The sequence below is a fragment of the Populus alba genome, chromosome 8 (assembly GCF_005239225.2).
Source record: "Populus alba chromosome 8, ASM523922v2, whole genome shotgun sequence".
Lineage (NCBI taxonomy): Eukaryota > Viridiplantae > Streptophyta > Magnoliopsida > Malpighiales > Salicaceae > Populus > Populus alba.
This window is the reverse complement of record NC_133291.1, coordinates 7,942,999-8,228,122: the sequence shown is the minus strand read 5'-3', so window position 1 is coordinate 8,228,122 and position 285,124 is coordinate 7,942,999. Positions and strand designations below refer to the sequence as shown.

Below are 285,124 nucleotides of genomic sequence, written 5' to 3'. Positions count from 1 at the left end.
CTTCCCTATTTTCCTTTCCATGTATGTAATCTTTGCTGAATTATGTGCGAGAGAGAGAGAGAGAGTCATATTAATGAATAAATTAGGTATCCATTTCAATTAGCAAATAAATGGGATTGACTGCACCACTCCCAATTGTCTCTTTTTGGAGTGATAGAAACCCTTATTTTATTTTTGCCTTGTGATTTATTGATATTTAATGATATGAGATAAGCAGATTCTCGCATCTCCTTTGCTTGCTTTATCCACAGGCACTAAAAACACAAGCTCAATAAATGGCCCGTTGGCATACAATGTGAAAGGAGAAGGATCATATTTCCTAGTAGAAAGAATCAAAGAAGAAGCATTATTGCATGGAGACAGTCTAGTCTCCAAAGAGCTAGTTTTGATTATGCACAGTTTTTTAGTTAGGGCCTCATGTCAAGAACCCTCTGTTTTTAGACTTCTGAGGGATGCAATGTGGGACCAATCACTCTCGTAGCCCCAATATTGTCAACACAGCTGGTAGTCATATTCCCATTTGATTTGGAGCGTGGGGAGATCTGAACCTCTAACCAAGATTAAATAATAATAATAATAAAAAAGGAAATAATATTCCTTGGTGCCGAATGCCGACAATATTAGCTTCGAATTATTGCCTTGAGATCTTGTTTTATCCCCCATTTCTTTTAACAACAAGCTTGGCCTCTTATTAATGACATATCAATGTACAGTTTGAAGCGAAGCTTGTGGATAAAACAAAGCTTACATGGAACCACTGAGACAGACAGGATAATGCAAACCCCTCCCTAAAGCATCATTCTAGCTAGGGTTTCCACCAATTTTTCAAACAATTTATGCAAACGGTCGGTAAAGGTCATGCAGTTGCTCTCATCTTCAAAATGCACCCTTTTTATTTCGGTGCAAAAGTGGTTGGTGCATAATTTTAAAGTATGAACCTATATAATCACAAGGTCGGTTATTTAGATGTGATGTTGGATGTTTTTTTTTTAAAAAATTTTATTTAAAAATACATTAAAATAATTTTTTATTTATATTTTTTTATTTTTAATATTAGCTCGTTACATTAAAACTATAAAAAACACTAAAAAAATTATTAATTTAGTATTTTTTAAAGTGGAAAGTACTTTCAATAGGCATATAAAAACAGAAATCAAACACTCACGGACGCATGAATGAGGCTAACTTAATTTGGCTAGCTAGCAATTAAAATTCATAGAAGCAGCACCCCTTTGGCCGCGAATATAACTAATAAAAGTCGTGATAGCTCACGTAGGACATGGGGGATGGTGAATCGGACCGGAATATTCCATGGAGGAGACTGAATTTGGTTGCTTGAAACGTCAGTGCTTTGGGGTATTATATTGAAAAGAAGAGCAAGCAGACGTAATAATGCATTTGAAAACTTGTGCACTAACAAAAAGTTTATTCTTTAGACCCTTTTGACATACATGACTACATTTCCAAAAGGAACAACTCCTAGTGGCTATTGAGTGCAAGAGGAAAGAAAATTAAACCCATTCCCACAAGATCATGACTTTGCATATTTAAAACATAATACGAGCTCGGGATTGGACCCCGAGCTCCTGCTTCATTAATTGATGCCCTTAAAGACTGATGTCGACTTGCATTTCCTCGGTAACCAATCAAGATCCCTTCCTCGAAAACTTGTCACAAGAGGGAAAACTATTTGAATACATGAACTTGGACATATTAAAACCCAAAATAAGCTTAAAACTATCATTTCATTCCTTTATCACCATGCTCTAATCAAGCTGCAACATATATAAGTAGCTTCTCAATATCTATCCCAGTCACCGTGATCTGATTTTTGGAGATATTTAGCTTAAGTGGTTTGAATATTCAAACGTGATTCACTGCTTTAAAACGATCCGATAAATAAATAGTTCATCAATAAGATAAAAAAGACTGTAGGACCATGGAACATTAATATTCTATGTAATGATATATACAAGTCATTTCATCACAAATAAATAAATAATATACAAAACAAGAGGAAAATAGGATGTTTAAACTTTCAACATTTTATCATTTGATTGATTTTAATGCCTTAATCCTTCTAGATTCAATTAAGTAAGAGGTTCAATAATTAGGACTCAAGTTCGAATCTTATTTTTGTCAATATTATTATATTGTACTCGATAATTCTTTAGAAAAATAATTCTTTTAATTTGAGATGGAGGGAGAAATTAAGCAATTGTATTTTCACATTATAAATTGTGGAATCATGCTATCATAATATAATCCTGACTAGTACGATACGTTAAGCATCTATATATTCTTACTTTTTCTAGAAAATGACTTCAAATACTGTGGTGGATTAATACCTTAATCGATTTTTAAATTTTTTTTTTTATTAAATTAACTGCCATATAGCTTTGTCTAGCCTTTAGAACTGTGATTGCTGGGGTGGCAATAATTCAAACCTTACCCGATTTCATGCATGTCACTTCTCATTTTCAGTATGTTTGCTACCTTAAACATACAATTTAAAACATCATTGATGGATGATTGGGAAGCGACCTAAGTCCACATCTCAAAGAGAATTTTAATGCATGAGAATATTGTCTAGGGTTAATCGACTAATTGATCCTTCTATGTTGGAGGATTTATTGGATAGGTCCCCAAAGTCCTACTATCATGCCCATGTATATAAATCATCATGTGATCACCATGCATTTTCTTCACTTGTGAGGACCATCAAATACTAAGAAGCTAGTTTTTTTGTTACAAGAAAACTACACATGTTCAGGCTACCGGGGCAGAACCACGATATGGCCATAAGGGGCCATGGCATCCCAAAATGACACAGTTTTTATGTTGGTCCCGAAACTTCCGAAACTCTTAAATCTACCATTGAATTTAAGTCTTGTTTCAGAGAATATCTACGTTTTACACCCGGAAAGAGTTCATTACTATTATATTGCCATTATTAGTTTAATTTATTTTTAAATGTAAATATATAATAATTCCTGATAAATTTCATCATGGCACCCTCTGTTCTAAAATTAATAGTCCTATCAAAACAGGCTAATCAGTCTCAACCAGAAATGTTGATAAAAAGATTAATCGAAGACTAAGTCCTTAATTTAGGTCTAAGTTGGTAGAATTAAAAGGAAAGAGATTAGCTGGTGAAAAGAAATCCGAATACATATAAATGGACAGATGGAGCCATCATCCTTGATTGTTAATAACATAGGAGATGAAACACTATGATTCCTCGTTGCTACTTTCCCAAGCCACAGCATACTGTAATATTTAAGGTATTATTAAACATTATTACATGTCATGAATGAGAGACAGCTTGGTGTTGCTAGCAAGTTTGAACTATGCCACTAGCTAGCTCCTCAAATTTCCAAGGACCTCCGAAAATTTCCTGGGATCCCGACCAATTAATTGACAGGCGCATGGACCCTACGATAGGTTTGGTAAGTAGCTTGACTATTAGTTTTTTCCTAGGAATCGATTGAAGGAGAAAAATCATACCACCAAGCATACAACTTTAAAGGTCCAATCTCACCACCTTTTCAAACAAAGTCTTCCAACACACATGACCTACTTACTCTTTCAACTACCATTCATTGCTAATTATCATTCACGTCTGTTCATGCTTATTTCTCTCGGAAATCTTGCGAACCAGCTAGGAGCCGGCTCTGTAGTTCGAACTAATCCTTTTACCTTTTGTGCTTCCGTCTGAAAGAGATAGATGCTGTCAGGATTACATATGGATGGAGGTGAAACCACAAAAGTCCAAGCTAACATATATATAGATGTGTCGAGAAGATGCAACTCAAAAGCAGAGGGGCTTCAGTTTCTACTTCCTACAAGGGAAAGTGGGGGCCTTAGGATAGTGATGGATCTAACTCTTTCTATGATAATTCCGGCACCTTACTTCTATCTAAATTCAAAAGGACATGATGCAAGGTGGGCCTGACACAGCAACAACTTAGGGGTTCCATTCCAAGATTTCCCATCTCTCAGTAGCAGGTAGCTATGATTAATTTAAATCAAGCCAGAACCGAATTCATTGGAAAACCAAATTGAACTGATGTGGTATGGTTCGGTGCTAGCTGGATTTGATTTACTCCTCTCTCTTTTCTTGAGTCTTTTTAACCTGTTTTTTCTACGTAGTATAAGAACCTTCAAAATAAATCATTTGCCTTGGAAAGGCTTGATCGTTACTTATGTCCCTTTTTGTTAGGTAGACATAGGTTTTTTAACAGAGAAAACAAACGTAACTTGTACACATAACTAGACAACTACTTCAATGATAATAATAGAAAAAACCCTAACCTATTGATTTATGAATCCATTCCTATACATAAGCATCTTTTCTTCTTCTTCTTCTTGTTCGTTTCTAATCCACAAATAGATCTATTAGGGGAGTTGGTCCTCCTTATTGACACAAATCTCTTCACTACAAGATCGCATTGATGTCTTTTTTCTTTGTACAGCAACTAAATAATCGTAGTTTACGTGGAAACATTGTAAGATGTTTGTTAGAAGTTCAGTCATAATAAAATAAACCATAATTATTTTTCATTATGCAGCTCAAGGTCTACTGGAACTTTCAATAATAATAATAATAAAAGAATATATTAGGAAAAATTATGTAGCATGGCTCTTCCATCAGTTACATGTATAAGAAGATGCAAGGCTATTATTTTTCAAATAAAAAAAAATATATATTTTTATTACTATTTTGATATATTGATATTAAAAATAATTAAAAAAAATAAATTATTTTAATATATTTATAAATAAATAGTATTTTGAACCACCACCATCACAAACAAACTTTAAGTAACAACAGGGAGATGGTCCAGCTGAAGGAAGTTGAGGTCTTACAGCTTTGGGCAATTTGCTCAGCCTCGTAATTAATCACAGAATTTTCTAATATAAAAACTTTCAAGAATTTTAAATTCCATATGATAACATAAGCAAGCATAATGCCCAAAAGGAGAGCAGTCAATTTCAAAACTCCTTTGAGTTGCGTGTGTTACAAACAGATATTCCTGTATTGCCTCATCACATCACTTTTCCTATATAGTTCACTTGCAGGCTCATTTCATTTTTGTGCTACATAATAGGAGGGTTTTTTGTTCTTGTTTTTGGTACAGGGCTACTTAACAGGAGGTAAACATAGGGTTCTCAACCTTCCTACATTGTATCTTGATCTAGCAAGCTGGAAAGTGCAATTTCTGGGCGCCTGCGACCACCTGAACCCATGACCCGCTGTCTACTCACGGGGCGATAATGTATGAAAGCCCCTCAATGTTACAACATAAACCAGTGCATAAATTGAAACTATAAATATTTCTTGATTCCGAATTGAAGTGATCTAAAACTGTAGCAGTCATCGCAGCCAGAAAAAGGCTGCCCACTGTCAACTTGATGCAGATTGTGGTGGCAGCATTAGCTCTTCCACCGCTGTCGTTGCCTGCTCTTCTTTCTCAACCGGAATACAAGGTCTCCAAAACGTTTCCTTCCCCTCATCCATTAGTGCGATGCCCTTTGCAGACAAATCAGTCCTGATCTGATCACTTTTCTTGAAATCATGACTTTCCTTGCCACTGCTCTGTCCTCAATCTGACATATCACATCATCTTCTGTTAGTCCTGCTTATCAGTGGCAGAAATTATGGATAGTAATGGCTGCACTACCATAATTAGTGCATTAAACTATATATATATATATATATATATATATATATATATATATATATATATATTAGCTGTTTATATTTTCTTACCAAAATAAATTGTATAGCAACTTTTATTTAATAAAAAGGATCCTCATGAAGAGTTAATTGCTTTGGCTGGTCTTTAAGAAAATCATTCAATTGATACTCCCTTGGAAGTGAATGTTAAATATCGTTGTGATGATGGTGATTTTCTATCTAATCCCTCCTTATATAGGCACCTAGTAAGGAGTTTAAACTATCTCACTATCACTCATCCTGATATTTCTTTCGTTGTTCAACAAGTTAGCCAATTTATGCAAGCACTTACACACTTTCATCTGGCGGCTGTTCATCGTATTGTTCGCTATTTGCATAGCACTTTTGCTCGAGGACTTTTCTTCCCTGTGGATTTTTCTATCCGTTTGGTTACATATAATGATGCTGATTAGGCTGGTTGTTCTGACACTTGCCATTCAATTACTGAGTGATGCATATTTCTTGGTAACTCTCTTGTTTTTTGGAAAAGTAAGAAGCAAGATCGGGTGTCTAAATCCTCCACTGAGTCTAAATATCATGCTATGTCCTCTGCCTATTCTAAAATTATTTGGCTTCGGGAACTTTAGGTGAGCTTGGATTTCCTCAAGTTGAGCCTACTCCACTTCATGCAGATAATATCATAATACTAGTGCCATTCATATTGCTGCTAACCTAATATTTCATGAGCATACTCAGCACATTGAAGTGGATTGTCATTCTATTCGTGAAGCATATGATACTCGTGTTATCTCTCTTTCACATATCTTTACTACTCTCCAGACTGCTGATGTGTTCACTAAGGCTCTCTCCAAGCACCAACATCACTTTTTTATTGTCAAATTGATGCTTCTTAGAGGGTGTTTGGAAGTGTGGTAGCGGTTGCTTTTCAAATAGCTTTTCATGCCGAAAAGCATGCCAATAATGTTTTTTCATTTTTTAAAAATTATTTTTGACATCAGCACATCAAAACGATCCAAAAAGTACAAACCGTACTCAATTTTAGCAAAAAAAAAAAAAATTTGAATTTTTTCAAAAAGCCGGTTTGGCCGCAATGCCAAACAGGCACTTAATCATCCAACATCATCAATTTGAGGGGGGATATCAGTGGCAAAAATTATGGATCAAAATTATAAAAATAATGGCTGCAATTATGAGATTTATTTTACCATAATTAGTGCATGCATTAAATTGTATATATATTCCTACCTATATTAGAATATTAGCCGTTGGTGTATTAGCTGTTTATATTTTCTTATCAAACTAGATTGTATAGCAACTCTTATTTAATAGAAAGGATCCTCATGAAGAGGACATTCAGCCATTTACTCAAATTTGTTACTGCTCTCTTCAATGCTTTATCTTTTAACTGCTGCAAAACCTGATCGGGGGAGTCTAATTTTTGTTAAAGAATTTCAACAGGAGAAAATTCAGATTTTATGAATCATTAAAGAAGAAGAATTGGGAACTTTGCATGTGGCATGTCCCAAGCCTGGAAAAAGGAGGAGGGTTGGAGCAGGTTGTTGAACACACAAGAAATTGCAAAATCTCACCTCATAGCAGGTGCGAGGAAAATGTCCAAGAATTTTCAGAACTTCCATAACTTCTTTCTTGATTTCGGCAAGGGACCGAATCAATGACAATTGCTGTTTCTTCTGGCAATTATCAAGGAAAGAAGAGCATGTAAATCTCCATATATGCACACAAAAGTGCAGATACACAGTGAGATCATCAAACCTTCAGCATGCCCAAAGAACTATTTATGAGCTTCAATGCTTCTTGGAAAGCACCAGTCAGTAAAGGTGAAGTGTTCAAATCATCTGACATCGTCTCAAATTCTTCTCATAGCCTAGAAATGCATCTTTGGGCATCAGCTGCAATGGCAACCATGTTACCATTCTGTCCCGAGCCTTCCTTCAGGCTTTCTGCTTGAAATGGCAATAAAGCTTCCTCACAATCTTGCAGTGTCTATAATCACAAAATAACAATAATATACTTGAGGTGTGACTACTAACAATATCTAAGCATCAGTGTCCGAGTCTGTCACTGAGGGTGCATATGGGAGGGGGTGGTTGAGGATGCGAGAAGATGGGGTGGGCATTCATGTGTATGCTTGTGTAGTGATGATGGCACTACAATTACCAAAATCAAAGCACAATAATATGGGAAACAAACAAGTTATGAATGAAGCATATCAAGAAAGGAAAATAAAGAATAGGTCATTTTAAACCCTAGCAATCATGTTTCTTGTTCTATGGAGATTCTACTTCCAATAAATAGCTATCCTGAAGCAATTTAGTACTCTATTTATTATACCACGAGGAAAAAAATTTACTGTACAACTCAGGAAAACAAGGATTACTTGTAGATCTAACTGAACAGAACAGCTCCAATAAAACTAACTTGTGAAAAAAGTTTGGCCTGGATTTCAACTTAGGAAGACACACTGTAAGTTCAATTAATTCTAGGAAAAATAAAGGTAAATCAAGTGAAAATGTTCCCGCCTACATAGGCACGCACAATTGACAAAATGACACCCACAAACATATTTTCAAACAGGAGGCTCTCCATGACTGGTTAAAGGCACAGAAACTTTGAAATGAAAACTTAGGGGAGCGGGAGCATCCATAAGCTTCAAACCTGATAAATGTAGAAGACAGCGTCTGATGCACCTTCCAGCTGCAAAACAGAGTAATTGAGGGGAGAGCGGTAGCGTGCGCACTTATCAAGAAGTGTCTCAAAGCCAGAGGATGGTACCATTCAGTAATCTACAAAAAAGTTGTAATGGGAATCTTAAGCAAATAAAATCAATAAGGCTGAAACTCTTTATTTGAAAGAAAATGCAAAAGAAAAGGAGCATCAATGATAAAAACTGATTGCCGATTACCTGGCGGATTGTGAAAAAATGACCCAATGCTTTTGACATTTTCTCATTGTTATTTGTGACATGCCCAATTATGCAACCAGTAACTCACGCTGCTCTCTTCACAAGCAGCACAGCTCTGGGCAATCTCATTCTCATGATGTGGAAAAATCAAATCAATCCCACCACCATGAATGTCAAATTTGAAAGTCAAGATAATGAGCACTCATTGCACTGCATTCTATGTGCCATCCTGGTCTTCCAGGACCCCATGGACTCTCCCAACTTGGATCACCTGGCTTTGCAGCCTGCAAAAACAAGTAGACATCGGATATGGTGCAGTGCAAACAAATTATAAATTTCATGTATCTTGTGAGATTTATACCTTCCACAATACAAAGTCAGCAGGATTATGTTTTCTCGAGTCAACAGCAACACGTTCCCTCGCTCTATTATTTTCCAGCCTCTGCCCAGATGACTGGCCATAATTTGGGGATTTATCATCCGCAAAGAAGACATCTACCTCCACCACGAATGCACAGTCATTTTTTATAATCTGCATAAATTATTGGTGTCCACTTCAATACAAATGGAAATAGAACTTGAGGTCTATCATCCAATAACCTCAAAATAATCAATTTAAGAAAACTATATCAATGCATGGCCTGCTCAAAGGGGCTAAAAAAGTGCATCAGATGTGAGCAGTAAATAAAAGGCATGAGGAAAGTGAGTCACGCACCTTTGAAAAAAAAAAGAAAAAGATTCCAGCACATACACAAGGGAAGAAAACAAAAGGTCACAAGTTATCACAATTAATTATTTTATTAAAAAGCATTGTTCTATATGGTTTTATGCAAGTCAAAGTTCTACATAAGCTATTTAACTAACTTCATTTGGGCATAACAAGTTACCAAACTTCAAAAGTATCAAACTGGTTTAAATATTCAAAGGCTAAACAAGTTTGAGAAATTCCCATTTATCACAAATTGATTATGAGGACCATCACAATTTAATCGCTGCACCTTGACTCTCATTCCCTGTTTGTAGATATGCTATTACCATTAGTCAATAGAAAGAATATAAAGATTAGTGGCTTCCACAAAAGTAAACCACTCAGAATTGCAGTTTAAAGTTTAAACCTGATTAATTCTCTCTTTAATTATTGAATGTACGCTGGGTTCACTGGACATTTGGCAGTTAAATCTTTCTTGTTCTCTCCAATGTGGAGAGAACAGACCAATTTGGAAATTTGGAAAAGAAAACAAATTGAACTGCCTTACCAACCACTCGGTACCAAGACCAAAACACCAAGCTGTCTAATTTCTACAAATATCAAAATATGCCCTGCGTGGAGCACACACAAGCTCACTACCACATAGAGAGAGCGCAATAATCTAAGCTTAATAAACAATTAAGTAAAAATGGTAGGGAAACCATAGTTTTGAAACCCGGCCTGGCTGATCGACCCGGGACTAGAACCAGGCCGGGTTGAAGAAAAAACAAAGGAAGGAAAAACCCGGTGTGACCCGGTCAAAACCCGGCCTCAAACCCATTGACTTTTGTTTTTTTTTTTTACTAAACCGACGTCGTTTTAATTTTTTAAAAAAATGACCTAGCCGACCTGGTTAAAACCCGGAACCCGAACCTTGGACCGGGCCGGGTCTTAAAACTATGGGGGAAACAACCTGAGTGATCATGTCCTTAATCTGTTCCATGTGATCAGTTACATGTGGCTGGTGAGTGAACAAGGCACTGCAGTTCAGTAATGTCAACAAGATATTCTTCACAAAATCGGCTACTTAAAGGATCTTCACCAAGCTCATATGCCCGACAAATTATCTGCAAAGACAGATATGGTGAATTTTATACAGGAAACTAGCCAAAAGGAGATAACATTGATGGATGTATGTATGTTTATACACAACGATATGGCTGTGCCGTACAACAAATACACACATATATTATAGTACGAGGAGTGACCTGAACATCATCATTACGGTAATAAAGCCTGTAGTAAAATAAATCATTGGGGAAAACTATAAGAAAACGGGAGAACAAGGCAAATCTTGATGTTGAGGCATTAAACTTCATGCCAATTTAATCATGTAGAAGATTAACATAGAACCATGAACAAGAGGCAAAAACTTATGGCAGAGATCACACATTTGTACAATGAAACAATGTACACATCATTGACTAACACTCCACAAGAAGACTTTATTCACAAAAACCATAAAAGTTATATATACAAAGAAAGGCTTCATTTGGGGAGGATAAAAAAAATGTCTCAAATTTAAACAAATGCTGGAAATAAAATGATCTAGAGTTCTTAATATATTTCACACACCTTTTGTTCTTTCAAATCACAGAATCATGGAAGCTTTTTACTATATTAGCATATTTAACTTGCCATACAATGCATTTTCCTTCTATTTCAGCAAGAATCAAGAAATATTCCAAGACCAAAAGAACGTGAAATTCCACAAATCTTTACCAAATTGATGCCCAGCAATGTACAATGAACAAATGCAATAATGTGATGGCTGCGACTGTAAATTTCCAGTCAGAGCAGCAGTCAAGTTGATATTGCCGGAATGAAATTCTCACCTTGTCATCAATATCAGTGAAATTTCAAACATAAGTAACTTCATAACCTAGGTGTTGTAGGTATCTGCAGTTGCAGTTCAAATAAAACAATAGCATCACAAGATTCAATGATCAATGATTTATGCATACATAATAGTCAAGTGCAGAATATAGAAGTGAATGCATAAAAAGCAAAAGGAATGCCCAAGCTCCACGCACATAATGCAGTGTTGAACTTATAAAACAAAAAATAAAAATAAAATAAGAGTGCATGACCAACCCAAAAGGGCTAATGCCACATATTAGTTAAGAGGCATCAAGCAACAATTTTAACATGGTATGAGGTAGCCTAAGTGATGAAGGTGTAAACAGGTGGTGAAGAGAAATTTGACAGAATGAGGAGCTACAGAGAGAAGGTGGGGACTGAGAGAAGAGAACAGAATGATATTCTTGCTATTTCACGTGTGCTGCTTGTTACAACTGCCTCTTAATATAGGCATTATGGAAATGAGCTAAGTTCTTGTGTATCCTATTTACATTATTGAAACGGTGTGTATTAAAGGTAGACTTGAGTAATGCATGTGAATAAAACGGTGCGTGTGGTTGTAACAGAATTCTAAACTGTTTGTAACTGCTTTTCCCTCCCTTATTTTCTTTAACCTAAATCTTCTCGTATCAAGTCTTCATCCTTCAAAATCACCTTGTCCTCAAGGTTGAAAGTTGGAAACCTTTCCAATGGATTAAAACCTGTGCAGCAGCTTGTGCCCCCCGTTTGATCATCCTTCGATCCATGATTACTTGAGGTTGTAGCAGAGGCTCTCTTGAACTGTCAGTTAAACTGTGGTATACCATTCGATTACCCCTGGTTCTTTTCAAGAGAGATACATGAAAAACAGGATGGATAGTGGATGAAGATGGGAGGTTAAGCTTGTATGCGACTTCCCCTATCTTTTTTATGACAATGTAGGGGCCATAGTATTTGGTAGCTAGCTTGTGGTGTGTGTCACACCCCCACAAAAAATTATAAAGGCACGACATCGGCTGGCGATTTTCGTTGTGTTCTAAGGATTTGGTTCTTTGGAGTCGCCACCTAGTATTTGGTCACTAGGAACCCTAACTGGTCTTTCAGAGATTCTAAGGCAAGGGACTGGTTGCGTAAAGGGAAGGTACTAGCACCCCTAATACGCCCTACCTAAGGTAAGCTGCTTGGTGTTTGGTTTGCTCCATAGTCTATGGTGTTGGTGTCTTCTAAACCCGTCAATTTATTTTAGATAGAAATCTAAGGAAATTCCATGTGCTATGAAAGTTCGTTTTTTCCTTTAGTATTTCAAAAGTCGGTGACTCGTAAATCGCAAGGAAAAGAAGAAAAAAAAGAACGAAGAAAATTTCACAGTTACATAAAAAACAATTTTATACTTTTCACGACTCGTAAACCGTGGAGAAAAAAAAATTAAAATTTTGAAATGTTCTCGATCGCAACCAAAGCTTCTTTCAAACATGTGCGTTGATTTATTACTCCCGATAATATTTTGGATGTTCGTCCTTTTAAGGATTTCTTCATCCAAACATTAGCGGTGAACAATAACCACAACTTCTCCTCCCAAAATAAGATTTTTATAGTTTTTGGAATATTGGCCAATACCCTTTGGAGTTTTACAAACAGGTTGTAAAATCCACAAATGCAAGAAAATGATTTGTGTTTAAGAAATCCATGCGAAAACACATTTTCAAAACTTCCAATATTTTTTTTTTTATATATAAAAAAGAACATTCAAAACATGTTAGTGTATTGGCCGTATGCATGAAAACAAAAACATTTTTTTTTAATAAACATTTTTTTTTTTTACGAAAAACCGGGTATTTTAAATGCTAGATTTCTATTTTTACAAATAAAAATACACATGCCTTACCCGGTTACTGTTCAAGTGAATTAAATTTCACTTGAACAGTAACAAAATGCAAAAATGCATGCAAAAGCTGGGAATAAAAGGCTTACCTGCTAGACAACGGCTGGAGGCGAAATGGAGGGAGACGACTGGTTACTGCTCGCGAAAGACGTCCCTGCTCTCTATTCCCGGTGGAGCCAGGTTTGCTGCAGTGCTGGACGTGTTGTAGACACGGTGCTGAGGAGGATAGACTTCTGGTTTCTTGCTCTCTTTTTCTGTTTTCTTGTGAGCTGCCGCTGTCTCTACTGAGCAGAGATGGTTACTGCTGCTATGGCTGGCAGGCTCACGGTAAGAAAAGGGGAGTGAGGGCTGGTGCTTACGGGGGATATGGTGGTCATGGTTTGGGGAAGATGGTGTGGGTGTACATGGGCTGCTGGTTTGAGTACAAACAGGGGCTGCTGAGGGAGAAGGGAAGCTTGTGTGCAAAGGGAAAGTCTTGGCTGAGAAAGGGGGAGGAGCGGTGACGGCTGTTGTGGAGAGGGAGAGTTGCGCCGGCTGCCTCTTGGTTGGGAGAGAAAACCGTGAGTTTGTGTTCAGCTAAAAAGGGAAGGTCTTCTGTGTGGGAGCTGAGGGAGGAGAAGAAAAAATCTGCAGAAATTGGGCGAAAATGCTGGTTTTTGGCTGACTTTGGACCCGAATTTCTCGCCCCTCAGATCATCAAATTCGACTCTATTTATAGGCTGTGGAAGAGGGCAATCTTTTCTATGTTATGGAAAAATTTCAACCCTTGATTCAGTTGGGAAGCATCTCAACCGTTCGCTCAAAGTGTGCACCTCGAGCTGCCAAATTTGGCAGCTCAAGGCTGCGAACTGCCCGAGGTGGCCACTTTGAGCCACTCAACGGAGCCGTTTCTAACTTTTTCGACCCGACCGGACCATTCTCCGGGATAAAGGGGTTGCATGTGAACATGTTGGTGTAAGGTTTGTCGGATTTGGAGGCCACACGAGCCGGAAAACTCGCCTGGAAAGCAGCCACTCAGGCAGCGTTTTGAGGAAGAAAGTGAACAGTAAATTAAGGCACATTTTCCAAATTGGTCCCTGGTTTCGGATTTTCTCAATTAAATCCCTAATTGGCCCTTAAACTTCAATATTTATGCAATTAAGCCCCTGATTTGACTTAATAAATTCCTAAAAATTTATAATTTGGCCCCAGAACTTTAATTTCTTCTAATTAAAGCCCAAATTGACTTAAAAAATCAATTTTTTTCTTGCAATCAAATCCTTTATAAATTCAAATAAAAATCCAATTAAGTCCATAAACATCCAAATTTGGGCTTCTCCTCAAAATTTAAATTTTCCTTCTCAACAGGGCCCCCATCCTTCAAGAATATATACTGTCCAAAAATCCATCTTTGTATTTTTAACCTCCTTGACCAATTTTTCTGACCACTTTCTGGGCGCTTCTACTCCTGTTATTTTTCTAGCCCCTTTTGGCTATTTATTTTATTTATTTTTTGTGGGGACCCAAAAATGGTTACAACAGATGCCCCTCTTTATAAAGCTTACGGAGCAGAGGTTTTGCGCAGTAAGATTTATAAAGATAAACCAAAACTGAACTCCTGAAACTGATCTGGTTGGAGCTTGATCGCTCTGAAACTTTGTCTTTATAGCAATCCTCCTCAACCCAAAAACCATGATCAAAATTTAGTCATCTCGAGATCCCTTCTGGCGATCTCCTTTAACCCCAAAAACTTGGAATCCCATCCGGCGATTCTTCTTAACCAAGGCTAAAATATGAAGTCCCTTCTGGCGACCTCCTTTGACCAATATCGAAATGCGAGATCCCTTCTGGCGATCTCAATCAACTTGGAATCTCATCTGGCGATTCCTTTACTCACAACCAAATACAAAAATGTGTGATGGTCTCATTGTATGGGTGACCTACCCAGAAAAAAATAATGCTGGTCTCATTGTATGGGTGACCTACCCAAGAAAAATGCTGGTCTCATTGTACGGGTGACCGACCCAAGAAAAATGATGGTCTCATTGTATGGGTGACCGTCCCAAGAAAAATGCTGGTCTCATTGTATGGGTGACAAACCCAAGAAAAACAATGGTCTCATTGTATGGGTGACCGACCCAAGAAAAATAATGGTCTCATTGTATGGGTGACCGACCCAAAAAAATAATGGTCTCATTGTATGGGTGACCTACCCAGGGGGAAGAATTCTTAGTAAACTCCAATGCTTTTCTAAGAAATGGTTTCAATATGAGGTCCCTTCTAGCGACCTTCCTTGATGAATGTCGAAGTATGAGATCCCATCTGGCGATCTCCTTTAACTTGGAATCCCATCTGGCGATTCCTTTTATTCAAAGCTGAAATATGAGGTCCCTTCTGGCGACCTCCTTGGATGAATATCGAAATATGAGATCCCTTCTGGCGATCTCCTTTAACCAACTTGGAATCCCATCTGGTGATTCCTTTTTTAACCAACATGAAATACGAGGTCCCATCTAGCGACCTCCAAATAGTGAAACATGGGATCCCTTCTGGCGATCTCCTTTAATCATCTTGGAATCCCATCTGGCGATTCCTTTTAACAAACATGGAATATGAGGTCCCATCTGGCGACCCCCAAAATAGTGAAATACGAGATCCCTTATGGCGATCTCCATCAACTTGGAATCCCATCTGGCAATTCCTTTTATTAAAACATGAAATATGAGGTCCCTTCTGGCGACCTTCATCGAAATACGAGATCCCTTCTGACGATCTCAAACAACTTGGAATCCCATCTGGCGATTCCTTTTTATCAAACATGAAATATGAGGTCCCATCTGGCGACCTCCAAATAGTGAAATGCGAGATCCCTTCTGGCGATCTCCATCAACTTGGAATCCCATCTGGCAATTCCTTTTATTCAAACATGAGATATGAGGTCCCTTCTGGCGACCTTCATCGAAATACGAGATCCCTTCTGGCGATCTCAAACAATTTGGAATCCCATCTGGCGATTCCCTTTTATCAAACATGAAAATATGAGGCGGTCCCATCTGGCGACCTCCAAATAGTGAAATGCGAGATCCCTTCTGGCGATCTCCATCAACTTGGAAATCCATCTGGCGATTCCTTTTATTCAAACATGAAATATGAGGTCCCTTCTGGCGACCTCCATTGACGAATATCAAAATACGAGATCCCTTCTGGCGATCTCAAACAACTTGGAATCCCATCTGGCGATTCCTTTTTACCGAATGCTATCGATGTCGTTCTTCCTGGTGGCAGGGTTTAAGAATCCTTATCTTCTCTTCTTGTTGTTCTTAGAAAAAATCAACTCAATGATTCTTTCTTCGTCCATAATCTTGTTGGAATGCACTAAGATCTCCTCCTGTAACGATCCAAAAAAAACATACATGCAATGATTTATGATTAGATGCAATGCATGCATTCGTACCTGGTTTTGAAACATAGGCCCCATCCTCATCTTCTTGTTCGTGAGACTGCCTCTCAACATGAGCTTGCTTTTGAAATCGTATGCTGGATTCATCTCTCGTGTTGCCTCCTATCATATCTTGTGGAAGAAGTCTTCGACTTTCTTACAAGTAGCCCCTTTTTTTTCTAAATTTACGACTTGTCCTTGCCTCTTTGTCATGCTTTTGTTAAATGCTTTATCTTTTTCAAATCTACGGGCCCTCATCCCGTTTTGAAAACATGTAAAACCTTTCAGGAAATAATCTTTTATTGCCCCCTAGTGTGGAGTGCAACTATATGTCAAGAAGATCTGATTTGGTGCTCTCCAATTGATGGAGTCATCTCTTTAGTCATGTGTAAAAAGTTCTTTTAAGTAAAAGATTTCAAATGCTATGAGATCATATGTTTTAATATATATATATATATATATATATATAAAAGGCTCTTTACAAAGAGAATTCATGGTCAGACTTTAATTTTGTTGATTGGGAAATTACGAAATACATCAAGCGTAATATTTCCTTATAGAGTCAGAATTCACGGGCCTAAATAGATCTTCTCCATCCATTCTAGATAACAATTAAAGCTTCTCCAAAAAATGGTTTTTGTACCACTAAAGGGCCCTCATTGTTTGGCGTCCATTTACTCTGACCTTCTCCTGGTAAAAGACAACATTTTCTTCAATATAAGATCTCCTTCGTGGAACCCTCAAGGTCAAATCCTCTTGTTGTATGATTTGGCCATCCTTCTTTGATAAAGTTGATGATCACAGATTGCGGCTATCCTCTTTTCACTTATCAGATTCAATTGTTCACATTTAACCTTGTCCCATTCTAACTCTTCTAGCTCAAAGTCTATCAATACTCTTAATGAGGGGATTTCAACTTCTAAGGGTATTACCGCCTCCATTTCATATACCAACGTATACATGGTGACTCTTATTGAGGTTCAGATTGCAGTGGGGTACGTGTGAAGGGCAAATGACAACATCTCATACCAATCCTTGTAAGTGAATACCATTTTCTAAATAATCTTCTTGATATTTTTGTTAGAAGCTTCTACCGCACTATTCATCTTTGGCTTGTATGGCGAGGAATTGGCATACTTGATTTTTTCATTTAGCGCAGAGTTCTATTATCATCTTGCTATTGAAGTTCTGGCATTATTAATTTTTCTAGTGGACCATATCGATGGATCAAATATCTTTCCATAAATTTCTTCACCACTTTTTTTCACGTCATCGAAACATCTCAACAAAGTTTCGTCAAATGATTTCTTATACAAAGTTTCCCCATCAAGATAGAAATCCGTTGCCAACCTCCTCAACGTCTTCTTGTTGATTTTTGGATGCCCCCACGGGATATGTATGGTTTTGGATGAAATTCTTGATATCATAGTACCAAGGGTTTCCATCTATTTCTCTTTCAAACTGAGCAACAGTGAGCTAAGTTATTTCTTATATCAATGTGTATTGGTTGTACCTTGTGCCCAAAGTCTATTCTAACCATAGAAGCTGGCGTGACCAAAACATCAAAATGGTTTCATTCCCTTCCTAGATGAGTGAACTTTATTTCCTCAAATTCTCTAGCCCATCTAGACAAGTATTCTTGGCAAGGTCTCAACTTCTCGTCCTTGGTTTGCCCTTGTCCTTTCACTTGACAAATAATCAAAATCGAGTCTCCAATACACATATATCTTTCTGATGTTTAGCTCTAATGCAACCTCTAAAATGCAAGCTTCAAACTTAGTTGTGTTGTTAGTGTACCCAAATTGCGACTTAACTAAAACCGGATTACTGTTTCTTATTAGGAAAGATTAGCACTGCCCCACTCTATTACCACAACACCCTCAAAGTACATAATCCAACAATCTGATTTCCCTTACTCGACTGAAAGCATATTTTTATCCAAAAAATTAAATCTTAACAGCCCATAAACTTTCACAACATGGTCAGCTAGGTGATTGGCCGATGACATTCATGGCTTTCCTTGTCATATATACTATGTTGTACTCAGCTAGTAGAACTTGCCATTTTTCAATTCAACTCGATAGATAGGGGTGGATTCAGTAGGTATTGCTTGATTTTCGTGAAAGCTTCCTCACATTCTTATTCCAAATTCCAAGATTCTTCCTCCTTAACAATTTGAAGATGAGGTCATAAGTCGTGGTTAATTGGGATATATAAATTGAGCAATGTAATTCAAACTTCCCAAGAACCTCCTTACATCCTTCTTAGTCTTGGGAGTTGGCATAGGTTGAATAGCCTTTACTTAATCAGGGTCCACTTCTATCCCTTTGTCACTCATCATAAATTCCAACAACTTCCTAGATTTCACCCCGAATGAACACCTTGCATGGTTAAGCCTCAACTTGTACTTTCTTAGTCTTTCAACTAATTCCTTCAATATTTGGTCATGATTCTCTCCCTCTCTAGGTCATGTCATCCACGTATACTTTAATCTCTTTTGCATCATGTTGTGAAATAAAGTTACCCTGGCACTTTGGTAGGTGCCCCAAACTTTCTTTAACCCAAACGGCATGACCTTGTAGCGGGTTTCCAAGTTTGTTCATGTTGTTCGTTTTTGTGAATCCCCTAATGTTATTTTCCTACCATTCTTCCTCTTCTACAACTAATATGGATTCTTTAAAGTCCGGCCATTCATTCTCAGTGTAAAGTGCAGGTGTAGTTATGGAAGATTTCGTTTTGAAAAGAAAAAATGATGTGTAAAAACACCAAGATGAACTTTTGAAAAGGCATTTTGGAACCTCGATTTAAAAAGTTGAAAAAGGAAAACAACACCAATATCATGATCAAACAAGCATTGTTGATTAAATCACCAAATAGAGCTTCTTGGGTCTCCCAATTCTAGAACATCTCTCCCTTTATGGATGCAAAAAGATATTATGGAGCATACATCCTAAGGATAGGCTCTAGTTCCTTTATGTGAGACATTGGGTAGGTTTACTACTGGGTCTCTAAAAAAGGGTCTCTTGCTGTTCCAGTGATCACCCTCGTAAAGGCGATATGGAGGTCCAGCAGATAGTGGATGGCACGTGTACCAATCACAATCAGTCTAAACACTCAGCAAAGAGTTGGGGTTTACACAAACTTAAACCTTGACTCAAGTCATTAAGGCAAGCTGCTAGTCCCCCACTTAACCTTAAAGTTACAGGTGTGTGCCCTCATAATATAATAACAATAATAAAGTGATGCATGACCATGCCATGTACGATAGAATGTAAAGATGTATGCTAAAGCTTTTAAAACAAAGCATCGTAAGAAAAACAAAAACCAATAACACATAGCCTAAACAAACAAAAAATCAAGCTTAGTCCAAGGGTCCCCAGTGGAGTCGTCATTCTGTCACACCCCCACAAAAAATTATAAAGGCACGACATCGGCTGGCGATTTTCGTTGTGTTCTAAGGATTTGGTTCTTTGGAGTCGCCACCTAGTATTTGGTCACTAGGAACCCTAACTGGTCTTTTCAGAGATTCTAAGGCAAGGGACTGGTTGCGTAAAGGGAAGGTACTAGCACCCCTAATACGCCCTACCTAAGGTAAGCTGCTTGGTGTTTGGTTTGCTCCATAGTCTATGGTGTTGGTGTCTTCTAAACCCGTCAATTTATTTTAGATAGAAATCTAAGGAAATTCCATGTGCTATGAAAGTTCGTTTTTTCCTTTAGTATTTTCAAAAGTCGGTGACTCGTAAATCGCAAGGAAAAGAAGAAAAAAAAAGAACGAAGAAAAATTTCACAGTTACATAAAAAACAATTTTATACTTTTCACGACTCGTAAAACCGTGGAGAAAAAAAAAATTAAAATTTTGAAAATGTTCTCGATCGCAACCATAAAGCTTCTTTCAAACATGTGCGTTGATTTATTACTCCCAATAATATTTTGGATGTTCGTCCTTTTAAGGATTTCTTCATCCAAACATTAGCGGTGAACAATAACCACAACTTCTCCTCCCAAAATAAGATTTTTTATAGTTTTTGGAATATTGGCCAATACCCTTTGAAGTTTTACAAACAGGTTGTAAAATCCACAAATGCAAAGAAAATGATTTGTGTTTAAGAAAAATCCATGCGAAAACACATTTTCAAAACTTCCAATATTTTTTTTTATATATATAAAAAGAACATTCAAAACATGTTAGTGTATTGGCCGTATGCATGAAAACAAAACATTTTTTTTTAATAAACATTTTTTTTTTTTACGAAAACCGGGTATTTTAAATGCTAGATTTCTATTTTTACAAATAAAAATACACATGCCTTACCCGGTTACTGTTCAAGTGAATTAAATTTCACTTTGAACAGTAACAAATGCAAAAATGCATGCAAAAGCTGGGAATAAAAGGCTTACCTGCTAGACAACGGCTGGAGGCGAAATGGAGGGAGACGACTGGTTACTGCTCGCCGAAAGACGTCCCTGCTCTCTGTTCCCGGTGGGAGCCAGGTTTGCTGCAGTGCTGGACGTGTTGTAGACACGGTGCTGAGGAGGATAGACTTCTGGTTTCTTGCTCTCTTTTCTGTTTTCTTGTGAGCTGCCCTGTCTCTACTGAGCAGAGATGGTTACTGCTGCTATGGCTGGCAGGCTCACGGTAAGAAAAGGGAGTGAGGGCTGGTGCTTACGGGGGATATGGTGTGGTCATGGTTTGGGGAAGATGGTGTGGGTGTACATGGGCTGCTGGTTTGAGTACAAACAGGGGCTGCTGAGGGAGAAGGGAAGCTTGTGTGCAGAGGGAAAGTCTTGGCTGAGAAAGGGGGAGGAGCGGTGACGGCTGTTGTGGAGAGGGAGAGTTGCGCCGGCTGCCTCTTGGTTGGGAGAGAAAAACCGTGAGTTTGTGTTCAGCTAAAAAGGGAAGGTCTTCTGTGTGGGAGCTGAGGGAGGAGAAGAAAAAATCTGCAGAAATTGGGCGAAAATGCTGGTTTTTGGCTGACTTTGGACCCGAATTTCTCGCCCCTCAGATCATCAAATTCGACTCTATTTATAGGCTGTGGAAGAGGGCAATCTTTTCTATGTTATGGAAAAATTTCAACCCTTGATTCAGTTGGGAAGCATCTCAACCGTTCGCTCAAAGTGTGCACCTCGAGCTGCCAAATTTGGCAGCTCAAGGCTGCGAACTGCCCGAGGTGGCCACTTTGAGCCACTCAACGGAGCCGTTTCTAACTTTTTCGACCCGACCGGACCATTCTCCGGGATAAAGGGGTTGCATGTGAACATGTTGGTGTAAGGTTTGTCGGATTTGGAGGCCACACGAGCCGGAAAACTCGCCTGGAAAGCAGCCACTCAGGCAGCGTTTTGAGGAAGAAAGTGAACAGTAAATTAAGGCACATTTTCCAAATTGGTCCCTGGTTTCGGATTTTCTCAATTAAATCCCTAATTGGCCCTTAAACTTCAATATTTATGCAATTAAGCCCCTGATTTGACTTAATAAATTCCTAAAAATTATAATTTGGCCCCAGAACTTTAATTTCTTCTAATTAAAGCCCAAATTGACTTAAAAATCAATTTTTTCTTGCAATCAAATCCTTTATAAATTCAAATAAAAATCCAATTAAGTCCATAAACATCCAAATTTGGGCTTCTCCTCAAAATTTAAATTTTCCTTCTCAACAGGGCCCCCATCCTTCAAGAATATACTGTCCAAAATCCATCTTTGTATTTTTAACCTCCTTGACCAATTTTTCTGACCACTTTCTGGGCGCTTCTACCTCCTGTTATTTTTCTAGCCCCTTTTGGCTATTTATTTTATTTATTTTTGTGGGGACCCAAAAATGGGTTACAACAGTGTGGATGAAGCATAGATCTCTGTCTGTAAGTTTGTAATTTTAAATAGACTGAATCGCCTACTTCCAAGACCCTGTCACTTCTCTTTTTATTGGCCAGTTGTCTCATTCAATTCTGTGATTTGGTGAGGTTGAGCTTGACTGTTTGCAGCAATTGTTTCCTGGTAGTGATCAACTACTTCCAAGGGTGAATCTTTTGGGAAATAAGGGATGTGTATGGGTGGGGTAAAACCATATATTATTTTGTATGGTGTAGTTTTTGTGGCTATATGAAAGTTTGTATTATACAACCATTCACACAGAGCCAACCATTTGCACCATTGTGAAGGATTGTCGCCGGTCATACACCTGAGGTAGCCTTTTATGCACCTGTTGACCACTTCTGTTTGGCCGTCAGATTGGGGATGGTAGGTGGTGGAGTAATGGAGATTAACCCCTTGTAAGGTGAATAACTCTTGCCAAAATTTACTAAGGAAAATGGTATCTCGGTCACTTACTATGGTTGTTGGCATCCCATGCAATTTGTAGACTGAATCCATGAAGGTTTTGGCCACTGTAGTAGCTGAATACGGGTGTGAAAGTGTCATAAAGTGGGCATACTTGCTGAACCGATCCACTACTATAAAGATAACTTCCTTGCCTTCTGATTTCAGGAGGTTTGTTATGAAATCCATATTGATATTTATAAAAGACGTTGTTGGCACTGGAAGGGGTTGCAACAACCCATGGCTAGCCACGTTTTCTGTTTTGCGAAGTTGACAGGTGGGGCGTACTTTGACATATTGCCTGACCTGTTTCTGTTGTTTTTTCCAGTAAAACATGTTGGCTATCCTTGCTGCAGTGATTGTAGAACCCGAATGTCCTCCTAAGTATCATGATACATGGAAATAAGTTGATGCTGGAGTGTTGGATTGTGTCCCACCACTAGTTTGCCTTTTCTGAAAAGGTAGTTGTTGCTCCATTTATAGTGAGGGTGTGTAGCCGGGTCCCTCATTAGATCCTGGATGATAGCTTGGATCCTACTATCTTCTTGTCACAACTGTTTGAAGTTCTCCAATACTAGAGTCTCTATTGTTGATAGAGTGAGGGCATGGAGTTCGTTGCTGGTTATTCTAAAAAGAGCATCTGCTGCAACATTCTCCCTTCCACTACAAAATTCAATTTCGTAATCAAACCCCAGTAGTTTTGTGAGCCGTAAATGTTGAGAGGGAAAAGGTAATTTTTGATCTAGTAAGTATTTCAAGCTAACATGATCGGTTCTGATCTTGAAGGATCTGCCCCACAAATACTGATTCCACTTGTGTACTGCCATTATGATAGCTAGCATTTCCCTCTCATGTAGATAACGATTGTTGCCTTGGTCCCAAGGCCTTGCTAATGAACGTAATTGGATGTCCTTCTTGCATTAGTATTGCTCCAATACTAGCACTTGAAGCATCAGTCTCTACAATAAAAATTTTGCTCAAGTCGGGTAGTGCTAGGACTGGAGGGTTCATCATTTCCTTTTTAAGAGCTTCGAAGGCCACCGTTGCCTCTTGGTTCCGACCCACTGCATCCTTCTTTAGAAGCCTGGTTAGAGGGCGACAAATAGTGTCATAGCCTCTTACAAAACTTGCGATGGTACCCCGTGAGCCCCAAGAATCCCCTCAATTGTTTGATGTTCTGAGGCAGTGGCCAATTCTTGATGGCCTGTAGCTTCTCTGGATCGGTCGTTACTCCATCCTTAGAGATAACATGGCCTAGGTACTCCACCCTGCCATCACAAAAAACACACTTGCTTTCTTTGGCTACCAATTGGTGTGACCTGAGCAGCTCATAGACGGCCTGCAAATGTGCTTGATGCTGCTTGTAGGATTGAATGTAAGTCAAAATATCGTCAAAAAACACAAGAACAAACTTCCTTAAATAAGTTCTAAACACCTCATTCATCAAGCTTTGAAAGGCAGTTGACGCATTAGTGAGACCGAAAGGCATCACTAAGAATTCATAGTGGCTATTGTGTGTTCTGAATGCTATTTTATGGATGTCTCCTGAGTTCATTCGAATCTGTTGGTAACCTGAGCGTAGATCAATTTTTGAGAATACTGATGCTCCTGTCAGTTCTTCTAGTAGCTTTTCAATCAGGGGAATGAGAAATTTTTTTTTGATAGTTAGTCTATTGAGAGCTCTATAGTCAATACACAATTGCCAAGAAAGATCCTTTTTCTTAACCAATACAACCGGTGATGCAAATGGGCTATGGCTTGGTTAGACTGTTCCTGCTTCTAACATTTCAGAGATTAGTCCTTCCGCTGTATCCTTTTGTAAGCTAGAATACCTATAAGAAAGAAGGTTGATAGGTTGGGCTCCTTCCTTTAAAGGAATGGTGTGGTCATGAGGCCGACTAGGTGGTAATTCAGCCATAGGAATGGAGACATCCTGATAGAGGTGAAGTAGCTGTTTGAGGGCTACCTTTTCTTCTTTGATGAGATTCTTTGCAGTGATTGATGTTGCAGTATCAAGGGTGTCCTGAATCATCATCAAGCTGCAGAGATTGATACCTGCAATGCTAGTCCTATTGCTCAGTAGACCACTCATCTGACCGAATTGGATTGATTGTAATTTCACTGGTTCTTCTCCCCTTAAGGTGGTTCGTTACCCTTACCATTGAAAACTCATCCACATGTTTTTATAATTGCACACAATGTCTCCTAGGGTGGCTAACCACTGAACCCCTAGGACCATGTCACAGGCCTCCAATTCCATGACAAATACATTAGCCTCACAATGCATTCCTTGCATTTTCCATCAAAAAAATTTGCAAATAGAAGAACATAACATTTTTCCTCCATTGTCAGCCTTGACAGTTACTGGGTTGATGGGGGTTAGAACACACTATAGTTGGCTAGCAACCCAAGTATTCATGAAATTATGAGTGCTACCCGAGTCTATCAATATAAAGATTGGTAGTTTGTCTACCCTACCTGTCACCTTGAGAGTGTAGCATCCTAGAACCCCTTCTAATGCATTCATGGAAATGTGTGGATCTGTGTCTATCAACACCCCTGGTTCTTGCCCTGATTCTACCATATTGTCTGCATCACCTTTATCATCTCCTACTAAGCATATGGAATAAAGCTTTCGTGTTTTGCATTTGTGTCCTGGTGTAAACTTATCATCACACCAAAAACACAAGCCCTTCACTCTTCTTTCTTCCATTTCGGTGCTCCGAACGGTTCGAGTGGGCCTTCTCATTTCCATTATGTGTTTGAGGGGTGGGTAGTAACCCTGGTAGAGTAGACTGTTGAGGGTTTGATTCAAGGAATTTATTAGGTTTGTAAGAAGATTGTTGCTGGTTGGGGGCCTGATTGTTGCCAAAAGGTGAGGTTGGTTATTTGCTTGGCTGTTTATGGGAATGTTTTTAGAGGTTTGTGTTTTCTTGTAAACGGGACAGATTATAAGCCTGGTTAAGGGATTTTGGTTCAAACATTTTTACCAAGTTTTTGATTTCTGTCTCAAGTCCTCCAAGGAAGAAAATCAAAGCGTACCTTTCATCAATCTCGGTTCTATTCCATATGATATCAAAATTCTTGATGTAAGTCTCCAAATTGCCTTCTTGCTTCAGATCTTTTAACTCTTCCAAAGGTTCTTTATGGCCGCCAAACCTTCCACGTATTCCTTCTAGGTCACTAGCTGGCCACCCTTGCTACGCATGAAATTTTGATGCCAATATAATAGGGTCATACCATCCAAGTAATATGAGGCCAGTTTAAGATTCTCTGCTTCAAGAACTTTTTCCATTTCAAAAAACTGGTTACACTTGTACAACCATTTATGTACATCTTCCCTTTCGAAGGATGGAAAATCTTGTCTGGGTTTATGGAACTTGTAATGTCCAATATGCTGCCAGTCATTCTTGTATAACACTCCTTCTTGACTGTTGCGAGGATACTCCTGGTTGGAGCTGGACTCTCTTGTAGATAACTGTAATTTCTGTAGTAAAGTATTCCGCTGAAGTGAAATACCTAAAATGAGCTCCTCCAACCTCAAGAGGCATGTGTCGCTAGACAGTTGATGTTGTCCTTGTTGTTCTAGCAATTTTTCCATCTTGTCATTCCACAGACCTTGCTCCTTAGCTATTGTTATTACCCCTTCCAATTTCTTTATATCTTAAGACCTAGTGTCATGGGTCATTGTTCAGGGTCCGAAGATAACTGCTTTGATACCACTTGAAAAAAGTGTAAACGGGTGGTGAAGAGAATTTAATAGAATGAGGAGCTAAGGAGAGAAGGTGGGGACTGAAAGAAGAGAACATAATGATATTCTTGCTATTTCGCGTGTGTGTTGCTTGTTACAACTGCCTCTTAATATAGGCATTATGAAAATGAGCTAAGTTCTCGTGTATTCTGTTTACATTATTGAAACGGTGCGTATTAAAAGGTAGACTTGAGTAATGCATGTGAATAAAACGATGCGTGTGGTTGTAACAGAATTCTAAAATGTTTGTAACCGATTTTCCCTCCCTTATTTTCTTTAACTTGAATCTTCTCGTATCACTAAGTCAAAGCTTTGAGGTGCAAATTTGACATGGAGTTGAAGTATTGAACTGAAACATCTTTTCTGCTCAAACCTAGAAAGTATCAAGAATTTGTCCCATAGCAGCCAGAGTGGAAAGGCTACTAGAACAAAGAGATTACTTAGGAAAAAAACTGCTTCCAAGGACCATCAACCACTGCTGCATTGCCAAATAGCAAAGTCTCTTTCTAACGCACCTTTAGGTTCTGACTATAACAACTAAATTTCTACACAGGAATCACAAGTTAAAAACTATTCATATACTTTCTATCAAATGATTTATTAGAATTATATGGAAAGCCAACATTGACTAATACAGGTCAATACTTCAAACAACGAGTTTGGCATTGAATTTGGTTAATTCACGATGGAAACCAAAGAACCAAGACCAAGGTTCTGGAAAAGCAAGGCCAAACACGCCTACAGTGGCATAATACCACTAATTACTCAGATTAACACATCATGATTCTCTTGGACAAAATCATATTTTCTTTCACGAATTGTCCATCACTAAACTAACTAAATACCATAAATGCTCAAAACATAAAATCAATAAATGCATAAACATCAGGTTAATTTCCCTATATCAGCGATTCTGAGTTTTTCCCCTGTTTGCCACCAGACATCATCTTAGTCAAATCAATCAATGTCCCTAATAACAAAAATTAACATCATATTCGTAAAATGCAGTTACAAAAGCAGGTACTGGTGTGTGTTTATAGTTTACAGATGAATTAGCAGCGCAAGCATGACAAAGGTGGCTGAAATAATAGGTGGTAACACCACAAACATACATAGAAATCTTTCCAGGAAAATTGGGCTTGAGTACCTCCTTTTGTTGGGCTATTAAATCATACAGTTTGAGACCATCATTTTTCATTTTGATCTACGGACACCTCTTGACAAGGACAGTGAGGTTCTGTGGTCAATGTCTGCTCGAAACTTTGACACCTCAATGGCAGACAATGAGAAGATGTGGTAAGAACCGGAAAGGAATGGTTATCTGCTTGACTATTGAGGGTAGCAATGTTCGGTCTAAACGGAAAGAAACGACCCAAATAAAAAGCCCGCCAGGATGGGCCTTGAATTATTCTCGAGTGAGAATTGAACTTAGAACAGGCAAAGCATAGCTAGGACAAGAAACAAATAGAAATGGAATGTGAATTTTATTTATTTATTTTAATTCTTATTTAATATGTTCCATTTTGTTGTGGTGTGTTTTAAATTCTAGCATGGCTCACTTCATGCGACTTGATGATCAAGTATTGGGAGACAAATTTGTATGACCTGGTAATGAAGTATTATATCCTGCTCGTTGACCAAAATATTATGTGAGTTGTTGGACAAGGATTTTGGTTTAGAGTATTTTCCTATTCTGTTGTAGACTTGTCTACTATAAATAAATTGCATAGAATAGTTTGATGGAGGAATTGTGTGAGAGAAACAGAGTGACGGTATATACATATATAGACGCATGTATGGATAACCAATTTTATCATTTTCGGTGGACACGAAATAAACATTATTTATGGCACAAATTGCAATCATGTTGGTCATTTAATTTTGAAGTCTGTTCGTGCGTTCGTTAATTACATCTCATATCTCATAGAAAAGAAACCCACACGCTGAGTATCCTAATTTGAAAGAAGGAAGCGGAATTGGATGCAAAAATACAGAATTTATAATCCAAGGAACGCCCAAACTCCCTACAGTTGTTTTAGACTTTGTACATTAAGAAAAAAAAAATCCTCTGTTAGCTGCCCTAATTAAAATAATCAAAAAATAAAAATCAACCAATCTCCAAAATTCAAAATTGCATATATAAAGAGTGCTAATGCGTTTATATAGATAGATAGGTAGAAATGGACAGACCTTAATAAAATGTCAAAGGCAACAGCGGTGCAAGCGTGACCGAGGTGACTGAAATCATAGGAGGTGACACTGCAAACGTACATGGAAACCTTGCCAGGGATTTGGGGCTTGAATACCTCTTTTTGTTGGGTCATTGAATTGTACAGTTTGAGCTCGTCTTTGTTTGCCATTTCGATCTACGCACGCCTGGACAAGGACGGATGAGGTTGCGTCGTCTTGTTGATGCTCTCTCTGTGGCTTTTCTAAAACCCTCCACGCCTGACGAGGATATCATTGTGACTGATTCCTTATGATATGATCCGGTGAGAAGGAGTCAAAAGTGAGTGTAAGAAGTTTCTTCTGCTTTTTCGGTGTTAACGGAATGGGCCTGGCCCAGATAAAAACCCCATCAAATTGGACCTTATGGAAATGGAATTGAGGTTTCTTTTCATTCTCTGCGTCTATTACTTTCTGTTTTGTTTCTTATTTTAACATAAAGTTTGTTTCACTGAGAGTGAGTTAATTTTTGTATTTAAAACGTGTTTTTAAAAAAATTAATTTTTTTTATAATTTTGAATTATATTTAATAATATGATGTTAAAAATAAATTTTAAAAAATAAATAAATATTATTTTAAATATATTTTTAAATAAAAAATATTGTAAAACATAATCACTCTTGTAATCTTAAACGCTGCCGCAAAATACTTCTCTATGGATTCCTTTCTGTCTTTCCATTCCTTATAATAGTAGTTATAAGATACTAAAGATTACGAGATAATTGTAGCAGTGTGATGATGTGATGGTGATAATTGAAATTGTTAGATATTAAATTAATATTCATAAAAATATTTTTTATATTAAGAACTGAAAATATTTTTAATAAATTAATTAATTTTAAATATTTATTATATATTTTATAAGAAACAAATATTCAAAGAAATCATTTTTTTTTTATGAAATACTCCAAGCTTCTTCTTCTTTTTTTTTCATATGCGGTGTCTTACAGCTGATCATTTTCGGTTCGATTCGGTTTTTACCCAAAAAAACAACCAAACCGGAAAAAAAAAAAAAAATTCCGTCCGGTCCGGTTTTTTATCCAAAAAACCGAACAAACCTATATACATTTTCTGGGCTTTTTTCTTTTTTCTGCAAAATAGTTAACCCAAGACACAATAACAGCAACAAAATCAACATAGCAACAGCAGCAAAATCAACACAACACAAGTTTATAGTAGCAAATATTGAAATTACATTTACAAAACAGTAAACTAAACTGCTGATCAGACTGGCGCTCAATAATTTCCTTTGCAAACTCTGGATCCACTAGAAGGTTAGCAAGATCAGGATTCCTATCATATGCCTTCTTGATCCAGTCCAGAAATACAGCTCGGATAATACAACCACCCTTCCAAATCCTAGCCAGTTCTCCCAATTTCAAGTCTCATCCCTTCTCAATACTCATTTCACGGATCAGATTCATCCCCTATGCATAACTACAAATCTTGGATGCATTAAGAGCTTGTCTGACATCATCAATCAGATGCTTCTTATCCACCACTTGGCCATTTAAAATATCCCCAAAACCACCTGCTTTGAAGACTTTAGCAGTATGTGATTCACCGAGACTGAGGAGAGGAAACGTCGATCTATGCCTGTGATTCATCGAGAGCTTGAGAGTGAGAGGAGTTAAAGTGTTTGCTTTACTGTTTAGGGTTAGCGCCTTAGCGAAGACTGGAGAGTAAAGTGGAGACTGAAGAGAAGAGAAAAGAGGGGCGCGGCGTGGGCAGCAACATTTGCTTTTATACTAGGGCGCAGGACCCTTTTTTTTAGCCGGTCCGGTTCGATCCGGTTCATCTGGTTTTTGCACTGCACTGCAAATCGAAAATCGAACCGAACCGGGGTTTTTCCTACATAATCTAATCGGTTTAATCGGTTTTATTTTTCGGTTTGATTTTTTTTTGATTTTTATCAGTTTATCGGTTTACTCGGTTTTTCGGTTTTTTTGCACACCCCTATCTTACATTGCTAGATGTATAGATTTGTTTTCAGCTGGGCTAAAGATTTTTTTATTCTTTGCAATTTAGAATTTCTAAAATTAGAATTCCGGATATAAAGAGAAAGAAGTGTATCTCTTCGACCGCTAAAGACTGAATGATAATTTCATTGGAATGAAATTTCTCGCTAGTTTGGCCAATGAGCTCATTCCATGTTCATATAAGTAGCTTGAAATCCAGATATTTAACCCACCTCGTGAAAAAAGCTAGCTTTTTCCTTTTCTTTTTCTTTTTCTAACAAGAAAGAGACGCGAGGCAGGATTGTTTTTGGAAGAAAAGATACAAGCTCGTCTGCAACAACAAAAGACTATTTCTCCTACTAGCTAACCTGTCTGCACAGGCACTTCCTTCTCTATATACATGACTGGTGTTGACAAACAAAGCACTCCCTTTCCATCAGACATCTGATTCTCTTGAGAATATCTGTGTGCTGTCTCTGCCACTCTCCTGATCAGATTCCGAGCTGCTTTGGACATGTCCAATCCCTCGGACCAAGCCATTTCTAGCCCAAACAAAAAGCCCATAACTCTGCACGCACCGCTCCAGTAGATTCGTTTGATACGGGTGTCGATGGCTTAAAATCTTATTTCGCCTATCTTATTACAAAACAAACGTTGCTTTTTGGCTTTTATCTGTCATTTGATTGGATAGGTTGGAAATGAGAATGCAGAAATTGAAATGGAAAAATCAAAATCATATTTTAATTGCAATGTCTTGTTTTAAATAACAACAAAAAATCAGAATAATTTTTTAAAATTTTTAATGTCTTGTTTTTTAAATAAAAATAAAAAATATTTTCTTCAATAATAGTATTAGCGGTAAAGATAATAAAAGTAATTATAATGGTAATAATGGTGAAAGAAAAAAATGATAAGAGAGTGATAATATATAGCAATACTAATAATATATTATAAATAAATTGATATCACCATCCTAGGACATGGTGCGATTATTTAAAAAAAATATATATCACTGTTACTAATATTAAGATGATAATAGTGATAAAAATTGTTAATATATGATGAATATAAATATTATAATATTTTAAAAATTATTCTCTTTTTTCTTATTTTTATCCCTACTGCTCCTGATAGTGATGAAATTATATATTCTTATTTTCATTCTCTGTACTCGTTCTTATTTCATTCATTTCGGTTAAATATTTGCAGTGAAAATAAAATTTGTATTCTCATTCCCAGATTTCATTTCTTGTAACTAAACAATACTTTATAGTATTGCAATATAATGAAGAAATCAATCATGGTACTTCTATAAATTTGTTAAGCAAAACTTTTACTTGATTTCTTCCATGTTCATGTAGTATTGGAAGATTGAAAAAATAGAAACTTGAAAAGGAAAGGAAAATAAATAAATAACGAATTAAGATGTAAATCGTGCTTTGAGTAAAATTTCCAATCCTTCTTCTGTTTTAGAGTTAGTAAGAAAATCTTAAATACAATAACCTGAAAATAACATTCAAAGGAAGAAAAGTTCATAAAAAAAAATATGATGTTACGCTCTTTCTCCTTTTTATCATTATTTTTTTGTACTAGAATTTTATGTTCTCTAAATAAGCCTCAAGCACAAAACATTTTTATAAGCCTAAGTAAAAATATCATGTTACGCGCTCTCCTTGTTATCATTATATTTTATTAGATACAATTAGGAAAAAAATAATCTTAAATTCAGATATTCTTATAATTTTTAATAAGATATAAATTTTATATTATCTTCTTTTTGTGTAGGTTTTTTTTTTAAAAGTAAATTATAAAAAATAATTAATACGAAGTACTCTTTTAAGTACCATAAAGTCTTACACTCACGAAGGCATTGTCTGGTAAACGCTCCTCACCTCGTTGGGACTTTACAAACATTGAACTGTGCACCAAATAATTTGTCATTCCGAAAACACAATTTGCAAAGTCAAGAAATATTTTCTCTTTTCCTTGAGCAAGGAAATTCCGTTATATATATATATATATATTGTAGATAATGAAATAGGAAAATTTAAGGATGGAGGTTGATGAGGTAAATAAATAAATAAAAGATGAAATGATAATATTATTTGAACCAAATTCCTTAAGAAACACTCACAGACGCAAAGATTAAAAACCTTAGCTAGACATGGTAACACTTGACAATCAAATGAGAACCCAAAAAATGCACATCTCCAGTCTCAAAAATTCACGTGGAGAACAATAACATTAAACGATACCATCAAATCAAATTAAGAGATTAAGATAAAAATCTCTACACAATTCTACTAAATTCCCAACACAAATTCATGTAATTGCTAAATTAATTCCTGCCTCTGCAATCTGATTTCTTGATAGAACCTTTCAATGAACCTCTCGGCCCTCTGATCAACCGAATCTTCCTCGTCTACCAAATACGACGGCTCCAAACATTCCCCATTAGCAACTGTAGCAGTTAGAGTATCCATCGACAATCTATACTCTAGTACTTCTCCTACTCCAGCTTTCAAGCCACCCAAACATCTACAGTGGAAGAACATGGAATATAAGTTATCCCTGTAGCTTCTAGTACTTTTGTACTGTTTCCCGCGGTAATGAATGAGAGGAGTGCTTGAAGGAGAGAACTCATATTCCTCAAGAAATCCGTAGTTGTAATGCTTGAGCGGCTTGAACCTTTTCAGCTTTCTTGATTTCTTGAGGAAAATGAGCTTTGAAATGATGGGTTTCCTCATTTTGGCAACAACAACGGAGGTTCTAAAAAGATTTGAAACCTTGTGGAAAATGGACAGTCGCTTTCTGGGCATTTTTGGGATTGAAGTAAGAGAGAAACTTCAGTCTTTTTGAGCTGCAGAAAGGGTTCTGGTAAGGGTTCAAGGTTTCGATTCATGAGCCAGGGAGGGAGCCTTTAAGGGTACCAAAAAGGTAATGAAGTGCAGAAAGATGACGTAGGTGGTGGAGAGCCAAGCTGTCTAAAGATGGCATGGTCGGTTGCATTTTGGATTTATTATCGAGGAATTAGCAAGTAGCCGTTAGACCCTCCCTCTTGGACTTATGTTTTTTAAATTTAAATTAGAGTTCAGCCCTTGACCAAATATTCAATTTCTTATGTCTGCAAACCAAACTTTCGAAGACATTAGCAAGTTTGTTTTAAACATCATGGCAATAGCAAATCATTTCTAATAGTAAATATAGAATGTTTGGTCAGTATGCTCGCAAAAGTTATAATTACCTCTTTGTTTTTAGTTTAGCTTTCACCATTGCCAAATTAAGAGCTAATATCCACAGAAATAGTCAGGGAGGGGCAAGAAAAAAAAATTAAAAGGGTAAAATTTAAAAATTTTATTTTAAAAAAATTAAAATTTCAGTTATTTTACTACTAAAATTAACCGGTTTAAAAGAAATGCCATTAATTTGTTATAGAAAAACATTCCATTGTTACTTCTTGTGCGAATGCCATCTTGATTTCACCTAATTAACTGGTAAAAGGGTCATTCTTTCCTTCCCTTTCCCACAATCTTGCAGCCCATTTCTCATGCCACTGTAATATTAGAAATTAAGGTATTTCTAACGCTGTTGTTATTATAACCTGTCTCCAGTCTAAGCACACGTTCGTGCCACCTGGATTTCGGCAGAAGGGGGACTTCTTTCTCTTTACACGTTGTCACTTTCAGTTCAGAGATATCTCAATTCTTAAGAATTAAGATGCTTTAACGGTTAGGTCAAGAAATCGCCTAATAAATCGTGTGAAAATACACTGATCCAAGTTATTCTTGAGCTCCTGCCAACCGGAATTGCATTAGCCATGTACTTCCGGTCGCTTTGTCCGCATAAGTTCGATATCCGTGCCTAACATGCGTGTCCATGAGAATCTCCCTTCATTTCACGATCAATACCGTTTCATCTTGCAAAGTTTACCTCGAGTTTGAAATCCATCTTAATCGACCCATGCCATCTTTTATCTCAAAAAAAGAAAAAAAGATATAAAAAATGCATTAATTCTGGTTTCAAATTGAGGTGAAATCTTATCAGCTTAATATTAGAAATGGAATAATTAAGCTATTTATATAATACATAATGTCAAGTAGAGTCGGTATAGGGTGATTTGGATAATGATCCAAGACTCATGTTTATCAAAGACTTTATTCACTTTAAGTCGACTATAAATATAAGTTTAGCATGTTGAAAAAACTATATAAATACATTGAGATATGTATTTATCTGTTTATAACCTAGTTAAAAATAAATTTAATTGTGATTTAGCAAAAACTAATTTCATGATATTCTTACAATTAAGGTGATACGAGAACTCGATCTCGCTTACATAATGATTGAAATTCCAAGTTATAGAATTCTAGCTAGGACCATATTTTGTTTTCCGGAGGTATTGAAATGAAATGAAAATATTTCCGAAGAGGCGACGATCAATGTACTATGGTCTGATTTGATCCGATGAGGCGATGATGACAGTACTAATTAACTTTACCTCTTCTCTGGTCATTTTGATTATTAATTCTCTCTCTTAGTGACTTTGGTGAGGGTTTACATCTCAAAACTGACAGAGAAACCCAACGTAACGCCTAATGAAAACAGGCTGAATTAGAGTAAAAAAGGATCCAATGCAAAACTGATCGAACACAATTTACATACGCTGTTGTCCCAAAACATGAGTGAGAAGCGAGGGCGAGAAATTAACACCGAGAGAATCCTTGCTGCCTGAAAACCCTAGAGTACTAAAAATGCCGAGACCACCGGATAAATCCCCAGATCATGCTCGGTTTTTTAAATGTCGTTGGGAACCTGCCGCACCAGTGGGAAAGAATGCTGTCCATGTTCCTTCACACCAATGATTGAGAAGATGAGAAATAAGCAAAAACCTGACCCAGTTGATTTATTAGCATCCAAGGTTATGCACGTCGTATCGTGACAATGATACTCCGTGTCCAGAATCTACGATAGGTCCGGGTTTGAGAGACTATCTTATGGCCCCATGGAAGAATGCTCTAATTGTGAAAGTCTTGGGAATTACGGTGGGGTACTCGAGTCCGTCAGCTATGGAAGAAGACAAAAGGAGATTTGGATGTATAATATTCTTGACTAGAGATGGATTTATACCTGATTAATTTTGATAATTATGAAGATGGTGAAACTGCTTTGAGTGGAGGCCTTTAGTTAATTCAACGGGCTTATTCAACTGCTAAAGAATGGTCCCCAGAACTTCGTCCCTCTGAAGCATCTATTGATAACTCTAGCAGTACTGGTCTGCTCTTCTGAAATATCCGTGATGCATGATGATGATGATATTCTTCGCACTTTATATAGCCTTGGGAATGGGCAAGCCTGTTAGGGTTGATCTGAATACCTCTCTAGCCACTCGTGGTCAGTTTGTTAGTGTTTGTATGGATATTGATCTTTCTAAGAAGCTTGTTGGGAGACTTTGATTTGAGGGGCGCCGCTTCAATGTATTCATGAAGTTGTTTACAATCGATTTGCAACCACTGTGGAATGTATATGGTCATAGCATGGATTATTGCCCCAAGTATACTTGTGAAAAAGCCGAAAGTTTGGATGCAGTTCCGATCCCGATTGCAAGCAATGGTACTGATGGTCCGGCAGTAAAGGCCGGTACTGGAGAAACTAGTGCCAGAGAGGAAAGATTGGTTGATAAGGAAGGCAATTTCACCATCTGGTGATACGTACTTTGATACCATCGCGCATAAATTCAAAGTAGGGAGTCCCAATATAGCATTATATGCATGCTGATGCCCTTTTTACTACTAAAAAATAAACTGTTATCGTTACTTATGTCAGAGCATCACAAACCGTTAAAAGAAGAGAAGCCATTCCTACAGCGTGCCTAGATCTCAAGCAAACCCAGGTAAAGGTACACTCACCTTCTTCACATTATTACTTTCTGCTTTCAACAAAAAAAATGACATCTTCAGGTTTTCAGTTCATTGCAAAATGTCCCAAAAAGTGTTCCAATAAGTCAGCAGAAGAGCCTGCCGGTTTAGGAGGTAAATTTGTAAACCACGTCAATGCCCATCCCCGAAGAGTAGAAGGAAAGGACTTACATAGAATTGAATTAGGCATTCATTATAAGCTCATCGCTGATCTATAGTTATTCAAGTGATATAAGAGGTCAGATAAACCATTTTTTGTCTCTAAATGAGGAAGCCTATCAGATGGAGGCTCTGCTCCAAGAACTTCATCTGAGAAAGGGGACTCGATCTTCCATATCCCACCGTTCCTCTAACATTAATTCTAGCTCGTTCATCAACCATCCGCTGTCGAGCTAACTTTGCAGCTCTCATTTCTAACTTTGCACCTCCGATCTGCGATCTCTCCTCTGCTGGCGACTGAGCAAACTTCCATTTATCCTTGATAGCTTCTGGAATAACTTACATTATGATCCTTTTTTACAAATATCTAGCATTATTCTGATCATGCACAATTCCCTGACCATTAGTTACTTGGTCAGGAACAACCTCTGGCCCATCAACTAATGGATGATCATGGACTATTGGATCACCTTGTTCCGTACCAAACTACGGTAGCATTCCTTCATCGTCATTTGCCACTAGATCCCTGTCACCTGGGACCACAATGCTAACTAATGCCACTGCTGTCGCTGCTGCTGCTTTGCTCATATTAGCAGTATGCATAACCGGCGTTTTTCTCAAAACCCACAGACGATGCCAAATATTGTGTTATTTTCTTTATTATTTTTGTCTCGTCCTTTCATTTCCATCTTTTTATTTATACTAGAAATATTCTTTGATATTTCCTTGGAGATATATATATATATATATATATATATATATAGTCACAGGTGTCCTCCATATTTTGTCCTTTTTTTTATATTTAATCATTATTTAATATTTTTTACCCTATTAATTGGATTCTCCTTCAATGAAGTTTCCGTGCACAATTAAACAAAAGGGGAATTAGGCTAAGGATGTTATATTTAAATAATTGTTTTTTAAAATTTTTTTTTTTAGAAATATATTAAAAAAATGATTTTTTAAAATTAATATATTAAAACAATTCAAAATTGTAAAAAACAATCTAAAGCAAAAAAAAAAAGCAATTAAATATAAAAACAAATACAGTATTCGGCATCAACTTTGTATTGATTAGCAACAAAAAGTAAATTGTTTTATTTCTTGACGATGTCAAAAATGTGTAGAATTTATAAAAATACATCAAGTTAACATAATGATTTTATGGTTATGTTGATCGGTGACTATTTATTATATTATTAACTTAGACAAGAAATTAATCTGAAATAGAAAATCTCTTTTTGTTGATTGACAAGTAAGTAACTTTATCTTGCCCACATTCATTACAACTTCTTCATATTTAATAACCTTTTTTTTTTCAAGTGCGTGCATGAACATGCGTGCTATATATAAATTTATCTTCGAATAAAATAAACATATTGTATAAGTTTCTTGTGGAGATAAATTGATAGTAATTAAAAACAACGCACACCCTTATTGGAAGAATAATATCGAAGCTAGTTTCGATGGAAATGGAAATTTTTATTTTTGTTGGATATTGTTTAACATTGTATGACTTGCAAAGTCAACAACATCGTAGCTTAAAATTACCCTTTAATTTACATGTTTTATTTTATCCAGGTATGAATGCACGTTGATTTAGTCATATGTCAAAGTTATATTCAGCATGTCAATAAACATGTTTAAATAAATAAAATGAAAGATGATCACGTAAATAATTACCAATGGTTAATCTTTTTTTAACCTTAAAAAAAATTATTAACTAGACTGTAGGCTAATTATTTCTGTGTTTTATTTTTATTATATTTTTATATTGTTTTAATATGTTAGTATTAAAAATATATTTTTAAATAAAAAATATTTAAAAACCAATAACGTCACAGTCACGAGCAGGCTCTTGAGATTCATTTGTTTTTTTAAAGTTTCAACCTACTTGAAAAAAGCGTAATTACTCCACTGCAACTGTATAATACGGGGCTATAATTAATCATAGGCTAGGTAGGCCTTTTGAGGATAACACGGAAATTTAACTTGAGGTCTAATCATGTTTATGATCTCATAACTCACGTCATATGGAAAAAAAAGAAAAACACGCTACGAAAACTGACACAAAACAAACCTACCTACAATTTGCACAATCCCTCTAATTTGCACAAATTACTTTAGGTATAAATTAAAAATATTTGTTATATATATATATATATATATATATATATATGTATATGAAAATTCGGGTATAGAAATCTGTCGGATTAGAGGATACCACCTGTCTCCAGGTCCATTTTTTATTCAGATAAATGGAAGTGACCAACCTCCATGGAAATGGATACAATTATCATCCAGAAAAAAGAAAAAGCAGCTGTATCCTTTTATTTTTTAACCTTTCTTATTTGGTTCTTGTATTTTTTTTTCATTCAGATATATATAAAAATATATTAATTTCTTCCTGTGTTTTTTTCTTGACAAAGGAAAAAATTGTCCTCGATGAATATTTATCGCTAATTAATCACAGCTATCGCTATTGACATAGTTGTAGAAATGGTGTAATACTGATAAAAAATAACTCAATTTTAGAAATTATATTTTCATCACAGCTGAATAATACAAAATAACACATTTTTCTTGAAAAATCTTAATATATATAATTATGTGATAAATAATATTTACAAAAACAAAACTAACTAGCATCCGAGGATAAGAGTGAAAAAAAGAAACAGCATTTGTTTAGAGAAGCATTTAATGATCCACCATGCTCATCGCTGACCAAATGGTTGCTATTTGTTTTTTTTTAAAAAAAAAACACATACTCACAGGCAGGGACGGAACTAGAAGGAGACAAGCGAGCCTGAACCTACAAAACATTTTAATTTTTTATTTTAACATTTAAATATAAAATAATTTTATTTTAAATAAATAATTTTTTTAATAATATATATTGTTATATTAATTTTAACTTTTCCTATCAAATGCTATCAGCTCGCACCTGCACCAGGTAATAACTGGTTATTAACTTGTCAAATTTTAACAAATCACACCGCAACATGTTCTCCAAAGCCTCGAACCAAGTTGTATAATTAAATGGAAAAAAACATGGAAAAAAATCAACATGAATTTCATTCATGAGATTGACAATGCTAAGACTTTACACCAGACTGTTTATGGGCGTTCTCCGTCAAATTCCATGATTTAATTTTTTATTAGTTCTTTAATCCTTGTGGTAGGCTTTATGTCTCCAAATCATAAGCAGATTCACGTTGGGTTTTGATATAGTTTATTCTTCTGCTGGTGGAAAGTATTTTATTGGAGCTTTTTTTTTTTATCAACTTCATTTCGGGTCTTTATAATATTGTTAACACAATTTTTATTTAATCACGACATTTCATCTATTTGCATTGTTAGGACCTAAAAGTTGATTAATGAAATCGCGATGCATGAAAAAAACAAATAAAAAAAGTGTTCGCTCTACGTGCCACATTTTTATTGATGAATCATGCTAATAAACAGAAAGTTTTATTAAACAAATATTTTTTTGCATGGGAACAAAACTAGATCATTTATATGCGTGGGTTTAATTAAAAAAACATCATGCTATTCCAAAAAAATATATTTAGAAATTATTAACATACATTTTTAAAAAAATAAAATATATAAGATTTGACCTGGTATAACTCGGTCTAGCTGGCTTGATAAATAAATAAAAAAAACTATATAATAGAAAAAAATGTTTGATTGGAAAAATTTCAAAACAATATATTTTTTTTAAAAAAAACTGAGACAGTGATATATTGAGTTGATTCAAGACAACCTATATTAACATGTAAAATTTATTATCTAGGCCATGAATTGCGATGACCTTGTAAAGTAAATAAAAAAAAAATTGAAACTCAATTCTCATTTTACTCAATATTAAAGAATAAATTTTTAAAAAAAATTGCTAAAAATAGACAAAAAAATATTCTTGAGTTAGCATGAGTCAACTTGTCAAATCTGAATTACATAATTAAGATAACTAAAAAATAAAAACAAATTGTAAAGTTCAATTCCTAATAAATTTAATATTGAATTAAAAAATTTTAAAATAAAACAATTAAAAAATAAGACAAAAAAAGACCCATGAGTGAACCATCAAACCTGTGACTCGGGACATAAAACTGAAATAACTGTTAATTATAGGAATTCCACTTAACAACTTAAACTTTTAGATCAAGATTATTTTTTAACATCATATTAAAGTTTTGAATAACTAGACGATTATGAGTTTGAGTCCTCGTCATCTTCATTATAATTAATAAAAAAAATATAAAATATTGTGAATTTATACTAATTTCAAGCCTACAAAACCTTTATTTTGAGTAGTGTATTAAAGAGTAATACAAAATTATTTTTTGAAATTTTACCACATAACTTAAGTCTTTTTTATTTTGGAAATGGTTATTTGATTATAATTTAATAGAAAAAAATCAAAAGAAATTATAAAATTTAATTATCAATAAATTTAGTATTGAAATTAAATTAAAATAAAAAATAAATTTAAAAATTATAAAAAAAAATATTATTCCAATTATTGTACCACCCGAGGCGAGGAAACTAGTGATTTATCTTCCTTAATTAGTTTGCAAGAATAACAATAATAATACACTATATTGAGATATATATAAAAAAAAAAAAACCAACACAACATTTTATAACGATAGAGGAATTATTAACAGTAACTAAATCCCGTTTTACATTTCCTGGCTTCAGAGGGTGGCCAAAATGAAAAATATTTCTCGATCAACGCCGTAAATAATATTCGTAATCATCCAACGGTGTTTACCCCAGCCACCAGCACTCAAAAACGACGTATTACCCGGGAAAACCCACATCGTCACCCTCTCTCACCCGTAGCGCATTTTAGCACTTACCAATACCTATTGGAAATCCCCATGGTACTTTAAAAAACCACAAAAATCCCCGCACCCCGAACGTTAAAACCGCCCTCTCCACTCTCTCTCGTCTCTAATTCTCCATACCCTCCACTTCTTATATAAACTCCCTCTTCCCGGCGATTTCCAAACTTTTGTTTTCCGAGAAAATTCAAGAATCCTATGAAGCAAACAGAAAGTCAGGAAGAGAGAGCTTGTAATCGGAGCTCGTGAGAGAGAGTTTTTTCGATCAATGGTGTATTCTGTTGAAAGAGAAGAAGTGTTATGGCAATGGGACAAGAGAGATCAAAACCGCCGCTTCATAATTTTGACCTTCCTTTCTTGAAGTGGGGGAATCAAAGACACCTCCGCTGCATGAAACTTCCCGACTCCAACACCGCCGCCGACGCCGCCGTTCGGGACAACAAGAGCGAGAGCAACGGAGGAAGAATCTCAGTTGAGCGAAACCGTAGCAGTAGCCGATCTCCACCAAGGAAATTCGGCAATTATGATATCCGGCGGTTCAAGCCGCCGAGGGAGAGATTCGGCGGAGTGGAGGAAGGGATTGATGAGGTGAGGGAGAAGATCATGCTTGATCTGAAAACGGCGGCGAATGAGATGAAAGACAAGATTTTGAGGAAAGAAGTGTCGGGTGATGATAGTGAAATCGAAGAGGAACGATATCTTCAATCTCAGTCCCAGTCTCCGCTCAGGGCTGTGGTTGCGGCGGTTGAGGAAGCACCGGCGGAGCCGGAGGTGAGGCCGTGGAATCTGAGGACGAGGAGAGCGGCAATTGGTGGAGGTGGGAATTCAGTTCTAGGGAAAGTGAGTATTGATAATTGTTCACCTTTGAGAAACGACAGTGCTAAATCGCCGAGATTAAGAGGAGATAAGAGAGATAGAAAGGAGAAGGAGAGAGCGAAGTTTTCAGTGCCGTTATCAAAGAAGGAGATTGAAGAGGATTTCATGGTGATGTTGTGCCAGAGACCTGCTCGGAGGCCCAAGAAACGGCCCAGGATTGTGCAGAAGCAGATGGATGTAAGTAAATTCAGGGATTTTACTGTGTAAAGTTTTTTATTTTTGTTTAGGGGATTAAAAATTAGGTGTTTTTTTTTTGGCTTGCAGGCTTTGTTTCCTGGTTTGTGGCTAGCGGAGGTTACCGTTGATACTTATAAGGTGCCGGAGTTGCCGGAAAGCGGAAAGGTATAGTTGTCGTGTTTAATTAGCAGTTCTAGCGGTCGATTGGTTGATGAGACAATGTAGGATGATGAAGAAAGACAATTAAGATTTTGAATTTTGCGTAATTTTTGTGTTAATTTGATTGTTGAAGACGAGGTTGCCGTTAAATCAGTCATTTTGTTGTAGAAGTCTATTGAAATTCACAAGTTTTGTTCTCGTCTTCCCTTTCCTGCTCTTTCTTGAATACCAAATAGGGCATTTTGAAACTTTTAAATTTATTTAGTTCTTGTGTTAATTAGTTGTTTAAAGCTCAGTTGGGTGGTGGGATTAGTTTTGTCTTCATTTTTATAGGTGAAGTTCCAGAGCTTTTATTCCTTTTCTCTTCCTTTCCCCATTCTTTCTCAATTACCAAACACGGAAATTAGGTTTTGCTACATTTAATGTGTGATTGTTTGATCTTTGCTTCCGTGATTTCATTGTTTCTTGAAGTTCCTGAGCTTAAGTATCCTGGGCCTTTTGTATTGCAGAGGTAGCAATGCTGGTGGTGGTCTTGGTGCGAGGTTCAAATCTCAAGCCTTCTCTTTGCTGACTGCTCTGGTAACTTTATGAACCTAACAAGTGGTGTACAAGAGCAGCCTTCATCCCTGTGACATTGGGGATTTCGTAGAAGAGTTTATATTCCTGGTGACTCATTGAAATGTTAGTTCAGTTGTTTTGAAATGCTAATTTTGTTTTCATTAATTATAATCTTTTCTGTCAGAATAATCTCCTGTAAAGAAAGGCAATAAGATGTTCCAAAACGAAAGGAATTCCTTGTTCTGTGAGCTCCTTTTTGTTGAGTGCGCTTACAGGTTGTTGTTAATGAATGTGATTTTCAATTTTTAATATGGTGCTGCCGGTTTGTACTAAAGTTTACATTAAGCATCAATTCCTTGGACATGCTCAACTTTTCTGATATACTCCAAACGAAGTTGCCCTCGATGAAGCAAAATATGTGTGACGAATGAGGGCATTGTTGCTTGAGAAGAATGAGCTTGTTGTAGAAATGATTTTAGGGTTGGGTAAAGCTCTCCTCACATGAACTGCAAGCCTCAGCAGTTGCTAGATATGAGAAACTGTATCTTGCCTTGCAAGCATGTTCATATGCCTCGATCCTAAACTAACAGCTGCCTGTTACTTTCATCTACTAGTATGGCTGCAGCTCTCGTGTTCATTGATTATTCATGTTCGAATAAGTTTGGATTACATCTTACTAGCAGTTGTCGACCAATTCAAGGTTCGACTTGCTCTCATTAGATGCCAGTGGTTCTCCTCTCAGCCTTGGATGCTAAATTGTGGTTCGTTCTCTAATTGGAAACGAAGATTGCAGAAAATGTGATGTTGTACGATTGTATCTTAGATTATTGTTGCTTCATGTTTTCTGTTTCACAAGGCATGTGATGAAATTCATCGTTGGGTGCTGGTACTGGGACATTACCCGATTTTTCTACTCTTCCTCTCCGAGGATGGTCTGCAACTAAAGTGAAACTGTCCTCATTTCTTCGTTTTCCAGGACGTGTGATCTTGAGGGATTGGGATGATGGTGGTTTGCCCAGGTTCCTTCATCCTCCTATGGATCTAATGATTCAGAATAAGCGATTTTGGAATTTGGATCCTCTGTTTTATGGTAGGTGATGCTTCCAAGAATGTATTGTTCATGAAACAATTTTCTCTGAACGAAAAGAAATTGGGCAATGTTTGTTTGAGCGTTTGTTGTTTTTTTATTAAAAACATAATAAAATAATATATATATATTTTTACATCAATCCATCACAAATAAAAATATAAAAATTATTTTAAATAAAAAAAATTAAATTTTTAAAAAATATTCCAGGCACAATATTATCTTAATGTACTGGTCTGAAATCGGAACAAGGGAGCACGGGTTCGTGTCTTGGCTAGGGTTACTTGTGTAGCCCTTCTTGACCGTTAGAAAAACGTGTGGAAATTGGACACGTTGTCTTCTTTGTATGTTTTGCTCTCTGCTGTCAACTTTTTGCACAGGGCCTAAAAGTAATGGCATAAATGGTAAGAACGCATGGGTGACGGACCGAGTGCGAGGGCAGTTTCATTGACTCTCCAATTGACCATGAACACGCGTCTGTTTTATACGGGCATGCTTTTCTTCGATTCAGGGCCCTGGTGGTTTAACCTTTGGTCCTTCAATTTCACCTTGTATCCACGTATGGCCCACTACTCGGAGTAATTTAGAATCCAACTCGAGGCCTTGAATTCAGCCGTATCTCTGAAGGTATTTTATCCTCCTTTTGCTACATATCAATGCAGAGAGCATGCCTGTAACTTTCCTATCTACGTTCTCCTTTTAAATCCCTGTCAGTTAGGTGCCATCGATTTTGAATATTTAAATCCATTTCTATCTTTGCCTTGAATGTCGGATTCATTCAAGTGGGAGGACTTTTTGAACCAGTAGACACCCACGAAGCACCCGTCCATGCCTGTTTTTTTATTTCTCTTAAATTGACCTCTTTAAATAAAATATAAACTTGAGAAGGGAACTTTAAATTTATGGATGAGATTATAAAAATCTTTCATGAATTATAAGATGAAAATCTTTACATTATGCTGAAAAATAAATTATAACTCGACAGAATAAAAGGAAGTCACGATTTAAAAAATGCATAGGATAGGGCTGTGTGCAGTGATGCGTTGGGTGAATCTCACCTGCTCCCGCGTCTGACTCCGGTCAAACACGATCGGATTTTATCTGTTTTTAGATTAATCCCAGTTAAATAAATAAAAACTCCAATTCAGGGTTAAACCAGATAAAAATTCAATCTAGTTGGATCAGGTAGAATTGACATCCTTGCAATTAGCATTCGACTGTGCTTGGGTTTCCTGTATATTGTTCATCTTGTTCTCGTATATCGAATTATTATTAAACAAAAACTAAAGGATATGGAGGTAAAATATTGTATTTTTTTTATAAAATATTTGGGATTGCTACATTGTTTTTCTATATTTAGCTCTACAGTTAACATTAACAAATGTTGCTTGAATATGATGATTTTCTTCTTTTTTTTATATGATTTTTTAAAAATTATTTTTGTAAATTGCATTTTTTTAATATTATAATAATTAATAATTTAGCTTTGTAATTTGTTTCTTTTTATTTTATCTTTTTATAAAATTAATGTGGTCTGCGAGTTTTTTAATATAACTCAAATTATCCAGTTTACAAGTTTGATGGAGTGCTTTTTTATGTAATTAAAAAAAATAATTTTAGATAAAATAGTTTACAAGTTTGGTAGTTTTTTTTTTTTAATTGAACTTGATATATTTATAGTCTATTTTTCTCATATAATCAAAAAAAAAATTGTTTTAGAAAAAAAAATCATGTTATTGAACTTTATTAAATAACAAAAATTAAAGGGTGTGAGGGAACTATTGTTCACCCACACCTATTATACCATGGATTACAATAGTAATTCACAGTGTTTCTCTGTTTTTTTTTTTTCTAATTTTTTTAAAAAATTTTGTTTTTGTTGATTTCATTTTTTGGTATTGAGATAGTTAAGGAATTAGTTTCTTTTTATTTTGTTATTTTATAAAGTTAGGGTGGGTCACAGATTTATCATGGTAACCCAAGTTGTTATGGTTTACGAGTTTGGTGGAGTGATTTTTTTTTTTTTTAATTGAACTTGAATTTTCAAGCTTTACAAAAGTTCATGGATTTGTTCACAAATTTAGTTAGTTGGTTTTGACAAGTTTAGTTTTTTTTTTTTGTTTTTTTTTTCATCTTTAAATACTGAGTTAGATAGGAATTTAGGTTTATAATTGGTTTCGTATCATCTTTTATAAGGTTATCATGTTTAACAAATATCTCAGTATTGAGTTGGTATTTGATTTTGTAATCATTTATTTTTGCTATTATATGTTTAAATAAAAAATAGTTTTTTTTAAAAAAAAAAATTATAATCCTTTTGGAGTTCATGACTCATTTCACAAGCTTGACATGTTATCCCGGTTTCTCAATTCACGGGTTTGATAAGTTCACCTATCGACCAAAATATGTTTTTTTTTTGTCTTTTAACTATTCATTTTTAATTTTATCATTTAATATTGGATTGATTAAAAAATAAATTACATGATTGATTTTTATTTGCTTTCTATAGGGATAATTGTCTTGAATTAAGTGTCTATTTTTAGGTTGATGTTTAATTTTGTTAACTTTAATTTTACTATATAATTAAATAAAAATATTTTATAAAAATAAATTATTCAACCCAATAGAGTCCAAGAATCAGGTCACAAGAGAATTGAGGTCGATCCAATCTATCATTATCTCAATATTTTTTTAAAAATTGTCATCTTGAAGTTATTTTAAAAAATAAATAATGTTTTTAATGATCATTAATGTCGCATTAGAATCCATGAAATTGATTGATGTAAGTTGAGCTATCTCCCACGCTATTTAATTAGAAACTTGAGTTAGATAAAGAGTTAAGTTTAGATATTTTAAAATTTACCTACTTGATCAAGTTTAATAAGGTTATAACAAAATTCCATGTTCTTTTATTATTTTTATATATTTTTAAAAAAATTAATTCGACCCTTAACAATAAACTAGTCCTAGCTAGTTGTCGTTGGAAGTTAATTATTGTCTTCAACGCATGGAATTTTATTTACAAAGAACAGTCCCAGATTCAAGGATCGTGGGAGATAACCTTGGAGGACTTATTATCATTTTTATTTTTTATTTTTGAGATAACACGACCAATTTAATCTTCCGCAATGAATTATGATTTTAATATATTCATGGGCTTTATGTGAGCTGGGCTTTCTCTATCCAAGTTGATCCAAATATCATTATGAAATCCACACGCTCTACACACACGCATCAAATTAATTAGTCCAAATGCTCTATCATAAGATTAATTACAAAGCTAAACCAGGAACCCTTATTTCGAGGAAGACGAGGATGTTGGACTTGGCAGTTCTTGCTGTCACTTTTAGGTGACCGAGTGTTTTTTTTTTTTTTGCCTTGCATTGTTTCCACCCATGGGCAACGGTGATTTTTATCTAACTGGATATGGTCGGAGCTGAGATTAGATCTAAAACTCTCTGGTTTCTAGCCTGACAGTGACAGTATGGCCACAACATTTTTTTTCATTTTCCGTACAAGCGAGAATAATAAAAACAACTAGGCATTAATACATGAGCGTAGCTTGCCAACCAATCTCACTCCTCTTTGGACATGAACCAGTTGCACTGTTGCACAATCAATTAACTCATCAAAAGTTGCCGAGTTGGTAAAGATTGTAAAATTGATAGTGTTTGTATTTTAAAGTATTTTTTTATATGTTTTAAATTATATTTTATATTAGTATATTAAAATGATATGAAAATAAAAAAATAAAAAAAAATTAAATTATTTTAAAAGTATTTTGAAATTAAAAAACAAATAGGCTCAAATCATATGGGCTGCTGCTTTATCTTCTTAATATTTTTTATTTTTTAAAAATTATTTTTGATATTATTTATTTAAAATAATTTAAAAACATAAAAAAATAATTTAAAAGAAAAAAAATGAATTTTTTTTTTTTGTAAATACTTAGGTGCTGATACCCCCGGTTCATTTACCTCATTCTCCTGCTTTTATTTTAAAAATGCACAAATACATGAACTTGGATGCTAACCTTTTGCGATAATTGTAAAAAAGCACACATGGGTATTCTTTCAATTTCAAAAATTCTAATAAGATTTGTGATTTTTTTTTGTTACTACATATTTGAGAACATGACAGAGAGAGAGAAATCACGACATGTATAGGAACAACAAAATCATTATTATTTGCGCTTGTTATTTTGGATCTGTGTAATTAAACGGGACAAGTTAAACGAGTCACGGATTAAAGTTGCGTGTTTATACTGTGAACAACTAGTTAGTTGATGGCTTTCAAATGGTTAATTAAGAGTTTATCATTAAGAAAAAGTAAGGGGGGTAAAAAAAGGAAAGAAGGAAGGCAATAGAGACGGTGGCTGCATCCCTCGTCCGAGGAAATCACAGATACTAAATTCTCTGATGCTAGCTTGGATGTCACTGCGGGCCTAATTCCCTATGCATGTGACAGATAAAGAGAGATGGGAAATGGTCAGCGATTGGAAACGGTCCTGGTTTCTTGGTAAGACTTGTGACTTGAGACCAGACCTGCTTGCATAACTGGGCCTAATCCTCGAGAAGAAGAAGAAGAAGAAGAAGAAGAAGAAGACACCACATCCATTTCGCACATGATTAACCTTGCAAATTTAGTTGCAATAATCATCCTTTTCTTAGTCTCCTTTTACCTTTCCTATGGACTAGGGTACAATGATAGCAATTAATGGGATGATAAGGAGAGGTAGGTAACGGACTTGTGGATAAAGAATCGTGAAGACAGGCCATGGCCAAACTTAACCTTGTCAACCCATGGCGCATCATTTTCACGTCCACCACGATGGTTTGATATATGCAGCTGGAAACTTCAACGAATCAATACTAAAAGTGCAGCAAGGTTGTTGGTAACATTTGAGCGTGTCTTCATTCATCAGGAAAAAAACTAACCCAGATTAGCCTCTAAAATGCTCGTTGTCTGCTCTCATGAAGTGGCTGTGGTCTCTGAAAGCCACTACCAAAACAGGTTTGAATCTCTGAATCTACTACCACATTTGCTCCTTTTGTTCTGTCCTGTCCTGTCTGTTTGCTGGTTTTGGGGCTTATGAAATTTTCGTGGGCAGTGATCTCTGGCCGTCCAATGAAGAAGTTTGAGAGTGGGTATACTCTGTGGAGACGGTGTTTGATGGAAGCAAGCTTGGGATTGAGCCCTTATACTCTGTGCAGGTGTTGCCCAGCGGAGAGCTTTCTATTTTTAAAATGTTTAATTCTTGCTTTTATTATCTTTTCCAGCTTAGAAATAGAAACGTTTATTTAATAGCTTGGTATTTTTTCAAAACTTTTTAAAATGGATTTATTTTGGTCAAAACTTTTAGATTACTGTACCAATGTTTTCTTAAAAAAATCAGAAATACTAACAAAATCCTTGGACATATCTAGATAATGGTACTTCGTAAGTGGCTTTGAATAACGTTCCAGGGTGGTTGACAGAAAGGTATTATAAAAGAATAATAATATAAGATGCCCCATACTGATGAGGTAATGCAGATCGGACAATGTTAAAGGTGGCTAAGAAAGCTAAGGCAGAACCAACAGGAGAAACTATTAGTATTATTTAGGTCAGAAAAGCTCAAGGGGGGGCCTCTTAATCATTCATTTTTGATTCCTGAATCGAACCACTTCATACTGTTTTGTCTTGAATCAGCAAACACAGAACACAAGGACCAGAAGAGCTCATGGACCCTGTAATAGTATGGTCAAATTGAACCATCTTCTTTATTTAATTATGTACAAAAGAAAAGGACAAACGAGGCCTCAATTCAAGTTCAAAAGAACAAAAGAGAGCCACAATTAATCGATTAAGCTACTAAAAACCAGAAAAAGAAAAGAAATCAAAAGATAAAAAGAAAGAAAAGCATGAACAGGGATAGCAATGAAAGAGAGGAATACCTTGTTCATCTGTCTCCCAAAGCGATTGCCATGTTGATAGGTAGGCATCGACAACAGTCACCATCATCCAAAAAATCACGACGCCTCCTCCCTGGTACTGTAGTTTTCACTTCCCAGAAGTGATCAACACTTGTAGTGGCCGAGTTTCTTCTTTTAGATCTAATCATTTCTTCGCTAGAATTTTCTTTCAATTTACAGACTATAATTAATCACATGCTCATCCACGAACCAAAATGATAGCAGCTGAATACACCTGTACCTGAGCCACCAACTTAACTAAAAATAACAAATAATCATCTCTTCTTCTTTTTTACCTTACCGTTACAAAACAGCGAACCTAAACCAAAAAGATTGACTGTTCCTCTGGAAATGTAGGGTGGTGGTATATTCAAGACAGGACTAATTCTGACCCCGTTTCCATAAGAACCACATTTCCTTAACAGAGGGGGCTTCTGCTGTGAATTGTAAGAATAAAATGCAGCAGAACTGGGTACCGATGATTTTCTACTTGGAACAGAAGCTTGTTTCTGCAATTGAGGCTTTTGAGTCTCCTTGGATAACATTGCTTGTTTTGGAGGATTTGGAGCTGACCCAGTAGAGTTACTTCTTGAAAGAAAGTGTAGCGATCGAATGAGGCCTTTGCTTCTAGTGCTATCACAATTCAGACTATTGCTTCTCTTGAACTGCCAAAACGATTTCGACGCGGGCTTTTCATCTGCATCGAGACTCATTGACAAGAATTCTTTCAGTTGCTTCTTCTCTGTAGTCCCGGAGCTGTTTTGCTGAGGCTGAGAGATCAAAGACTTCAGCTTATCAGTATCTTTAGAGGAAATGATATGTTTCTTGATTTCGACAGGCAGGATCTTGCCATTAGAGAAGAGCTCGTCAGCAGAAGACAGTTCTTGAACAAAGCTGTTGCCAAAGCAGAAATCGAAATCAGAATCCAACAGAGATGAATCTAATCTACGATGGTAATGATCTTCAATGGAAACAGCATCTGTTGTTTGGTCGAGATCATGCGAAAAGGAGATTCTTGGACTGATTCCCGCGCTTGAAATCTCCGAGCAGACATCTATAGCCATATCAGGGACAATTCACCTCTTCTGAGGTAGAGCAAGAGCTTTTGTGAGTCTAGTTTCCCATTTCTTGAAAGCGGGCAAAATTTTCAAAAAAAAAGAGAGCAATAAATGCGATAGATTTGGAGTCAAGAAATAGCAAAAGAGAGGAAGAGAGAGAAGAAATTATGGGAATTAAAAGTCAGAAATAGCAGCTTTAGCTCTTGCTTTTTGTCTAAACTAAGAGCATCTTGTTCCAACAGCGGAGGATCGATGGATTATATATATAGCGGAGCAATCTTGAAGCAGTGTAAAACAATTGATGCCGAGGAAGAATAAAGAGAACGAAAGTAGAATTTAAGCACCGAAAGGCTACAAAAGAATACCTCTCTAGGATGGTTTCCAAGGAGCAACGACACTTTCACTTTGTAAGAATGGCTCGTGTTTTAAAAATATTTTTTAAAAAATTTAAATTTTTTATATATTTTAAATTAACTTTTTTTAGTATTTTCATATTATTTTAATATATTTTTAAATAAAAAATATTTTTAAAAAACACCATAATAATATTTTCAAATAGGATACGAGCTAAACCTTCTCACTTTCATCTTCTATACAGTAGAAGCTTCTTTATGGGGTACAATACAAGTATAAAAGCATGCTCACATGAACTTTTAGGCTACACCAAATCATGATCAAGGAAAAAAACAAAAAAACTTAGTGGCAGCCATCTCATTACCATAGATTTTTCGTTATTGTTTATTGGGAAACGGGATTGATCTACTTATTGCTGGATTGGTTAACAGTGAAACTGAAGTACTTTAAGTAAGATAAACGTGTAATAGCATTGAATCTCGTAATCTATTAGTATCAGCTTTTCTTCTTATAAGAAGAGTTTACCACTTTTTTCCTACAATGAAAATGCCTTATCATATATATTTATTTCCTAATTATATCATTTCAATTTTCTTTTCTAAGTAAATAGCAACATGGTGTTGTGAAGTTACTGTCTAATTGTTGGAGACATGAGGGGATGATAATTGAGAGGCTAACCAATTATGTGGCTATCGAGGTAGGGTCCGTCGGCAAATAATTGACTCAGGCAAGCATTATATCCTCCAATTTTTGGAATTGCTTGGTGTGATAGCAACGCAGGCTTCATTCTTGAAGGCACTGTCATGTTTTGCATTATATGTATGCTGGGCTTTAGCTCAACAACGTAATGACACGGATATGACTGCCTAATCTAATGCCAATAGATCCAAAGTAAGGTTCTTTTTTCTTTTTTCACAAAGGCAAAAACGTGACGTGTCCCTGAAAACATAAAAAACCCAACCAGTCCTTCCAGGAAAACATTGCGCAACACCGACAAGTTATTTCCCTTTGAAACTCATCCTCAGCGAAATAGCATTAGGTTAGCCATACATTGAGAGGAGGAGAAAACTGAGGACTGAATTATTCTTTGGTTACCGGGCTTCGAATGTAGCTATAACTTGGCTGTTCATGTTTGAAAACCTATGATATAGTTTCTTGTTGACTGCCAACTTATTGAAACAACTTGTTTTTTCTCTATCATGTTGGTTTTCTTTGAGAATCTAAGTTTTCAAAGGAAACGTTTGAGATTTAGAAGAGAAAAAGAAAAGATCAACAAGAGAGAAGGGAATCCCACCTTGCACTGTCAAAATGTTAATATTAATGGTTAGATGCATTTGCCAGGTGGCAATCTGGGTATACCAGAAACTAAGATCTAGAGGCAATGGACTGCCCTTGTCAGCTTTCTGAGTATTATTCATTCCTCTGCCACATGTTACATGTCCGATCAGATCACGTTTTGTTTTTTGCACCCATTTTGGCATCTCCTAGGAAGTTTTGCACACTGCAAGTGCAATTATAAGAGCTAGAACTGTCTGTCCATTACACGTATACATAGCATGAGCAACATGAACACCATCTGATTTCCATCACCAAGGCTACAAGCTAGTGCCCTTCTGCTCAGCAGAAATTAAGGAACGAGTCATTTTCCAGAGAAACCTGGGAGATTTTATGCATTTCCAAGTTGTGAGAAGAAGGGAGTACAGGATAAATTGAGAATTTAAAGTCCAAGATAAATTGGCACAAATTTGAACGATGTGCAAAGAAATTGGGACTAGAGCTATCATCTGAGATGGTGGAAATGAATCTATAACTTAACTACGCATTCATTAAGGCCGCTCGCTGAAGTATCATGTGCTCGAATAGTTCTGTAATAGCTGGAGATAGCAGGGATTATTGGCTTGCTGGTTTGGATTCGTTCCACTTTTATTTTCACGTCTATTAATTGAAGAGATATCGTCCATAAAGTAAGAGAGGAAAGAAATGACAACAACATAAATCTAGTCACATCCTTACATAAACTCTTGTAGAAGGGAAAATTGCCTGGATTAAAAACCCTTCTAAAGATGTCATGTGAGGAATCTTGGGATGGATCCCTTCTCGACAATAATGGAGCAAAGGCTCATAAAAGAGAAGCGCCCTCGTAGGATACAACCCAACACAAAATGCTATTCATTGTCCCGTCTTCTTCAATTAATTATCAGGCTTCAATAGACTTGTACAGGATTATGTCTTGGATGCCCCGCCCCATATGTGGGCCCTAATGCTTCAGTCTCTATATACACCCTCGTTTTTCTTTCCAAAAAAAAAATCACAATCAGAATGAAGAAAGGTACCTTTTTCAAACAAGTATATAATTTTACTTTTGTGTATAGTTTTGAAAGGTCGATTTATACTCGAAGTTTGTTTTTAGAGTGCAGTTACCGTAAATGGGTCTTTGTCACTGTGATTCTATGTTGAATCGATCAACTCTGACTTAAAATCTTAAGCATTTGACAGTTACACTAGCAATGGACTATGAAAGATTTTGAAAGAATAATAATAAAAAAACTTGATTACCGCAAAGATGTACTGAAAATGTTCTATTCATATGCTTTAAGTCGTTAACAGGCATTTTAGCTAGCACCCAAGTAGTGTATATACCTCCCTTTCTTCTTACTTCAAAAGATTTACTGTTAGAATCTGTCCTTTACAGCACATAAATAAATAAAGAGCAAATTCCAAGAAAATGCATCTCTTTATTTTCTACCGGATTCGAAATATAACATTAGGTTCTTGCCAGCAGTTTGCTTCCAGTACTATTTGAGATAAACTTGTTGTCTGTTCGATCTCTAATGCCATTTTTGTTTCCTCATCATTTAAGGTGTTGTATCCTGTGGCCATACCAATCTCTATGACTGGATTTTTACTCGTATTTTCATGGATTTCATTGAAGTTTGCTTGATCACAGTCAGAGTTATACTCAAGTGTGCTGATATATTCGAAACTCTTTTGAAGTATACAGGTAGTTTAGGCCAAATATAATTTAAATTCATATACAATACTGGATAGGCAATGCGCATGCTATCCATATAGAAGCGTACTATAAAATTCTACTCAAGCAATACAGAAATTATCTCCCGCAGTTATCTTTTCTCTCATAGCTCTTTGATAATTGTAGCATGGTATCAGAGCTGTTTCTTCGATTATACTTGTTCCATCGATTTCACAACCTCAATTTTCTTCTCGGCCAAGCTTCCCTATCACTATCAAATTAAACCCAAAAAATTATGTTGACTGCAAGACTCAATTTGAGCCACTGCTCAACTGTCATAAATTAAAAGAATTCATTAATGGAACCATCCCTGCCCTCCTCCTCCTATTCCAAACTTCAGGACCTCAACACTTGAGTCCAATCCTGCTTATGACTACTGGTTCAGGAAGGATCAACTCTGCTATCTTGGATTCGTTCTTCTATTTCTGAGGAAGTATTTTCTAATGTGGTTGGATTAAAGACTTCCTCTGAAGTATTTACTACCCCTGATGATCCTTCACGGTTTCATCCTGCTTCCTCTAGTTCACAAGATACATAAACAAAGCTGTCCTCCTCTCTTCGCATGCAATATCAGCTTCTAATCCTGAAGGTTTATAGTTGTGTGCTGATCTTCATCCAACTAGGACTGCTACTAGCCGAACCAGTATTGAGTCTTCACCATCTCAGGTTGTGAAATGGACCCACCCCATGATTCTGAGGCCTTCAACCCTCTAAAAGCGTTCTTATGTTGTGGTGGCCAAGAAAGACCACTACTGTTTCAGAACCTCAGTCCTTCGATCAAGGTAACAGAAGTGTAGAATGGCGTGCTGCAATACAGGATGAATTCGACGCTCTTACCTCCAACCGCACCGTGTCTCTCGTTCCAAAACCACCAGCAGCAAATGTGGTGGGAAATAAATGGTGGTACAGAATAAAGAGGACAGCAGATGGCAGAGTTAAACGATTCAAAGGCTCGATTGGTTGCAAGGGGTTTCACACAACAGTATTGTATAGATTTCACTGAAAATTTTAGTCCAATCGAGAAATCTACCACAATTCGAATTGTACTAGCATTAGCAGAATCAAATGGATTGATTTTAAGGCGTTGGACGTCTCCAATGCTTTTCTACATGGCAGTATGGCACAATTACTGAGGAGGTCTATATGGCTTGACCCAAGGGTTTTGAAGATTCTACGAAACCTAAATTCGTCTGCAAACTCCATGAATCTCTTTCCATTAATGGAATGCGATAACACCAATTGACTTGGTTATTTTATAACTGACACGGAAAATAATTATTTTTTACATTTAATAAATATTCTCTTGTGTTACAAAAAACCAACACTAGATAAATTAAAATGCAATACCGGTTCAATATTTTTTGAGCAAGTTATATTGATAGGGATTATGATATTCACTTCAGTAATGGAAGAGGCATTGTTATTGAAGGAGGTGATTTAAAAGCTGATTTTATTGAATATAAAATGTGTTAATGTTGAAATTAATTCAAAACTTGTAGTGAATCATCCAATAGTTAATAAAATTGATCATATTAGCGAGTTTGTTTTGATGGTAGAAGATTATCAGGTTTTATTAGGTGTTGTTGAAAATTATAAAGTGCTATGTATTAAAAGAATTGCGAATGTTATTGTTAGTTGCTTAGCTACAAATTTTAATTTTTTTTTTTTAAATTTTAAAAATTATAATTATAATATGAATTAGAGTTTTGTTTAGTATTTTGTTGATTAATAGTTAATGTATCGTACTTTTCCTTTTTTTTTTAAAAATAGTGCCTCACATTTTTTACACACTTTATTTGATGACTTGTATAACGAGAGCAAATATTATATGGGTTAATAAATAGTTTAATTCTACATACACACACACTAGTTTATTCGGGATAAAAAAAAAGAAGGAAAGATAGAAATTTAATGTATTAAAAAGAGAGAGAGTGACAAAAGCACCACCATTCCAATAAATAAATAATGTATAAAAAATATAAATGAAGTCGTTAATTCAGTTTCTACGGAAAAACACATTGAATCCGCCACTAGTAACGTAATGACCCCATGGAAAACTGTTCGTTGAAGCTCGAACCTCCACACGAAATCAGTCGAGAGCTGACCCGTCCACTCCTTGTAGCCTACGGTTTTTGCTTACTGCCCATAAATAAATAAATAATAAAAACTTTCCTTGGTTTTCAAGTCCAAATAAGAACAGAAAAAGGACATAACAGTATATCCAGTAACTATACTTTTATCATTTTTCTATTTCAGTGAACGATACAGGAAAATCTGTCTATTGAATCTTCCATGTTTTCGAAAATCACTCAATTTATTACTTCTAATGAGGTGTGTCGATCGAGTTTATCTTAAAAAAGGATGTTTGGAAGTGTAGTAATATATTTTTTTTATTTTAAAATATATTAAAAAATATATATTTTTTTATTTTAAAAATAATTTTTGATATTAGCACATTAAAATGATATAAAAACATAAAAAATATATTAATTTAAAGATAAAAATAAAAAAATTTATTTTTTTCAAAATCAATTTTCAACTACAGTGCTAAACACTATTGAAATCTTGATATATTATCATGTTTCTAATCTCTCTTACTGGAAGGACTTAATTAGAAATCAAAACTTTTTTTTTCCCAAGCAATTAAATTTTAAAAAATATAACCTAGGGGTATTGATTTTTCCATTTTCTTATAATATGTGATTGTCTAAAGATGAGTTTTATATGCCATTATTTACTGCTGAAAAAAAACCCATTCGTTTTTTCCCTCGTGGAAAAAAAATGACTCTTGGATTTTACTATTTTAAGGAACATGTGAGAAACTGAAGCAACATATTTTTTAATTTGAGGAGATATTATTTAAAAATTATAAGTTGCTTAGTTTTTTTTTAAGCATAATTAAACATGATTCTTAGCTGTTTTATTTCGTAGATTGTAAGGTAATATTTTTTTAATATAAGAGTGATTGTTTTCTTAAATAATTTTGCTTAAAAATTTATTAAAATAATATTTTTTATTTTTTAAAAATATTTTTAACATCAACACATTAACATTATCTAAAAATATAAAATTATAATTTTAAATAAAAAAAATTCAAAATTTTTAAAATCACGGCACAATCCAAAAATCAAACGGTATCAAAACTATTTCAAAAAAAAATTCTTCTATTTAAAACCCTCCACGCTGAGAAATTGTTTAGATATCTAAGAAAACGAGCTTCCAAAGTATATATTCTTTCAAGCCATTTAATTGTGTTGAAATACTCACACGCACCTGTGAATATTGGAAACCTGGATCATTGTGAATCTGTGATAGCTTGGGAAACAAGCAAGGACCGATAAAGAAAATGCGGCCGGTTCAAATTCCTCGGCTGGACTATGACAAGCAATCGATTTCCTTCCTATTTTATTTTAGACGGTGAAGATGAGAGTTGTGAAAACTAACGGCTACTATTGGTGCACATGGATAACGGCATTTAAAACAGAAGCGGTCGTAACCAGCGTGTCCAAACCTAAAGAATCTAAAAAAAAATCTCCAAAAAGAATAACGCACACGACAGGTTCTTCTTCACTTCCCACTCGATTCCAACCCCTTAAATTAGGGTTTTATCATTTTCTCTCTAGCTTAGACCACCCAGCCTCTACCTCGCAAGGTTGATCCAAATCGTTCTCTCCTTCTCGCTCTATCTAAGAAACCAAGAATGGAGGTGAAAGAAGAAGAGAGCTCAGGGACTCCATTGGAGCTGTTTTTGAAGATTGGTCTCGATGAGAGAACTGCTCGTAATACCATTGCTAACAACAAGGTTACCAACAATCTAACTGCTGTCATCCATGAGGTATTCAATTTCTTCTCCTTCTTTTCTATTTTTAGGAAAGAAGAATTTCTATTATTGATTGCGAACTCTGCATGTACTGGATTTATGTTTGCTTGCCTAGAAATTGAGTGATGCCATGGTGGGCGAGAGTGTGAATATTGTTTCTGAAATGACCGAGAGCTTTATTGAAAGAGAAGCAATGGCAAATCTCTGTTTAGTGTGTTTTTGTTTTTTGTTTTTTCAAGGTTCTAAATCGTGGAAAGGTTGAATTTCTTTCTGGTAAAATTGGTTATCGTTTCCTTTTTCTGCAATCTCTGTTTTATAACATTTTTTCCTGTGCGTTTTTTCTTTTGTTTTTTCAGGCTGGTGTCACCGAGGGATGTAACCGAACGATCGGAAATCTCCTTTACATGGTAAGATTAGATAATTTTACGCATGCTAGTTGCACAGTGTATTAAAAGTAGAAACTGCTGTCCTCATTACAACTCGGTGAAATTTTTAGTTTCCTCGTGGTTGGTTAATGGTTATGCCTTCATTCATTCTTGTTTTCTCCTTTCCAAAATAAAATTTGGTTGTCTAAGCGCCATGGATTTGATTTCTATAAAAAATCCAAATCCACAAGGGTTTAAAATTCTCTATATTGTACTAATGTGAAATACGGTTGCTTCCCATTTGCTTAATAGGTTGCTACAAAGTACCCAGCGAATGCCCTCATTCATCGCCCTACTTTGCTGGGATACATCGTCTCCACGAAGGTTTGGACTGCAATATCCTTGATCCTTGATTTTGTATGCTGTCACTTTGGGTTATGCTGTTTCACCTTTTTATGGAGACAATAGTTTTCCTTGGCATAAGTAGTTAATTTCTGCTACGTTTTTCTTTTCTTTAGTGCCTGCAAATCTTGTTTGAAGGAATTGGGTCAATTCTTATTGTTTAGCTAAGCCTTTTTTTTTTTTTTTTTTTTTGCAGATTAAAACCCCAGCCCAGCTAGAAGCTGCATTTTCATTTTTATCCAGTACTGCTTCAGAGATTTTTGAGTTGAAGGAGTTTGAAGAAGCTTGTGGTGTTGGTAAGTTATCCTTGTCATCATATGCACTAGGATCATGCTATGTTGTTATCATTGCATTTCTATTTCTTGGCGTGTCTGTTTGTTCGACTTATATTTCATACTTATTTCTTCATCTTTTAAAATGGTTGACTCACTCGGAGTGGTTTTGCACTATTTGATTAATTTCCTCTTTGCAGTAGTGAACATTGATAGCTTTATTACTTGCAAGCAGGGGTTGAAGTCTCTGAAGAAGATATTGAACAGACAGTTAATGAAGTATTTAAACAGAACAAGGGATCAATATTGGAGCTCCGTTATCGAATAAATGGTCAGTGTTTATAATTTAAGTTACTTCTCTATGTTGTGTTTACTTAGTTATCTACTTTTCTTTGGGTTGGGATGCTGTTGGTATTTCCTTAGTTCTTGCTTCTCGTTCAATTTAGGGTTTTACCACAGCCTTTCTTTACCTTTTCTGCTTTCTAGTTGGTGCACTCTCTTGATGGAAAATTATGTTTTCAGTGTTAAAGATTATATTTCGTTGTATATGTTTTGTCAATGATATTTATTGGATTTCATTTTTTGTAAGACTCCTTTGACATTTCATTGTCACTTGCTGATTTTATTGTTTTAATCTGACTTGTATACTTCTGTTTTATAGTAGGAGATCTATTTGGGCATGTCCGCAAGAGGCTTCCATGGGCTGATCCAAAGATCGTCAAAGTAAGTGCTTATTTGTTTTCAAATGAATTTATTGTGATGTCAGTTTCTGTGGTAGAGGTTTTGCTAATTTATAAAAAAGAGTTAATCACAGTTGTTGAAAGCTCGCTGTAGGCTGCCAGGAACAGGCATATGCATAGGTACACGTCACTAGACCCCAGAACTAATGTACTTTTGAGTCCTTAGGTTTTGGTGCTAATAGAGGTACATAAGATTTAGCATATACTTAGGTTTTGGATGTGCCTCAAGAGCTGCCGGGATGTATTATATTTGTTCAATTCTTGTAGGTTAATGGTACAGCAGACAACACCAGGGTTTTAGATTGCAATTGCGATCATGGTCATGGCATCGCGACAAGCAGGCTATTGTAGGCTTTGGTCATAGTATTCTGACATGTTATCTCTAATATGTGAACATCTTTAATATTTTTACTGAAAAAGGACTGCAAGAATACTCTCAATTGAGCAAATAACTTGTCATGAAAAATATGATGCTCCTCATAAAAATTTAGCTTCAAATTTACGTGACCCACATCTTCTGCTTGCTCTTCTTTCAAGGATTAAGTCAAAAACTAAAACCCAAGTGAAAAAAAAAAAAAAAAAACTTCGAAACTAAGAAAACCATTTTGTTTCTTCTAATATCTACACAATGGCAATTATGGCTGTGGTGTGAAATGAGGCACCATATTGCAAAATGGGATGGAATGTAATGGGTCCATGGAACATTTGAAACCATGAGGTGAAACTAATTATTTTCTTTTACTAAAAAATTATTACCATATCATGCCTTTTGTTCCCTATTGTGTGTTATGGCAACTCATGAAATATGATGCTTTTAATTTCGGAGATTTGCCTTTGCTCAGGCACTTGCCTGCACTTTTCACCTTGAGCCAGGTGTCCAATATTTCTGGAACCTGGTGCCTAGAATTTTAACAGCACTGATTTATCAATTGCTGGAGTGTGTTATGCCATATTGACATGTTTTTCTTTTCCTTGTCTGGGTTGTCAGAAACTCATAGATGCAAAATTATATGAATTGCTTGGTGAAAGGACTGCAGCAGATAATGAGAAGCCTTCGAAACAGAAAAAGGAAAAGCCTGCAAAAGTTGAGGTGAGTGAATTTCATGTATGTTATATTTACCCATGCATCTGCCTCATTAAAGAGTTCTGATTGCTTTCTATTTTTGGTCCTGTGTATGCTGTAATTGTGCAGGATAAAAAAGTTGCTGATGAAAATCCAGTACAACCATCAGAAGATCTTAATCCATTCTTGATATTTCCCAATCCTGAGGAAAATTTCAAGGTATTTGATTATGGGAATTCATGGTTATCTGATTTTGATGTTAAACACTACTGTGTTTCATTTTTTAACCTTTCACGTTGTGCCTTTTATACCCTTTCTGGAGTTATCGACAACATTCTACTCTTTTTTTTGTCAATGAAGTTTAAAGTTTCTTATGTTTCATCAAGAAACAATGTTGTTTAGGAAATTTATATATATATCATCCCCACTTGTAGTTTGCTTCCATGCTGGTGACATGGTGATTATATGTTAGATAGTGAAAAGAAAAGGATGAGGATACCGGGTGTGTGAAAATGGGTTGCAACAAATTCCATTGTGGGGAAGGAAGTGGTAAATAAGACCAAGATTATGATATTAGCTTTTATTAGCTTTTTTATAAATTGTTTGATTCATGCATCCTTCTGGGTTGAGTCAATAACTGCCACCATTACTTTGTATTTATCCATGCCGTACTTTAAAAGGAAGATGAAAACTCATATTCTTGTTCAGGATCACACTTTTTAAATCAAACATGTAGTGTGCATCATCTTTTCTTCAAATCTTCATCTCCCTATTTGACTTCATGCCATATGCAGCTATTTAGAAGGTTTTAAATTACTTGACAACACCTGATGAATTGGTCTAATTTACCAGGTGCATACTGAAGTATTCTTCAGTGATCGACCTGTTCTGCGATGCTGCAACACAAAGGAAGTGCTTGATAAGCACCTCAAAAGAACCAGTGGCAAAGTTTACACTCGCTTCCCCCCTGAGCCAAATGGATATCTACACATTGGTCATGCCAAGGTATTCCATTGTTATGCATGTTGTCTTATGGTTATTGATTAAGAAGAAACTATTACTGGGTTTGAGATTTATTATTTGTCTTGCCTTTTGAGCTACTCATTTTATAAACATCTCTCAGGCAATGTTTGTTAGCTTTGGCCTGGCAAAGGAACGAGGGGGATGCTGCTACCTTAGGTGAGGAGCTCTATCGTTTCTTTCTTGATACATGGTTGCTATTAGCACATCTATATCCAATGTTTATTTTCTAATCTTTCTAGAAATTCTAAGTACAGCTTTATCATGTTACCTGCTCTGTCAAACATGATGGTCTTAACAAAATAGTCTCCATCCTTTTAAGCTGAGAACATTTATGATGCAGTATCAATTGTTTCCATAAACTTCCCAATTCATTTAATCAAGGATTTCATGTCATTTAAAACTCAATAATACATGTTCTCTAAAACCTTCATTCATCAAGAGCACACCTTCCTTTTCCTTTCAAATTACTACGTGCACATGCACACATATGTTTGCCTGCTTGCCAGATCCCTGATGGCTCACGTGTTTGCAGTCATGCATGCATGTGCATGTGGTTAAAAGGTGGGAACGAAGGAGCACTTAGTTTTAACCTCTGTCAGAAAGCAGCCATACTTGATTGACCTTCACTTGTAGTCATGATAAATAAATGGCTGGTTTTCTTTATCATCTGCCATTGCTTCTAACTCTTATTTATCATCTTCATACTTTTAGGTATGATGATACAAACCCTGAAGCTGAAAAGAAAGAATACATTGATCATATTGAAGAGATTGTAGAATGGATGGGTTGGAAACCATTCAAGGTTATATTGTTAATTTGTTACTCTTTCTACTGTCTTTCTATATCTGGTTGATGTACCTCGTTGACATCTGATATCTGTTGGAGTTTTACAGATCACTTACACTAGTGATTATTTCCAAGAGCTTTATGAATTAGCAGTTGAGCTGATACGGAGGGGCCATGCCTACGTTGATCACCAGGTTGCTACAATTTTTTTTACTTTTGAATCAATATGAGATAGAGGAAGAGAGGGACCCACTAATGCTGTAATTGATAATATCTAGTACCATAGTTATGCTTTTTGCAAGTTTTTATAGTATGAGCGATTTACATGAAATGGCTACTTTCTCGAGCTCAGTAGTTTCACCTTTCGTTCATGGAATTTATATTTTTGAATTGACTGAATTCATATTAAAAGAGGTAATTTGTGTAAATGCTGTTCCTAGACACCAGAAGAGATTAAAGAGTATAGAGAAAAGAAGATGGACAGTCCTTGGAGGGATAGACCTATAGCAGAATCTTTGGAACTTTTTGAAGAAATGAGACGGGGTATGATTGAAGAAGGCAAAGCGACACTCAGAATGAAACAAGACATGCAGAGTGATAATGGGAATATGTATGACCTCATTGCCTATCGAATCAAGGCAAGTATAATTGGATGAACATTATCAATTTCAAACTTGTTTGTTATCACATCTACTGGTCTGATTTTTCTATTGTTCAGTTTACTCCACATCCACATTCAGGAGACAAGTGGTGTATCTATCCTAGTTATGACTATGCTCACTGCATTGTGGATTCTCTCGAGGACATCACACATTCGGTATGTTATTGTTTGTTTTATAGGCACCTGTTTGCTTTTGTTTCACTTTGCTAGGTAAATTTGAAGATTTTGATATCTTTATTTTTTAATCTGCTAGCTATCTGTCATGTTTTTGAATTCTTTATCCGAAACGTTAGAAAGGTTATGGTTTCACTAATTTCTACATTGATGTGTGGAAAATGTATTTTTTGTTTGTTTCCAATTTGCTTGAGATAATTTTGAAGTTGAATTTCCAAGGCATGCCAAGATTGCAGTGCCTTCGAATTGGATGCCAATGGCTGGTGCATTAAAAATCTTGGCGAGATTTTAATGCATTTGAAATAACTTGATAGTTTTGATATGTGAGCAATTTTTGGTAAGGAATTTCATGACTAACAGTAATCTGAACTTTCTATTCTCACGCCAAGGCTTTCAATTTCATATCAGGATAAGGAATTTCCTGACTAAAAATAATCCAAAGGTGTCATTCTCACACTAAGGCCTTCAATTTCACATCATAATTAGCTTGAATCTTTTCTATTCAAGCGATCTCTTTAAGTTTGAATCATTATAAGCAGTCATCTTCTGTATGTTTGTTTATGATTTTAGCAAGTCAGAGTGCTGTTTGGATCTTTTTTCATTCAATTTCATTTAATATCTTGGGCAGCTCTGCACTCTGGAATTTGAGACACGGCGTGCTTCATATTACTGGTTGTTACATGTATTGGATCTTTATCAGCCTTATGTATGGGAATACTCACGACTGAATGTTACCAACACCGTGATGTCGAAGCGTAAGGTAAGCAAACATATCGTTCAATTTTGTGGAATTCTTGTAATTTTATAATATGGACTGTTTTATGATAACACTAATCACCTTCAAGTTTTGCTGTTGTAGTTAAATTTCTTGGTTACAAACAAGCATGTTGATGGTTGGGATGACCCTCGACTGATGACACTAGCTGGTTTAAAACGGAGAGGTGTAACTTCAACTGCAATCAATGCTTTTGTCCGAGGAATTGGAATTACTAGAAGGTTGCAATCATTTATATTTAGACTAGTAGTCAGAGATACCCAAGCTATTAGATTTGTTTTGCTAAAAAATTGCCATACATCTGCAGTGATTGTAGTACAATACGCTTGGAGCGGCTTGAGTATCACATAAGGGAAGAACTAAACAGAACAGCACCTCGTACAATGGTTGTGCTGCAGCCTCTGAAGGTGTGTATTTTGTATTTGCTCTTTCCTTGTGAACAATTTTCTACCAGCTTCCACAGCATTTTTATCTTTCCAGGTAGTTGTTACCAACCTGGAGTCTGGGTTAGTTATGGATCTTGATGCAAAAAAATGGCCCGATGCCTCAACAGAAGATTCTTCTGCTTTCTACAAGGTAGATATAGCTTTCTGGCTGAAACCTTTTATGTACTTGGTTAAGATGTAAGTAGGCCTCTTGGTTGATGGGATTGAGTTTAAGCTCAGCCTTTGTTTTGAAACTGTCATCTCCAAGCTATATGTTTTTAAGTTTAACCTGGTGCAACTTTTACCAAGTTTAATCTGCATGCACTGACAAGGACTAGCTTGCGAAGGATGAGCTGGGATCGGTTCAGGTGGCTGCCAAGAAATTTGTAATCTAATCTTAAACAGTTCCTTAAGATTGCAATTCACCTTGAAATAATGGTAAAATAGGCCATACCAATGCTTTTATAAGTGCAATGACATATATAACACATTCTAATTACATAAACAAAATTTCTCTTGATATTACAGGTTTTTTTATATCTTTTATTGTTATTTCCTTTTGGCCTTCCAAATGGAGAACTGTAGCAAACAGGAGAAGATGAAATTGACTTTTTAATAAGTCACTCTTGATTATTTTTAACTTTATATCATTCCAATTGTTTGATATTCCAATTTTTTATTTTATGTCATCCTGTTCTCCAGGTTCCATTTTCCAGAGTAGTATACATTGAACAATCTGATTTTCGGATGAAAGACTCAAAGGACTACTATGGGCTTGCCCCTGGTAAATCTGTCCTGCTCAGGTATGCAAGAGTTTAGCACACTCCTTTCCCTTTCATAAAATTACCTCTCCAGATCTTGTGCTCGATGTGCAATCCATTTTTAGAAAGTTGCCATAACATAGAAGGTGTTTTTTTATGGGCAGGTATGCATTCCCGATAAAGTGCACAGAAGTAGTCCTTGCTGACGATAACAAGTCTATTGTTGAGATCCGGGCTGAATACGATCCTTCCAAGAAGACAAAACCAAAGGTTTTTTTTTCTCTTTTCATGGTGTCATTTGCTAATTGTTGTGAATCAAAATGATGTGACCGAGCATGATTTCTTGAATTGCATTCTTTTGAGAGATGTTAATTTTGTTGCTGCTTGTTGGTAACCTTTTGCTATACAACATGTTTATACACAGGGAGTTATACACTGGGTTGCTGAACCTTCACGGGAAGTTGATCCCCTAAGCATCGAAGTTAGATTGTTTGATAAACTGTTTAATTCTGAGGTTGGCAGTTCTTTATTTTTTGTGGATTTGTTCATATTCTTTCCCCAATCCCTGCCCCAGCAAGATAGAATGATATCTCACGACTTCTGTATTTATTGTCAGAATCCTGCAGAACATGAAAATTGGCTTTCAGATGTTAACCCACAGTCCAAAGTGGTGATGTCCGGTGCATATGCTGTACCATCACTTAGAGATGCTGCCATGGGGGATAGATTCCAGTTTGAACGCCTTGGTAAATTTTGGATCCTTCTTGGTTTTATATTGTTTGGATATCTTTCGATAGTGAAATATGTTGGCAGAGGCTGCTGGTGGATTATCTTTGGAGTCACTAATTTAGTGGAAACACTGCTTATTCACTGGTGTAAAAAAAATGCAATTACACAGCTCCATTTCATTTGATTTTTTCCAATCTAAATGGACAATGCCAGCTGGTTTTTCTATGGTAGTTAGTTTTGTTTTTTACATGTATGCGTTAATGTTGTTCCACTCAATCAATTTTCTTTGTTTTTTCAATTCACAATCCAGGCTACTTTGTGGTCGATAAGGACTCTACTCCTGAGAGGCTTGTCTTCAATCGGACTGTTACACTTCGAGACAGCTATGGTAAGAGTGGGAAGTAGTAGTTTTTTGCTAAAGGAACACGGTTCTTGAAAGTGACATGAGCAATTGAAGCAACTAAACCTTTGTTATATGTAAATGGAACATTCAACTTAGTTATTTACCTGAAGTCAAAGGCTCCTTTTACTTTGTGTTTAGTGAGGTATACTTCAATTTTTTACATCTTATATGTGGAGAGCCATGTTGGAAGTTTCAATGCTACCTTGTATTTTTGTTAGATGCTTCCTTTTCCATGCATGGTGTGTGCTTGGTTAATCAGATGAGCATTGAACCTGGTGTCCTGAAACCAGTTTGTCTAGAGATTGGGCCTCGAGAACATCCCACAAGTTTGTGCTTTATTTTGCTCAAGTTTTTTTTTCATAGTTAATGTGGCGTATGAAGTTTTACCCTTTTTGATTGGTATGGCAAAGCGTGTAATCATTATTTTCTATGAAACTTTTGGCTTGTTAATTAAATTCTTGTGCTCATGTTGCATGTGGGATGAGAAATGAATGTCCTAGGGCAATTCTGCAAAGCAGAGGTAACAGGAAGTCAAGGTTTGAGTCCTTGCCTTAGGAGAGAGGCGGGAATTCTTGGGGATAAAAGGCATTGTTTCTCCCCACAGAAAGTCAAAAAAGGAGTGTATCTAAATTAGTTTAATGTTTGGTCTTCTGTGGCACAGGAGCGGTTATGAAACTGGATGGTTCCCAACGAAGCTAATTTGCTGAACTAAGTTAATTTTTCTAATCATGTGTTTTTTTTCGTCTTCTAGAGAATAACGAGTAATGGCTTCATTATTAGAAGAATGGTGTTTACTAGTTTGGTCATTTGACTTTTAGTTATGAGTTTCCAGGGCAAGGGAGGTTTGCGTCTGCTTGTTTCACCGAATGAAGTTTGAAATTGTTGTATCAGTCATGTTTGATATAGATTTTTCGATGCTCAAAAGAATTTCCTTTGCACTGGTTTTGAGAACCTGGCAGTAGGTGGTGCTGTGGTAGGTGTGTATGGTCTGAAGAGACCTGTCTTGTCTTGTAGTTTAGGCGCTGGTTCTGGTTTCATTGCTGCCTGTTTTCTGGTTCAACAAGTGCCGTTATCCTAGTGAGTTATACGGTCTCCCCAGACCAGAAGCTTTTGATGCTTTTACTGCCAAATCTTGGATGGCAACCAAATGAAGACACTGCTAGCTGCATCTGAATCCGAGGTGGGGAATTTTATGACAAAACTATAATTATAAGCAAAATGCCTCCTTCAAGATACTTTTAGAAATTGGTTTTCCCTAGCTTTGCAACTTGTTATGCAAAGGAATGAGAACCATGTTTCCTTCCAGTAAATTTCCTTGTGTCATATTCCAAGTTCTTTCAGCATCCATTCGGAATTGTCTCAAATCCTTGGCATCTTATCAGTAGGCTTCGGGGTAGTTCGGTGGTTAGCATTTTTTACGGGCATCTTCAAATCCTTTCTCCAACAAAAAGCCATAATACTGGCTTTTAACAGACTTCAATCTCGTGTAGCTAGTGACAAGTTGCCTTTCAGTTCATTGGCCCTACCACCACTTGAAAAGCCCTTGGTTCATGCATCATAATATTGAAATTTGAGATTTCCGGCTGCGGGGGATAGGTGAAGTGCTCCAAAAATTCATTAAGGGAGGCTGGAACACCTGCCAGTTGAGGAAACAAAAGGCCCCAATCATACGAGATTTTAGTCTCCTGACGCTTGTGTTGACAGTGAAAAGATTGATATGATTGAGAAATGAAAGAACGAAATCTCATTAGGCTTTCAGGATTCCCCACTACTCACATGAAACCCAAAGCATTTCTTCCGAGCCACATGAAGGCTGGTTTTCCAAGGATAACGATCGGATCTGACTTTGAAGCTTTAGAAAAGAATCATCAGAGCTACATCTTAGAATAAGATACTGGCATGGTGGGCCTTCGCAAGGGAGGAACATGATCTTGCAGCTTGATATACCAGCACGTGTAGAATAGTACTATAAAATCATATGATTGCATCATCTTAACCGTTTATTCTCCACCCCCCGCTAGATCCTTGGCTACATGCCCACCTTCACACGAGCAAACGGCAACATCTTTTCAAAATTCTGTCACTGTTGTGAAACAAGCCACTATGACGATGGTGTGGTGACATGGTTGAAGATATTTTTTCGAAATGATTTTTCGTTTATGATTTCTGTATAAATAGATCTAAATACAGATGAATATGATGATTTTTTAAGATAAATAGCAATCCCCCAACGGTGTCTTAAGTGTCTAGACATCCTTACCCTCTTAATTAAGACGAGAGGAAAACCGACAAGCATTCCTTAAAACAGCAGAACGGTGGTCTTTCGTGAATTGATAAAACAGTTGATGGGCCCAATCCACCGTGGATAGAGATGTTGTGGCATGTGAATCGTACAGTGGAATTGACGAGATATTAAATTAGTAACAGCATAATGATCTGAGATCAAATCATCAGCTCACAAATCGCAAGGAAATGTTTTATTTAACCATATATTTAACATGTTATTTTGTAACATGAATATGGCTACAAATTTTAGGTATTGCTTCCAGCGAAATCTACTATGTGTAGTTTAATTTCATCAGCAGCAGCCCTGTCAATTCAAATCCAACGTAAATTATGTAAAGAAGCTTAATTAACAAGTAGATCAGCATTAAGAGCAGCCCTTTCAATTCAAATCCAATTTGATGAAGCTTAATTAAGCAGTCTAATCTCAGATCAGCATTAGCCCTCCTCTTAGTATTGGTCATACCATGTATTTATATTGTCAGAATATGACTGCAGAAAGCGGAAAAAACTGTCTTTTCTCTCGGGTTTCAGCAACCTCGAATTTGTCCTCAACCTCAAGCTTGCAATTCCCCACTCTCTCTCTCCCTCTCTCAGTTAATGAAGCCTGGATTTATAGCTCTTGCAACAACCAATCATGTTCCAAATATGCCATATTACTGTAATTAGCCGTAAATCTATGTTTTTCTTTTTCAGTAATGATATACTCATGCTAGTTTTCACGTATTAAAACTAAATTGATCATTATTTTTAATTTAATCAAATTTAAATTAGATCATTAACGTTAATATTAAGGGGTACATGAAAATTTTATTTTTATAATCAAGTCTAAAAATAAATTAACCATTATATTGTGGCTTGTAAGGTAATACATTGCGAGTAACACATTTAATTTACTTTTTTAACCCTCCTTACATGAACCAATTGCCTGGATATACAAGGGCAACAATATATTTTCCATGAGATCCAATGGTCATTTACAAATTGACTTGGGATAAATTGTTTTTGATATTTTGATATTTTATTGGTTTTTAATTTTATAAATATTATTTTTTAAATAAGAAATAAAAAAAAAATTATTGAACTCAATTACGTCTATTACTCTGGTCACATGTTTGACTAAATAAATTTGGCTAAATAACGATCAAGCTTGATAATTATTTATTTAATTAGATGTATATATGAATTTTTTTTAATTTTTCTTGAGATTTTTTTATATATAAAAATATGTTGTGTGTATGTGTGTGTATATTATAAATTATTCATCTCGAGGCAAAAGACGGTACTAATAGCAAGCGATAACTAAAACCCCTTGTATCAATGCTCGAAATAATTGATGAAACATTATAATAATAAAAATTATATCCTTTGTTTCATAATGGAAACAAGATACGCGTACAGGATCAAATATTAAAAACAAAAAGAACATCTACAAAGGTATGTTCTCACCAAAAAAGAAAAAAGAGTAAGAAAAGAAACTGTGGAAATCTATTATTAATCCAAGATTAGACTTAATTAAAAGATACTTTTGTCTCTATCTTTGATTAAAATTTCTTTATTATACTTTCATGTCGTGCTAGTGCAGCAGTGCTCCTGCCAATAACTTTTCATGTTGAAATGATGTGGAGGAACACGCCCTACTCTCTTTCAGTTACTTTCGTTAGAGATGCCACCACCTCTTCGGATAAGGACCAATAATTTCTAGGAGAGCAGCACTTCCTTCGTGAAGGAAGATTGATGTTCTGGGATTTTGACATCGCCACCACCCCTGCTACCCTTTTCTGTTCCAAGCCTTCCCTGGCAACCGTGAGTGTCCTCTACTGTATATGTTGAGATGTGACTCCACCTCTGATCTAATCCCCGTGCGGTCACTTCTATCCATCATTTCATCAAATCCATGACCACCACATCACCACCTTTTCAGGCTTCTCTTCTTTCCGTTAGCATTGGAGGTCAAGAGCAATTGATTTGATATGCAAGTGCAGAGAATTCAGTCGTATAAGGGAAGTGAAAACATACAAGGAAGTCCTTTGAGAACAGTGGTATCAAGAAAATGACCCGTATAACAGTTCAGACGTGAATGTCGACGGTATATGAAATCCTACCGGAGGATATCATTATCATTGAAACTAAACAATTACATAAAAAAACCCAAAGATGATACACATAATCTTCATCAAAACCAAGCATCTGAGGTCTAAAATCAACATTAACTGCTATATTTACTGATCTTTCTAGACGTATATAGCTAGGGGGCAAGATTATTACATCCTTTTACAGCTACGACAATGCTGGAGTTATTTATTAACTATTCTATATCCAATGCGGATAAGTATTCAAGGCTGGGTCAGCATGATTAATAGAAAGGACCCTAAACTTGATAGCAGGGGGCCACCCCCCCACCCTAGAATTAGATGCCTGTTTCTCTCAAGTCCCTAAAAACCCACATGTCATCCATATTCCATAAAGTATCTTCCATGCTGTCAAACACCCAATTGCCTTCAGCCACCTGACATTCCAGTGGTGAATTGTCATGAGTGCCCATACCAGCAGAAGCCACATTGAATCCATCCATGTCATAGCTACTGCCCTCCTTATTGTAAGTGTCACTCAGAATCAAGTTGTTGCAGACAGTATCACCAAGCAGAGGTGAGCAAGATGGGTTTTCAAGAATTTCATCAGGCTGCTGTGATATTGTGTTGGAATTTGTAGAAAGAAGATAGGGGCTTGTGACTGAGAACGAATTTTCACTGCCAGGATTTGAGTAGTGTGTAAATCTGCTTTCTGGAGGGCATAGCAATGTTGGCAAGGAATTATGAACTGGAAGATTGGATGATGTAGACCTGACTTCACGATCAGCTAGTGAATCAAGTGTTGTCAAGGAAGAAGAATAAGAAGCCTGCTCTATTTTCTGAATCAATCTTGGCATCCAGTAACTCCTAACAGCATCAAGAAACCTCTTACTATTAGCTTCAATGTTAAGTTGGCGTGCCTCCTTCTGCACCTTTGTCCTCCAATAATTCTTGATTTCGTTGTCTGTTCTTCCAGGCAGATGTTGTGCAATCTTTGACCACCTAAGATTTTCAAAAGAAGAAAAAATTAGGATTTAGGATTATAAGACAATAAGTCCTGAACAACACAGGCGTGCTGCTGCATAAGATTTAACAGCAACTCCAGGCTTGAATTTGATGATCATGAGATTGTATATATACCTGTTACCCCATTTGGAGTGCAGTTCAAGAATCAAAAGCTGTTCTTGTGGAGTAAGATTACCACGCTTGATGTCAGGTTTTAGGTAATTCAGCCATCTTAATCTGCAACTCTTTCCAGTTCTCTTCAGTCCTGTAAAGTTAGAGCATGATTAGTTGAACAACTAAAACAGAAGAAATTACTCAATTTAACCTTTTGGAGCTGACGCACGGCTCATCACGAGGTCTTTAATTTACCTGCACCTCTTGCTAACATGTTCCAACGACCTTCACCATGAAGAGTAATGTAATGAGTGAGCAACGTGTCTTCTTCAAGAGTCCATGGGCCTCTTCTCAGCTCACTTTCTTCTTCTTTAGGACTGCAAATCCTCTTTCGAACACCAAGCATTGATGCTCTCGTATTTTGTAGATAATATCGGCACGTATCGGGTGACAAAAAGAGAGGGACAGGGACGTTTTGGTCAAGGTCTAATTAGTGCGTTTGAGAAGTAGCACTAAAACAGAGAAGTGCCAGAAATTTACAGGCCACTATAACAAGGTTCAAGCTATCTGCTTGTGCCTTAGAGAGCATTAAACATTGAACTTCAATTGCACTTCCCCCCCCGCACTCTCTTGCCTTTATATACAAGTGAAGGGGATGGAGTTTTTGGTGATGGGGTTGGTCATTTCTGATGAGTGACGTGCGATGAATGGGTCATGAATAAAATCTGAACTTAGGGTTTCATAAAAATAAAAATAAAAAAATGACAAAGCATTTAGCCTCACTTTTTGAAGAGATTGTTTCGATTCGTTGTAATTGCTTTTTAAATAATATTTTATATTAAAATATATATTAATGATATATTTTTTTATTTTTAAAAAATTATTTTTAATATTAGCACATCAAAATAATTTGAAAACACTAAAAATATATTAATTTGAAGTTAAAAAAAAAAATTTCAAATATTTTTGAAAAAAAAAAAATCAGAGCGGATGGATCCCATTTTCAAAATAGTTTGCTCTATTTCTTTCTTTTTTATTAATTTCAAATCTTAAGAGCAATATTAATTCACGATAGCTTACTTTTTTGAAATACTCTTATGAATATAAAATGCATGTTCTTGAAAGAAGAGAAAAATATTTTTTTATTGCTGGACAGAAAAAAAAAACTAAATTAGACAAAAAAAAATTTATCTCAACTCAATAATTTAAAATGTTAGTTAAAGTTTCAATATATGATTTATATTATCTCTCAGATGAAAAATTTTTGGGCTTAAAATTTACACAAATTTATACTATCTTATATTTAATTTTTATCGAATAAATAAAAATAATAAGATTAAAACTCGTAATTACTTGATCATTAAAATTTTGATTTCATATAAAAAAAACACCTCAATCCAATAATCTAAATCTCAATAAATAATTTATATTATTCTTAAAAAAAAAAAAAAAACTATTAGAGCCGGCATCACATCTACAGGTCAAGAGAAAAATAAAAATAGGATAAAATATTATAATATTCTTTCGAGCATTAGAAAATAAAGAAGACACGTTACGTTAGTCTCCCAATAAACCAAAAAACGTGAAAAAGCCACATTAAGATGTACAGAGTGGGATCTTCTTTTCCGTCCGAACAACTGTGGAAGGGTGGACTTGAGAGAAGAGATGGGGACTGACTTCACAAAGTCCGATTCAACAACGCTTTCTATATTTAATTTCCTTAAAAAAGAAGAAAAGCGAGAGAGGTAACTCGAAAACGAACCTTGCTTGTTTCTCGATCCTGCGGAATGATTCCGACCATTTGCTTATGTTAATTTCTTCTAGATTCTCTTTACAAGAAACGTGATTGCCTGGACAAAATATATTATTTGACAATACACACAATAATTGTTAGAGCTTGCGAGCTGCCAATAATGGAATATGATGGAAGATTCCTGATGGCATTATTCATCCTACACTAATATATTAAGCCGCAAAGATGGCCAGAACATATCATTTCTTAATTAATTTATAAGTTAATTCATATTAATCTAGGGTATTTAGAAGATTATTTAAACAAAAAAACCTTAAAAATTGAATTAAGAGAATTAATCAAACCTCTTTAACATCAAGCCTGTTCTTGCGATTTCTTAAATTTCTTGTAATATTTAATTAAGTTTGATGAATTTGGCTAAACAAGGAATTCATGGAGGGGGAGAGGGAGAGGGAATATTACCACCGTAGAATAAACAGCGCATTTTACTGCTAGAATTAACTGGAGTATCATTTTAATGATAATTGATGTACACCAATATTGATTAAACACGTGATCTATAAGTGAATGCATGATGTACAAATTTATTATTAGGAAAATAAAAAACGATACACGTCTCTAGTCTACCGATAGGGGGGGGGGGGTTGATCGATGTACCCTTGAATATACAGTGCATCTGTAGCAATAATTAACTGCTTATTTGACCGACGCCTTCTTACGGGTCAACTATTTTTTAAAAAAATGTATATACAGATTTTTACAATATATTTCTATAAAAAAAATAAAGTGAAATTTAAAAAGTTAATGATTAAATAAATTAAAAATTATTTATGCAAAGTAAATAAATATCAAGCCTAATCCCTACCCTGCTGAAATAAACTGAGTGAAATCTATGAGTTATGTCAAGAAATTAATTGGGTTTAATATATATATATATATATATATATATATATATATATATATTAAAATAAACACTTATTTAAGAATTAATAAAATATTAAAATAATTGGAGAAATAATCAAATTAAAATAAATTATATTGCCCAATTATTAATTAACCAAATATTAAATAATCATAAAATTAGAAAAACATATAATGAAAAAAATTAAAAAAAAACAAATGTAATTATAATGGATAAAAAAACAAAAAGGCCTTTGCCTAAAAAAATTAGGCTAGTCTATTTTTTTTTTAAAAAAAAGCTTAATTTTAACCATATTTTGACTTAAAAAAATCATAAAAACACCCTAAATATATTGTAAAACATATCCATAACCCTTAATAATTTAAAAATTATCTTTAAAATCCAAAATCAAGATTTTTTTTCTGATTCAGATTCATAATTTTAGATAAGAAAAAAACAATATTTTATCTAAACTTTACTCATAAAAAAATTCATTACCAAGATCATATATTTTCATTACCCAAATCAGCTTTAATCGAGACCTTTTCCTTTCCATCTCTCAAGCTAAACCAAAGATAAAAAATTTTAAAAAATAAAGTTTTGAGACTAAAATTAAATTTAATAAATTGTTAGGTCTCAAAGCTTATAACTCTAATTTTAGCAAAACAATCTCATTTTTTTGTGTTTTTTTTAACATTATATATTTAAATTTATTTTAACATTAATACATTAAAATAATTTAAAAATGCTAAAGAAAATAATTTAAAATAAAAAATAAAATTTAGATAAATAGTATTTTCACTGAATACCAAACATCCTCTTACTAGAGAACAGTAAAAGGCGCGGTGGTGGGGCCTGAGATCAACGAGTTTAGGACGAGTGTGAATCAATAATTGAAGCAAAGGTCCAGGAGAGGGTCTGTTGATTTTTTGGGTAATCAAGATAGAGTTGACTCGGCATCGGAGATTTCCATAGGGAGGTACTCTGCAAACTCACTAATCAGTGATGGGACGACTTCAGGATTTACGAAAGTTGCTAATCAAAGGCTGCTGTCGTCGACTTGGATTAAGACTGTCTGTGTCCGAATACATAAATCCCATGCCGGTAAGTAATAAATGTGAGACTCGGGACTCGACAAATATCGGCCTTATGCTCTACTCAACTTCTACCACGCGTGTTTGAACTGTGGGGGCCTTTATAAATCTTGATATTTATCCATCTGATAAGACCATGGAAGCCACATAAATTTATGGCAGTGTTAGTAATTACTTTATAAATAATTATATATGTATAATTTTATTTAAAAATTCTCATGAATATAATAAAATATTTACTCTGTTTTTTATTATGCAGCTTTTATATATTTTTTAAATTGATTATTTCTTTTTGTATAAATTCATATAATAATTATTAAGATATATATTTTAAAAACCCGCCTTTTCAAATCATGATATTTTTTTTATTAAAAAATAAAGACATGAATAAAAAAAAATATTTTTTATATATCAAAAAATACATGAAAAAAATTTATATGAAAAAAATACATAAAAAGATAAATGAGTTTTAATTGAAAAGATTCTTTACTAGAAAATCATAAGTATAAAACTGTTTGTTCGACACTATTGGGTCTCTGTAATTCTTTGAAGAAAAAAAAATTAATTTTCATGTCAAAGACATGTTCTTTTTTATTTTATTGTGAAAATAATTTTGTATTTATATATTATGATGATCATCCCACATAAATCAAGTAAAATAGATTATCTACACACACCAATTTTTTTAATAAATAGTTTTAAAAATTAAATAAAATCTGTTTATTAACTAAAATAAAAACCATCACGGATAATTAAACTAGTTTTGTCCTAAAATAATAGGATTGTAACGCCCGTTTGAAAGGTAGAATCTAAAAATAAAAATAAGTAATTTTTTAAATAATCTATGATTTTCGTTGATTTTTTTTTCCATTTTAAATAAAAATTTCAGAATAATCAAGTCGAGGGTTTAGTGCAGCTGATCAATACAATTATTAGTTTAAAAACGTTTAGATATTTTTTATGGAATATTATAAATTCGAGAGATTAAAAAAGTTGGAGGACAAATAAATGTATAAATAATTACATCTCTAACTTAAAAAAAAAAAGATGAGTGAAATAAAAAATGTGAGCAAAGCACTAGCAAACTACAGGTAGTCACTGAGACTTTACAGTTTGCAATTGAATTGCGTAAATTCTAACGCCCGAAGAAAAGAAAAGGAAAAGAAAGAAAAAAAGACCCGCAGAGAAATCAATGACGGACAATTTCGGTATTTCCCACCCGAACATAGATAGATTTTAGATAGCACAAACAGTGTCCGATGATTGTGCTTTCGCCAATAATTCCCCCACCGCACGTGACTCTTCCTGCTACCTCACGGCGGTGCCATTTCTCGATCTCAAAGCTGGCAAAGGGTAACATTTCTTTCTTTCTTGTGAAGTAATTAGTTTGATCTTGATTTTGCGATATGGAAATTGATGTATCAGTGTACTTTATTTTAAAAAACCTTCATAAAAACTCATGACTAAAAAGGGATAAGATTAAAAAAACCTAAAAAATATCAAAGCTGAGGATAAAAATGTGTTGTAAAAATATCATCTCTTTTTTCGTTACATATCCCAAGCATTTGTTGTATGACACATTATTAATTCCAATCCCCTTGAACTTAGTTATGCTTCAAGCCTAAATATTTGTAGGTTTGACACCTTGTCAAACTTAATTTTCTTGAGCTCAGCTATGTGGGAGATCCAAGTGTTCATGAGTTTGACACTGTCAAATTTAATTTTTTTGAGCTCGGTTATGCGTCAAGTCTAAGTGTTTATGGGTTTGATATAATGTCAAACTCGATCCCCTATGAGTCAGGTCTTTTTTCAAGAATAAGTGCTCGATGTAAGAATTTAAGGTTATTATCTCTTTACTCCCTAGTAAATCAAAACATTTTAAAAAAAATCTTATCTGCATCAAATTGATATTAATATTGATAATAAAAGATGATCTAATCAATATTAATAATATGTACATATTGACATAGAATTATATTCTATAAATACGTGATATCATCAACATTAAATGTTAGGTAAAGAAATACATCATCAATAATAATTTTAATTATAAGATGTACTTCTATTTAAATGAAGAAAAAGAGTTACAACCACTTGAATAAAAAAAGAAAAATGCTATAAAAACACTTTGAATAAATCAAGCAGGGGTTTACAATCTTCACCTTAAAAATCCTTAGAAAAAGACTGTTTTTATATAAAAAAATCCAGTTTCTGATACCGATCTCTGAAATCCTCGTATAAAAAGAATAAAAGATTGATATGAACTTATATTCACCCATCATACGTGCCATCATACAAGCGTGACAAAAAGAAGCACCATGAAAAATGATGAAAAGGGGTTTTGCGGGATGAGTGGATTAGTGGAAGGGGAGCAAAAGTGCATGATTGCGAGCTGGATCGATACGGAGCTGTCAACAATGCTGTTTATGCCAGTAATTGTCAACGTGGCAGATACTTATAAATCATCATCTTTTCTTGAACCCAGATGGACGAGAGAGGAAAATTGGAATGAAAAATTGTAAATTCATTATGCATGATCAGCAATTTTATTTATTTATTTGTAATAAACTGGAATTAATCTTAATCAGGTCGTCATGATCTTCTGGAGAGGATTGGTATCGGGGCTGAGGCTCGCAATAGATATGCATTGGCACTGTCAAATTCTCAGCCTGCTAAGAGTATGTCATTGTTTTGTTATCTCTATCAACTACGTCAATCTTTTGTGTGTTTTGCTCTGTTTATTTGGTAACCCTTCGAATCCAAATGCCAAGCTTTATCTTTTTTCTAACAAACTAGAGGAGGGACCAAACTAGGAACACAGGTGAACGTAGTTAGTTTAGCTGCCCCTGAAAAGAAGAATGATTTGTTAGTGGAAAAAGGGTTTTAAACTTGAAACTTTTCGTCCAAACTCCATTCCCACTAGGATATTACTGGGTACTTGCAAATACTTTATGTGCATCTGTTACAATGCAACTATGATAAAAACACTTGCCCTGTGGTTGATTGGAAATTTCAGTCAGCGGTTTTGCAATATGCGTGCCGCAGCTAGTAAAAGCAACATCTAAAAAGTGTTTCTGGAAATTTTTAGTGATATTCTCCTGTTGTTGGTGCTTCTGTGCACCTAGAGTGGAGACAGGTTTGTTGTAAAGACAGGGATCTCTGGTTCCTCTTCTGCTTGCCTATACTTTGAATACTTCGTCGTCAGACTGCCAAAGGCAGAGGTAATTTATCATCAGACTTAGGGTACATATTTTCAGGATCTGTCCTGTTTATTCTTAGAATCTCAGAAACTCTAATACCACTCTCTGCAGCCTATCCTGGAAGCAAAAGCAATGGCTGTCTGGCTTGACAGAAATTATCGTCCGGTGTGTTCCACCTGAATTGGGATTTACTATTGACCCGAGAATAAGTAGACGGGCTTCGCCAAAAAAACAAAAAGATGATGGGGGTCAAAGGATTATTACTCATAGAATTACTTCTAGCAGACCCAGGAGACCTCGTGACCACAAATGGGAACTCGTGTTCTTGTAATTTATCAAATTTGTGCACCTATTTTATGTTTATTATTATCTTAGTTCACCTTGAAGAGAATGCAAGCAATTCCTAGTCTTTCATTTCTGATTGTGTTAGCTCACATTTTGAGGCTCCCCCGCCCAGCCCCCAGGGCCGTTAGCATTCAAAGGGCTCGAAGCATGCATAGTCCAGTCCATTCATGAGCTGATAAATGTTTGTCATCTCAATCGGTCTTGATTCTGGCTCTTCCATGCTTGGAGTCTTCTGTCTCAGTATATTACACTGTTTTATAGGGGAAGAAACGATGTCAAAGGAACTCTTATTTTTGTAGTCAATTCTACTGCTAGAACACACCAACATTCCTCTGGAGCTCGACAGTAAGGACAATTTGAGATTTGACTCCCATTTTGTTAATTTTTTTTTTTTTTGGGGTATTAAACTGGCCCTTATTTTGTTCCTGGAAATGGGAAAGTGGTATCATGAATCTCAGCGGTCCATCCAAGCACGCATGTGGTGAGGATAAATAGTGCGAGATGTTCCGAAGGAGTACAAATGTAGAATGGTTGGGCCTTCATTCTTATTCTAAACCCATTATTGGAGTGGAGGATTGCTACTATTTCCAAGTTATATGACAAAATTCGGATTAGATCTCGAAAGAGCTGTCTAGCGCTATCTGCTACTATTTCCAAGTTACATGCCAAAATTCCTGTGTTTTCTTTCGTTTTGGATAGAAATGGTGACGATGCAGAAACATCTAGGCTTCAAATGTAACTAGTGTCTCCCTCATGCCTCGACAAGTATCACAGTCGTGCACGCCTTCCAATCTCTCTAGAGCCTTCAGCTTTTATTACATCATAATCCGAACTCAAATATTTTTTTTATATCATTATCTGAACTCAATTTTATACTGTTTATTTTTGGTTGTTGAAACTATGTTTTAAGAATATGTTTAGATGAAAAAATATAAAATTATTTTTTAAAATATTTTTATGATTTTCAAGTGATAATATTAAAAAAAATAAAAAAAATATTTTATTTTAATATATTTTTAATAAAAAATACTTTTAAAAATAATTCCAATACAAAATACACGCATTTCAATGGGACAAATCTCTCTCCAAACGCGTGTTTGGTTTGACTCTCCGGTAACAAAACTACATTCAACTACGGTTCTCCAAATTGATTCAAATAATTCAACGTTTATTTCTTTTAAATAATTGAGTTCAAGCTTTATATATAAAGTCGATCTTTACTGCAAGAGTTTTATTTTTTAATGGGTTGATTTGGCTCGATTTAAAATTAATTAAGATTTTTTTTGTTTTCTGAAAAGTAGTTTTTTAAAAATTACTTTTCAAACTTTCATGTGTTTGTTTGTCATTAAAAAAATTGGTCAACGGAAAACACTTTCCGATCAAAGAAAAATTTGGCTTGATTTCTAGGAAAGTGTTTTCCTTTTATTTTAGGCGGAAAACACTTTTTGAAAGTTGTGAAAAAATTAAAAATATCATATTATTTGCTGATTATATCAAATTTGATCCTCAAACTTTTAATTGCCATATATATTTTGTTTTGAATATTTATTTTTCAATTTCATCCCTTAAAATTTAATTTTTATATTAACTTTTGTTTTTATTTTTATAATTGCTATTTAATTTTTCCTTATTATTTTTTAATTAAAGTTTTTTATCTTTCAAATTTGATCATCATTCTTTTGATTGTTATTTATTTTATTTGAAATAATTTATGAAATATTAATTATTAATATTTTAATTTCTTTATCTTTCAATTTTTTTTATTTTTTAGATTTGATCTTTATTATTTTAATCATTATTTATTTTATTTAAGATAATTTATGAAATTATATTTTTTTAATTTTATTCTCATTCAACTTTTTAATTTGTAAAATTTATTTCTTGTTATTTTAATAAATTTAAGAAAAATAAAATATTAATAAGTTATTTTTCAGCTTATTTTCCATGACATAATCAAACACTAGAAAATATTTTTCAATTTATTTTCTATTATACTATCAAATATCAAAAAAATATTTTTTTAGAATTTATTTTTCCTGAAATTTACTTTTTAAAATAAATCTATTTTCCAGCAAACGATTTAACGGTTTTTTAGATACCAAGATCTAAAAAAAAACCTACAATTCTACGCGATATTGCAGTACTGTTCTTTAATTACCATAATCGCACAGGTCCAAAAAATCAAAAGAATAAGAGGAAAACATATTATAGCACTCGATCGTGATCAACATATTCATCTATATTAATCAGAGGACCTTAGCTAGAGAGACTTCGTAGCAGTTAATAAAGCGAAAGCTAGAGCGGTGTATTGATATTATAGAAAAATGGAAGAGGGAAAGAGTGGTGAAAAGAAGAAGGTGATGGTGGCTATAGATGAGAGTGAGAATAGCCACTACACTCTTGAATGGACGCTTGATAAGCTACGAGAGACCATCGCTGACTCTGATGTTATCATCTTCACTGCACAGCCTAATTCTGATCTGGGTTATGTCTACGCTTCCAGTTTTGGCGCTGCTCGTAAGTTCTTCTCAATTCCTTAGTTAGCGTTCATTTATTTTAGTAATAATTTTATAAATAAAAAAAGTCGATTCTTTCAAGAAAAGTTTTAACTGTACGATACTTCAGAGTAGCTCTTTCTTTTTCTTTTTTCTTTATGTATTTTGGTTGCAGCTGTGGATTTGATCACATCTATACAAGAAAATCACAAGAAGGTTGCATCACTTCTATTGGATAAAGCTAAAGATATTTGTGCCAAATATGGGGTAATGGTTTCCATCATTGTATCAAACTGTTCGTTCTTAAATTATTCAGTTTGTGCAAGTAGTTATTCAGTTCTGTGATTGTAGAATGAAAATTTTGATGGTTATTGCACGTAATCACATAACATGTCGAGTGATTTCCTCTGTTGGCTTTCCCCTTCCTTAAAAGGCACAGGTGCTATAAATGAGATTTTCCATTTTATTTGATCATGTTGTTTTTGACCTGTATATAAGCATAATGCATATGTGAAAATACTTTCTTACAAAATCTGACTGGAAAAGGAATAAAAAAGGAAGTGGGTAAATTGAAGCCTAAGGTGCCGTTTGGGAACGTGGCTGCGGGTGAGGTTTACCCGCAGCCACGTAAATTTTCGTTTGGTAATAAAATGGAACTTGCTTTTTACTGGTAGGGCCCACTCATATTTTAATTGAAACGGCGGTTTGGGAGAAGCAGCAAAATGCTGCTTCTCCTGAACGAAAAACTCTGGAACAGTGGAGCATGGCTCCACTGTTCCTTAAACTTAAACAACGTTTTTTTTTTTTTTTTTTTTTTTTTAAACAAAGAAAAGTTTACAATGTACAGTACGAGTGAATTCAATTCACTCGCACTGTTCCTAAACTTAAATCAGAGTTTTAGTTTTTTTTTTTTTTTTTTTGAAAAACCAAGAAAAGTTTTTTTTTTCTGAAAAATCAGTGCAATTAAAAAAAACCAGTGATTTCACTCGCACTATTCATGTAAACGTGAATACTATTTTTTTTTTTAAAAAAAAATTAGTTTAAGGTGAATTAAATTTACTTATACTGTAATCTCAATTTTATTCCTGATAATATTTTACCTAATTTTATTGCATGCTCAAAAAATCATGAAAACTATATTTTTTGTCGAATAAATTTTGTACGTAATGAAATTGTAATTTTTTTTTTTAAAAAAATTGAGTTTTAGTTAAAAAAACTATTATTTAATAACACTACATAAATTAGAAGGATATAGCATGATGACGTAGCATTTGTGAAATTTGATCGCAATTCCAATTATGTTCTTGCCGTGTCAGACCTAGTTAAAAAATTAAATTCAGTTTTTATTTTTATTTTAATTCTGTTTTATTCAAAAAATTAGAATGAGATCACTTGATGAAGTAACAAAAAATTCAGTTTTTATTGTTGTGTTCTTAAGAAATCATGAAAAATATAGTTATTTATTTCATGATGTAATAATGGTAGTTAAATCTACAATATTTAAATTAAAAGTATTTTTTAATTATTTTATAACCTCAATTTGAAAAGCATTTTTTTAACCAAACACATTAAACTACTTTTTGTTCAACCTCAATTTCAACCACAGTTTTAACCAAACATATATTTTTTCAAACCAACCTCAACTAAAAGTACTTTTTATAAAACAACTTTTTTAAAACCACAACCACAACAGCAACCACAATACCAAACACACCCTAAGTCGTTGAGAAATAAATTGCAGTTCCTTAACAAAAAATAAATGCATTGAAGTAAAAGCAGGTTCCACATCAAATAGTTTTGCATGTTGTTATAAGCACAAACAGTAATGTTCTTTTATCTTCCTAAAGATTGTTGCAGAGACAGTGACAGAGATTGGGGATCCTAAATACGCAATATGCGAAGCTGTAGAAAAGCTCAACATCGAACTACTTGTTTTAGGTAGCCATAATCGGGGACCTGTGCAGAGGTTAGTCTTTAATTGAAATGTTATATGCAATCCTCCTTATTCATCAGTCTAAAATTATAATAAAAGAGAGAAAAAGGACAGAGAAAATAGCATGTCATGCTAGCATTTCAGAATGTAATTTGACGGAGAACGAGTCGCCTGTTTTTAACCTGGAGATAAATCAGCTATTGTGTATAGTTGTGCTATTGTATGCAAACATGGGTGCCTCTGAACTGTGCTTCTAGATAGACTAAAACTTACAAATTACTGAGTTTAACTCGAGTTTTCCGGGACAGGGCTTTTCTGGGAAGTGTCAGCAACTACTGTGTGCAAAACGCCAAGTGCCCTGTTCTTGTTGTGAAGAAACCTGCAGTTTGAGGACCTCGCCGTCGTATTGCTGCTATCATGTGAAGCAGAAAGCTGAATTCTGGATATAAGGAGACCAGCAAGTCAGTGTTTTCTATCAAAACAAACTTACAGCATGTCAAGTTAAAATGTCTAGATGTTTTGAAATTTTGAGATTTAGGTCTCTTTTCAAAAGGCATTGTGTTTGTAAATTATTAAGACAAAATAAATACTCCCCAAGCTAGCTTGACTCTGTTAACATGGGTTATCTTCAGCTCTATTATTTCAGATCATTCTCAGATATGATTTGAGCCTTGCAACAGTACATTTCCATAACTAGCACATAAAAAAGAAAAGGAAAAGGAAGAGAGAAGAAACTTTTGGTAAATTGTGCTTTGCTTACTCGTGTTAGCTTGCCATCTCTCTCAATGGGCGTTCCAATGACGCCAAATTGTCCTCCAGTGACCATTAGTAGCCTCAACTTAGTGTTGCTCAGAATGTAAAAATCATCCATTGCTTGCTAAATGCTTTTAAGTTGCTTTGCTCATTAGTTTGCAAGCAATCAGTAAAAAAAAAATCTACTATTTTTTACCTTTTTCATTCCTTGCTCCACTTGACCATGTTTCCTTCTCATACTGCATGTGAAGTCCAATCCTCTTATCTTTCAAATATATCCGATCAAATGTTTAGAGTATTACTAACGCTAAAGTTTTATAGCACATCAATCAACCTATCGTCGAAAGAGGAAGAAATTACCAACAAATTCTGTTCGGGCGACGGAAAACCTTGTACTGTCAAGCACATACTGGTAGATACAAAAGGTAACTTATCCTTCCATAGATGAGCTATATCTTGATCTTAATCCACAAGGATAAAATTTTCACGCTGGGATTCTGCTGATGGAGGCTTTTGATAACCATGACTCTTTGCTGTCAAGGCGACCTTTTTATCAAGGAGAAACAAGAAGAACAAACACAAAATGAGGAGAAGAAAAAGAATTTGCTACAAATACACGAGGCAAAGAAAAAGCTGTAATTTGCTGTGTGACTCATCCACCAGCAAAATTAATGGCTGGGGCCACTAATCACTTTTTTGTTCATTCATTTCTGTTATGGTTATTATACAACTAACTGGGAAATTTCTGCTAAGTAACTCTACAAAAGAGCAATTAAATTTCTTGCTGTCAACTCTACCAGTTGAAAGAAGTAGATGTTAGGAAAAGGAGACTTCATAGGCCAATGCATCAGGTCTCTATCATTCTATACCGGGTAAAACTATCACATCTCACCAAAAATAAACACAGTGCGTCTCAAGTTACCCCTTTCCTTTTCATGAATGAAAGGTTTTCATTAATCAAAAGCAACCAAAGAAGGAGCTTACCTTCCTGCATACAATTTCAAACGATTTTTTAAAGAAAACTAAAATTTACAATGAGGAAAAGTTCCAATTCCCACGTCAAGTTACCTTCCCAGAGCAGAAGTAATCTTTTCATACGACGTAAAATAGATCAGACAGCAAGAAAAGCTTTTGCAATCTTCGTGACCAATTTGGGACGGCACTAAGTGGAAATACAGTAAAAGCAAATTCCCTTTCAAGTAGGAACGTCCTAGAAAAGGCTCCCAATTCTAATCTGAGCATCATTATTGAGACTGTTGGCTTCTCTTACCTAGGCTCGAGTTTTCACTCCACACTGAAAAGAGCAAACCACCCTGAAGCAACAAAAAATTGACTATTGTTACTCTAAAGCACATTACTTTGGAAAAGAAAAGAACTCTTGGTTACTTATGGAGGAAAACTTACTGTAGAGGTATAACAAATGGCTCAACTAACACACTCTTGAATTCAAAACAATGGCCAGTACATTTGAAGACTTTCAATGATATAAATAGGTGAAGTTTCATATCACATGACATTTATGTACCAACTACATTTTATTGAAGTTTAAGACTTTGGTTTTGCATCATCTGCGTGACAATGAATAAAGGAAATGGAAGGGCTAATATGAAGGTGATGGTGGTCATAGATGAAAGTGAGTGCAGTTATCGTGCTCTCATGTGGGTGCTCGACAATCTCAAAGAATCGATCAAGAACTTACCGCTTGTCATATTCGCAGCGCAGCCACCTCCAAACTGTAATTATGTAGTCTCTTCAGCATTTGGTCTCGCTTGCATATGTCCACTCTCAGCCAGTTGAGTATTCCTGCTATCCATTTCGCTAGAACATAAGTGTTCGTGCTGTACATGTTACTGCATTTTACTCTGGATTTCTTGGTTTCTAGTCCTGCTCAGTTAATCTTGGATTTCGTATGATACATCATTCTTAACTAGATTCTGCAGGTTGGCAGGTGGGAATTGTGTTCCATTGTCTATATTTAAGGACTTGAGTTTAAGCCTTTATTGCTTTTTGTTTCCCAAGAAAAGCTAATGGAAATTGTTTAACTATGCACGTAATCCCATAAACAAAATGTGTTTACAAATGCCTTTCCTTTTGTTTTCGGAACGGGAAGTCTGTTACACTCATATCTTTTGATTCATTATTCTCTTGTGAACTTCTCGTATTGAGAGTCATATTAGAAACATTAAACTTAATAGAATGTATACGCGAAATTGATTATCATTAGTTTATACTTTTGAATGACAGCCATGGATCTATTTAACTCTGTTCAACAACAAAATAAGAAGGTGGCATTGGGTATTCTGGAGAAGGCTAAGAGAATATGTGCAAGTAAAGGGGTATGTACATAATAATTAGTGAATCACTTTGCGTAAACCTCTGATCATTCTGTAGTCATTTACCAGTCTACTTTTCCATCTGCGACACATGAAGCCCCACGGAATTATCCATTTTAAAAGGAAAGATGTTAAAGAAAATTGAATTTCTTAAATTTATCCTTGAGATCTCCAGGACAAAGCCATCAAATATGGAAAAACTAGAGAGTAATTTTCAGCTAGTTTTGAAAAAGCAAGCTGTACTGAACCTTTCAGAAAAATCTTAGGTGATTCTTGTTACTGGGAATTTGATGCTTCACATCTTCTGCTAAGGTTAAACAGTCCTGTATCTCAAGATAGAAGTATTCTATAGACTCCTTCGTATCATCTTAATGTACTACCACTTAAACTGTTGCTTTGACTCTGGTGTTGATAGAATCTAGTTTGTTGCGACAAACTATATGGTGGGTGGGTCCTAAAATTTCTTCAAGTCCACCACCTTTATTTGGAAAGCATTTTATTTATGAAAATGAGGCCAATAGTTAGCAAGGTTTTGCCCAAAAATTCAGTACAACTGCTCGCACTTTTCCTCCTCCACCCCGCACTCTCCGGGTGTCTCAATTATGTGTGTTTCTTTTTGACAATATTAGCTTAAATGATATGACGTCGCAGCTAGGAACTTGGTAAAAATAAAAGTGGGCTGGTAAATTTTATGGTCATTCATATTCTGCACACCGCTTTCTTCATGGACTTGATGATGGATGGCACTGATTTTTACCAATTTTCTCTGACTATATATATATACAGGGATCGTCACTGTCTTTTGTCTTCTCAGGTAACTGTGGAGGCAATTACTGAGGCGGGTTATCCTAAAGAGGTCATATGCGATGCAGTTCAGAAGTGTGGTGTCAATTTACTTGTCATTGGCGACGAGGCAAATGGAAATATCAAGAGGTTGGTTTCCTATCTTTCTTATTTTTGCTAGCGATCTGATGGTGACAGAAGATAATCTTGATATGCCACAAAAAGAGAAAGCAGACATGGAACAGCTATTGTACTGCAACATTTAGCAGTGAACACCTCATAAAAATAAATCACGTAGGGGTCAATAACTTACAGGATTTCTTTGACAGAATTTCTATATGCTCATGTAGAGTGGTTTGATTGCATTATCTGACATTGATGCAAATTATTTCCTATAGGGCTTTGCTGGGAAGTGTCAGCAGTTACTGCGTTCAGAATGCCAAGTGCCAGGTTCTTCTTGTGAGAAACAAGGCCTGAGGGGATTTAACTGTTTAATAGATGTATACGGCTGATTTAGCTTCTGTTCTATGATTTGTATTCTACTTGTCACGAAGTTGTAAACATCAAGCCTTATCCTTGCTGTGGAACTGTTGCCCGAAAATAAGGTTGATATTATAAGTCGATCGACTGCTGTGGCATTATTCATCGTGTTTATGCAGGCAGGTGCGTGCTTGGAAAGGCAAGGAGCCCAAAATGGACATCGTTATTGTTGAATTGCTAAATCTATTAAATTATGCTATTGGAAACAACGTAATCTAAGATGTTCGCAGCATCGTAACTCATCAGATGTGTTATTTTCCCAACAAAATGAAGCTAAATCAGGGGGGATCATCTCTAATTCTTCCCTTTTTCAATATGAGGCATGATTATCAACGGAGTCACTTGCACATCAAAGAAGAATAACCTTTTTCACCATATAATATTAGTCATTAGAAGTGGGTTTGTTACGCTCTATTTGCCCCACCAATCATTATAAGTGGGTTTATTCTTTAATAATTATAAGTTTAAGTTTTTTTAGAATTATTAGATATTTACAAGATTATTAATTTTAATATCTGTTAGATTAATCAAGGTACATCTGAATTGATTTGGATATCAAGGATTAAAAAAAAATTAATTCAAATTTTTTTTTTTTTTTATTTCTCTGGAAAATCACATGCCATGCCATGATATATAGGTGTGACTTGCACGGACAAGTCGATAATGACTTCTCCTTTTCCGTTAAGATCGGGTAAATTTTATTTTCGAAGTTACAGGAAAATCTTGACACCAAGCGATTGATGATTAGAATAGGCTCAACGCCACTAAATCAATTATGAAAGCAAAATAATATTCTAATTTCTTGGCTGGTGAAATTAATTTCATCAAACACTTAATAAATTGCATCATAAAGTGAGATTTCATTCAGAATATTAATTAGAAAACTTATACTCAATTATTATTAAATTATATTTATTTAATATTCACATGACAACCTTTTAATTTCCTAAATATCAAAATGCATGGGAAAATCTACTTGAAAATATATTTTTCAATTTAATTGGGTAGAATACATGACTTGTCATATTAACAAGCGAGAGTCTCTCAAACTTGATGGGTAAAAATTGATGAGATTTTTTTTATTATTATTATTATTGTGATGGTGGTGGTGGTGGTGGTTGATGAGATTTTTTTATTATTATTATGGTGGTGGTGGTGGTGGTTGATGAGATTTTTTATTAATATTATGGTGGTGGTAGTGGTGGTGGTGGTGGTGGTTTTTTGAGATCACGAATTCTTGGAAGAAGACGAGCAGGGACCACAAAATGTCTAGATAAGCATACAGTATCGTATATCAACACCCCTTTTATGTGCCACAAGAAAAAGAGAATGAGAGGCTGGCGAGTGGCGGTGATTGATAAAGTGGGACCCGAACAGCGCATAAGCAATCAAGTCGAGGCAGTCTCTAGAAAGAGAAACAAAAGAACAAACAAATGACAGGTCACCGCGTGTCAAATTTGTAGTGGTAGAACCGTCACTAACTTGACCACCACAGATTTGAAAAAGTGCACCACCAGAGCCCTCTTTCCGTTTTGTTTGTAAGCCGGAGGATCAGATCATCTGTGCCTCTGTCGCAACTCGCATGACTCATCACTGACCCAAAAAGCCTATTTTATATTTAAATAAAAACATTTAAAAAGGAAACAACCACACGACTTTCAACTTTCAAGTACTTCCAAGCACCTTCTCAACGTGACTCATCAGTCTCTATCCTTTTTCTCTTTCCAAAAAAGCCTGCTACTTTTTTTATGACGTGGACAAGAATCTCTGCCAGGTAGCCAATGGTTATCTCCCAAGTAACTTGACCCAACTTATTCCCATTACTTTATTATGATAATTTGTTAGGTACAATCGGATCTATCTTCAACTCTGAATGTATCCAATAATTCTTGAGCGAATCCTTCACAATGCTAAAAAAAAAACTTGGAAAATTTATCGAGCTTCACTTTCACATGAAAAATATGAACAATAAAAAACTTTTTTTTCCATTCCAAATTTTATAATTTTTTTTAGTTTTTTTTTTAATTTTATCTTTAATTTTTTTAATAATTATACAAATTATCTTTAGATATATCATATCCACTTAATTATATTAATTTAAATTTTATACGATTTAATTTTAAATTTAAATTAGATAATGAATTAGGTTGGGTTGTCTTTCTCTATTATTTTTTTAATTTTTTTTATTAATTGATTAGGTTATTTTTGGATCTGTTTGGATTAAGATAACTAACATAATTAAATTTTAAATTTAAATTAATTACAGACATAATCAAAAGACTTTAAAATAAACTTATTAGACAATTTAATAATAATATTTAATAATTATTTATAATTAAAATATTTTATTATTATATTTATAAAACCACCACAAACAACACAACATAGCACTCGTAACTTGAAACTAGTTCATTTTCTAAAGTTACGTTTTAGTTAGAAATATTGAAACACTTTTGTCCAAATACACTCGAACGTATTTAGATACAGTTATAACTTAATCGTTACCTGAACAGGTCATAGCAAGAATATGCCATTACAAGAATATGCTCATGTTTTTTAGTCCTCGGTCATCCCCCTCCTTTGCCTTTAAAAACCCAGCCCTCTGGCCCTAGCAAGCCTCCTCAGTTTCACATCTCATCCCTCTCTAACATTTTCATTACAAAGCTCCACTCAAAAGTCTCCTTGTTCTTCGTTCTTTTTCCAGTTCACACAAATTTTCTCTTAGCAATCCTCAGTAGCAACCTTAAAATCCCGTAATTTTTTTTCTTAGGATTGAGATACCAGACTCCTGTGTTCGCACATAATTGTTGCTAGCTAGCTAGCTAGACATGGAGATCCCAGTGATCAATAGAATAAGCGATTTCGAGACAGGCTTAACCTCTCTGCAAAACCCAACATTTCTTTCCCAGATTCTTGCACTTTCTGGTGTCGAAAAAATCCACCAAGCTTATAGTTTTTGGAAATGGGGCGCTCTGATTCTTGCCCTGGCCGCCTCTTTCACAACCATAATTAATAGAATCAAGATTCTCATCGTCCGATTCAAAAACCACCCCTTCATCTCTTCACCATCTCTTATTACCAATCAAGAAGATTGTGATTACGAAAGTGAAACAGACTTATCTTGCTCATCATCAATATCCTTATCAGATGACGAACAGGAAGAAGAGTCCACATCATCTTCAAGAAGTTGGTGGTCCATTAATGATCATGATCAAGACTTCCGGGTTAGAGGCTCTGGGAATCGTTACATTGACGATCAATGCCAGGGTGGTAATTTTAGGCTCCGGAGACGACGAAACAGCAGCATTGGAGACTTTTTTTCGTTGACTGATTTCACAAACGGGAAAAACGTTGTAAAGCTTTGGGATAATTTAGGATTAAGTCTAGGATTGAACCTTAACAACCGCTGCGATTCGAGAAACGCTGCCGTTTCTTTTTATGACATTAGCAAGGAGCAGAAGATATGTTCCATATTTGGCAGTAAATGTGATAGTATTTTCGCGGCTGTTTCCACATCTCCTTCGGTGGTGGTCTCGGCAGAGACAAATTTGTCGGGTCATTCATCGTTAAGTTTATGGGACACCCGAGTTGGGTTTCGGGTGCCGGAGGTTTTTGCGGAATTAAGACCTACGTTGGGGAAGATTGTGGGTGTCGTCGGCGGTGGCGTAGAGAAGGTTTATGTCAGAGATGATGTCACTGGTGAGTTAACGGTGGGTGATATGAGAAAACCCAGTTCGCCGTTAGTCAATGTGACGGAATCTGATGTGGATACGTGGTGGGATGCTGACGCCGTTATTGTTGAGAATGAATGTGAATAATCTGTTTGATAACGCGGCCAAGGATTCACTTGTATTTCTGGAAATGACAGAGCAGTCAGTCAATGTAATTCAGCTATCTGTAAATAGTTTTTTTATTAGCCAATAAAATAGAAAAGTAGCCGATCCTGGGCGCCTCATTATTTGTTTTAATTGGTTCTTAGCATATTCTAGTCTGTTTGCTTAGCTTTGTGATTCGATAATGCAATCTTTCGTTGTTGACGCTTTCTTGTGATAATAATTGCACTGGTTGGAAATAAAAGAAAATGCAGAAAACATGGTACGCGAGGTCAGATGTTTTAAATTCTTGGATGAATAAGATGACTGATTTTTCAAGCAAAGAAAGTAGAATGGTCTAACTTTCTGGAGAGACTCCCTTATCGTTCAAGTAATGAGGAACTGTTCCATTGTGTGTAAGAGACAGACTCCTCTTTCGAAGAATTAAACTGTGCTGGATTAGGTGGTGAGACAAGTAACATCAAACAGTGAAAAGGATGCATCTTTTAAAAAGATTGGCTTTCTCTGTAATGATATTTCAGATAGGTCCGTTCTCACTGTATTATATGCTTAATGGTAAAGGGTTAACCATCCATTAAAGATTTCAATATAATTTTAATTTTTAGATCTCAAAAATCGTTCTTGATTTTCAATTTTGAGATGATAATCAAGTTGGGTTTTTTATGCTGTGTTGGAATGTATTTTTTAAAAATATTTTTTGCTTTAAGAATATTTTTAAATAATTTTTTTCATATATATATTATTTTCAACATCATTATAAAATACTAAAAGCTATTAATTTGATATTTGATAAAGATAAATACATTTTAAAAAAAAAAATATTTAAAAGCAAAGATAACCCGCTCTTTAATATGATATAAGTGGTTATTGAAAAAAATAAAAATTTCAGGGTAGTTGTTGGGACGTGGAGGAATCTCACCAAGTGAAAGCAAAATCATGGACACATCAATAAAGGATCAGATGCTTTCATTGCTGCTCTGCACTTAATGGGTCCTATCCATATCATTAGGGAACCCTATCTCATTATACTGGGCCTGGTTTGCGCTAGGCTGCTAGTTTATAACCCCTAAAGGGCCCAAACAAAGTCAAAGGATGGAAAACATCAGAACGAAGCCCATGAAAGCTGGCCTGTCAAGACATTTTGGGCTGAAGAGGTTATCTTATGAGCCATGGCCAGGAAGCATCTCCCAATAATCAACGAATGTTTGTCTGCCCAGCACCAGCTTAAACACAATTCACAGAACTTAAAATCCACGGATTGATTGTTAGACAATGGAAAACGTGGTGGAAAGTCCCTTTATCTGGAATAATTTGATTTGATTAATTAACATCTAACTTTCTTAAAGGAAATGGTTCTAAGTTCTATCGTTTGAAGATTTTAAGCAAGAAATTCCCAGTTTTTTGTAGAGATCCAGCAAGGATAGAGGAGCCTTCTCTCAGCACTGGTTGTGTGATGTAGGAAATTATCCGGCACCGGGACTCAAAATCTCTGTGTTTTATATACATGCCAAAGCTTCCTGCCCCAAAATTCTACTTTCATTTTCTTTTTTCAGTTTGAGGCTGGAACAATTAAATATGTGGGCGAGGAAAGAGCTAACTAAAGGTGTGTTGGCCTTTGATGTATAGAGATATTCTTTGATGTGTGCTCAAATCCGGATTTTAATCCACAAATCTTTATCTGAACAAGTACGAACAACCTCGCTCTGCACTTTCTATCAACAGGCTAGACAAGCTTAAAGGCTAACCATATTATATACAATACCGATGATTGGCTTGGTGATTTCCTAAAGCGCTACAGCAGCAAATTCATGTAGAACTTATATATTTGTTATCCCTTTTGCTTGTATGATTTTATTCTGGACATTACAGTTTTATGTAATTTCAAACAATACTTAATCTAAGAAATCAGAAGTTCAAAGAAGATGAAACAGATACCGAACGACTGTCAAAAGAATTCACTATGATATGGCTAAATCCATATGCACCAGTGGAGATACCAAACCTTCCCCTGGGGCTTGGATGGCCAAAGAATGAATTAGATTAAATATTCAACATGATAATCATATTTGATAATCTCTTGCTGATCAATATTCCTAATTCTGCAAATACGAAAATACTGAATACATACATACAGACATCGCTGCAAGAAAAGAAAGAGGAACATCTGAAAAGCAAGGAGTATTTAGTGCTTGAAGAATTGGTGACGTGACAGTTTTTGCTTCCTTTCATGATTGTTACCTTCTACCGATTTCAATCCCTTACTATCAAGACCTTGATTAATAGACCGCGAAATAATGCCGTGAGTTTTTGCACCAAAGCCATAAAATCGTTGGCTTGCGTATGGATTACCTTCGGCGAATGTGTCTAGATAATAATCGGTTGGTTCTTCTGCTGGTGCTGTTTTACTCTATTAAAAAGAGGAGCTATATATTACAGATATTGATGATGAGATTGGATTCTTTGATGATATATGGACGAAGACCATTGATGTTATTTTGTCCATGGCGGTACTTTGAAGGACTCGTTTGCATTAAATCTTGAAAGCCAATAAAGCAAAACAAGAAAACAGAGGTGCAAATGGCTTGACAAGGAAGAAAAAACAAGAAAAAAAAAAAAATCAATTTTTGACGTTGAGAAAGCGTGTTGCAATAGGGAGGCGTAAATTCTTTTTCCTGATAGAATGGCTGGCTTGCTGAACGTTGACATTAAGGAGGTGTTTAAATTTTAGGTTTTAGCGGAAAGAAGCTGTTAGAAGGTACCCTTCTCTTTCTTCCATGGCTACTGCTGGTTTAGGTTTTCGTGGCCGCTTCTGTAACTTATTATGATCGACGGTGAGAATAAAACATTTTCTGCAGATGAAATTAACCCTGAGTTTTGACTTTTTTGAGTATTTAGACCATGTGAGTTGTTTTCTTTTATCCAACTTGATGACCCTTTAAACTATATATATTTAGGTGTTTTCTAAAGATGTTTTCGTTTAAAAAATATTAAATTAATATTTTTTATATAGTTTTAATATAATTTTTAAAAGCATCAATTTTGAAATTTTTGAAATTATAAATATTCTTAAATAACTATTTCAATTACATTATTAAATACACACTTACAACTGTAAAATCACAACAGAGAATTGACCCCTTCTTTTTTACATTATATCTTTCATTATTCAAATATGTTGCATTATATATTTTATTATTATTATTATTAAAGTTGAAACTTAAGTACAAACAAATAATGATGTCAATACAAGAAAATGCATATTAACTTTGTCGGTTAAACTAATTAACAAAAGTAGTTTTTAAGAAAAAATTAATTTTTATATTTTTTATTGTTTTGGTGTATTAATATTAAAAATAATTTTTAAAAAAAAAAAAATATATTTTAATATACATTCAAATAAAAAAATTTATATTTTAAATAAAAAAATACTTCAAAAAATAACCATAATTATATTTTCAAACACCCCCTGGCCTTCACAGAATTTCTTACCCAATTTTTTAAATGCAGGAGTTAGGAGATAGTAGGGGCTGTTTGGTATTCGGAAATTATTTATCTTGGGCTTGCAGCTCTGTGATGTCGGGGTCAAAAAGAAGTTGGCCCCACAAGCATACGTCGAGTTCGAAACCTTTCTAGTTTGGGCTCCAATACAAGATTCCTCTTTTCGGTATACAGCTCTTAGTCCAAACCATATGTTAGCTAGCTCTAGGCCTCGAGTTCATATCTTTCTTTAACTCTCCAATTCCATATTGGGCCTCTTGTTCATATCTTTCCTTAACTCTCCAATTCCTGATTGGGCCTAATGTTCAAGGGGCCTGGACTTGCAACTAAATTCGGAGGATCAAAGAATTAGAGTAAAGTTGCAGAGCATCACAGTTTGATCCTCCAATTTTAGTTGCAAATCCGTAGCTTTCTCTCTTAAACTCTCCGAGTTGATCCTAATCCTCAATTTTGTTTTTCTTCATTATAATTATAAAGAAACTCTGACCCAAATCTTGTATGAGTTGCGGATATGACTCAGGCCTCCGTTTCTGGTTAATCAAATTGTTTGGGCAATGCATTGTACAGATTAATTCGAAGCAAATTCCATAATTTGCGGTTCAGACAGCCAGTTCAAGTGGAGTGTTTTGAAATATAATAGTGTTTGTAGTTTAAAATATTTTTTATTTAAAATATATTATAATATTTTATATTTTTAAAAAATTATTTTTAATATCAACATACAATAAAAACACATAAAATATTAATTATAAATATAAAAAAAATATTTTTTTAAATACATTATTTCAAACGTATTTCCAAACCATTTATAATTACAAACCACTCCGTTGTCCACAAAAAGATTTAACCACGCCATGACGCTTCAATATTTGCACAGTGTGTTTAACAGCTTGCTGCACACACAAACTTAAAAACAAAGTCTGATTTCTCAGTTTCAGTTATTTCTCACCTTAATTTTATATACATCAAATTGACAATAAACTGCATCCTCAACTTAACAATAAGAAAGTCTGATTTCTCAGTTTCCTTCTGATGTTATTTTAATTTCTTCAATGTCATCCCTCGCTTTCTTGTGAAATAATTATATCATCACTTATGGATTGCAGATATACTTTAATGCAGAGTATAAAAAAAGTATTTCATAAGGATTTTAAAATTCAACTTTTTGAGCACTTGAAGGTATGTTATTATTTATTTTTAAAAAAGCATGAGAAGCGATGTGTTTTTTTTCATTAAAGTCTCTTTATTTTTTTCTAAATACAGAAATAATCTTAAATATTTTAAAATTATCTAGCCACAATTATTTTTTTTAAGTACACTGAAATCCTAGCTTATATGCATCTCAGCTAAATTATTTGGCTGTTCCATTTAGTTAAGAAATAATTATGAATAATTCTTTATTATATTTGTCCTTTTTTCAAATTATTAATTAATTTCTTAACTATTCATTTAGCTTCTTAAAAAATATTTAATTTAAGTTATCTTCTTAATGATATTTTTAGTTCAAACAATACAATAATAGATTATTAAATAGTTAAAAGTAATTTCATCCGTAGCACATCATGATAGTCGACTATCAAACAGTTTGATGTGTTTGTACACTACAATATAATAAAAACCTAAACAAGCTCTAAATTTGTGTGCATTCAACACTTTTTACAGGTTTTTTTTATCCTACTCTATTTCTCACCCTCAATTTTTTTAAAAACAATATATTGGTAAAACAAATGCTGTTTCTACAATCGCATATATAATTTTTTATTTCTTTTAATTACTTTGATGAGGGGTATAATATTATAGATTCTCTTCTAAATAAAGTTGGATATTAGGCCATTAAAAAAACCACTCAAATAAATATCAACTTGATCTTTTTATGTAGATTAAAATTACTTTCTTATAAACACATCCATGTGAAAGGATAAGTTGCATGTTAAAGAACAATCTCAACCTAATAATTTAAGCTATTAGCTGAGACTTCAATTGAAAGTATTTTGTGTTTTAAACTTGCACAGATCCACATTATCTTGTGTTTAATTTTTTTTTTTTTTATCAAATAGATAAGGATAATAAGATTCAAACTCATGATTGCTTAGTCATTAAGGCTTTGATACCATGTCAAAAAATCATCTTAACCCAATAATTTAAGTTATTAGGTGAGACCCCAAGATATAATTTATAGTATTCTCTAACATAGCCATGGCAACCCAAATTTTTAAGAGTTGACATTTTAGTACATATACAATCTTTAAAATGTTTTCAATTACACCCTTGTATTGTATGAAATACATGTATCTCATCTTCAAATCACGTATCACCTATGTGGCTTTCCCTTTGTTATTTACTTTCAAGTTTACCTAATTTCTTTCATGCTCACCGTCCTAATACTAAATTTATGGTTTCAGCCATACCTATATAACTCTAGCCCGAACATGTTAGATTACGCTTACAAGGCAAACAAAGAAAAGACAAAAATATTTAATCTTTTTAGTACTGTTACCCTGTCCATTGTCCGGTCAAATAAAGTCAATGCAGGTGCATTCTAGGTGTTTTGTTAATTAGTTGTGATTAAGAGGAAACGTGGCTTGCAAAAAACCACATTGTCATCATTGTGCTTCTGAATTACTCACAACAGTCTATGAAACTTTGGGCAGTGACCTCCACCTTCAACCCAGAACATGGAGTGATCAAATTGTCTGCTAGTGCTATAAAAATACAAGCTCGTATTAATTTATAGGGCTATATATATATATATATATATATATATATATATATATATATATATATATGCCTATGTGAAGATGAGTTTCATAGTATCGAGCGCAAGGAACAGCACGCGCACTGCCATATCTCGGTCCTAGAAGGGGCCGGGCTGCTCTTCTCGAGTTTCTGCTACAAACCCGTCATGTTATATGCAATTGTTTACTATCAATTAATTATTATGAATATTAAACTATGTTGCTTCTGCTACTTACTTTTCTATGTTTTTGTCTTTGAATCTTATAGCCCCTTATTGGATCTCCCGTTTCACTACTTTCGATCATTCCCTTTCTGTCACTGATTTACTATTTTTTAAATCCATATGTTTTTTTGTGCTAACTTTCTCGGAGCAAACATTCTCAGGACAGTTTCATGAAAACCAGCATGTTCACATGTAAGCACGGAGTCATGCTTTTGATTTTTCTAAGTTACACGACCATCTAGTATTTAAGATTAAAAACATGCCTCTGCTGAGTGCACCAACTTCCCACGTCTATTTGCTATTAAATTTATATAAATATCAACAGATGGTTAGACATACAAGCTAGCATATTCATGTTGATAGATTTATCGATCTAGCAATTAATAAGTCAATACATTAATTATAACATGGATATATATCGATACATCACGTTAATAAATAACTACTTGATAACCTGACAAATAATATATTGATTTATTGACCGTTTATCAGTAAACCAATTTATGCTATAAAATAATATTTTTCAAGTCATCGTTGTCTTTGTGTGTGTGCGTGTGTGTGTGTGTTTGGCAATATTGGCATATTCACATATAAACTGTCGAATAATGTCTGGGTATAAATACCTCGTTAAACTAACATGACCAATCCAATATTAATGTTCAATGAACTAAATAAGCGCAATTTGTCCAATATTCTTTTCTCGCGTACCAAACATCATCTGCAAATGTGTGCTTGCTTTCATAAGATTCATAATAATTGATCATTGAGGAGGAGTTCACTACTAATTGGTGCTTAAATTAAATGTAATAAAATTGTTTATTGCAACTTGCAGTTACATGCATGTACTGCAATCATGCCAGTGTGAGTATGTACCTGCAGATAAAATTGTTTATTTTTTTCTCCATTTTGTTTGACCGTCCTCTTTTCCTTTGTTACTATGTTACTCATTACCTAGGTTTCAACATCTGTACCTGCACATAAATACCTTCGAGGACAATTATAGCTGGTTAGTTTCTTGTTAGCTACGACTTAATTATTCGTTATATATAACATGCCTTTCCATTTCTTTCTTCGTGCCAATTCCTTATTTTCTTCAATTTTTCCGATGCCTTTTCGTGGGCATTGCTCATGCGACTATTTGAGGATTTATCATCCATATGTTCTGGGCTTCTCGCGAATTGTTTTGTTAATCGTAGTCCAATTACTTTTCCCGATTCCAAGAAGAAGCTAGTTGAACTCTTTGATGAAATGGCGTGTGTTAGTTTTTATAACCTAGTAAAATATACATTTGTTAATGAATCAAACTTTACAGTGAGTTTGTATCCTTTGGACTAGCTGGTTATAAATTATACATTATTAGAGCAATTGTCTTTTTCTTAGCTTAAAGAAAAAGTCTCCCCGTGCATGTAGCTTTGCCTGTTGGCAGAAGAAGAGCCATCAGAATTTCTTTTGCATCTTATAAAAACAAGAACAGACATGTTCTTCACCACATTATATTCCATCGCAGGACAGCTAATTATTTCCTCCGAGTATCGTGTTACAAATGAAAAACATAAAATAATGCAATGGTTTCAGATCCCTCTATATGTTTCATCTAAAACTTGTCCCTCTAAATTATTATAATTTGGCTCAAACAAATTAGTTAATAATGGAAAATAACAATGAGAAGAAATTAATAAAATCAGATTCGCGGGGAAATAACATGTGCATGATCTTTTGCCATCCTAGATTTTAGCTATATTTTTAAGTATTTGGATGGAATATGACTTCAATTATTGAATTCTTTACGGACCAACAGATATTATGAAGCATAAACCACTTAATTAATAATCTAAAAATAAACAGTAGATGAAAGAGCGCTAGAAAAAGTACTGTTTTACATCTAATAAATATAAAGTAAAATATAAAATAAAAAATTATCCATCCATTATAAGATTCAAGAGTGAGGTGTTTCTATATATATATAACCATTGGCAGGGTGTGCTTGACTCGAAGGTCTCGTACTACGTCAACCATATGGTTAGTATTACTGAGGATAAATATTTTTGTAAGAAAAGCATTAATTACTCAACTTCTATTCATCTAAAACAAAAGAAATTTAACATCTTTGAGCTAAGCCTCTGAGTACACATGATCTGGCCGGATTACCTAATGGTCTTATACTATATACGTGACATGTATTCAATCTTACGTATGAAGGAGACGCGGTGGAAGATACCAACTTCTACGCTATATATATCCACTTTAATTTTAGCTTCCCTAGTTGAAAAAAAGAAGATAATCAAGAACGAGCAATGGTCAGAGGCTGAAATAATAAATGCATACTTGAGTTTAGATAAATTTATCTAAGATAGTGATGGTCCATTAACTCAATTATTTGGTTTAGCCTCTAAAAAAATGAAAAAAAAGCTGGATTTGGAAAAGTTGAATAGACCCCATATGTATATGTAAATTTTTAGGTTATGGCCTGCCATGTGTGGAAGATGGTTACTTTATTTAGAATTCATATCATCAGATTGATCGCAATACTAATTCCTTGTTCCTATTCCACAGATGCTTGTCATGGTAGCAGATTAGCCCTGACATTCCCCCACACCGCAGGGGTTAGAACGATTATTTTAGCTAAGATACGTATAATTAATAAGCTGCTTTTGACTCACATTTTCAATCCTTGTGTTTATTTGTGTCTATTATAACAGGAGAAGGGTTGCCCTTTTATAGCACTAGAATGGTAAGGTAGGCATCAGTCCTCGACATCATTGTCCTTCGCAGAAAACAAACAATCACAGTTTTATAAATCTAAAATCGGAGGATTAGATTAGGGACTAGTTCCCACGGTTAATGCAGATAGCAGAATCAGTGTGTCATTAATGTACATTTGATTTAGAGCGTCTAGGAGATCGATGCTTTGACCAAATGGTGCAGCGATTTCAGTGGATTTAATACTCGGAAACCAAACGATTCTCTTCAATCAGAAAAGAGGAGATTGGAAATCGGATGGGTTACAATCAAGAGGCCAGGACATGCTGGTTCAACTTAATTGGTTAAAGATTGACAAAATCTATGTAGTATCTAAGCCAGGAAGAAGATCATGTTCGAGATACACCTAGGTATGTCAATGTTTGTTCGATGGACAGATGTACATATTGATGCTTTAAGATTTGAGGATTCTTTCCGATCTCGATATAGTTAAATTTACACGCGATACCTGCATCATTTTCTTTTATTTTTTTAAAGAAATAAACATATATCGTGATAAGTGAGCTGATTACAATTACATTAAAAAAAAAGGAGGAAAATTCTCAACTTACTATAAATCAGAGACTATTTCAAACTTGTCCCTTTCGTTACCTTTTGTTTAAAAGATTCGCCAGTTAAAAACAGATTAGTTTTTTTTTTTTAATTTGAATAAATTTGTATCGTTTGTTTCTTAACGAACTAATTTTTAACTTTGTCAATGTCCAAATTAGCTCTCGACCAGATGTTTGGAAGATTTGAAAGTGAAGAAATTTTGAAGAAAAAAAAAACCTGTATCGAAAGCGAGGCAGAACATATGAAACTAAGGAAAACCAAAAAGATCAATGTTACTTGTATTTGGGAACAAGAGTTTTGAGAAGCGTGCTGGGCTACCCTTCAAAATAAAATTTTAAGCAAAAAGGTATTTTTTGTTCCATTGTGTAAGCTTCTTGGCAACCACTTCTCCACAACGAATATGTGCGCAAGAAGACTCTCCACTTCAATTTGCTTACAATGCCCAGATGTGAATTAGGACTCTGTAACCACTAAAACAAGCTTCTATTACCAGTTAAGAATAATTGCTAAAAACAACATTCCAGAATAAGTTTTTATTTCTCCAAAATTCACGATTTTTTCCGTATGTTTATATTGACTTTAAAGGACCCTTTCAAGGCAGGAAAGGGAAAAAGGGCGGGGGGGAAGAGAGTAAAAGATGCCCCCAATACAGTACCCAAGACAGGAACATCCTCTGATGCTGCAAAACTGGTTGCTCATAGCAAATTCTGCAAAACTGGCTGCTCATTGCAAATTCTGGTACCCCATTTGTGAACCCCCAATATGTCACCCAAAAACTCTCCATCATTTAAGACCCAAACCGAAAGAGAAGAAAATATGCGCAGCCGCGATGGATGTGATTATGCAATCTTCAACATGCTTGTCATCGGACATAAAACTGCTAAAGATTGCACTGGTGGATGTGATTATGCAAGCTTGACCCACGGTTGCAACTTGCATGAACTTGGCAGGCAAGCGGCGATTCGAAATATCGAACCAAGAAGTGCACAATCTCAGCTTCATGTTAGCATTTCTCAAAATACTAATAATATTTTGAACGGTAGCGGGAAAAAAAGCTGCTCCTACTCCTCCTCCAAGAAGCGTTTCACAATTTTCATGCTTGGCTCCATCACATCTCTCCCCCAAACCTCCATCCACCTCTTCTTCTTTCTTTTTTTGATATGATCATCTGACGTCACCATCATCACCTCCCTAAAGCTCCCAGTCGCATCAACTCTTTTTAGGTCCCACCCTGCCCCTTTTAATCTCAAGATCTTGCCAATCTGCCTTTTCGCAAGCTGACACGTGTTCTCCTTTATCTCCCTCACACAGTCCTCGTATGCTCCCCTCCGTACCCGATCCCATTCCACACCAATACCTCTGCCACACCCAGACCCAGGTGGGTACCTTTTGAAATACCGATCAAACTCAGGCACCCCAATCGCTTTCCTCAACCCGATTTGATTCGCTGCATCAACTGAGCCATAATACTCTGACAGCTCATCGAGCATCCCGGAGTCGAGCATTTCGTCGACTCGCTTACACAAGTAATCGCACAAAACAGGTAATGACACATCCACCCACAAAAAACAACAGTTATATCTTAACTGGGTTGAAACTGGGTTAGACCCATCAAAAACGTTTAACTCGGGATTAAACCGGTCAGCAACCAAAGCGTGAATAAGGGAGTTGGACCCACCAACCACAATAGGAAGATGTTGCCTTGAAACAATACCTGAGATAGCCAATCCACCAGCTAACCGATACTCGGAGGGAGTCAACTCACCATCATCCGGGTCGAACTCACCGAGTAAATGGTGAGGAACACCTAGACGGTCTTGAATGGTGATTTTGTTGGTGGTGATGTCAAGACCTTCGTAGACTTGCATTTTGTCGGAGTTGATGATTTCGGATTGTAAGCGTGTAGCTAGATCAATAGATACCCTTGTTTTGCCACACCCAGTCGCTCCCATTATTACGAGAATCTTGTCTTTTTTATGGCGGTAGACGGCGGTGGAAGTGGTGGTAGAGGAGTCCGTGTCCATACGGACTGCTATTGGTGGTGGGCGTGGCTTATTGAAGGGTATAGAAATGTTAATGGGGTGAAGTGGTTGGGTTTTAAGGGCGGTGTAAAGAGGCTGATTGGTACTCTTTGGGAAGGGAATTTTCATAGGCAACGAAAAAAAAAAAAAAAACAGAGTAAGACAGGGAGAGAAACAGAGACAGCTGGCTCCCTGTATATGTGTTTTGCTGAGGTGAGCTGTGGTAAGCTATGAGCTCCGCAGACAAATACGGAACAAGAAGACGCTTTAGAGAGAGAGAGAGTGAGAGAGTTTGTTTATGTACACAGCAGGATATTTCGGACTGAGATTTTGTGTTGAAACAAGAAAGCAAGGAATTGTTAATTTGGTATATATTTAGCTAGTAGTTGTTGTAAAATATTACTAGTGCTAAGCAAGGAGTTGTTTTGAGGTTGTGAAAATAGTTTGTCCAGTCGATCGCTAGCATGTCTAAAAGCTGTGTGAGAAGGAGGGGTCTCTCTCTTGCTCCTTTCTTCAGCTTCGGATCACTTGGCGAAATGCTTCAGCTATAACCAATATATACCGAATATGGTTACCTGTCCGCTTGCTGCTGCTGCTGCTGCTGCTGCTGCTTCTTCTTCTTCTGCTTCTTTTTTTTTCTATGAGTTTAGAGTTTACGGAGAATACGTTTTTTAAATTGTTCCGTTTTTATGTGTACTCCATAAATAAAAGATTATATACTTAACATTATTTTTTAAAAAGAAAAAACAGAGATTTTAAAAATAAACTCAAACAAAAACCCTTAGTTCCTCGACAATGAAGTCTCCAACTTATAGTCTTAGTCATTTTATTAAAAAAAAAAAAAAAAAAAACTAAAAATACGTCTTTAAACTACTTTGGCTTAGCAAATTTGCGATCCAGACCTTTAATTGTGTTAGATTTTAAACTGGAATGGATCCTTAGCTATACTTTGTAGAGTCCATCCATAAAAATAGATTCTGGAGGTAAAAATCAACATATAACCTTCGAGAGAAATTACAATAAAAATTAAAATAATAAAATATATTTTTATTTAATATAAAAATAAATTCTGGATACAAAACGGACCATATTGTTAGTAAAAGTTATATTTTAAAATATTTTGAAAAAAAATTAAAATTTTTTATTTTTTTATTTGCTTTAAATTAATATTTTTTTTGTTTTTAAATTATTTTGATACGCTGATATCAAAAATAATTTTTAAAAAATAAAAATACATTATTTTTATATATTTCTAAATAAAGAATATTTTGAAAAGTAACCGCAATTACACTCTCAAATAGGCTCATGTGTTTGGAAAATGTAGTAGTGGTTACTTTTTAAATTATTTTTTATTTGAAATGAATTAAAATAATATTTTTTTATTTTTAAAAAAATTATTTTTAATACCAGCTCATCAAAATAATTTGAAAACATCAAAAAAAAATATTAATTTAAAATAATAAAAAATAATTTTAATTTTAAAAAAAAAACATACAAAAACAAAAACAATCTAGAAATAATTAAGATAAACAAATATATTAAATTCAAAAAATAAAATATATATTTGATAAACACAAATAAAATCATAAACTCGATCCCCTCTCTTTCTCCCTCCCTACCCTCTCTCTCATTGCAGCTCTCACTCTCTTTCTCATCATCGTTGCACAATCCCTGTATTACCATCTCATTTCTCTCCGTGAAAGAGTACAAATGCGCAGTCTTTCTTGCCTCTCCTTCATCATCAATGATCGATTTCGACCCAATTTGTGATCGTCTCATAGAGAAATCACAAACCCAGTATAGAAATCACAAAGCAATTTCTATGCTATGATGAGGATTGCAGGGGTTTAACGTTGATGGACGGTGGGATAGTAAGGATGGTTTTTGTGGTTGTTCATGGCTGAGAATCGGATGGAGAACTTGGGGGGAATTGGTGAGGCGGTGGATATTGGAACGAGTGGTAAATATTGCTCCTTCGATTTAAATTTTAGTACATTTTGGGTCATTTATTAAATATTGCTTAATGTTGCTTTGTATTTACATTTTTTAAAAAAATGTTTTTATTTTCTGAAATATAAAAAGTTATAAGTAAAGCTCCTTATAAGTAATAGGTAAAGCTCCTTATAAGCCATCAATTCTGCAGCATGTATCCAAGGATACAAAATCGTTGCCACGAATTATCCTATGATCAAAGACTTTCTTTGCTACTGAATAAATAGCTCAATCAGATGCGTGATTAATAAAAACAGATTCACAATTAATAAGTTCCCTCACCAATCGCGCATTAATGAGAACAAATTATTTGTTTTTGTCTTAAAACTGAGTAGCCTGGCAGATCAACCCGGAATTCAGTTAATTCAGCTTGAACTAGGGTCGAAAAAAAAAAAAAAAATAGAGAAAAAATTTTATATGACTCAAACATAGTTTTTTTTTACTAAAATATCTTTATTTTGATTTTTTTAAAAAAAATTGACCCGAACATCTCAGTGTTTAAAAACTATGTGTGTGTATATATACAGCATTAATTTAATTTATACTCCCTCTTCTGTACAGTCAGAACTGACTCTCACATCCAGAATCTATTTTCACATTTATGGAACTCTGCAAAAACTAGACGGAAGGAAATAGCGGCACCAAATGATTAAGGGAGGTCGGAAAACTTTTTGCTACAAAATAATCAATGCGGTTTATGTGATGCCTGAAGGAACATGAAATCTCGCATTCAACCATCTTATCGATCACCATTTTGACAATTACTTATTCAAATTAATATTAAGAACAACAATAATCTTACCAGTAATAAAAAAATATCTTTAGAAAAATCTACCGTACAGCTACACATGCAAAGAGCGCCGAAGACGGAGAGAATTCAGTGGCCAATTTTGACGCCGGAAAAAATAAAATAAAAATCTTCGATAAAACTCAGTCTATCAGCTGATCTTTTACTAAGGAATGGATTGTATTTGGTATAGACAAAAACTCCATAAAATTAACCCTGTAAATCTATAAAAAAAAAAAAATTAAAAAAAATTAAATTATTATGTGAAATTTTTAAAACAAATAAAAGTTTTTTAAGCTTTAAACTTATATAAATTTACAATTATCTTGTATTTAATTTTATTAAATAAAAAAAATTTATAAAATTTAAAATTATGATTATTTGATCAATAAAATTATAATATAATTTCAAAAAAATTATTTTAATTTTAAAATTATTATTAAAATAATATCATAAAATATATTTTATATTATTTTTTATTCCATTATAATATTTTTAACCCATCTCTTTCGCATAGCGATGTGCCTCTTTTATTACTGGATAAGGCAAGTCTTTGTTGAGATTTGTAAGTAATTAGATATTCACCGAAATCTTAATTAAATAGATAAATAGTCAACTACAAGAGCTGGGTTGAGAAATTCAGGTGATTACGTTACGTGGACTTCTATGCAATTAAACCAGAAAAAGGTTGTGGTCGTGATATTCCAATTTTAAAAAAATAAAGTAAAAAAAATGAAATTTCTTGTTCAAATGCAATATTCTTTTCTATCCACAATATTACAAAAATAGATTTTCAAATTTGTATTGAGTTTTTAAAACATGTTTTTTTATATTTTTTACAATTTCTTTTCAATTTTTTCATGTGAAAAAAGATTAAGTTATAGATATTATAATTTTTTTTACAAGAATTTTTAATTATATTAAAAGTTAAAGTATTTTATTTTATATTTTGATATTTAGGTAATTTCATAAATTTATTTATTTAGATTTGATATCCTTTTTTATTTTTTTAGAATGATATTTTATATTTTTTAAATTATCATAAACACAAACAATCAAGATGGATTAATACTTGAATTATTGCACCCCTAAATTCAAAAATTACATTCCCCCCGGGGGGGGGGGGGGGGGCGCGCGCGCTTGAGTTTTGGATTTTGTAGACTATTCACTACTGATGTCGATCTTTTGAGTTGTTTAGGAGCCATAGGCCCAAAGTGACATCAAGCCTACGTGAAATGTTGCTTGAGTTCTAATTTGGTTTAGTTATTATTTTGCTATAAAAAAAAAAAAATAGTAGAAATATAAATATATTTGATTAATGAAACAAAATAGAAACAAAAAAAAATTTATCTCTAAAATAATTTTGAAGAAAATTCTTGTACTTTTAAAATAGAAGGTAGAGAAAGCATATGTCTCTATAGATAATATTTTTTATTTTTTATTTTTAAAATATTATTGTTTTTCAATTTCAAAATTGTTCAACTAAAACATGTAAAGATAAAGATAAAGATAAAGATATTTATTATCATAATTTTAAAAACTCAACTCAAAGATTGATTTAGGACAAAGCTAGAGGCACGGTCAAGATCCGGGTCACGGGTCAGGCTGATTTAGGTCAATGTAAAAATAAAAATAATTATTATCATAATTTCAAACTCGATTCAAGAGTTAACCTGAGATAAGGTCTAGGTCACGAGTGAGGTAGAGTATTGACCTAGGATTAATGTAAAGACAACAATGAATTATTATCATAGTTTTTAAAATCTGACTGCAAAGTCAAGACCTAAGTTATATGTCGAGATAAAATAGAAGTTTTTTAAATATAAAATAAAAAATATTTAAAATATTTAAAAAAACTTTATTTATAGTTTTTTTCAAGATTATTATTTATTTTAAGTCAGCTCTAATCATGATGGAAAATGTTTGAATTATTGGGAATTGAAATTCAGATTTATAATTATAAATGAAAAGGTGGGATATATATATATATATATATATATATATATATATATATATAGAAAAACAATACAAAACATGGGGCTTCTTATTCATGTTTAGTTTTTTTTTTTTTATGTAATTTATAATTACAATGTTTCCGTCTACCCATAACACGCTTTGCCCCAAAAGCATGTATTATTGATCGAATTGGGTCCGCTGGAAAGCATATGAGAGTGGCATTGCCACCCGACGTGTGGGTTTTGACCCAATTTCTAACTTCTTTTTATTTTAGTATTATGATAAATAATATATTCAAATCAGTTCGTGCATTGATGGATACTATTGTTTTTCAAATGAATTTATTGGCACAATTTTTGAAAAAAAAATTATTTTAGATATTGATTATAATAGTCAAAATTTATAACAAAATCTCTAAAATCCCGAAACCTCCCTTTTTTGTTTACCCATCATCAAATTTATTGACCAGTGAAAACTGGCCACGGTGGTGGTTGGCACAGCAAGAGTGAGTCCCATGGGCGCCCATGAATTTCGTAGGGGCACTTAATGTAGACTGCAATAAATCCGTTTAGTGGCGGCATGTTCCGACACTGCGTTCGTGGGGGTTGCAGTGTTTAGCAAGCACTTTAGTTTTTGATAGCGTGTTTCTTGTTATTTTTTAAAATAATTTTTATTTTAAAAAATATAAAAATAAAATTTATTATTTTTTTTAAAAATTATTTTTGATATTAACATATCAAAATAATTCAAAAACATATTAAATTTTTTTAATAAATTTTATACCTCCCTGGACTTAAATAAAATTTTTTAAAAAATTTTTTAATTGCATGTAATTTAACCTCCCTAGACTCAAATATCAGCCTCAAAGTTTAATGTTATTTTTATTTTGGTTTTTGATTTCTGATTTGTTCAATTGGATCTCTAATTGACCACCAGCCTCGCGCGTCTTACATGTTGATCTTTGGTTTTGGATTTTTTTTCAATCAAGTCTCTAATTGCCAATCAAACTTTCATATTTATGTAATTAAGTCATTGATTTAACCAAATCAACTCTTAAAAATCATTATTCGACCCTAGACTTTAATTTCTTTTAATTAAAGACTAGATCAACTTCAAAAATCAATTTTTCTTGCAATAAAGCCCTTGATAAATTCAATTAAACCTTGAAAAATTCCAATGAAATCCCTAAACATCTAATTTTGATTTTTCCTCCTCAAATTGAATTTTCTTTACCGGTAGGGTCTTTATTAGTTGAAAATATGCCATCAAATTTTTTATTTTGTATATTTTAATTTTTCTCAACCTATCTTTGACAATTTTTTGGGTATTCTAGTATATTCTTCTCGTTAACATATATTTTTCAACTTTCCTCTAGCTTTTGTTCAATTTTTTGTATTTTTTTTAAATTTTTTTTTTTATATGGGGTTCCAAAAATAGATAACAAGATATACACTCGAGTAGTAAAGAAACAAAAGTACAAATACACAAATACAAATAAGATAAAATAGGAATACTTGAATAGAAAATAATAAAAATGTTCAATGAATTACAAATATCTAATTAATAATCTCGTTTTTCATTTTGAACCAAGTCTTGCCTATGATCTACTCGATTACATGTGAAAAGGAAAAAAAAGGGTAACAATTATGATACTCTTACAATTTGTTATTGTCTTTTCTTTATCAGTCAACTCCACGGCCGGCTATGAGACTCAGAGAACGCCCACACTTTCTTTTTGACCATGCCCGCCCGAAGAGTACGTGCCGTGAGAAGACTACAATCAAGAAACAAAGCAGCACCAAAACCTAATAAGAAACCGCTGGGAAGTTCACACCCCTTCTCTCTCGATCACAAAATTCTCCGAAATTATGAACAAGTCGAGTTAGGGCCAGCTCGTATTTACGTACTATTAATCGATCATGCTACACCACAAATCACTTCATATCTCCACCGACCACAGTCACATTTTCAATCATTTGTCAAAATATCTATCAGTCATCCGCATGATTTTCAATCGATGTCTATCATCATCCCATCAATAAATCAAAAGTACCAGAATATATATATATATATATATATATATATATATATATATATATATATATATATATATATATATAAAAGGAACTTCAAAAAAGTACATAGTGATTTGGCATGCCCAAGAGAGATTTACCCTGATCCACCTTTCACATTCACAATTGTGCACATAGTTTAACTATAATCATGATGGTTGGTATGTTGACAAATAAAAAAGGATTACTTTTTTTTTTAATTCAAAATTCAAGGTTAATATTCATAGGAAAGATTTTGTTTGAATGTAAGGACTGATATAGTCTTCTAATATCAATTAATGTAGACTAAAAAAATTCAACAAAAGCAACAAGAATAAGAAACATAATAGTTTATTGAATAGGGTCACATCATAAATTAATTATAATTAAAAAAAATTATTGAATATTTTAATATACAAATATTATAATCTAAACTTTTTATTACAACTCTTCTAGAATATTTATTTACTAATAAAAAGTTATAAACAAGACTGAAAAAATAATAACAAATTTCTAATTCAAATAAAAAATTAGAAATCAACTAGGAAATAGATTGCATATATACCAAATAGTAATTTGAAAGCCTTTTTGGACACTAATGAGTATAAAATTTAAACCCTAAATGGAACAAGATTTTTAGAATTCTCTAGCAAAATTTCAACTTAATTCAATTATTGAATCAAAATTTATGTTCATTAATATAAAATTAACTACATGTTAAGAAAAAATCTTCTACATATAAAATGAGATATATTTCTAAGATTATTTAGAGAGAAAACATTTTAATCTCGATTCAAAAATATCTTTTAAAGTTGAATCAAAAGAAAAAAAATATATAGTTTAACTGTAATTCTCATCATTTAATTGACGATGGAGGCCCGACACACTTTTTTTCACGTGTATATATAAGGCCATCAATTAAAAAGCTCAACTCAATAATGGCATCTGTACCTACTACTATTTAGGATAGAGATCACTTTTAATCATATAGAAAAATTGAGAAAGGCAACGTGAAATGTCCCCGATTGTCAATTTGAAGTCAAAAGAAGGATGGTCATTGATGGAAAGGAGGGATTTAAAGTTTGCAATAATCCCTTCCACACAGTAAGTTTCCTCGGCCTTCTTCTGCTTTTCTCTCCTTTCTTCCTCTCCTTTTCTTCCTCTCCCGCTCTCAAAAGGGGATGTAAACACTTTGATAGATCGATAGCCACCATTGCAGCTAGCTTTTATCCTTCCGATATTCACACCGTTGTTAACAAAGCAAATAACACCTCAATCAACACATGAGCACGTATGATTAATACCTTTCACCAACAAACTCCACTAAATCACCTATCTACTTGATACTACTTGTAAGAATATGATTTACTAATAGAAAGGAATTCAGGTTTCCTCGTGTTTGAAACAAATATGACTTTTTTTTATATAAATTTAATGTATTCTATTAGATTCAAGAAACAAATATTTAAGTTATATATTTTAATATGCAATCATGCTAATTCATTTTGAGTTTAATGCATGGTTTAACCAGCCACAACCGAAAAAAAAGAATAAAAAAAAAATCCGTGATCTCTAAAAGAACTTGTCCAAAAGTCTCGTGTCTCGTCTCTAATCAAGTAATTACGTTTTATCTCCGAATTTGTGTTAAATTTAATTTTGGTGGGGTCATTTCTTTGATTTGATAGTTTGAAGTCGGGCTTCTACAGGGGAATTTGGAGTTACCGAATTATTCTTTCCAAAAAAGACACGATCGATCCTTGGGTAAAGCATTCATGCATGCTGCGCATGCTTGGGAAAAGGCAGATCGACGTCGTTAGTAATTTTAAACGAGTGATCATATATATATACTGCCATATCTACGATGCTATTCCCGGCATAGGGACTTTCGTACTATATATTATTGTTTTCTCAATTTTATTCACGATATAGAGATTTATTAATTTTGACGCGACCAATCATGCATGGGAGTTTTATTGTTTCCCACTATATATATATATATATATATATATATATATATATATATATATATATATATAGTGTATTAAAAAAAACATTTCATCTAAAGAGCTTAAACTTAATAGATAAGATTTCTAAAATAATTATCTCAAATATAAATTTTTAACATACTTACTCCTCCTCAAGTAATATTGCACTAAATATTAATATATTTCGTGTTTAAAAGTAATATGATAATCTTTAAACCCCTCATTTATTTATTTTTACCAAAAAAGACTTATATCACATAAAATAACTATCTAAATCTAAGACTTCAATTTGTTAAGCAAAAGTTCAATAATAATTTTATATTATTATTCAACATTATACATTGTATTACCTTATCATACTTTTTTAAAACTATAGTTTAAGAAAATGAAAGATTTTAACAATAAGGTTACATGTGATTATTTTTAAAATCTATACCTCAACATTTTAACTTATGGTTTTTTATTTATTTATTTTTGCGTTGATGTCAAAAGATCTCTCTTATAGATAAAGTCCTCCGCCACTGTGCAAGGTTTAGACCTCCTTTAAACTCAAACAGAATGTGCCGTGTGATTTGAATTCAAATGTGTACATGCAACCTCTAGTGGACATAAACATAAATAGAGCAGCCATAGTTCTCTTAAACTAAATCCAAGTGGCTCAATCTTCGTAATCCTTTTAATTAATATTTCCAAGAGTATTTGAAAATGGTAATAGAAATTTCGACCTTTGAAATTCAATTGAGAATTAATCTTTGAGCTCATGGAAAATAAAAATAGTTGTTACCTTGAACTTGATTAACTGTTTAATCCAAGTGTTTTGAGTCGGATATGTTTATTAGACCAATGTTATCTTAGATTTGGTTTTATGTCAAATCTAAATGTTTTGGGTCTTGCATATTTACTAGATCCACGTTGTTTTGGACGTGGATGTCAGGTCCAAGTTTTTTGGATCTGACATGTTTGTTAAATTCACATTTTCTTATTTCCTTGAACGTGCCAAGAAGGATGGTCATTTATTAGGGCATGTTCAAGAGAGGATGGTCATTTCTTTGAGAATGTCAAGGAAGATGGCTGTTACCTTAGACATGGTTACTTGCCAAGTTCAAGTACCATGGGTCTGACATGTTCACCAGACCCATGTATCTTGGAACTCGCTAGCTGCCAAGTTCAAGTGTCTTGGGTCTGGTATATTTGTCAAATACTTGTTACCTTAAATTTGATTAATTGTCAAACTCAAGTATTTTGAGTTTGTCATATTTGTCAAACCTATGATATCTTAAACTTAGCTAATCACTAAGTTTAAATGCAATGGAATTGGCTAACCGCTAAGTCTAAGTATCTTAGGTTTGACATCTCATTCCCTTAAACATATCAATGGAGGATAGTTATTCTTTTAGGCGTTTCAACAAAGGATGCATATTCTCATATGCGTGTTAAGAGCTTGGCACATTGTCAAGCCCAATAACATCTGGGTGTAGGTGGCGTCAAGCCCAACATGCCATGGCATGACATAATTGTCAAGCTCAATCATTGCGAGGTCTAACTAACGCCAAACCCAGCGTTTCACGGGTTGGCACATATTGTCAAGCCCCACTCAGGATATGCTAATTCTCTTGACAGAAATGTCATAAGAAATTTTTAGAACCAGTTCTAAAAATAGATTTATCATTATTATGATAGGTTGTGAAATGAATATTATAGATCCCAGAGAAGGCTGGCAGGTCTTGCTAGACGGCTTCGGTACTGATCAAGGGAACTGAAATCCAATTAAATGGTTAGTAGAGCCTGATGGGTCTTAGTCTTAACGTCTACTCCCCACCACAAGCAATGACAAGCATTAAATGGTGATTAGATAATGTTATCACAACTTGATTGAAGATGATTACGCTTTTGTAATTGAGCTAATGAAGTTGACGTGAGATTATTTATATATGGAATAGTGACTAATTAAGTGTGGAAGCTAAATACTACCCCAGTTTAGCTCTAATCGGAGTGACGGAAATGACAGTGAGAGAGGGACTAAGATATGGTTCATGCATGACGCCGATATCCTCGCAATCGGACTCGTGTGGGACTTCGCAAACTAGCAATAATGGATAAGCAGGTCGCTGCTCCAATTGGGTTAGTAAGCTATATGTATCCAAACCATCAAGTTAAACTTTGATATGGATGCTATCAATCTTTTTCATGATTTATATTAACTAATCTACTTGTGGGATCATGATGAATCTTGCAACTTCGTTATACCGTGGAGTTTATACATGATTCCATTAAAAAATCAAGCTCTTTAAGTGCTTGAATTTACATTTGAGACCAGACATAGCAAAAAAAAAAATTATTATTTTCACAGTTAGTGATAATTACCAAGCCAACTTCCATCCGCTTAGACCCATTTTTTCGGTTTGGCTAAATACAAACCATCAACTATAGTAAGCATTAGAAAGTTTATGAGGATTTTATTCAATGAATTCCATCATTTTTTTTTGTTTTTTACAGAAATATTTCTTAGTGTTTTGTTTTAATTTATTTGTGATTTATGATGAAGTGAGGTATCTATGAGACCGGGCTTCAGTACTCCTCCACTATTCAATATGATTTGTAGTAATTATTATAATTTAAAGATTTTTTCTTTGTTGTTATTTACTTATTATTAATTCGATATATAAAATTCTTCACTCAAAGGAAGATATGGAAGTTTTTTATATTATATTATATCATATTATTGTGATTCGAAGATGTTGAGTGAACCATGCAGCAGTTTATTCTTCAGGAGAGAGTGACACTGGGAAGTATGAAAGTTTTGTAATTTTGCAGTGAAAGCTCGAAGTGAAAATTCTTTTTTGAATTATAAGGTAGAACGATTATAATCAATGGAGAGAGATGGCGGTGCATTCCCATGGTAGAGATGGATATGACCTTGTATGATTCGTTTCTTAACTCTAATTAAATCAAATTTGATATCAAAATTTAGCTCGCGGTTTTAATATTTCTTAAAAAAAGAAAGACTTCATTTATTTATTTATTGCATGTGAGGGGTAAGGGTTAATTGATCCAGCTTCTTTTTCTTTCTTTTTTTCAAATTATATAAAGTTAGTCTACGGGGGAAAGTCTTCATTCTCAGCCCCGATCGAGCCATAAAGTTTTTAATTCAACTTATGCGATGATTAGGATGTGTTTCCTTTTGACAATGTATTTGAATAAAATCCGAACATTAGAAAAAGAGAACCATCTGCGTAAACTTTATGCAGACAACCAAGCACAACAACTTCTCTGACTGTTGCAAAGCAATTATACCGCGGAAGTTGAAACACGAGGCTGTCCTAATCAATCCCTATGACTGCATCAAATGCAGTACATATTTGTTTTCGCTTAATTGTCAATCGTTTCTTACTTGTCAAATCCCCCAACTCCCCACCTTCGGAAGAACAAAAATTCTTTTTGTATAACATGTTAATTGGTTCGAGGCTTACTGTGGTGTCTAAGTTCTTTTCGAAAATATTTTTTAATTAAAAATATTTTAAAATAATAATTTTTTTATTATTTTTTGTATTAACACATTGAAATTATTTAAAAAATAAAATATAACAGTGAAACAAACACTCACTCACTGAATGGTTAAGCAAGCCCGTCAATATCATCGCTGTACTAGATAAGAAAAAACTAGAGACCAGCCAATTTGACCAAAAACTTAGTAGGCCAAGCAAATATCCTCCCATGGAAAATTGCTTTTAAGGTTTTGATGGTTTCACGTGCAAATGCTCCAAGTCTTCATCAGCTGGAATCTCGGAAACCGTACCCAAATGGACCCACTTCAATCATGAAAAACTTTAGCAAAAGCCCTGTAGCGTATTGGAAATATATTCACATCATCTCATCGAATTCAAAGATGGTTGGTGTTAAGTCATTTTAGCGCATGAATTATGCAATATTTTGTTTACGTTTATCTGTTTTCTGCCAGTAATTCCGTCGGCATGCCCATGTCAATCAGACCACAGGGTTTGCTAGTTTCTCTCATCTCTCTCTCTCTCTCTCTCGTTAATGGACACCGAAGCTCCAGGCAACTACATTACAAAAGTTCAAGACTGAGCAACCCCACTAATATCACTCGAAAACCCATTGGTTAGTCGCCTTGGAGGTTCTGAATTTAAAATACAGCAAAAGTCGACCTCTTAGGATTGCGTTTTGAAACCAGCCGCTTGGCAATCATTGTTTTGCAGAAACATTAACCACTCCTCTTTTTAAAAAGCATTTTTGAATAGGAATAGTAATAACGAAATTGAATCAAAATTAAAAAAAATACAGAAATTTGGTGAGAACAATTGAAAAGTGACACTAAATTAAAATAAAACAGTGTAAGATAAAAATACCACCACCACCGTCCACCCCTATATATGGCCAAGCCGCCACTACCAGCAGCACCGGCCGCAGCCAAACCACCTCCCTCCCTCGAAACCTTCTTTGCAACTTCTTAAACACAGATAAAACATTAAAAAGGTTGAGAAAATAAAATATTGTTTGGTGAAGGATGATCATGACCACCAAATCATGATCTAGAAACCACATGGAGGAGTAGAAATTCGGACACGAGGTGGTATTGAAAAGTAGAGTTGTTTGGAGTCATAACAAGATCAAGTTGACCGAGTTGTATTGGTTCAAAACTGATGATGGATTTATGTTTTGTTTGATATAGGATGAAAAGCTCGAAGAAAAGAAATCTTAGCAAGGTAAGATATAAGAATAAAATATTGGGGGTATAAAAGGTATTAAAGAGATAAAATCTTAAAAATGTCTGGGAGGGAGGAGTTGGAAGATTATTAATAGTCAAAACTGAATATGATTGCAAAAAAATTAAATAACACAATTTTATATCTATCTCTTATTCTCTTGTCTTCTTTATCTTAGTGTTTCTGTTTATTTTATCCCATGATAATAATTCAATGTTATCTAAAATGAAAAGTATAAATATTTAAGTTCAAAAGGGGAAGGCAAGACGCAAAGATTCGACAGGTTTTTTCCCATTAACAAATTCTTCACTCCCACCTTTTGAAGAGTAACACTTATCCTTACTTTTGAGGTGAAAAACTGTAAAAATAAATTTCCATCCCTTTTATACTCGTATCAATCACAACCTTAGGTTTAGGACCAAAGCTACACGTGGGAGAACACAGAGACACGCCCATAAAAAGATATATAAGTTATATGAAACATCATAGTATATTGTTACTTTTTATTTATTGTGATTTCGAAACCAATCAATTTCCGGATCTAATTATTTGTTTATATAGACATGTATATGTCGCATTTTAATCTATTGGATAATTATAAATTGTTCATCTATGTTTTTTTTTATGAGCCAAATATATATACAAACTATTAAGAAATTAGTTTTTTTATGTATTATATGCAAGGAATTTTCATAATTTAAATGCATCATTTTTTAAAATCTAATTAATTTGAAATTTAACATGCATATATAGTTTATGTGATAGATTATTAATTTAATAGTTGGTTTGATAAAAATCGAAATACGTATACAAGTTGTTTGCCTAATCACCTATATATATATATGGCAATTCTTTGTAACTTGTGTTAATGCATTAGAGAGTGTGTGTGTGTGTGTGTGTTCTCTTCAATCTTAATTAGGATCTAGGTAATAAATGATGACTTCTAGACCAGAAAAAAAATATTTGAAATACTAATTATAGTTAAATTTAATATTTGTTTCTAGTAAACATTACAATCATAGTAAACCTCATAAATGGTTGTGCCTGTGCATAATGTAAAATGTATCACAAAAGTATCAAAGCCAAAGGTTCGAAGATGAGCCTCATCATCTTTAATTAAGTGAAACTATTAGCATGTAAACCCAACTCATTTAATCTCTAATCATAACCAACAAGAAGTTTATACAAACATATATATATATATATATATATATATATATATATATATATATATAAACAGTGAGATTGATTGTTGTACAGCTATAATAGATTAATATAAAAGCAACTTCTCTCTCAAATTCGTATAAAATCAACTTTTAAGTGATTTTATGATTTGGTGGGATATATAAGAAGCTATGCAGTGATTAGTGGAGACAACTGTTGTGCTGGTTGCACAGCACATTAAGTTTGGAGGATTGGTTCAAGTGAAACATAAATGGGTTTGTTTTAATTTCAGATCTAAAATGATTTGTCAAATTCCTTACGGGAAGGATCTTGTTTTTGTTGCATTAAAATTGATCCGAAAAATATCCTCAAACATCAAACAAAAAGCAAACCACATAATTAGATATTTGATTCCAGTCTAAAGCATGTAGGTAGCAACTTCCTGAAGGAACAATAACAACGGTGGATTGTGCATGCCTGAGAGATATCAAGTATATATTTTATTAACTCCAGGGGATAACTCAATTGTCATGCTTCTCAGTAATCATAAATTCGAGTCTTATTAAGATTATTAAAAAAATTTATAATCCTTAAATTTAAATTTAGAATTCATGAAATTAATTGAAATACGTATAAATTAATCCGGATATGTATGTTAATAATAAAAAAAAACACATATTTTTATTTGAGAAATCCTAGTGATAAGTACAGCTGAAGTTGCTAGCTACAGCCACAACTTGACTACTAACAATTAATAATGCTTGGCCGCCACAGAGCACGAGCATACTTAATATTTTTATTATTACAATGAAGAGGTTGCAATTTGAAACTTATTGAGGGAGAACATTAATGTTAATTGAGCTATAACTTATTTTGTACGAATCTACTTAATTCAATAATATTGCTTTTTATATTTAAAGTTTTTAACAATTTTTTAGCATTTGACATTTGCATTATGAACCCATTCCCATATGAAAGAGACGCACAAACCTGATTAAGTTGGATGAGAAGAAAGACAAATCGAAACTAAATAAACAAACTTGCTTATTCTACTCCACTTGGCTTAACAACAACTCCACAAGGCATTAGGGCTCGTCTTTTATAGCCACCATACTCGTCACGATGAAGTGTCATTAGCTTTAATTTATTTACAAGGAAAGGATCAGATAATTAAATTCAAAATTCTATGTAGAGACAAACTGAACTTAATACGTACAAGGCATGTAGCATTACTTTATTGGGTTTGATGGCGGTGGATGAATAAAAAACAAAGACTAGAAACAAGCTGTTTTTTATATATATATATATATATATATATATATATATATATATATATATATTGTTGTTCCTTTCTCCCATTCTTAATAAGGATTTACGAGTTTAGGTTGAAAATTTTGAGTTTAGGTGACTCAAAAAAGGACCTCATGACGTGACGATGATAACCATTATAGTGTTATGAAACTCCCTAGGATATGATGTCTGTTAAGAAAACCATGCGAAATACATCAAGTTTGAGCATGACAGGTGACAGGTGTCCATGACTCCATGGAGATAGTTATTCCTCATTATGGCTAGCCCTTTGAGCCTCAGACATTGTCCAAAGTCCACTAAGAGCCCAATCCCCCATCCCGTTTTTCTTCCCTTGTTCTTCCTCCTTTGGATAATGTAGCCCACACCTTGGTCTCAAAATATCATGTCCAGTCCATTTTGGAATCTATGGAGGTTTGCTCGGCTCTTTCTTCGCTACACCAACTTAATTTGATTACAGGGGATAGGCCATCACATTTACTAAAACCTTTGCTTGGTGCGTCTTCTCTCTCTTTCTTTTTCTTTGTGTTTATTTGCGCGTGCCTGTGTGTGAGTGTGAGTGACATTCAACAAATGGAGGTTTCTGGGACTTTGATTCTATGCGAAGAACTGCTACAGTGATAACAGTGGCAATTTTGTTATGGTGGTCGTGCAACAGTGCAGCAAGGATAATTGGCCTCCTCCGTTTCCTCACTTCTTATCCCGACATCCATGTTAGAAAAGCAGCAGGTCAAGGGTCCAATTCCATACACTAACTCCTTGACATTTATATGCCTCAACATAACACAAATACATCAAACCACATTAAGTAAAAAAGTTTGGATGTCATTGATAATTTTATAAGCTACATGAGATGATATGGTTTCAACAATAGCAGAATGACGAAGCAAAGCCTCGTCTAGCTGAAGGAAGAAGCTTACGAAGCGTACCTGATAATAGGGATAAGCCTTTCCTGTGTTATTACCTACGGCTTACAATCAATTGAATCAAAGTGAAGCGCTGACAAGCAAGAAATGGATGCGCTAATGTGCAATGGCTTTCACGAAGTTGCTCCATCCGTTTCTTGTTGCTTTAAAGCCCAACACTACTTTTGCTTAGTAAGCTTCAACTGCACCCAAAGTTGCTTTTCTAAGCTTTCAAATGCCATGAAAATGCTATGAGATATTTGACAATGATTGAAGTAGTTGAGTAGAAGGATCACTGTGAATATAGCTTGCCAAATTTACCACAAAGGGCGATGATTTCAACAACAGCAGGAAGCATATTGACAAGACCCGCACGGTAATGACCATCATCGCTTTCTGGAACCATAACAATCAATCGACTAGTCAATATGCTCTCCCAGCAAGAGACATTAATGTAATGGCTTTGGTTGTAATCAGCATCTAATCAACAACCAGAGGGAGGAGGATCTTCACTGGATAAAAATCTCTTGAGCATAAGCATCTCAGCTTCAAAGATATTCTGACTGTACCAATCTACACAATTTTCCCGGCATGAAGCAGCTCCATAGGACTCTTCATTGCTTTTGAATTTTCAACACAAGTAGCAAAGAAAATTTTGATCAAGTTCAAGGAAGCCAATTTATAGGGAATAACTTCATGATGTTTCTATCATCCTCCACGAGATCTCTTCTATCTTCAGTTTCTCTCGTCCAGCTCCATTAAACCTGGTACATATCCTGATGATCTCAACAATTTTGTTAGTGTTCTCAAGGTGCCATATATTTGCTCCTTCTCAGGGTGTCTTTCATCTAATGAATAAAACTCAACCAAATAATCATTGACCTCAATCAAACTACATCCTGGTAATTTTTTGAACCCAGTATCCCTCATTGCAACTTTTAGTCGTGCTACATCTTTCCATCTTCCAAAGTCCCCGTATATGTTTGAAAGCATCACATAATTTGCAGGGTTCTTTGGCTCAAATTCAATGAGTTTTTCAAGAGCCAGCTCAGCCAATTCAACATTTTTATAAACCCTACATGCCCCCAGCAATGCAGCCCAGATAACAGCATCGGCTTCAATGGGCATCTTTCTAATGAAATCCACAGCATGGGCTAAGAGACCAGCTCGCCCTAGCAAATCAACAATACAACCATAGTGTTCGATTCGAGGCACAATCGAATAATCATCAGTCATTGATTTGAAATACGAGAAACCATCTTCAACCAGACCCATGTGCGTGCAAGCACACAAAATGCCTATAAAGGTGATTCCATCTGGGTTTTCTCCAGCTGTCTTCATATGAGAAAACAAATTTAAGGCATCAGCTCCATGCCCGTGCACAGCCAATCCACCAATTATGGTATTCCAGCTAATCAGGTCTTTATTATCCATGCTTTTAAACACATCGAGAGCAGTTTCCACAACCCCACATTTTGCATACATATCCATCAAAGCATTCCTCACGTATACATTTCCTTTATATCCATGACTCTCTGCATACACATGTACCCACTTGCCCAAATCAAGAGCACCTAATCTCGCACAAGCAGACAACACATTCACAAGTGTAGCATCATTAGGAACTACAGTTCCATCAACTAACATCCTTTTAAAAGCACTCAATACCTCAGAAAAACAGCCATTCCTTGTATACCCTCCAAACAATGCATTCCATGAAAAAACATTCCTTTCTGGCATCTCTTCAAACAATCTCTCACAAGCCATGACATCCCCATTACTAGCATAACCATTCAAAACTGTATTCCACGACATGACATCCTTGTTTGGCATCTTATCAAAAAGCTCCCGTGCTCGTATTACATCCTTTGCCTCAATATAACCCGAAATCATAGTATTCCACAGCACGATATCCCGCTCAGGAGACAGATCAAAAAGGCGACGCGCGGTTACTAGATCACAACAAGTAATGTAGCCATTGATCATTGCAGTCCAAGCAATCACATTCCTCTCTATCATCTCGCCAAAAACTCTATAAGCCGCATGTATTGCTCCACCACTAGCATACATATCAATCAACGTAGTAGCCACAAAAGGGTTCGCCCTAAACCCACTTTTAATCACAAAACAGTGCACCTCCTCACCTTCTTTCAATGCATTAATCTTGACACAAGATTTAAGAATAACTGGGAAAGTGAAGCAATTAGGCATTACATCCAATCCCTTCATTTGTCTAAACAAGACTATAACGTTCTTGTGAGATTCATTTTGTGAATAGCCTCTGAACATTGCGTTCCAGATAGAGGCATTTGGTTCGGGAATTTGATCGAACACTTTGTGGGCACTCTCCATTTTCTTGAGTGAGCCATAACCTGAGATGATTTTTGGGGCGATGTAATCTTCGTGTTCAAAGCCATGAGTGATAATTTGGGAGTGGATTTGGTGGAGAACCTTGAGGGTCTTACATGATTGTAAGAGAGAGATAAACTTCTCTTCAAGAATTCTGTGAGGGGATTTTGTGGTGAAACTTGGAAGTATGTTCGCTATTTTCCTAAGACAGCACTGTGGCTCGGTTGAGTTGTAAAGATTAATGAATTTGAAAACCCTGAAAACTGACTTGCATCGTCTTTCTATCCAAGACCGTTAGCTTACCCGTCAAATTTATTCGGAGAGCGACGACGTTCTATGACATGTGACATGCCTCTCGGACGGAAAACGTTAACGAATTGCGGTTGAGGGGCCCAGTTGATAAATGCGTGAAGCATTGGAGATTCAATTGATGTTACAGCATGAGCTTCACAAAATTTATCTGGTTGGACTGTTTTGTTATTGGACTCCATTCAGAATAGGTAATAGGAGGCATTCGTTGTAGGTTGTTTAAATTTTATTTTTAATTTTAAAAATAATATTTAAATGTTGCTAGTATGTTTTAAAATAAAAATAATAATCACTGTACTATAATAAGATAATTTAATTTAATTATATAATAAAAAAACAATGACGGTGAATGTATTAATCTAAAGAGAAAAGTGTTAATGATGACATGCAGACAAAAAACGTTTGCCCGGGAAAAAAAAAAAGAATTTAAAGTTGAATTCTAAGATAAAGTGTTATTAAAGGACGGAATAAAACAAAAAAAAAAATCCGAGATAGCAAAGAAAACAAGTGACTTGAGTCATGAGTTCGGATCATCCTTGTAAAAAACAAATAAAAAAAAAGAATAAAAAATATTAATTTTTAATAAACTCAATGTTAAAAACTACAATAAAAAATTAAAATTGGTGTAAGAAAAAGACCTATAATAATCCAGGTTAACATTTCATAATCGTGAAAAGAATAATTGCATCGAAAAAAATCACGAAACATGAATCTCAACCAATCAAATTCTGAATGATGAAATTAAAAAAATAATAAAATTAATTAAAAAAATGAATCAAAGTAGAGAAAAACAATTAAAATAATGAGTACCAAATTTGACATCAAAACAAAATGATGTAAAAGCCCCGAACCAACCAAGTTAGTATGAGAAATTCACGACTTGGATTGTAAGGCCGAGTTATCCTCATAGAAAGCAGACTGATAAAAATAAAAAAATTTAATTTTCAATAAACTTAATGTTAGATGATGGAATTGAAAAAAAATATTAGAGTAAAAAAATATTTTTAAAAGTTCAACATCAATCCAAGTTTAACATTTTGTACTTGTGACTCAGATCATGAAATTGGGATCATTGCACAAAAAAATCATAAAACCTAATAATCAATCAGTTCAATTTTGAAAGATAAAATTGAAAAAAAAAATAAAAAATAAAAAAAGAACTAGAACAAAAAAAAAGTCATTAAAAGAATAAAGGCTAAATCTAGCATAAAAAAATAAAATAAAATAACAGGAGATGAAATTAAAAAACAAATATTATAGAAAAAGATATAAAAAAAAAACAAAGTAGAACAAATATCAAATTTGATATAAAAACCAAATAGAACCAAATGTTAGTAGATGGAATTGAAAAAAAAATCAATAGAGAAATTAAAAAAAAAAGAGCAATAAAAAGAACAAGGAATGCAGTTAAAATAAAAATAAAATGTGAGGACAACTTTTAAAATATTAGCGTGATTATCAAAGACATGATAAATAAAATAGATGAAATAAAAAAATTAAACTGCCGTTAAACCACTGCACACTCGTTACCTTGTTGGACGTGCCATTACATGTTAGATAACACAACAGTTGATCAATTTCTACTATCGAGAGCCGCCACTTAAAAAGTACGGGCGCCTCTCATATATTAGTATATATAATGCATGCGTCAATAATTTTTTTAAATAATATTAAATTGTTAAAATATCGAATTACACTTAAGTGTACTTACTAATAGTAATAATAAAAAAAAACAATGATGAAATGATAAAAAATACATTTGAGTTAAAAAGTAATTTAGTTATTTTAATTTTTAAATTAAAATGAAATTCCAGAACAAAACATGAAGGCATGTTAAATGTTTTTTTTCTTTCTTTTAAGGACTATTTAATACTTTTATTATGCAATGAAAACATGAGGTTACGGATATGTCTTTGGTCAATTTGATAATTACAAATAGATGACGTGAAAATAAACTCTTAAAGTTCCCCCCTAGTACTTATATTTCTCCCTCGCGAAACAATAAAGCAACCAAGCTAAGTTTACCTTTTATTTTCTTTTTAACTGCAATAATCCATAATGCTAAAACTCTAGCATTATTTTTCAATGCATCATTCATCTCTCTCTCTGTTTTTTTTCTTCAAGTATATGGTATTATCTTTCTCTTATTTTTTAATACTTATTTTTTTAATTTCTATATATTTTTCTTTAATTTTTTTTTCTTTTTTATACTTTCTTCCTTTTAGAACTTGATTTAATTTGATTTTTATATCAATTTTAGTATTCATTATTTTTATTTATTTTTATTTGAAATAATCTATAAAATTATTTTTTTAAAATTTTCATTTCATTTTAATTTTTTTATCTATCATATTTGTTATAATTTTTTTATTTAAAATAATTTATGAAATCAAAATTTAGTTTTCAATTTCATTCCAATTCAACTTTCTTATTAAATTTCGTCATCTTATTTTAATAAACTTGAAAGAAAATTAAAATATTAATAAATTATTTTTCAATTTATTTTTTATGATATAACAAAATACTACGAAATATTTTCAATTTATTTTTTTATGACTATCAAATATAAAAAAAACAATTCACTTTTTAAAATTAACTTTTCATAAAAACTATTTTTTTAAAAAAAATTATCTTCTAGCAAACAAAAATGCCTTAATCTTGATGAATCATGAGCTAACATATATATTTCACTTGAAATGCCAGTAAAAAGGATGGATCTTTTATATTATTTTATTAATATATAATAGTTTATTTGATATCTTATCTGTAAAAAGACAACTAGTTAGGATAATTAATATTCTTGGATGTCAAACAATCCTGATGTTGACTAGTCTGGGCAAATTTCTCGAGGAAAGAATAGGGAGGGGACTCAGGGGAGCAGTTTTTACTTTGTTAAACAATGGAATGGACGGAGCAGATTGCTTCTTGAAATCGAACGGTTAAAAGAGGTAGGCAAAGCCATCGAATCGTTTTATCGTTTTATTTATTCTGAAATCTGGCAAGGAAAATTTCCCATAGACCACTTGACCAATATAGCTAACAAACAGTGCCAGTAAGATCCATCGATCCATCCATCGATCGATCATAAAGAAAACCAACCTCGAACTAACCCATAACCAGAAACCCATCCCTGTTTAAGCATCGATCGATGTCCCTCTTAAACCAACTCTTCAACAGAGGCGTTTTTGGTTCTAAATGGTCTCTTCTTAATTTCCTTTCAGTTTTTGTATAATTTTGATTTATTTACGTTGGTTTTGGAATTGAATAAATTTGTTTTTATTTCTGTTTTGAATTTTTTCTTAAAAATTTGATGACTGGTTTTGTAGCAAAACATGCTTGAACTTGGCAATCTCGCGCATTAAATTGCTGCAAAACAAGAGAGATTTGCAGCTTAAACATATGCGCAAGGAGATTGCGCAATTTCTTCAGGCTGGCCAAGAAGCAATTGCTCGAATTCGGGTTGGTATCCCACCTTCTAGATTTTGATATTACGAATGAACATGTGCTAAGAAACGAGGATGTTTTTGAAGAAACAACACTTTGGTCTTTGCTTTTGTTAGGTGGAGCATGTAATACGGGAACAAAATATACGGGCTGCTTATGAGATACTGGAGCTGTTCTGTGAGTTTGTTCTTGTGCGTGTTCCGATTCTTGAAAGTCAAAAGTAAGTTCATTTACTGCTGGGATTTGTTTCTTGATTGGAGATGATTTGGGTATGTTTATTGATGATAATAGAAGCAGTATATAATTTGTGTTTGATTGAGAACCGTTATTTGAAAATTTCTAAAAACAAATGGCTGAAAGGACGAGTCTTTCTTTTGGCTTTATTATTAAGTACAAACGATTTAGATTCAGAGCATTGTCTTTAGGATCTTGATTTTAAAAGAACATGCCTGTCGGTTGTTTAGACAGTCGGTCATGTGGTTCTATGGTTGTGAATCTTTGGGGTGTTTGGTGACCCCTAGCATAATTTGTTGCATGAGCCAGTCGGAAATTGTGTTTAAGATACAACTTTCATTTGGCGAATATGGTGATAACTACCTTAGCATTGCTGTGACTGAGTAAACTCAATTTGATCTAGATGTAATATATGAAAATATTCCATTCTATTTCTAGATGAGATTAGTGAAATTTTTTGAAAGACAGATGTTCTTCATCAGTTGCATTGAACACCAAGCAACGAACATTTCAAATTTTATTACCTCTTATTATGAAATTTTGAATGGGCGATTGTTCACAATGTAGTTCTTGAATGAAAATTTATTAATTCTTAGTAAGGATTATCAAGTAAGGTCCAATAATCAAAACAAGCCCCAATGATGAAAACACCAAAAAAATAGAAAGAATTAACTCACAGAAGCAAAACAACAGCTTTTACATGGCCAATCCTTCCAAATGGATGTAGAAACCATGGCATGGAAGTCTGTTAGTTCTTCCTTTATGGAAAATAGAAGGTTTACTGGAGGGATCATCTCTAGCTCAACTAGAGGCTACATGAATATTATCAAGATCTGCACTTCTAGACAATAATACTAGCCACCTATAAGCTGGATTCAATATTAAATTAAAAAAATATAGGATGGGTTTCACAAATAGAAATACTTGAAATATCAAGAGGACAAGACCTGTTGAATGACGACTGTTTTAGTAATATACTGAATCAGGAGCTTTGACCAATCATCCAATCTAGGATTTAATTTTGGAAGAAACTTATCCCTCCCCCCCTTCTTTCCCCTTTCAATCTTCCTCTTTTTTCTCACTTTTCTTCTCTATTACTCCTAGAAAACCAATCTTTGGCATTTTGAATGCTCGACCCTCTGCACAACCACTTTACTCTCCATCATCTTGTTTAAAGAATTGTGAGCCCGACCATATGGTCCGAGGGAAAGTTTTGTTGAACAAGTCCCAGTACATGGATCAGACACTTGCTCAACAAATCTCTCCCTCTCACCCCATATGGTTAGAGCTGCCATTCTTAAAACAGTACATAATTAAAAGTCTATAAAGGTGATAGGTTCGCAATGTAGCGAACTGTCAGCCTTAGTGCATGTTCAGCCTTGCATTTTGCTTAAAGCCACCTCATAAATAGTGCACCTGATGCGATGCTTAGAAAGCATTTATCAAACACTATCAATGTGGTAGCTTTTTAGCATACTGCATAACTTGACACATGATTAGTCTTTAGAAACCAAAATTCGGCTTCTTCATTGAAGAGGGAGGATGGAAATTGTGAAGATTCTAGAGGGTGAAAAAAAAGGAATACAAAATTACAAGTTGGAATAGAATGACGATGAAACCTGTTTTTGATAGAACTCTGGTATTTCTCACTTTCCGTTGAGATCCTCACCTGTTATTGGTATACTAATGAAATCTACTTTTGGGTGATGATTGGTAAATTAGTACGAGCCAAATCTGTGTTCTTGATATTTGTAAGCTTTTGTTACCTGTACAGGTACTGTTGTGACTGCAAATTTTTTTTATTAGAAAAGTTCAAGGCGTGTTTAATTTATACAAAAAAAAGAGGAATAGAGTCTTCTAATGTGTTTGTCATTGAGTTATTGGAAAGTATAAATAGAAGGGAAAAACAAGAGTTATTTGTTGGCTCATAATAAAATATTTCCTACTAAAAAAGTTCTCCTAAAAATTTCTTGCATTTTGATTCCACTAATAATTTGTATTATTGGGAGCCATATTCAAGTAAAAATGTTTTTCAAATAGTTATATCTTAGTGGCATGTTTGGTTACACTGTTAAGGTCTCAGGGTAGTTTGTTCCCTATGCTCTTCAATCCAAATCATTATTGAGGGACCGGGTAACATTATGAAAATTGTGGTTAAGGTATGAGGCATTCTTGGAAACATGTAGCTAAAACTTGTTTGGCCACCAATAAAGTGATCAACCTTTTTTCATCCTTTTCTGCTTAACAGGGAATGTCCAGCTGAATTGCGAGAGGCTATTGCAAGCATAATTTTTGCTGCTCCAAGATGTTCAGAAGTGCCAGATTTGCTGCAGATCAAGAATTTGTTTGCTGCAAAATATGGAAAGGAATTCAACATGGCTGCAACTGAGCTCCGTCCTGATTCTGGTGTCAACCGTGCAGTTAATCAGCTTAATCTTATTAAGTTTTTTCAACTTTGATATCTATGCATGTGCAGTCATATTAATAACTAGAATGTAATGATTTAGACTTTTCTTTGATTGTTGCTTGCGCAGATTATTGAAAGGCTTTCAGTTAGAGCTCCACCAGCAGAGGCAAGGCTCAAGGTTTTGAAGGAAATCGCGCAAGAATTTAGTCTTGAGTGGGACTCTTCTAACACAGAGGCTGAACTCGGGAAAAAGCATGAAGATTTGCTGGTAGCTGTCAATTTAGTTTTGTTGGTTGCACATATACTAAAACCTCATTTTTCAATGCTACATTGACAATACTGAAAAGAGTGCCAAGCAAAAGAAAGTCTTGAAAAATTGTGCAATCAACGACATGATTCACTTCATCGTAATTTGTTCATTATATGAGTGCTTTTATGTTTTTGCATGTAGTTAATTGCATTTGATTTTTTGTTTTTTCAAGAGTATTTAGTGCTATGGTCATTAATCAATCTTAATGTTTCAAGTGAACCAAAAAGTGAAGAATAGTGAAAAAAAATGAAGAGTAGTAAAGTTTAGGAATGAAGATGACTCAAAGGAATGATTTCAAGCATCAATAAAAGGCACCAACAATTAACACATTGCCCTCCATTTTCTGATGCTGTTGTTCATGCGCATGTCTCCCATGCCAATCCCATGTGCTCATGCTGGGTTGGGTTGTCAAATATAACAGTAATGTAGATCTTAGGTAGTATATATTACTCATTCGACCCTGCAAAATTTTATTTAATCCATGCCAATTGGGATCATATTTGAATCATTTACTTTTAGCCTGTTTTCGTAGGATGTTGTCTATGTCCGCGTGATGCTTGTTACAATTAGGGATGGTATCATTCGTTATATTCTTAAGCTTTGGTGACATTCATAATAAATTGTCTATGTTAGATAGCATGAAATGACTGATGATTCCGAATATGCATTATCTACTACATGAAAGAGACAAAGTGGACTCAGAATACCTGTCTTCGCAAGTCTTGAAGGATATATGAGCATCCATCGAGAAAATTTTGTTTTCTCATCATTAGAGGAAGATTGTTAGACCAATGGGAGTGCATCCACAACTTTCTTTGCTGGAAATAATGTCTGATTAGCATGTATGTAGAATTCTTCAATTGAAACTTGGTTTATAGGCTTGTTAATGTCTAAACTCTAAACATGCAAAAAACTTGATCTTGGTTGAATATAAGGCTTGTTTAGGATTGTTCAATATATAAACACAATACAATTTCATTTTGTAGCATTTTAAAATTTTGGCAACCCCTAACTGCTTACTTCTTCGCATGGCTTTCATTGTTGTGTTTTCTGTGTCTTTTGAGAAAAGCATTTTTTGTTTTCTATTGCGTAGACTAAGATATAAATCTGATTTTTTTTTAATCTGTAGGGTGGATCAAAGCAAATTATGGCCGATGCAATACTTCCTCAAGCACCCACCAAACAGAGCTCTCCTCTATCCCCACCTTCCAACGGGGCCCATTCTACCTTAAATACGGATAATAAGCAAGGATCTCATCGTCTTCAAGCTCCTGCGCTTGTGAGCAATTTGCCCCAGGTCAATGCTAACGAAATTGAACCATCAATCAGGAATTACATGGCTCATGTTCAAAGGGAGACAACATCACAATCATCTGATGTCTTGGAGAGAGCTCGAGCCGCCATTGCATCAGCAGAGCGTGCAACTATTGCTGCCCGTGCAGCTGCTGAACTTGTAAATGTTCAATTTGGTTAATTTAAGCTAGGCGAAGGTAAGTTTCTTCAATAATCGACCCTCGATTATGAGATATTTCTCAATGTCACAGAGTCAAGCATATGCCAAAAGAGAAACCAAAAGAAAATGTATATTGGTTCGTATAAAAGCACAATCTTGCAAAAACTGGAAGCTACCAACTACCAAGTTCATCGAATCGGTGATGTTCTTATACCCTCATTCTCTCTTCTTGCTGAAATACTAATAAAGCCACGATTGTATCAATTCTATAAAATCCTGTCGCATCTGCTTTCTGCACATAATGTTTACCATGTACTTTTCTGGGATTTATTGTTTGGAATAGTATTGTTTACCAAGATCCGCGGACAATGTTTGTAATTCATAGCCGCATCCATTAGTCACACAAGTGTATGTTGCCGACCAAAAAACAAGTCCACGCCTCGTGACTGACTTTCCCCTCAACTGGTAATATTATTAATAATAGTATTATAGATTCTCCTGTGGTAAAGGGGTGATATTAGAGGTAAGGACCGTATTTTGCACTCGTGAATTTATATCTCCTTAAATCTTTCAAAGAAAATAATGCGATAAAAATACAACTGAAAATTACTCAACATGTATGACTGTGCTTCGGTCCATGAGACGGTTCCAGGGAGGAAGACTAAAGATTCTCGGTTGCAAGGCCACACTTGTACCAGCCTCGGACCTGTTTTTGGTAATATGATTAGAAGCCCATAGCGTTGTCAAGATCTAATATAACAAGTACAGGATATTCTTTCCATCTTGTTTCAAAGAAGGGCAGCTTGAAGGACAATATTGGGTATTTGTGATGGAAATGTTTTCTCTTGCTTTTTTATTTGCTTCTAATAATTCTTTCCCTGGATCATCAAGTGTATTTATTATTCGATCAAGCTTCAAAACTTGTCAAGAAAACTGGATAATCCATATACTTGGGAAATGTCACCCATCATACGTACATGAACGTTTTTTTTAATCCAAATATTAAGCATATATGTAAATATGCAAAGAAATGTAATAATTAATCGCATTCCTCAGCAAGATCATGAATATCTCTCTCTCACTCGGATACATGCAACCCAAACCCATGTCGGTTTCCCAAAAGACAGGGACCCTTTCATTCATCAAACTTCATCAATACAGATCTAAAGAGACATAAAACACGTACCGTACACATATGCACTGTGGGAGAGACTGATAAAGATGTGTCTTTAGTTGTAGCTAGATCAAGAAAGGACAGGAGTAAACAAGATCGATAGAGAAAGCAAAAATAAATAAATAAATACTGTGTGGACGGACAATGATATCCTTATAAGAAGAGGGCACCATCAATTGAGCAAAGGCGTGATCTGAACTAAGAAGCCACTTTGATTTTGTTGAAGTGAAGGGTCGTTTTCGCCTTGAACTTCGTTTTGTAATCAAAGGAGATTTTTCACCATTGGTAAATTCAACCGATGCTTGTTGCTTTGTTTTTTTTCTTTCTTTTATTTTTTAAAAAACTTTATCAGTGTACTTTTTTTTTTGAAAGAGTGTTAAATGATAATGCTGTTTTTAAAAGTTTTTTTGGTTTTTAAACAATTAAAATAATATTTTTTAAAAAATAATATTTAATTTTAATTTCAACACGATATTAAAATAAAGTAAACAAACACACAAATAAATTTTAAAAAAAATTCTGAAAAAATCAGGTTCAAACACCCCCTCCTGCGGCTTGTGATCCATGACGGGTTGTAGAAAGAGACAAGAGATCTTGATTTTATTGTTATCATAATCAACTCATGAGTCCACCTACCCAACTCAAATGTTCAAATATTTAAATTCTTCTTGTACGATAATAAATTAACTAGACTTGTACCCGATCACTGCTATAAATCTACAGATTTAATATCTACATCAATAATTTTTCTAATAGAATTTACAAATAATTTACAGTACTTGTATCAAACCTGAAATTCCATTAGCACAACTTCTGATCGATGTTATGAGACCTTAGCCTTGTTCCGAACCTTTTTTTCCTTTACCATAAGAGTTTTCTTGGGTCATCTTTCACATCTGTGTTTTTATATATATATATATTATGGACATGACTCATGGGTAAGTGATCATTTTCAAGAGCCAAATGATAGGATTTGAATTAGAAATATATATATATATTTTTTCTAGTTAGTTAACTTACTACTTGATTATTGTTAATTGAGCTACGTGCTCACTTATGTATTGTCTCCTTTTATTTACATTTCTAGTGGGTTATTCATGTATAAACTGGTATATGTATACAAAATTAGTTTTTCATTATCTTTTCTAGAAATTAAATCTTAGATAAAAATATAGGAACTACTAGTTATTTGACTCGTGCTTCGCTACGGGTCAAATAATATTTTTTGAAAAAATAAATAAATATGCAAGCTTTTCAAATATGTTTTTTTTAAATTCTAATTATAAATAAAAAAAAAACCTATTCATACATTTAATTAAATACATCGAGAACTACATGTGCCAACAAATACAAATAATAAAGTGTTAACATATTTATTCAACCCGAAAGAATTAACGTGTAGGTGTTATTAACGTGTTTTTGTGATACTGAGTAAGAAATATAATTGTGAATAAAAATTTTGATACTTATATATAATAAAATATATTAAAATGATATGCGTTAATAAAAATATATAAGATCTTAAGATAATTTTTAACGTAGCAGAATAATGGAACAATGTTGTAATTACTACAATGAAACACCATTTTCTTAGTCTTTGTATATAATATTTCAAAAAAGTGTAAAGAAAAAAATTTTAAAAAATTTATAAAAAAATAAAAATAAGAACAAAAAAAAAAGGTATAAATAGACCAAGTGTAGAGTGATAGATATTTAAAGTGTAAGAAATAGAAAATAATAATTTTTTTCCAAAAAAAAAGTGTAAAGAAAAACAAAATGAAAAACTACAAAAATATTACAAAAAAAAAAAAGATAAGAAAAAAAAAATGATGATAAATAGATTAGGTGTAAAATGATAAAAATACAAAATATAAAGAGAAAAATATACAAAAAACTTTTTCCTAATATAAAAAAACATGAAAATTATAATTTTATCATTGCTAAAGTGATATAGTAAAAACAACTATCAAAATTTATAATTATACCATTTTTACATCAAAATGCCATATAAAAACCCAAAAAATTCTAATTTTACAATCGCTATAATACCCATGCAGTAAAAACAATTAGCAAAATTTATAATTATATCATTAATTTCTACAAGAAAACTTTTAAAAAAACTTGAAAACCAGAACTTTACCACCGCTACAGTACCACTAGAGTAAAAGCAAATTTACAAAATTTACAATCATGCCATTTCTACATGGAAAAACCATTAAAAAAACCCAAAAAATCACAATTATGCCACCGCTACAGGTACAATCACTGTAAAAAAATTGGAAAAATCTATAATCTTGTCATTTCTATAAGAAAATACCGTTTTGTTTTAGTATATTTATAATAATATCCAATCCATTAAACTAATCCTTTTGATTCACCATTTTTAAAAACAGGCCATGAAGCCTTGCATTTTCTGTTGCCATAGTCATGACTATCGAAATAGGACGCTGCGAATCCTAATTCAACGTAAAGGTTATACAAACACATCATCAAGCTTCTAATTTGGTCCTCGAAAGCAACAATTACATCACCCTCAAGGTAGATCTCCTACAACATCATGAAAGAAAAACAATAGATTTCATCACATTGGTATTTTGGAATACTAGAAGAACCGGAGGCTTCCAAACGATCAACATCTTCGACTCAAAAACAACAAACTAAATCTCATCTCGGTCGAACTTAAAATCATCACTTCAAATACGAAGTGATACACTTCCTACCTATCGTTTTCTTCTTCTGTGATGCCATACCCTCTCTCACTTTAATCTTTTGTCTCAGGCTACTCTTATAATTGGTACAAAAACCAAAAGTGATCGGCTTTTATGCCTAGTCACTATCTCGACTTTAAGGCCTTTTTTGAGATTGAAGAGCTTCGGTTTCGTAAACAAAGAGAATCCCACCAAACAATTTTTCCCTCGGGGACTCATTTAGGGCCTCTGTCAAGCTCATTTGTCTTGTAGAATTCTCGCTTCTCTTTAATTAGCAGTGGTTTAAATCGGCCATGATTTTGATCTATTATTGTCTAAATGGATTTTCTCAACCATAAGAACTATATCTGATCAATAGCATCTAAATGAAAAATTCATCGACGTCTCACCTCTGGATATAGAATAGAAAATATACAGAATGCTTATTGAGATGGATGCACAACATCGACTGTCATGATGCAACACAAACTTCTTACCTCAGGCCAGTTATGTGTAAGAACGTTTTTATATGTAAGAACTACTCTTTACCGTTCTCTATGAAAGTAATGTGTTTGGCAGGCAAATAATGGACAAAGGAACACAGTTAAGTAACTTTGATTCCAGGAAAGTGCTTCCCTTGCAAAAGTGATGTTGACTTCCTACAATCAATAGTCATGCAACTATCACTTACGAGGCAATCTTCTAGGAAAGAAAGAATATTACTTGTCGATAATTTAAAGAACTCTAAAATTTTCTAGTGTATTGACTAAATTTCTAGCAAGTTCTATGGCTGGAAAGTTTATCTAGATCCTTCCATTTAGGTTGATTAAAAAGACTATAAATAGTCATGCAACTATCACTTACGAGGCAAGCAAAAAACTATGCTAAGTTTAGAATCTTTGTCCTAAAACTTTCCTCCTTGTCTATCAATAAAGTTTTTGCTTTGTATATCCCACGTCCTCCACCCATTTCCAAACTACACTACAACTAAATATCTTAACTATCAAACTAATTTCATTTCAATCCTTAATCTTTAAAAGCTCTAAACTAACTCCTAAACTACCATCATCCTATAACAATACACAAGGACCCATCCAATGGCCGCTGTTTAGGCCTCGTTGAAGACATACATTAATGAATAACGGACAGGACACGGGTAAATATTAAAACATTTCAGTGCAAAACAATGAAGAAAAGAGGAGATAGAGATTGGCAAAATGCATAAAGGTGAAAGAGTAATTAAGACACATCGAGGACTGAGGATCGGAGTTAGTGATAGAAAACTTACAGCAAAGCTGCTCGAAGGGATATAATTACCAGATTCTGTAGCAACAAGACAAATTAAATAAGGTTATAACTTGATAAGAAGCAAAGCCATGCAGCAGCTTTAAACATTCTCGCACTTGATATTGCATGGAAAATATGCTGAGTCTACTCTCTTATAGCCGGCTGCTTTTGCAGTTTTGCTGCCTTCATTGCCCTGTCTTTGCATGAAATCTCTCATATTTCAGTATATTGACAGTTATATGCAACTTTTTTAGTGTAGCTCTGGCTCTTTATATCGCAGTGACACACAATTAAATTAACAATATTAATGCCCCTCTCTCTCTCTGGTATTTTTGATCCCGAGATATATTCGAGAAAGGTACAGGACTGGAGCTTGACAAAGATCCTCTGGGTGTAAAGAGAGCTACAGTAGCAAAACAGTTGATGTTTCTATGGTTCTCTTTGTTGTGGCACAGCGAAGTGGTTCAATGATTCGAGAAGTGGAAGAGCGGGTTTTTTTTAATTAAAACCATGCCATTAAGAAATGGTAATTTAACTTGAATATAAAAATATTGATTCCAACCGTTTTGAATAGATCATTTTATTTTAATAGTTATCTTGTGATAAATAATGTAAAATGTATAGATATTATATTTTTTAAAGTCATGAAATTATAAATATTATATCAAAATAAGTGTGTATTATGTTAATATTGACCAGGGGTGTGTATATAAATATATTAGATTTAAAAGATATAAATACTCAATATATATATACCCGACCCCCTCAAATACATAGATTATTTTATTTTTAAAAATAAATAATAAAAGGGTAATAATTAAATACTCAAAACTTAATTAATAAAATAAAAATATTTAAATTCTTTATCTAATAAATCAATAAATAATAAATAGAATAGGAATATAATTATAAATTCAATCCATATATAATACTCATTTCAATACTGCGTGCTAGCTCTCAATATTATAAAGGTCAGATACCACGCCATTTGATTAAACTGCACTGTGCCCAGTAATCAATGTCTCATCGGGAATTGGTCAATTAATTATGAGATATAATCAAATAATTCATTGAGTTCATTTAACTAACTATTTAATGACACCTCTTCCTGGTGTTTAATCAATTGCTTTTACTAGCTAGTGCTATATATTTTAGCACATGGCACTGGGTTTTCAATTAATTAAATAAAAAACCTCATTAACTTTGTTCTGATCATCATTACCCTCGTATATATACCATTTTTTTTTTTTGAATTTCGTCTGCTTTCTTTCCAGAATTATTGTCTTCTATTTTTCAGATATCAGTAATTGATAAATTAATAGAACAAGTTTTTTTTTTAAAGATAAAATAAAATTTCGTAAACATTGTATTAAGAAAGACGGTCAAAACTGTATTCTATTTGGCTTTGGAAGGTCAAAACTAGATCATATTTTTGGAACATGAATAAAGTACTAGCAAATAAATCATATATAAATCTTGCGAATCCATGACACAGATCCTTGAGCAGCTCTCATGACTTGTCTTTTTTCTTATTCGTTTTTTTTTAAAAACAAGTGACAACTTCTCAAGGATCCGAGTCATTACACTACTAGAAAAAGGGCCAATTAGCATCTGAATTTAGCAACGGATAATTCCGTTGCTAAATTTAGCAACGGATTTGCAACGGATTGTATATATATTAATTTTTTAATATCAGCAACGGATTTTAGTAACGGAAAATCCGTTGCTAAATTCACCTTGAATTTAGCAATGGATTTTCCGTTGCTAATTAAAAAAATAATTATTTAAATTATAATATAAAACCGAAATTACGAGCATCGTTGATTACATTTACAAGGATGAAATCTGAGCCGTTTATTTATCGTTGGCTTTTGGTAAATCTCACCTGCACTCTCCCCCACACCAAATGCAAATTAACAAAGACCAAATGAACAAAACCAACAGATGCAAATTAATGATCTTCCACTCTTCCAGTCTCCTTCGTCCCTAACAACACCGATCCATAACTGTAGAAAAATCACCCTCTCTTCATCGATTTGTTTTTCCTTTATCCCAAACATTTAATCTTCTTCGCGTCTTCAGCGGTGCTAATTTTTTTTTTCATCTTCCTCTCCTTCATCTGAACAAATCGAACCAGACCCATCATTAATATCACCATCGAACATGCTGATTTAAGGTTTCTCCTTGTAAACGGGTTGGGTGTTTCACGGTTTTCTTTAATAGTTCAGGTAAGTAATTAAGGGTTTTTGTTTTTGTTTTTGTTTGTTGCAATTTAACTTGCACTAACAATTTTTCACCTAACTTTCCCAATCTCAAGTTTTTTTCTGTCCTGTAGAACAATCTCGGTCACCTGTAACTCAAGAACACAGGTAACTTTTTTTTTGTCAATGCTTTGAATAATGGTTTTAGGCTATTAATTCGATAATATAGGGGTTTAGAAATGTTTTTACCATGATCTAGAACCTAATGATGCATGTGTAATTGATAATTTATCAAAACCCCCAATTCAATTTTTAGGGTTACGGTTCATAAATTTTTTGATGTCCCATCAGTTGAGCTATAATAATTTTTGCTTCCCTTTGGTTTCTTTTTGCCAGTAGATAGTTGTTTTCCCCCATGAGATACGTTCATATCATTGTGTAAATGGGATGCTTTTTTCTCTTCAAACTACTGTTTTGTAAGATCCAATGCTCTATCTCCACATTTTCTCATCTCCTCATGCATATAATAATTGTCTTTAAACAAAGCAAGGCTTTTATCACCTTTGCTCCCATTTTCTCTCGGGTCACAACCTAATGTTTTATTTTCCTGAACTTTTCCAGTCAAAGTAGCTTTTGCACTCGGTTCATGAATCTTGCAAGTTTGTTGGCTAAATAATTCCTTCTTTGCCCCTCTCAAATTGGCTCTGAATATTATACCCTGTTGTAACTTGCTACCCTGTTGCTTCAACTTTTTACATTGTAATGCTCTACTTCTATAATTTTGAAGTGTTACAGCAGCGTATGGATGCTGTTAAAATGTAGAGAGTCTAGCAACTGGTTAACCTGTGATGCATTTTCTTCTTCTGTAGCAGTCCAAGTGTTTCTTTTTTTCTTGCTGTGATTTGATTATTTTATTCTATTTTTTATTAATGACACAATTATTATACACATCCAGAACAAGAGGCGGGCTTTTCTTTGTTTTCCATGCTAGTAGAATACATATCAAGTACGCAGTGGAGGAAGATTGTCGACCATTTCAGAACCAGAAGAGGGCTTTTGTTTTTGAAGCATCTCCAGTTCCATAGACTGTGCCAGCTTATACACTGACCTCTTGTTTCCCTACATGGTCACGAGTTCAAGGTGATAGAAGTATATTTAGCTAATTATTAGCACGCTGTCATTAACATAATTTCCATTTAATGATGGTTCTGTTGCAGCTTTCGGAGACTTTTAGAGACTTCTCGTGGTATAAGAACAGGAGCAGGCACTCCATACTTTACGTGAGGGAAAGGTAAATCTTCTCTCCGTCATTCTATATTTGCGGACTATTTTCTGCTTACTTCTGTAGAACTTCGATGATCGATCTCTTTTAGTTTTTTCTACTTTGAAGTCAGCAAAAACAATTATACCTGCCGTGTGCGCTCGAGAAATAATGCAGAAAAAAGACCAGAATTATGACCGCAATAAAATTTCCATTATGATCTAACCATAAATAATCATGGGTTAAATGTTAACCATGACTGCAAATCTTTCAGTTTGTAATTGTTGTAGACGATGAAAATGGGGATATTGAAGGAAACCTTATCATTGCAGCATCTCTTGCAAGTCCTCAGCAGGTGTCATTTCTGATTAAGAATGGATCAGGAATTGTTTCGGTAGGCATGAAAGAGGAGGATCTTGAAAGACTTAAGCTTCCTCTGATGTCGCCAGAGACAGAGAACGAAGATTCATCTGCCCCCACGTTAACAATCACTGTGGTATGTTTTAATTCTTAGATCTTAATAGATATCCATTTCACTCCTGTGTATATAATCCTACTAAAGAAAAGTTCTTTGTAATCCTATAAGTCATTAAAATCTGTTAAACATGTTTGATTAATTATCATTTTTCCCCTGCTTTTCAGGATGCAAAATCTGGAACATGTACTGGAGTATCAGCATCAGACAGGGCTAAGACTGTTCTTGCTCTTTCTTCTCCTGAGACCAAGCCTGAAGATTTTAGAAGGCCAGGCCATGTGTTTCCACTCAAGTATCGCAACGGTGGGGTTTTAAGAAGAGCTGGCCATACAGAGGCTTATGTAGATTTGGTGATGTTGGCTGGATTGCCACCAGTTTCTGTTCTTTCGGCAATTATTGATCCAGACGGTTCTATAGCAAGAAAAATAGATTATTTTTATTCTATTTTTTATTAATGATACAATTATTTTTAATATTAAATTATGTTAGTTGCATATATTCCACAACTTTTAAAATATCCATAAATAAATAAATTAAAATTCATTTTAATAAATAAATAATAATTAATTTAATAAAAAATAATATAATCACCAAATTCTCTGTTGGTGATTGTGAATCAGCAACGGAGAATCCGTTGCTGATTCACAAAATGAGCAACGGATTTATCCGTTGCTAAACTGAGCAACAGATAATCCGTTGCTACCTCTTAGCAACGGATAATCCGTTGCTGCCAAATCAGCAACGGATAAATCCGTTGCTAAAAAATCAGCAACGACAAATCTGCATCTGATTTTTGTCGTTGCTGATTCCGTTGCTAAATTATTTTAGCAACGGATTGTAGTGTTATTTGCAACGGAGCAGTCCGTTGCTAATTAATCCATTTTTTTGTAGTGTTAATCGGCAAGATTTATGCTTTGTAAGGCCAAACAGCTAGAAAAACCAAGTATACATGCTTAGTTGGGATAGGAGTAATGAAGCAGCTGCCTCTGAGGGGGGATGCATGGCTAATTGCTCACTGTACTTTATACTATAATTACCACGAACTTGAAATTTCAAGCAACTACCAAAGAAAAGAGGCCAATTATGTGCCAAGTGAGACAAAAAAAGGCTTAACTATCCTCGTTCCCTTCTCTTTTTATTTGTTTATTTATATACTTATTAGCTATCCCAAATCTGGAATTGCCTTTCATATCTTTGAGCTGGGTCTGGCTCATTAACCGCTGTAGGTTAAGCTGTATAGCAGCATGGGGCCACGATGTAGCACCCCAAGTTGATATGTTCATATCGCTTTGTGCTATAGCTGTAGCCAGTTGCAGTCCAGCATAACCTATTGCTTTGGTGATCTGTACATACATACAGGGGCTAGGGTTAGGGTTTACTTTCACTGGATTCTCATAATAGCCTGTCTCTTGTATAGATTTTCTAGTATTTGATGGCCTGCGGTCTGCCAATTAGATTGCTAATACAGGTAAAAAAAAGCACAAATCCTACTCAATCATTCTTCAATCTCTCAGAATTTTTACATTTTTAAGCACCTGAAACTCCTCATCTTATTGAATAATTCAAGTGAAACATTTAGCCGAAACTGTGATCTTCTTTTGAAGCTCCCAGCAGACTCCATTAATTTGTTACGTCCTTAACAACATACAGTAGCTTTTAACTCCCATATTATCTTTAAATGAAGAGATTAATGAAGTAGAAATTAAAATAGTTTACTCCACGTTGCCAAAGCTCTCTCTATATAGTATATATGTTTATTAACTATAATTATTTAGTATACTATATAGAGAGAGATTAATGAAGATTAATGAACACATGTAATTAAAAAAAGATTAATGAAGTAGAATAACACTAATTCGAAGATCTAATATTGATATGTTAATAAACATACAGTTTGGGACTATCTATTTTATCTTAGACGCAAATAAAAAAAAAATAAAAAAAAGTCTAAATGTAAAATTCGCCTTCATTAATTTAGACTTTATATTTTGACTCGTTTTTTCACATGTAATTATAAAATATCATGATTATATAAATAAGTGTGTGTATGAATTTATTTTTTAATAAAATAGAATTGTTAAATAAATTGTTTTACAAAGATAAACGGATAGCAAACAACAAGCAATTTTTATTTTTATTTTTATCATTCCTCGACTCGGTAACTAGAAGAATAATATTCAAACTAATTTTAATTGCAATGGACATTTTTATTTTTTATTTATGTATTATAGTAATATTCTTGTCATGTATAGTTTTCAAAGATATCATCACAACTTTTTTTTTATTTTAAAAACGGTCTTTTAACTATCGAGTAATCTTTCGTGAATTTTATTTCATTTAAAGACAAATTTTTACATCCATGCACGTGAATTTAGTCCATGTTATATATAATGTGTCAATAAATATGTTTAATTATAGTTTCCAACCTATATACTCATTAATAAACTAATCACCATCCTTCAAATCTTACTAAAGCTTAAATTTAAAAATATAAGAACAAGATTGGTTAATCAGTGCAAATCTCAGACCCAACATATAGGTGTAAATTAAATTTCATGGTTGATCACTGGAACAAAAAAAACTAAATCTCCTTATAAAATTACTGTGTAACAAGACAAATTACTATTTATCGTAATAGCTACCAAACCACATCTTATCAGCAAGGATAGGAAATGCTGCTGTGTTGATTTGTCTTTTTTATACATCAACTTCAAGATAATTGCTGCAAACATCATGATGTTATCATAGTAAAAAGATAACTTTAGTTTAATGGTTTTTTCAAAAGCAAATTCTTAAGCATACTATTACGATAAATAGTAATTTGTCTTGTTACACAGTAATTTTATAAGGAGATTTAGTTTTTTTTGTTCCAGTGATCAACCATGAAATTTAATTTACAGAATTTATGTTAATTGTTTATAATTTAAATGATTTTTTTTTAAAAAAAAGTTGATATCTTCTGATCGCATTTTAATTACTGCACAAAAGTATATGAGAACAAAACTCCGTTTTCTTTTTTTATGAAAATCGATGGTATTATTAGAAAATAAAAGCAGAAGCTACTATGAAAAAAAATAGCAGGCATACACAAAATAACGCAAAGAGAAAACGTCTAAAGTCAAAACCAGGCAACAAAAATGTATTTCTACTTGGGTAATTTTGGTGGAGGTTGTTTTTTAATGTGTGCTTTTATTTAAAAATATATTAAAATAATATATTTTTTATTTTTAAATTTTATTTTTAACATTAATAAATAAAAAAATTCAAAAATACATAAAAAAAAATTTGAAGCTAAAATATATTAAAGACAATTTTTTAAAAAATAAAACACGGCTAAAATGCAATATGAAACAAAGCCTTAGCTAAGTGCTTGGCAATAGTTATATCTGATACTCTTCAAACCATTCCCAAACAACGCAATTTTATTGAACAACCCTTGCGTTCTCCATGGTTTCTCCTCATCAGAACTGGTTAGCCACTTCATGGCATTGATTGAGCTAGCCTGTACATAATGAGGGATGCATGCCATAAACCACCTTGCCTTTTTTTTCCGTTTGACTCTAGCCATTTTTGTTACTAGTGCTTTAATTGCGTGAATTCAGTATTGAATTTAAGAGTTAATTAAATTTATGTTTCAGCCAAAACACTTCAACCTTAAATTAAGGTTAAGGTTGATGATTTATTCTCAACTTTTCATATCATTTTTTTTTTATTCCCAGTTGGATTAGTTGTCTGAGATCCATATAAGAGAGAAAAATGAAAAAGAGAAGAAGGATTCATGATTCTAGACACTAAATTAAACTGCAGTTAGTGAAATCTGTACTAATAAATTAATACTGCAGTACTAGTAAGAAGTAAGAACGGGATCAGAAGAATAAGGATATAAGAAAGAGATCTACTGCTCTCACAGACCTTTCTTGACAGATATTTCTCTCCATGACATTGCTCGTATTGTTCAAGCATGGTCTCACCATAAATGTTTCAAGAAACCAGAAGATGCCAAATTTGGTTTCTTGTGGTGTGCATCTGTGTCTCTGTCTATGTGGGTTCTGTGTGGGGGAGAGAAGGCGTTAAACCCTCACCCTCTCACCCCTTTTTGGTAAAAGTAATCGTGGAGAGCCACAAAATAAAACACGGAAGAGCAAAAGAAAAAAAACACACACTAGCTAGTATAAATAAAAGAAACCAATAAACTATTCATTGTCATGCAAAATCAAGTCCAAATGCAAGAGGGGGTTAGGAACTTTCAGTTCAAATCTAACTCCTTGTCCCACCTCACAAGCTATAGCCTATAGTCCCCTCTCTTTCTCAGTTGGTTAGTACAATTACACCAACACCAACATATACCCCCCTCCAATCCTCATAGATAGCTCCGAGCCAAACTAGCTGAGAGTGTCCATGAGCTCAAAAGGCTGACCCCAATCCCTGTACATAAACCAAAAACTTCTCTCCTTTGCATGACCCCATTTGTCAGTTTGTTAAGTCCCTCTCGTTTTCTCTCTATGGGTACCGTGTCAAAGATGATCAGTATACTTCATTCAATACTGCCATTAATCCCACAAAAGAAGAAGAAAAAACATAAAGGAAAAAAAAAAACAATCTTTAAAACCCATCTTGAAACCGATTGATCGAGGAAGGATGATCCAAATGCTGCTGTCCTCCTCCTGCATAGCTCCTTCCCCAATTCAAACCATCTTCCTGATTGCTCAGTGATCCATCTCTACCGCTTCCCTCCGTGCTACGGCTTGAACCAAGTCCGAACCCAACGTGAGCTACTGGGGCACCAATGCAAGTGTAATTGGATTCTGAGGCACTCATGTTGTAGTTCATGTTCTGGTGGGAAGGGTGTGTTTGTGAAGTGTTGTTGAGTACATGGCCAATGTAATAATCGTTTATGGGCTGTTGAGGATACTGTGAGTTATAAGAAGCTGGGAGGCGTGAAGGAGATGTGTATAGATACGATTGATGAGGAGGTTGTGGTGCTGGTGCTGGTAAGAGAGTTGATGAAGAACCAGGGAACAGTCTTGGTACTGTGTACGCTGATCTAAATGGATCTCCAATGTTGCCTGCTGGGTGGTAGCTCCCTGTTCCCATTGGTTGGCAGCTGCTAAGAATATTAATTAAAAGAATCTGTGCCATTAATAGTTCCAAACTAATAGACAAGAAGAAGAAGAAGAATACAGTATATGATAATCATGATCTTTTTGAAACTATTGAAATTAAACAGAAATATTAATTATTGGAATCAAATAATGTAATTTTTTTTTAGAGAATCAAATAATGTTCATGACCTTTGGTGCAAAACAACAGGATGATGTGAAATCAAATAGAGATTTTTTTTTTTTTTTTGCTTCTATGAAATCAAAATACAAGGAACAAAACAGCGAGAGGATCTCTGAAGCATTGATCACATAAGATGAAAGAAAGTAGCTTGAGTCTTCTTCTAAAAGTAGAAGATTATGAAATGAGAAGCCTTTCTAGTTCAAAACAGTATCTGGGGTAATGTCATATATTGCTTTTAAGGATTGTCTTGTTACCTTTTTCCTCTTGAAAGGTCCGAAGAAAGAAGTAAGGATGGAGTAAGAGAAACCCCATGAAAAAAGTATGATGGAGGAGAGAAAGATAAGACAAGGGTAAGAAAGCAATGGAGGATAAAGATGATGGATGTAAATAGTTACGTACCCTAGGTGAGCCACAGGGGCGGCTAGGTTATCACTACTGAAGACCAGTTGGCGAGCCCGGTTCAGTGTTTCTGTCTCCCTCTCTGACGAAACAACAAAACAAATCAAATCAATCAAGGTATCAAAAAACCAAAAACACACAGGAATTTCATCAACACATCAACTTGGTTTTCCTCAAGATTCACATGACCGCGCTATACTATAGTGATCAATTTCATGGCAAATCATACTGCCCTGCCCCGTTAAAAAATATAAAATAAAAGGTACTATGTTTTGACGTCTTTGATTAATACATGTCGATAGAAGGTGAAGAAAGATAGGACATGACTTTGCCTTGTCTGTGTCGGTTCATGTGCCCTCCAAGAGCTTGAGATTTGCAGAACTTGAGGGAACAAAACCTACACTCATAGACCTTACCACACTCTTCTTTCCCATCCTTAGCGCCGCTTTTCTTTTTCTTGCAGCCTGCAAAAAAAGCAGCCAATTAGAGAAACTCAGATGAGACCATTCTTAGCTCCAAAAGCCGAACCCTAGCTACCCATCACTTTTCCCTAAACCCCCTCTTTTTCAACTCTTGTTCCATCTCTTCTTCTTTAATGTTTCATTTGAGGCTTCATAATGCCAAATATTAAGAAATGAAAAAACATTGATGGGGGAAAGTGAGGGAAGAAAAAGTTTTGCCCTTATTCATTTTCTTTCATCGAAATCATGGAGGTTTTCTTCCATTTTCTTGGATTTTTTTTCTTTTGTTTGGTCTTTTCTCTAAAATGAAAAGGAGAGGGGGTGAGAGAGAGGTTATGTGTCAAATTTTTGTACTGTTAAAAAAAGCTTATAGATGTGCTTACCAGAAGAAGAGCCTTCATCAAGGACTTGTTTACCATCTCTAGAGTAATCCTCAGGCAAGTTGTTGAGGTCTAACGGGTTGTTCTCGGGTCTCCTGAAAAAATGATTAAAAAGAAAAAGAAAAAGACAAAAAAAGGAGTTAAAAAGGAGTGTTGAAGAGTAAGAGAACACTGAGATGGTAAAGGAGAAGATATGAGAAAGGGTGCGAGTGGAAGGGGCTTGTGGGGGTGACCTACATGGTACCGACAGAGAGACAGGAGAAAAAAAAAATGTGAGGTTAACACTCTTTCAGATGGGAAGATAACTAAAGCTTTAGAAAATTATGACTTCAGTTTGAGACTGCAATATAGAGGCTAGTTGAGTGAAGGTGGGGAAAAGGAGCTTTGAAAGTTCTCTATCAGTTTCTCTGCCAGACCCCTGGACTCATCTCCTTCTCTCTAATTTAAAGAAGAACAAGGGACAGTGTGGTCTCGTGACTTTAAAAAGGGGAGGGGGTGTGTGTGGAGAGAGGCCAAGGTAGACGTGGTATAGTGTCATTTGGTTTGATAAACAGGGAGGGAGGGAGCAATGAGAGGGACGTTGCCTTAGTTTTGCCTCACTTGAGGAAGGCTAGGTCTATTGCCCTAGAACTGCTAGTATCAAGCTCAATGATTTATATGTGAGAAAAGCATTTAGAAGATGCTAAAAAGATTTAAAATAAGAGATTGCAATCAAACACCAGTGTCCTTTGCATATCTTCCATCACTAATTAAAGCAACGGAAGATGACATTTATACCTTGATGGCAATCAAGACAGGCCTTGCCCTACAAACATGCTGCTCCTGCTGCACATTATGTTGTGAGAAGGGCATGCTTCAAGTTCATGGTCCCCATTGAAGCTTAAGGCTTCCTGGGCATCATTGTACCCTGGCTTACCATGGATCATGGAAGCGTTGCTATCAATATCTAATTATTAGGGTTTTGAGATCTAAGTTGGGATATAGTCTCAACCCCACAACAAAGTTTGTTTTATTCTTTGGAAGCTCTAGTTGCTTATTTACAGTCCTTTTCAACCAATCTGAAATAAGAAAAAGATAGCCAGTATTTGGTTTCCTTTCTCTCTCACCGTATTAATACTCAACGTTTAGTTCTTATTATCCAAATTAGATTTTACATAACTGCGGGGATTGGAACTAGCTGAGCCAAGTTCAGCAGCCACAGTTTCTGGTTTTGCTTTTCAAAAATATTTTTATCTTGAAAGGGTATTAAGTTTATTACTTTTTTTAGTTTTTTCTGGAAAAAAAATATTTTTCACTTTGTGCTCCCCTTGAAATTAATTGCTAAAAGCCACATGGCAATATCCCATTGGTTTTTCAAGAGGCAAACAATTAGCATTTGGTTCATATGGACCACTCTATCTTTTGGTCTTGACTTGATGGTATTGGTCATGTTAGTATAACATATTTGTCTGTAAATAAATTTCCATTTATATGATGAGGCCAAGCAAGCGGGTGAAGCTTATGTTTGCTCAAACATCTGAAAAATTTCTTGTTAGTGTTTGGATGCTCATTACAAGGGGTCCATTCCTCCATACGTGTCCAGCAGTAAAATCCATGAACATTTCTTCAGAGAGTTTGTCAAACCTTCCAAATTTACTTCCCACCATGATGAATATTCTATTTTGGTTCTTTTTTAAGAAAAAACTAGCTAGTTAGGCAAGGAAAGTAATTGATCCCGGCGAAATTAGTTGATGATTTATTAAAGAGGCTACTCAAGCTTTGATTATTAACTCCACGTTTGTGCATTGCACTCTTTATATATTTAATTATAATATAATGGAAGAAGACTATCCTATTTTGTAACCCAAGATGCTCTTCATCCATTCATCAAAATTAATGGAGTTCAGTTTTTGAACCATTGAGATTATCAGTTGTGAAAGTGAAGATCAAATAGTTAATATATTCACTAAGTCTCTCATTTTAGAATTGTTCGTGAAGTTCATGAGATCACTTGATGTTTGCATTCAAGAAAACTTTGTCATAGTTAAACTGAGTTATTGTTAGATAAAAATTATAATCTAATTAGGAATCTTGATAAAAAAGAATTTTTATTAAACTAGTTTAATAGAATTCCATTTTTTTGTTTGTTAAAATCTTAGCTAGAAACCTAATTAAATTAATCAAGATATAATTAATCCAATCGGATCATAATACAAACTACGGTAAAGACTTGCAAAAGAGTTATTAAAAGAAAAACAAAATCTATAAAAAAAAACTCATGGTTAAACCATAATTTACTAAAATTCTTGTTTAATTAGATAATTAGAGGTACAATCTCTCTATAAATATATGAGTTAATACATTCAGAATTTAAATATATTGATAATACAAGTGTGCTGATAAAAGTGATTAATCAATTAAGAGTTGGAGATTCATCTAAATACTTTTGTGTTTTATTTCTAACAATTTTATTAGAGATATTTCTATTTATTTTATTTTTGTAACAAGAAACATATGTTTTATTTTTACATTAAAAAAAAATATGTGCTTTTATAAATAAAAAAATTGGAATTAAAAAGTGGATAATAACTAGTGGTGATTAAATTTGAAAAGACATGAATTACCCAAATAATTTATTTCTTAGATCAAACAATTAATTTGTAATTGTAAATCTAGTATGCATGACATTGCGTCTCTCTCTTTTTTTTATAACTTCATTTTTTAAAAATTTGATTTGATTGTATATCAATATAGAAATGATGTTTGAGGGGCTTTGAATATATCTTTTTATTCTGGGCTAAAATCTCACTAAGAAATTCTAGAAGTCATATTTTCTTGCCGGGATAAATTTTTGTAGCCATATAAGGTTATTAAAAGTTTAAAACCACCAAAAACCTCATCTTCTTAACAAGGGGTCAAATTAAGGAGATTCAATAAACTTACAAGTCAGTTCGTATAAATTTGTGAAAGAAAAACAATCTTTACTCTTTGTTTATGGAAGCAATCAAGTCTTTCTTGTTTGAGCTCTTTCAAAGCTATAGAATCCTTCATAATCATTCTTCCCTTTGATAAAAAAACATCCTTCTATCTCCGTCAAAACCAAAACTAATAGACCAACCTCACGAGATTATATTTGCTTGAATAAGATTACCACTTATGTGCATTATATTTGTTCCCAGAAAAAAAGAAAAAAAAAAAGAAGCATTATGTGTGCTTCATATTTGTACCAAAAAAAGAAGTGCATTATATGCTTTATGTGTCCTCAGGGAAACTACAGCTGGCTTCCTCTTCCAGATACTGTCCATCCTTCTCCATGTGAAATGCAAGGAGGAAAAACATGGGCACCACTGTCTTAGCTGTTACGTGCAGGTCTGAAGCTGAATTACTCTCCCGTGGCAGCTATGGTGAACCTCTAGGCTGGCATGACTGTTTAATTTGGATCCAGAATGCAAAGATATTTTATATGCATCACAAGACTGTAGCGGCTCTCGAGTGGCCGGCAGTACTGCGCCTATCAAAATAAGAATTTTGTTCAGGGCCAAGCTGATTGCTTTTCTTTCCGAGTGAAAAACTGTCGAGTGATTTCGAGTATTCTTGTTTCTATTCAAAGATTCGAAAGAAGATTTCTCTCAAAGCTTAGTACATATACATGTCCTTATGATTTTGGATCCGGTAGCCTTCCTGGGGGTTCTCTCCTTCTGTCAAGGGGCTAACTGACCAATTATAATTGATCGAGATTGTCATTCAAAGTCTTCCTTAAACCTGTCATATATAAAGTATCCTATTCTTTTTTCTTTTTTCCTTTTTAAAAGAAGTGTGTGCGGTGAAAATGGCATAAAAAAAGGATGATCTTATGTCCACCGAGTTTCACATCCGAGGGATCCTGCACTTTTATGTTTGAGATAAAGTTTTTGTACTTTCGTCTATGTGGTTGGTCATATGGTGAACAAATAGTCAAATATCCTTGTTATTTCAATTTTTTTTAAAAAAAAAAATTAAATCAGTTTTACACACACAATTTTTATTTTATTTTTTCTGGATTGACTTTTTCAAATTATAACATGGGTAATACATCCACACACCAACTGGATTATCCTCCGAAGTTGAAAAGGATAAGTGAATGATAATGTGGAGAAATTGTTGTTATTTAGCATCTCCTCCTGTTCGAGACTGCACGGCTTAGAGGTTTGCTAAAATTTAAAAAATAAAATTATATTTAAAATTAATATTTTTTATATTTTTGAATCTTCTTACTATGTTGATATTAAAAATAAATTAAAAAATTATATATATATATATATATATTTAATATATTTCAAAATAAAAAATATTTTTTAAAAAAATCAATAATACCTAAAAAAAACAATTACGCAATTGGAAAGCTGGTTGAAATTTGCTATCATGGCTTGCTGATTTTGTAGATGAAGGACGGCCTTTGCTAAAATATGAATATCTACAAGGCCGAAGTTAGGCCCAGTTAAAATCAACATGAAAAAAAAATGGCCAGTTGCGTTTGGGTTTTAGTGAAGTTCGAAACTGCAAATCTTTCGAGGTTTCTAGGTCAGGCCCATATAGGTCTTTATAACACGAGATAAAGGCTTCACGTGGGAATGAAACCATGTCGTTTAGGATTGAATAGAGAAGGAAGCCTATCCAGTATCCATATCTGTGAAAACTGAAAACGCTCTCACACTCACTCATATCTACTCAGTCCATGGCAATGGCAATGGCAATGGCAGCAGCGTCTCTTCCTTGCCCTTCTTCTCCATTCAAGGTACTTAAATCAATCAAAACTCTCCTTTCATGGTACATAAAAACCCCATTATTTTAGGTTTTTTTTTTTTTAATGACAGGGAAACTTGACGAGATTGAAGCCAAAGACATGCAACTTCACTTGTCTTACACTCCATTCTAAGAAAAAAAGACCATCGGTGGTAGTCAATCAAGCAGCAGCACCTTCTGTGGTTACTACATCTTCAGGAGCGAGGCTCAGGCTGGACAATCTGGGCCCACAACCAGGGTCTAGAAAGAAAGGGAAGAGAAAGGGAAGAGGTATCTCTGCAGGACAAGGGAACAGTTGTGGGTTTGGTATGAGAGGTCAGAAATCTCGGTCTGGTCCTGGTGTTCGAAAAGGGTTCGAGGGTGGACAAATGCCTCTTTACCGCCGTATCCCTAAATTGCGTGGAATTGCTGGAGGTACAATTTTTATTATTATTATTATTCAAATTAATTTTGTGTGAAATTTTAGAGAATCTTTTCAATTAATTTTGTAGAAACTCATGTGAGGATGGCTAAAATTTTAGGGTATTGCTTTGTATTTAAATTCCAGTGATAAGTGCTTTCTAAAGAGAATACGTTAGTGGGGCAAAAGGTGAGCATGTTTGTAGAATAATTCTTTCTTGCTTCATATTGATGATCTTCATTGGTTTTGACACACGACTAGCAGGGTCTCTACTGTGTTCAACAATGCATTTGTAACTTCATGTGATCTAGGAGCCAGACACCATTTCTCTAGTCTTCACAGTGATTGGGTTGCAGAATCAAATTTCAATATTTCTGTTTTGAATTCTTGGTGATAGTTTGAACTGTGAAGTCTCTAGGAGGTGCCGATGCACAATGAATTAGTTCGGAAAAACTGAGCCGGCATTTCATTTCTCTAAGTTTAAAATGAGCAACACTCAAATCTGAAGGCCTTTGCATGTTGACAATATAATGGCCCAGATGGAGTCATTAACCTTGTTTATTTATTGATGGAATTTGCTGGTGACATCCATTCTTGCTATCATAGACATAAACAAAAAGATTACAGCAACATGAGTGTCAGTTGAGTATGAGTTTAAAAATTCTTGGCTTTTGCATGCTGAGAGATCAATCTGTGGTGGGTAAACTAAATGGACATCCCACTGCCATTTTGTTTGGAGTTTTACGAAACACTCTTAAACACTTATTCTGATTGTTGAAATGGTGAAGAATCTAGTATAGAGGGTCCATCCTGCTTCTCTGTTGCCTATTAACTAAACCATGCTATCACATCTTGAATATCAATAGTGCTTTTTTTACTCTCCTTTCTCAACACAGCAAGACTTGCATGTTTCAATGATGTGTTTGTTTTCATATTCATAAACTCATTGGTATGCTTCTGTTGCTTTCAAAGGTATGCATGCGGGTTTGCCAAAATATGTCCCTGTGAACTTGAAAGACATAGCATCAGCAGGATTCCAAGAGGGAGAGGAGGTATCATTAGAGACTTTGAAGGAGAAAGGCTTGATCAACCCATCAGGAAGAGAAAGGAGACTCCCTTTGAAGGTGTATGACAGTTCTATCTATGATTTATAAGCTTACATAACTTTGAAATATTTACATATTTTCTTGATTTAGGTGATACCTGTAACACAGAAAGACCTGAGATCCTCAAACTCTCCCACCATACTTTAATATGGCCATTTGTTTCAAATATCTATTCTGTATGCCCTTTCCATAAGACCATTAACACTTTTGTCTGGTTTTGTATGCTATTCATGAGTGTGTCTAAGTCACAAATAGGTATATGTGGGTAAATAAATTGAGTTCCTAACTAGTTAAGCAATCAATTTGGGATGATTATCAAAGTGAACAGATGCCTGGGTCAAGCTTTATATTGCTGGGCCTACTATTCATCTGGAGAGATTCTGAAATATCTATTACAAGGTTACTAGAAATGATGCCATACTTGCCTTCTATGATTTCTTTTGCTAGAAGGATTTGCCCGTCTTTTTTATATTGTTTGTAAGCTCCAAATTGTTCAGCATATGACCATATCTTGCGAATCTCCCCTCTGATTTTCAGAGTATCTGTCATTCCTTACAATTTTTTTTCAGTTAAGTGACGGCATAGTTGGAAAAGACATTTGCATGCTATTTGCATCAGGTTCTGATTCCTCCACTTGGGAACATGTTTTACTTCTTACAGGGGGTAGAAAAATAAAAATTGCGGTTAAGGTTCTTGGTGAATGGACCTGTTTCACCTTAGTATATTGGTTGTTTTATCCAAGCAAAAAAGGAGGCTGCTATTTTCTGTGAGCTAATAGTTACCTCTTCAGTGTGTCATGCGAATTTTGATTCAGAAACTTTAGAAACTCAAGCTTAAGTGATTTCATTATCATTGCTTGCTGCATCTTAAAGACTGAAAATCCTATACTGTGAGTATTGTTGGTGTACAGAAATAATAGGCTGTAGTGATTGACATCTCTAACCCGCTGCTTGCCATAGTATGAAGAGACTAAACAATTAAACTCTTAGAAAGAAGTATAGACAGTTTAGGTCAATTGCATGTGAGAGCCACAAATCATAATGCTGTTTTCTAGTTGTTAACTTTGAGAAATGCTCATTTTCTTTTGGATTTAGGTTCTGGGTGATGGAGAGCTAAGTGTCAAGCTGAACATTAAAGCTCGAGCCTTTTCAGTAGCAGCCAAGGAGAAGCTTGAGGCTGCTGGATGCTCTCTTACTGTCTTACCTGGCCGAAAGAAGTGGGTGAAACCATCAGTTGCTAAGAACCTTGCTCGTGCTGAAGAATACTTTGCTAAGAAACGAGCTGCAGCCATTGAGTCTGAGCCGCCCTCGGCTTAAATCATTTGTGCTTGAAGTTTTATATCTTGAGGTGTAAATTAGCAGGTGGGGAAGTAGATTTTCCTGTTGTTTAGGTGTCTCTGGGCTCCATGGTTGTAATTTCTTGCATTCATATCTTTTTTTCATTTATCTAATGCCTTTATGTAATTTGGTTAAAAATTTGGTTGTGTTGCACCCAGGTTCCCCAGCCGAGTAGTAGAGAGAACTTTAAACATGTTTTTGTATTAAAAAAGTAGTATTTTTTATTTGTTTTGATTAGTAAATATAAAAAATAAAATAAAAATATTATTTTAATATATTTTAAACAAAAAAAAAAAACTATAAAAATCAACCATTAATACACTAATTATTAACTTTTAAAGCTCTGAACGTATTTCATGACAGCGAGGATACCAAGGTACTTGGTTTTTGGACGATCAATTGCTGAATATCCCGGAGAAAGGGAGGGGTCGAGGAGGAGGAGGAGGAGGAGGAGGAGAAGTCAACAAAATCTATGTAGATTTTATTAGTGTGTATTTAAAAAAAAGATGCAAATCATCACTATTTTTTTTATTTTTAAATTAACATGTTCAAATCAGTTTATATATATTTCGACTAATTATATATCTAATATAATATAAGCTTTTCGATAATAAAATTAAGTCTATATCTTTCACTGAATAAAAAATTCATTTTGAGATTTGAATTTCCACTATTAAAAACAGGTGCATATTATTTGTAACTTTTTTAAAATCAGATATAATATTATTTTGAAAAGCTTCTGTGGTCGTCCCGTGAATAAGAAAGTGATGGAAGAATATGGAAAGAGGGTAGCACAAAACCACAAGAGCATCCACATCTTTGCATATCAGCTAAGAAAACAGTGTTGAAAATGAAAATTGATAAGCAAAGGTGGGATAAGTTTAGGAGAAAATGAATGGATGGTAGCTTCCCAAGAGAAAGATAAAGGGAGGTGTGGTAGTCGTTTTCACAATCTTACGATTCTGGATCCTCAATTATTAAAACTGTTATTTTCGTGTCTGGAAAATGACAAGGGAAATGTGTGTTGGATATTTCAACAAGCAAGGGCGTGCAACTTTTCGTCAACTAGTCAAAAAAAAATTTATAATATATATATGAATGCAATCAAACATTTTCTTAATTCCGAATTCACAAGTTTCCAGTATATTGCAAGGATATGCAAGCAAAATTCTGTACATTATTCATTAAAAATATAAAAAAAACTAAATTAACTTTGATCAACTTGTTAATTACAAGAAAATAGCACGAAGGTATATAAATACTTATTTTTTTGCTTTTAATGATATGAAAATCTTAGCATTGTTCATAAAAAAAATATATAAAAAGATAAAATTGATTAACTTGATTATCCTTTAAATACATTTTATTTTTAAAAGTACTATAATTTTTTATCTTGTGTAGAAGGCCAAAAAAAAACAGAATCATCTCACAACAATTGCACAATAACTAATGTCTCATATTAAAAAAAACTAAAACAACCCCAAGAGCAAGTTCACTTATTTCTTTTTGAAATGGGAAAAAAATAATCATATTATTCCAGTGCACAGTGTTTCCCCACTACCCTTCAGTTTTTTTTTTTTTTTTGTAATTTTAATGTTAGAGTGTTTTAACATTAATTTATCATTTTCGTTTCACTTGACATTTGATGTTGTGTCGAATTTTGATGAAAAGACTTGTTCAAAAGAGATAAGCTGGGAGCTGGATCCTACTGATTGGACTGATGAGGAGAAGTCTATATTCATTCGAGCTATGCCATCCCAAGGATTTTGCAATGATCTCCGTGTTGTCGAGTCAAGAACTAGGGACCGGTGCAGGGTGTTTTTTTACGATTGGATTTTGATGCATCTCGGAGCTGGAAATTTTTGAACACCATTTAGCAAATGATGCAAATGGAGGTGGGGTGCCACTAGAGAATTATGTGCTTATGAGATCGGATCAGTTGTTTGTAGTCATATTTTTCTAATTAATTTTTTTTATTTAACTTAATTTAAAACTTTATATTATTTGAATTAATTTATCGATGACCTTTTTTTTACATTATTTAATAATGTAAAAGAGTTGTAATATTTAATTTTGATCATTGAGAATACAATTCAGAGTATTTTTTAATTATAAAAAATCTGCACAATTAGTTTTTATCTATATATATATATATATAGAAAGTCTAGTTATTTTTTCCGCTCAATTTATTGTTATTGTTTTCATTTGCGTAAATATGTTAATAAAATCCGAAAAACGAAAAAGGAAATTATAGGTGAAAAAGAATGCATGGACATGCAATCATGCCTACCACGTCCTTGACACCCGGTATTAACCTGCCACGTTTCTTACTTGATAGCGACTCCACTTCTCCGCTGCGGCTTCCATCGTTTTGAACGGTTTGGTTACGTTCCCATAGCGATAATTCTCGAGAGATATTTTTACAGAATAGTATTATTTTAAAAAAGAAGGGTGCTAAAATCGAAGAGATTTATCGCGGGAGGGAGGCACCGCCTGCGTGAACTATAAAACTTTATACAGAAAAAGAAATACCTCAACTCAGTACCTAATCTGTGATAGGGTTTCATTCCGAGTCTCAACAATTTTCAATCTAGTCCTCAACATGTTGTCATTGCAGCCATTAGCCACCCGTGTTCCGAGTGAATCAGCTTTAAAATTCTATTTATTTTTGTGTTTTAGAGACATTTTTTAAAACAATTAAAAAAAATTATTTTTTCCTTACTTCAAATTAATTTTTTTTTTTTGTACTTCAAAGAAAAAAAATCATACAGTGAAGGAGGAATTAAGAATCAATTTGAGAAAAGTATTAAGTGGGAGGATGGAAATAAGCAAGTTGATAATTTGGGGGTTATTGTGAATTTGTTTCCACACGATTAATACCATAAAAAGAGAGAGGGAGCCTGACTCAGTGGGAAAAGGCAGTTGCAGATCTTGCTGCCCCGCTTTCACATGCCCCCCCTAATTTTTATTTTTATTCATTTATTACCTGTACTGTTGCCCAATACCCATACGACTTCTTATTCTGCCTATAAATTAGTTTTTGCTTTGACTCTTTTGTGTCTCCCCTCTAATCTTTTTTTTATTTAAAAAAAAAAACACACTGATCCTTTCCAATCTATAAATCAGACAGCCACCCCATACTGTCCCTTCTTTCTTTCCTCTGTAGCCCCGAATTAACCACCCTCTCTTTATCTCTTCGACGTTTTCTCTTGCTCATGTTCTTTCCATTTCTGCTTATAATATAGCTAAGCTACGCCACTTTACCTGGTCGAGACAGTCTTTCCTTCCTTAAGCTGGAATTGTACAGTTAAGCAGCCAAAGGAGGTAATATTCTTGATACCTAGCTGAGTTTTTCCTTTTCTCTATTTAATTATGTTCTTACATGCTGTTTCCCGCTTGGGTCTTGTTCTGTTAGTTGATAAATCCACCAATATTTCAGATTTGGTCTTCCCTAAAAACTCTTTTTTGGGGAATATTTCTGTTTCTAGCTCGTAAATATGGGGGTTTTTTGTTCAATTTATTTCTTACGATTTTTCAGGCAACCGTGTGGAGCTGGCAGCGTATTGTCTTTTTTTTTTTTTTATGATTAAGTTTGAATAATTCTTCTTTTTTTTTGGCTAGATCTGTAATTAGCTTATGTAACTTTAAAGTCTTAATTATTTTATGTGGTTTTATGTGCAGGACTTTTGTTCTTAGGGAAAAAAGTCAAAAAAAAGAAAAGAAAAGTGAAGATGAATCACTGTGCGATCCAACAAAACGCCTTCTCAACCCGGGAAGAGATTCGGAACTCCGTCTCAATTCCAATCTCGGAGCGGAGAGACCCGGTGGTTTGTCCCAAACCCAGACGCCTTGGTCTGTTGAACGACCACCCTGCCAGGTCTTTCAGATTTCAGCTCAGGTGATTTTTCCTTTTGGTTTCCTTAAATTTTTCTCCTACTATTGTTTTTTAATTTGTTAAAAATTTCGAAACTAAGTTAAATTTTTTGAATCTTCAGCCATCAATCAGAGCTTTGTGATTCAATAGCAGGGACTGATTTTTTGGAAATCATCCTCACAAAGGTAATACTTCTATTCTCCTTTTCTGTTTACTTAATTTATTTTGTAATATAATTTTTTTTATTTCTAATTATGAGATAAAAAAATCTGAACTTGGACGGTCCCATGAGCAACGGCAACTTTTCGACCACAAGGTAAAAATAAAACCATGACAGCATATTTTGGACCATTCATTAACCTTGTCGGTGCCCATGTTTTTTTGTAGGGTTGTTATGGTATGGATAATCAATCTTTTTGCACACAAGTATCCTCTTCGCCGCCCCCTTTTTTTTGTGGGTCGCCGCCGAGCAGAGTAGCTAACCCATTAATTCAAGATGCTAGATTCGGGAATGAGAAATTCGCCTCCTTTTCACCAGTCACGCCTATTCCACCGCAGATGGGCTTATCATCATCATCATCATCATCATCATCATCATCTCCAAGGAAAGGAGGATTGGTTCGATCAAGTTTTGGAAGCAAACCAGTGGTGAGAATTGAGGGCTTTGACTGCCTTGACAGGGATTGTAGAAATTGCAGCGTTCCAGCTTTGGCTTAAGCTAAAACAGATCATTTTGGTACGTGGTTATGAGAGGGATTTTGGGATTCTCATGAAAGGCAAACTGAGGGATCTTTTGCTAGTGTAAATAATGTTTAAAGGGTTTTTTTGTATGTCAAAAATATGATGCATCTTTGTAAGTAAAATGAGCTGACAAGAATAATGAGGGGTTTTTTTAGACCTTATTGCTTAGGAAGGAGGTCATGGGTCGATTGTTATCTGTCCTCTGTATTGCTGTAAGAAACGAGTCTCAAAGCGAGAATCGGATTTTTTTTTCCTTTGTTTTTACGTCCTTGTATTTCAATGAGCGGATTTTGCAGGGCAATTTGTACAAAATCGAGTTGTGCAGAGTATTACAAGATAGTAAATTTGCAGATTACAATGTAAATACACCTTTGCTTTGATTCTGCGTTGTCGGTTTGTTACTCTTTCCCCCCTTGCGTTTCCTTTTTGAATTCGAACCTCTCAAAGCAATATTCTGATGATGGATTGTTGATATTCGCTTGTGAATGACGCCAATACGTGCTCAAAATGGGCCCTGGGAAGGTGGAGCAGTAGTTGTTTTTCAATGGCTTTTTTGTCTACATCGTAATGAACACTAAGATCTTGCTTTGTGAAAACCGCATCTTTGGAACGAAAAAGCATGATAGCTGTTGTCTGTTTATGGAATTTTTTAAAAAAATTGACACGGTTAATTAAAAATATTTTTATAGAATACCAAAAAAAAATTGATGAAAAATTGTGCTATTTTATATACAATAGCAAAACATGACTTTTATAGTTTGTTTCTGTTTACAAGAGTATAAATTGTATTATTTTATCAAATTTGTTATTTCAATTTTTTTTAAAAAAAAAACAAAAATAACCCTGTTTATGTGCATAAAAAAGCAACAGGAGACAGAATAGTTTTAATCGTGGAAAGTGTTTGGTCCTTCCAGCGGATCCTCTGGCATTTAATATACTTTCGGCACGAGAATCCTAGCACAGGGGTCAGAGTTTTTCTCATAACTGGTGGTTTTATGAACTGTCTGAATTATTTGGATTTGAGCAGTGATTTTCTAGTACATAATATTGACCTTTCCACGTGGATTTGAAAGCAATAACAATCCCTTCAAATTGAAGTGATCACCAAGTGGAAATCATGTGTATAGCTGCTGATGATGTGCATGTTCTTGTGAGTTCAGAAGTATGTTACGATTCCAGCTTTCTGAACCGTCATTTAACTTGAATCGTATAAATTTTCCAATATCCTTACCGTTCACAAATTTTGTAGTGTTTCGCAAAATAAGTGTCATCGGTCATTTTTTCCGATGGGAGGACTGAGGAATTGTTCAGCACTTATGAAAGGTGAAAATTCTTTTACGGGAGGGAGAACAGGAATAAATCACATCTGTTAAAACAGCCCCAGCTCCGCAGGTCGACCAAAAACTTGGTTGACCCGCTCATTGCTTGACCCGGATGTTAAAAAATAAACTTAAATTTATCATGGTTTGTCTTGTTGACCTTACATGTCATTCGATAATTTGATTAAAATCAGTTTACTAGAAAAATAGGTTTTGTTGATTGATGTTATTTTGGTTTTTTTGGTGAGCTGGATTAATCCACCTAATTTATAACCATGGCCGAGCTGAATTTAATTACCATGGAATAAAAAAGTTTATAAGGGTATCAATATAACTTCTTCTTTTCTTTCGAACATGGTGTTGTATTTTGTTTATTCAACTACAAATTATTTGTCGAACACATTAATTTTTAGGGTCGATTTCAAGGTTTCATTTTTAAGATGGAAAAGGGGGAGAAGCATGTTTTCTTATTTGCATCTAGAGGGAAGAAAAAAACCTTAAGAGAACAGTTAATACATGTTCAAAGTAATATTCTAAGATAAAAGGTTGGAAAAAGGGCTTCCCCGAGTTTTTTCTTTTTGAGAAAAAAACGGTCTATAAATTGACCACAAAACTTGAACTCGTTTTCTCCTTATCGAGTTCTTTTTTCTTCAACAACGGCTATACGTAGCCAAATGCAGGCCTAATTTTTGCCTTTACCATTTTGAGTAAAAAACAAAAAAAAAAAAAAAAACACTTTGCTACCAACAAGCCTGTACCTGGGTTATTATCACTGCCAGTTGAAAAAATAAAAGTTAACGAATGACAAATTGTACAGATAAAACTGTGCTTAAGACAGCTGTATAGCAATACACGCTGTGCGTATTTCTTTCCGCTAGATTATTCTCTCCCGTTTCTCGGAATTAATATTGAATATTTATCACACAAAAAAAAACTTGGTTACTAAATAATTGAAGAGCCGGAAGGGTGCCATGTTAGAATTAATTTTGAAGTGTGTGATTATTTAAATAAATATCTGTAATTATTTATGGACTATTATAAAACATACATTGAAAGATTTGAAGTTCAGAACTAAATCTAATTGTAAATCCACGAGACTTTCTCTATTAGAAAAAAGTAATATGAAATAGAAGTGATATATTTCCATAAGGTTCATGTTTCCTACCTCCTCTCCTTTCATTTTTTTCTAAAATGGAACACTCAGACTAGCACCAATTTAGAAATTTCATCAGAAAAAAAAAAAAAAAAAAAACTAAGTTGAGATCATATTTGAGTTTGAAAGGGGAAAAAAAAAAATGATTATCCTTAATTCGTAGGATTGCGTCGGCCAATCTATATTTCCAAAAATTTATATTTTTTTATGAGAAATTAATTTTTTTATATATTTTAGATTTTTTGATACATTAATTTTAAAAATAATTTTAAATAAAAAAAATATTATTTTAATATATTTTAATAAAAAAAATACTTTTAAAACCAACCACAACCGCATTTTCAAATAAACCTAACTTTGGACTCCTACGTGGCTTCTTGTAAAGGGCGAAGGTTTCTAGAAGTTGCCGAAACGCTAGCATTCCCCTCCCTTGTTTATTTGGCCTTTCAAGTCCCAAGGCGAACGTGACTGAGGCAGAGGCAGCCGCCCAGATGAGTCTAGCCGTTAGCATCTAGGAGCGTGCAATTTTATCTTCGCACGTCGTCTCGACCTCAGATTCTACTTTCAAGGCAATCCCTATTGGTATGGGCTGAACAGGTTTCAAATTTAGCTGTCGAGCTCGAACCCAACAGAGAAGTGAGCCTGAGCGGCAATGACAAGGAAAAATGGAGTCTGAACCAAACCCGGAAAACGGCCTGGCTCAGTTCATCAGATTTAAGCAGATCCATCCCGTTCGTGCTGATCTTCTTAACCAAATCATCCGAAGGTGCTAAACTGTTCAGAGTCTGCCCTCTCAAACGAATGCTACTTACCGTTACGCAAACGAACTAACTAATAAACAATCGAATGATTTATAATACTAAGAAAGAGTATAAAATAAGAAAATGCTACCTGTTTTTATAGTGATATTCTTTTAATAAATAAAACGAACCAGATAAAAAAAGGTACCGATATAGGTAGAAATAACAGTGATTGTAAAATAAAAATAAAGACTGATTAAATAAATTGAAATGAATAATAGAGTTGTTTTAATTTATATTTATTAAATTCTAACAATGGTTCAATTACCAATCTTGACATTAATAATAAAATTAAATAACACAATTAATAATAAAAATTAACATTTTCACCGATCAATTGTTATGAAAACTTTTCATTTTCAAGAAGATAACTTAATATGATTAAAATTTATAAATATTTTGAATCACCAAATAAACAAAACATAATTCTCGTATGAAATATTTTTAAATATTATACGTGTTTTTTCTATAATTCTTTTTATAGTTTAGTTTATAATATTAGAACTAACTATAATTTTATCTTCTCGTTACTCCACAAAACCAGACACTTGCCTGATTTGGTTTTTTGTAAAAAAACTGGATAAGCAATGGAATTGAAACAACCGTTAGTATTGGTTGGCTTTCTTAGAGTTAGTTGAACATTTTGTGCTGTTCATTTTTTTAAAACTAATTTGTAGCTTATTCTCTTAAAATTCAATATGGTAAAAATGAAATAAAATAACAGCGTTTAAACACAATTATAAAATGATAAAGAATATATAAATTGTCATTAACATCGAACGGGACAATGGACATTAATTTAAACATCTTGATTTTCATAGTGAAAACAGCTGAACATATCTAACAATAAATCCTGATTAATGTCTTTTACTCATGTAATATTGCTAGACTTTTCTATATTTTTTTTCCATTACGAATTGCACCATTTGAGAATATCTTCCTGCGTTCCAGACACACGAAGCATTGTTAGGGGAAAAAAGATTTGGAGGCATTCGATAGATTTTTTGTCTGTTTTTCTTTTTCTATTTTTTTTTTGGGGTACCTCGTAGCTTCCCTTGCATATTAGGCATCGATCAATTGAGAAAAAGTCCGACCTAAAAACGGAGGTATCATATGTACAGATCAGGGTCGAAGAAAGCGTGGATGTAGTGTCGTCACAAGCTAGCAGCCATCTCCTTCAACACACCTCCATCCATTCAACGACCTCTGCAGCTATCCACCCCCTGGGAAAAACAAGTGGTGCTAAAAGTTTTGTAACTTCGCAGCATTTTGGTGACGATGTGCTATACACAGGAGACATTGACATTGTCGATAACTGTGAAACATCTCTAGACATTAGCCCAGCTGTTATCTTATGCTTCCCAGAGCCGCAGTCTTGTGCATGCCCAACATTGATAAAAAGTTCATTGCGCCCACATAACGTGGCAGTATCTCAACGAGTCTTTCGTTATTTACCCCTCAACGTGCATGCAGTCTTCTGCATCCCCAACTGTCTCTTGATCACTGAAAATTCATCGAACAGAGGCTATACAGGGTACTGGTCCAAATCGTGTCAACAATTTACCCTTCAAATGTTGATCATGGTAACAAAGTGAGTCCAACAAAGGCTGACGGTAGAACAACTACGTACAACAACAAGAAGAAGGACGAGTTGAATGGCAAAAAAGAAGGGCAAGAGTGCGTTTGAGAAGGTGGAAGAGGAGAGGAAGAACACAGGTGGGTGAATCAAGGCAGATGGCGAGGCAGATGGCGATGGAGAACTTACATTGTTGGGAGGATCAATGGCCATGGTTCACGGATAGTGCGGTTATCAAATGACATGGGGGTCCATTTGGTTCCCATTTTGGGATGTGGACTGTATGGTCGAGGCTTGGAGAGAAATGTTCGGTGATGTTGTCTGGGAAGATGATATTTGGAACTTGAAGGGCACTGACAAGATACCACATGATTCGAGAGAGGTTGATTAGCTCTACATGATTCGTTCAAAATTGACAGAAGAGTACAAGTCCAAGGTTGTCACATGCGATTTTTCCTGTCTCTTCCATTCTGGCAAAGGATTGGAGTGCTTGGTAACCAGCACCATGTAATTTGATCGATCAACCGTGCAAATAAATCTTCATTTTCGTTTCTGGAAATTAGGAGAATCGGTTGCAAATGTATTTTATGTTTAAGCCAACAACAATTTAATCAGCACCTCTCATCTCCATCGACCTCCCCCACCCCCCAAAAAAGAAAAAAAGAAAAAAAAGAACAGAGGAACATGTCTATACATATAATGAAACGAGAGAACAAGTCTACTAGTTATACCTTTTTTCGATCTCTGTGTTTTCTTCCTCGATAATTTTTTGTTTGTTTTCATTAACTATACCCAATATAGCAATACTAGCCCCACCTACACTCCCACTAATAAAAACTCCACTTGTACGGTTGTACCCACAACGTCTTCAACGTCTGCAAACCATCTCCTCGACCATCATATAGCCATTCACGCAGTCATCACACTTTCTATAAAAATCATTATCCATAAGAACTCCTGTATCAGCGCAGAGGGATGTAGGTGGTGTTTGATATTATAAAATGATTATTTTTTGGAGTGTGATTTTGTTTAAAAATATATAAAAATAATATTATTTTAGTTTTTAAAATTTATTTTTGACATCACCAAATCAAAACAATATAAAAAAAAAAAAATATTTAAAAAAAAATCAAGATTTTATAAAACATCAAAAAAACAAGTTTTTAACCCTAGGGTGACCTGATTTTAAGGACTTGGTAATTTTCTGAGACAAGTATTTAGGAAGAACAAGTTTGAGTGGTGGCGCAAATGGATCCACATTCACATACACGTGAACTTCCTTCGATAGCTTGCACTAGTATAAATATACCCACAACGCAACATATATGTCAAAAAGTGAACCGTTTTCGAAAGGTCCAATAACACACTTGCTGTAACTCTGGTCTACCCATACTTCTTCCCTGTAATGCAGTATCATTTTTTGAAACATATTTTTAATCTGCAATTTAAGAAATTAAAAAAAATCAATCTAAATGAAAATTTTTTGTCAAAAATGAACTTAGAATTTCAACAAGAATTGATAATATGGAGAAGATTGATTAAAAAAAAAAAAAAAAAACTCCATGAAACTAATCTTACCCACTCCAATAACCAGTCAATAAGAATATTGAATAAATCTTGGCTTGTTAGATCACCTTGAAATTATGCCCACCTAACCGCCTCAGCATGTATTATTAACTTGAAACTCATCGGTGTCCATAGCAAGCCATCATCGTTTTTGTTTAGGCAATTCATCATCGTCACTCACGTCATTTTCCTGATACGACATGCACAGAGAAATTTTACCAAGTCCATTTCAACGAAGATCTTGCTTTAATTAATTCTTCTACATATTTTATCCTCGTCAGCACCCCTCTCTCTTCCCCTTTTTACTAGGGACCCGCGACCATCATGTGCCACCAACAAAATAGTCTGTGACCAAAAACCTTTCGGACCTTTTTTTTTTTTTTTTTGGCAATAGCAATAATGGTTCATTATTGCCATGGACAGGAACTTGATCAAAATTCTGTATTATAATTAAAAACACTCGAGGGAAGGCTGCATCAAGAGCCCCGCGTATCCAAGACACGCCTCCGATCCAAGGTCATGTACATTTTCTCTTAGGCTTCTATTCCAATATCCCTACCATTTTTTCTTTTCTCTTCACTCTTAATAATAATTAAAAATATAAATAAGGGTTGTGTTTCGCCCCCTCTAACAATTATTATCCATCTGCAATTTTTCATGTTTTCTTCGCGATCCGTCTACTTCACCATGTATGTACACTGATCTGTTTATGTGTCCTCATGGACATTTTGTGCAATACTGAGAGGACATATGTCTTGGGTTTAAATTAGAGAATGAGTAAATGCTAATGGTTTGTTTGGTCGTCTTAAAACAAAGCTATTAGAAAATTAAACAAGTGTTTGATAAAAAAAAAAAAAAAAGATTAACACCTCAATATTGTTCTACTTATACGAGAAATGATGTGTATATATATATATATATATATATATATAATAAAAGGCATTTCAAAAATAAAAAAAACTTTCCAAAATAGTTAAACAAAAAAACCAATAATCTATATATGAATCTTGCAAATAAAAAAAATAATAATGTTTTGATTTTAGTTTTTTACCTGTATTATTCAAGACAGTTTATCTTAAGTTAAAGTTTCCTTGTTTTTTACCAAGTAATGTTTTATTTTATTTTTATAAACACTCGATATTAAACTATGCCCTTACTTGTAATTCATTCAAACTATTTATTAAAAGATTAGCAATGATTAATTAATTTTACATACATTATATCACAAAATTTCATCATTGAATAAATTTATTATATTTAATTTAAAATCATATTTCTTAAAACTTGACTTTCAAAACACATCAATGCCACAAAACCTAGCATGTTCTAATTAATTAACTCAAACTAAAAAAAAAAGTGTTGATAAATTCGGAAGTCTATGAAGTAACTTAAATTTGGATTTTGAAGAGAAGAGGAGCTGAGCTTCATAAACTAAGGTGATTGGAATTTCATTTCATATATTTGCCTGGGAGAAAAATATGGAACTCTAATAGGAGAAAAAAAAATTCCTAAAAAAAAAGAGTGTGATAAGATTCTTCATTTAATTAAATTTAAAATTAATGTATGAAACATATAGAAATCTTTGAAGGAATTTGAGCAATGATATATTTGGTATTGTTGTAATGATTATTTTTTAAAGTATTTATTTTTATAAATACAATTAACTATTTTTTTAAAATTTTATTTTTAATATCAATATATTAAAACAATTTAAAAATATTAAAAATTTTAATTTTAAAAAAAATATTAATTTTTTAAAAAACACCGACTCAACGCTTTCCGAATAGTTTTACTAAGCTTTTCTTAAAAAGTAAAGGAAAGAGAACATCAAATAATCTATCGATAAAAGAGCTCATCAATCACGGTCAATGTGAATCATAGTTCTGGTAAACAGAAACAAAATCATAGAATTCCATTATTCCTCCTTTAATCACTACATAAATTATCCCGAACTATACTGATTACGAACTGAGTGCTTTGGGCTACCTGGTAACACAAACATGGCGCTTGCCAAACACAATCCAATAACAACTCGACACAGCAACTCTTTAAACCATCGCGTGATACCACACTCATCAGTATCGAGTGGGTTTAGAAAAGATCTAAAGATTTCCGATTTTATCCGACAATTTTTAACTGCTTTCCATTCCTACTGCGTACAAAACAAGTCCGCCTCCGCGCTTCACTTGCCTCACTGCAGCACTTTGTCTTTTCCTTTTCTTTCTTTCTTTTTTTAATCTCTTTCTCAAAGACAGAAGAGAAAGAAAGAAGATTCGTAATTTTCAGATGGAAGAAGGAAAAGGTTCGACTCTGGTTCACCTTCTAGTGGTGGTTCTGAGTCTGGTAGCATTTGGGTTTACCATTGCTGCTGAAAGACGTAGAAGCGTTGTACGTAGCCCCCCTCCCTCCTCTTTCCTTTCCTTTTCTTTTCCTTGCCATTCATTTTCTCTCTCATTTTAGTACTTTTTTGCTATAAGTTTGGGTTTAGGGATTTTGTTATGGTTTCTCATTCCTTTTGGTTTGATTGATTGATTGATCTCTGTTTCGTTACTAATTTTGGGGCTCGGTTTTTAGTATTATTAGAGCTTGTAGAGGTTTTGTAAGATGAGATAAACTGGAGATCTGTGTGTTTTAAGGCTTAGTGCAAGGATTCTTAGGTTTTGTTTAAGTTTGCGGTTTTTTTAATGTATGGTAAAGTAAAGAATTTGGCCACAATTCTCATTTTGACGAGGGGAGAGAAGAGTTTCGAACTCAAGATCTTCCGCATCCACAGGACTTCCATTCCCGGCCAGTCGGGCTATTGCCCAATTGGTTAAATTTCTTTAAGTTTGAGGGACTGGAAATAGCATGAAAGCCTGTATATCTGTGTTAGTACGAGGTGCTGTGACTTTGAGGTGAAGTTGGTGTGAAGATATTGGGTTTTCGTAACGAGTCAGGTTGTACGGAGCGATACAGTAAAGGATTAAGCTAAATAACTAGTCGAAATTGTAGCCAACTTAACTTGAACAATTTGTTTGCGGGAAACTATGATGTTGGCCTGCCATAGCCTTTTACTATCATTTCGCTTTCACCCCTACAAACAGCATTATGTTTAGTATCACTTGTGAAAGAACATCCATTGAAGTTACCAAAATGTCTTGACTTGCAAGCTGTAACTCGTTTTTTCCCCTTTCCTTAATCAATTGGGTTTCTGCTCACCAGGCTTGTTGCATTAGAGCTAGATGTTGACAGCAAATGAGTTGGGTGGCGCCTTGTTTTGATTCCTAAAATTAAGTTAGCAACTGTAACGAGGCCAAGCACTTTGGTGACATAATACGCTGTGCAATCAAATTTGATTATATATATTTACACATACATACATACATACATACATGTATGTATGTAAATATCTGAGATTGATCCACTGTATTAAGATATGCATGTGCACCTGGAACTCTAAATGTAAGGCACAACCTTTTAGTTTCTCTATACAGCATTTATATTATCTTAATCCCTAGAAATGGTTGAACTCTGGCATGATTCAATGATGAACTACCAAGAAAAGGTAGTCATTTGAAATTGTGTTTCTGAGTTATAAATTTGTGATGTTATAAATTTTGTGATGGATTCATCAGGAACTTGCTCATGGCAAAGAAAGTCTATGACTCTATGCTACTGGAAGGGAAACTTTAATAAATTGACTAGGCAACCAAAGAAATTCTAGTCACCACTTCGTTGATTTTCTTTATTCAGTGGTCTGAAAGATGGAAGTAAAAGCATGCAGTTCTCTGTTTTTGCTTTCAGGAAATTCTAGAAAACAGAATTTGGGCCAATAAGTAGTAGGTTTTTTTTCCAGCTACAAAAAATCCTCGATAGGAAAACAGTAATCTGAGATTTTGTTTGGTGTGGCAATGTGCAGGCAGGTCTAGCTTGGGGTGAATGTCTGTATTGGTTAAGACATGGGTTGCACTGATCCCTTCCAGTGGACAATGCATAGCACTGTAGGCATGATTAGTGTTTTACATGACAATGATAACGAATTAAGTCCTGAACCGTAATATTAGCAATCAGTGGTGTCTTCAATTCATTAACACTGTTTTTTCTGCAAACAGGGTCGCATTGAAAAAGATGCAACAAACGCTACGTACTGTGTCTACAACTCTGATGTTGCCACAGGTTATGGAGTGGGTGCTTTCTTATTTCTTCTTTCAAGTGAATCACTATTGATGGGTATCACAAAATGCATGTGTTTTGGGAGATCATTAGCCCCTGGTGGAGACCGAGCCTGGGCCATCATTTATTTTGTCTCTTCTTGGTGAGAATTTTTTTGTACAGGATAACATTCTTTATCCATTTTTTACAAGGAAACTTCATGCAATACAAAAGTGACAATCAGCCTCTCGCTATTAACTTAAATTGTGATCATGATTGGTGTCTGTTCACCAGTATTCGATTCTTCATTGTTGCTTCTGTAATTCTACCTTTCCAACCAAGGCAGACATGGGAACACACAACACAGACACACACACAAACTCCTTTCATATTGATTTATGATTTTCATTTTTTTTTCCTTTATGCCTATACATCTACTTTCTGGGATCCATACATTCATAGCTGCTGAAGTGACATGCTGTTGCAGATTACAGATCAATGACCAGTGAATTGACTTAATGTTGTAAATTACAATTTGCCACATCTAGGCAGAGGAAAACTTATTTCAACATGGTTTCGTATAATAGTACTCTGATTTGAGGAAGACCTATGATAACTGTGGTTAATCTACATCTGACATTTCATCGAGGACCATTTCTTTTTCCAGAACTCGAGCATTTTATAGTTAAAATAGAAACATCTTCTCTCTTTAAGACCACCTTAATCTTGTGCATCTGCAGGGCAACTTTTCTTGTTGCAGAAGGATGTTTAATTGCAGGTGCAAAGAAAAATGCTTATCATACCAGGTATCGAGGGATGATCTATGCTCAAAACGTCACCTGTGAAACATTGCGGAAAGGTGTTTTTATTGCTGGAGCAGTGTTTGTGGTGGCAACAATGATTCTCAATGTATACTACTACATGTATTTCTCCAAGGCTACTGCCAGTAAGGCCACTCACAAAACAAATCGCACAAGTTCTGTCGGGATGACTGGCAATCCTTAGAATCAACAACATGACTAGATAGCTAAGTTTTGATTCCTGTTGTTTTGAATCTGCTGGCGGTTCTGTTGTGCAAGTGAACTGACATACATCCTGGTTATCACGCAATATATAGTGCGGCCATGAATGTTTCGATTTGGTTTTGCTTTTTTTTCCCCTGAGAAAAATTCTACTAGCTTTTGAAAGCATGGCGAGTACAAATTTAATTTTTTTTAGAAAAATAGATATCAAATATCAAAATTATGAGAATTAAGTTATCTGGATCTCACTCAAATGTATGGCCAGTATGCTTTTGGAGTTCGAACATGAGGACGGTAAGAGATCTTGAAATTAAATTATCCTGGATCGGTAAGAAAAGCAGGCTGTTTTCTTCTTATAAAGTGTGAAGTTGGTGTCGATTTATTGTCTTCGAGTGTAGAAGGTGTCATTTACATGAAACTAATTGCAACCCAATTGCTTTTATAGTTATATGCATTGATTTGATTTGTATCTCTTTGATGACGGATTGAACTACAGTGCTTCATTTAGGGTGCTTGTTGATAAAAGAAATATACAAGACCAAACTAGAAGAAGAAAGTGTATTTCCGATGAAGGATTGGATTTGGGCCTGTTAGTCTTTGCTCTAATCTCTTACGGTGGATAAGGCTTGGGCCTTCCAGGATTGTTTGAGCTCTGCTTTAGGGCTCATTTGTTTCCTGAAAAATAGTTTTATTTAAAAAATAAATTTTATAAAAAAATTATTTTTTAATATTTGGTAGTGTAATAAAAAATAAGTTGAAAAGCACTTTTTAGTATTTGATTATGTCATGGAAAATGAGCTGGAAAATAACTTATTAATGTTTAATTTTTTTTCAAGTTTATTAAAATAATAAGGAACAAATCTTATAAATTAAAAAGTTGAATGAGAATGAAATTGAAAAAATATAATTTTATAAATTATCTCAAATAAAATAAATAATAATCAAAATAATAAATATCAAATCTAAAAAATAAAAACATTGAAAAATAAAGAAATTAAAATAAAAATAATTAACATTTCATAAATTATTTCAAATAAAATAAATAAAAATCAAAATAATGAGGATCAAATTTGATAGATGAAAAATTTTCAATTAAAAATGATAAGGGAAAATCAAATGATAATTATAAAAATAAGGACCAAAATTAATATAAAAATTAAATTTCAAGGAATGAAATTGAAAAATAAATATTCAAAACAATATATATATATAGCAATCAAAAGTTTGAGGATTAAATTTGATATCATTAGCAAATAATACAATATTTCTAAATTTTTCACAACTTTCAGGAAAGTTTTCCATTTAAAATAAAAAGAAAATATTTTTCTAAAAACTAAGTTAAAATTTTTTTTGAACTAAAAAATTTTTTTTTTAATTAATTTTTTAATGACAAATAAATACAAAAAATTTTAAAAATATAATTTCTTGAAAACCAATTTTGAAAAAACAAGCACAGACTTATTTGCAGTCCATCCTTCACGTGCTCTTTAGGCGGCGCCATGTTACGCAGCATTCCAAAGATGGTGCACTTGGCAAATTTAGCAAACACAAACCTAATCTAATTTACCGGTAGTTGTATTGGCTAGCGGAACATTTATTAGCTTCCTAGCATTGTTGCTGTCATCGTGTTATTTGGCCAATTTTTTTTATTTATGTGGGTGTCTGGGCCAGCTTGCGCGTACCACAACTAATCTCATTGTTCATTGAACATCCTGCAAACCCAATAAGTATATAAGGTACCACGGGGGTGACAGACGTACATAGTGAGGTTTGAATCCATGATACATAAGAAGAGAATAAGTCTTTTCAACCATTGAGCCAAGACCTCAAGTACATTTTTAGGAGTGCAAGTAGCTTTATTTATGAATTTTTTTTTTTTCTGTTTTCCTACCGTTATGTAGCATTATTGCTGTTATGGTGTTATTAGCTGGGACACTAGTAACTCCAGGTTTTATCGATTTTTATCGCCGGCCACTCCTGCGGGGAAGCGGGACTCTAGACTCGAGATCTTAGCTAGCCAGCGTCTATACTGTGAAGGGAGCAGATGCGTAGAGACGCAGGGTGACAGGGTCTATTGAAGTAGCTTTAGAGCTTAGGCTTTTTCTTAGGCAAGAGAAAAAAAAAAAAAAAAGTTGACTCTGGGCTTCACGTCCTTTTCTTTCACCTTGCCTTCTGTTATTCCTTCTCCTTTTTTCTTTTTTCTTTTTATTATTATTACTTTGGGCGTAACCATTAAATCAATCTATGTCCTTACCTTAAGAATTGACTATCGCCTCTCTTTTTTTTAGAGTGTTTTGGGGAATGTAGTATTGTTGGAAATTGTGATATGTATTTTTTAATGTATAATTTATTTAATGTATAAAATATCATCATCAAAAATAAAATTTACATTTTTTTATATGAATTCACAAAAACAAATTTCCATACTTAATCATATCACATTTCTAAATAGACATTTAGTCATGTAATCATGGTTACAATACAAGTATTTGTGTGCTATTCATCACCAAAAAAAATGTGGTAAACACGATATCATGATGTGTATAAATGTGATATATATGTTAAACTAAAAATTGTAATGATAATTACATTAGAATTGTAGGGTAAAGAAGATTGAGTTTTTTTAAAAAGAAAAAAAACATATCAAAACAATCATCAAAATGCATTAAAAACAATTTAATTACGTAGTTACATTTCTTTTACAAGTCTCCTGAACAACATGAAACCATGATTTCCCCCCTTTATAGCATTTATATCCTGTGCACCACTTATTTTTATTGAATATGATAATATATTTCATTAAAAGTGTTTAATGGAGTATCCGGTGGGGAGTGGGTTATTCACTGGTCAAAAAACTAAAATTTCTAGCTAGAGCCATGCTAATGACTTTGGATTTAGGTTCAGCTGACTCCAGCATTTAAGTCGAGCTAGAAGATCATGGATCGAGTGTGGACGACTCTGGTCTAGGGTCGACATAGGGACGTGATCGTTAATTAAAGATAAGTCGAGAGTCGAGGTCCAGCCCAGGCTACTCAGAAACTGGGTTCATCTAGGATATGGACCTGAGGCGATTGTGGTGAGGGTTGAATATGGTTGCATTTACGATGTTGGATAGCTAGCATGCTAGTTTACTGGCCGGAGGCATAGCAAAAGATTTTTAAAGTGCAAAAAAAAGTTTTAGGTATTGATTATATATCTTTTTAAAAATTAATTTTAATCATGAATTAAGAGTTTTTTTTATCTAATATTGAGTGGTTAAACATTTTATCCAAGTTATCATAGTTTCACCTGTAAAATTCACAAAAATAACCTTAAAAAAAAAATTTAAAAGCTTAAACTGAATTAACTAATGTTGAAAAATAAAATTGATAAAAAAAATAATATTTACTTAAAAAAAAAAAAACTCAAGTCAATAAAATAAACGCGCACAATACAGTTATGCATGTTATCAGATTCAATAAATTTATTATTTAGAAGATTATTTTTTATTTAATTATATGTAACAATAATTTTTTTTTGTCAAATATTTAGTTTGGAAAGTAAAAAATATGTGATAGGAACATGGTGTTAAGGTATAAGTACATTGTATTTTTAAAAAAGGAAAAAATTGAGGGCAGTAAAAGCATTAAACTAAAAAGAAGAAAAACAAATGGTAGCTTGGAACTCTAATTATATATCTGAACGACATAACTAGGAAAAAAGAAAATATGAAATAATCATGGATTAAGTTGAAACCATCCTGCAATTGTTTTGGCTGGCTGGAGAAAAACCAACGGGATTGGACGTCTCTGGTGGCAGGGTACACTCGGAGACAATTAGCTTGGTCTTACATGGACCCATGAGCTAGTGCCATGATGGTGTTGCGCAGAGCATACAAAAAAGACACTCAAATATCTGCAAGTTGAAGCAATGCATGGCAAAGTCCCTTTATAAAAGTGCCACGTTGTTGATTAGTTTTCAGGGAAGGGAGAACGGAAAAGGGCAAGGGGAAACCGGCAAAAGAGAGTAAGGTCAAGTAGAAAAAGGCAAACGGTAACGAAGGACAGGCTAGGTGGGTTAAAAGCCTTTAAGACGGAAAGGGCCAAATTGAGGGTAAAGGACACCGAGAGGAGTACAAAGTCCGAGCATAAGCTAAAAGTTCTCGACTTTATTGCCTGCATGGCATCATATATTTCCCCCCTCTCCAGTTACCTCTATGGTATTTGGAGCTGGGTCCAAACCTCCCTTTTTTTCTTTTTCAGTGACAGATCAAAACAAAATCTACTTTTTTTTTTTTTTTGGTATGCTCTATCTATTTGGATCGATAAATGACGAAATTCGGAGCACACCAGAGTTCAAACTCTGATGATAAAATATCATCTCCAGAATACCCTTTATTCAGCATGAAATTGCAAGATTACAGAAGATCGGAAAAACAGGCGTGTCCCAGTTTTATTAGCTGATTGGGTTCTTACCTTCCAGCTTTGAGATTTGGAGTATTTTAATGTTCTTTGCTCTACTTTCTTCGGTTGATTGCCATGGAAATGACATTGCCACGAAGATACAATTTTTTTGCCAACGAAATGACATATCCTTGGATCTTAATACAGAGCCGTGCTCTTTTGTGATTTCACAGTAGATTCTGAGTTAGGATTTATGTTTTCTTTGAGATAGCAAGTTTAAAATGGACAGCGTAATCTCAATCAAATCCTACATGGCAATGAAAAATTCAATTCTTCTGAAAAGAAAATTAAAATTCATCAGGGATATGAAGGTCGAAAATGCCTGTCTGATTGGGTGTAGTGCATAATCCCTTCAACCTAATGAGGAAAACAAAATCTACATTTTAGGGAACACCTCCTGCGATTTCTTTTCTTTAGCTATTCATGTAATACTTATTTAAATACCATGATAAAGCATTTAATGAGTGATTGCTCGAAATTTCAAGTAATTGAATGTAAAACAGATATTCGTCTAATACATCTTTTTAAATAAAAAAATTTAAGATTAAAACTTATACATATCTATCATCCTTAATTTTTAATATTCTAATATCCCATTAATATAAAATATCTTGTTCATAAGCAAAATATCAAGTAATAAATCGAGTAGCTCAACTAGTTAGGTATTAAATTTGCTCTCCAGTGATCACAATCATTCGAAACTTATATGATTGTTAATTTTAGAGCCCGTAAAATTAGTCAAGGTATACCCAAACTTGTCCGGACATCTATATTAATTTTTTAAAAAAATCAAGCAATGATAATAATAACTTCATAACCACTAAACTTAAAAACTTTATCTAAGAACTTGTTTAACCTGGAAATTTAAATTATTATGTGAAATACTAAAATTTTATGATTATAACTATTTGAAATGTTATTTCATATTATCTTGAGCAAAAGTTTTTTGAATTTAAAAATTATATAAATCCATCATTATTTTGTTTTTTTATTGGTTTAATAAGAAAGAGTAAGAATTGAGATATTCAAATTTCTAATCACTGATAATTAAAACTGTGTTAACATGTTAAAAAAATCATTACAAATTTATCGTGCGACATCACATGTAAATGATTCTTACTCTTTAGAATCGAGAGAGTTTCCTCGAATACATGGTGATTGCAAGCAAGGAGTAGTTGAGGAATCGCATTAGCTAATTCTTTGCAATGTTTTGCTTTGCAATGAAATATCATCGTGCTAGAAATTTGATTTTTCAGAAAAAAAAACATCAATTATACGGAATGAATTTCCCAGTCGTGATTCTTTCTATAGCAATAACATGTGATTTTGATGGCATGCATTGCATTGTCATAAATCACAGTGTAGCATATCAGCTGACATCAATTGCATTTTCCAGTCCAAGCTACGAGTTACTGTTTTTATCACCATTAATTTAGAGTGGTGTCATCCCTACATATTAACTATTTAATAACCTTTCTTTTGAGGCCACGATTTATGTACGAATTCATAATTAGTTTAATTAATCTCGAGCTAATGCTGTGAAAAATTCCATATTCTCCAGATATAGTAAACCCATAAAATCTCAAGTGGATCATCAGTACCAATCAATTCTTAAATTATATACAGATTAATCAAGGTCGATTTCAAACTTGCCTCAAGGGCAAGGCATCACTTGTTTTATTTATCGATGCAAAACTAGAACATCACTGAGAGACAACTAGCCTTTCAAAGATCTGACCTCTATATAGCTAGGCCGTCCTTTTTTCTAATGAATGGTGCAAATTGCAAGCTAGGAAAAAAAAAATAGATTTATTCAGAATGAGGAAAATTCACAAGACTGCATCAAGTTTGATACCTCAGATCGTACGAACTTCATTGATTCAGACAGGATTTCCTTCTTACATACGTCAAGCACGACCAATGTCTCCAACACCGCCGCGAGATTCCCGGCCAGCCATGGCCAAATCCCATGTTTCGACTCAATGTCCAATTAATATGCATCGATATCTCTTTCACTCCAGCTATCCCAAGTAAAGGCGCGTGGGAGTAACAGTTTCTTCTTTGTTTTCACAAACATGACGTAACAGAACAAGATTTAGAAAAAAAATTTAATTGTACTTTCTTTGAATATTTCAGCTGACAGTGATTATTTTAAAAAAAATTTCACTTGTACATTACTTTTTTTTTTCTTTGAAGCTAAATAATATCTTTTTTAATTAACTTTTTGTCGAGTTATATATATATATATATGTTGAATGATTAAAAAAAATCATGAGAATTTTACTTCTCGTTATCTAGCTAAGGATCTTTGAATACTTGAATAACGAGCATGTTTCATTCTATCTAGTTTTTACTTTTAAGTTGACCCACTTGGTAAAAAAAATTGTAAGATAGTATATTCTATTTAAATAATTATTTTAACTTTAAGTAGCATTTAGAAATTGTAGTTATTATAATTTAACTGCGAGGCTAAATTTAAAGATGTTCAAAATTATATTAGGAATACTTCAAAATAATCTTGTTTATGTTGTTTTAAAAAATACATGTTATTGTTTTTCAACAGATTATTATTAATTCCAAAATCTTGATAGCGAAATTAATTAGCATAAGCTTAATATACATGTGTGTAAATTATCAAATGTACTTTTCATACAGCTCGTTATTAGTATCAGTTGCTCTAAGATAAGTAGAATTTGTTAAATTGATCTAGATCAATATAAAAAAATACAAACTTAAAAAAAAAGAAAAATAAAATTTTTATTTATATATTTTATTTTAAAGTGTTTAAATTAATATAAATACAAATAGATTATATACAAGTTAAATTGAAAATACTATTTTATTTTTAATAAATAAAATATATTATTTAACAGAGTTAAATAAGGGGTGAAGATAATAAATTTTGCTTGAGAGGCCAAATTAAGGTAGATAAAAAAAAAAAAAAAAATTTCAGGACCTGGTCTCCTGTCGGCCTTCCCTGAGTTAAATAGTCTTGTAAATTAATGAACAACTTACTAATATGCTTCTACGACACATGTAGGTGAGTAATTGAACAAAAATAAAATAAAATCACATTATTTAGGGGTGTGCAGATTTTATATATATTTTATTTTTGTTTCAAATTTATTTTTGAAAAGGGATCAAAAAGATATGGTAATGATCCAAAATCTTTAGATTTCACTACATGTTGAATTTATATACATAGATCTGATAAGCTGTCAAATATAATATTTTTAGACTCGGCTATGTTAAGTCCAAGTACATATATATTTTGCGAGTTGCGAACTTAATATTTTTTAGCTCAGCAAGCGCATAGTTGAGTCCAGGTACACATGGATCCGGTAAAGTGCCTAACCAAGCATCTCTAGGCACATACTACACGCTGGGCTCTGTATCTCCAGGTTTAGCAGGTTGTCAAACCCAACATCTATGAGCTGAGCATCTCGTCGAACTCAATTATATGTAAAATTGATGTTCTTTTTTGGTATTTTATCGACCACAAAAGTTCGTTTTTTTTCATAACGCTTGATATAAAACACCAAGATCAAGAATACTCATCTCCTCACACCTTTCAGTGCACAAAAATCGTTTAAAAAAACTTGACACGTATTTCACATTAATAGTGTATAAGGAGTATTTATCCATCTTTCATACATGCATCAAATATTTTTTTTTTATTAATATTATCACGGTAAGATAACATTCTAGTCCCTCTTATGTGGAGGTTAACGGTTTCCATTCTTTACAGCATATTTATTTTAAAGTTTTTTTGTAAAATTTCATTGCTTTTTTTTTCTTAAGAAGAATAATTATTCAATCAAGTTTTTTAAATTCATTAAATATGATATTTTACAGGTATCAATTATTTATAATTAAGATTAATAAAAATAAAATAAATTATAAAAATAGAAATATTAACTAATTATTCAAAATCTACTCCTAGGCTAATCTTTGTACATCATCGATTATAAAAGCGATTTTTGTGAATGAATTGTAGCTAAATCAACCACATTAATGTATTATTGTTGTCAGCAGGTCTTACATGCGGACATCTATTTTATAACTAAATAATTAAATGGACACGTATTGATAATTAAGAGAATGATTGGTAAACTACATTTAAATAGTAGTGCAAAGACCCTACTCAAGAAAAGAGGCGCGTGGGCGTGAGTTTTCAACATGATGACCGACATACGGCAGAATTCAAACTGAATTCTCTTGGCTAATGCCAAGGAGTCAATGTTAGTTTCAGTAATTTAGTTGTGAAACCTGGTCAAAAATAAAGTTATCTCTTAACAAGATCAGCCTTGTTGGCAATATGCTTATACAAAATGAATTTAAAGGGAGGAAAAATCAACGGTAGTCTGCCATTTTTCTCGTCACGTGGGCCAGTGTGGGTGTGCATGAGAGAAGAAGAGTAAGAGGCTCCCTCTATCACTCTCTCCCCTTCAGCTACATGACAGTGCGCGCGCGAGAGAGAGAGAGAGAGAGAGATTTTTGAGCCTGGAATCCAAACAATCAAACCAACTTATTCCAGCCAAGTAGCAAAATTTCTTGAGAGAAAACTGAGAATTATAAGAGTGTCAAATAGAAAGTTAAAACGAGTTGGGTTTTGAAAGCTTTATGCGGGTTAATTAATTATCAGGCGAGATGTCGTTTGGCAGCTCTAGGAGAATCATGTACTCTACATCTCTGGTGGTGGTCCTGGTCATGTTTGTGTTACAGATTTGGGTCTGCGGTGTCTCCAACTGTAAGGCAGGAGCAATAAGGTTACTTCAAGAGAATGGTATGGCAAAGTTTAGAGAGAGCGGCAATAATATTACTGCAAATAATTACAAGAGCAAAGAAGAATACTTCAGGAAGTACTTCAATGAAAGAGGTAACACTTCTCATGGTTTCAACAAAACTGAGAAAGGATTTGAAGAGAGCAAAAGAAGAGTGCCCAGTTGCCCAGATCCTCTCCATAACTAGTTGAATTACTCATTTTTCATTTTTTTCTTCTTATTTTCCCGGTATTTTTGCTGAATCTTGTCCAAAATACCCACGTTTTTCTCATCGCTTTCGTGCTAGAATCTTGACTAGTGTCTGTAATTCAGGAGGGAAAAACTTGGGTATTTTGTCATGTCAAGTCCTTTTCTTTTGCATGTAAGATCATAAAAATGGAGGATGATGATATTTATAGAAGCTGAGAATTTGTTTTATATATAGTGATTACACCATGGAAAAATTTGTTTTGCTTTAATCTGTCTCTACGCACAACAATTGGAATCCTTTTGAGTTCATCTTTTCTTTTAAGAAGAACTAGTTAGAGAGACGAGTACACGTGGTAGGCATTGTAATTACAGATATTGTTGCTTTTCACTATAGCAATCTAAAGATTTGCTTTGCTCTTTACATCACTATCATCGAATATTGATTGTTTGCAACAGTGTCAATGAGATATCATGGAAGGTTTTATCTTTTCTTTCTGGGTAAGATGAGGTAATAACTTTATTCAGTGTTGAGTCTCCGGTTTTTGCATTTTCTGGCATATTCTTCCCGTACTTTTCTTCTCCTCCTTCGGTAAGTTTTTCATAGATTAGTGTTCTAGTCTATTCCTCATCTTTCCCCAACAAATAAATACTGATCGTCGATCACGTGCTTTCTCTGCTTTCAAAGTCCTGCCGGCATCTATTAGATTTTACTTCACAGCAGTCGTTTTGGTTAAGAGATCTAAGCCGTTAAATCTATGGACTCTTGTTGCAAGTCCCAAGCGTTGACTCTCACCAGTTGACAGCTGATTAGACGAAACACTGTAAGTAAGAAAAGAGAGAGAACTCGCTCTTCTTCCTATGGTGCCGTTGAGGATGGTATGGTAATTGAAGCAAGATACTTGCGTTGTAAATGTAATTTACGGAGAAAGATTTTGCAAACGTCAGACATGAAAAATCTAGAGGTTAACACCACAAAGATTTCATAAGATATATAGTAATTAGAGCACATGCAGTTGAATGTTAGATTGGACTTTAGTTTTCATAGATTAATATGTTTAGTTTAGAAACTTTAAAGTATATATAGTTTTCTATTGCTACTCCCAGTTGACTTTTTGTCCTGTTGTGAAGAAGGGCACAAGGATAAGTTATTATCGGCTGTACAGTGGAAAAGAGGCGGAAATCTTTTCTTCCTTTTTCTTAGTTCTCTCTAAAAAGTGGAGGAGGAGGTAGGCAATTTACCTGGCTAATAGCTTGCGAGCTTTTCGTCAATTATTTGTGCTCTTTTTCTATACGTATGTGTGTGTGTATCAGATATTCGAACAATCTAAGATGGCCTGTCTTGTTCAGTTGCTAGTTAAAACACAAAAACCCTTAATTAGCAGTGGTGTTTGTCGCATCTTTTAACTAAACCCTGCCTTGTTAGGGAAACGTCGGATTTCGAAATATTTATTGATAAGTGATTTATCACTCTCTAGATACTAATTTTTCCCTCCCTCCCTCCCTCCCCCCCCCTTTCTTAAATAATGATAATAGGTTTAACGAAAATTGAGTTATTCAATAGGGGATAGTATTATTAATGAAACATTTAAAGGTACTCTACTAAAAATCATAGCGTTAAACACTCTAGAATCTTTCTTTTTTACGGTCTCCGACCTCCCACTGTCTCACCTTTTAATAATCTAAACCTCAAAACTCTTGGTTAAAGTTCCAAATTTTAATATGAGAGACCTCCTTCCAGTACTATTCCAGGGATATTTATTGTCTACTTTCTTTATTTTTATATCCCAGTCAATAACGTATGATTAATACTAATCTGGGTACCAAGTTGCAGGGGATTGATTATCTGTGTTTTAACTAGCAAATTACTTACTACAACACTAATGATGTTGCGTAAGATTATTTCATGGGCATATTACAATATTCTTGGATTGTAATTATAAAATATGCATGTTCTTTGTATTTTGCGTGAACAAAACAAAGGTGTCTTCTCTCGTTCTCTGGTAATTTTGGGTGGTATTAGGGGGGCGAGAGAGAGAGAGTTCAAAAATGCAGAGAAACCAACGTCAGAAAGCTCCACGTATTATGCGGCGTAAGAAGTTGAAAAAGCTGCAAGTGATTCTGTAGCCGTGTTAATCTGTCTTTTTGCATCTTGGATTTGGAATCAAACTGATTCTGCCCTCTCACAAATCCTCCCATTGAAGACAATGTAGCTCACCAACGCCCCTATGTATTGGTTCTCAATGATAAACGCGTTGTGTTTATATTATTATTCCTTTCAGGTAAATTAAATATATGTTTTAGAGAAATTATTTTCTGTGTAAAAAATATTTTTTAAAAAACATAACTTAATGATTTGATATTTCCTTCCAAAAAAAAATATTTTAAAAAATAATTTCAATCCCATTATTAAACACTCACTAATTTTCATCTCCAATTTAATATTTGGCTTGATCTCTTCGTTTTCCTTTTCAAAATTTTAGAGCAGTTACGGGGAAAACGTTTTCTATAAATATACTAGTTTAAATGTGGATAGTTTGCTTAAAATTCGACTTGAAATGAACAAGCGATTGTGATTTAGACTCGGTATGCGGAAATTAATCCACAAATTCTATGGTTATACCTCTTGCATGTGGACTATATAGTATATAATCGTTGAGTGGGAAGATTAGGCAAAATAGCCAATAGCTATCAAGAGGACCAATGTACACATGCCTCCTTGTGTACAGGACATCGGAGATGGGCCGGTACAGGACTTGAGCGTGTGTCAAAAAGCCTCGAAGCTGGTGTCAATATAACCATGTTTTTTGCTTTTTTGCCAATGAATGGAATTCTCATGGTGGCAGCACTAAAGAGGTGGTTTTTTGGGCCCCCGGAGCAGAGCTGAAAATTCACGGGCCATCATTCAATGAGTCTAAAGTCTACAGAAGCCCAATAGGTAGGTAGCCCACTTCTTTTATTTAATTTGTTAGACTCAATTAATCCCAACACAGCACAGGCCGGCAACTGCCGCATCGCGGAAGAAGCTGTTAACCAGTAGAGCATGTTAAAAAATGATGAACAAAATAAATTAATTGGTGCATAAGCATCTGTTCAGAAAGCTCGCCAGAAACATGCATGGTCGGTCACCGGTGTGCTAAGCCTGTGGTTTTGTAAAAGAATATCTTGAAAAACCAGGAGGGTTTTCTGATAATATTACAAAATGCCCATAGTTAGGCAGCAAAGATTCCCTTCATAATATACCACCACTCAAGCATCCACACTGAAAAAGAAATGCAATTATTTATAGACTTACCAGTTTGGAGACGGCTCCTATTCTGATTATGCTCATAAGATGTTCGATTGATTGTGTCTACAAGGGCTGCGATTCGGCAATTGCTGTCATACCTGGATCGATGGTTCCTATATGTTGGGGTCCGCGGTCAAAAGACCATCTTGCTCTCTCTTTGGACTCTCAAATACGCGGGGTTTCTATATTGCCGAAACTTGCAAATCCAAAGCTATTAACAACTGCTTTTTCGGAAGTCCCAAAGTGAATGCCTGGGCCGAAGTCTCAATCTTAATATTACGTCCAAAGCACACTGTCTTGAGACTTGGGTCCCAGGATATTCATAATTTTCACAACCCAAATTACGTGCATCCTCTAGTAGTTAGTAAATTTTGAGATACAGGTACTAAATTGAATAATTCGAAAATATAGGGACTTTAAAATGTGTATATATAATAGCTGAAGAAAATGAAAATCCTCGACAAGGCCGCCGCCGCCTCTTGTCTCTATGGGGAACCGCCACTGAAGCCCGTAACATGCATGTAACTAACCACATAATCCTTAATCAACCATTTCCAGCATGTTAGAAGAGGAGATGCGTCATGGATCGAGCATTTCCTGTAAACATTGGATACCATTTTCATCTGTTGCCTCATCAGCCCTTTAATTAATGATCACTTGCTTATGCGCCTTAAATTTGAGTCGACCGGTATTATGAAGTCCTTGGTAATTCTATTCTATTCTTTTCTTTTCTTTTCCTTTTGTTTTATGAGGTCGTACTAATAATATTCGTACTTTGGAAAGGAACAAAACAACGTTGGAGAAATTAATGGGATTCGCTTCCACTTCTCCAAGTTCCAATATTTCTTGGCATATTAGCACGTGAAAGCTTAAGAAGATGAAGGATCAACGAAATTAATATTTTATTACTACAAACGAAAAAAAATAAAAATCACTGGTTGACAATTAGAAACCGGCCTTTCTTAAATAACAATTTAAGCAATAAGTTAACCTAGATCATATGCATATCAAAAGTATATTCGTGTAATTTGATTTATGTAGTAGACGCTAATATTATGATAAATTGTGCATAAAAATTTATAAACAATATGATTATTTAAAAGGAAAAAAGACACGGAATTGCATTCTTATTTATATATATATACGGTCCGCTCGAATCCTCTATTTCAAATTAAATCAACTCAATTCGTTTATTTTTAATTATAGGTGGTTTGAGATCTCCCCTCCAATTGCGTTCTAAAGAGTGGCTGATATGTACTTCTAGAAAAGGCATTTAATTACTAACATAATTGATAGAAGGAGACGAGTAATTTTATAATTTTCACGCTTAATTTGATACTCATTTATGCCAAGATTTGGCAAAAATGCAATAGGTTAAGCTATTATAAGTAACGCAACCTATAAAAAAAAATAAGGATTATTGTACTTGTAGTAGCGCAGATATTCAAAAATAATTCTAGAACATTACGCTAGTCGGAGCAATATTTTTTACCAACCGCAGCCACTGTTGCAATTACGCGGCTGCTAATATTACCAGCCAAGTGCGCAATCAAGCAACTTGCGAGGGGAAATTTTGTTGGAAAAATAATGGAAATGATAATAACTCAAGGTTTAATTTTAGGTTGAATAAGTTGGAAGTGAAGAAATGATGAATAATTAGTTGGGTTCTTATTATTTTTTGTCAATTTAGGATTTTGTTGAAAATTTAGAGAAAATTAAATTAATGTATTGTTAATAATAATTAGGGCATTAAATATTGATGTTATTTGTGCTTGAATTGAATAAATATTAGGTGGTTAGTTGAGTACAAATTGATTTTTATTAATTTTATAGTTTAATTGAAAATTTAAGGAAAAATGAATTTGGGTGAAATTGATTGGATTATGTTGGGTGATGTTAGGCTGGAGGAAATGTTGACGATGAACATGTCAGGTCAAAGTTACAAGTGAATGATGAGGGTGAGGAAGGCGAGAGCGATGAAGAAGAGGTAGTTTTGAAACCTAAACTTGACTTGGAATGTATAATTTTTGCATCACTTTTAAGAGTTTAGTGTTGATAATCATGTTTGGTTGTTGTTCGTAGGAGAAAGATGATGATGAGTAAGCTAATGACTAGGAGCAACCGAGGATGCAAAGATGAAGTATTGAGCAACTTGGTGTAGAATTGCGTAGATTATAATTACTTGTGCATTTATAGCTTTTAAATAGCAGCTCCGTTTTTAGCTTTTGTTTAGATTTAGCTTAGGACAAAACCAAAGCATCCATGGATCTCATAGGGTGGTATGTACTTATTTAATCTTTTCATGTTCAACAGAGCAGTTTGGGTTTTAAAATGAAGTAATTTCCTCTAATATGTGTTTTGTGGGTGCTTTTATGTTGCATCGGTTGTTTATCATTATCTATCATTTATTTATTTATTAACATGGATGTTCGGTCCAGCTTGTACGAACCTCAATTAATTTCTCGAACCTTAAAATTGATGATCATGCAGGCCTCAAGTAGCCATTATATTAGAAACCATAGGGTTTGAACCCGAGATCATAAGGGAAGCAAACATCTTAATCTTAAATTTTTATTATTAGAACACTTATTAGATGATTATTATCTATAATTTACTAATTGCTCATGATGTGAGCAACTGTTTATATTGGGTTTGATAAAGCTTACAAGCTTAGTATGGTGTTTGTTTATGTGACCATGAAAAGATTTTGTTCTTTGACATCTTGTTTATTTGATTCAATCCCGACCCTTAGTGGCTACGTGCATTTGTTAATGTCTAATGAGAATGGTTTCTAATTCGTGTCCATTCTTTTAATATTTGAAGATGCTTTTTGTCAGGGCTTTAAGTTTATTGGGAATAAGTATTGGATTAAAGATTATAATAAAAAAATAATTGAAAACGCAAAAATAATTGCTGATAGTTTTCAATTTTTAGAATTTTTTTCCTCTTAATAACTTCTAATGCCGACAAGTTTACCAAGGAAAAATCAGAGGTAAAATTTGAGTTTTGGGTGCAAATATTTCATTAATGATTTGTCAGTATTATAAATTGCTAACGAAATAAATAAAAATTTCAATGAGATGTTTTTGGACAATTTTATTCATTGCAATTGCTAGTATATCATCGAAAGTTTCCTTAAATACCAATGAAATATTCCATCAATATTTTCTAATTTTCTTGTGCAATGTAATTTCTCTTGCTAAATAATTTACACGAGCTAGATGCGTTTGCTAATCACTTAGAAATTAATACCAACCGATTTGCAATGAAATCTTAATGTTGCAATTGAAAAGAATGGTTGCAAATTAGCTCATACAAGTATATTGTAAAATTTACAACATAAAAAATCTGGTTGTAACTTTCTTTGCAAATAGCACCTTTCTTTGCAAATGTTCCTTTTCTTTTACTAAAGTATCTTTTTTTTTAATCTTAAATTTCGAATCTCTTTTGTAGCATCAACGGATTAAATTTTTCTACCTTTTCTCTACTAAGTCTAAATATAATTTTTTATTTATTTATGTGGGTGTCCGAGTCAGCTTGCGCGTACCACGACTAATCTCACGGCTCACTGAACATCCTGCAAACCTAGTGAGCATGTAAGGCACCACGGGGTAACATGCGTGCACGGTGAGGTTTGAACCCAGGATACAGAGGAAGGGAACAAATCCCTTTAACCGCTGGGCCAATACCTCAAGTGCAAGCATAGTTATTAAACCCGGCCCGGCCCGGCGGGTCAACCCGGGACCCGGTGGCTGGACCGGTTCGGGTTTAATAAAAGACCGGCTGTGGCAACAGCCCGGCCAAACCCGGGCGACCCGGTGGGTCGACCCGGGACCCGGGTGACCCGGACGAGACCCGGACAAGACCCGGGTTTTTTTTTTTTTTTAAATATGGGATAAAAAAAATTGGTTTAAATATTTCAACTTAAAATGATAACATAGTATCTTTTCAAAGTGGGGTTTAAAGCCCTTTCATATATATACTCTATGTTTACATGAAAAAAATCATGTTTTTTCAATGTGGGATTTGAAACCCATTAGTATATATACTCTATGTTCCCAAGGAAAAAATCATGTTTTTTCAATGTGGGATAAAAAACCTTTTGGTTTAAATACTTCAACTTAAAGGGATAACATAGTATTTTTTCAATGTGGGATTTGAAGCCCTTTCATATATATACTCTATGTTCCTATGAAAAAAGTTATGATTTTTCAATGTGGGATTTGAAACCCATTAGTATAAATACTCTATGTTCCCAAGGAAAAAATCATGTTTTTTCAATGTGGGATTTGAAACCTATTGGTATATATCTTCTATGTTCCCATGAAAAAAGTTATGTTTTTTCAATGTGGGATAAAAAAACATAGAGTATATATATGAAAGGGCTTCAAATCCCACATTGAAAAGATAATATGTTATCCTTTTAAGTTGAAGTATTTAAACCAAAAGGTTTTTTATCCCACATTGAAAAAACATGATTTTTTCCTTGGGAACATAGAGTATATATACCAATGGGTTTCAAATCCCACATTGAAAAAACATGATTTTTTTTCATGTAAACATAGAGTATATATATGAAAGGGCTTTAAACCCCACTTTGAAAAGATACTATGTTATCTCTTTAAGTTGAAGTATTTAAACCAAAAGGTTTTTTATCCCACATTGAAAAAACATGATTTTTTCCTTGGGAACATAGAGTATATATACTAATGGGTTTCAAATCCCACATTGAAAAAACATGATTTTTTCATGTAAACATAGAGTATATATATGAAAGGGCTTTAAACCCTACTTTGAAAAGATACTATGTTATCATTTTAAGTTGAAATATTTAAACCAATTTTTTTATCCCATATTTTACATGGATTTTTTCATATAAAATATTAATTTTTTTTAATCAACCCGGATAATCCGGGTTGACCCGGGTTAACCCGGGTTGACCCATGAAACCCGAGACCCGGCCCCTTGGCCGGGTCAACCTCCGGGCCGGGTTTAATAACTATGAGTGCAAGTCTATATATAAATTAATCCTGCACCATGCATCACAAAAGGCACAACAAGTCATATATCTCCACCCACCAAAGCAGCCACCATGAAAACCAGAGGCCAAATGAAACATACTGCTATAAATATTCAACACACAACTTTAAAACATCAGGCATGACAGCTAGCAATGCAAAGAAGGAGAATTCCGAAAATGGTGCTCTGTGATTTTGCAACTACTCATTTGACGTGACCAGATCAAATATACTAACTTCGGTTCGATTTTATTCTTTACCATATATATCTGCTGTATTGTAAGCAAAAGTTCAGGATGTTTTCTTCCATGCACATTGCAGTTTCAAGCGCTATCAACTGTCACTTTCGAAATATCACCTCGATCATGTAGAATTGCCTCTAATTTTATACACGCAAAACCTCATCTATGCATCCACTTCATTAAAAGCACCGACCAACCACCAAATTGGTGCTTGATCTCAACAAATGTATCAATTGACTCGATTATTTTAATTTTATTTATGTATGCACTTCAATTTCCAACTTCTTCTGCAGTTCTTTTGGTACATTATCAGACAAGAAAGTCTTGGTTCCAGCTATTTGTTCTTTCGTTTTTAGAACATTGTCATCTATTATTAATCAATGTCGCATGTATATTGTCTGGCCGCTTAGATCAAAGTTTGAAAAAACTAATAATAAGAAAATTTCATAACTCATAATTAAGAGTACTTTAATTTAACGTTTTATTTCTTGTGTGTCATTGTTTTGTGGTTTTTCAAGGCTTTTTTCTAATTTTTTTTCTCTCGTTTCTTACAAGGTATATATATTACAATGGGTGCACCAATTGACATATATTCCCTTACAGTGTTGCTCATAGAGATTCAGGTTCGAGGATTTCAATCTTTTGGAAAAAACGGGGAAAAAAAACCATCCAGTAAAATATATATTTACTGGTCAGTAATGCACTCTGAACATTAATTAAATCTAATGGATGTGAAATTATCCACGCATGTTTAAAAATATTTATTGACCCTACCATTTTCTAATTATAATTTATTCACACAAACAACTCTAAGCCTTCTTCCTCGTTTTGTTAAAGGTTGCAACATAAAGATATCATCAATTAATTAACGTCCCCAATATTCAAGGTAGCAAAAATCTCAATGTGTCGATTTTGGCATTTTATTCATCATTTCAAATGTTTAAGATTTTATATCGTTGTCCATGGAAGTTCAGACGCAACTGAAAATGTAAAAAAGTAAAAATAAAAGAATAAAAAAATCATTTTTTCTAAAGTGAAAAATGTCCATATTTTCTAAATGAAAATGAAAAATCTTTAGATAACATATGATTTTCTAAACATAAATAAAACTGAATAAAAAAATTGAGTAAATAATATGATGTAAATCCTATCATACCTCTTGTTTGTTTTTACGTCTCAAAAGATTTTTAAAAAAAATTAAATTTTTTTTATTTGTTTTAAATTAATATATTTTAATATTTTTAAATTATTTTAATATATTAATATTAAAAATATTTTTTAAAAAATCATAACTACACTACAAATATTCATTTCTATTTCTGAAACCACTGGTGTTTCGCACAAGGCGCCCACAGTACCAGCACAAACCTTTTTTATTTTTATCTTGCTTCCATGTACGGACCCCTGAAAACCGGGGAGCTTTTGAGTTTGCAAGCAGCCATAATTTCTTTTAAACAAATAATAAGACGTGGCGATCCGCACGAATTATTATGTCCGAGCTTGTGCTCTACACGTGCCTCGTTCCAATTTGTGCGTCTTCTCCGCCCATTTCTGCTTCTCCATTCGTCTTTTCCTCAAACTACTGCCTTCTCCACAAGATGGAACTGCGAAGTGGAACGAAAGTTAACGGTGTATTTGTTTAATATTATGATAAATTTTGTTATTATAATTTTATAAAAATTATTTTTAGTTGGTATTGGTTTGATAAAATATATGTTTAGTTAAAATTAAAGTTTAATAAAAAAAATTAATTTGTTTTGTTAAAAATACTTTGTAAATTAAGTTTGGGTAATAAAATGACTATAAAAAATATATTTAATATTAATGGTTTTTAATTATAATATTATAAATTTAATTATTATTACATCATAAATAAATAATACTTCATAAAAAAGTTTTTTTTTATTGTTTCATTATACTATTTACAATCTTATCATATACAAAATCTATCCAAAAAAGTCTATGTTATCCATGAATTTATGAGCGTGCAACAACATCAATAAAAAATAATTGGGAATAAAATTGAAATTGTGATCAAATACTATAAATATTACGTTATCATGTGATCTTCTTTTAATGTAATTATATAGTATCATTGATGTCATTATAATCATATACATTGTTGGCATGAAAACCTAGTAGTGTACATGGTTAATTAACCTACTTCACAACATTAAAAGTGCACAATATTATAAATAACAACAATCAACAACACCCAAACTTTAATTTATGTGTAATTAAATAAGTTTTTAGTTAAAGATTTGTAAAAAAAAAAAAAAAAAAAAAACCATGTTATCTACTTCACAACACCTTCTCTTTTTGTTCCCAGACCAGTTTCCAGGGTCCTCTTATTGTTGTACGTGCCTCCAAATACAACACAGATCTGTAAATAGATTCTAAGACAACATATATGATATTGTGAGACACAATAAAAAAAACTGTAGTTGAATCCTTTTTTATTCTGCAACGACAAAACAAAGAGAAGTAGGATCAAGTTTTAATTTTAAAGAATAAAGGAATGAAAAAGATGTTCATTGTGTAAGCAATAAACATCACTTAATCAAAATACCTTTTTAAATAGATCTACAATAAATTGGAGAAACTTATCGAGCAAAAGAAAGGAAGGAAAATTAATTTTGACAGGAGAGGAGAGGAGATGGTTGGAGAAGACAAAGCTCTGGAATTCTCAGGAGAGAGATGATGAATTTACCCGGTCCATAAAGCGTTGCAAGATAATTTTTTCAATGATTTTTAAGATGAATAATTATTGAGGTAATGAATCATTGCTGGTGGTATGAGAAAAGGAGTTATTCTGGAAGTTTGTTATTCCAATTATTTTTTTCTCTGTTATCTTCACTGTATGTGTTTTTGTCGATGGATTTAGAAAATAATGTGATAAGTTTGCAGCTGATTTATCTTGCTTTTTTAAAAACTGAGATTCAACCTCAATTCTTAGTGAATCAAATCAAAATCAAACACAATTTCAACCATAACCAAACATAAATTTTATGGTTCAATTAAAATTTACCCACAACCACACTATCAAAAATAACCTAAATCCACCGTAGAAAAATTTGAATGTTAAAATTATTTTATATTTGTCTATTCAAGCCTTTTTTTTAGTATAAAAATATATAATGGGAGTCAGCTCCAATATTTAAAGAAGACTTTGTACCATCTTTTTATTCTTTGGTGGGTGAAAACACTCATTAATTAATAATTAATATTTTATTTTTTTATAGAGTGATTGAATATTGTGCTTTCCATAAATTTAAATGCTAAAAAGTGTATAGTGGTACATCTGTAATAAAGTTTATGCATGTAGGGCAAAATACTAACCAAGGAAAACGACTGGAGAATCAGAGGCTTTTCCAAGGAAAGCACCCTTCCTAAACAAGAAAAGATTAGGAACAAAACCCCTGGTTTTCAGCAAATCTAGTTTAATCCCAAAACACCACTCCTTCGGAAACCACTGCGCCTTTTGCATCCCACCAACCCTTTGCCCTTAAATACTTCCCTTCATCCCCCCCTTACCCATCCCTCTCTCTCCATCTCCGTTCAATAAACCCCTCCTCTCTGTAAATCAGAAACATTAATAACCATGAGAATGAGCTGCAATGGCTGCAGGGTCCTCCGTAAAGGTTGCAGTGATAACTGCACCATTAGACCTTGCCTTCAATGGATCAAAACCCCTGATTCTCAAGCCAATGCCACTTTATTCTTGGCCAAGTTCTATGGTCGTGCTGGCCTCGTCAATCTCATTGAAGCCGGCCCCCCAAAACTCCGCCCAGGTATAAATTACCATTCCATCTGGTTTTGTATACATATTTTTCTAGCAAATTTTAGGTCTGATTTTGTTATTGGCTTTGCATGCAGCTATATTTAGGTCATTGCTATATGAGGCGTGTGGCCGGATAGTGAATCCGGTCCATGGTTCAGTAGGCATGCTTTGTTCAGGTAATTGGACCCAATGCCAAGCAGCCGTTGATGCGGTGCTCAAAGGGTCACCCATCGTGTCACTGCCTTCCTCTTCTGAAGTTCCAGCACCACACTTGATCTCTTCTCTCAACACCTACGACATACGCCACGTGCCCAGGGACCAAGACTCCCCCGAACTAACCAAATCCAAGAACCAGACCCGGTTCAAGCGGTCCATTGCCACCAGGCCCAATTCACAGTCTGAACCAACGAGCAGGGTCAACCCGGGTGAGTGGGGATTTCAACCGGTGCGTGATTCAAGGTTGGGTCATTTGGGAAATGGGGGTAGTTATATAAAAGATGAGGATAGCATATTTTCTGTTGAAACAGTGGAGGGTTCTTCGTGGAGTCAGGTAGAACCGGACAGGTTCTTCAAATTTAATGGACAAGGTGATGACAGTGATGTCCGTTTGGATCTGACTCTTGGTTTGGTTTCAGAGTAGTACAAGTTAAAGATGGGACCTGTACGTAGAATATTGACTTGAGGCATGCAGGTGTGCTACCTTAGCTTCATGAGATCACGCATGGCGAAGCAATTTTGACGACTCAAACGGACAGCGATGAGGTTTTATGATTATTTGAACTTCTTTTACTAGCATAAATATATTGTAGGAATAATTTATTCTTATTTAAGAAAAATCATGAAAAACTTAGAAGAAAAGGCACATACAATATTAGGGATATATAATTTTACCTTTTGTTAATTCGGATTGCTTAAATGAAATCAACAAAATATTTCATCTCGAATGTGTCTCCATCCTTTTGTTTTGTGGTCAGACTTCAGTATTGAATGCTCTCTGCTCATTAAAAAATCTTTATATGAGCTTTGCTTATTAATTAATCTTTCCAGTACCGACGTACCATTATTTTCCTTTTGATTAACCTTGTACTTTTTTTAGAGAAATTAATAAATATTAGCTACCTATGGATGATAAATAATGGTGGACATACAATATCATGTCCATTGTGCATGTATTTGGTCGTGAATTCACTCCACGTAATGTGGTGGTTCTGTAAGGGTTCAGACAGCTGCTCTTCGTGAAAGAATCTAGGGGATTGTTTCCAAGTCTCATCGCATGTATTGGCTATAATGCTCCAGGTGGACACAGCGCCACTCATTTCTGCCCCCATCAATTAATTTGTTGCAGGACCGTGACTCCTTTCACTCTCACAGTCAAGGAGTATCGATTAAAATATTTTCCTTAAGCCATAGCTGGCTGGCTGGCTGGCTGGCTGGCCTATAAATGAGTAAAGAGTAAACTTTTAACTGATTGTACGTAATTCTACTTGGCAGTTTTCAACCATTCCCTTAATTACCCTAATGGCTGCAGCTTTTTTAATTTAATTTCTTAATTTTTGTTTATACTCATTTTTTGGCCCATATAAACAAAAAATCAGGAAAAAATTGAGAAAAACAATTGAAAGAAAATAAAAAATATATATCGGTGAGAAAATTATACCAGAATACATAGAAAATTGTTGAAGACTTGTTGAGAAAAATCAAATTTATAAAAATAAAAAGTTTGACAACATATTTTTGACTAATAAAGACCCTATTAGCAAAGAAAATTCAATTTAAGGAGAAAATTTTAAAATTGAATGTTTAAGGACTCAATTAGAATTTGTCAAGGTTTATTTTAATTTATTGAGGGCTTAATTGCAAGAAAAATTATTTTTTAAAGTCAATTTTAGCTTTGATTGGTAGAAATTGAAGATCGGGGTCGAATTGCAATTTTTACGAGTTAATTTGGTAAAAAAAAAGGCTTAATTGCATAAATATTTAAGTTTAATGGGCAATTAAAGACTTTATTGAAGATATAAAAAACAAATGATCAAATGGAAAACGCACGTGAATATAGGTTTGAAATTCACCAAATCAAGGGTCATATTGAAAAAATTAAAAGTTTGTTGGTCAATTAAGGGTCAAAATGCATAAATTTAGAACCAAGGACTAAAAAGAAAAAAAGGACAACTCAGGGGCTTATGATTGGGTTTGTGGAGATGAAATTGCATGAAATTAAAAATTTAAAGGCGATTATAGGTGACATTAAGATAAATTAGAAGAATAGGGGCTTAATTGAAATTTTTCAATCCCAATTCAAAACCCTAAACGATGCGTCATTTAGACTTAAATAAGAGAAGGTGAGTGACTCGTTGTTCGATCGATTAACCTTTGTTTTTGACAGTTTTGGTTGATTAAGTTGATAACTTTAAAAACATGAATGTGAAGTTACAGACCTCCAACTTAAAACATGTTGGATTCAAATGAAATGTATACCTTGCTTCTACCATTTTCAGGTGGTCTTAGGAGATGACGACGTTAAAATTTCTCCAATGAGGTTTTGAAAATAGGCAACCTATTCAGTTCTGACAGTTTTGGTTGATCGAGTTGGTAACTTCAAACGTATGAATATAAAGCTAAAAACATCTAAATTGAACAAGGTTGGATTCAACTAGAAGGTGTACATCCCCACTACAAACTTCAGGTGAATTCAGGTGACTATGATGTCATAATTACTCTTACGAAGACTTGGAAGTGGACAACTAGTCAGCCTTGACAACGCAACTATCATGCACAAACTGACCTATTTTTTGTTTATTCACATGCAAAGCCTTCTTAATGAGTCTTTATCAAAGGCTTACAATACTTCTTTCAAGATCAAGAGATCAGAAATGAATTCAAAAACTCTCGAAACCCTAGCAAAGCCTTATAAATACTCCTCAATCTTAGATAAAAAAAGGAAAGAAAAAAAAAGAAAAGAGTAGTTGTTCTAGATATAACTTGTTAAGCTTGTTCATGCATAAAATGAGTTTAGAAAACTAATTTTAAATTCATGTTGCATAAACATATAGGCTGTTTTAAGTTATTTATTTTTAGATTTAGTATCTCAAGTTTAATTTTAATGTTTTGATTTTTTTTCATTAGTTTTTTGAAATCATATTTTAGAGGCAAAAAATGCTATTTTTGGGTTTAACATTAGCTCTCTCATGGTTGCATTTTTGTATGGGTTTTTAAACAATTTCTTTGTATTTCTGAGAATAACATTGTCTTCTATCTTTGATTTGAAGTTGAAAACACAGCAGTGTTTTCGGCAACAGTAGACGAGCACAACAGTAACTTGAGAGCGTGTTCGGTAGAGTGGTTGCGATTGTTTTTTAAATAATTTTTTGTGTCAAAATGCATGCTAATAATATTGTTTTTATTTTTAAAAAATTATTTTTAAAATCAGCACATTAAAATAATTTGAAAAAACTAAAAACATATTAATTTAAAATTAAAAAAAAAATTAAAAAACAAATTGAATTTTTTTAAAAATATTTTTGAAACAAATAAACAAATTAACTGCATTAATATTGACAGTAATAGCAGCAGCTCCTTAGAAACAATCAGCCTCCGTATCAGGAACTTTTTTAATTTTTTTTAAAATATTTTTGAAACATGTCGCACCCGACATTGCGGCGGCCTTAAAAATTAATTTTAAATATTTGGAAAGAATGGATTTCTGGCATCCTGTTCTTTAATGTGGATATTCTTGTTTAAGGAGTCGCCACCTAGTATTATGGTCACTAGGAACCCTAACTGGTCAACAGAGATTCTATGGTTCGGGACTGGTTACGTAAAAGGGAAGATATTATCACCCCTTAAACGTCCTGCCTGAGGCAGGCTGCATTGCTGGTTTCGTCTTAAATTGCTAAATGTTTTATTAATTTATGTTATGAAAATTTGCTTATAATATTCCTGACTCTGGCGCCAGTGAATATTTAACTACGAATATTTCCAACTCTGGCGTTGGTAAATATTACGTAGCTATAAAAATAAATTTACATCAGTATTATTATTTTTTATTCCCGACTCTGGCGCAAGTGAATAAATAAATAATAATACATTTTTTTTTATGCACATATTTCTTATTTTTTTCTAGCTAAATAAAATTGAATAAACGAATAAAAATAATATAAATTTAAACCGGTATTTTTATTCCTAACTCTGGCGTTAGTGAATAAATCAATAAACTTACATTATTTTTATTTATGCATACACATTTTTTTATTTTTTATTTTTCTCTGCCTCTTTTTTATTTTTCTGTTTTTTTTTTTTTACGGCTGGGCCGCGGTAGACCCAGCCCAGCATATATAATCTTTTTGGGGCTGGGCTGGGCTAGACCCAGCCCAGCATATGTACATTGGTGGCTGGGCCCAGCTCAGCCCACAGGGGCTGGGCCAAGCCCAGCCGGATCGGCTTGGGTCACTGGCCCAAGCCAGTGACCCGGCACAAAAACTGAAAGGCACGCGTGACTTGTTCACGCGTGCACGAACGCTGGTGAAGGTAATTAAATTACCTTCACAGTGTTCTTATAACACTTAAATTATTTCCTTGAAACGAAGATGCAAAAAACAAAACAAAAAAAAGGACGAAATCATACCTGCTTCTGGCAACCGGAGATACTTGCAACGTTGGTGGTGATCCTCTCCTATTGTTCCCTCTAGTTTAACGCTGAAAAGATGATGCCGGCTTGCTGTGTTTTGTTTTGAGTGTTTTAGCTTTTGTGCAGGGGCGTCTGCGGAGTGACTAGTAATTGCGGGATCAATTATCTAGGTATACTGATGTTCCTTTTCTTGTAGGGACGAAAACCATCGGCCGATCTAGTGACTCTCCTCTCGCCTTTTCCCTTTCTCTGTATCGCTTTTTTTTTGGGTTTTTATCTCTGTTTCTGTACTGTGATTTGCTCTGTTTCTGGGTTCTGTGTATTTTTGGTTCTGTTTTTGATTGCTCTGTTTGCTTTCTGGGAATTCTGGGTTTCTCTTTCGTATCTTCTTTTTTTTTTTTTTTCTATATGGTTTTTAGTCTCTCATTTATAGAGATTTCCCAAGCTTGCCTCTAATCAGTCCTACCTTTGCAGGACTGTATCCTCCACGAACGAGATCGTGTGCAAAGGACTCGTTCCACGATTGAATTTGTTGCAGATTTTCAGGTCTCCGGTTGAATCGGGATAAGAAGATCACACGGTTGGTCCACCAGCCACGACAGCGTTTCGGCAGCAACGGACTCCACCAGGAACCACAACGTTTTCAAGTAACCCATGGACAGTTTCAGTTTGACCCCCGAACATTGGAAATTTTGCAATTGGACCCCTGAGCAATTAAAACATTTCTTTCAATTTTGCCCTTTTTGGATAAATTTCAATTAAGTCCCTGAATTTATTTAATTAATTAAATCAAAGTTTAATTAAGTCTTGAAACTTATTAATTCTTCTAATTTCATTAATTAAACTAATCCAAAATTTAAATAAATTTCCCAACTTATTAATTCTTCAATTTCTGATCAATTTACTCTCAAATTTGATAATTTCATCCATGAACTTTGAATTATTTGTTCAAAAATTGGGTTATGACAAAACAAATAAACAAATTAACTGCATTAATATTGACAGTAATAGCAGCAGCTCCTTAGAAACAATCAGCCTCCGTATCAGGTCCTTTTTGACAGCAGCGGCTTTGATTTGTTTTTCACACCTGCCCTCTCCCTCCGTGACCGCTGCAGCGCGTGGCAGCAGCAGTGAACTTACCAGCAGCTGTCCAGCCTCCGTTTTTCTTAATCTAGCCACGTTCCGAGAAGTAGCAGCCAGTGACAGTCACAGCAGTAGCCGTAGAGACAAGTCAGTTCAGCCTTGGCAGCAGCATTTACAAACCTTTCCAGCAGCAGCGTCAGTCTTTTTTCAGCAAACAATAGCAAGTTTCTTAACATTACAGCAGCAAAAAAAATTTAAAGCAGAAGTTCATCTTTTTTCAATGGAAGTAGCTTTGTCGAATTCGTAGCATTGATAGAATTATTACATTGGCAGTAATTGTTTTTAAAATATCATGGCTTCAGCTTGAGGTAGCTATCTAAGAGAATGTTTTGGCAAATAAGCCAAAACATTGAAAACCTTTCTGGACACTGTAATGCTGCATTGCACTTCATCAACTTCATTATATTGCAGTAATATAGTTACGATATCACCCATCTTGACACCTTTCTACTTCACATATTCAAGGCCACTGTCCCGTGATAACAGTTTTATGAGGGATTCCACCTTTGCCAACGGATAGCTTAAAGGACCACTGTTTCCCAAGACCATCTATTGCCTGGGACTCGATTGCACTTTTCCCTTCAAGCTCGGGGAAAAAGCGTAGACATCTTGTAGGGGCGCTCAGTCTATCCTCTATGTCAGTGCGAGACAAACTTTTGGAGAAGAGCTTGGTAGGTTTGACGTTCGTCGACATTTGGTGAGTGCTAATATATATCCTCGTCGAACTGTTTGCTACTGTCCGAACCAGTGGAGATCAATGCTTGGTGCTCTGATTGTTTCGGCTTCTTAATTTTGTTAAAAAGAAAGAGGATTAGTGGAGCGTTATTGTGTATTTATTAATTCCCAATGATTGTATTCTATCTTTAATTGCGAAGATCGGTTGCATTAATGTTCTACTTTGACTCCGGTTTTTTTAGTCATAATCTATCTTTTACACAGTTTTTCCTCACTGGTTTATTGAATTCGAGGTTCAAAACATATTTGTTCCTCCTTTAACAAAGAATTGCAGATATAAAGGCAAGGACCATTTCATAACCTCAGGGTACCGACTGCTCGAAAATTTTACTACCAGATGAAAGTGAAACAATTGCAGCTATCTAGGGATTAGGCTATCGATGATCACGCCAAGTGCCAACAGAGTGGATTGACATGATATGACACGAGTTTGCCCTTTAATCGATAGAATCCATGGTCCCCAGAACTCATCTACTTTTTACAGCCTGGGTGTTAGGTGGCCTTTCCAGATAATAATTGACGAAGAGAATGTTGTTGGTCTAATCACAACCTTGAAATTAACATCCCATAACAAGCGTTTTTTCTTCTCTGATTCTTTCTTTCGTGGCTGTTAAATGTGGCATTCGTCTAATCAAAGGCAAAATTAAAATCTTAATTAATTGTAGTGACCTGAAGCAAATTTGTACAAGTTTGTATAGAGACAGATTCTATTACTGTATTCGGTGGTTATCTGGAAACCTTCGAGATTGATTTTATTGTATCTGATATTTTTGCAGAAAAAGTGGTTGATGAAGTTGATGCCTGACAATCTTAAGCAAGGTTTGTTGTCTTTTGAGGCAAAAGCTGACGAAAATTTTGTATTTTTTATAGAGTATTTTAAAATAAATTAGTGAAAATAACACACTTTAAGTGGTTGTGTTTATAAAAATATAAAAATGAAATAAAAGGTTGCGCTCATGGATGAATCAACGCAACCCTCTAAAAAGAAAATTGAAGGACCGTCTTGAAAGGATTAGCTCAGTCCCTTTATTTTTTTTTTATCCTTTAATATTTAGTTAAAAAAAAATTAGACTTCATCTCATGAATTCAGTAATTTTTTTTTACTTTTTAACCTTTAATATTAGATTTTGTTAAAAGTGGGACTTCATAAATTTTTTAATTATTTGTTTTTTATAAATTTATCATAATCTCGTGACTCATATTGCAAGTTTAACAAGTGAACCCGAGTTATTATATTTTTTTTGCTTAATTTTTTTTTATCATTCAATATTTAGTTGGTTGAAAATTGAATTTCATAATTTTTTTTATCTGTTTTCTATGAGATTATTCTAATCTCATGATATGAATTGCAAATTTAACATATTGACCTTAATTGAATTTTTTATTTCTTAAATCTTTTCTAATTGAGTATTTTTTTTATTTGGGATTCATAATTTCTTCTAAGATTAATTTGAATAGAGTGATCAACATGTCATAGTTTTAATATATTTTTAAAATATTTATTCAATATATCGTCATATAAATAGTTAAAAAAGATGTCATCAAATATGTAACATATTTTCTAGTGTATGATTAAACTTAATTTTTGTATTGAAAAAATACATCAACAATACTTGTATAATTGTTTTTACATTAAAAATAAATCAACTTGTCCAACAACGCAACACATGCCAGCTATCTGGATAGTCTTAACTTATGTGTGATTTAACAGACGAGAAAAAATATAGCAAGCATACATGGTTAATCTGGAAAAAGAGAGTTAAATTTGTCCTTTACAGAACAAAATAAGTTTCCAATTACTCTTGGCATCTCTAATTATGTCAATTTAAGTCTCGAATGAAGTCAATCTTTAGGTAATTTGTTTTTTATCAATTTATCTTTTCAAACATAAAATACGAATTATGACACAATTCACGCGCAAAAAATTGTTAGGATACACAATCACAATTTGAAAGAGTAACTAATTGAAAAATAAATCTTTATTTGAGATTTAAATTAGTATAATTAAAAACATAGCAATTAATTGTCAGACGTTCCCTAGCACGAAGGAGGTGACTGGGTCCTTGTTCTATATATATATATATATATATATTATAATTGCCTTTCACTGTTGAGTAAAAAAGGATGCCAGAGTGTAGGGGACCATACATTAACTTATGACGAGTCATATTTTGTACTGCAAAGATGCTACCCTTAAAACAACCGAGCACCAAGTCTCTCTCTGTCTGTCTGTATGTAGGCCATGTAGGCCAAGCGCACATGCCGAAGGTATACCTACGTGTGCATCATCGAGAGGATTGAGGAGTTGTTTTTTTAATTTTCTTTTTTTAAAAAATATATTAAAATAATTTTTTTATTTTTAGAAATTTATTTTTAATATTAATATATTAAAAAGATTTAAAAATATAAAATATTAATTTAAATCTAAAAAGAATTTAAAATATTTTTAAAAGTATAGTTAGATCTTGGTGCCAGACACCACCTTGATACACGAGCCAATCTCACTCTAGTCCCTTTCAAAATTCAACGTCAAGAAGTATTTGAAAACGAATTTCATGAGGCTGCTTGCGTGTCGAAATAACGTAAAGTATCCCATCTATTTCCCACAAATTGGTTTGGAAACCAAAAAGTAATAATTAAAAGACAAGTTTTTAAAAAGTATAATAGGGTGGTAGAGGGTTTAAGATGTTCATAGGTTTGAAGTTAGAGTCAGAGCATATATTTTTTATAAAAACTTGAAATAATTATAATTTTACTTACTCATCTGTATTTATAAAATATATTTTTCAGAGAGTAGATTTCCTCGAATAAAAAGAAAAAGAAAAAAGAAGTTCCTCTTCGAGAAAACGAAATAAATCGAAGAAGAATTCACACGCACACGACCAGAGTCATATTCTGAATAAAGAAATAATTTTAAGCGAAGAAAACATGAAATTAAGGACGTGTGGGCCGGTTCAAGCACATGGGCCTGCAGAGTTCAGTCTAATACTTCCAAGATACATTTTCATTGTTAAAAAAAGTCAAACATGCCAATTATATAATTTTTTCAATGAAAAAAATACCTCTGTGGATGCTCAGACTGTAAACCAGTAAGGGCTAGAGAGTAGATTTTAAAAGTTTTTTGAGAAAAGAGACTAGCATTTCGAAAATCGACATCCATGATGAACAACAAAGGTGGCCATCCTGACGTGGATATCAACTCGAGAAAAGTTCTCATAATGACTGAAAAAATCCACATGAAAAATTTTTCCTCTGCGCAGCAAAAGTTAGCAGGAAGGAAGGGTTCCTATACAAAGTTACTAGAGCACAAAAACTAATTATTTATTAAATCTGCGAAGACCCTCAATCAGAAGTCCTATGTAATGTGCATATCAGCGTCGACCGCACCGCTCGGTGCAAGCAAACTGGAACCTCGGTAGAGCAGTCCGTGTTTATTTTCCAGCTAAGGTTGTCCTCTTAACAAATCTCCCTTTCATCCTGGGCCTCTTCTCTGCATTCAATTTCCTGACCTCGTATCTTATTTTCTTGGAGAACAGTCTTGTTCTCCGCTTCTCTCTATACCTGGATACTCTTGCCTCTCGCCCTCCATCCACCATTGCAGGGTGTGCCCCTAGTCCACTGATCATATCTCCATAAGGATGATGAAGTTGGGCTCCACAAACACCCTGGAAGTGACGATATTACAATTGCAGTCAATCATCAACTCATCAAGTGGTTCAAAGTTCAAATCACATTACGCAAGCAAGTCAGAGAAAACGGCAGATAAACGAGACATTGAAACCACTAAATTATCAGGCAAATTCGGTTCGCCACTCGTAGACTACGGACTGAATGATCATACAAATTTACACCATGAACTTTCAAATAAACAGAGAAAAACCGTGATAATAGAATAAGAAAAAACTTTTTCTTTTTTGGTTAAAGAGAACAGAGAAAAACGATTGTGTCCCGTAATATGATTATTTCATTAGGTAAAGCCGAATTCATCTAACAATTTCTCCAAAACAATATATTCTCCCTTTTTTATTTGTCCAGAAAAAGGAAATGAGAAGTAACTACAGAATTTGTAATTAAATAATGTACAAAACACACACCGATGTTGAATCGCGATATTCTATTTTAGTATTCTAGTGGTTAAAAATAAAACAAATTACCAGCAATGGAAAAAAAAAAACCTACCATGCAGTCAGGCCAACATTCATCAGGGTCGAAATCTGGCCTGTTACCATTGGTCCAAGGAGACCCTTGGCTTGCCCAAGCAGTCATGACAGCCTCATAATCCAGACTCAGCAGTATCTTCCTCTTTGCACCATCATCATCTTCATATTCTCCCCTGGTGTCCTTCAAGTCTCCCTCTTCAAATCCCTACCTTCTCATCTTCCTCTCCACAAGTTGCAGGAGAGTTAAAGTCAAAGCTCAACTCAAAAAACGGGCCTTTTGCCGTGTCAGTCTCAATACCAGCATGACATTTCCTAACAGCTTTTCTTTCCACGCCTGCATTCTCTTCATCTTCAACCTTCACCTTTCCGTTCCACAATGGAAACCCCTTCACCTCGAACTCCTTTTCTTCTTTACAATCCATAAGTCCCAGCTCTTCCATCCCAAAAAGACTCATTTTCAAGACCGCCTGCAAGCAAACTCTCCATATCAGCTGCAAACTCTGCAAGATCCATATCAGATGGAAGAAATCCAGGCAAGCTCTCAACATCTCTCCTTTCAATAGCACCTATCAAATCTTTGATTCAACTCCATTAGAATCAGCAACTCTTTGATCATTACAATCATTACCACCAGCTGGCGCTTCATTTGAGATGTTTGTTGAAGCACATAAATCGGCAACAAAAGGGTCAAAGATTGGAACCCTATAAAGTAGATGCTCCTCTTCATTATCTTCATGCGATATTTCATCTGAACCCACTTCTGGTACGAGTGGAATTGGAATATTCCTTATCGTTTCTGCAATTTTTGATGGAGACACTGGCTTGCCATGTCTTGGTGTCCTGGCTTTTCTAGTGAACCCTCCATGCCATGATGGCACAGAATTCTCCTTTGAACATAGGTCCAAAGATTTAAGTGATGCAGTCTTTAAGCGAACCCTTTCATGTCTACGCGCTAATGGGTTCGCAGAGTGGACTGAAGAGTCACAGGCTTGGCAAAGAATGCATCATCAGCTGCACAGTACCATCTAGCACGCTTTTTTATACAACTATCACAGGCTCTAGCAGTTTTGCCACAACAGCGATGGCCGAACTTTTGTTACAAATCATGAGGCTGTTGTCTTTTATTCAAGAAACAAAAATTTGAAGCCAAAAACAAGGGAGAGCGAGAAAATCAAATCGATAAAAGCTTTGAGAATCGAGCAAAAGGATTCCCAGAAATTATTGGGTCTCTGGGACTTGTCTTTTAATTATTACTTTTTGTTGATGTGTTTTTCTGAGTTGCTGTACCTTACAGTGGCTCGATAATTCGAGTATATAGGGTGACCCGCAAGGAGCGCTTTTGCGGTCCGATTAGCAGCAGTGGGCTTTCTTTATTTGTTTTGGATGCACTCTTGAGGAGTTCTCCACGTTGAAAGCTATTTGCACTTTTGGACCTCAACAATTCCTTATCTGAATTTTAATTGGTTGAGTTTGTAAGGAATCATCCTATTTTCGGTGTTCTGATTGGCTGCCAATCATGTCAACGGATTTCTGGTGGGGTTCAATAGAGCTCGTAAGGATGAGAATGGGTCTTCTTCACCCCATCTTCAGTTCTCTCCTCTCTGGTTTGTCTGCACTTGGAGTAGTATTTTGGGTTTTTTTTTTTACTTCTTTTCTAAATAAAAAGATTTCACACTTCAGTGTTATAATTTTTTATTTTTTACTTTATTCTTTAACATTAAATTATTTCAAAATTATACTTTATAATTTTTATGTTTTTTTTTTATGAGTTATTTATCGATTTTATACATTTAGTTTTTATTTTTCATTTCAACATTCGAATTAACAAAAATAATTAAACCTTCACTAAACAAAAATACTTAAAGGAGTTGATTACTTCATAGTTGTACTCTCAAAAACATTATTTATATGGTTTTTGCTTTTTTTATTTAGTTGTTTTTTTTTAAAAAAATGTAACCCTTAAACAACATAGTCTTTTATATATATATATATATATATATATATATATATATATATATATATATATATATATAATATATCCTCCAGTTTAAGATTATGCATTGTAAAAAAAATTTATATTAAGTTATATCTCATGCATTTAGTTTTTTATTTTAATTTCAACTTTTTATTAACAAAAAAACTAAAGGTACAATTAATTCACTATAGCCATGCACGCTCACATAGAAATAATGTTTTGTGTTTTTCCTCTTTTCTTCTTATTTAGTTGTTTTTTTGTTTCAATATTACTTTTCAACAATATTATTATTATTAAAATATTTAAATTATTTTTTTTCAATTATATCCTTTAATATTGGATTATTTTAGAAATTGTGCTTTATATTATTTTTAGTCCTTTTATGTTGAGTTATATACCAAACTCGTGGGTTTAGATTGTTTTTCTTTTTCGATTTCAACTTTCAACACTAAATATTTTTGAAAATTGAAACTTCATAATTTATTTATTTATTTTTATGGGGTTATTATAATCTTATGACTCGAGTTGCAAGTTTGATACGTTAACTTGAGTTGATTTAAGTTAATTTTTTTTTTTAATTCATCATTCAACTTTAGGTTGATTAGGAATTGACTTTCATCATTTATCTTGTTTTTTCTTCTTCTTTTTTTTCTCCTTTCTTTGTTTTTGCATCTTTTTTTTTGTAAAAAATATTAATTTACTTTTAAATTTTGGCTTTTAACATTTAATTGGTTGCGAATTGAGATTTGTAATTTTTTTACTTGCTTTCTATTATGTTATTCTGGTCTCATGACTTGGATAATAGGTTTGTCGAATCAACCCGTACTGCCTTTGGTTTTTTTTTTTGTATTTTTAAATTGTTTCTTTTATTATTTTGTTCTTTAATAAACAAGTCCGTTTAGAGTTGGACTTCATAATTTCTTTTTACAGGGTAGTCCTATTATCATAACTTATGTTTGCAAGTTTAGTTGTTGGGAATTGAACTTTGTGATTTTTTTTTATTAAGTTATCTTAGTCTTATGACTTGAGTTGCACGTTGTTGGGTTAACTTGGATGACTCGATTATTATTTATTTTCAATTTTATTATTCAATAATGATGGTTGAGATATGGGCTTTGTATGTTTTTTCAATTTCCTTTCTAAAGAAGTAATCTCGTTTTCATGACTTGAACCATAGGTTTGGTTGGTTGAGAGCTTCATAATTTTTTTTTATTTTTGCTTTCTATTAAATTATTTTTGATCTCATGATCTTAGTTATAGGTTTGTTTTGATTAACCTAGATTAAATCATATTTTATTAAAATGGTTTCTTATTTGATTTTGTCATTTAATAATGAGTTGGTTTAGATATAGGATTTCTAATGCTTTCAAAGTGCCTTATGTTAGCCATCCCATTCTCACGACTATATTCATGGATTTTAGCATGTGTTTTCGGGTTGACTCAAGTTGGTTTTTTTTTTTTAATTGATTTTTTTAAAAAAAGTTCTTTCAATATTTTGCTTATTAAAAATTGAACTTTCTATTTTTTTTTTTGCTTTACTTTTGACGGGATTATCGCTTCTCATGACGCTGGTTATAAGCTTTACAAGTTAGCCATGATTGGTTGAATCGATTTTGACATGTCATTATTTTAATATTTAAAAAATAAAATAATATTTTCTGATATGTCATTATCTTAGTATTTAAAAAGAATATATTCTCATATACATTAGATTTCTAATCCATTGTTGATCTTTTATGTTAAAAAACAAATTAGTAGCGTCTTTATATTATTTTTGATATATTTAAAAAGATAATTCTATTGACAACACGATGCCGGTCAAGTATCTAGTTTCTCACTAGAATTTGAAGGAGACCTTTTTGTTGGGACGTCTCCCTTCTTTATCATACACTGTTTAAAGTTCAAACTTTCGTTCGAGGTCCCCTATCAATCTCTCTCGACTTTCGGCCCAAGTACCCTACAGCTGAATATTAGTGGAGTAGACTTGACATTTTTTCCACCAATTTGTAATGCACTAACATCTCGCAATTAACTGTAATGAAAGTGATCCCATAATGCACAAGATTTTTATAAATCATCATGATATATCAATTTGTAAAATAAACATCGTTCTACAGGAAAAAAGAAAAAAAAAAAAAAAAGAAGAGAACCAGTTACGAGTAATTTCCTTGTTTCATGCAACATTAACATCACTTGCTTTACACCTTGTCATGCCTATTTTTTTCAGGGAAAAAGCTAAAAAATGCCTTGAATGTATTTATTATCGATTTTTTTTGGCAGTCCCAAGGGGGCGAAATGAAGTAAGAGAAAACTAATTCTAGAAACCAATTTGCCGTGATTGTTACAAATGCATTGTTTCAACACAAGTTTTTACATAAATAGACACACACAAGATAAACTTATTTCAAGACATCCAATTTGACTCTTACTATTACAAATCAGTCAATATATATATAGATGTAGTCAGATCATACTTTAAACTTCTTATTACATTTTTCTTATTGCAATTTAGAGGGAAAAAAAGATAGAAAACCACAAATTAAGGAAATGGTTCTTAAATCCAATATACGAGTCCCTCCTAATTTCATTCCCAAGCATCAACTCTTCTTCTTCTTCTTCTTCTTTTCCTATATCAATTATTCTCTCGATAATCACATGCTTGTGGTAATGTGTAGAAATTTGGAGAGTTTTTACCCAAATTAAGAACACATCGGCTGTAATGCGTAGAAATTACCCAAATTTCTACGCGTATATAACGACCTCATAATCCTTTTAGGATAAAGTTGGCAACAAATTAGAAGGATGAGATCACAGACGAACAGATTGACAAAACCTGCTGTTAGATGGGGATTAACGATATTGGATAACGATGATGTGGTGGCCTCATCAACACGTCTTCTACGTTTGAAATCCAGCCAGGAGAAAATCCTGGGGAGGATCAAGGGGGGGCTGGGGAAATTTCGACATATTCCTTGGCTTGAAAATGACTCGCCTGTTGCCATCTCGATCTGTCCTTATCTCTTCCACCGCCAGTCATTATGAACACAAGTTCTCATAAATATGATGCTTTTAACTCTTGCTCACAAAATTACAAATCCAATAAAAATATATAATGTGACACCTACACACAAAGAAAAAGGGTAAAAGATCGTGTTTTGTTGAAATGAAAATCCGACTAGAAAATGGATATATATAGCAGCTAATGCAAGCATTCATGCGCATATAGCATAAGTTTACGCCAGCATTTTAATTTTCTTAGCTGACTTTCGAAGATATAGTTGCATTTGCAGCTCGCATGGATTGCCTACACCCTAGTGCGTACCCTGACTAAAAGAAGCACCCTAGCGCGTAAGACGTGAAATCAACATAGAAAATTAAATTACACACTGAATCTAAAGACAATTAAAACTAAAAGAACCTAAACTAATTATAAAAAAACATGACATTAAGGAACTGTGGTTTGAACTGTCACAAAATGAACGCGCACCTCCTTATAGGACATGGCTTTTTTTTATATAAGTTAGGCCATATCTATTTTCTGAAAAGTTAGTTTCTGGAAAATCACTTTTTAAATTTTTTTGTATTTATTTGTTATTAGAAAAGTTGGTTAATAGAAAATATTTTTCAGTAAAAAAAAAAAATTTGTTTGGTTTTCAAGAAAGTGTTTTTTCTTTTAACTGTATTTGTTTTCTGGAAAATCAATTTCTAAACTTTTTTGTGTTTATTTGGCATTAGAAAAGTTATTTAACAGAAAACACTTTCTAGTCAAAGAAAAAATTTGGCTTGGTTTTAAGAAAAATGTTTTTCTGAAAAATTTGGGCAGAAAACACTTTTTTGGAAGTTGTGAAAAATTTAAAAATGTCATTATTTGCTAATTATATCAATTTTGGTCCTCAACTTTGATTGCCTTATATATTTTGTTTTGAATATTTGTTTTTCAATTTCATCTTTTAAAATTTTAATTTTTGTATTAACTTTGGTCCTCATTTTTATAATTGCTATTTGATTTTTCCTTATCATTTTTTACTTAAAGTTGTTTATCTAACAAATTTGGTTCTCATTCTTTTAATTGTTACTTATTTTATTTGAAATAATTTATGCAATGTTAATTATTATTATTTTAATTTCTTTATTTTTTTTTATTTTTTTTTATTTTTTAGATCTGATCTCTATTATTTTGATTATTATTTATTTTTATTTGAGATAATTTATGAAATTATATTTTTTTCAATTTTATTCTCATTCAAATTTTTTATTTGTAAGATTTGTTTTTCGTTGTTTTAATAAATTTTGAGAAAAATAAAATATTAATAAGTTATTTTCCAGCTTATTTTTCGTGACATAACCAAACACTGGAAAATATTTTCCAATTTATTTTCATTACACTACCAAATATTGAAAAATACTTTCTTGAAAATTCACTTTCCTGAAATTCATTTTTCTCAAAATTTACTTAAAAAAAAAAATTATTTTTCAACAAAACAAATGGGTATCTCCCGAATATCAAATATGCAACTCCCTTAAATCCAATCCTATTTTCCACATGGCTCGCCTATTCCTCTTTTTCTTTCCTTATGCGTTCATTGACTTTTTGCCTTGTAATCTGGATGTATTTTGTCTTTTCCTCCTTACATTTCATTGAATTTTATTTTTTAAAATTTTTGTTTAATATTAATTTTTTATATTTTAAAATTGTTTTGATGTGTTGTATTAATTTTTTTAATATATCTTTTTTAAAAAATAATAATATCATACTCTCGTACATTATTCGCTCAAAGTGCTTCTCATTTGATTCCTTGTTTGTGACAAGTCATTAATGATGATGAGGGAAGTTAATTCCCCCAATTTTGTCTGGCGAGCCCGTCAGATTTGAGTGTGTTTTGGTATTGCGATAGCGGTTTATGGTTGTGATTTGAAAAAAGTTGTTTTTATAAAAAGTACTTTTAGTTGAGGCTGGTTTTAAAAAAATAGGTGTTTGGTTAAAACTATGGTTGAAATTGAGGTTGAAGAAAAAATAGTTTAATATGTTTGGTTAAGAATGCTTTTGAAATTGAGGTTATAAAATAATTTAAAAAATATATATTAATATTGATGGTTTTAAATTTAAAATATTGTAGAATTAATTATTCCTATTACATCATGAAATAAATAATACTTTATATAAAGTATTTTACAACCTAATTTCAAAACATAAATCAAAGTGTTAGGTCTACATATATAATCCAAAATCGATTATTTATATATATATATAATAAAACTAATTAATTATTAATACCTTTTTATTTTACAAATTATTTATTTATTCTCTATGTATTTTTTTGGAGATGAGTTAAAAACTAAAAAAATATTTTTTTATAAATAATACACAAAATAAATTAATTTTTTAAATAAATTTTATATGAGAAATATATCTCTTTTCCAAAGTTATCATAATTTTTTTCTAAAATAGTAATATACTTATTTAATATAAAAAATATCATAAAAAAACAATAACATCAACTAATCTGGAATCTCTACATTCAAACTTCTCTTTTTTTATTCTCATTCTCTACTTTCCACGTTTCCTAATTAGCAATACTTTTTCTTTTCTTTTTTATTTTATTTATACAAAAATTAAAATGCCTTTAGGGCTAAATAATAATAACAAAAAAATTATTATGAAATTATTATCAAGCCCGCAAAACAAGACAAAAAAAAATTTGGATGGTAAGTTTAATCGGATCATTACCCTGTTCATTTGAAAATGAAATTTCTATAATCCCCTGTATCAAAGTTTTTGATGATGTTTAACTATTTTAGGTTTAATATAATAATTTTACTGTAATTAACAAAATAAAAAAAGACTATTCCTTTTAAACAAATAAAAAATAACAAATTAACCACGTGATGAAAAGACGACTTTATCTTTTAAGGCAATTCATTTGATTTTTCAGATAAGAGAAAAATAATAATTTTACCATTAAAATCTATAGTACTACAAGGCATGGCTTCAAAACTTTTTCCCACGGGTTTTGGTTATTTTAATGAATGATATTACCTTAGACGTTGACTAACAGCAGCGAGGTCTATAGTCCAAAGGCACTACGTACAGTCTACTTTGTTCTTACTACTTATACAGTTATACTTAACACGTTGCCGACAAGTGAAAATCCTGTGACCTAAGTGATGGCCGCATATCAGGAATTTAAAGCAGAAACTCCATGAACAAGCTATTGAAGTTCATAATTGAAAATGGAAATTAAAACCAGAAAAAAGAAAGAAAACCGCATGAATTGTGACACCCACGTAATTCATGTCGAACAACTGTTTTGAATTATAATTAAAAAGTTTATATTTATCAAGTACAATTTTTTATATTTCACTTAAAAAATGTGCCAATGCATTCATGGGCATACCAAATTAAAGCATCACCAGGTAGATAGCATGGTACGCATGAAATTTGTAAGAACAGCAGTTTTTTTAAGAAAAAAACCCATACCTTCATTCAAATTCAAATTCCAGACCTGTTATGCTTGACATGATATCAAATTATTATTATTATTATTGAGACGTAAACGGGTTGAGTATATACTGTATACAACAAGTACTGTTTATATGGGGTATTCTTACGTGCCTTGGATATTAAAGCTTGGGGTTAACTTGCGCATGCAATCCAGCTATAAACATAGGCTTTATTTTCACTGACACCATCTCCTAGCTGCTAAATTGCAGCCAATCTAATCAAAATCCCCTCCACGATTAATACATAGTTCCCAATTGCAACAGTGAACACAGCAGATCATCAGAGAAGTGAATGCAAATCCCCAGATTTTGAAGATATTTAGAAAACAACAAGAAGTAACCCACCAATCTTGACGCCTAGAGCTTGACCACTTCAGGAATGTGAACTGGATACCTATCAATACAATCAGCCCATGGACCATCTACAGGCGTCTTAATTGTTCTGTTACACTTCCAAACTGCGCTGTTACACTTAAATCCACTGCCAAAAGCTATCTGCCAAACCCTATTTCCTCTCCTCATCCTGCCCTTTTCCTCAATGTAACCTAACTCATACCAGAGCGAGGACGATGAGGTATTTCCGAAACGGTGCAGTGTCATCCTTGAAGCCTCTACATGCTCTGCAGAAAGCTGCAAGTTCTTTTGCAGTTCATCTATGACGGCACGGCCACCGGCATGGATACAGAAATGTTCAAAAGCCTGCCTGAAATCAGGAATATATGGCTTCCATTTGGGGTTAAAGATTTTGCGTCCCACGAGAGTTAACAGAAACAGGAGCTGTTCAGATGCAGGAAGGACTAACGGCCCAATTGCGGTGATGTTCGATTTCAAAGCCTCACCAGCTATAGTCATCAAATCTTTTGATAGATTAATCCCAACTTTTCCTTCTTTATCTTCTTCTTCAAACACACAGCGGTAAGCTTTATCGTCAGCGCCTTTGTGGGTTCGTACGACGTGGACTAGGCGGTACTTGGCACTCCAGCGATAAGACCTGCGGTTTGATAAGAGAATTGCAGAACCTCCCATACGGAACAGGCAGTTTGGAAGCAGCATAGCTCGCTCATTTCCTTGGTAGTAGTTTGGTGTGATGATCTCTGTGCTGACGACAACTGCATTTGCATTTGGATGCACTTGGAGAAGATCACGAGCTAAGTCGATAGAGATTAGCCCTGCACTGCACCCCATGCCAGAAAGATTGAAGCTCTTTATGTTGCTTCTGAGCTTATACTTGTTGATAATCATGGCAGACAGAGATGGTGTTGGTGAAAAGAGACTGCAGTTGACGATAAGAATATCGATATCTTTAGGTTTAATCCCTGTTTTCTTGAAGAGAGAATCCATGGCGGAGAAAATAACAAGCTCAGCTTCTCCTCTTGCAGCCTCCATAGTTGGTTTCGGAGGTATATAATGAATTGATGGAGGCAAGCAAGTCTCTTCACCGAGTCCAGACCTCTCAAGAATCCTCATCTGAAACTCAACACTCTTGGGATTATCTTTCAAGATCAGCCTGGAATGCTCCATGAAGGTAGAAAATGGAACCCGGCAAGTGACCGGAGGCTTGTAGCAAGCATAGTCCACTAGGTAAATAGTTCTTGGTTTGGACATGAAATAAACAGTGGCAATAAAGACGATGAGAAAAGATGGGCAAAGAATTTGGACAAGATCGAAATGAAGTGATCTCCATAAGCTCAAGACTTCGTCAGGGCCTAAACGCAGAACCTCAATAAGAATACCAACCATAACAGGTATCGATAAAAGGTACAGAATGTGATTTTACAAGATATTGGTAGCCAAGTTTAACATGTTTGAGCTTAACGGAGTTAGAAAAATATTCCGGCGAGATTGGAGGCATTATTTTGCAAACAAAAAAGAAATATTGAAGAAAGTGAGAGATGAGAAGAGAGTGAGTTATTGTTGCTTGAGAGGAAGAGAGTTGATGGTATCAGGAGAGGGGAGAAGCTGGGGAGGATGGGAGATATAAAGGCACATGACCGTGGGAAATGTAGGAGGCAGATGGGAGGATTAAATGAGGCCCTCACGTCACTCAACGCTCACTCGACTCTATTAACTCCTGCTGGCTTTCTTTTCCTTTCCAGTTTGTAACTAAACATCTACCATTTAAGGCTTTTTAGGATCCCCGTCCTATGCCTTTTTTGTTCGTCTCTTTTCGCTCTTTAATCAATCATAGTTTTTGTTCTGTATTATTTAAATCAAATGACTAATATTCGTTTTAATAAATAGAAACTATATTATATAAAAATCAAAAGATATAGAGTACTTAGCTAGTAATTATTAGTTGAGTTATTTAGCAAAGTTTCAAAGAAATATTGAAGTTGGATGGAGTAATGACATTTACATAAATACTAAATTATTATCATTTGTTATGTCTATAGCTACGGATCGAATTAATTTTTTTAACATAAAAAACATTTAGGTATTGTTAATGTTTTTCTAAGAGGAAAAAAAAACTTAATCGTATGAAGATTAATCCGATATGACCTGATTAACTTGATCAATTTAAATGCAATCTAAACAATCAATAAAAACATAATTTAACTCAAAATAGATATTCAAGATGATATTTTTTTGTAAATATTAAGATGACAATATTTTGGATTAAATTAGGGTCAATTCGAGTTAATCTGTCAATTTACATACCAAGTCACATGACCATAATAACTCTTGAGAAATCAAATCAAAATAAATTATGAAGCTTAGTTTTTAATAATTTAATGTTGATGGATGAAATAGAAAAAATTAATTAAAAAAAATGACCCTAATCAACTCGGGCTAACATGTCCAACCAACAACTTGGGTTATGAGATCAAAAAAACCTAATAGAAAACAATTTAAAATAAATTATAAATTTTAATTCTTAATAAACCTAATGTTAAAGGATGCAATTGAAATTAAAAAAAAAATCAATTAAAAAAACAACTCGGGTTGATTCATGTTAACCTGTCAAACTCATAACCTAAATCATGAGATAAAGATAATCTCATAGAAAGCAAATTAAAACAAATTATGAAACTTAACTTTCAATTAACTGATCAATGTTAAAGATAAAATCAAGAGAAAAAAATCAATTAAAAAAAAACCCTCAAGTTAACCAGTCAAATCCATGATTTAGGTCATTAAACTAGAATAACCTTATAAAAAATAAATTGAAAAAAAATCATGAAAATCAATCCTCAATAAATACAATGTTGAATGATAAAATTAAAATTAAAAAAAATAAAAAAACAAGAAGGAAAAAAAATATATTGAAGTGAATGGTGTATTGAGATGAGAAGTATAATAAAATCTCATTCTCTTTTGATTTTTTTTTTTAATATATCTTATTGTCATATATAAAAAAAAAATCACTAAAGAAGCAATCATAAAAAATATATATAAAAAAAAAAAACTAGACCTTTCAATAATTTTATTGATGTGATAGGTTTGTTATAGAACCAATATATAACTAATTGATTTAACATTTAATTAGCATTTAATTAGTTAATTAGTATGAGATCGGATTTTTTTATAAAATAATATATAACATCGGCAACGGAATGTTTTATCGAAAGTTGTTTATAGTAAAGAAGTGGAGAAAATTAAGATGTGGGACCTTTTCCCGAGATCATTTAACAACTGCCGTCTAACATTTGAAAGCTACGGCTGACCAGGTTAGAGAAAATTAAGAAAACACATCAGCATAAAAGTGTTTTCACTTCCACAACTGCAACTCGACAAATTAATGCAAAATCCATTAAAGCAGGGGAAGGAAAAGAAAAATCAAAGTAGAGCATGCTTTTAATTTTCTTTTCTTTTCAAAAGAAATACTACTTATTAATAAATAATTCTCATATTTCAACCAGATAACTTTTGAAAAGTATAGGTACTACAAATGTTGATTCCCCCCCCCCCCCCGTTGATATACATCTCAATCACTCAAAAATGAAATAATGTTATTATTTAAATTAATAAATTAAATTCTTATAAATATTAAGTTACTGATATCTAATAAAATTTATGATAGATGATTGGTTGAGACCAAATGTAAGAGTGTTATAAGTGATGTAATGAAAAAATTTAATTTAATTAATTGGGTAATAACCTGGATTATCCTGATTTTTTTATCCATCCCTCATTATTTGTTCCCTTTTATTTTTTTTTTTCAAAAATCAATTAATATAAAACTAGACCCTATGAAAGTTTTAACTATGAAAAATTAGGTTTTGAGGAAAATTATAAGCACATTATTTTTAAAATTTTACAAATAAACAAAAAATATAATTCGGGTAATATGGGCAGCCCAAATCATTTTTTGTTATTTTTTTGTTTTACTTGGATTTATTCTCCAAATTACCCATTCTTCAAAAAAATTATAAATTTACTGCTCAAACTGGTTCGAGTAATTCGGGCAATTCATATTTTTTTTGAACAATGCTCACCCATGGTGATCCTCTTCTCAATAAATTGATTCTCACCGATCAACCAAAAGAAAGTTGCGATAAGTTATATGAATCGTTGTTTTATAATTGCTAAGTAAAAGACTATACTGTCTCAAAAAAACTATTTTAATTCAAAAAATAAAGCTATCATATTAGCTTAAATGAATTTATATTAACTTTCTAAAAAATTTGAAATTTCTACAAATCACCATCACCTTATATTTAAATTTATAAATTTAATTAGAGACAATAAGAATAGTGAAATTTAAACTTTTAACTAGATATAAGCTATTAAAATTCTAATATAATATTAAAAAAATCATCTCAATAAAAAAAAATTAAAAATATGTTATTACCATAACATGATGAATGGAATGTACACATTTTTTTTTTAATGATTGCTCTTGTTCATTGCTTTTGTTTATGTTATATTTATATTTTTTTTATTAATGTGGATGTCTGGGTTAATTTGCATGTATCTTAATTAATTTTACGGATCTTAAAATTAACAATCATGCTAATCTCTACTGGTATTAGTTTGCACTAGTTGCAATATCAATAAATATAATTTATGTGTATGAATTTTTATTTTTTTTGTAGTGGGAATTGTCAAAACAAAACTATGATGAATGATAAGTTTCTTACAAATAACATAATTGTTTATATTAAGACAAAAAAAAAAAAAGTTGCTAGTGCTATCAGTAAAATGGTGATTATAGATGGATTCAAATATATGAAGAATCATCAAGACAACTTTCTTAGAAAATAGCTGTTTCTTCTTCTTTATGAAGCCAGTTTTTCCTTTTCCGATGAAAAATGTGTAGAATCATTATGTATTATCAATTTTAAAATAAACACACACACACCTACCTTATATTATATAATATTCATTCATTCATTTGTTTATTTTTATTAAATGAGAGATTTGATAGGTTTTGAGTTTCATAATTAGAAATGTGACTGTATTATATAATTATAAACCAGAAATGAGATTAACTAAAACTTCATTCAAAAACAATTATAGAATATACAATTATTGGCTAAGATTATCTGCATATTTACATTTATCTTGATCCAACATAAAAATCTTACTCCCGTAATAGTTGTGGCGCTGCCTTATGTTTTTAATTTGGCACATGATTAGATTAAGTTAACTTGTTAAAAATCTAATAATATTTTTAGATTTGATTTTTTATGCAGATTTATTAAAAAATTATTTTAATTTGACCTTAAATCTACATTATCTTTTTAATTTTAAATACAATGAAATACAATTAAATTTCTGATTTCATTTAAAATTCTAGCTTGTTATTATTGCTTTTAATTTTTTATTTTTACAAGGAAAAAAGATAAATATGAGGGAAATAACCAATATAAAAAGAATATGACAAATATGAAGGGACGCATTGTTAAGATGAGGTGTGCCTTCATGTACATTTTATTATTTTGGTTGGTGGCCAATGGACTAGATTTAGCTTAAAGGTGCATCAGAGGGTAGAAAAAGACTTCGATGTGCATCTGTAGAATCCAAAGTTAGGCTTGCATGGTATCTCTGTATATTTTTGGTCCAATAATGTTATCTTGCTGGTCTCCACGGATATATTAGATCCAATTTAATGGTAAAATCTGTGGACTTGTTGAGTCATTGGATTGTAATTTGCTGTGGACACGTTGGGCCATATGATCCATCATAACTTTGTATCCATTTCTGCAGCTTAAACTTTGAGACATGGATCATATGATCAGGAGGAGCATAGACCCAACACGAGATATAAAACCCAATTCCTACAACATCTGAGAGCAGGATGATCCATCAGAGGTGGCTTCAAGCTTGCATTCAGGCAATATATCCCAAGATTACGGAGAATGTTCTGAGTTGGGAACAACGTGTTGCCAGGATTTTTGGCACTCCATTCGGTTTGAGACATGTGAATTGAGAACAGCATCTACGTGTCGAAAACTTGTTACTCTCTTCCTAGATTGAACTCCGACAAGGTAGGATTTGACATTTAAAATGCCATTGGTGCCCTTCGCTACTATAAATTTAGGGTGTGATTGGTATTGTAGTAGTTTTTGTGATTGTGGTTTAAAAAAAATTGTTTTATAAAAAGTACTTTTAGTTAAGGTTGGTTTGAAAAAATAGATATTTGGTTAAAACTGTGGTTGAAATTGAGGTTGAAGAAAAAGTAGTTTAATGTGTTTGGTTAATAAAAATGTTTTTCAAATTGAGGTTATAAAATAATTAAAAAATATATTTATTTATATTAATGATTTTTAATTTAAATATTGTAAATTTAACTACTGTTATTACATCATGAAATAAATAATATTGATATCAAATATTTTTTATTATTCCATTACACTATGTGCAATGTCATCACATGCGAAATCTATCCAACAAGGACTATATTTTTCATGGTTTCTTAAGCGCGCAACAACAAAAACTGAATCTTTTGTTACGTCATCAAGCAATCTCCTTTTAATTTTTTAAATAGAACACAATTAAAATAAAAATAAAAACTGAATTTTTTTTAACTGGACCGGACCCAGCAATAACATAACTGGAATTGCGATCAAATTTCATAAATGACGTTATTATAATTTTTTAAACTAATTTTAAAAAAAAACAAAAAAAAAATAAAACTCATTTTCATGGTTTTTCAAAAAAAAAAAAAACTGTTCACGTGAACAGTGCGCAGTGGAGCATGGCTCCACTGTTTGACGTTATTCTCAGCATGAGAAGCAGCAAAATGCTGCTTCTCAAAATCTGCATTTCAACTTTAAATATTAATGGGTCCTATCAGTAAAATACATTTTTTTTTCTTTAATCAAACACCTGGTAGTGTGGTTGCAGGAAGCTCACCTGCAACCACACTACCAAACATCCACTTAATAAAACGAATATAATTTTGAGGGTTGGAGCAACCAGCTCCCAACCACCGCAGCCACGATCAAGCTCCATCTCTAGTTGTTATTAGTCACGTGTCAACTATGGGTCACTTGAATGTGAAATCACACGTGTTGTGTTGTGTACGTACACACGTTCATTCCTCGTTGTGCTAGTACACTGTATCATTTGATTCCCGTTTCTCTCCGCTCTTCGATCAACATCGCCTTTCTTCTTTCTTTTTTCCCGTTTTATTTTTTTTTCTTTTCATTTTTATCTCCTTTTTCCATTTCCCTTTTATTTCTGTGTCTATTGGAATTTTGTTTTCAGTCACTCTTTTTACGATATATGATTTATAATTTATTGTAAAAAAGGCTTCAAAATAGATTGCCAGATTTATTATTGCTTAAAATTTACAAATGAAATTTCGTTTTTTTTTTAAAAAATCAATTGATGTTTTCGTTTTCTTTCCGAGAAGGATTTTTTTTATTCGTACATGCAAATTATTTCAATTTATAATTTTTTTTAATATATCCAAGTCCTATTACATATACACTACGAGCATGCTTTGTAATGAATGCAGACTTAGCAAACCTAGCATGACAGGTTGATAAATAGCATGACTTGGGCTGGATATGTTTTAAACTTGATTAAGAATTGACCGGGTCAAATTTAAAATAAATTAATTTTATATTTTTTATTATTGATTAAAATGATATTTTCTTCTTTATTTTTTTTTTTCCAAACAACATTGTTTAATGTTAAAAAAAAACCCAAAACAATGTTATTTTTGATAGATTCAGGTTGACTAGTGATGAATGTCGCACCCGATTCCAGGTAGTTTTTTTAAAAAAGAAAGGGCGAATGAATAGGGTTTAAGGTGTTAGTTATTTGAGAGGGAAAAATACCTTGTTTATGGAGTTTACACATCTAATATTATAATTTTTAGAAAACGCGTTCTTACAGAATGCTAGTTACGCAAATTATCTAGAAGTACAGGGCTACTGTCAGACCTGGGTGTAAGCCCAATTAGCTATACTGGGCTAGACCAAAACATAGGCCCATGCATATTGACCCTGCGTGGCACAGTCGAGAACATGTCTAAATTTCTAATCCACCAACTTGCCAATTAGTGGGTTGATAAACAATTTTTTATAAATAAATAGACACTCGATGCAATGAATGAATCATCTACCCGCATGCTTCTCCACCTAATTGTTATCTAAAAAGAACAGAAAGGTGAAACGTAGATTACAGGCGAGCAAGCGAGCACCATATATAGGCTGCCTTGTTAGCAGCACGCTATAGAAGAGGGAGAAAAGGAGAAGAGGAGATGCCGGAATATTGTGTAACAGGTGGGACAGGGTTTATAGCGGCCTATTTGGTCAAATCCTTGCTTGAGAAAGGCCATCGTGTACGGACCACGGTAAGAGACCCAGGTACTAATTCTAATTGGAGTGATTTTTATCCGGTGACGCGGTTGAAACAATTTGTACTAGATTTTTTTTTTTTATCAAGTATGCTATGCTATGCCATGCCATCAACTATATATATAAAAAAAATTTAGTGATAAATACCAAACTTTTTTTTTTTTACAGGCGATGTTGGAAAGGTTGGTTTGCTTCGGGAGTTTGATGGAGCCAAGGAGAGACTGAAGATTTTCAAAGCTGATTTGTTGGAAGAAGGCAGCTTTGATGAGGCTATACAAGGTGTTGATGGGGTGTTTCATACTGCATCACCGGTGCTTGTTCCTCACGACGATAATATCCAGGTAAATCTCCATATTCCAACCTATTAGTAGCTGGGTCTGTTTCCTTTTTCGTTGCTCAAAATCAGAGAAATATTAAATTTGAAAGTAATTTAATTGGTTAGATTTTAAATTTATTTTTAATAATAATAAATTAAAGTTTTTTTAGAGCTATTAAAAGCTTATATATAATTACAAGCTAATCTAAATATCTATATTAAACTATACATGGCATATATGATCATAAAAATGACACTACTAATAACAGTCTCAGCCACTGCATAGATTCAAAAATACACAATGAAAAGTAAACCTCCTTTCTATCCTAGTCGATTCACTCATATTCACCAATGTTATAGTTTAAACTTTGCATAAAATTACCCCTATAGATTCCTAAGAGTTTCTATAATACCCCAAATGTTCAAATAGTTAGGAAAGCTAACTTTTTTCATCCTTTTCTTGTGCCTTTTCTCATCTTCTTCTCATTTATCCTCTCAAATCTTGATAATATTAGTTTAATGTTTTTTCATGTTAAAAAACAGTTGAGAAACATTTTGAAAAGCGGGTTGACCGAATTATCAAAGGCAGGTTTAATGATTTTGAAATTTTTGTGACTGCTAGAAGGATAATTAACACAAAGAAATGATGAATCATGCATGGGATAAAAGTGAAATATCGATAAATAGTTTGTACTCAAGGTATCTTGGTGTATATTTCGTTGTACCATGGTGATGTTGACTGTTTTTGTTTTATTTACTGCTAAATATTTTGCAGGCAACGTTGATAGATCCATGTATCAATGGCACCTTGAACGTGCTGAACTCCTGTTCGAAGGCTAACACCGTGAAACGAGTTGTCCTCACCTCTTCCTGCTCGTCAATAAGATACCGTGACGACGTCCAACAAGTTTCTCCTCTTAACGAATCGCATTGGAGCGATCCCGAATATTGCAAACGCTACGATGTAATAACATTTTCTACTTTGTATCATCAATAAACACTGCAACTCACCAATTTAAGGGTCTGTTTGTCATGATGTATGAATCAGATGAACAATAGGAGAATAGATAAATATTAGAGGGAGGGATAAAAATCAATCTGCCTAATTAAATTGGAATTATTGAAAATCATGAAGGGAACATCTATCTTTGATCATCTCTCACCCCTCCCCCATCAAACCCATTCTTTTCACAGTGACTGATTTTCTAATGAATTCTTTCTTGCTAGTAGCTTTGGTATGCATATGCAAAAACTATAGGGGAGAAAGAGGCTTGGAGAGCAGCGAAGGAAAATGGCATTGATCTTGTGGTGGTTAATCCCTCCTATGTAGTTGGTCCACTGCTTGCACCACAACCAACCAGCACATTGCTCTTGATACTGGCCATTGTTAAAGGTTTTGTTTTCTAGTACATGCAATAAAATGTCAAACGTCACACCACAAACACACACACATATTTAAAGGATCTTGCTCGTTTTTTTTGTAAAGGGCTGGAAAGTTCAGCTAGTTTGTATTCCGTAGCAAAATAACGATCAGCAAGATCCTTTACATGCATGTTTTGGAATTTCATTTGTTATTTAAGCAGCCCCTAATAACACATTAATGAAATGCATATCCAAAATGCTAATTACAAAACAATAACTTTTTCAATATTTTTCTGTATATAGTAATCCTGCTCCTTTGTATAAAGATCCCAGCCGCGGAAAGATAGGGCCCCAAAAGCATTAGAATTTTTTTGTTTAACATATAGTCCGAGTTAAAAGACAATGGAGGGTTAGATGCCACTTCAAATACCACATTTATTCTTTGCGGTATTTCTTCTTTTTTCCAATAAAGCTTGCACCACTTTTTTCCCAGGTCTGCGAGGCGAATATCCAAACATGACAATCGGATTCGTGCACATAGATGATGTGGTTGCTGCTCACATTTTAGCAATGGAGGATAAGAAAGCATCAGGCAGGCTCGTATGTTCAGGCTCAGTAGCTCACTGGTCAGAGATCATTGAGATGCTCAGGGCCAAATATCCATCCTATCCATATGAAAACAAGTGAGTTAATCAATAAGCATCAACCAGAATGCTAGGCTAGCTGTCAAGTCCATTGTGGAGTCAACATGATAACATGATGCAGTTAATTTACTTCTTTTTAGCAGTATTCCTACTAGCATTTCAACAATCCCACGTAGATTTCTTCTTAACATTTGTTGATCTTCCTTCCGATGATCGTCTAATTGAATGTGGCGTTGTATTTGTAGGTGTAGCAGCCAGAAAGGAGACAGCAATCCGCATAGCATGGACACCACCAAGATTGCCGCGTTGGGGTTCCCTCCTTTCAAAGCACTGGAAGAAATGTTTGATGACTGCATCAAGAGTTTCCAGGAGAAGGGATTCCTGTAAAACCAATAATCCGCGCTACAAATAATCACTTTCTCAGACTGGATAAATAATGTACTGTAACTGGGGAAGGGAAGACGTTTCTTCGTTTTCTGAGTGGCATTTTGCACTCCCTTGAATGGTTGGATTAAGAGGAGAAATCGTCAGCGTTGAATCTTGAAACACAAGAAGCATGTAGTTTGGACCTTAGTTCTTAAAACAATTAAGAATGCTCTGTTATTAGAGTTTAGTTTGCATCAAATCGCCTACATTTGCTTTCCGAAAGTACCTGAAGGTTGAAATAACTGTTAAATGTCAATTATCAATATTTTAAAAGTTGGATTTAGTATCATACAACTTATATTTCATATGAAGTTTGTAGAAGATTATAAACTAAATTGTAGTCTCACAAACTTCATGAAATTAAAATCAATTTACCTTGAGGTGTTGTAGGGTAACAAGTAATGAAATGGCGAGAATGAGAACATAAGTTTTATTCCTATTTTATTAGTATTTGGTAGAAATGAAGAGTGAGAAAGCAAAATAAAATTAAATATAGTTTTATTTTCATAGAAAAGGTGGGAATAAAAACAAGTATCCTGATTGATTTTTTAAAAAATATCATTTTTATTCACTATTTATTAACTACTTCTTCCACCTATCATTAATTAATTACCTCATTCATTATCATGATTGTAGGGAGAGGATAACATTTTTTTAAATATAAAATATATTATTATTATTATTATTATTATTATTATATAACGCTACTCTTTCATCTCTGTCACTTTTCCACTATCCCGATCTTTTTTTTTCCCACCACCACCTTATACTATCATTAATTATTTTAAAATATCTTATTATTATCATTATAATATCATTGCTCCCACCATCCTTCTCCTACACCAATATAATCATCTTTATTATTTTTACTATCACCATTATTAATGAATTATTTTGTAATTAACCATTATTTTATTTTATTTTTAAAACAGGGAATTAATATACTAAGTTTTATTTTGATTTTTTGTCACTATTTTATACACGATATTAAAATTAAAATGTCATTCTAATTCCTCCATTTTAGTTTCAGATTTTTCATTTATGATAACAAAACCATATTTAAAAAAGAATATAAATACAAATACACGCACACATAAGGACACACGTAGTGGAGTATAGATTAAGCACCTAAGCCTCGATATAAAATAAAATGCTTGATTGTTACAGGAAAAAAATGGTATTGCGAATTCAACAGCTAAATTAGTTTTTTTTCCCCAATAAAAATAGATTAACCATTTGTCCCATATTAAATATTATGTTTTATGCATGAAGATTCCTTTAATGAGTATAGCCAAGCAACCAGGGGCGGAACAAGAATAAAATATTAGGAGGCCAAATTAAAAACCTTTAGTTATTTTTATTAAAATCATAAATATTTATAAAGGAGAGGCTGTAAAAAAACATTTTCTTGCAGGGCTCCCCCTACCTCCGCCACTGCAAGCAACCAACGGAATGTAAGAAACAAAAGAAAACGGAAGCAATGGTCGGACTCAAAAGGAAACCTTAAATTGATGATATTCTTTATCGAGTCGGACAAAATCCTGACCCAATCCCTGGCACAGAGGAGCTTTAGCTCTAACAGGGCCTACTTTTATACATCGTGGAACCCGGGCCGTTTTAAGCCCGTGAGAACTTGAGAAGGATTGCTTTGTTCATTCACAACACTCATGTTTTTCTCTTTATATATATATTTTTTCTCTTGTTTTGATTCCTTTTCTCTCTTTTATGACCTGGGCCTCCTTAAAAAAATTCAATTTCATCCGTGTCATTCGGGCCTGCGTGTTTCTTATAATTCAATTTTTATTGAAAACAAGCCAGTAGAAATAAGATTTAACGACAAGCTGAATACCAAAGCGGCAGGGGGTCAAGTAGATCGAGACAGAAAAATGAAAGTGAAATACAAGGGCGATTTGATTGCAGGATCCAAGTTGACTCACCGAGATAAGAATGTGCCTGGTTTCAGCTCTGCTCGTGCTGTAGAGGATCAGAGAGGAAGGGTTGGGGTTTTTAAGGAGAGTATATAGCAGGAGACAGAGAGTGTTGTGTAATTACAGAGGGTTTTGAGGTTGCTTTAATTTTTTGGACCTGCGTGTTTCTTATAATTCAATTTTTTACAACATAAATTCACCAACAAATGAAGAAAAATTAAGGTTTGGATCAAGATAACACAAATTGAAAGTTTTGATGATTTAATCAAGATAAAATTTACAAGTTTGGGAGCCAATTTTAATTATAAAAAATAAAAAATTTAATAAGATTGAGGACTTTATTAAACTTTAAATTAGTTTCATTAATGAAATTATAAGCTTAATTGAAAGCATTGACAAGTCTAGGGTTTTAATTAAACTTTGATTCGGTTTAATTAATGATATCGAGATTTTTAACTGAAGAATTGATAAGTTTGAGGATTTAATTAAACTTAGAAATAGTTTAATTAATGAGATCAGGGGCATAATTGAAGCAATATAAAATTTTTGAGCTAATTTAGATTATAATTACAAGAGATTAAAGTTCAAATACCGTTTTGTAAAAGGCACCGCAATGCAAGGGTTTAAATACAACTCTGTCCAGGGGCCCAATTAAAATAATGTTCAACCTTGGAGGACCCGGTTGAAAAACGACCGCCCCAGTCTAGAAACGGCGCCGTTTTTCGATTTTGTTCATCATCTTCTTCCTCTGAAAACAGAGGAAAATCCCTGGAAAAAAAAAAAACGCTGATCAGACCACCCACACGTGCAATGCGATCTCCACGATTGCCATCACCACCTTTCTAGACCATTCCCACCATTGGCAAGTCATGGAGGCGGGGAACAAACCACCACCAAGACCCCTGCAATGGCAGGACTCCGGGAATCTGAGTCCTTGTCAAATACCGATGCGCAGAGAAGCCTTATCCTCCTCCCATGAAGGAAGAGCCGGGCTAAAAGACTACCACACAGAGTCCCCTATAAAAAAACACGAAGCAGCCATCAGGAAGGGGAGAAAAAAGGACAGAGAAAACACGCAGGAGGATGAGAGACTGAGAGAACAAAGGAAACAAGGACACAAGGAAAAAAACCAAAGAGAAAAAGAGAAAAACCCAGAAAAAAAAACAAAGGAAGAAACCAGAGGAGAACGAGAGAATGATCAAGCAAAAAAAAGAGAGAGAGGAGCAGGAGCAGGAGGTCATTGTCCAAAGCCGTTGCTACTCTCAGTTTTCGCCTCCAGCAATGCTTGCAGACGAGGTAAGTTCTTTGTTCCCTCCTTGCATTTTAATTATCCTGTGGCTGTAGTAAGCGTGCGTGAATTGTTCACGCACGCTTGTAGGTGAAAGCCAGCGGGGTTATTGGTTTGGACCAATAACTAGGCTAGGTTGCAAGGTCTAACCCAGCCCATACAAATGGGCTAGATCCAGCCCAATAAAAAAAAGGCCGAGTCCGGGCCTCAAACTCAACCATACCAAGCTACTTTTGGTTAAGGGTGTGTTTAGCAAAACATACCCTTATGCCTTCCCCTTATATTTTATTCTCTTTTGTTTTGATATCCGGTTAAACAAATTTTTTTTTTATATTAGAAAATTCTAGAAAAAATTAGGGATTTTTATTGATTTGTTTGTTTGTCCCTCGCACTTTGTTCTCTCTCTCTCTGTTTGTGTTTTGTTTTTTTCTACTACTATATGCTCAATCCGTGGATCATTACTATTAAATGCAAATATGTTTTGCAATGCTTTTTTTATTCTTGTCTAAAAAGATTACATAATAAAAAGGGTAAATAAAAAGAAAAAGGCATATAAAAATTGATTCTTCTTCATTTAAAAAATTAAAGTTTTGCGAACTTATTCACTATGTCAGAGTCATGAATATCATATTTTTTTTGGTTTGTGCAATATTTACGAACACAAGTGTTAAAAAATTCATAGATATTATTTAATGATGCTAGAGTCAATAACATGATATGAAAATACAAAAAAAAAAAAACGAAAGAAGAAACTCTTAGCAATTTTAAAAAAAATCAACAATGCAATCTGCTTTCATGATAGGACACGTTTAAAAAGTAATAATATATTTTTTTTTGCATGACCTATTCCATATCATGAAATATATATTGATTAATTAGGATATTTATTGGTAATAATATTAGATGATAACTTCTTGAACTAAATATTTTCTCTTAAAAGTTAAATGTCAGATGTTTTTTTTCATTAAAGAAATTTTAATTGATTGGCATGATATCCGGATATGAAACAGCTAATCCATAAAATTCCTGTCAGCATTTCTTGTCTTTATTTCTCTAACTCCCTCTTTCTTTCCTTTCTCCTCTGTGAGCTTCTAAACCTTCTAATTCCTTCTTTTGATCTACTCAAAATCATTTAAAGTCCTACGTGAAAGCTGTCTACGTCCACTGCATTTCTCTGATTCCTCCTTTTGATCTAGTAAAGTCCTTCGTGAAAGCTGTCTAGGTCCACTGCATTTCTCTGACTGTCCTCTGCGCATCCACTATAATGCTATGAAGGACGACAAATTCCAACGAGGTTCTAAACAACTGTTTTAGATTTGAATTCTTAAGAAATCTCAGCTGTTGGTTACAAAGGACAAATAATAATAATAATAAGTTCTATGGCCCCCTACCAAGAAAAAGGTAACAGAACACCTCTAAAGCTGCTGGAATCGTATTTATCGATATCAATTCTATGAAACAACGAAACTATTGAGCCTGATATTGTGAAAGCAATAACCCAATGGATCAAAACAAAACCTAAATCGAAGGGTAAAAGCCCATATCCATATTCAACACCGCACAGGCCTCTAAAACCAATAAAGGGAATGGAATTTATTTGTGTTTTCCCGGAAGGGAGCCGGTATTTTTAGAAGCTCCGCCACTGGTGTATATAAGAGAAGCCGGAAGTTTTAGGCGCTCTGCCACTCATATAAAAGAGGGATCTAATTTGATATTACTCTTAAGTCCCACTGTCACACGAGTAAGAGATTAATGTTTGGAAGCATCGAATAATCCTACGGAAATCAATGCTCACAGGTTCATTCCAATTTCCAGGTGCGATTGTAGATTGTCTCTGTAGTTTTTGATGGGAAAACTGTTCATACTTCATATCAATGGAAAAGACAAGATTGTATTGGTAAAATTGATTTTTTTTAATGAGTGGCTTTATATCATGAAAATTATTATTTTGTAAGTGTTGTTTTTTCTTTCAAATGAATTGTTATTATTGGATTTCAATCAAGTATACTTTCAGAGTTATATAAGTAGATGTCAGGAGTGAATTTAATGACAATATAAAAGGTTTTATTTTTATAAAAAATCTAGTAACTTCATTATTTGATTTTGTATAGTATTTTTAAAATGTTGATTTGTAAAATGACCTCACTGGCCTTTCATTTTAATGTAGAGTTATGAATGGTTATAATCATTTTAACTGATGAGGTTATTGTACTATTTTAAAAAATTATTTAAATTTATTAATTTAAATTTTAAATAAAATTTTAAAATATAATTTATATCATTCTCTAATATAAAAAATATTTTTTATATAATTAGTGAATACGGTGTATTATAATCCCAATTGCTTAGGAAGCTTTCCCAGGAGTGGCAATATTAATAATGTTAAATTGTGGATTATAATAGTTGAAAACAGAGAATCTTTTCGAACGCTTGATGGATTCTTCTATAAAAAAATGCTTGATGAGAAGTCACCATTGAGGATTCCTGTACTGAAGAAAAAAAATCGCACTTCATTTAACTGGAGCAACTTTTATTTTATAAAGCGCAAGAGATATTTACCAAGGTAGATTTTCATTTCTTATCAATATGATAGGCTTCGGAGATTGATCCGTTGGCTGGTGAAAGCACCTTTAAAATAAGTTTATTTTTGAAGTAAAATAAATCTGTAAAATTATAAACTATTCCGTTAAGCATAGTTTAAGAGTTAGTGTAAGATGCCTTCGACTTACGAGAGCATTCACATATGGTGAGGAGTTAAAATAGAGAAAGAGACACGTTCAAAGCTGGAACCACGCCCCCACGTGCCAGCTCTTACAGAAGTTGAAGTCCGAAATTTCTTCATCCAGTAGATTAAAATAGAAAGTCGGCCAACAACGCGTGGTTCCCTGCAATTTGCGAGTGTGACTGTGACAGGTGGAAATTAATTATACGAGAAAAAATAAGACATTCGAGGACTGAATCACGGGTTTCTCCTCCTGTGGGAGCCCTTTTAAAAAGGCAAGTGGTATGTATTCACCGCCAAGTGTCCACATCTATCGTATTGATGGAACGAGCTTATGGGCACCTTTATTTCCTGGTTATAATAATCTGAGATTATCTACCATTGGATGCTTTAGTCAAATAATGTGTTCTCCTCTTGCGAAACAAAGGGAGGAAAGGGACTTGGATAGTTCTCTCTTCTTTTCGGAAGAACCACAACTATAGTGGATGAAAAGGCGTAAAAAAAAATGAATAGTGTCAACCATGTGGGGCTCGAAAGATATTTAGAAGATGCTTCTCCTGATTTTGTCTTCACATTGACCCTTGTAATAACGGGTACAATTTAGAAGTTATTGTGTGCTGCGCAACCGACTAACCGTGTTTATTGTTATTTTTAATATTATTAATTAGAAAAATAAATTTTAAAAATTAAAAAAATTATTTTAATATATTTTTAACCAAAACAAATATTTCAAAAAACAAAACAAATATTTAGTTAGTGTTTGTATAAAAATTCATTGTCTTGATGACTATTAATGGCCTGTTTGTTTCTGTGTTTTAAAAGTACTTTTAAAAAAATTTAAATTTTATTTATTAACTTTAAATTAATATATTTTTAGTGTTTTTTAATTATTTTAATATATACTAATGTTAAAAATAATTTTTAAAAAATAAAAAATATTATTAATATATATTTTAAATAAAAAATAATTTTAAAAAACAACTATAATGCTCCAAAACAAAACTAAAGTGTATATAAACATTAGTTTCCATTAATCGTGGTGGATGTAGTCGTGGCACGGTTGTAATGATAATGCAACTATTGCCACTCTGTTTCTCAACAGAAAAGGAGTACAAACTGACAACCAACGATAAGGGTGCTGCTCTGAAATATCACGGGTTCGACGATAAAGGAAGAAATCCTTCGAGGAACTTTCCTGGCGTTGGTAGTAGGATCCACCTGAAAACTATTCTCGAAGGACGAGCGTGACTAATTAGGTATATTTATTTAAAAATATATATACAGTAAAGACAAAATGCATCGAACTAGGATTGGAGCATTTTGTCAATGTAATGCCCGGATTTAAAAAAAAAAAAAAAACTCCTGGTGCACTTTTTTGAAAAGTTTATAGTTATTCAAAAAGAGAAAAAAGTTTTAATTATTAAATTACAGCATTCAATAGTGGATTAACTCACTCAAAATACAAGTTCACGTGAATTTGAAAAGCATATTAGGTAAAGATTAACGTCCCTCTTTTGTTAATTTACATAAGGTTTAACTTCAATTAGGGTATATCCTCTCCTCTTTTTTTTTCATAGGGAGCATGTATACTTAAACAATATTCATCGACTTACCTCACTTGAACACAAGTTACTAGCATCATGTATTCATGTGATTTTTTAAAAGTTTTAGATTTTGATCGTTTTAATCTTTAAGCTATAATTCTCGACATAGCAACTCCCGAGCTATTGATTGTGGTTGCATGTGTTACTATCAAGTTAATTTACATTAATGGATGCAGGAATCATGAATTAAGAGCACGAGTTTGCAAGTGTAAATTCATCATTAATCTTGAGAGAATTAGTAGGGTTTTATATTTACTTAATTAGTTCAAGTTTCATATAAATCTTAAGACAACTAAAAATTTATATAATTGTTAATTTCAGGACCTATAAAATTAATCAAGGTACGCATAAACTAACCTAAACATCTATGTAAATAATAATAAAAAAAAATCATCATTCAAGAATTAATAACCAAAATCTGAAGTTCAAAGGGACTGCAAGTGTGATTTATCTGACATGTAATAAATTGTTTTTGATTAAATTAAAGAATATAGTATTTAATTTTCAATTGGATTCACAGTGATTCACAATGGCAACGAGCACAAACATCATCCAAAGATAACCACATTCAATCTGTAACCTAACAGTGACGACTCCTCCATGCTGCATCAACCAGAGAAATACGTGCATTTCTAGAGGGGATGCGGAGCTTCTAGTTCCAATCAAGCTGAACCTCTATTCCATCACCACCCCATAACCATTCTTAGTATTTACGTTTAAGTTGAGATTCAACAATATCAGCCGTGTGGTTGGATACGTCGTCTGCTACACCTACACCATATGGCCTGATTTTCACCTCGTAGCTCTGCTCAATCAAATCCGCCTCTTCTTTTAGACGCTTCAGATATGGGAGACGCTTCTGTCATGTTTTTTCTTTCTCCAACCATTAATTTCAACTACAATATAAAACAGTGGGGCAACTATTTGGATCAAACATCGGACAACGTTAAAAATCTGTCAATAATAGCAGAAAGAAAAGCTCCGTGGCAACAGAACCCATTTAAAACGCGACACTTTATTTTGTTAATCGTACCGCTCATAATCCATGAAGCTCAGAGGCAACATTTCTTCTGCGCTCATTGAATGTGGAAAGCCACTACTTTTGTCAATTTGACACATCATATATCTTTTTTCAATTAAACTGAAAAATATGATATCTTAATTTTCATGTGTTTTGAGTATTTTGAAAATCTAAAAATCATTATATGAATATTAATTTATTTAATTTTTCCAATTAACATTCTGCATGAACTCTTTATACAATTTATCGAGTATTTAATGCAATTAATTTTGGGTATCCAAGAATTAAAGAATATTATTTGGCTTTTATAGTCAGGATATATAAAATTCAAAGCAATCACGTGCCTAACATGAAACAAACACTAGTATTGCTAACGGAAACAACATTAAACATAATGATTTCACAAGACATTTATTTAACAAAACATTACACCACACCCCCCTTGTCACATCAGTTTGCAAGATTTATATGGACAATTTTTTCCTTTTTATGTATAGACTTGTCCAAGGGGTAAACTGTTACCACCTGGAAGAGCTTAATTCTCATTTATTTGATCCTGGAAGCCATTGATCAGAATCATTAGAATGGCCTCAACGGTTCAACCCTTCAGGTCACCGGCAGGCACCGGGCACTGATGACCGAGGAGGTCCCATGTCTCTCGTTGTTTGCTAGCCGACTTGGCCATCTGTATTTTGTAATTATTTTTTTCTTTTTATGATTTATTTTTTCTTTAACATTGCAGATCGAAGACAATGGAAATTTAGACGGGGAAAAAAAAAGAAAAAAAAGAGGGTATTTTAAATTTAAAAGAATCCTACAGTGCATGGGTCCTCTGGGATGCAGCTTTTCCCCCATCCACCTTCCCTGGAGTGTAAAAAAAAAAAAAAAAAAATTAATAGATGCACAGAGTCGGAACGAACTGGTAAAGAAATTCAACCAATAAACAGAGAGTCAGGCCATGACCATCCAATTTAGTCAAGTCTTTTGACAAATACCTCATTGGGTAGGTGAGCAATTAAGGCCGAATGCGCTTCCTGTTTCCAGGTACATCCATCTTAGACACTATCTTGATTATCACCAGATAATGGTTTTTTGATTTTATTGTCTTTCTGGCGAGGAGGGACCCACCCTTTCATACCTCCAGATTCACTATGTGATTTTGTGATGTGCCCAACTTATGTTGAGAAAATCAAAACCAAAAACATTTCAAAGCAGCCACGGCTTTTGTCCATAAGCAGCGCGCTAGTGCCAAGACAAAATAATTGGAGATCATTTCCAAATTGATTCCTGTTGGTGAAGGGTTTTTTTCTTTTTTGTTTCACGGCGATTTACTAGTTTGAAGCAAATCAGGGATAATATTAACATAAGCTAATTGGAAAGGGAATTTCACAGAGTTAAAACAGTGATCATTATAATAGTATTTTTGCGGTTTTGCTCTTAATATTAAAAAAAATTACACTAATTATTAAGGGTATTAAAATATTTTTATAATATATATTAGTCATTACTAAATTAACCAAAAACAAATAATTTTTTTTAATTATGCAGTAAAATAACCAAAATAACCTTTTTATTAAATTGATTTTTTTTCTCAACTTCACCCTTCAATCAGTTTTTTTATTTCAATTTTGAACTTTATTTTTTTAATTATTATTTTTATCCTTTTGTGTGATTAATATTCTTTTTCCAAGCTAATCATTCAATATTTAATTGGTTGGATTTCATAAATTTTTCAGATAAGGTGTTTCTAGTCTAATGTCTTATATTATAAGTTTAAAAAGTTAACGTGAATTAACATTATTTTACACACACACTTATGTTCTTTTCAACTTTGTGGTTTTTTTATATTTTTTTATATATTGGGTTATCATGTTTTTATAACTTGGATTCTTGTCAATTCTAGGATGACCTACCTTTTATTGCCAGAAGTTATAGATTTATTATGATAACTCGGATTAACTTGGTATTTATCGGGCTTGAGAACGATACTGTATCATTTATTTATTTTTACATTAAAAAAATATTTTTTTCTAGGTTTTTATTTTTTTTATCATCCAATTAAAATAAAATTAATCTATTTGATTAAATTCAATTTTTTTTCTTCTTAAAAACTTGTTTAGCTGTTTAGGCTTCTTAAATATTATTTTAAACCATAAAAAAAACTGCGGCTACACGACTAGTTTTTAATGCTGAAACAGCTATTTTTCCGTCCAGTTACATTGCGATGACACCTGATGGTGCGTTTCATCCTTTCTTTTGTTCTATTGGATCTAGAAGAAATCTAAGAAGAAAGTTTTTTAAAAAAAAATTGACTTCAACTACACTGCATAAACACACATAAATTAACCAATTCAACATATCTTGGTATTCAGAATGTTTCCTTCTACATAACCCAATGGTCCGCGGTATTAGTATCAACACAATTCAACACAGCACACATAAATTTCCACGTCTCAATTAATATTTTAGTATGAAAATCTTCCACCCCTCCTTTACTCCATTATTCTCAGTGGATTAAATAAATAGAATACGTAAAGGCCACACCCTCCTCCCTGGTGTCGATTATTGAAGTGTTTTCGGAGGCTCACCAGAAGTCAGCCTCTCGGAGCACTACTTATTTTTATGTTTTAAAAATATATTTAAAATATTTAATTTTTTATTATTATTTTAAATTAAAATTTTTTTATATATTTATATTATTTTAATATATTTTTAAATAAAAAATTTTAAAAAAACAATCACAATGGAATACTTGTTTAAACTCTTTGATCACTTATTTAGCATGCGAGATTGTCCACGTATGCACAGTGAAGATGATGTCACCAAATACAGGCAAACACTGTAACAAGTTTAATTTATTAAAAAATAGTACGTGGAAGGACAAGGAGGAGATGGGCACAAAGCTATTGGTATACAGCTGGCTTAAAAGGGATTCTTGAGACAACATCTCTCCTTGGAGATATACATTGCTCAGTAAAGCAAAAAAATCATCGAAGCAAAATTAAATTTTTGGCCCACTTCTTCTGGGGCAGCCTGTTAGAAAAAGCACATCCTACCTAATCTAGTCGAAGCGGGTCGAAGAGCTTGTTTGTTTTCAAGGTTTTTAAAAATTTTATTTTTTTTATATATTTTGAAATCATTTTTATATATTAATTTTTTTTAAAAAAAAAATCCAAACAAACACCCAAAGTTGTTAGTTGAATAAGCACATCTTTTTAGAACATCACCTGTAGAGTATAAAAACATGAGGATACTATAATTTTCCAATCCCGCATGCAAAAAGACCTGAGAAGGATTCACAGGCTTTCATGACCACAAAGAAACTGAGATGTGCCCATCGTCAATAAAATTAAGACACAGCTCAACTAAATATGGCAAGAAACGCACCAAAAATAAACAAACTGAAGACAAGCTGAAAATCTCAAAAGTTCGATTTCATTGCTATAACATAGACAAGATGTGAGGAATGGGCAAAACTCAAAAAACCCAGTAACATTGAAAACAATTCAAGAAACTGGAGCATTCCTTGGACGGCTCTATTAGCACAGGAAAACCCAAAGAACACTTGCTCAGTAAAATGTGTTCACTCCTCCCTATCTCTCAACAAAACATAAAAACAGAACTCACTTGCAAAAACATTCTCAAGGGCCTATGTTAGTAGTCCTCCTGAGATCTCTAGTCGCTGTAATATAACTCAAATAAACTGATAAATCATAATGATAATGATAATTTTACTATTACTAAAATCCTAGCTGCAAAACTTATAGGCATGCAATGTTGAGGGGTTTCTGTTGATGATCATCCAAATAAGAAAACTCCTCGTTGCCAAACTCGAAATCATAATCAGGAAGATCGCTTGGTTCTTCACCATTTAGCCCGCAGATATCAAGATCAACAATGCCACAGTAATCATCATAGAATCGACCAAACTCATCAATAAGATTCCCGACCTCCTGTCCAAGGTTAAGATCATGATCAAACGGACAAGAAGCCAAAGGATCGGTCATAAAAGCCAGATCAGGTATATCAAGATCCGCAACAGAGGCACAAATATCTTCATCTTTAATCAAAAGACCACAATCACCACCGGTGACATTTGACACCACAGTAGTGTCAAGTTCAAGTTCAAGAACAGAAGCTGGGGAAGTATGTGAAACTACGCTATCATCAGTTTCATCGGAAGCAGAACTGCCTTGATTTTTGCTGCTACAGTGAGAATGAGATTGTAGGTCACCAGCAGATGATGACATGATTTGGCTTTTCTCAGAGGCAGCCATAGCCAAAGCAAGAGCCTCATACTCCTGCTTCTTCGCCTCGTAGGCTTGAGCAGCTTCTTCGAGAGTATTGAAAGTACCCAACCATGTCCTCACTTTGGTCACTGGATTCCTAATCTCAGCTGCCCATTTACCCCATTTCCTTTGCCTGACACCAACAGGTTTCTTCGGTGCTAGTTTCTTTTCTTCGGTTGTTGATGTTGGGGTTTTGGGCAAAACCCTTCTCCTCTTACTGGGGGGTTTAGCGCTATTATTACTGTCTTGACAGGAGCTCTCAGGCTCAAGGGCTTTTGGCTGGGGAGAAACAGCAAGAGGAAGATTGATTTCTCGCACGAAACGTTTTTTTAAGGATCTTCTATCAGATTCATCATCGCTCGAATCAGTTTCGGTGGCATATGGATCGTTACAGATGACACGGATTTTTCTCATTTTGGACTCTATTTTAGACTCCTGGGACAAGACTGGATTTGAATCGTTGTATTTTTGGCAGGATTTTACGGGAAGAAAGGGTTGCCTTTTTGGTTCTGGAATTATAGACGATGGAGACACTCTTCAAAACCCTTCAAAGTGAGATACACAGAACTTTGTGAATGATAAAGGAACAGATCAAAAGAAACTAAAGCAGAGGAAGTTTATTTGATTATCAAGTGAGAGCCCCTCTCAAGAACAGGAAAAGATAGAAGAAAGCTCCAAAAGAACAGGTCCTGCAAAAACGAGAAAACCCAACAAACCCATTTCAGAAACTGGCCAAAAACATCCAAAGATCCCAAAAATACATGTCACAGGTTAATAAAAAAAGGAAAAAAAGCATACCTTATTGGTCTCAAAGGCATCGAAATTGCCGAGTACACCAGATTCAACCTCTGTTGTAAACAGCCGAGAAGCATATAGCAGAGTAAACTACAGCAAGAAGCAACAACGGAAGTTTTTGCAATCAAAGATAAAATCCAGAGCTGCAATTGCACCCCAACCAAAGCCAAATCAAACTCAGCCGACATAAATCCACTCCTCAAAACAGAGAAACCTCTCTCTAGGGTTCTTCCCCGCTCCCTTAGTTTAGCCAAAATGAAGGAACAAATATATGAGATATGGCTACAGATTTATAGTAGGAGAATAAGCACCGAGTGATAAACAAGCCCACGAGGGTAATACAAATAAAAGATTAAAAAGGATTACAAATCTATGGATACAATGCTCCCTCCATAACATGACAAAACATCATCTGTTGAAATACTTTTAAAAAAAATATTTAAGGTTTCAGGTTTTTTTTGAAAGATACTATCATAAAGACCTTAACCAGACCTTAACTCCATAACGCAAATCTCCATAAAAACTTGAGTAAAAAAATAAAAATCTAACAAGTGATAGTACTACCTTGGTGACTGTGTCTCTGTCTTCTCTTCCACTACTGGTCTCTATCTCTCTGCCCTGTTCTCTATTCTAGGCCATTCACAATTTCACTTTTCTCCATGCGGTCAAAAATGAGAGACGGTGCAAACGTATTTATAAAAAGAGAGAAATTTAAGTTACTGTTAAGAATTAATTAATACTACCAAGAAAAGTAAGTTGTAGCCGATAAATACTGACCTGGCATGATATCTATCATGCATGACCATCATCTACTTACAATGTCATGTCTATCATGCCGTGCCAGTTAAAATTTTGTTTTCACATGAGTTTTGAGTCAACACGTGTAGGATGCTGAGGTGATTATTGGTTTGGAAACGGTAGGTGGGGTTAACATCAATGCGTTTTACATGGAATGTTGAGTATACGCGCTATCAGAGTTCGTATGTGGATGTGCGTGACTAGTTAATGGCCGCTTTTTGGGGAACGAAGCGCCGCGAAAGCGTATTCGACGGATAGTTAAGTGAGTGTTTTTAGATATAATCTTTATATGTTAATGTTAAAAATACAGTATTATCTTAATATATCTTTAGTTAAAAAATTATTTATATAAAAATATCTTATAGTGCCATGCACACATTTAATCGAAATGTATGGGGGTTATAGCTGTAAATAACTTCAGTTGATGCCTTAAAAAGTCTTGCTCCCGGTCCTAAACGGTACCGCCTTGAAGTCTTTCTTAGGAGTATTGGTTTTTAATAGGAATACTTTATTCATTCGACTGGATTCCTTTGTACATTTCTATATTAATTAATAATCGAGAGGCAGTCTCGGGGGAGGATTTGTAGGATAATGTATTGGCGTCGAGACTTTATTGGCCAAATCTTTAAAAGTGGGAGGGAATACTTCTTTCCCTTTTTGCACTGTCCATTAATGTGTTTCTAAAAATAAATAAATAAAAAGTTGTTGGGGTGCAATTATGTTTGATGTGGACTTTGTTTTCCATAATTATTTTCACCTTCTGCAATGGTGATTTTATTCTAAATTAGTATCTATTTTTATCAAAAAAAAAAAAATTGTATGTATTTAGGCTTTCAAGCATGGTTTTTTGACCTGATAAATTATCCAAGGATCCGAGAACCTGGTGTGACATATCTGGTCTGATAGATTAACTCATTGATCAGACAATACCCTGTCAAAAACCTAGTTGAAACTTCATTAACTTATATTTTTTTTACTAAAATGATGTTATTTTAATTTTTTTTTAAATAATATTGATAACTCGATCAAAACTCAAAATTCAGATCTTCAGATCAAACCGACCATGAGTATAAAAACTATGCTTTCAAGTTTCAACACTTACATGGGCTGTCACTTTATTAGGGATACGAAAAAAATGGAAAGGTTTCTTTGGATTTCTTTTATTTCTTTTCCTAAAGAACTCACTGGTTGATTTTAAATTGTTGTTTTTACCTAGGAATTTTCTCTACTTTGTCCGGTGAAAAAAATTCTCTATTTTATAGATGAAACCATAAAAATACATAAAAGCAAAACATTTACGTACGACAAGAATAACTTCAAGATTTTTTTTTTAAAAATACATAAATCTTTTTCCATGTTTAAAAATATGTAAATTTTTTAAATAAAAACTTCACAGAGAGAGAGAGAGAGAGAGTATAAAAAAACGAAATGTGATAACCTTTTAGTGCATGAGAATTATTAATTTCATTTATTTTTACTTTTTTTTTTCAAATATTCTTTTTCAATGTTTTTCACAGAGGTGCAAGAAAGTGAAAGATTGATGCGTGGAGAGAACTTTACACGAATTTTACAAAAACCTCAAGTAAAAATAAATAAATGTGGCCATTAAGTGGGCCCATCGAGTGCCAATTGCTGACTTTAATTGGAGTCCCTGGAGCTGTAATTAATTTTACTAGAAGAAGTTGTTGTATGAATGATCTCCCTGTCGAGTTCATGTTAGCGTGTCTGACATTGTATTTTAAAAATATTTTTTTAAAAAATTAATTTTTTTAATTAATATATTTTTGGTATTTTAAAATTATTTTAATATGCTATTTTAAAATAATTTTTTAAAAATAAAAAAATATTAATAATATACTTTTCTAAATAAAAAAATTTTTTAAAAACAACCATAACTATACTTTTTAAATACAAATACAGTATATCACATTTTATCAATCAATTCTTCGGAGCACTTTATGTAAAACAAAATCCACTCCCTTGATGCACGAGCTTCCTCGAATAGACCTGCAACTTTATAAATTGAGTTCGTATTTGTATTTCAAGATAGTTTTTTAAAAAAAAATTATTTTAAACTAATTTTTGTTAGTATTTTTATATTACTTGGATGTATTAATATTTAAAAAATAAAAAATATTATTTAATATATTTTTAAATAAAAAATACTTTAAAAAGTAAGTAAAAATCTGTAACTACTCTACCAAAATCTCGTACAAAACAATACTATTAAATTTAAATGATATGGGAGAAACATTCTTTAATAACGCATGAAATAAGTTAAGTGTTACTTTTTGTGCAATTTCTTATTGTGATATTTTTATTCCGATAGTTGGACGATGATTTGTTTATTTGAGTGAGAGAGGACTTCCATTAATAATTTTTTTTTTAAAATGAAAAAACCTGGAAGCCAAAGAACAAACGGGGCATAGAAGAACAATTTTTACTGGCAACATTATATATGTGATTTATTCCATACGTTGTTGTCCGTTGGTCTAGGTGTCCTCTGTATTTTATTCATTTTTTTCTGTTTTCGTAGTAATTAATTATTGCAGTAACATGGCTAATTTTATTTTACTTTTTTCACCTGTTTGCGGAAAGCATAATTAAACTGTTTATGTGTGGGTAGTGATGTGTACTGTGCTAAAGTGTTTTTAGTGACTACTTTTGGTGCTTGTTAATTAATTAATTAATTAGTGATTGACTTGCACGGAACAAAACATCTCTTCATTGAATAAAAAGAGAGAAAATCTCTTTAATTTCCACCGTCAATTGCTGGGTTTACTTTTTACAATAATTTTTATTTAAAAATATATTAAAATAATTCTATTTTATTTTTTATATTAAAAGATGATGATATAAAAATATCGAATATATATTAATTTTAAATAAAAATAAATATTTTTTTAAAAGTATTTTTAAAATATAAAAACCAGAGGCTCATAAAGTCAATCAGTTACTCCGCGCGTCTATTTACCTTCCGATTATAAAATTTATTCAATAATCACTACTAACCGATTTAAAGTGACTCTACATGGACTTCATACATACCAGAATCTTTGAAGGAAGCCAGTATACGTCTCGGTCATATAAAATATAAAGCAAGCTAATATTTTTATTTATGAACAATTAAGTATTAATCCCAATTTTAAAATATATTGAAAGAGTCAAAGCAAGGAAAAGAAAAGAATAATATATATATTTTTTATTAACATGAATATCTGAATCAGTTTTCATATATTTTTAATTAATTTTACAGGTTTTTAAAATTAACAATGATATAAACCTTCCATAACTATATTATATTATCAATTAAAAGAACTCAAAATTAAAATTACAAGAAAACAAATCCTTTAATTTTAAATTTTTATCATCAAACCAAATACTTATAAAAAAAAAAAAAATATTCTAATTTCTTTGCAGGGTCGTCGGATTGAAAAAAATAATATTCTTGTACGTAGCATTGGAAACAACTGATATTTTTTAAATTTTATTAATTAATAATTAATTAAAAGAGACATAATTTTCAGAGGAGCACGCATCGCGAACGTGTTAATGTCCACATGGGGAATAGCAATGGTCAAATCAAACGGCCCGTACTCCATCAGCTGAATAAAACAGTACTCGGACCTTGTCCCACTCCCCGACCAGCCAGTATTCTAAGTAGTGACACCGCAACACCAGTCACTGAAAAATCTTGCTCGACTAAAAAACAAGTCCTCTCGGTGGGCGTGCAAGAGGTGGAAAATCTGGTTAAAATGTATGGGTTTGCGACTTTTCGTGTTATGGTTCAGAAAGTACGAGTCGGCAGCTGTCTAGTTTTGGGCGACTGAAAGGTTGCCGAAAAATTAGATTGAGAGTTTATTGGTCAAAAAACTTTGATTTTAACTCATGTTTTATTCTAAACATCTAAAAAAACACTGATAAATCTATTTATAATTTTAAATTGCCAAAATTTTAAAGAATTTCAAGTTGAAATCTATCATCTTAACAAGTATGGATAAAAAATTATGTTTATTTTAAAATAATCATTAATTTTTTTAAATGTTCTCTATGATTTAATATATTAATATAAAAAAAAAAATTAATAAATTACTTTTATATATTTTTAAATAAAAAACCTTTTAAAAAGTATCCCCAACGTAATATCAAGCACGATACCTAAATTAGCATGCAAGGCATGACCCAATATGACATGACATGCATATGAACCCATGCATGGATAAGGATTTATTGGCACATCATATGTATGATCCGAGCATTAAATTGGCCTGTGTGTGGAGAGGAAGACGAGAGTGTCACGCAAGAGAGGATGGGATGTGTGGACCATGAAAGGTAGCTTCCGTTTCCCGCCATAGGCGCCGGCGTGGAGCCCATTGACTTCATTTTCCCGCCAAAACGACCATTTTCTCGGTCTTACCCTGAAGGAGAGATCGACACGTGTCACCTTGGACAAGTGTGAGCCAGCTGTTAGGCCATTAATGGTGATGGTGAGGGGCCACATAGAAATGAGTTGTATCTAGGAGTAACTTTTCTGTTTTTTGCCTTACTTTATCTGTTTGTGTGCTGATGTGTAAAAAATGGAAGTTATGATGTGTAACTGAGTCCTTCCCATCGCTGTAATAAGCCGACAGCACAGATATGTGGACAGGAAATTATGTAAACTTCTTCTCTTTTTTTTCCAAATATATCATCTCCCTCGTGTTTTTTTTTAATGCTTTCCAGGTAGAAAATCATGGGTTCAGATTTCCCAGTCAGTTAGTGGAGGTGCCTTGCATTCTACAAAACTGGAACTCCAATTATCAAATGCCATAGACAGCGCTGAAAATTCTCAAGATTTTAAGACTTCTACTAAAACTTTAAAAATAAGTTCCGAGATAAAAAAGAAAAAAAAAGGGATCCGGGAGTGTTTTTCACCGTGTATGGGATCCGGAGACTGGCTGAGATATCATTCACGATATCAAATATGAAATACAGTATATTTTTTTATATTTAAATAATATTTGTGTGTAAAGAATCTTTTTGTGCGAACACTGCAATAGTCTTTTCAAGTTCACACTGGCTGAGATATTCCTATACAAAAACCCAAGTGAAAAACATTGAAATCCCGTGAAAATCTTATGAAAAGTTCAAACCTTTTTTTTTTATCCTCTTTGTTGGAATCTTACAGATGCTATACTCGGAGAAAAAATATCGAAAAATGACAGCGTATTGTTTGCTTTGTTTCCATTTATAGGCATGCAAAGTTTTAAAGTCATGTAAATCACATTGTTAAAAAAAAAAATTAAGGGGTTTTAAAGTCCTGTTTCTATCGAGACATGTTTTGAAAAATTATTGAATTTTATTTAAGCTTTAAATTATTAATTTTTAATATTTTTATTATTTTAATGTGTTAATTATCAAAATTATTTTTTTTAAAAAATAATTTAATATGTTTTCAAAAAAATATATTTTAAAAAACATCTGCTACAGTCTCGAAAAGTCACTTAATGCACCCCATCACAAAACATTATTCATTATAATAGTTTTATTTTTGTATTTGGCTTTTTTTTACGATCTATGTTTTTTTTTTTTAATTCCAGTATCATCCCCAAGCATTAAGTTTGTTTTAAATTAAACTTTCATAATTTTTTTTTGTTTTTTATGAAATTATCTTAGTTTCATAACTTGTACTAAAAGTTTGACAACTTAATTCGATTTAATTGATTTTTCTCTCCCGGTTTCGTCATAAAAACATTAAATTGATTGGGAAATTAGGCTTCATGATTTAATTTGCTCTCTATGATGTTATTTTTATCTTGTGACCAAGTTCACAACTTTGTCAGATTAACTTGAGTTAGTTTTTTGTGTTTTTTTTTATCGATATTTTTTTTAATTTCATATTGCAACACTAAATTAATTAGAAATTGAGTTTTATAACTTATTTTAATTTGTTTTACATTGAGTTATCTTGATCCAGGAAGTGGATGTTAATAGGTTACTAGCGTTGACCAAGTTTTTTTTATCATTTATTTTTTTAATTTCATTATTTGACATTGACTTTATTAAAAAGTATGATTCATGATTTGTCTTTATATGTTTTACATAAAGTCATCATAGTCTTGTGACCTAGCATGTAAATTGTCAGGCTTAACCCGAAGTTGAACCGAATCGATCTAATATATTGTTGTTTTGATATTTATATAAAAATTTCATATTAGGTGTTTATTTCGAGTAGAACTACGTTTTTACTGGTCTTCTAGCTTGTTTATGGACTCGCTAAGTTGGTGTCACATCAAATTAATCTTTACGTAATTTATTTTATTTTTTCATTGTATAAAACATTAGCAACGCCTAATATTTTTTTATGTTAGCAAAATATTTTTATTTGATCCATGGCATAGTGCAGACTAATAAATACTACTCGATGGAGTTGTCTCTTGACAATTATCTCCCTGGATAAAAAATTAAAAAAAAAAAACCAAACAAACAAACTCTAAGCTATGATTTAGGATCACATTGATCTTTTTTTACCGTAATTCATTTCCATTTTCAAAATGTTTAGGGGTAGAATTAGTTTTTATTTTTTTTTTCAAAATCAAATTACTCAAATACACCATGAACAAAAAGGAGATGGCTTAAGGCCGGGGTTTTCATGTCTTTTTCTTATTTTTTCTATCAAAGTCAGATTACTTAATTATTTATGGATTCAAAATTAACTAAACTATCTTTCATAGTTTTTTTTTTATTTTTTATGTAAAGTTGAACACGAGCATCCGGTTTGTAGCCAACAAGCACTCGTTTTTATCTTTCTTTTCTTTATTCTCCTTGATAGTTGTGCGAGTCCTTTCATTTTTTAACTTAACACTCGTGGTCCCTAACTCTTAATTACTATTTTTTTTTAAAATAGTCTATAAAATTAAAAAAAAATTAATTTTAATTTTTATTTATTTTAAAATTCAGCTTTATTTTTGGATTGTTGTTTGCTATATCTATAATTATTTAAATTTTTTTTTTTAATTTCATTCCCTGAGTTTCTTTTATTATCAAGTTTGATTCTTATTTTTTTAATTATTATTTTTTTACTCTAATTTTTTTAAAATTGATATTCTTGTTTTATGATTTTACCATTCAATATTAAATTAATTGGTTGAAAATCAAGCTTTTTAGTTGAACACGGGTGTAGGATTTCATCAATTATAGGTTTTAGAGATTATATTAAGTTTAAGAGGTTCACATTGGGTTTGTTTGTTTTTAATTTCCACTGGTTATGCTATTTTTGTATCCTTTAACATCTATTTAACTGGAAACTAGGTTCTTGTTCTTTTTATTTTGTTGTTTTATATGGATTTTTTACTGGTTCTAAAAATAATCTTGGTTATCTTGAGTTTTTTTATTTGTTGTTTTGTTGAGTTTTGGCTAATTATTTAAATTGATATTTTCGTTCTAGTTCCATCCTTTAATGTTTTAAATATTATTTTTAAAATAATTTATAAATTATTTTTTTTTCAATTTCATCACCCATTAATTTTCAATCTTTTGGATTTTGTTCTCATCATCTTAATTTCTATTGTTCTATATAAGATAAATTTTTATTTTTAAAATTTCACCGACTCTAAGTTTTTTTTTTTTTTTCTTGTCAAATTTCATTATCATTCTTTTTTATTACTATTTTTTTTATTTGGCAAATTTTTTAAATTAATATTTTTTTAATCTTATCACTTGACATTAAATTGACTAGGAATTGAACTTTTTAACCATGCCCAAATTTATGATTTCATGGGTTTTGATTTTTAAAAAATTAACTTAGATTTGAAAGGTTTGCACATGTTTTCCTTTTCTTTTATTTTCATTTCTTTAAGTTTTGCGTTAAATTAGAGACTCAGACTCTATTATTTTTATTTATTTTATTTATGTATGATTTTTTTATTAATTTAAAAAATGAACAAGGTTTTATGGTGTCTTTTTATATATGTTCATCGTCGGATATGCTCTAGCTAATCAATATGAAATCAGTTGGGAATTGAGTTTTTTTATTCAACATGAATCTAAGATTTAATGGGTTGCATTTAAGAGGGTTGTCCATGCTTGCTTGGTTTATTTATATATATATTTTTTATATATAAAAGCTTATTTTTTTTAAAATTTTATCATTCATCATTAATATAATTTGAAATTAAATTCTATTTTTGTATTTGCCCTGTATATGATTTTTTTTGTAAAATTAAAATTTATATTATTGATGATTAGACTTTTTTTTTCTCATACACCTTCTATGTGATTTTTATGATTTTTTAAAATACCTCAGATTATCTTGAAATTTTTTATTTATGGTTTTTCAAGTTCTTCATTTATTTATCTACCGAGCTATGCCCTGAGTTATATTTTCTTAATTTTACTTTTTAAAACACTTGTATTTTTTATATATAATTTTTTTTACCAATATAAAAAATAGCATGCGGTGCATCGTATGTCCACGAATCTAGACATGAACTTTAGTTCTTGGATAAAGCAGATCCTTGTGTTCCGATAAAAGAAATCGTGCTAGACATTCTACTGTTTCACCTTTGATTAAGTCGCCATCGACATCTTTATTACACAACCACCCTGTCTTATCGCTATAACAGGACATCAGAGACCGTTGTAGCTTTTGAAGTCTCATGTTTTGGAAAGCATTTCTACGACAATTTTTTTCCGAATCTCAAGCACAAGGGTCAAGGGAGGTTTGCATTCCGCCATTCATGCCGGGAAGGCAACCTGTGTACGGTGCTACCTTTTACCATTTACAACTCACAAGTCAGAGGAACCCATTCTCTTCTTAGCTCGCTTGATGGTTTATCTTCTTTGTTATTACTTGATGTGTTATATGGAAGATACTCTTTCCCAAATGAATCTGATTTCTTAGTTTTGGATTCTGGCGTCGATTTTTACTAAGATAAACAAAAATAATGTTATTTATATAGGTGAGAACTGGGATAAGATTTTATTTCTCACAATTTTACTAGTAGTTTTTTTCTTTTATCGTATTTCTTTGAGCATCACAACATTGTAGCTTTGCATCAATCTTCTGTATTTTTATTTTTTTTGTGTTATAAAAGTATTTTTAAAAAAATTTAATTTTTTTTATTGTAAATTAATATATTTTTAGTGTTTTTAAATTATTTTGATGTATTAATATCAAAAATAATTTTTAAAAAATAAAAAAATATATTATTTTAATATATTTCAACACAAAAAATTATTTAAAAAATAATCATAACCAAAATCTCTATACATGTTTTTCTCACTCTTTTTTTTTTCTGGACAAGTAAATAGTTGTTATAATTAAAGCAGGGGAGAAAGTCAAACATATTACCCACCATGCTGAAGACTAATTTTACCACCTAAAATTTAAGAGATTATGACCCCTTCTCCTAAAGGACGGGAAGGCTTTGGATTGTCTTAACTCACAACTTTCGCCATCTGAAGAGAGGAGAGGTGTTAGGGTAGTAGTGATTAATTCATAGATAGGAAAGCTAAATCTTTTTATTTCTGGAATGGAAAGAAATGTTGATTTGAATTCTTACATCTAAAAGTTTAAAATTAAAATTAAAATTAAATTTGTTATTGATTGTTTGTTTATAAATGTTTTTTGAGCCTAGAAGGTTTAGAAGATTTTTTATATGTGATTTTTATATTAAAAAAAAAAACAAGAAAATGAGGTTTTTTAATAATTTAGCTGGTGATATAACAATAAAGATTTTCATAGATCACGAAGAAAAATGGACAATGCATCATATTTTTAGATGATGCGTGGTCTATATGTTTTTTTAATTACAAGGAATATAAACCTGAGGCTAGTTGCAAGTCACAGGCACCTAGATTCACTACTAAACTCAATAGCTTTTTTTATTTTTTTTAATAGCCACTCCATTGATTTTTTAATTTTTATATGTATCTTATACATACAATGAAATAAATGTTGCATATTTTTTATTTGGTTTTTTTTAGAATTAATACCCGATTCGTTCAAAAACTCTTTCCCTCTCCCTCTCTTGATCTCTTGCTGGCAAAGAAAACTTTGAACGTAATGATATTTTCTATGATTTCCTCTTTTTTGTCATTTATTTCTTAGAATAAGGTTTCAGTGTTCTTTGACTGGATTGTAATAGATGTCTCTTATTTGTTGGAACAAGCTAACATTCCTTCGATAGCCGAACTCTTCTGTCAAGATGCCTGTCTGTGCGCATGACTCATTTTTCAATTGATTCACGACGGTGCTAAACTCGATGGTTTGAGTTATGCATAGAAAAAGCCCTACATTAGGCATCCCTTATCTACCATTATCATAAATGGTTTTGTCTAACTTTTTTTTTAATACAATAAATCACAATTCTCGTCTTATTTTTTATGGTATCATTTTGCCATGGAGATAGTGATGTCTATCAATATTTTATATGGCTTCCAGGTGATACTATCAATATTTATTTCATAGTTACATTTTCAATAAAAAGATGGGTACACCTAGACGAGATGTAATCACGTCGTCTTGCCATTTGGGTTGCCAGAGAGAGTTATGGCGAGGCCGGTGTGTTTTTCCGAGGAGCAAGGGGGGGGGGGGGATAGGACTTTGGATTTGATTCTTGTTAAGATTAGAGTTGTGTTTCGTTGAAATCAGGAACATAAATTTTAAGGAAGTAAGATTCGAGGATGAAGTATTAAGAGTGTTAAAAAAACATTAAGAGATGATAATGGATGGCAATGCATCCTCCACTCTCTTAATTTCCATACCAGCCTCCATTTATTATTCCTCCATTAAAATAATAAAGGAATATTGAAAATTAAAATGGGGAATTTTGACTTTTTACCAACGATTTATTTTCTTAAATTTTTCGAGTGCATAATAATCTGGAATTTCACACGGTTGGGCTAATCTATGCTTACAGAGCTCGAAGCGCGGCGAGCATTCCCCCGCCACCAAGATAGTGGCAGCACCGTTTTCTAATAAATTTAACCCTTAGAGGATGGAAGTTAGAAGTCACAAACTCACAGGTTAATCTTCAGAGGCCTCACATTGCAGACCTGCTGCAAACGTTAAAACTCGGTATAATTTTTCTAATCCCGGTCATGGGCTCATGCCCCGAATCCGAGGAAGATTTCCATTTTACCCCTCTGTGCATACCCAAGATACTCTTGTTGTGCAAACGGAAATATACGGCTATATAGAGTTTTGAGTGGCTGAAATTCTATCCACAGAATCTGCCCCCACGCCTATTTCTGTATTTCAAAAGGAAGGCATGACCAATTGACCATGATAGCACTAGAATACTACTTCATAATGTTATAGAATTACTTCAGGAACTTGACATTGCATAGCTGCATTGTAAACTACAATATCAATGAGAATGCGCTTATTAAGAAAGCAGTGAAATCTAAAGACTCTCTTTAATTGCTTTGGATAGAAAAGGATGAACATATTTTAGCTCATCTCTTCTCCGTAAGAACCCTGACAACAAACGTAAAATGCATCAACAATCTCAGTACATAATCTGAAATAGAAGTAACGAGCCTTGTCAAAGCTCAACCGCTGATCCCCATTTTCCAGGACATGGCAAAGTTTTTGCCAACAGGAATTTCCAAGCCATTAACTTCTACCATCACAATACTCTTCTTTTCACTGCCATCTTGGAGGTCCTCAAGATATTTCTGCTCCAATGTGGTCAACTCGATGTTTGAAGCAGCGGTCACTGGCTTCCCGTCCAACTCCAGTGCTGATGGTGCCCCGCTTCTACCCAATCCCAACACTGTCACCTTACTGATTTTCCAACCCTTATCTAAAGCAAACTTGCTTTCCTGAACTTCTGACCACAATTTCACAGTTCCTTGACTTGCAGTTGCATAGAAATCGACATATGTTGCCGATCCGCTTGCCAGTTTCATTTCTGGGAGCTCATCGTCATCGAGGAAAAGTTTACCTGCAGCTTTTCCATCACTAGCCCCTGCAGGGAAGGTCACTACAAGAGCAAAAGGTGTCATTCTGGCTTCCTTAGAGATCATTCCACCCTGCTGCATGGGTAGGATTGTGTTCTGATGCAAATGCACATTAACAACATGCAAGGGTGCATCAAGAGTTACATACTGCCCTCCTTCCGATGTAATGGCCTGTGTCATATCGAATAAGCTGTACCAACTACCAGGAGGAAAGAGTGCTTTAACCTGTGATTTCCCTTGCTCAAGCACCGGAGATATCATGAGGCTACTTCCGAGCAAGAACTGGGTGCTCAACCCGTAACACTCAGTGTAATCTGGGAACGAGAAGAAAAGTGGTCTGGCAATTGGGGCTCCTGTGGTATGAGCCTCATAGTTCAGCGTGTAGAGATATGGAAGAATCTTGTACCTCATACCAAGTGCAGTTCTAGCAGACTCAGCTACTGAATCCCATTGATAAAGCTCCTGCCTTGGGGAATAGAAGTTCGCATGATCCCTTGAGAAGGGATAGAAAGCCCCCACCTCGATCCACCTGTTGCAGAGCTCTTCAGTGGGTGCAGGATAAAACCCACATATATCTGAACCAACCATTGGTACCCCAAAAATACCAAAATTTATCATAGTAGAAATGGAATATTTCAAATCCTCCCAAGTGCCTTTATTATCACCGGTCCAGTGAGCAGCATACTTGCCTGATCCAACATATGTGGAGCGTGATAATATAAATGGCCTCTTGCCTTCAAGACCTTGAAGGGCCTTGTGAGTAGCAATGGCCTGAGAGAATCCATAGAGGCTATGAGCATCATACTCCAAAACACCATTGTAGTGAACAGCACTGGTTGCTATGGTTTTGTACCCTATTGGAACCTGCAATCCTGAAGCATTTATCTTGTAAGGTGGATCATCCCATCTTGTCTTTGTTATGTTTTTGCAATCCAAGCAGCAGACCCAACCAGGTCCAGTTCCACTTGGACACTGCTTGCCCTTTGGGATTTTGCACAGTCCAGAACAAAAATTTGAAGCTTCATTCATGTCAATCCAAAGACCATCAACAGGGACAAGTTCATGGAATCGACGAACTTCATCACCCCACCAGTCTACTGTTTTTGGATTGAGAAAGTCAGGAAAGTTGACAGCTCCTGGCCAAACTTGAGCTAGGTAGGGCTCACCCTCATACTTGATAAATACATCATTGGCAATGCCTCTTTGGTACACGCCGTAACTAGAATTAACACCAATTCCAGGATCAATAATAACAATATACTTCATGCCAATGCTGTGTATTTTCTCTAGGAAAGCCAAAAGTTTTGGACGAGGATAGTTGACAAGGTTGAGGGTGAAGTCCTTGTGGCCATCCATGTGATCGTCATCATTCCAAATGACATCAAGTGGGATCCGAGCCTTTTTGTAGTTCTCGACAACATCTTCAACCACAGACAGGTTATGGTAACCCCATCTGCATTGGTGGAAACCTGTTGGCATCAGAATCACATGTTTAGCAGAATGAATTTTCCCAGTGTTTACATTGTGATTTTTTCGATACATGAAGGCAGCCGTATTAAACAACCAAAAAGAAATCTAAATTGAATTTGAAGCTTCAATAGCTAGAAAAGCATGATCAATAAATCAGGAAGTACTAAGATCTATGCTTGAACGAATGGTGTGTTTACGTTGACGGAGAAATAGCTTCAAGATATAGTTACCTATCCTAGTCACAACACTACTATCGTTCAAGAGATGAAGATAAACTGACAACCAAAAGCTTTTCAATCATCATATACCATTTTCCATTAATGTACCAGTGATTCAAGAATTTTTCTGTCTGTCTTTAACTACAGTATGCGACAACATGAAGCAAATTCAGCAGCTTAAACATAACAAATGTGTCCAGTTGATAAATTGGTTTCACACATTTAACCTAAGAAGTGAGATTTGGCTGATTGGCTCCCTATACTGGCAAGCCTTAGTCGTGGAGCCATCACCATAAAACTACAGCCTAACCTTGTTCTAAAAACAATTAACTACTCCATTGGCATATCAATAATTCTTTTCACCAAATGTCCATCCTCTTCTCGAGAGTCATTTTAAGGTGGAAAATGGCCTAGGCAGTTAAGCAGGAGTGCAGGTTAACAAGTCACGGAATAACATGAAAAATTTTACAATGGTGGTAATTTTAGATTCTCCTGTGATAACATAGCTAACTGGAAATCCCATGCCTTTCTTAGGTTTCGATCTGTCAAGTCTCAACAGCGAAGGGAAAAACAAGAGAACAATCCACATTCCCCACCACCAAAGGACAGCCTCAGTGTCTCACCCTAGCAGAACATGGCATCGGTGGGTGCAAACTACAGGTCCATCATATGGATGCTGCGGGAATGCTGGTCAAGGTATCAGCTTCATGTGGGACACATCGATATAATTATCACAGCAATGTGATAACGATTGTAGTCTGAATCAAGATTTTCCACTTCATGTGGAGAAGATAAGCTTTTGGAGGACCGCATGACGCGCAAGGATTGAATAGTAGTAGGGCGTTTTGGGGTCCAGTGGTGTCAAGATTTTTGGCTTGCAAAGTTATGCTAGAAAGCAGAAAATCTCAACGGTGAGATATAGAATCAAGACCCGTGTGGTATGACCCTGTCTTTATAAGTAACGTGGACCAAGAGCGAAAAGATCGTTTTAATTACTGATCAAGAAAAGAAAGAAAGATCATTTAGACTAAAAAAGTCGTTTCTAGAGAATTACGAAATAAATTTGGGAGGTGAAAGCATTTAGAGTCGCCATAGAGTAAAACAGCTATTGGGCCAACACCACCCACCTAAATTAAAAAAGAAAAGAAAAGAAAAGGAAAGCAATAACACGAGCATCCATCCGTATGTTACGCAGCACATCGACAAATCATACCGTCAATCAACCTTTCTTCACGTGCTTGATGCTGTTTGGTCTTATGGATTACACGTGTGTTTCAAAGTGATTTTTAACTTAAAAAAATATGAAATTATACTTTTTAGGAACCTAAGGATGTCAGAATCATTCATCACAGATCTCACAATAAATATCTCAATCATCAAAGAGATTGGCAAATCGTAGCTATGTTTACACACAACATGCTCACTATAAGATTTCCAAACAAGATATGCATGATGTCGTCTAAATTAGTGGCATCACGAATGATAAACAACTCAATGATACCGACATCCGCAAGTGTCCATCGACGCCGCGTGGATGTTGGTATTCTAGACTTTCCACGGTGAACACAAGCTACCGGAAAGGTAAATTCCATTATAAAGTCACAAAAAGAAGACAAAATGGATAAAAACAATCACTGGACCATAAACACAGAGACACACAACCAGCACATGTATAGACCAATCCATACACCCTACTATCAGTAGCACACGAGTCAGTCAACATTAGAGGCCTTATTTTCCCTTTTAACTATGAACCTCTACCTTATCATATCAATAAAACTAAGAAAGGAAACAAGCAGACAAGGAGATGATGCATTGAAACAAAGAGAACAGGAGTGGAGAATAGGATCATACCAAAAGCCCAGTAAGGCATTGGAGCTGGTCTTCCAATTAAAGCGGTGTACTGATCAACAACAGCAAGAGGAGTGGGTCCAGAAAAGAAGTAGAAGTCAAAAACACCCCCAATAATCTTGTATGTCAAAGAAGTTCCTCTGTAGAATACATCCATGCCATTGCTGTTCAACAACAGAACAGCATGAGCATAAGCTTGGCCCTTCACCTTCCTAAGATCCATGTACACCGGATGGGACCCATACAGATCAGCATTGAGATTAATGGCGGAGATATCAGTTGTATACAAGGTGTATGGATCTCCAGGGTACAGCTTAATACCATGCGGCTGTGTGTTCTCTCCAAGACCGTACAATGAAGCATCTTTAGGCAACTGTGTTGATATCTCCAAGTACTGATCTTTAAACACCATTTCACCAAATGACTCTGAACCGTCAGAGCTTGAATTGAAAAGGGTCTGCCCATTTGATTTTCTCTTCACTGCAAAACTAAAAGGGTCTACTATGTAGCTAAAAATCAGCTCAGAGCCTGAGTATTCCTGAACAGTTATTGGGTTCTTTCTTGATCTCCCTATTGTTTGCTTCAATGCTTGTGCTTTCTCTCTTGGTAACAGATTGTATGGCACTTCCCATCTCTGCTTCTCTGCATCAGTAATATGGACCCTTAAACGATCCTGTGTTTCATGCCTGCGCAAGTTTAATAATGTTAGTCTTTAGAGTAAGGAGCTCTGGGAATCCTGGACGTGACAAATTAACATGAAAACGACGGTAAAGGAGCTTACTTGACATAGAGCTGCAAGAGGGGGATATCAGGACCGTAGATTTTGTTCTTTTGCTTGACTTGGAGGATGCCTACAATGCCTCCGTCAGGGGTCTCTTCGATGGAAATGAGACGGTGGCCTTTGCCAATTTTGGTGGGTGTAGAAGACGAGTTTACTTGATAGAAAGATGGGAGCAAAACAAGAAGCAAACTAAAGAAGGACAGAGAAAAAAAGAGAACCAGTAGAGGAAGACATTGTAGCTAAACTAGCTAGTTGTGGTGTGACTAGCGAGGAAGAGGCTCTTTTTAAGGACGTGGTTGAGGGGTTGTTTAGTGTTTAGAGTCCCATGAAAGGAGAGTGAAGAGTAATCAGCACGTACATGTGAGGCAGTGATTGGGGCATGAGGGCCATCAGTGCCATGTGATGATGATGGCCAGTGGCCCCATTGTTGAATGCCACATTTTTTCCTCCATAATTTTTTGTCTCTTTTGGTAATTAGCTTCGTCTAATAGAATATCTCTCCGAATATGAAAGAATATCTCGTGGTAGAAAAAGGCAGTTTTTTGACATCCTCTGCTTAAATGTGCATATCATTATTCATATCCATGGATGGACGGTTTTGAAGGGCTTTGAAAATGCTGATGTTATATGTATATCCAGGTAGCGGGTATAGAGGATTGAATGCCAACGCCTGCAGTAAATGACCAGCAAGTCGCATCATTCCTATTTATATTTTATGTTTTAAAAATATTTTTAAAAAAAATTAATTTTTTTTTATTTTTTCTAGTATTTTTTTATATTTTCATATTATTTTGATATGTTAATATTAAAATTAATTTTTAAAAAATAAAAAATATTATATTAATATATTTTTAAATAAAAAATACTTTAAAAAATAATTATATTTCTAAATATACTATTAATAACTTGTTCCACATAATAGGTTCACTTCGAAATAGACTTTAAATCACAAAAATTTATGCTCACAATCAAATCGCATGACCCGTAAATAAACTTCGATGTCAAGGGAGAATTGGTTTTTTTTTTTTAATAAATTCTTAAAGATATAAAATTAAATTATAAATATCTAGCCTTGTATATATTTTTTTAACTGATTATATTTACAAGAATTGTTTTTTTAATTTCTAATCATTACATCCATATAAATTGTTCATTAAATTTTTTATGTGAGATAAATATACTACAATTCACACTTATTTTTTATAACCTATATCTATATGAATTCTTTCATAATGTTTTAGTACAAGGGTGATTATATTACACTTTACATTTTTTATATAACTTATATTTATATGTGTTGTTTCAAAGCATCTTTTGAGTTAACCAGGATCAATTCGTGCTATTTATAACTTAATTCCCAAATAAATACACTTTAATCTGGGTTTAATAACAATGATCTAAGTAATGAATGACGCGAAAAAAAATCCAAACTTAACTCACATGCCATATTATGTTCAATCAAGCCCCCTCCCTTTGGAGAAATTCTTCACTGGAATCAATCATTTATATTTATAGAAAAATAAAAATAAAAATATGAAACACTGAACAAAAAGATGAAGTTTAAAGTACTTGCTCTTATATTATAATAGCAGTTATTTCTTTTCGTCTCCACTATTATGACAATGCTATTTTGTAATTCAGATTTATTCATGTTTATTAATATGCAACTACAATGCCTTATCTAATTGGTTATTTTGCCAGAGCAGCTGAACTTTTGGCCTTTGGCAATTATACCCCAGCATTTGCTGAAGGAACTGGCTAGGGGCACTGACATACCTATGAGTGTGAATCATGCATCTTGCTCGGCGGGAATTCGCAGGGCACATATGGTAATTAGTTCTTATGCATTACCAGCACCTTTTTTATGTATACAGAGCTGAAATGCGTGTAAAATTATTGTCAGCGACAAGTGATGTGGCACAGTTCTCCTTGCAAGGTGACGGGAATAAGGAGCCAGCTGCAAGATACCCAACAGAATGCTTATTTTCAGTTGATGTGCGCATTTCCTAACTTTATGTCGCTATTCTTAATATATATGTTGCTTTTTTTCTTATTATTGTTTATAAATTTATATTTTATTATTTTTAGAAATTCGATTGATTTTATTTACTAGTGAATGAAAAATTAAAAAAAAGGGGTTCTTCAAGTACCAAAAGTAGAAACATTTAGTGCGGAGGTTTATAGGTAATCATCATGTTATTAATGATATAGCGTTTATATAAATAAACAAATTAACCAAATAAAGTTGATGAAATTTATATTAAATCCAGCTTAAATACGACTAGTTTTCAATTCATGATATAATTATTTTTTTGTTAAAAAAATCTTCCTCTTGTTAAATTTGTAAGTAAATAAAATTCAGTTCAAGTCTTTTTTTTTTTTTTGAGAACCCAGTTTACATCCATAACCAATTATTATTCTATCCTCTTAAATAAAAAAAAAAGGGAAGTAAAAGAAAATAAGAGAAATGATTAGACAATGAGAAGCAGACAAATTTAAGAAGCTGGAAGATGCCAGGACCTAGGAAGATCGACAACGGCACAACCTGACCGCGTGTGTCTGATCATATTATACAGCCTCGTGACCGTTCATAAATATCGTCACTTTCTCCCCCATCACTCTTTACTTACCTATATTTACCACAGCAAAAAATGCCTTTCATTTCAAAGGATCGGTGTACATGAATTACAGTTCCGAGACAAAAAGCCATACAAATACCTCAAACTCGCTCTAGATTCTTGCTTTTGAATCACTCATTTTCATAAAGAAGCATCCTGCAACCCAGTACCATTAAAAATACCCGAGAGAAAAATACCTGCCCAAACTGACACGAATATACATCAACAACAAAAGATATCATATATTCATGAAGATCTTATGCAAGTACAGTCTACGCATTAAGATCCAGAAAACAATAAATTCAAGATAGCTTCAGTAATTCTACCACTACTTTTTTTCGTGGAATAAAAGATTCTGTAAACAAAAAGAAAAAAGACGCAAAGCCCACCGGCTCGTTCGACCAAGCAAAGCCCATATGGCCTGTAGGGTTTCCACGATTTCTAACCTGTTGAGTACCTGATAGATCCATTGTGTTTGCGTATGCCATGTGCGATTAAAGCAAAATGACAGTGTAATTAATGCAAAAGATTTGAAATATTTTGATGCCATCGTTTTAAAAGGAGGAGAAAGCTGAAATCTGGCTTCGAGAACGTATTTAATTGTTTATACAGTACGTATGCTTGTGCTCATATTAAACTGCACTGTGCGATTGTTCATACAAAGACATACATATTCCTGATTACAATGCACGATGAATGTTATAATCCAAAGATGATTTCTCGTATTTTTTTGTCTACACGTGCAAACCATCCAGTTTCAGGAACACCTCGCATAATCAAGCTTGATTCCCGCTTGGCATATTAAACTCTAGTTTGATGCTCCCATCCTTGAGTTTCAAGGAAGTATTGATTATTTTTATAGTAATGGGTTAATCGTCCAAACGAATGACTAATCCAGCCACGATGAATGATTCCGAGACATTAGTCATCCTCGATTTCCTTACAGCCATGATGAATGATTCGGAGACATTAGTCTTCCTCGATTTTCTTACACCCTGGTCGAAAACTGACACCAGATTCATAAACTTTGGGTCTTGCTCTTTTAAAGAACAGAAATATCTATGCAGTGTAGTTAAATTGCAAGGTAACTTCATCAAAGTTGAAAACATCAAACGTAACTTGGGCCTTACTGCTTGTATTGGAGGCCCAGGAGTATCAATACCTGAAAATGCCCTGTCATGGGCAAGTTGATTCGGACTTCGTGGGCCGCCTAATCTTCCTATTTCATCGAAATTCAATATTGTTGTGAGATCACCACCTTGAATATTATCATTCTCTGTGACTATAATATCCGAGAATCAATACTAGAAAAAACCTCAATATGTTATACATAGAAAAAATCATAACATCAATCAAAGAAAAAACCTTTTTCTCTTTTTGTAACACCCCACACATGCATAATTATATGCTTTCATCCCTTTTTTTTGTTTTCTTTTCAATTCTGGTACTTTTCTTCTCCTAGTTGGATGATCACAAGGATCGTGGTGAGCGGGAAATACCCAACATTTTATACAGGCATCACTTTATCAGTTCCATAATGCTCTATTAGGGCACGCAAAGAGGCAGGAATTATAGATTCGATTGGTTGAGCATCAATCTGTATCGGCATCTTAACAAGATAATGTATGAAGTTGATGAACTCATCACCTCAATGACTTCCTTTTCGCAACAGCCTCATCCAGCATATTGCAAAGTTTCCATGACTCGTAGGTCAGCTTATACCTGCATATGTATTACCAGAAACTCTAAAATATATGGAATTTCTACTATACAGCAATGTGGATTAAAAGATAATTAACTGTGGATTTGTGTTTTCACGGTTTGTGATCGTTGCTCTGTTTTTTTTTTAAGGCTTGGAAAGCTGCCCTGCATTTTCTTTAAAGTTTTTTCAAGTCATTGGCTAGCAAAGAGTTTAAGAAACTGGACAATAGACAATTAGCTTGCACGATTGATTTTCATGGCTTTTAAAGTTGCCCTGCTTTTCCTTTGGGCCTGGAAAGCATTTTGCTTGCACAAGCAATTTGGAGTTGCGGTATAGATTAGTTATTTTTTGAGTAAATATATATTTTGAAAATAAATATAATTAAGAGGGAAAAATTATAAATAAAAAATAATCTTATTATTTTTTAAATTATCTGTTTTAACTTTTTTTATTCATGTTTATTTTTTTAAAATAAATCTAAAAAAGTAACTAGTAAAGTATTATTAGTCGGTAAACATGTTAAAAGGCTGTTTGGCATTGCGGTCCAAACAGCTTTTTTGCAAAAAATTCAATTTTTTTTACTAAAATTGAGTTCGATTTGTACTTTCTGGATCGTTTTGATGTGCTGATATTAAAAATGATTTTTAAAAAATGAAAAAACATTATTGGCATGCTTTTCGGCACGAAAAGCTATTTGAAAAGCAATCGCTACCACACTCTCAAACACCCTCTAACTAACAACCGCAATCCATCAGTTGAGCATGTTAATTTTATATTTTAAAAGAGTTTCTGAAAAAAAAAATATTTTAAATTAATATTTTTAGTATTTTTAAATATTTAAATATTATAATATTAAAATTAATTTTTTACTGCTCAAATCTAAGAAGGGTGTTTAGAAGTGTGGTAGCGGTTACTTTTCAAATAGCTTTTCATGCCAAAAAGCATGCCAATAATATTTTTTTATTTTTTAAAAATTATTTTTAATATTAACATCAAAACGATCCAAAAAATATAAACATATTTAATTTTTTAAAAAAATAAAAATTTAAAATTTTTCAAAAAGCAGCCCAATGCACTAAGAAGACGCCGGCCTTTATTCTATACTTTAACCATCTTTGAGACTTTGACTCGAATCTTAAAATTCATGATCCACTGTATCGTAAGAAAAATCCGACATAAAATTACGTCATTTTGATGATGTCACTTCATCACACCCAAAAAAAATATCTCCCAATTTTCGATTACAATAGCTCAAAGTAACAATTGCCACGTAGAAAGCTAAGGATCTGCTCTTGCAAGCAAACATATTCGCTCTGTGTAGATAGAAGAGTCGGTAAAAGATAATCTCCGGGCAGATCACAGAGTGGCCGCGAAAGATGTCGGAGGCGAAGAAGCGAAAACAGGTAGAGTTAAATGACAAAGTCCCAGAAGCAGAAAAGAAGGCACAAGAGGATAACGGAGGGCAAACTGCAGAAGCCACGAATGCGGAGGTTGATGAGTTCTTTGCGATCCTCGAGAGGATACACGTGGCAGTCAAGTACTTTAAAGAGGCAAATGAAGATCGCCGTAAGCTAGCGGAGGTAAGATCGCTGGAGAGTGGGTTGGAAGTTGAAGGTAGCGGCATGAAAGTTAGCGACATCAAGAAAGAGGAGGAGGGTGTAGAGGAGGACGTGGGCTTCGATTTGAATGCGGATCCCGAACCAGAGGAAGATCCGGCTTAGATGGGTCTTCTTTGGGTTCGGTTTTTAGCTGCTCTACTTTTATTCTCAGTGATGATATATATTATTCTAGTTCTAATGATTTCCTTTTCTTTTGTTGCATCCAATGTTTAAAAAAATGCATAATTATCTGATACATGTTACTGATTTGTCGCCTGTGTTATTGTTTAATGGGCGATTATCCAATTAACAAAGTTTGTGTGTGTGTTTTGAAGAGGATAGCACAGTATGATTATTGTCAATGTTAACCTGTTCTTTTGCTGTATTTTAATTTCTTTGTCCGTTTGTTGGACACTTATTGCTGAGAATCCAACGAAGCCTATCAGTACACGAGGGAGGGAAAGCTAAGGCGATATAGAGGCCAGACTAGTTTTGCCCCACTGCACCCATAGGAGTGAAGGAGGTGAGGTCCATGCTTGACTTGTTAAGCTTGAGCGTAATCTCCATCTACTTCTCTGCTCCCCTCACATTTTAGCCCTTCCGAAGTGGAGAGTGTCATCTGCATATAACACGTGTAATGTCTGGACATGTTCGCTTTATTTTGTGCCCGATATATACTCAATTTATCATCGAAAGCTCTAGACAGTGCATCTGATGCAAGAATAAAGAGATAACAGATAAGATGATAGTCAGGTTCGAGCATGTGGATGCTATGGTTGTTGTTATATTTTTAAATTATATGGTATTAGCTGAGGTATATGCATGTTTTATATTTTTAAATTTTATGATATTAATTGAGGTATATACATATTTTTCGAACATCTATATTAAAAAAAAACAAAAGAGAAAGATAAGAGCGGGTCTCCGTGATCGAGTCCCTTCTAGGCTTGAATATTTTCGTTGATGCTCCATTAAAGACGACTTAGCGCCTTTACAGGAGTGAGATCCTGATAGTTTTTTATATATGTTTTTGCATATATTATGAATGATTTTGTCATGCTAATATTAAAATTAAAAATAAATTTTAAAAAATAAAAAATATATTATTTTAATATATTTATATTGAAAAATATTTCATGTATTTATGATTAAAAAAAATTACCTATTGTCGGCGTCAAGGCAGACGACAATAGGTCTATGATCAGACCCCATATGGTTTTCATATAGCATAAAGGCCTTGGGAAATCTGTACAACCTTTCTGGTGGAGCCTGTGCTCTATCCAGCCTATCGTGCCTCCCTGTGTGTCTATTTGTCCAAATGTGAGGACTACCTTTGAATTCCAATTCCATAAGATCACAGCCATAAATAAAGTCAACGAAATCAGAGAGCCAATCAGGTTCCACCACCCTGCCTCTTTGATTATAAAACTTGAAAATTGATAAAATTTAGTTAAAATCAACAAAATCATTAAAAATTAGAAGAAATCATATAAAATTGCGATTCGTAAAATTGCAATGGCTGTTATGTTTTTCCATCGGTTCTTTGGCCGTACAAAAAGAGCAAAAACAAAAATTGTAAAAAAACACTGTTATATTTATCCATTAATTCTTTAGCAGTACAGAAATTGATTGTACCCAAAGTCATGATTACTTAAAGAAGTAAAATAAGTACATTGATTGATGGGATCAAAACCAACTGCTAACTTTCTCCTTAAGAAAATAGTTTCTATAAAAATTAAAAATGTCAACTTATTAGTTAACTTTCTGGTGACTTTGGGTTGGTAATTAGTTGATGTGTATTTATAATGAAAGGAGTTGTTTTTTAGCTTCATGGTAGATATAAAACTCAACCGAATTTTTTAGAATCTTTAGTTAAAAGATCTGTTATACGATAAGAAATATTACAATTATTTTATATATATTATATCTAAAATAAACTGTTTTATCTTTGTTTTTTAAATTTTAAAAGTACTATTTAATTAGATTAATTGAATATAACAATAACTATGAAACATGGTATTTTTTATATTTTTAAAAATATAATCAAAATAAATAATTAAAATCAAGTTAGAATATGATGAGCTAATTAATTTAGTTGTGTTGATCTCTTTTTCTATTTATTCAAAAGTTCAGTTATTTATAATATCACACGATGGTAAAATAAAGAGCAAAATATAATAGTTTTTCATCGAGTTTTGAATTAGATATATAATTCTTTTAAAATAACTTTATTTTATTTATTTATACCTTATAAAGAGAATAATTCTAATTTACACAAAGATACATCGTGTACATGATTCAACTATACTGATATTTATAGGTGAAAATAAAAAATTCATTATAGTTGAAATTAATATAATTTAAAATATTCTCAATATTAATCCTAAGTACATACAATGCATAAATAACTATTTTATCAATAAAAATTAAATTAAAGTAAAATAAACATTATAATCTTAAAAAATTTTATAATTTTATGATCTGTTTTTACAATTTAAATTTATTTTATATTTTTCATATCTTTTTAAAATCATGATTCTAACAGCCTTGGAAGAGAGATAGAATTGTCAACAACCTCGAAAGAGAGCTCGAATTGTCAAGGCCTGTCCCAAACCTTGACAATTCCATACCAGGGCCCTAATTGGCCATCACGTGGCTGACGGCCAGCCACCACATCCTTTTCAGATGCATCAAATTGACTCCAGAGAATATAAAGCGCTCGATAGTCAATTGCACTACTTTCTTGCCCTTAGTTTTTTTTTTTTTTTAAATATATTTAAAACATGAGTAATGTCCATATTTGAGATTAAATAAAAAATAAGGTACACTTATTATTTTTTAGGTTAAAAAATTAATAGAGTTTAATCTTCAAAGTTAAATAAAAAATGAGGTACATTTTTTAAAAATTTTCCAGGTTCACATGTTGGGCCTCTCTAATTGGCGGGCTGAAAAGGGGGTGTGGTGTTACTTTGTTTCTTTTGAATACAACACGCTTGTATTTAGATTTTTTTATTTTTATGTTTTAAAAGTATATTTAAAAAATTTTAAAAGTTTTTTATTTTTTTAATTAATATTTAATTAATATATTTATTATAGATATAAAAATATTATTTTAATATTTTTACAAACAAAAAAGAAAAGAAAAGGAAAAAGTAACAGCCGCTGCTTTTCTCCTTTCCTCGAAATCCATGCCCTCAAGATGTCTGGTAGCTGAAATAACATTGGAATGTGAGTCTAATGTCTTGTCATGAGCTGCTCTTAATAAAAGTTGCAAGGAATTCGCTCCAGGACTCAGCTTTTCTGCAATAAAATGGTTGCTTTCTGCAGCAGCCGCTTGTATCTGCTTTGCATTATAGCCCTCTGTGCTGTCCTCAACCACCTGCAGAAACTCTCTATTCATAATCGCACGTGGCGCGTGGGCCTCCCCCACCTTCTCCCCCCTAGCATCTTGTTCGGTACCCTCATTTTCTACTCATACACCTTCCCCTTTAGCTCAGCTCTGTGTTTGTTTCATTCAAAACTTCCCTTCCCCCGTGTCGACGGTCCCGGACTCCATTTGGGCACAGATGCATCTGCTCTCATTCATGGCCCGAAACTAGGAGCCGTTACTTCAGTGTTTTTCTTTTCATCCAACCACTCAATCTTCTTCCAGCATGTCTTTTCCAAGAGCCCCAAAATTCCACAAAAATAAGAGAGGTCTTTCAATCTGTCATACTTGGAAGTTACTTTATTCAAACTCCCATCCTCTCCTTCAATGTTGAAACACATCACCACCGGTCCACCGGCTTATTTACTCATACGCCTGATCTTAACCCTTTATATCTATTCCAGCATAAGAGGTTATCCGGGGTGAAATCCACCTCCAAACCTGCAAATAAAGTTCCAGCCATCTTTACATCGTGTTGGTTCATTTGGTTTGGAGGTAACCCATGAACTTGGACCCAAAAGATCAATTTCGAAAAATCCGGTGGCCAATCCCGTAACACAACGTGCTTGTTTGCTAGCGAACATGGCATCCCATTCTATACGCTCCTTTAAAGAGCTATAAGGGAGTGTAGTTTAGGATCTAGGGATTCATTGGTTAGATAAAGATGATTGAGACCAGAGAGAAAAAACTTGTGGTGTAAGGGATCTATTGAAAGAAAAAGAGTATGAAAAGTCGAAAAGATAGTAGGAGGAAAAGGGAGCATTAGAGATAGCACTCGATAAAATTATGATATTATGGCAAGAATTTCCGGGATCATTCTTGACTGCTTAATATAATTAGTGAGCAGCCATCACTTTATCTTATTTTCCGTTTTAGGTGTACTCTTGAAATTTTAAAATCAACTATGGTGCGGGCTTTTTTGCACGAGTTTCAGGTTGTACTCTTGAGGTGTAAACTCTAAATTGGAAGCAACAAAAGAATGGTGGTTTTATAATATTATAGGTCTGATATGAAGTTCATCTTGGATTGTTTTGATCTAAGAGTTGGTCGCTCAAGGTTTGCACTGCCGCGGCCACCATTTTACACACAGATATTGTGAAGCTTTAAACCACCTTACATGGAGTTCAATTCACTTCTTCGTCTTCAACCTCTCATGTTTTTGCGATGGGCATTTGTACCTCGCGTTTCAGCATCCTTATCGTCTTCAGTTTTTGTGACTTTTTCATGGCAAGGAGTGATAAGGTTTTTCCTTTATTTCGTTAATGAAAATTTGCAAATTTTTAATTAAAATGTTAAAGTTATTGAATGTGATATTTAATCCTAGTTTATTACAAGGAAAAGGTGGGGGGGTGGGGGGAGCTAAGATTTTTTTAATAAGCCTCCATCTAACTGTCCCTGCTCTAGCCCCCATCGCTTTTTGAATGTCTATATCCAGACATTGTATAGCACCAATGGGATTATATCCTGTAGAGCTGCCTTCTCCAAAAACTATAGCATTATCCCTTTTCATAGATATACCATACTGCCACTCCAAACGTAATTGACCATGGCCTTCCTTCTGCTGGACGCGAGATTAGCTCTGTATTGACGAAACCCATCCAATCCTTCTGCTCAAGGATTGTCTTCCAGACCACACGGGCTAATGGACATTCTCGCAACACATGCAGTGTATTTTCCACAACCATCGGGCAATTGCGACAGAGAGGATTATCAGTTTGGAACCCGCGTTTCCTATTTTCGTTGATCATCAACCTATCATAAGCAGTTGCCCAGAGAAATGCCTTTATCGTCTCCGGGCCGCTCCTCTTCCATATCAGCTGCCAAGCAGGATTCAGTGAACTTTGCTGCCTCACAGCATGCTACGGAGCCTAATCAGCACCTGCAGGGGATCTTCGGAGCCTAATCAAGACTTGTAATCTCGACGGGGCCTCCCCACGGAGCAACGCGTGAAATTGGACATACATGGAAGCAAACATCACGTTTTTCGTCATCGAATGAACATGGTTATGGACTGATTTCAAGATAAAACAACATGTTTAATTGACGCTTGCCTCGAACTCGATAGAATTGCTAGGATCTTTAGTAGCAATAATATTTGTGGTTTGTCTTTGTATTAGGAAAGGAAGGACCTTTCCACTGCTAATAGGATCCGCGTCCATTTTCATGATCATAAAAAGAAAAATAATAAGTTTGATAGCCCATGGAGAATCCAGTAGAGTCTTGGGCCCCTTTGAAAGCCCAATAGTCCGTTTCTGCAATTTCCTTTGCAAGTTCATTTATGCCGTCGTAAGAACAAGGAGATCCACAGAAGCAGGCCTGTTCGGTTACAGACTAGAGAAGTCGAATTTCCATGCGTGCCTAACTATTTTTAAGAACAGTTGATTTTTTAAAAATGGAGAAAAGATGTTACATAATAAATAAAAATGTGTGTGTGTAACTTTTAGTTCTGTGGATCATTTAAAAATGTGTGATACGTTTAAAAATTTGAAAAAACATATTTCAATTCTCCTGTTGATTTGACATGTTGCATTTTAAAAGAGATCGTTTTTTTATATATATTTCTCATTGAAAAAACTTCTCAAGAAACAATTTCTTGAAAAATTGCTTCATACGGTTCATTTTATTCATGAAATTCGTTTTTTTTTTTTTTTTCCAGTTTTGCAATAAGAGTTTGAACTTCAAACTCACCTTTATTCAGGGATGAAGTGGCGATGGTTAGCTGCACCAGATGAATTAAAGATTTTGGGTCGTTGGCTCCGTGGTCCAACCGTCAGGTTTTCAGCTGGAGCGGCCGGTTAGTTTTGTATTTATATTGATGTGGAAACGTGGTGGAGTGGATCGATGGTTAGTGCTATGGTCCATCATGGTGTTATTTTTAATTATATGTGATGCATGTGATAAAGAGTTCAAATCTTAGCCTCATCTGTCGTCATACAACCACAACAGATGGTGTGGTTTTCTGGGGTTTTTATTTAAATGCACGGGGTCGGGGTTCAATACCCCGGCAGAGCTCTGTTTTATATATATATATATATTAACGTGTGGCACATCTACCTGGTATGAGTCAGCAATTCAAGTAACTCTTGAATATTACGTGACATGTGGTATTAGTTAACAATAGACTAAAAGGATGCGTTGATTTTTCCATGCACCGTCCCCGCAAGATAATATTTTTATTTTAATAGTGGTTTTTTTAAGCTTTTTTTTTTTTAATTATATACTTCAACATTTAATTTATTAAAAAGTTTTATAATTTATTGTAATTTATTTTTATACATTATTAGTTTGATCTCATAACATATACTACGGATTTAACGGGCTGACTTAAGTTTTTGTTGTTTTTTTTTTAATTGTTTTTATTTTAATTTTATTACTTAATATTGATTTTAATAGGAATTAAACTTCATAATTTAATAATAAACTAAAAAGGGTGATGCTTTCACGTGCACTACTTTACAAAACACTATTTATTTTAATAAAAAAAAAAACCTATGTTTCTTTTTTCTAATTTTATGTTTTAATATTTGGTTTATTATAGATTTTATAATTAACGTGGTTTGCTTTATATATGATTATTTTGACATCATAATCCGTGTTATGGATTTGACAGGTTAATTAGAGTTTTTTTTTGTCTTTTTATAATTTATCATTTAACATTGAGTTGATTATAAACTTAAACTTTATGATTTATATAAGTTTAATTTCTACAAGGATATGTTAGTATCATGACCTGAGTTTGATGGGTTAACCCAATTGACTTGTGTTTTTTTTAATTGAATATTTGTAAAAAATTTTCATTATTCAGCACTACGTTTATTAAAAATTAGATTTCACGATTTATTTTAATTTGTTTTTTTTGTAAGTTATCTCAATTTTATAACTCGAATGATGTACTTTACAAATTATTTCAAGTAAACACAATGTATTATGTTTTTAAATTATTTATTTTTTAATTTCATAATTCCATAAGTTGTATCTATCAGAAACTGGTCGAAACAATAATTAAAGTAGTTCTTAATCGGTTCAAGTTGATTCCTATATAATCAATTGGATCAACAGTCCATAGCCTTAAACCAGACCAATCAAACAGTAATATGCTAATTCAATCGAGATTTCAATTACATTTTTCTCCATCGCGTTAATTTTGTTGCTGTCAGTCGCAATCGAGGCCAAAAGAAATGGGAAGTACAAAACATAAAGACAAATTGACAAATAATAAAAGTTCCCCTTGTTCCATGATGTCCTGCTAATAAATAGTCAACTAATAAATCGGTTCGACATGGAATATTAGTTTCAAGCGGGATAGATCGGCAACCTAAAATTTCTACCTTGTACTACGAGACGAGGCCCATTGGCCATTAGAAAGCATCTCTAGTGTAGATCGTTTCACGTATTTGTCGTCTCCGCAGCCTATACCAGAGATTTCATGGAAAAATCCAGCCCCTAAACACAAGTTTATGGAAAAGGGACCTCTGAGTCACTTTTAATCACAAAATATTGTCTCATCCATCGCTAAATAATAAATATTGCCGAACAATAAAGAAACCTCGCCGGCTAAGCTCCAAAGTGAGCCGCTAAATGGCTTGTTAGATATTATAATAAATATTGTTTTTTAAAATGATTTTTTATTTATAAATATATTAAAATAGTATTTTTTATGTTTTAAAATTTATTTTTAACATTACATATTAAAATAATATAAAAATATTAAAATTTTTTTAAAAATACTATTCAACTATACTCTCAAACATAGCTTTATAATTTAGATTTGATGACCAGATTATTATAATCAAATCAGGTTTTAAACTGGCAAAGCTCCGCAATCACTGGTTGATGGTTTGAATCCGAGGGTCATCTTAGCAGATGTATGTATTATTTTTATATTCATCGGCTCCTGAGTTTAATCGGAGGGATCCATTCCGATACTGATAACAATATTTGCTAGTAATTATTTATTTTTTATTAAAAGTTCTAATGGGTTTTCGATCACACAATTATGTGGATACTCTTTCTGCATTATCTGTCAATCAATAGTATATACAGCAGTAAAAGATATTAAAAATTCCGGCAATCTTTTTTGAATTGACTAATGAATTATTGATACGTCCTTCGCTAGATAATATTACGACAAACAATATCGATATGTGATGGGCAATTTGTTGTAGATTTTTTTTTTAATTCATTGGGTTGTTAAGGAGAGGGGTTCGGAGCCGATTATAAAATATCTATATGTATATAGAATGTTATGCTCTGTTTATTGTTTCAAATTTAAGAGTAAAGGAACTTGTTAACTTGAGACGAAGTGTATTTCTATTCAGATCCTAAACTTGTATATTTTTATTATAGTCTGCTCCAAAATTTAAACCCTAAATAATAATTAACATGAAAATAACCTCCGCTACAATGCCGATGAATCTTCTAGAGTCAATTTTCAACACCATCAAAAGCAAACCAAGGCGAGGCATGGGTTCAGCATTCGACACCGACAAAAATCGGTGTTTGCATTCCCAGTTACCCAATAAATTAAGTGCCTATTTGGCATTGAGGTTGAACTTATTTTTTGAAAATTTTCATTTTTTTTTGTTAAAATTGAGTACGGTTTGTATTTTTTGGATCGTTTTGATGTGCTGATATCAAAAATAATTTTTAAAAAATAAAAAAACATTATTGGCATACTTTTCGACACGAAAAGCTATTTGAAAAATAATCGCTACCACACTCCCAAACACCTTTTTAACAGTATATTAAGCAGCAACTCGATGCTCGAGTCATGGCATGTTTTTATGTTTTAGTATCTGCATTTTGTGTGTTTATGATTATAATAGGGTGGTGATTTAAAGTATTTTTTATTTAAAAATAAATTAAATAATTTTTTTTATTTTTTAAAAATTAATTTTGACATTAGCATATTAAAATAATTTAAAATAATAAAAAAATTATTTAAAATAAAATAATTTAAAATTTTAAAAAACATAATTTATAACGTGTTTCCCAAATCCTTTCTAAGCAGGTGGGAGTGCCGGACTGATACCTTTAATTTGGGCTAGGCCATATGCTTGTTTAGGTTCTACTAGCTTTACTTCCCAATTTTTTTTTTTTCCAACGTTAAATCCGGTACAGCAGGTTTAATTTGAGTACTCACAATCTGAATTTTTTGTTGTCTAAATTAGGTTTCAAATTCAATTGTACATGAATCACCCAACTTATTTGACAGGTTAAAGAGAATAATAATAATTAAAGACACTATTCATATCAGAAACTGGGTCATGAATTACATTAAATTCGGTTCATTTTAAAATTTAAAATCAAATAAAAAAATTATATAAAAAAAAATCAAGTACAACCTGAGAAATTTTTATAATGGTAAAGAAGTAGCTATTAATATTCTAGTAGTTACTCCATGAGCATATTTACAAAACAAATACAAGTAAAAGAAAAAAAATTCTAATTAGAGATATTCTTTTCATTTTATAAGGATCATAAATTTTATTCTCTCTTCTGTTACTGTGTTTGTTTTTTTTTTTTTTAAGTGAATTACAAAGATTAACTAATAAGACATTACTTATTACTCCATGATAGATAAAATTGTAGTTTTATCTTGAAAATTATAAAACCATTCTCCATGTTCATATTTCGTGCTTTTATATATATATATAACTTTGTTACGTCTCTTTGTATAAAAACTAACTTTTAATTGTAAATCATATCCTGTAGACACTTGAAAACAATAAATTGGACAAAACCTAATATGCACGTCTCAAAATGTTAATTAATTCATTTTCATTATTGGAGCAAAATTATCCAACTTTCACGAAAAGAATAATACTCGACACTTGTCAAAACGAGACACTTGAAAATAAGGATAACCTCTCAAATGTTATCATTGGAATATAAGAGAGAAACTCGACTCCGAATTCCGCATCTTCCCTGGCCGAATATTTCCAAATCGTCGATGACTACACCCGCAAGCTCATGGTCAGACTGCCATTAAGTGATGAAGAAGAGTAGTTACGGGTTGTGATTACAGAAATTCAAATTCGCCTAGCAATTAAAGAATACTGTTCGGAAGCCATTATCTTAAAAATCAGGATGCTTAAAGTCAAGTCATCCCGAGGATTCTACTTAAGGAAGACTAAAGAGATGGGTGGGAGGACCGGTAAGAATTGCTTTCAAGGAATTTTCGTGATTCAGACACAGTGAGAGGGGGCAGGATATGACCCACCACATAAACCCTATCTTGGGCAATGTTTTCCTCGGTGGATGCGATCCTCATTTCCTTGAAGGCTAAGCCACTCATGCATAAAATGGGAACTTGTACACATGGAGGCCAAGTCTTCCGATTGGATATGTCAATCTGTACAAGCAGAAGTCACAATAAAGGGACGGAATTTTCTCTTAAAATTAGAGAAACCAGTAGAGCGTGCCTCCCAATTAAAGGAATTGGGATTTAATTTGAACCCAAGTATAGTCTAGGGGATATGGGTTGATATTATCTATGCCACCTCATATGCCGTGTGCTCAACGTGTTTACCAAGTATTATGACTTGACCAAGTATAAGATGTTTTTTCTCCGCGGATTTATTTTTAATGGAATTGTGCTAGGGTCTAATTCAAACCCAATCACGTGTATTCCCACTATGAATTTTTGGTAAGGGATTTGACATTGATCGAACAGTCCACTGGATTCTCATGCGAAAGCATGTGACCGCCACAGGGACACAGATGTTGAGTATAATGCCAGTTAGACATGGACCAACTACAACTCCTTTGAGATAAAACCGCTTATAAAAAGAATTTTATTTTTTAAAAAAAAAAAAAACAGAGAAATTGGGTCTATATGGAAAATCTTCAAAATTCTAACCCTCAGGACCCAAGATTGAACTTTTCGGACAGAACATACATGTACAGTGAGCCTGGTTATGCTGCCACAACTAGATGTTTGATTTCGCTTTTCCAATGACAATTAACGCTAGCACTCTCCTTGAGACAACCTGTTGAAGTTCTTGATTCAGAAATACTAGCAAGCATCGCTATTGGAGAAGGGACGCCTAAGTTTATAATTTGCTTGCCTGATAACTCAAGTTGTTGAACCAGCTTGTAGGGAGAGTTCCCATTCCTTCTTGAAATGAATTTTTTTTTACTAATAAAAGATAAGTTTCAATTTGTAAATATATAGCTAAAACAATCAAATCAATTTAACGCCAACCCACACCCTTCGTTCTCAATCTCAATTTTAGAGAATTCCGAAATATCTGTCCATATATATATATATATAATGCCTCGATCCGTCCTTGAATGAAGTTTTCTGGCTTGAAATTTCGAAAAATTACCCAAATCAACCAATTAATTATCAAATGTACCGTCACGAATGATAATTTTTTTTGTTTTTCATCTTTATGAAGGGTAAAACTTGATCCTAAGGACTACGCATCTCTTGTGCTGTAAGGAAAATGTTCCCTGGAATCTCTATCAACGGTGAAGTTTATAGATCAAGACAAGAAAATTAGTTTGAGATCACACAGTTCATATTTAAACATATACAGAGCTGGATGATGTGTGCCAGGTATAAAAGTTGGCTCATCAATCTGTCTCAGTGCGCACCCCACCGCATATGAGCTAATAAACCAAATCCGTTTAGCATAAAGAACTGCAAAATGCATGCATGTTTTGCATGCCATGCCCTAGCAGCAAATGCTGACGGTACAAAAGAAAGCTTCCAGAACGAATAAAATATATAAAGCTAAAAGACTACAGAACACAGGAAAGGAAAATAAGAATTAGCCATCGAATGAATCAGCTAAAATTTTCCATGTTTTAATGGTCGACCGAATCTGATGTCCGCTGTGTGGATGGATTCTCCCTGGAATTGCCGACCCATGCCTTTATCTTTTCTTTCTTTTTTTCAAACATTAGTTTTTGATGTGTTTTATATGTGCACGGCATTAGAGTGCTGGCTTTGCCACGGTAATCATGGTTTGAATTGAGGGGTGATTGAGATTGCTTTGATGGCGTATTATTTCGTTTGAAAATTTATTAAAATTAATTTTTATAAATTTTTATATTAGTATATTAAAACTATATATAAAAACACTAAAAATAACATTAAAATAATTTTTTTAAAAAAAAATATTTAAAGATCACTTAAGAACAGATTCACACATTATATCAAACACCCTCTGGTGCCTGAACTCGTTAACAAACAAACCTTGGAATTTTATTTAAAAAAAAAGAAGAAGGAAACTGGTAAACATATATAGTAAGTTGCAGAAACATCCGCCTTGTCTTTTGCCTGCCATTCTTCAACACGCCAGGCAGCAAGTTGGCTTTATCCTTTTGCATGACTATAAATCCAACATTTGTTAACATCACAATGCATGGTAGACTGAATTGAAGAAATAAATTTAATTTTGTACATAAAAACGGTTCTCGACCCTTCCGAATGTAAAATCCATAAACGATAAAAATATAAGAAAACAGCTCGAGGAGATGGGTGGCGTTTTATTTTCTCCCTCGAGGAGGATTCCTTACTCTCATTTAAATCCATCCTCAAGTGTTTTGAATTAATTTCCATCACTTCAGATATTGCCACGTGTATCATTCCATCACTTATTTGATGGAAATCTAATAAAAATACTAACTAGAGATCAATTATAAAGCTCAAAGTAATGTCTTGAAAAATCTTTTAATTCGGAGATTAATTAGGTACGACCAAATTTTAAAAAGGTTCTATGCGATTTAGTCAAAGAAATATTACCATTACTGTGAAGATATACATTCTTTATTCAGCAATTGGAGAGACAAAAAAAACTTCTTTTTATAATTGCAACGTTAATTATGATCTTCACGTTTTCAAGCGAAGCAAAATGCAGGTCGTCTGGGCAACCATTGATTAGCTTTTAATCACAGGTGGAGTACGGCAAAATACTTATCAATGTTACTGTACGTGTTAACACAAATCACCTCTACCACACCAACCCACACGCTCTCTGGGTGTTTGGGGTGGTCACGGCAAGGAAAACATTTTATAATGGAGTAAAGAATTGTAGTGACCATGTCAAATTGTATTTTAAAGTTCGGAAATACATTATACTAACTTGTCAAGATGTTTAATTTATTATTACAAAATATAGGAAAAGTCTAAAGCATATACATGTCTAAAAATATAAGTTTGCAACAGCATTAATCATGGTAAACATGTTTTTAATATAAAAAAAATTTCAAAGCTAAATTATATTTTTATTAATTATTTGATTTGTCTTTGAATATGTCAAATTGATTGAGTTATATTAGGACAATTCTTATCTTATTTAATTTGAAACTTGAATTAGATAAAATTTTATATAAAAAGTTTCCAAAGTCAACTTCTTAAATTGAGTTTAATAACAATAAGTTTTCTACGACCTAGATGCTTTTTATACATTTAAAAATAAATAGTCGATCCACAATGAAACAGCTCCTCATGGATTTAGTCCATGTTTTTACGCTTAATTTGCAGGTTCCATTTAACAACAATGTTTGTCCATGTCCTCCTTACATTCGAGCATGTTGCATAATTTCCCAACATACAATTATACTTAAAATATTTTATTAAGTGACACATCCACCATGTTGAAACTAGTTCCTAATCTTCAAGGGTTACTTGATATTTCCGTTGTTGCAGTCTTTTAATAGTTTGTATATTTTTTAACTAAGAATTTAAAGAAAAACAGGTTAAAAAGATGCGTGAAAGGTATTATAGATTATTACTGGTCCATATAAACAGGAGCGTACATTGCTTATAAAAAGTACAAGAAAACCTAAAGAGGACCTGGTCATTAAACTTTTATATATATATATATATATATATATATATACTAAAAGATCTGGTGTTTTTAATGTGTATCATTTTATAAAACACTATTTGTTCATATGATATTTTTTTATTTAGATTTTGTTTTTCATTTTATACTTTAATATTTAATTTATTAAAGATTAAGTTTTATAATTTATTGTATTTTGCTTTTCACATGGTTGTGCTAGTTTTGTGAATTATATTATGGATTTAATAGGCTAACTTGGATGAATTTTTTTTTCATTTTATATTTTTTTATTCAATTTAAATATTTAATATTGAATTAATTAAAAATTAAGCTTTATAATTATTTTATGTCAATTTTTATAAGCTTATCTCAATTTATAATTTGAGTTATGAATTTTTACAAATTATATGGATGCAGGTATTAAAAAGGTGCGATACAGTATTTGGAAAGCTTTTTAGTACAATCTTGTTTTTTTTTAATCAGGAGATAAGTTTAGTTTGTATGATTATTCATATTATTGAATTACTTTTGAAAAAACAAATGTTTGTTAAGCGACACTAGAATCTCTTTAAATCACATGTCAAAAGTTTATCGTGTCAATTTATAAATCATCATGTTAACTAATAGTAAAAACCCATCAAGTTTCACTTGAGTTTAGAAAGTTAAACAGATCACACGTTACTGACCAAATCACCTAGATTTGACAACTCGGTTTGGAAAGTAAGATTATAAAATGTTTTGGTAATAAAAAAAAATGGAAGCCAAACTTTGAATCAAGTTACATAATTAATCTCTTAAACAGAGTTTAATAATTGTCATACCACATAATAAAAATAAAATGGATTGGAAAAATCAATGGTGTCACTGTGTGTATTATTATGGGTGTTAATGATTGATGCACAAATTGGACAATTCATATGATTTGATAAATCTATGTATTTTCAAAAGAAGAGAGAGAGAGAGAGACATGTAGAGAGAGAGAGAATCAAAAGATGACGAAGGGAGAAAGGAAATAGAAGGAAGAAAGGGAAGAGTAAGTGAAAGTCAGGGTTATTGGTTTATAAGATAAGATATTGATGTCCTTTTTATACTTGAATATATTGGTTAAGTTTGATTTTAGGGTTTGAATGATTCAAGAGATTTAATAAATGTTTTAGGGTGTTAAATTGGTTTGAAATGAATTGATTTGAAAACTAGAATTGTGGGTTTTTTAAAAACATGTTGATCATCTTTGAATATGCAATTTAAAAGACTAGAAAAACAAGATTCAGATATCATGATGAAACATTTATCAATTAGACTAAACTAGACAATTGTTTGGTAAATCTCAGGCGACCGATTGACTGGGCAATAGAGATATGTTAGTATTAGGTTTGACTAGTTTAAGATATGTTCAAGATCAATTAATTAGGTGGATTTATTTTGGTTTATAATACTAGAGTTGAAAATCTTTCATGCTGTTTGTTTTAAGTTATTTTTTTACTATTTAATGTATTTGTTATGGGTTATGTTCATGTATCTCCTGATAATTTTTAGTAATTTCTAATTCCGTGTATGTTTATTTTTTAATTTTGTTTTTCGGGTAAGTTGAATATTTTTTAATATGCACGTAATTTAAATATGAATACATTGATTAGATGATGAGTGCATTTAATTATTTATTGAATAACTATATGTACGTTACTTTATATCTCGATTGATCATCAGCTTTTAAAATCTTGTTTAATTTATTTTATGATAAATATGTTTAAGGATTAGTGTAGGTGGGATGTTCTCTAAGCATCATTTTTGTGTTGCTAGTCATGGATCCAAAATTCAAATCGTGACAAAGTTGGTATCAGGACCAAGGTTTTTTAAAACCCCTGTAATACACAGAGTTTAGTATCTGTTATTATCATTCCCTTTTAAATTTTTCTTGAACTCTTTTTAAAAGTGTGTGATATGAAATGAGTAATTACTATAAATTTGATATATACCCTGAGAGTTTTGAAATATAAATATATTATTAATTTTTAAGTTAAACAAGTTCAGTTATTTATATTAATAAATAAATACGATTCAGAGAAATGTTTAAGCTTGTAATGTTAATTACGAGAAGATATTATTTGCATAATTTTATCAGATTATCACAATTCAAAGTAATTTTTTAGGAAGCAATTTAATTTACTAGATGATATGAATTGAGATAGGTTTTTTTAGAACAATTCAATGCAAGAAAGTTCTGGAAAGTGTATTATTTGATTTTTGAGAGATATGAATCAAGAAAAGTTATGCATAATATATTTTTATTTTATTAAAGATAATAGAGTACACAAATGAATAAATAAATTATTTGTTATATGAGAGTATAACAGTACTTTGTGATTTTTAAAGTGGTCCTGTCCAAAATAAAAGTCCTACAGAAAATTGTACACGTACATCTTTCTCCGCCACAAGCATCAAGCCTCTCCTCTCCTCGGGAACTACGAGCGTTGGATCGCATATCAATGTACGGCTATTGTGTAAACAACTGTCATACGCTGGTGCTTGAAATCAGCGCATCTCTTTATTTTTCAGCCGTACGATATCTTCCAAGAGGGTTTTGTAATGTTACACACTCTACGAGGACAAGTTTACCTAGTGATCATTTATCTGCCGTTGGATCTATGATCTTCAAACATCACCAAAGTCCTCGTGGAAAATGACGTCCACGACAATGAATGACATCTTCCCTTGTATCATGTGATTGCTTTTAACATCACCCATCCATCCATCTATGATCCATCAACAACCAAGCACGTGGGGCCACTTTTGGAAAACGCATCAATCTTTTTAGATACCCATATTTTATTTTTTTAGGAGTAAATTATTAAGATTGGAGAAGAAAATTGAAAAGAAGGAGTTTATTATTATTATTACTCGATATAATAAAGAAAAGAGAAGTCCCACTTGGAAACTTGCCAAGGATTGGAAGGGATGAGTTGACAACGTTGATTTTGAGGAGGGGACGTGAGTTGACACGGCAGCTGCCATACTGTACTGAGAAACAAGGCTACACGGCAGCGTTAGTAATTTCAACTGAAACACCTGCCTAGCGTGTTTTTGGCGATGCAAATCTGTTTGTTTTAATTAAAAAAATATCTTTTAGATTTTTTTAATATTAACATATAAAATATAGAAAAATAAAAGTAAAAAAATATTTATTTAATATCTTTTTATAACCAAAAAATCACTTTCAGAGTTAAACCACCTTACTAAGTCCCGTTTGAACTGTGGTTCCAACCTGTTTTTTAAAAAATTTTTAATTTTAATTTTTTTTATTAAAATTAAATGCGGTTTGTACTTTCTGGATCGTTTTGATGTGCTGATATCAAAAATAATTTTTTAAAAAATAAAAAAAATTTATTGGCATGCTTTTCGACATGAAAAATTTAGTATTTGTATATTTTATATGTGATGTATTATATTTTAATTAAAAATATATTAAAATAATATATTTTAGTTTTTTATTGTATCAATACATCAAGATTATTTAAAAATACTTAAAAAAGTAACAATTTAATATTTTTTTACATTAAAAAACAATTCAAAAATCAAGTTAAAAGCTCCTACTACTACTATAGAAATTTTACAAATTATTTTTCTTTCCTTATGTTTTAATCCTGATTTTTATTTTCAAGATTCATAATAAGTTAATTTTAAAAAAATATAATTCAATTGGTTAAGTTTTAAATTTATTTTTAAGAGGTTATTTATTCGAGTTGCATCAATTTTAATATCATTTAAAATTATATAATAATTAACTTTAAAACTTATCAAATTAATTTAAATATACATAAATTTATCCAAACATTCATATTAATTAAAAAAAATTAACAGTGAAGCCTCCATGAATATTGAGGCAACGTTGATATAATGTTTACACGGGGCGTGATGGAAAGTTTTGTGGTGTTCACATACTGGGCAGTGACTCTTAATAATTACCTTTTTTTAGATTCATCTTAAAATTTAAAAAAAAATAACACACAAAAAAAAGATGAAACTTGTAACCCTTATAGTATTTTTCAAGTTATATATATATTTTTTAATAAACCTAATAAATAATTAATATATATCATTAATTACAGATCATAATTTTTTTTTTAGTTTAATGTGAGTGTCCGGGCTAGCTTGCGCGCACCTCGACTAATTCCTACGGGCCCTTGAAGTTAACGATCATGTAAGTCTCCAGTGGCCATCATATGAAGCAACTACAAAGCTCGAACCTGGGATCACAGAAGGAAGCTAATCTCTTAATCCCAAGTTCTTGTCACTGGGCCGCCACCTAGATGGTTAGATCATAAAATTTATTAGGTGTGGCGATGGTATTTTATAGATGAAGTCCAACTGCTCATTGAGTATAAATCAATGTTAGTTAGGTAGTGTTTGGTATTATAGTAATAATTATTTTTATAATATTTTTTATTTTATAAATATATTAAATTAATATTTTTATTTTAAAAAATTTATTTTTAATATCATTATATTAAAACAATTTAAAATGAATAATAATAATTTGAAGGGAATAAAAAAAATTCAAAAACACTTTTTAATCAGAGAAACAAATACACTATTAATATAGCCTAGGACATTCAATTGATTGTAAACATAATAATCACGTTTAAAATATCTGAATGTTAAAGAAATTATAAAATTTCATTAAAGTAAATTGTTCAATGAGATCTATAAATAAATCTCCAGTTATTAATATCATGATACGATGTTTGTTTTTAATTTTCTTCAACTATTTCTCTATTATTTTTTCTTGAAGTGGAGCTCTTAAATATTTTATTCACGCCACTTTCTCTTATTTATCTTATCATTAGCAACTAATAAAAATAAATTATTTGGATTGTGATTTCATTAATTGGTTGTGATGGTATATCGATGAAAATTTTTATGGTGATTAGAGATTAATTAATATCTTATTAGTTATTTTTAAATAAATATAAATATGAAAGATAAATTATAAATTGAGATATTCTTATTATTATTTTTAAATAATATTTTTTTCTTTACGCCGGTTTTTTTTATTAAATAAACCCAGCAAATAACTTGCACAATATTACTAATTACTCATTCAACTCCATAAAATTTTCTACGAATAAGTAGCTGCCCAGATCTCTACCTTTTGAATTGATTATTATTGATAGATCAAGTGAGTCAGTGTTTTCTGCATTAAAGTCGGATGGTTTGCTCTTTATTAGCCTGACAAATGCAATAGCTTGATTCGAACTCTTTTCTTGAAGTTAATATGTCAGACTGGGCCAGTTTTTAAAATTTGTCCTGTAAATAAATTCAAGTGCCTGCATTTATCATTCATGAATCGTTCGAGCAAGATTGGCTGATAGCCTCTCATATCTATTGACTAGTAAAAGTACGATGCCTGTATTTAAAATTCACTCAATTAGGCTCCTGTGATTAGCTTACTCCTTATTTTTCAGTCCTGTAACCCTGGTTTCACAACTATTTTTACCATCTGTATTTTAATTCACGACGGTCCCAGTCGTCGTCGCCGGCGGGCCTGGTTTGGCCACTCTCTAAAAGAGCAGCTGAACATTTTCTCGGTTTATAGAATTCAAACTATGGAAAATACGGGATGGAAAATAAAATTATACGGGTAGCTGTTATTATTGTGCAGCTGAAGGTCCGGGAAAAAAAAAAAATCAGCGGTGAGCTTCATTTACTCGCAGATAAGCATGTCAAGGAAGTTCTGTGAAGCTCTGGTTTTTGTATGTCATTGACAAACCCACACACATGTATATACATTCATGAAGCAAATTTTACATTTTTTTTTAAATTATCTTTCATTGTGTTTGAATTTCTTATTTTCTGATTGGTTTGTATTGTGATTAAAAAACAAAAGAGTAAAAGCTAGGACTCCTTTGTGGTCTCGATGGTCCATTAACAAGCTGGGTTGAAGCAAGTATGACTAAAACTGAAACTTTTTTGATAAACTTTTTTTTTTTTTTTTTTACTAAAATTGGTACTTTCTGGTATTTTGTACGTTGGTACGGTTTATTTTTGTGTTAAAATTATTTTTAAAAGAAATTAAAGTTTTATTTTTTATTTTTTGTTTTAAATTAATTTTTTATATTATTTTAATGTTATTTTTGTAGTCCTACAACTAACCAATACCAGGGTAGAAACGAGACTTTACCCTTTTGACGTAAGTTGTTTATCAGAGTTTTAGAGGGTTATATATATATATATATATATATATCGTCAATTAAGTACGAGAAAAATGAAAGGAAAAAATATTTTGTCAGAGAACATGCCATCTGCAATGATAGAAAATTGGATTTGACTAAGGCAGCGCACCCATTCCCATGGTAAGTTTCCGATACATGTCCTACTTTTAGCTTTATCTAAAACGTCGAAATGGGTGTAACATGCATGCCGTGTAACCTTTATAAAAAAATGGTGCGCACCCATCAACCATGGAGGAGTATCATTTCTTTTTCCTTCAAAATTGGAAAACACAAGGTTCGAAAATTAATAGAGATAAACAGGAAAAGAAAAGGTAAGATATAAGATGTATTAAGAAGTTCTGGGAGGGCTTTGCAATTTTCCTTTCCGAAAGAAGAGCAGTAAGGGTTAAAGTGTCTCGAATAACAACATTCGGATCGATATCCTGATTTTCTCTCTCTCTTATCCTTTACAGAGAGAGGTTCTAGTTAAATTCGCTCACCTGCTTCTGGATGCGGCTGGGCTTGGCTTTATCAGATTGTTTTTATCCTGTCGAGCTTGGATGTGCAAGGACGTGGCTACAATGATGATGATGATCATGATCATGCAGAACATGGACCAGTACTCCGGTGGGGTCCAGGGTACTATCTCGATAGAAACTGAAGGATCAATTAAGTTTCGTCTCGGTTTTCGACAATTTGGAAGTGTCCGATGGATGCGTAATGAGAGAAGTTGGATCTGGTTGTCTACCACTCAGGGCAGATATTTTCTTATTAGGAGAAATTATGAGCCCCAGCAGGTAGTTGAGAACGGCAACTGGGTTCGTGTGTTTTGTAGTTTTAAATGGTTGCTTCCGAACTCGACGATCACTTTACAGTCACGTGATATACATGCCATCGTAAGGTGATTCTTCAAGATGCTTTTCACCCCTGACGCCCTCCTGCAACAGAATCAATGAGATGACGTGTCACCAACGATATTATTTTACCCCCAGCTTTTCTCCACGCGGTGCCCACATTCCACCACTTTAGTGCGTTCGGTGGGTCTCTGATTGAAAACGTTTTCGCCAAAACCACGTCTTTTGAGAATGTTTTTAGAAAAGAAATCAAATACACATTTATTGTGTTCATATGACTTTTTTATTTTATCTTTCCCATAGTCAAGATATATTTTATTGTATTATTTAAAAAAAATCTGTTGATTCTCGTAAATTTTAAAATTAATAGAAATTTATATAATTATTAATTTTAAAATTCATAAAATTAATCTGGATACACCTAAATTAACCTAAATATTCATCTTAATAATAATAAAAAAAAACTTTGTATGGTACCATTTTTTATTCATGCTATTCTCTATGATTGATTGTCAATTTCAACTTGTTTTGTAATATACCATCATGTCATTTAATTTTGTATGTAGTTTTAATATAAACTAAGTATTCTTTATACTTTTTTTGATTTTCCTCTTTTGAAGTAGACTTTTGCCTTTCTTTTGAAAAACAATTGATCAAACCTTGACCAGAAATCTTACTCCTTAATCTTCTCGTATATTTAGTTCGGTGAGCACTAATGTACTTGGAGAATTAACAAATGTAATAATTGATTAATTTGTTTAGTGAAGAGGAAAAATAAATTGGGCCAGGTCAGGACAGTGCGTACCCTGTCGCTACTTCGCAAAATTTGCAGCTCTATGCCCCCCTTCTCCTTGTAATTGCTGAGTTAACATTACAGGTTGTCTATTACCGGTGCTCTTGGTTTTACATCGATCTTGGCAAAAAATAAATAAATAAACAATCGTTAATATCATTCTGATAAATTATGTTTCCAAAAGGGTAGCGATAAATGAGCTAGAAAACGAAATAATTTGATTCGATTCATGTAAATTTTTTTTTTTGGTAACCCTGGATGTCCGGGTCAGCTTACGCGCACCACAACTAATCTCAGAGTCTACTGAACATCCTGCAAGCCCAGTAGACAGGTAAGGCACCGCGGGGATAACAGGCTGGTACTCTTGAGGATCGAACCCAGGACCTTCGCAAAGACAAGCCTTGCTGTTGACCAATAAACTATACCCTCAAGTGTGATTCATGTAAATTTTGTTTATATGGCTATGCGTGACAAGCCCATCAAACACAAGCTTCGATAAAAGAGAGTTTTTTTTTGTGTTTTAGCAGTAATATAAAAAAATTAAGGTTATTTAAATCATAGATAATTTTATTTCAATATTATAGTTGATATTTATTGTATTCCTAGTAAAATAATCAGTTTGATTTTAAATAAATTCACCTCATAGTTACAGCATCTCCGGTATATGTTATTTAGAATAGTCAAATTGATAATATAGTTTTTTAAATAATATAAATATAGTTTGTTTTTGTTTTTATTCACTCTGATAATAAAAAGTTATTTAGAAGAGATAGTTGTATTTTAATATATTTGATGCATCATTTTTTAATAATTTATAACCTGGTTGATTTCACGAGTTTGAAAATAACTTGAAGGATTCTCAATCAATTTATTATTAAAAAAAATTATTTAAAAATAATAAAAAATAACATGAATTAATTTTTTAAATTCATGATATGGATAATAGTATTATAATAATTTTATAAAAAAAAACCAGTTAAAAAAAAACATAACCATGATAAATAATATTTTGGTTTTTTTACCGGCATGTATGAATAATATTTTTATAAGAGGAATAAAAAAATTAAAATAATATTTTATTTTTAGCTTTTCATTTCGCATCTCCACGGAGATGCTCTTAGGAGGTATAATTCCCTCTTCTTTTTTTCAAACCTTTTTGACCTTAAGCTTTTATTTAAAAGAATTTACTCAATTTCTTTAAATACATCAAATCTTGTCTGGGAGAGGAACTCAGACGAAAGTTGGCTAAAATTTAATTTTATTACGTTTGAAATTATTATTTTTTATATTTTTAAATCTTTTTAATATTTTGATATCAATAATAAATTTTATAAAATACAAAAATATTATTTTGATGTTTTTATAAGCCAAAAACACTTTAAAAAAATAATCTCTACATCATTTCCAAATACACCTAAATCAATACAAGAATACACCCTTGAAATTATTTTAAAAAAATTATTTCAACTAACATGCAAGTCAGTATGGAGATATTCACTAGCATCTTATAAAAAAAAATAAAAAGCGAGATAATCAGGATTTTTCAGTTTGAAATCTATATTCTTGTATTTTACCTCAACCCAGCCCTCTTACTAGTTTCCTTGATAATTTAATAGTTTTTTTAAAACAAAACATACTTTATTTTTGTTTTCGAACACCACCAACTACAAAAGAAAACCGAAAGTGCACTTAAAAAAGCACCGACAATAACTGTGATCAAGGGACTACCTTATTATTTTTAAAACAAAATGGCTAGTTACGAAATCACGCTAAATATAGGGACTGGCATATAATTTACTCAAGGTGACTCCACTCTGGAAAGTAAACTTGACGCAAATCTACAACTCCCAAAAAAAAAGCAGTGCGATGCCCGTTGGCATTATAGTTGCATGTACAAGTGCCAGATAAAATTAGCAAGTATTTTATACTTGAAAATATTTTAAACTATTTTTTCCCAGCATGATATCACAAATATTAAAAATTTATTTTTATTTCATTTTAAAAATAATTAAATAAAATATTCATAAAAAATAATTATTTTGATTCTCAAATAAAAATACATTTCTTAAAGCCAAAAATTATTTTGTTATTCATATTATCTTTTTTTAATAAAAACATGCTTTTTATTAGAAATGTAGTTTTCAAATAAAAAAAATCATAATGATTTGAAAAATAATTTACAATAATAGAAAAATCATCTCCATACTTTTTACACAATCATATAAAACAAAATATAAATATAATTTGAGAAAATTACACGAACAAATTACAATAAAAAATATTGTTTGATTATTAATGAGTAACTTTTTAAAAAATATTATGTATATTAGATTCATATGTAATTATTTTTAAAACAATTACTGTTACTGCCATTAAAAGCTATATTTCTATTTAAAAAAAATACGGCATAACCTTATAATTGTTTAAATATAATTTTAGTAATTTTATTTAAAGATAATTTTATTACAAAGTAAAAGTAAAAACAAAATAAGTAAATAATTAATTAATAAAATAGAAAAGAAGCGCAGGGCCTTAAATAAACAACTCAAGCACTAACATACCTGGAATATAAGATCCAAATACCAAGCTGGAAAAAAAAAAAAAAAAAAACTTAGGCACTCAAAGATTAGGTTCATGCTCTTAGCTTTTTTTTTTTTTTTTTTTTTAGATAAAACATAGTATATTTTCCCTAGTAGAC

At 33.4% G+C, this 285,124-nt stretch overlaps 20 protein-coding genes, 2 long non-coding RNA genes and 3 pseudogenes across 26 annotated transcripts; 14 read left to right on the top strand and 11 right to left on the bottom strand.

Annotated features, from left to right (window-relative positions):
* Positions 1-4,968: 4,968 nt before the first annotated feature.
* On the bottom strand, positions 4,969-29,095 carry LOC118039904 (cysteine--tRNA ligase 2, cytoplasmic-like; annotated as a pseudogene).
* A 3,744-nt stretch (positions 29,096-32,839) lies between these two features.
* On the bottom strand, positions 32,840-33,727 carry LOC118039905 (uncharacterized). Its single transcript, XM_035046737.2, has one exon. It carries the CDS (start codon positions 33,575-33,577, stop codon positions 33,092-33,094), a length of 486 nt encoding a protein of 161 aa, XP_034902628.1. The 5' UTR covers positions 33,578-33,727; the 3' UTR covers positions 32,840-33,091.
* Positions 33,728-41,662: 7,935 nt separating this feature from the next.
* On the top strand, positions 41,663-43,761 carry LOC118039906 (uncharacterized). The gene is made up of 3 exons (XM_035046738.2): positions 41,663-42,735; positions 42,823-42,900; positions 43,404-43,761. The coding sequence occupies exons 1-3, from the start codon at positions 41,983-41,985 to the stop codon at positions 43,407-43,409; spliced, it is 837 nt and encodes a 278-aa protein (XP_034902629.1). The 5' UTR covers positions 41,663-41,982; the 3' UTR covers positions 43,410-43,761.
* Positions 43,762-50,136: 6,375 nt separating this feature from the next.
* LOC118039907 (uncharacterized) lies at positions 50,137-51,930 on the bottom strand. Its single transcript, XM_035046739.2, has one exon. It carries the CDS (start codon positions 51,555-51,557, stop codon positions 50,769-50,771), a length of 789 nt encoding a protein of 262 aa, XP_034902630.1. The 5' UTR covers positions 51,558-51,930; the 3' UTR covers positions 50,137-50,768.
* Positions 51,931-58,437: 6,507 nt separating this feature from the next.
* On the top strand, positions 58,438-67,737 carry LOC118039908 (glutamine--tRNA ligase, cytoplasmic). The gene is made up of 23 exons (XM_035046742.2): positions 58,438-58,771; positions 59,113-59,163; positions 59,434-59,505; positions 59,720-59,819; positions 60,031-60,126; positions 60,457-60,518; positions 61,524-61,625; positions 61,728-61,817; positions 62,451-62,603; positions 62,722-62,777; positions 63,333-63,423; positions 63,515-63,601; positions 63,848-64,045; positions 64,126-64,224; positions 64,871-65,002; positions 65,102-65,238; positions 65,325-65,424; positions 65,498-65,593; positions 66,145-66,245; positions 66,368-66,473; positions 66,628-66,717; positions 66,820-66,949; positions 67,243-67,737. The coding sequence occupies exons 1-23, from the start codon at positions 58,637-58,639 to the stop codon at positions 67,335-67,337; spliced, it is 2,379 nt and encodes a 792-aa protein (XP_034902633.1). The 5' UTR covers positions 58,438-58,636; the 3' UTR covers positions 67,338-67,737.
* Positions 67,738-71,699: 3,962 nt separating this feature from the next.
* On the bottom strand, positions 71,700-73,441 carry LOC118039910 (transcription factor MYB62). Its single transcript, XM_035046744.2, has 3 exons — positions 73,065-73,441; positions 72,831-72,960; positions 71,700-72,692 (listed from the first exon to the last, which is right to left on the bottom strand). The coding sequence occupies exons 1-3, from the start codon at positions 73,213-73,215 to the stop codon at positions 72,029-72,031; spliced, it is 945 nt and encodes a 314-aa protein (XP_034902635.1). The 5' UTR covers positions 73,216-73,441; the 3' UTR covers positions 71,700-72,028.
* A 5,313-nt stretch (positions 73,442-78,754) lies between these two features.
* On the top strand, positions 78,755-80,171 carry LOC118039911 (uncharacterized). The gene is made up of 3 exons (XR_004685989.2): positions 78,755-79,235; positions 79,683-79,778; positions 79,869-80,171. It is a non-coding gene; the product is annotated as an uncharacterized lncRNA (long non-coding RNA).
* Positions 80,172-82,210: 2,039 nt separating this feature from the next.
* LOC118039912 (universal stress protein A-like protein) lies at positions 82,211-85,146 on the top strand. 2 transcript variants are annotated; one of them, XM_035046746.2, is made up of 4 exons: positions 82,226-82,619; positions 82,773-82,864; positions 84,445-84,563; positions 84,839-85,146. In XM_035046746.2, exons 1-4 carry the CDS (start codon positions 82,427-82,429, stop codon positions 84,918-84,920), a joined length of 486 nt encoding a protein of 161 aa, XP_034902637.1. In that variant the 5' UTR covers positions 82,226-82,426; the 3' UTR covers positions 84,921-85,146. The 2 variants fall into 2 exon arrangements, with proteins under 2 accessions (XP_073266767.1, XP_034902637.1); XM_073410666.1 differs by lacking the exon at positions 84,445-84,563 and having other exon boundaries at positions 82,211-82,619.
* A 1,187-nt stretch (positions 85,147-86,333) lies between these two features.
* LOC118039913 (uncharacterized) lies at positions 86,334-89,366 on the top strand. Its single transcript, XM_035046747.2, has 4 exons — positions 86,334-87,075; positions 87,528-87,619; positions 88,431-88,549; positions 88,798-89,366. The coding sequence occupies exons 1-4, from the start codon at positions 86,862-86,864 to the stop codon at positions 88,874-88,876; spliced, it is 504 nt and encodes a 167-aa protein (XP_034902638.2). The 5' UTR covers positions 86,334-86,861; the 3' UTR covers positions 88,877-89,366.
* Positions 89,367-91,450: 2,084 nt separating this feature from the next.
* Positions 91,451-92,907, top strand: LOC118039914 (uncharacterized). Its single transcript, XM_035046748.2, has one exon. The coding sequence runs from the start codon at positions 91,768-91,770 to the stop codon at positions 92,755-92,757; it is 990 nt and encodes a 329-aa protein (XP_034902639.1). The 5' UTR covers positions 91,451-91,767; the 3' UTR covers positions 92,758-92,907.
* Positions 92,908-102,797: 9,890 nt separating this feature from the next.
* LOC118039915 (adenylate isopentenyltransferase) lies at positions 102,798-105,194 on the bottom strand. The gene has a single exon (XM_035046749.1). The coding sequence runs from the start codon at positions 104,689-104,691 to the stop codon at positions 103,603-103,605; it is 1,089 nt and encodes a 362-aa protein (XP_034902640.1). The 5' UTR covers positions 104,692-105,194; the 3' UTR covers positions 102,798-103,602.
* A 16,139-nt stretch (positions 105,195-121,333) lies between these two features.
* LOC118039916 (pentatricopeptide repeat-containing protein At1g08070, chloroplastic) lies at positions 121,334-124,070 on the bottom strand. The gene has a single exon (XM_073410703.1). It carries the CDS (start codon positions 123,784-123,786, stop codon positions 122,170-122,172), a length of 1,617 nt encoding a protein of 538 aa, XP_073266804.1. The 5' UTR covers positions 123,787-124,070; the 3' UTR covers positions 121,334-122,169.
* Positions 124,071-127,099: 3,029 nt separating this feature from the next.
* On the top strand, positions 127,100-132,309 carry LOC118039917 (uncharacterized). The gene is made up of 6 exons (XM_035046751.2): positions 127,100-127,290; positions 127,419-127,551; positions 127,653-127,756; positions 130,019-130,190; positions 130,305-130,445; positions 131,617-132,309. Exons 1-6 carry the CDS (start codon positions 127,241-127,243, stop codon positions 131,959-131,961), a joined length of 945 nt encoding a protein of 314 aa, XP_034902642.1. The 5' UTR covers positions 127,100-127,240; the 3' UTR covers positions 131,962-132,309.
* Positions 132,310-138,997: 6,688 nt separating this feature from the next.
* Positions 138,998-141,477, top strand: LOC118039920 (uncharacterized). Its single transcript, XR_004685990.2, has 6 exons — positions 138,998-139,316; positions 139,424-139,457; positions 140,245-140,429; positions 140,507-140,580; positions 140,883-141,046; positions 141,193-141,477. It is a non-coding gene; the product is annotated as an uncharacterized lncRNA (long non-coding RNA).
* A 3,403-nt stretch (positions 141,478-144,880) lies between these two features.
* Positions 144,881-148,166, bottom strand: LOC118039921 (zinc finger protein JAGGED). Of its 2 annotated transcripts, none has more exons than XM_035046753.2 (5): positions 147,786-148,166; positions 147,552-147,643; positions 147,040-147,171; positions 146,708-146,789; positions 144,881-146,132 (listed from the first exon to the last, which is right to left on the bottom strand). In XM_035046753.2, coding segments are annotated over exons 1-5 (813 nt in total). In that variant the 5' UTR covers positions 147,788-148,166; the 3' UTR covers positions 144,881-145,627. The 2 variants fall into 2 exon arrangements, with proteins under 2 accessions (XP_034902644.1, XP_034902645.1); XM_035046754.2 differs by having other exon boundaries at positions 144,881-146,129; positions 147,786-148,163.
* A 3,979-nt stretch (positions 148,167-152,145) lies between these two features.
* On the top strand, positions 152,146-155,305 carry LOC118039922 (large ribosomal subunit protein uL15c). Its single transcript, XM_035046756.2, has 4 exons — positions 152,146-152,301; positions 152,381-152,723; positions 153,682-153,833; positions 154,910-155,305. The coding sequence occupies exons 1-4, from the start codon at positions 152,242-152,244 to the stop codon at positions 155,129-155,131; spliced, it is 777 nt and encodes a 258-aa protein (XP_034902647.1). The 5' UTR covers positions 152,146-152,241; the 3' UTR covers positions 155,132-155,305.
* Positions 155,306-158,178: 2,873 nt separating this feature from the next.
* Positions 158,179-160,147, top strand: LOC118039923 (uncharacterized). Its single transcript, XM_035046757.2, has 4 exons — positions 158,179-158,476; positions 158,834-159,050; positions 159,148-159,211; positions 159,414-160,147. Exons 2-4 carry the CDS (start codon positions 158,884-158,886, stop codon positions 159,741-159,743), a joined length of 561 nt encoding a protein of 186 aa, XP_034902648.1. The 5' UTR covers positions 158,179-158,476; positions 158,834-158,883; the 3' UTR covers positions 159,744-160,147.
* Positions 160,148-168,358: 8,211 nt separating this feature from the next.
* On the top strand, positions 168,359-171,502 carry LOC118039924 (uncharacterized). The gene is made up of 3 exons (XM_035046758.2): positions 168,359-168,569; positions 170,273-170,475; positions 171,053-171,502. Exons 1-3 carry the CDS (start codon positions 168,468-168,470, stop codon positions 171,315-171,317), a joined length of 570 nt encoding a protein of 189 aa, XP_034902649.1. The 5' UTR covers positions 168,359-168,467; the 3' UTR covers positions 171,318-171,502.
* Positions 171,503-192,853: 21,351 nt separating this feature from the next.
* Positions 192,854-193,946, top strand: LOC118039925 (LOB domain-containing protein 42). Its single transcript, XM_035046759.2, has 2 exons — positions 192,854-193,086; positions 193,172-193,946. The coding sequence occupies exons 1-2, from the start codon at positions 192,897-192,899 to the stop codon at positions 193,714-193,716; spliced, it is 735 nt and encodes a 244-aa protein (XP_034902650.1). The 5' UTR covers positions 192,854-192,896; the 3' UTR covers positions 193,717-193,946.
* An 8,722-nt stretch (positions 193,947-202,668) lies between these two features.
* On the bottom strand, positions 202,669-204,845 carry LOC118039926 (zinc finger protein CONSTANS-LIKE 6-like; annotated as a pseudogene).
* Positions 204,846-212,190: 7,345 nt separating this feature from the next.
* On the bottom strand, positions 212,191-214,181 carry LOC118039927 (3-ketoacyl-CoA synthase 5-like; annotated as a pseudogene).
* Positions 214,182-220,708: 6,527 nt separating this feature from the next.
* LOC118039928 (tetraketide alpha-pyrone reductase 2) lies at positions 220,709-223,914 on the top strand. Its single transcript, XM_035046760.2, has 6 exons — positions 220,709-220,976; positions 221,136-221,308; positions 222,059-222,247; positions 222,514-222,676; positions 223,139-223,328; positions 223,535-223,914. The coding sequence occupies exons 1-6, from the start codon at positions 220,871-220,873 to the stop codon at positions 223,674-223,676; spliced, it is 963 nt and encodes a 320-aa protein (XP_034902651.1). The 5' UTR covers positions 220,709-220,870; the 3' UTR covers positions 223,677-223,914.
* Positions 223,915-235,688: 11,774 nt separating this feature from the next.
* LOC118039930 (ethylene-responsive transcription factor ERF119) lies at positions 235,689-238,078 on the bottom strand. 3 transcript variants are annotated; one of them, XM_035046761.2, is made up of 3 exons: positions 237,927-238,078; positions 237,366-237,602; positions 235,689-237,256 (listed from the first exon to the last, which is right to left on the bottom strand). In XM_035046761.2, exon 3 carries the CDS (start codon positions 236,979-236,981, stop codon positions 236,040-236,042), a length of 942 nt encoding a protein of 313 aa, XP_034902652.1. In that variant the 5' UTR covers positions 236,982-237,256; positions 237,366-237,602; positions 237,927-238,078; the 3' UTR covers positions 235,689-236,039. The 3 variants fall into 3 exon arrangements, with proteins under 3 accessions (XP_034902652.1, XP_073267280.1, XP_073267279.1); XM_073411179.1 differs by having other exon boundaries at positions 237,366-237,505; positions 237,927-238,068; XM_073411178.1 differs by lacking the exon at positions 237,927-238,078 and having other exon boundaries at positions 237,366-237,906.
* An 11,369-nt stretch (positions 238,079-249,447) lies between these two features.
* LOC118039931 (alpha-xylosidase 1-like) lies at positions 249,448-254,675 on the bottom strand. The gene is given in 4 exon segments (XM_035046762.2): positions 249,448-251,575; positions 253,649-254,331; positions 254,427-254,623; positions 254,625-254,675. Coding segments are annotated over 4 exon segments (2,796 nt in total). The 5' UTR covers positions 254,661-254,675; the 3' UTR covers positions 249,448-249,695.
* Positions 254,676-259,981: 5,306 nt separating this feature from the next.
* On the top strand, positions 259,982-260,729 carry LOC118039932 (uncharacterized). The gene has a single exon (XM_035046763.2). It carries the CDS (start codon positions 260,123-260,125, stop codon positions 260,465-260,467), a length of 345 nt encoding a protein of 114 aa, XP_034902654.1. The 5' UTR covers positions 259,982-260,122; the 3' UTR covers positions 260,468-260,729.
* The last annotated feature ends 24,395 nt before the right edge of the window (positions 260,730-285,124 follow it).

Bases quoted from the DNA above. Each gene is read 5' to 3' on its own strand.
- LOC118039905 (XM_035046737.2), bottom strand. From the start codon at position 33,577: ATGCCCAGAAAGCGACTGTCCATTTTCCACAAGGTTTCAAATCTTTTT.
- LOC118039906 (XM_035046738.2), top strand. From the start codon at position 41,983: ATGGCAATGGGACAAGAGAGATCAAAACCGCCGCTTCATAATTTTGAC. The intron at 42,736-42,822 runs GTAAGTAAATTC...TTTGGCTTGCAG, and splicing joins TTGTGCAGAAGCAGATGGAT to GCTTTGTTTCCTGGTTTGTG.
- LOC118039907 (XM_035046739.2), bottom strand. From the start codon at position 51,557: ATGGCTATAGATGTCTGCTCGGAGATTTCAAGCGCGGGAATCAGTCCA.
- LOC118039908 (XM_035046742.2), top strand. From the start codon at position 58,637: ATGGAGGTGAAAGAAGAAGAGAGCTCAGGGACTCCATTGGAGCTGTTT. The intron at 58,772-59,112 runs GTATTCAATTTC...TTGTTTTTTCAG, and splicing joins TAACTGCTGTCATCCATGAG to GCTGGTGTCACCGAGGGATG. The intron at 61,818-62,450 runs GTATTTGATTAT...CTAATTTACCAG, and splicing joins ATCCTGAGGAAAATTTCAAG to GTGCATACTGAAGTATTCTT.
- LOC118039910 (XM_035046744.2), bottom strand. From the start codon at position 73,215: ATGCTTGGTGTTCGAAAGAGGATTTGCAGTCCTAAAGAAGAAGAAAGT. The intron at 72,961-73,064 runs GTAAATTAAAGA...CTAACTTTACAG, and splicing joins CATGTTAGCAAGAGGTGCAG to GACTGAAGAGAACTGGAAAG. The intron at 72,693-72,830 runs GTATATATACAA...TGAAAATCTTAG, and splicing joins CACTCCAAATGGGGTAACAG to GTGGTCAAAGATTGCACAAC.
- LOC118039912 (XM_035046746.2), top strand. From the start codon at position 82,427: ATGGAAGAGGGAAAGAGTGGTGAAAAGAAGAAGGTGATGGTGGCTATA. The intron at 82,620-82,772 runs GTAAGTTCTTCT...TTTTGGTTGCAG, and splicing joins TTCCAGTTTTGGCGCTGCTC to CTGTGGATTTGATCACATCT. The intron at 82,865-84,444 runs GTAATGGTTTCC...ATCTTCCTAAAG, and splicing joins ATATTTGTGCCAAATATGGG to ATTGTTGCAGAGACAGTGAC.
- LOC118039913 (XM_035046747.2), top strand. From the start codon at position 86,862: ATGAATAAAGGAAATGGAAGGGCTAATATGAAGGTGATGGTGGTCATA. The intron at 87,620-88,430 runs GTATGTACATAA...TTGTCTTCTCAG, and splicing joins GAATATGTGCAAGTAAAGGG to GTAACTGTGGAGGCAATTAC. The intron at 88,550-88,797 runs GTTGGTTTCCTA...TATTTCCTATAG, and splicing joins GCAAATGGAAATATCAAGAG to GGCTTTGCTGGGAAGTGTCA.
- LOC118039914 (XM_035046748.2), top strand. From the start codon at position 91,768: ATGGAGATCCCAGTGATCAATAGAATAAGCGATTTCGAGACAGGCTTA.
- LOC118039915 (XM_035046749.1), bottom strand. From the start codon at position 104,691: ATGAAAATTCCCTTCCCAAAGAGTACCAATCAGCCTCTTTACACCGCC.
- LOC118039916 (XM_073410703.1), bottom strand. From the start codon at position 123,786: ATGGAGAGTGCCCACAAAGTGTTCGATCAAATTCCCGAACCAAATGCC.
- LOC118039917 (XM_035046751.2), top strand. From the start codon at position 127,241: ATGTCCCTCTTAAACCAACTCTTCAACAGAGGCGTTTTTGGTTCTAAA. The intron at 127,291-127,418 runs GTCTCTTCTTAA...CTGGTTTTGTAG, and splicing joins GGCGTTTTTGGTTCTAAATG to CAAAACATGCTTGAACTTGG. The intron at 127,552-127,652 runs GTTGGTATCCCA...TGCTTTTGTTAG, and splicing joins AAGCAATTGCTCGAATTCGG to GTGGAGCATGTAATACGGGA.
- LOC118039921 (XM_035046753.2), bottom strand. The intron at 147,172-147,551 runs GTAAGCACATCT...CTTTTTTTGCAG, and splicing joins TGATGAAGGCTCTTCTTCTG to GCTGCAAGAAAAAGAAAAGC. The intron at 146,790-147,039 runs GCAAAGTCATGT...TTGTTTCGTCAG, and splicing joins CATGAACCGACACAGACAAG to AGAGGGAGACAGAAACACTG.
- LOC118039922 (XM_035046756.2), top strand. From the start codon at position 152,242: ATGGCAATGGCAATGGCAATGGCAGCAGCGTCTCTTCCTTGCCCTTCT. The intron at 152,302-152,380 runs GTACTTAAATCA...TTTTAATGACAG, and splicing joins GCCCTTCTTCTCCATTCAAG to GGAAACTTGACGAGATTGAA. The intron at 153,834-154,909 runs GTGTATGACAGT...TTTTGGATTTAG, and splicing joins AAAGGAGACTCCCTTTGAAG to GTTCTGGGTGATGGAGAGCT.
- LOC118039923 (XM_035046757.2), top strand. From the start codon at position 158,884: ATGAATCACTGTGCGATCCAACAAAACGCCTTCTCAACCCGGGAAGAG. The intron at 159,051-159,147 runs GTGATTTTTCCT...TTGAATCTTCAG, and splicing joins TCTTTCAGATTTCAGCTCAG to CCATCAATCAGAGCTTTGTG. The intron at 159,212-159,413 runs GTAATACTTCTA...GTTTTTTTGTAG, and splicing joins TGGAAATCATCCTCACAAAG to GGTTGTTATGGTATGGATAA.
- LOC118039924 (XM_035046758.2), top strand. From the start codon at position 168,468: ATGGAAGAAGGAAAAGGTTCGACTCTGGTTCACCTTCTAGTGGTGGTT. The intron at 168,570-170,272 runs GTACGTAGCCCC...TTCTGCAAACAG, and splicing joins CTGAAAGACGTAGAAGCGTT to GGTCGCATTGAAAAAGATGC. The intron at 170,476-171,052 runs GTGAGAATTTTT...GTGCATCTGCAG, and splicing joins ATTTATTTTGTCTCTTCTTG to GGCAACTTTTCTTGTTGCAG.
- LOC118039925 (XM_035046759.2), top strand. From the start codon at position 192,897: ATGAGAATGAGCTGCAATGGCTGCAGGGTCCTCCGTAAAGGTTGCAGT. The intron at 193,087-193,171 runs GTATAAATTACC...CTTTGCATGCAG, and splicing joins CCCCCCAAAACTCCGCCCAG to CTATATTTAGGTCATTGCTA.
- LOC118039928 (XM_035046760.2), top strand. From the start codon at position 220,871: ATGCCGGAATATTGTGTAACAGGTGGGACAGGGTTTATAGCGGCCTAT. The intron at 222,248-222,513 runs GTAATAACATTT...TCTTGCTAGTAG, and splicing joins AATATTGCAAACGCTACGAT to CTTTGGTATGCATATGCAAA. The intron at 223,329-223,534 runs GTGAGTTAATCA...TTGTATTTGTAG, and splicing joins TCCTATCCATATGAAAACAA to GTGTAGCAGCCAGAAAGGAG.
- LOC118039930 (XM_035046761.2), bottom strand. From the start codon at position 236,981: ATGAGAAAAATCCGTGTCATCTGTAACGATCCATATGCCACCGAAACT.
- LOC118039932 (XM_035046763.2), top strand. From the start codon at position 260,123: ATGTCGGAGGCGAAGAAGCGAAAACAGGTAGAGTTAAATGACAAAGTC.